We start from the raw sequence: 275,366 nt of genomic DNA, 5'->3' as shown, positions 1-275,366 counted from the left end.
AGAAATGGGTGTGACCAACCCCTCCCTAAAAGGAAGGGACAGCGCCTGAGACGCAGAGGCTTGAGCTCCAGTTCCCACCAGAAGCCAAGGAGGCAGCACAGGGCTTGAGCACCAGCCAAGGGCCCCACTGGGACAGGAAGTCCTTGCTCTGGGAACCTGCCTAAGACTCCTAAGCCAGGCACCTTCTGGACATTTGATTGTGTCTGTCTTAGCTCCACTTATGAATGTTTCTTAACAGTGAACTACAGGGCGCTGAGTGACAAATGAGATAAACAGCTGGGCTGGTGAGACTGGGGAAAATTAGACAAACAAGGAGATAAACCTTGCCGTGGCTACTGTAAACCTTACCACTCCTGCCTGGTGAGTTTCAAACCACTTACTCACTGGTCCTGGGAGGTTTTTTTTTTTTCAAGACAAGTCCCTTATCAAAGGCAGGGACTGGTAGAAAGGGAGAAGTGCCATGGGGCATACATCAGAATGTGGAGACTGTTTAGTAAGAGAACACTTAGAACTCAAAACCAATCAGCAAACAATTCTGCTCCTAGATGGTCCCTTTGAAAGTGTCCCCTGATATGACTCACGCAGTGTGTCAAAGGACTGATGGCTTTGGTCTCTGTGTGTCTGAGCATAAGTCTTAGTAAGAGGAGGAGACAGGAGGGGAGAAAGCTCCAAGTTAATTGGGTGTTATCTATCATTCAACATCCAGTGGGGCAACAGACCCCACCTCAGTGTCCTCGCTGAAGCAGAGCCTGAGCCAATGATTCAAGTTCCAGAAGGGAAGGGAGAAGCTGCAGGGTAGCTTCAGGTTAACTGCAGAGCCATCCTGAGCTTAGGAGCATAGGGTAACTACAGTCTTATGCTCCAGCAACCCAAAAGATGTGAAAGCAAAGTCTCAGATAATTTGATGCCAGTGGTCATAGCAGCATTCATTATTCACAATAGCCAAACTGTGGAAATAATCTGTGTCCATCAACAAATGAATGGATAAACAAAATTCAACTGCTTCTACTTAGTGATCAGAAGTGACAAATAAATAAACATCAATGTGAAGGTAAAGATATTCACCACCTCTACACTGGAAATGACAACCTAGTAATGGGAGGGGTGTCCCAGGTTCAAGAATAGAAGAGCAAGCAAAAATCGAACAGCTGTGTCCCAGGAGAGACGGCCTCTACCACCAGGGAATGGATGAGAAGTTACTGGAGTCCACTGGTCACTGGGGAAACACAAGCCAAGCCCACTGAGATGCTGCTGCACACCCATCCAATGCCACAGCGAGGAGGACAGGAAACGTGTGCAAGCTCTGACACACCGCTGGGCCTGGACAGGTACTCCCGTTCTGAGATCTACCAAAGTTCAAAATGGGCACACCATGGGGCAAGAGAACACAGGAAATGTGTGCAAGTGTTACCCGAAAGAGTCTCCACAACGGCACTATTTACAGTACCCCAAGCTAGGCACAGCTCCAGTGCCCACCCATGGACAAATGTAAAGAAGTCATCTATTCCAAGAATGAACTATTAAACAGCAATGACAATAAAAGATCCAAGCCTACATGCAACAATCCGGATGAAGCTCACAGGCACAATGCTGGTTTTAAAAAGCCAGACATAAAGTACATATATTTATGTAAAATACCAAATCAGACAAAAATAATCTGCCTTTGAGTTGGTGGAGGGTTGCCTTTGCCGGGGGGTTAGTGAGTGACCAGTGGTGTGAGCCTCCGGGATGTTCCAGCCAGAGTGTTTTGGTTTGCAATAATGTGCAGGCTCTATGTTGATGATCTTCCCTCAACAACTTACTCCTCGATTCAGTCTCGGGAGGGCTCTAGGGAAACATACCCTTCCAGGACCCAGAACACCCAAGAAAAATCAGTAGATTCACAACACTCTGGAAAGCAACTGTTTTCCATGTGCAGGTGCCTGTCATCAGTTAATCAGAACACCTGGGTACAGCCAGGTGCCAGCAGCACAAATGGTCCCAGGAGACCCCAACATAAAGCAAAAACCTCAGGAGCCACCAGACAAGACTCTTTCCTCCCAAGTGACAGAGGGAATTTACAGGCCCTTTTCCCTTGGCCTGGAAGTTCAGTTGAAATGCCACTGGTCATCCTGGAAGTCCTTAAGCTACTTCCAGGACAGGCAAGGCAGTGAGATCAATGAGAAAGTGGGCCCAGGTCCTGAAGGCTGGAGGGTATATTCATAAATTTGGATATCATCCTAAGAGCAATGCGGAGCCACTGAAAGTTCTTAAGTAAATACAGTACCTCCCCTGTCACTTGCCTTGATGAGCCTTACATAGAAAGGGTTAGTTATTGTGGTTAGCACATTCTGGGTCATCACTTGGGCCCAGCAATGTTCTCAGGGCTGTATTTTAACTTGTATCTCCATAACTACCCTACAAAATAGAGCAGAGCTACTGTCCCCTGCTTACTTCTGAGAGATCTCACACACTTGCCCAAGACCGCACGGCCTCATGTGTTGGAGTCAGGAGTCAACCAGACCATGGGCTCTGAGCCACCATGTGGAAGGAAGGTCCATTATGACCCATTCATCTGTCAGTCAGTGGGGCACCACTCCTGTAGGCCATACTCTACTCAGCAGTGGGCAAGGGTACTGGATCTTTCTCACCAACAGACCTCTATTTAGGTTATAGATCAATGTTTAGGATGTGGAAAAATGATCACAAAAATTAGGGGAAAAAACCAAGATAAATTACAATCTTATTTTTTTAGTAAAATATATAATATGTACTTGCAGTAAAAAGGCTAGAATAATGTCAAATGTCCAGAATTTGTAGGGGAGATTTTGCTTTCTACAATTCTCACAATGAATGCTCTTATTTCTCTAATACCAACCCAAGTGATCCACAGTTCCAGCCTCAAAGACTCTTTTTTTCTTGTTTTGTTTTGTTTTTGGTACCGGGGATCAAACGCGGGACCCTGTGCTTGCGAGGCAGGTGGCAGAATCACTGAGCTAAATCCTCGGCCCTGAAAGACTCTTAATCTGGAGCAAATGGGACACCAACTCACAGGGAAGGGCAGACTGCCGTGTCTGTTCAGGAGGCCAGAAGAGACGCATTCCAGTGGCCTGGGAGAAGGGGACACTCACCTCCCACAGTACCGAACATGGCCTGGCATGGGCAGCCTCCCTGAGTCCACCACACTGAGAACCCAGGAAGAGGAGATGTGGCCAGCTAGCTTGTGGGACTGGTTCAGCACACACGTCACAATGCCAGGCCTGTAGCATGAGTGTGGTGCCATTTGTGGTAGCCATGTTCTTAATTTGGGATTCAGCCCTGCTGAAGTGTAAAGTATCCATGCTCTGCCACTTACCCAGATTTTAGGTAAGTAATTTAGCCTCTCCAGGCCTCAGGCTCCTCATCCATTAAACTGTATTCTAGCTACTTTACAGGATGTAGCATTAAGTGGGATAATGGATAGGAAAATACTTAATACATTCAAAGCTCTGCAGTAGTGTGCAGATTTATCAAGTGCTTACCACAGAGCTTACAATGTTCTAAGCTCTGCATTAAGTGGTATACAAATATTAATTTGTTTGCATTTCATAACCTAAGAGACATATACCATTACCATTTTGGCTTTCCCAATGGGGAAACTGAGGCTCAGGGCAGTCCAGTGTCTCACTCATGATGGCACACCTAGTAAGCTGCAGCTCTTTCCTGTCACACGCAGGGACCATGCAGTGAGAAGTGTGACAAGGCGCCTTGCCCTGTGGGTGTGGGGTTCTGTGGGATGTTTGTTACCAGGTTCTTTGACTCATACCATCTTTTTTTGTTTTGGTACCGGCGATCGAACTCCGGTCCTTGCGGTTGCGCAGCAGCGGCAAAACCACTGAGCTAAATGCCCGGCCCCTACTCATACCATCTTGACCTCGCTCCTACCTTGCTCTGCAGTAAGCAATGCTTCTCTTCTGCCATCTGCTGGCAGCTCAGAACATGACAGGGAGGGCCAGGGTGTGGCGGCATGTACTTAAGGCTAGAGGATCAGGCAAAACAAGCAGAAGTGACCCTCTTCTGTTCTGACAACTCAAGGCAGAACCATGAACATTTTGAAATGGCCCAATTGGCACTCAATCGAAATCCTTTATTGAACATGTACTGTGGGACTCATTTCCATTTATTCCACAAATATTTATTGAGCCTCCACCGTGGAGGCAAATGCTGCCTTAGGTCAGGCCTCAAAGATTCAGAGGGATGAAATGCCCCTTGCTCTGCAGTACCTCAGAGTGTGGTCAAGAGGCCTGGTTTGAACCTGGTGTGCTGACAAGAATGCTCTGCATGGACAAGCCTACAGTTAGCAAGAGTGGATCCTAGAAAAATAAGGGGGTGGCCACTAACAGAACGGAGTCACCCCAACGAGAGGGAGACAGAAAGAATTGCAGGAGGGCCCCGACACTTGGTAGTGGAAAATGGAGACCCTTCGTTTCCATGAGGCAAGACAACCATCTTGGGTAGGGCTGTGCTGCAAGAGACCTGGGAGGAAAGACACGGCATAAGCTGTTCTAGAGAATGAGGAACAGGGCAGATGTCCAGTGGTTGATGCAAGCAACGTGTCCACTTGCTGTGAGCTTTCTCCAGGAGACTGCCACTGCTTCTGCCAAGGTGTCTGGTCCCCTTCAGGACTCTGCCACTGGAGCAGCTGAATGTCCCATGTCCCGTGTGCACCTGAAAGAAGTGTGTGTCCTGCTGCTGTTGGGACAATGTCCTCCAAATGTCAGGCAGGTCCCGTTGACAATGATCTCTGATCCTTCCACATTCTTTTTGGTACTGGGGATCGAACTCAGGACCTTGCACTTATGAGGTAGGCACGGCATCACTGAGCTAAATCCCCAGCCAGCTTCCATATTCTTGCTGATCTTGTCTAGTACTGAGAGAGGATGCTGAAGCACCAACTATGTGGATATGTCTGTGTCTCCTTCAGGTTCTCTCTTTTACCTATGTGTTCTGAAGCTCTGTTATTTGATGCATTTAGCACAGTTATGTCTACTTTATCATTATGTAACAGCTCTCGTTGTCCCTGGAGATTTTCTTTGCTCTGAAGTCTGCTTTATCTGGTATTTACATGGTCACGCAAGCTTTTTGAAAATTCATGTCAGAATGGCATATCTCTTTTCATCATCTTATTTATTTATTTATTTGTACCAGGGATCGAACTCAGGACTTCATCATTTTATTTTTAATGTGCCTATAGCATTATACTCAGGGTAATTTTCTTGTGGACTACCTAACTGGGTCATTTAAAAATCACTTGGAGGGCCGGGGATTTAGCTCAGTGGTGCCACCGCCTGCCGCACAAGCACAAGGTCGAGTTTGATCCCCAGTACCAAAAAAACAAAAACAAAACAAAAATCATTTGGACAATCTTTAATCCGTTTAGATCATTACATATAATAGTGAGTTCAAGATTTAAGTCTGTCATTTTATTATTTATTTTCTTTTGTCCTCTATTCTTTTCTTTTTTAAATTTTATTTTATTGGTGCATTTTAGGTATACAATATAATGACATTCATCATTGGAAATTTTCACCTTTACATAATCTCTCTTGGTTCTTATTTTTCCCCCTTTCCCTGCCCTCCCTTCAACCCCTCCATCCCTCCTTATTTACAAAGACTTTGTTTCCATTTTTTCATATTAATTCCATTCCCTTCTTTCTTTTCCCCTTTCTCTTTTTTTGTTACAGTTTTCATTTCTTCCCTCCTTGTGGGTCACTTGAACATTTTATAATATTCTGTTCTGCTTTATCTGTAATGTTTTTTAACTACATCTCGTTCTGTAGTTTTGTTAGAAGTTGCCCAAGGGATTACCACACACATACTCATCAGTCTACAAGCATCGATAGTTTGCCATTTTAAGAGAACCACAGAGGGCCAGAGATGTAGCTCAGTGGCACCGTGCGTTCCTGGCAAGCATAAGGTCCTGAGTTCGAACTGTGTAGCAAAAAAAAAAAAAAGAAAAGAAAAAGAAAGAGAAGCATAGAAACCTTAACCCCCAATCTTCATAGTCCTCTTAAATATTATCTTTACACTGAAAAGCACATCAGAAAATGTAGCAAGTTTGGTCTGCGTATCAGTCAGTGCTTACTAGAGAAACAGGTTTAATGCAAGGTATACAAATATATAAGAATTTACAAAGACCGGCTTACAATGGCCATCTAGAGTCAGGTGTGGAAGAGAGCCAAAGGTCTTTCTGTGTCCTGGAGATTGGAAGGATACAGCCGAAGGCCTGGAGCTCACTGTAGTGTCCTGTGCATGTCTGTATCAGGAGGCCAAAGGGTCAGCACTGGAAGCCGGATGACATCCAAGGTGAAGGCAAAGACTGGAGCCCCTCTGAAAAAATGGAAGCCAGCCTTCCCTGTTCCCCTTTCATTCCATTCTGGCAACAGTCCTCCCCCAGATGGGTCTTGCACGCCCAGAACTAGGCTGAAGCAATCTAGTCGGGTGTTTCTTACTCAAATTGACACAATCACGTAACTGTCAGTTTGTAACTGCCATTTTTAAACTGTCAGTTTTTTAAATGGAGAGTAGTCCATTATACATTTCCCCAGATATCTACCATACTGATGTCCCAAGTTTCCTTTCCATTCGAAGGCCTTCCATTTCCCTTCTTTTACAGCAGGTGTTCTCATGACAGATTCTTATTTTTCCTTGATCTAAGAATATTTCACCTGCATTCTCAAGGATATCTTTTGTTAGACATACAATTGCTTGGCAATTGCTTCATCTCAGCAGCTGAAGGGTGTTGTGTCTGCTGGCACCCTTGTCTTTGGGGATAAATCTGGTATCGTTCATTATTGTTGCTGCCCTAGCTATCATGCATTATTTCTCTCCTGCTATTTTCTAGATTTTTTTCTTACTCGTTAGTTTTGAAAATTTGATGGTGATGTATGAGAGAATGGATTGGGGAAGGGATCCTGTTTTGGGTAAGCTGTGCTTCATAAATGTTTAGATTTATATCTTTTACCAAATTTGGGGAGTTTGCAGCCATTATTTCCTTCTATGTATTATTTTAGCCCTTCATTCTTTCTTCTGTCCTCTGGACTCCATAAATTCTAGACCTTTGATTATTGTTCCATATGTCCAGGAGACTCTTTAAAATCTTTTTTCTCCTCTACGGTCCATATTGGATTATTTCCATTATCTACTGTTTTTGCGGGGAGGGCTGAGACAGGGTCTTGCTATGTAGCTCAGGCTGGCCTCAAACTCACAGCAATCCTCCTGCCTCAGCCTCTTGAGTGCAGGGACTACAGGCCTGTGCCACTGTGCCCAGCTATTTCCATTTATCTGTTTAAAGTTCAGTGACTCTTTTCTCTGTCTTCTGTTTTTTTTTTGTTTTGTTTTGTTTCATTTTGTTTTTACTGGGTCCACTCATTGAGATTATTTTTCAAATTTTTTTAAATATTCTATTTTTCCTGTCCTAATGTGTCTGTCTTGTTCTTTTTTATATCTTCATTTCTGCTGAGTTTATTCTCCCATTTATTTCAAGAGTGTTTATACTACTGATTGAAGCATTTTTATGACAGCTGCTTTAAATTGTTGGATAATTCCAACAACAATGTCATCTTGCTGCTGGTGTATTGGCTGTCATTCTCATTCAAGTTGAGATTTTGTTGGTTCTTGGAATCATGAGCAATTACATATTGTATCCTGGACATTCTGAGTATCATTATGACTCTGGTTCCTCTTTAATTATATTCTACTTTAGTGTGAAGTCACTCCATGTAGATTCAAAACACACATTCTAGTGTTAATTTAGTTTTCTGAGACTTTGCACTACTATTCTGGTCTGCCCCTCTAGTGTGCTGCCTAGAGCACAATTTGAAATATGACCAGTAATCTACCTACGACTGGATTCTTGAGTTTCTGTTGTATTGATTCTAGCCAGTTTGACTCATGTGCTGCTTAAAGATGCACCCAGGACCTTCATACACAGGTTTGCTCTTTTTCTGAAGCTCTCTCCTCTCTGTAGTCTTCCCCAGTTCTCTGGTGCAGAGGAAAGGTACTGACTACATTGACTCTCACGTAATGCAAGGTGGGGACGTGGCTAGGTTCCACTCCAGTCTCTATCACTGAAGCTTCCAGTAGGGAAGAGTCCACTTTCTTTCAGGGTGTTTGTCCTTCACAGCATCCTATTCCTTTGATTTGATACATCAGGGTCTCTCTCTTTCCTCTCTTGTGTGCAGCTGCAGGTTACACATTGTTCTGGTGTCCAGACCAGTTGTGTATTGAATCCTACAGTCTTTAGCCAGCCGACCTTCTTTTCTCCACCTTTCAGAGTCTTTAGATAGTTGCCTCACATATTTTTTTTCCCTTAAATTCTTTATTAGTACATTTTAGGTATACAATGCGTTTACATTTATCACTGGGTGCTTGTACCTGTACACGATGTAGCTTGGTTCTTATTTTTTTCCCCATTTCCTGTCCGCCCTTCACCCCCTCCACCCTTTCCTATTTACAAAGACTTAGTTTCCATTTGTTTTCTTTTCTCATAATTTTTCCTTTCCCTTCTTTCCTTTCCCCTTCCCCTCCCACCACCTCTACCCCTTTGGACCTTTTCTTCCTATTTAAAATTATCAATTATTGATTTTAATCATTTTCATCCTTATTTACACTTTCAGTTTCTCACACTAGAGAAACTATTCGGTATTTACACATGTGTGTCCTATTTATTTCACTTAAGAGTATGGCCTCAATATGCATCCACTTAGCTATAAATGTCTCTAGTTTCTCATTCTTTATGCCTTAGTACTCCATTTTATAAAAACCCCACATCTTCTTTATCCAGTTTCCAGTTGATGGGCACTTGGGCTGTTTCCAAGCTTTAGCTCTTACAAACTGTGCCACTCTAAACATGGGTGCACATATATTGCTGTGGTATGATTCTTTTAATTCTTTTGGGAAGATACCCAGCAGTGGAATAGCTGGGTCAAATGGGACCTTGAGTCCTAGTTCTTTGAGGTATCTCCGTATGGATTTCCACAGTGGTTGAGCCAGCCTGCACTCCCACCAACAATGGAGAAGGGTTCCTTTCTCCCCACACCCCCGCCAGCATTTGTTATTGTTTGATTTCTTGGTAGCAGCCATTCTTTCTGGGGTGAGGTGAAATCTCAGTGTTGTTTTCATCTGCATCACTCGAGTGACCAGTGATGTTGAACATTTTTTCATATATTTATTTGCTGTTTTTACTTCGTCTGAGAAATGTCTGTTCATTTCAGATGCCCATTTTTGAATTGGGTTTTTGAATTTGGGGGGTCTGATTTTTTTCAGTTCTTTATATATTCTAGATAGTCCTTTGTCTAAGGTACAGCTGCTAAAATATTTTTCCCACATTGTAGGTTGTCTCTTAGCTCTGTTGCTGGTTTCTCTGGCAGTTCAGAAGCTTTTTAATAAGATGAGATCCCAGTTGTTGATTCTTTCTGCTGGTTCCCGTGCTACTGAGGTTTTGTTCACAAAGTCTTTTCCTATGCCAATGTCTTCAAGAGTTCTACCTAACTTATCTTCCAGCAAGTTTAGTGTTTCTGTCTTAATATTTAGATCTTTAATGCACTTCGATCTTAGTTTAGTGCATGGTGATAGGTATGGGTCTAGTTTTAATCTTTGGCAGGTTGAAATCCAGTTTTTTCCAGTACCATTTATTAAATAGGCTATCTTTCCTCCAATGAGGGCGGTTGGCTCCTTTGTCAAAGATGAGGTGGCTGAGTATGTCTGGAGTTGTTTCTGCATCTTCTAATCTATTCCACTGATCCTCAGGTCTGTTTGCCAGTACCATGCTGTTGTTATCACAGTAACTTTGTAGTATAGTTTCAAGTTGGGGATTGTGATACCCCCTGCCATGTCTCTGTTGCCTAGAATTGCTTTTGCTATTCTAGGTCTCTTCTTGTTCCAAATGAATTTTTGGATTGTTTTCTCTAGTTCTGTGAAGTATATTGTTGGAATTTCAATTGGCATTGCATTAAATCTATATAGCAGTTTTGGAAGTATGCCCATTTTCACTATATTTGTTCTTCCTATCCAGGAGCAAGGGATGTCTTTCCATTTTCTTATATCCTCTTTGATCACTTTTTTTCAGAGAGCTGTAGTTTACAGTGTAGAGGTCTTTTGCTTCCTTTGTTAGATTGATTCCTAGATATTTCCATTTTTTGGATGCTATTGTAAAAGGAATTGTTTCCCTAATTTCTCTCTCAGTGAGTCTGTTTTTTGTGTATAAGAAGGCTATTGTTTTCTGAGTGTTGACCCTATATCCAGCTATTCTACTGAATCTGTCAATTAAGTCTAGAAGTCATTTGGCCCAGTTTTTTGGGTCTTCTATGTAAAGTATCATGTCATCAGCAAATAATGACAGTTTAACTTCGTCCTTGCCTATCTTTATTCCTTTTATTTCTTTCTCTTTTCTAATTGCTGTGCCTAATGTTTCCAGAACTATATTGAACAGGAGTGGTTGCCTCACATATTTTGTGCATGTTTTCAGTTGTAACCAGCAGGAGGGATAGGATGGGATGGGTCCATTCCATCTTGTCAAGAACCACTGATATGTTTAAAGAGCTTCTTGGAGTGCTCTGAAAAGCACTGAAATGCGCTATATGTACAGTCCACAAACTCATGGTTGGGGCAGGTAAGCCAGTACTATTTAAAAATAGCACGGACTGAAGCCACTGCAAAACACAGGCAGGGACTGAGATGCTCACACCCTTCCCATCCCAGGAAATGCGCCTTTTAAGTGTCTCCAAAGAGGACTTCATCTCCCAGGGGCTGCCCTTCATGGTCAGCATCCATGGTCAAGTTTCCTTCTCACTCCCTGTCAGGGACTCATCCCCCTCTTGACTTCCAGGGGCCCTGCAGGAAGGCCTCAGGGAGTATTGAAGTTAAAGCTGCAGGCTTTGCAGTCAGACTGGCTCAGTTCTAATTCTGCTTCTACACTATAGCATCTGTGTGAGTTTGGGCTGTGACTTCACCTCTTTGAGACCTGCTTTCTGAACTGTAAAATAGGGACAGTAATGGTGAATCCAACACGTTTTTACAACCTCCACCACTATCACTTTGACTACAATGACTCATTGCTTTCCCCCCGTAATTTTTCTTCCTTTCTCTGCACAACTGGGAATAAAGATGTTTTTTTAAAAGCACATTGTTTCACTCCTCTACCATTTCCCCAAGTCCTTACAACGAACTTGTGGTCCTTCATGACCTGGCCCTGCCACCTCTCAACCTTGTTCTGTACCTCTCTCTGTTAACCTCACTCTGTTCCTTGAATGCTCTGAAGTTCTGCTGCCCCCAGGACCTTTGCATATACTCCTGATTATAATAATCTCTACCCAGATGGAGGCAGCATAATGTGTTGCTGAGAGAGAAGGCATTTGATTTATAAAAAGCAGTGTATGTAGATATATTTATAATCTTTATACTTATGTGTTATAAATATATTTAAAATTGTGTGTATATATGTATCACATTTAATACTAATTATGTACCAAACTATTCCAAGTGAGGAATTTACACATTTACAAATTTTCATGACATCAACCCTCTGAAGGTAGATACTATTTTTATATGATGAAACTAAAGCACAGAAAAATTTACTTATCCACAGTCATGCAGTTAGCAAGTACTAGTCAGGATTCAAATCCAGGCAGCACACTGCCTTTCCCCTCACCCTTGTGAATATATATATATATATTTTTTTCACTCTTCCATTCCTCAGGTCTTTCCACAGATGTCAAGGAGCCTTGTCTGACTTCCCCTCCCAGGGACTTGCTTTTTCTTAGTGCACTTAACACCTTCCACATCATATATTTATTTGCTTTTTCTCTGTATCTGTCTGTTTGAAAGCTCCATGGAACCAAGGACACTGCCTATTTTGTCATCTCTGTCCTCAGTCCAGAACAATGTTCTGTGGAAGGTGGACATTACATACTTGTCAAATTTCTGGGTGAATAAATGGATGGTTTCCTCCGAACACATTTTAAAGAATTAAATGAGATGATCCATGTTAGATACTTAGTATAGTACCTGGAATATAAAGACTCAGCGCATGTTGCTATTTTTTTCTTCTCACCAGACCTGTCAAGGGTCTAAAGCAGAGTTAAGCTGTGTGGTAGCTACCACTTAGTGAAGGAAGAAAGCTGAAGGCTGTCAGTGTGAATCCTCAGGAGGAGTCTCTGGAGGCAATCAAAGGATCCAACACAACTGTACCATGTCTCCAGAAGGAATTTTGCTGGAAGTGTATGGAAGCAAGATAGTAAAGGCAGGAAAACTACTAGGGGATGTTGGAGCAGTCCAGGAAGTATGTGTCTCAATCTTGGCCTACATGGAGTTTACATTATAGGTGGAAATCTTTCATATGCTTCAACAGTCCTCAGAACTCTGAGATATTTTTCTTACTAGGGAACTGAGGCTGTGTAGTGAAGCAGCTCATCAAGTCCCCTAGTCAGCAAGACTCAGAACTGGACCAAGACCTCCAGTCGTCCTCTGTGTTCCAATATCCTACTTTTTAGGAAATCTGATCACAAGAAAGCTATTCAAACTAACAGTATTTAGTGATGTAAACAAATTGAGAAAGATAAATGTAAGTTAGCTGTAATTGCCTATTACTCTTTTCCACATTTTACAATAAATTTATTATATTTTTGAAATAGGGACTTTCAAGATACAGCAGTGGGACCTAGACAGACATGATTTTCTTGAAGCTGCTCCTGGTTTGGGAATGTTTGTGACTATTACATCGTATATGGAGGAGGTAAACAATCTTTTATATTTTATTACTAAACTTTTCATCCCCTAATAGCCCCTGCCTCCCCACCAGATTTAGAAGTTCTATGTAAGCACTAGTTAACAAGGATGTATGATTTTCTCCATAGAACTGGCTAAAGGTATGACACACAGATGTAGGAAGTGCCTGCCCTCAAAGAGTCCATAGCCTCAGTGGGGAACAGAGACGATGTCGGCACACTAAGGTTAAGAGGAATTCAGTGGAGGCCCCACATTGGTCCTCTGGAGTCTCGCCAATGTAAAGGGCCAGATGACCACCCCCTCTGCTTCTGTTCTGGAAGAGCCTTCCTCAAGTAATGCAGCAGCCTCTGGATCTGTCTGACCAGACAGACCTCCCCTCCCTGGAGGTCAGTGCAGGAGAAAAGTTGGCCTGGTCATGTGGAAGAATGTGGGTCTCAGAGTCAGAGCCAAGTTCAAGGCAGGCAGTCACCAAAGTGACAACCCTGGGCAGGTCATCTGACTGTGTTGGCCCCCAGTGCTCGCTCTCATCTGTGCAGCGGACGTAACAGAGACCTCCACTCCAGAGCTGTGCTGTGTTTTGCACTGTTCAGTCTATCCGCTTGTACTCAGTTGTCCTGGAAATGTGCAGAGGGGTAGAAGGAGGGTGGTGGACTGAAGCCTTGTGGAACAGGCCAGGCCTCTAACTCACCGGGAGAGGATACTCGATGTAGTCAGGGCAAAGTCCTACTCTCACGACAACTGAGTGATCGTCGGCCAACCTCAGACTAGACCTTTTGACAGCCCTACTCCTGTGGAGCCTGGGAGCTGGGCCACAGGTCCAGTCCCGCAGGGCTGTGGGGCACAGGACTCTTCTGTTTTAACTCGCCTCTCGGCACACTTGGTGTCTCATGGACAAGAGGTCCACTGGGACCACCTTTGTAGCTTCAGTCACCTGTCAAGACAGCTACTTTTTCCTTCCTACTCTCCCATCACCTGTGCTTCTTGCAAATCCAATTCTCTCCTCTTCTTTCTCAATCATCTTTAATGACCAATATGAAAATGTCTCTGAAGCTTATTAAATCTAGCGTTAAAATTTTAGCTGTTTTAAGAACTGTTAGATTAAAACCTCGGCCATTATTTTTAAAAGACAGAGATTCATTCTTTAAAATATACAACTTCTTCCAGGTGTGGTGGGACATGCCTGTAACACCAGCACTCTGGGAGGCTGAGGCAGAAGAATCCCAAGTTCAAGACCCACTTGCGAGACCCTATCTCAAAATACGAATGGCTGGGGATGTAGCTCAGTGCAGAGGCCCTGGGTTCAATCACCAGCCCTGAAAAAAACATTACTGGACCAGGACCAGTGACATGTACCTGTAGCAGGAAGCCGAGGCAGGATCACGTGAACGCACTTTTAGTTAAGGCCAGCCTGGACAACAAAGTAACAGCATGTCTCTTAAGTAATTAAGTAAATTCACAGCTGCCTGAAACAATATCTCCTTTTAGAAGGGAGGAGAAACACTTTCGTTCACTCCGTAAACATTCAGCATACATGTTATGGGATTGATATACCCTAAGTGTCTTGTTGGCCTAAGAGAAACAAAATTCTTGGCCACGGGCCTTGAGATGATCAGGAACAGCTCTCATTTCAACACTGATTACATCCCAAGAGCCCCAGCTAAGTTTCCTCCTAGTACCCCACACGTACTCTGTTTCTGCTTGGGCCAGTGTGTTCAGAGCATAGGTTACTCTCTGTCACTGGCCCTGATCATACATGCATATGGGAATTACCTAGCGGGGGTGGTCAGGGCCGACAGTAACAACAGCTGCAAGCCACACACATCTCTACATTTCTGTATTCTTTTTTCCATTTCCAGTGTTTGGTATGTGAAATTCTGGTTCTGAATGACTTACAAAATGGTATACTATCAACATGTGGTAATACTGAGATTTAAACTCAGTTGTGCTTTCTTCCAATACATCAAGCTAATAAGCCTTCAAAAAGGTTTGCTGAACTGAATATTCACGGGAACAAGACTATGCAGTGCTTGAATACAAAAGTCTTGGAAATGCAGTTTACTTGGTAATGACTAGTCACTGAATACTTCTTTAGGGAAGAGTTCTTTGCTATTCATACAAAAAAGGAAATAAATTATAAAACCTGACCCTTGGCTGTAGTCTTATTTGACAAACTTTCTCTTTCAATGGCCTATTAAAAGAAATTAAGTACAAGATTCTTTATTTTCTTCAAATAAAAACTGAAAAGATATTTTAAAAATATTTTAACTTTCTATATATGTAATATATATCTCTTTTCAAGATGATTTAAGATTTTGCCTTTTAGAGCAGTTTTAGGTTCACAGCAAAACTGAGCAGGAAGCACAATACAGAGAAAGTCCCTGTCCTGACACACACAGAAGTCCATTACCATCAGTAATCCCGGTGTGCTACAACTGATGGTCTACACTGACATGTCACTACCACTTGAGCCCAGAGATCCCACTGCATTTGGCATTGTACACTTCACGGGTCTACACAAGTGTGTGATGATGTGTACCCACTGCTGTACACTGACACGGCGTAGTTTCACTACCCTAAAAATGTTCTGTGCTGCACCTCTTTATCCTTTCCTCTCCTCACTCACTGGCAACCACTGATCCTTTTATTGTCTCCATAGTTTTGCCTTTTTCAGATTTCTATGCTGCCACGCGTTTGGAATCAGTGTGCATCCTTTCTAGGCTCTTTTGCAGTCTTTTCAGCGTCTCTCACCTAATATTTGTTTAAGGTTCCTCCGGGTCTTTTCATGGCTGGACAGCTCATTTCTTTCTAGTGCTGAATAATATCCTATTGTCAGGATGTGCCACAGGTTTTACACTCACCAATAAAAGGACATTTGGCTGCTTCCAAGTTTGGGTAATTATGAATAAAGGTGCTGTAAACATCTGTATGTAGGTTTCACTGTGGACCTATGTTTTCATATTATTTGGACAAATGCCAAGGAATGTGACTGCTGGATCATGTGGCAAGCGTATGCTCAGTTTAAAAAAATGCCACCTGCCTTCCCTAGTGACTGTACCACTGCGTTCTTACCAGCCGTGAATCAGAGTTCCTACTGCTCCACATCCTTGCCAGCACTTGGTGGTTTTCAATGTTTTTAATGTTGGCCATCTAACAGGTGTAGAGTGGTATCTTGTTTCAATTTGCATTTCCCTAATGACATATGGTGTTGGACATCTTTTCATATGCTTATTTTCTATCTGTATGTCTTCTTTGGTGACTGTTTAGATATTTGACCATTTTAAAATTGGGTTGTTTATTGCTGAATTGTAAGAGCTCTTTGTATATTTCAGATAAGAATCCTTTATCAGATATGTCTTCCACAAATGTTTCCCCAAAGTCTGTGGCTTATCTTTTTGTTCTCTTAATATTATCTTCTGCAGAGCACTAGCTTTTCCCTTTTTGAGTCTACCATATCAATCTTTCTTGGGTCATGCCTTTGGTGTTGTTTGTTTTTTCATACCGGGGATAGAACTTGGGTCCTTGCGCTTTCGAGGCAGGTGGCGGAACCACTGAGCTAAATCCCCGGCCCTTGCCTTTGGTGTTATACCTAACAAATCATTACTAAATCCAAGGCCATCTAGAATTTCTCCTGTTAATTTTTAGTTTTATTGTTTTGCATTTTACATTTAGGTCTATGATCTATTTTGACTTAATCCTTATGACAGGCATAAAGCCCATGTCTAGATTGATTGGTTTTTTGCATGTGGATGTTCAGTTGTTCCAGTATTGTGTTTTGAAAAGACTATCTTTTCTCCATTGCATTGTTTCTTTGTCAAAGACCAGTTAACTGTGTCTATGTGGTTCTGTTTCTGTCCCAATAATCCATTTGTCTATACTTTTATTAATACCACAGTGTTGTGATTACTGTAGCTTTACAGTAAGTCCTAAAGTGTAAGTCACTCCTTTCATCCAGTTCCTGTCCCTCAACATTGTGTTATTTTTGTGAGTCTTTTGCCTTTGCATATAAACACTAAAACCAGCTTGTCAATTCAGTGGTATACCTCGTAGTCCCAGGACTGAGTAGTCTGAGGTGGGAGGATCACTTGAGCCCAGGAGTTTGAGACCAGCCTGGGCAAAATAGTGACTCTTTAAAAAAAAAAAAAAAGCTTTAAAAAAAGGTATTCTGCTTCTAAGAAAGTGTAGAGAACTGGAATAACTTCTCCCTTAAATGTTTGGTAGAGTTCACTAGTGAATCCATCTGTACCTGGTGCTTTCTGTTTCAGAAGATTATTCGCTCTTAATTCAACTTCTTTGATTCTTTAAACTTTGTACAAATTTTAGCAGACTGTGTCTTTCCCGAAGTTCATCCATGTCATCTACATTATCAAATCAGTGGGTGCAGACTTGTTCACAGCATTTCTTATCTTGAAGTGTCCATGGGATCTATAAGATGTCCTGTCCTTAGTTTCCGATATTAGAAATTTGGGTCCTCTTTTTTCCCTTATTTTAGCTAGAGGGCTACTGGTTTTATTGATCTTTTCAAAAAACTAGTTCTTAGTTTAATTTCTCTCTATTCCTGTCTGTAACCTGTGACAGTAAGCCAGATTGTCAACGTGATTGCTCGCCCAGGGGATCCAGGGTGTGTCTGGCTGAGTCACTGGAGAGTGACCCTGGATGCTGGGTCTGGTCACTGGCCCCTCCTCTCTGGCACCGCTCCCTTCTCTGCTTCCCAGCCAGCGCGAAGTGAGTACCTTTGCTGCACAGGCCCTCTCACCATGCTGTGTTTGCACTGGAGCCACCTGACCATGGACTGAGACTTTTGAAATCTTGACCAAACTACTCTCCTCCTTTAAGCTGCAAGTGTTGGGTGCTTGGTCCCAGCAACTGGAAAGCTGATCAATACATAATATCATTGATTTCTGCCCTAATTTTTATTTTTCTTCTGCTTACTTTGCATTTATTTTCCTCTTCTTTTTCTAGTTTCCTAAGATGGAAACTTGGATCATTAACTTTAGATCTTTATTCCTTTCTAATATGTGTTCAATATTTTAAATTTCCCCTTAGTCCCTGTGTCATGGTTTGGGTCTAGATGTCCCGCCAAAGCCTCATGTGGTCACAGGAAATTTCAAATCCAAACCATAACAGTTGGCTTTCCTTAAACTTAATCTTCTACTGAAAGGTATTAAAATTACTTCAAGCCAGGGATTTAGCTCAGTGGCACCACGCCTGCCTTGCAAGCGTAAGGTCCTGAGTTTGATCCCCAGTACGCCCCCCCAAAATAAAAAATAAAATAGTTACTTCAAAAATACAATTTTCCTATTACAAATGCCACAATGTTATATTTTTACATATAACTTTGTCTACATGTGGATATGTACAGAATAAATTTCTATAGGTAGAGTTGCTGGATCCATGATGATATTCATCGTAATTTTTAATACATATTGCCTAATTCCTCTCTAAAGTACCTGTTCAATTTACAATTCAGTTTTACTTGGAGAATGTTTATTTCTCCACACTACCACAATACCTTTGGGGGGGGGGCTGGGGGTTGAACCCAGACCTTCACACATAGTAGGCAAATTGCTCTACCGCTAAGCTACACTCCAAGCCCTTCTTTAAATTTTTTATTTTGAGATAGGCTCTCACTAAGATGCCCAGGTTGGCCTCAAACTTGCAATCCTCCTGCTTAATCCTTCCTAATGGCTGGGATTACAGGCATATGCCACTGTAACCTGATACCCCTGATTACTATTAAATCTTTACCAATCTGGCAGTAAACAAGAGATGTCTTACTCTAGTTTGAATTTTTTTATTGCTTAAATGCTGAATATCTTTCATGTTTATTAGCCATTTAACTTCTTCTTTGGGAACTGCATAATTTTAATAGATTTATAGGAGGAAGATTTTTAAGAATATAGAGAATAATAAGCTTAAACTATGGAAATCCTCTATCCTAGGTATTATTCTCAAAGTTATTTGGCTCACAAGGGACATTCTATTTTACTTCATATTCACCTGGAGAACATATCATTTGTTTAGAGTCTAATTCTACAAGGCTTATGTCATTTGGTGGGAGTCGGCTGGTGAGTATACACCTCTTATGTCCTTGCTGATGAACACAGCATCACATTATTCAAGCATGACATTGGTATGCAGGACCATTACACACAGACTGGCTAGAAATTTACTGATGTCCTGGGCCCAGTACTCAATGCAGTAACCAAAGAGGGAGCTGGGGGGCTTGGAAGGCATTCAAAGGAGAGCCACGAGGTTGATTAAAGGGTTTGAAACATAAGAGCTATGAGGGAAGGTTAAAAGAACTGTGATTATTCAGGCTTGAAAACAAGTGAAGGCTGAAGAGTGAATTAATAATGGAATTCTAACAAAACACTTACACAATAAATGGTGGTTGGCTGTTTTCTAAGTGTTTTGAGAATAGACGAAGAGAATTTGTATTTTAGCACAAGAAATTCAGTTATATATAAAGAAAAGTTCCCTGATCACATAAATCAAATTTTCTCAGTACCAAAGGCATTTGTCTGCTACTAAATTTGATGTTCAGAAAGGTATAAATATACTTTCAGGTCAATAGGTTACTATTCACTGCATTATTATTACAAGAAAGACTACAGAGTAGAACAGATAACAGAGTAGTCCAAGAGGGGGAAAAGGGGGGAGCACAAAGATGAAGTGGTGTTCTACTCATGAAAAGGGGGAAGAAGGGAAAGGGGAGGGAGGGAAATGGAAAGACATAAAGACTGGCAAAGCAAGGCAGAAATGTGGACCTGTTTCTAAAATATGCCATTTCTTCCTTTCTACTGCTTGTACAGCGTATCCACTTAGATATTCGAGTTGGAGAACATGACCTTGATGCAGCAATTGCTCAGGCAAAGGACAAAGTTAATGAAGTTACCTTCAAGCTTGAACATCTAATTGAACAAATTGAGCAAATACTCAAAGAACAAAACTATCAAAGGGTCAGTCTGCCTATTCAGCTTATTTTATCTCTTCCTGCCAGGAACACATTTCCAAACACAAAGCCTCTAGACTAAGGAAAGAATAAACTGCCTGTTCCTGGGTCTTTTCAGGCTAGAACTGAGAGGCTATGCAAAGAGTAGGGAGGGAGCAATCTTTCTCCCTGTCTGCTGGACCAAGGGCCCCTCTGGGGAAGGGAACTGCAGCCGGTTCACTCTTTATCCCCACACTGAGTAAGGCGCCAGCAGCAAAGGGTGGGAGCTTATAGAATGAACAAATGAACGCCTCCAAACACCCTCCATATATTTGAAGAGCCTCAAGTACGCCCACTTTCTAGATCATAATTTTGTTTTTGGAGTCACTGTGTTCAGTGGACACTGGTCAGACAGGGGCTCCGATCTGCTCTACCACATAGTAATTTTGTGTCATCTTTAAGCCTCAATTTCTTTATCTGGAAAATAAGGTAAGTACAAGTATGATAATTACATAAGGCAAGTAAGTTCTTGACATAGTGCCCAGCATAAGGGACTCAAATGATGAAAATCTATCTCCGCTGGGTAGGTAATGTTGCTTTGCCTGATGGCTGCAAATAATGTGTATAAAGTAACATCAAATTACTGATATTTTACACTGAAATATAAATATGTTCTATGAGATTGCTTTTTACTCTTTCATACTTAGCTAAACACAGGTTAGCTAAGTTAGCTGATTTTGGCTGAGACTGCACTTTGGCAAAAGACACAAATTTGGTAATATTAAGTATTAAGTAAGTAACCTTACTCTCAGAATCACACATTAAGCCAGACTAGACGGTGCACATCTGTAATCTCTGCCACTCCAGAGGCTCAGGCAGGAGGATGGCAAGTTTGAGACCAGCCTTGGCAATTTAGCAAGGCCACATCACAAGATAAAAAAGTTTTAAAAGGGCCAGGGATGTAGTTCAGTGGTAAAGTGCTTGCCTAAAGCTCAAAGCTCTGGGTTCATCTCTAGTACCACAAAAAAAGTGCACATTTAGTACTGTAAGCAACTAAATCCATCTATTTCTCTTCTGCATAGGACCGAGAAGAAAACTTTCGGACGACCAGTGAAGATACAAATGGCAATGTTTTATGGTGGGCTTTAGCACAAACGTTCATCTTTATTTCAGTTGGAATTTTCCAAATGAAATACCTTAAAGATTTCTTCATAGCTAAAAAACTTGTTTAGAATATTATCAATAGAGACAAATAATTTGCATAATGTTTGAATAAACCAAAATAAATGCACAAATGTGCATCACTTTTATGATTTTGAAATATCAGAGGTTGAAATTAATGTTATAGAGTTGCAACACTGATAAAATGTTACATCAAAAATGTAGTTTCTGGGCTGGGCGTGGTGGGCACAATCCTAGCACTCAGTAGGCTGAGGCAGGAGGATTGTGGTGAGCTCAAGGCCAGCCTGAACTACACAGCAAGACCCTGTCTCAAAGCAAACAGGCTGGGGATTTAGCTCAGTGGTTCTGCCACCTGCCTCAAAAAGCACAAGGTCCCAAGTTCAATCCCCGGAACCAAAAAAAAAGAAGGCACTCAAAGACTTTGGGCCGGGGGTTTAGCTTAGTGGTTCTGCCACCTGCCTCGCAAGCACAAGAACCTGAGTTTGATCCCTAGTACCAAAAAAAAAAAAATGTCAAAGCAAACAAAAAATGTAGTTTCTGAATTTGATAAAATGAGCACATTGTATTTCAAACCTGATATAAATCAGTGCTGTGCAACAGAAATAAAATATGAGCCACATATGAAATTTTAAGTTCTCTCATCACTGCATTAAAAAGGATTTTAAAGAAAGGTAAGATGAACCCTAGTAGCATATATTTAACTCAATACATCAAAATACCGTCATTTTAAAATGTACTCAATATAAAGTTCCTCATGAGATATTTTAACATTCGTTCTTCCTGTCTTGGAGACCAGGGCTGTAGGTTACTCACAGTTTGGTCCGGTTTGGACCGCTGTGTTTCAAGGGTGCAGTGTCCTCGGGAGGTCACAGCCATAGCTCTGCAGGGAGCGAGTGCATGCACTCCTGAGGGCGTCCACCAAGGATCATCACCTGAACCTAATTCCCTGGAAGAAAGTACCTCTACTCTACCAGTCCTTGCAGACTGTCTGGTGCCATGGAGGAGATCTGGCATCTTATGAGAGGGATAAATGGTATTTCGAAAGCAACCGTGTGTGTGTGTGTGTGTGTGTGTGTGTGTGTTTGTACGTGCATGATGTTGGGATCCAGCCCAGGGCTACACATGTGTTAGGCAAGCGCTCTAACACCGAGCTTCATTCCCAGCCCTTTAACTTTCACATCTGAAATAATTATAACCTTAATGGAAGCTGCAGATGTGAAGCCCTCCCGACATGTTATTTGTGCTCAGGAAGCAGCCTGGCAGAGGCTAAGCCCTTTCCCACGCCACCGTGGGGGCCGCAGGGCCCCTGCCTCGCCCTGCTCGCCGCAGTCCTTCCACAGGACTCCGACTCCGCGGATCCCGCTGTCGCCACTCACCACCTACCTTCCCCGCGCAGGGTCGCAGGGACGGAGGCCCGCCCGCCCAGGTCCTCTGCCCATCTCGCGTGCCCACCGGGCGCCACCTGGGCCTGACAGGACAGCTGTCCCACAGGCGAAGGTGAGGACTGATGGGGTAGAACGCCCAGTGCCAGGTCCTCCGGCGGACGCCTGCCCCTGCAGCCTTGTGGGCAGGGACGTTGAGCTCCATTTTCATCAGTGGGTTTTGGCGGGATGCCTCAATGCGGACACGCAGCTGCCCAATGTGCGCAGGCGCAGACCACTTCGCCTCACGCCTTCATTGGTGTCTGCCGGCGCCTGGTTTTGGCGGGGTGTCTCAGTGCGCAGGCGCGACATCCGCAGTGCGCAGGCGCTGAGCTGCCCACCGCGTTTGCGGGCCTCAGTGGCCTCGCAGACTCGCCGGGTATGGCCAGCTGGGTGTTCTGTAACCGCTGCTTCCAGCCACCCCACAGGAAGTCATCCTTTAGCCTGACCAGCTGCGGGCACGTGTACTGTGACGCCTGCCTCTGCAAAGGTCGGGGCAGGCTCGGGGGTGGGAACACCCAGGGGAGGCCCCGCGGCGGGACTGACGCCCCAGCCGGCAGGGCGCTGTGGCCGAGCGCCCAGGGCCACGCGCGGCCGGGATTGATACAGGCCGCAGGACCACGGGTGACCAAGACCCCGAGTGTGGAACGATCCCATAGAAAGTGGAGTCGGTCACCTTGGCAAGAATGGTTTTGAAGAAGATAAACAAAGCTAGGAAGAAGAGGTTGGGTAAAAGTAAAATGAAGGAGCTGAAGCTCGGCTGGACCAGGGACCGCTGTCCCCGGAACTGCAGAGGATGTCGTGAGAGTGGTGGGGACGAGACGCCTTTGAGGCCAGCAGCGCCGTGCTGCAGTGCCTGCTGTAGGGCCCAGGGCAGGGGCTGCGTCCCCTGTACTTATGGCTCTTGAAGCCTGAGGCCAACACAAGATCTAGTAGCTTGAGGTGATTTTTCCAAAAAGCCACAGTCACTGTGTGTTGAAAGCACACCAAGGGCAGGGCCCGCAGAAATAAAATGGTGCAGAGGGATGGGGCTGTGGGCAGAGCCCTGACCTGGCTGTCCAGGACCCATTGCTCATAAGCCCTCCTGAAATGCTGTGCATGTCTTTCTAGACTTTTCCCTATAGATGCAAGTGTTAAACACAAAAATTATACTTGCATATGCCACTTAGTAATCTACCTTTATTATTTTCTGGGGCTCTTTCTCTGTTGAAATAAAAATGTATCATCATTTTTAAGGTTGTGAAATATATATTTTAGTTCCCATACCTTAAAATTATTTGATTCCCTGCTAAAGGACAACTGCTGTCGTTCACTTACTTTTTTTTACCTTGAAGTTCATTCCGAGGGATGGGGTTGCTAAACTGGGCGTATGCCCATTAAAGTGAACCAAACTTCCCCCCAGGGAAGGCATGCCCATTGACTGAAGGACCCAGCGTTGACTTGGGAGCACCTGTTGTCCCCTCATTAGTGGCCTGGCTTTTCTTTTCTTACATTTATTGGCTATTTACTGATTGCTATTGGAGTCCTCTCACAGTCTTTTATTGGAATATTTGTTTCAGTTGTCTTAGAAGCACTATTTGTCAGCTATCAACTACTTTGTCAGTGAGCTGCAAGTGACTTCCTCTATAGAAATCTCTCAATCCTTCTCCCAAAGCAGAATGCTTAGATTTTTATGAGTCAGCTCTGTAATCTTTCACTGCAGGATTTCTGGGTGTGATGGTGTATAAAAGGAATTTCATTTCTCCAGAGTCCATAGTGAAAGAGAGAGGGGGAGGAACTGGTGTCTTGAATGTAGTTTAAGAGGAGAGGGGAGGAAGCCATTCTGGAGGCCATTGGAAGGGGACCATGCTTTCCAAACCAGGCCACCACACTCTTTGAGGTGGTGTGGATCTGAGGTGAGTGTGACTCAGAGGCAGCTGCCCTCTCAGATAGAAAGAAAGGAGGCAGAGTGAATCAGGTGGTTATCTGGCTCTTAGGTCTGGAGGAGAGGATGGGGAGTTGAGGTAGATTGTGAGGAGGGGGTTTGTTAGGGGGTTTTTCATTTGAGCATCAGCACAGGGACAGGGTGGGGGGAGCACTGAACAGAAGGTTCTTCCAGCAGTGCTACAGACCCAGCAGTGTTGGAATCCACACATTTGTGACTCCACATCTCAAGTGGGTTTGCCCCAGTTCTTGGCTGCACTGGACACCAGAAGGAAAAGAAGACAGCAGCAGGGCCTGCCCAGCTTTGGGGCAGGTATACTTCCTGGAAAGATGAGGAATGTGGAAACTGTGGGCTCAAGCTGGCTAGTGAAGAGCTCACAGGCATGAGAAAGTGGCAGGCCTCAGGGAAGGAGTTGAATGTAGGAAAGAGTACTGTGTTTACTGATGATGCCTAGGGAGGCAGCAGAGGTGCTGATTTGGAGCTCGGGACCTCCATGTGGAGAGCAGGTGGGAACAGCAAGAAGGCAAGCCAATGGAGCTGGGTCTCCAGATAATGATTACAATCCATGGAGAGAAAGATGGTGACGTAGGGCTGGAATCCCTCTGGATCTGTGGGAAAGAACTGGAGATTGGGCAGCAGATTGCTGGATGCTAGCAGGTGGAGCATAGTAACCTGTGCTCAGGCCTAGAGCTGGTCGCAGGTAGCAGGAGCTCAGGTAACTAGGCACCTAGTGCATGAAGGAGTGGTGTGTCCTGACGTGATACCTTGTGTGGTGGAGAGGTGAGACTGAGAGGGGCAGAGAAAAACTCATCCTTTGGGTGGAGTTGGAGCAGCTATTTTCATATTAAATATAGTCAAATTTTTAAAGTGAGATACCACTGTAAGACCTAATTGTAATGAATATAAGGAATAGATTTTTTTCTCCAGTGCTGAGAATCAAGCCCAGGGCTCACTTAGGCCTGGCAAGCACTCTGCTGCTGGGTCACATCTCCAGCCCTGGGATACAGCTGACCTTAAGTGTTGTCCATCTTTATGGCCTTGTTTTGCTGCATATTTGCAAACCAGGAGAAAGGGGTTGTTGCATAAATCACTGAACTGTATGCATACCTACAGCGTCATTCTCTCCCTGAATATAAAACCATTTAGGTGCCATAATCTTGCATATCTCTTGAAGAAACATAATTTAAAGACTGCATTTATACACATCTAAAAACTAGTATAACATAAAATCTGTTCTTATTTTATAGGCAAAAAGGATGAATGTGTGATTTGTAGAGTTCCTTGTCGTACAGTTTTACTCACAAAACATGTAAGTTGAAACCTGTTGAATTTGAGTATTTCTCTCAATAATATTTCCTTTCAATTTGAAATTTAATTTGTAGTCAGTTGTGGTATCTAGATTTTCCATTTGTTTGGTTGGATTAACAGCATATTGTGAGACTTCTGAAAATCAATGTGGAGTTAGGATTAGGTTTCTAAGACCTCACTAACTTCCTCTCTCAGCCATAGATTGACTTACTTACCACCTCTTGGACCAAGCTGTGTTCCTGGGAGTGAAAATGAGTTAGAAAGATTTCTTCAGCACAATACCAGCTCTTTAGGATGCAGTGGAGTTTGGTTTTTCATTGAGGTCATATGTGTGTAATTCAGAAGGTTTAATGACAGAAACTTAAAATCAGGTACAGTACTGCTGCCTTTGGCTTAAAACCATGCCTTTGGTTCTGTCTAAACTACATTAGTTTTTCATGTTCTTTGGTACAAACTTAGTTACAAACGATTGTTCTCTTCCTCCTCACTCTCTAACGTGTATGTTTGCTCTAATATCTTAAAATGTCATAATTCTTTTATTACAAATATAAAACAAAGTTACACAGAAGTTCAGACAATACAGAAAATTAATCTGAAGGTTCCCCAAATCCTGTTTCTGAAGACAACAACCTAGACTTCGGTGCCTATTGTGGTTTTTATGATTTACAAAAGTGTTTCCCAGGTGACATTATATTTGGGGCACCCTTTTTTTTTCCTTAAATTCTTTTAAGAATTTTGGTACATTTTAGGTAAACAATATGTTTACATTTATCACTGGGTGCTTGTACCTGTACATGATGTATCTTGGCTCTTATTTTTTTTCCCATTACCTGTGCGCGGGGCACCCTCTTTTAAAATTACTACATAATATGTATTTCAGCATTTTCCTTTTGATGAGCCTGTGGGGTTTTCGGCTTTTCAGTTTCAGAAAACCTCACAATGAACATTTTTTTTTTTGGTACCGGGGATCGAACTCAGGACCTTGTGCTTTCGAGGCAGGCAGCAGAACCACTGAGGTAAATCCCCGGCCCCACAGTGAACGTTTTTTAACAATCTCTCTGCATTTGTGAGAATATTTTTTGTTGCATAAATTCCTAGAAGTGAAAAAGAAAAGGAAAAATATTTAAGTGTTTGTATCTGTAATAGAAAGGGCCTATTTTCCTCCAGTGTGAGGCAGCATGAAGTCCCAGGAACCGTCTGTTTCTGCCATGCACTGCTCTGCAGCACTAAGCCGTGCCACACAGTCAGGCTCCAAGTGGAGCCTGGAAGGTACCTGACCCTTTCTCTGCCTTCATGGGTTGAATGTTCAGGTCACTTGTTTTATTCCTTATTCCCTAATAAATGTAACAGAGTTGTTTGCCAGGCACGGTGGCACATTACTGTGGTCCCAGCACTCGGGAGGCTGAGGTAGGAGGATCACTGCAAGTTTGAGACCAGCCTCGGCTACATAGTGAGTTCAAGGTCAGCCTGAACTGCTGAGTGAGACCCTGTCTCAAAAAAAAAAAGATGTAACTGAGGCTATCCATTTCCTTTTGTGCATTGTGTTTCTAGGTCACTTTTAGTACTGCTTTTCTGAATCATTTCTAAATAATCTCTAATTTGTTCTCTCTTTTCTTTCTATCTCTCTTTCTCTCTCTTCCTTTCCTTTCCTTTCCTTTCCTTTTTCCTTTCCTTTCCTTTTTCATTTCCTTTCCTTTTTCCTTTCCTTTCCTTTCCTTTTTCCTTTCCTTTCCTTTCCATTCCTTTCCTTTCCCTTCCTTTTTCCTTTCCTTTCCTTTCCTTTCCTTTCCTTTCCTTGTACCGGGGATCAAACGGGGATCCTTGCGTTTGTGACGCAGGCAGTGGAACCACTGAGCTAAATCCCTGGCCCTTTATTTCCTTCCTAACTCAACAATTATTTGAAAGAATACCCTTTAATTTCTAAATGGTTAGATCATGAGTCTCCAACCTTTTGGTTGTCTGGGCCAAAAGGAATTGTCTTGGGCTACATATAAAATATATAATGTAGTTAATGAATGTAAGTAGAAGAATTTCCTTTTAACAGTATTTTTATTATAACATTTTTTAGGGCCAGGGATTTAGCTCAGTGGTTCCGCCGCCTGCCTCGCAAGCGCAAGGTCCCGAGTTTGATCCCCGGTACCAAAAAAAAACCCCATTTTTTTACAAGAGGGTAACATAACCATAAAACTAGTGGAATATTTGACCTTGTTTTTGTAAAACTAATGCATCCATGTCTACTTCAATGAAAGTTATTGAAATTCTCAGTAAGTTCCCAAGGTGTTCATCAGGAATTTTTAATCAGTTTTACTCTTTGTATTCTTTGCCCCTGAAAATAGTTGTTCACAAATGTATGTAGTGCCAAAAAGCAATGGGATGAGTAAGGCATGATTGTGAAGCAAGGAATATTTTTCCTGGGAAGGTAGGTCTTATAAAAGCCTAGTAAAGAGGATTGGGGATTTGGCTCAGTGGTGCCGCCGCCTGCCTCACAAGCACAAGGTCCTGAGTTCAATCCCTGGGACCAAAAAAAGTCTAGTAAAGAGACATAATCAGATTTTTCTTTGACTTGAATGTCACTCTGCTCTGATTTATATCCAAATATTAATAAATAAGCAACCATTTATTTTTCTAGCATTAGCAATGTTGTATATGTAATCATGACATCATAAACAAAAAACTGTTTGTCTTAGTTAACTTTTCTCTTGGATGAGACAAAATACTTGACACTCACAAGTCAAAGATTTATTGTAGCTCACAGTTTGTAGAGGTTTCATTCCATAGTAGACTGGCTCCAAGGCAGAACGGCATGGTAGGAGGGCATCACAGAGCAGAAACAGTCCATGGGAGGAAGCAAGTTTCCCTTTCCTTTTTATCCCATCTAGGCTACAAGCCTTTTGGATGGTACCACCCACACCCAGGGTAGGCCTTCTCATTATCCGCACCTAGAACTATGATAAACCAATTAGTGAACTAATCCATTACCATGCCTTCTTAATCCCAGTATCACACACCCTAGGTCCAGCCACCTCCAAAAAGCCCCACCTATGAATGCATGAGGCTTTGGGGGGACATCTAGATAATAAGCCACAATTCTGTTTGATACATTTTGTACTTCCTCTGTCCCTGCTGCTAAAAAGGAATTTCAATTTATTATCTTGTGAAATAAGAACAATAAAACAACAAGCTCAATTTTAATAAATAGGAAAATCTACATATCTGCTTAATAACAGCAAATGCTTATGTTAACTGGCATACATATGTGTAGGTGGATTGAACACTGTTATTGGCAGTCACTGTGTTTCTCTTGCCGTGTGACATCTGGTATGCACAGGTTTCTGTCTGTGCCTGTGTGAGGTGAGCACAAGCGGCACAGCCAGCACTGCCCTGTGCCCTCCCTGCACTGCACTCTGGTCAGCTGTGCAGTGTGTGCCTGACTACTGAAAGCTGTCATGAAAGAAACCAGTAAGAACCACATAATGCTGTTAAAAGTGTATGATCCTGTGAAGCTCATTACCAGCTGTCCAGGGCCCATGCAGACCATGGGTTGGACATGCCTGGGTTAGATTTAGCTTCATGCCATTTTCATGGTTAAGTTTTAGTTTTATGGCATTGTGAGCTGAGAGGGTAACTATATGGTGTCTTTTTTAGTCAGCAGGATTCTCATTGTGGTTTGCATGTAGAGTTCTGCAGAAGCTTGGAAAGCATGTCTTCTGTTCTCCATGAGGGAGTGAATGAGGGAAGCTGTGGCAGCATTGAAGTGTGGCTACTTCTTTCTCTGGACCCCTGTTCTACACCATCACCTGGGGTGCTCCAGCAGCCTCCTCAGGGTCCACATCTCCCTCACCCATCTTCCTTCCCTGTGGGCCTTCCTGCTCTGCAGCCTGCAGCTGGTGGGCTCTGCCTGGGTGCAGATCAGATCCAAGCCTCCATGAGTTCCACCTCAGGGGGAAAGCCAAGGCCCCTGGTGCTCATGGCTCTGTGGCCCGGCCTCTGTACCCTCTTGGTCTCCAAGCTAGTGTCCCCAACCTGCTACTGCAGCTATGGAGCCTGGGGCTTCCACCCAGTGTCTGGCCTTTTGCTGCCTCTGACTGGAACATTCTCTCAGCATTGCTCCATCCTCCACAGCCATCAGGTCTCTGTGGAGAGTCATCTTCTTGGAGACTGTCCCCATCTGTGCTGTGGAATAGCTGTGTCTGTCTGTGACTATGACCTACAGCAGGAAAGACTAGTGCAGCACAGGGTCTGCTCTGTGAAGTGTCACAAGACAGTGTTTGTCTCCACTAAGTGTACCATCTTCTGATGGTTTCTACTCTGATCTGTTTCTTTAAAACAAAAGTTGTGTTATTAGATGATTTTACCTGACTAGCGGTGTTACACATCACTATACAAAAGGTACCCCCAACTCTGTTTGCCCATATACAGAATAACATAACATACATTCATCAATTTGCCATGAAAATGAGCATTATGGCTACACACTGGAAATAGAGCACCACTGCACTGAGCCTCTGTGGGGAGCAGGAAATGGAAGCTGGTGCCTGCAGGACAAGATGGGCCTGGGCCTCCAGGAGGAAAGGCTTTAGAGAGTCCAGAGCAGAGATGTGGTCCATCTCCTGAGGAGCCATGAGAAAGGATGCATTCAGGCAAGGCCTACCTGGTCTCTAGCAGAGGTGGAAAGGAATAAAGATCCCCTGAGACTGGAGAAGCCAGTTGCTTTTGACTCAAGTGGTAGAATTTTTTTTTCTTTTGGCAGTTCTGAACAAATTTAATGAGCAAGTCATGACAGGCCTGAGGGAGCTGGACACTTGAGCCACTGGGAAATGGGGTGAAGGAAGGTTGCTGAGTATTCCCAATTGTTGCCTTCAAACAAAATCGGGTGTGTTCAGGGTGGTATGGCCGTAGACTCAGTTGCCACCTTCAAATGGTAGAGTCATTGATTGATGCTACATTGTGCAGCTGGTGGTGGAAAGAGAGTCGAGCTTTCCTGCTGACGTAGGCACCAGCCCCTGGAAGGAAGCCCTCTCTCAGCCGCGACGGGGACCATAGCTGGGTTGGGCTCTAGAGGGGCAGCAGGATTCTGGCCTGCTCCTCTCTCAGTCTCCCGATGTCTCCAGCATCCACACCAAGGGAAACACCAGGCCCCCTTCACACCCACCTCAAGAAAACTGGACTGCTGGGAGTGGCCAGGAGGGACCCAGAGTATGGTGTCTAAGCCCCCTCCCAGTGTAGGCAAAACTACTCAAGTGGTAAAAATTTTGTCTGGAATTATGATAAGAGTTATGTCTGTGATAAAGGCCCCAGCAGCCCAGGTGGATGCTCTTCTTGTTCTAGTCACTTTTTCGTTCCTGAGACACTATGCCTGACACCCACATCTTAAAGAGAAAAGATTTATTTAGGCTCATAGTTTGTAGATGTTTCAGTCCATAGTCGGCTGGCTCCAAGGCAGGACAACAGAGGAGCATGGCAAAAGAGAGCTCATGGCTTGGCACACAGGCAGCAAAGAGCAAAAGGAGGAGCCAGAAAAGAAGATAAACCTTTCTAGGCCACACCCTCAGTAACCTGCCTCTTCCAACCAGCCCAGACCTCCTGACAGGAAGTCAGCTATAAGCTGTAATCCAATCACTGTCCTGTCGAGAAGCCCTACCTGTGACCACATGAGGCTCTTGGGGAACAGCTAGATAGAAACCAGCACACTTGTCATGCCCTTTCTATAATCCCCAGTGAGCTAGCCAGGATTTGGAGATGTGCATGTGGGTGTGCCCCAGAAGGCAGAGGGATTGCCCCTCCACCGCAACCCTCCCAGAGAAGGAGCCCTGGGCCCTTCTTTAGACGCTGTGTCCACTCTGCATTGCTGGGGGTTTCTCTAGTTGTCCAGCCCCAGGCCCTTTTGGATGTTGGTTTGTGGCAAGGACCTAGGGATGTGCCTGTCTTCTAGTTCAGGGGTTGCACACTATTATGGTTTAAATGTGAAGGGTCCTCCAAGCACTCATGCACTGAGGCTTTGATCCACAATGCAGCAATGTCCAGTGGTAGGGCCCTGACTTCATCCATGGGTTAATCCATCAGTGAGTTTATAGTTAGTGGGCTTAATGGGCAGGGCCTAGTTGGATGAGGTAGGTCACTGAGAGTGCATTTTTGTCCCAGCTCCTTCCTCTCTGACTCTCCCCTCTCTTTCACTGTTTCTGGCAGCCATGAGATGAGCAGCTTTCCTCCACCATGCCCTTCCATCGTGGTGTTTCTGCATCACTAGACACAAGGAGCATGAACTGAGACTGAGCCAAAATCTTTCCTCCCTTAAGTTATTTCAGCTATTTTGTTCCCGCAACAGAAAAATGACTGATACACTAAACTGGGACCCAAAGAAGAGGACAGCAACTCACCTGGCGACCTGAGCTTGCCATGTGGCAGTGCCTTTCAGGTGTGCCAGTGGGGGAGTGACTTTCTGTATTGGCAAGAAGGAAGCAGATACCAACAACCAGAATGAAACCCACGCATGTGGTTGTCCTCCGACCTGTTCCTCTCCTCCTGGTACCCAGAGTGATGAATACAGGGGGAGCAAGAAAGGCCACTTATGGGCCTAGCCCACAAAAGCAACCTCCTGGACAGCCCTAGGTGTCCTGCAGAGGCCTGGGCCCAAGGCCCAGAGTGAAAGCTACTGAGTATGGGCTTGAATTGTCACATGGGCAAGGGACAGGTGTCCCCCACAATGAGCCACTGCATGGGGGTTGTCTGATGTACCCATTGGCCTACATTGGTCTTTGGATGCCCATATAAGTTTAGGAATAACTTGTCAATTTCCACACACACACACAGAATCCTGTTGGGATTTTCATTTTGCACTTAATAAGATGACATGAAGGGAATTGGTACATATAATATTGACCCTTCTAATCCATGACTGTGGCATTTGTCTTGTTTACCTGTAAGTCCTCTGATTTCTCTTAGTAATGACTGCTGGCTTTCTTTAGACAGGCTTCCTGCACCCCCATCAGCACCATGGTGATGGTGATGGTTTCTAGGCTTTGATGATTTGAAGGTCTGCTACAGTTTTTAAAATTTTCATTTTCTCAGCACTTACTCCTAGTACATAAAGTATAGTTGATTTTATTGACTTATACTAGAGATCTTGCCAAATTCACTTGATAATCTCTTGGTGTATGTGAAGCTTCCTCTAGGGTTTTCGCATTGGCACTCACAGCCCCCAGTTACTGGCTGGCCCTCCAGCTGACGCAGAGCAGGAGCTGGTGCCAGAGCTAACCATCTCTCTTGACTTCGTGGCCAGCCTTCTCTGCTTCACCACCAAAGAGTATATTTTGTGTACACTAAGTTTTTTGCTTGGGTTTTTTTTTTAAGCTATAAGTGGTGTAGAGCTTTTGCTTTTTCTACAGCTAACATCTTTCCTTTTTTAACCTCACTTTGTTAATGTGATGAATTGTATTTATTTAAAAAAATTTTAAAACCCTATTAGATTCCAGAAGTAAATACAAAGGGGTGATGTGGCACAGCTCATGTAAATGGATGAACTCGGTTACTACTGTTTGGCTTGGAATTTTTGTTCATGTGTGAGCTGGACCTGTAATTTTCCCTTAATATAATGTTCTTTTCAAGTTTGGTTAAGTCAGTTATGGCTTCATTAATAACAAGAGTTAGAATTTTTTCATGGTACCGGGCATTGAACCCAGGGCCTTCTGGCTTTCCCTGGGCACAGAAGGACGTGGCCCATGGCCCTGTTTCCCTTGGTGCCACCCTACTGAGGTGAAGTGCTGGCGCCACCTCTGGTTCATTCTAGACCTTGATGTGCAGTTTTTTAATCAGTGGCCAGAAGCTTTAAGTGACAAATAGTGAGCCCTTGGCTTTTCTTTCAGACCGACTCCAGCATCCAGGCCTTCTTCATGGGTATAGACAGCTTGTGTAAGAAGTATTCACAGGACACTGCCCAGGTAAGTGCTGCTGAGGGGGCTTGGGAACAGACATGCAGGCCTGTCATCTCAGACGGTGTGCACTGTGTGCTCTGGAGGCCACGCCCTTGCAGATGTGGGGTCAATGTGTATTTTCTGCCTTCTCTGGGTTCTTTTCACCTTTGCAGTGGTGAAGCACCTGTGCTTCAATCTGGACAAAGCCCATGTGATTTATTTTGATGTCACACTGAGACCCACATGGGCTCAGTTCAGCCCTGGGCCCTTTTAGGCAGGATGCCCCAGGAAGTTCAGTTCCTGAGAACCTCCCTCTAGGCCAGGTCTCTGGATTCAGGATAGTAGGTTTCTTTGTGAAGCTATCCTATGCAAATAGCACCCAGGGCTGCAAGTGCCTGCTCTCACCTGTTTGGTGGTGCAGGGCTGCACAGGCGCCTCCCTCCTGACTCCCTCTTCCTGGCTTCATGTCACCTCCAGCTGAGGCAGGTGGCCTGGGGGAGTTTGTGCCCACCCCACCGATGTCCTCAGCCACACCCCATTTTCTAGGCCGAGATCAGCCAGGTCTGTTCCGCCGTCCTCGCTCTCTGGGAGCAATGCCTAAATGGTCCTCACAAGGACCCCAGCTCAGATTACACCCAGCTGTGACCTTGGGGAAGCACCTGAGACTGGGTTTAGCTGACATAATGGGTTTATTGTTTTAAAGACTCAATAAACACTTTTAAATTTCTGTCTTAATTTCTAATGGATAAATAGTGACAGATAAAACCCACATAAGCAAAGCTCCTCAGATCCACAGACCAGAACTCTGAGTCCTGCCATAGGATGGCAGCAGAGATCTCAGCAACAGCCACCTCAGGGGCCTTTGCTGTCCCCTTCCTCAATTCCTTTGGGACAGACAGATGTCTCCTGCCTGAAGACCTCTGTGAGAGCCTCTGTCACAGAGGCCCTGGCCGAGTAGGGCTCATCTGTGCTGTGCAGGCCGGGCTCTGACCCAGCAGGGCAGGAACTTGCTGGTCTGCAGAGGAAGAACCACCCTGGGTGTGAGCAGAGCTGTGGGCTGAGGAGTGTGCTCACCTGGGGTGCCTGCCACTCCCACCCCCAGCACAGACACTTGCTGTCTGCCCCAGTCTGAAACCTGGAGATGCTGCTTCTTGGAGGAGACTACTCTCCGTGCAGCCTGCACTGTCTCGGATCTCCATTCCCTGCCACAGTCTCTTCACCTCATGAACTGTGGACAAAAGTATGTCAGCCCTGGGCAGCTCTAAATAGATCTGGTCCAGTGCAGCCTCCACTTCCTCTGCCCTGGGTTGACTCGATCTGAGAAGCATAGATCATATAAGAAAAAGATGTAGGATTCTTTTTTATTTATTAATAAAATCTCCCTTCTGAGGCCATACCCAGGGTCTGTAGCCCAGGCCAGAGAAACCCTGTGGGTAGCATAACACTGAAGGCCAGGGTGAGACCCCAGCAGATTGCAGACCCAGGGACGTGGACATATGGGGTCCAAGCTGTCCCCTACTCCCCTGCTCACAAGAGAAACCCTGAACCCACATTCTGCCAGACTCATCCCCTCTGCAGCTGTCCCCATCTCCCTGGGTTCATCTCCCCTCTGAGCTTCTGGGGATCCAGAGACACCATGGTCACAGCCTTGACCTTGCTGCAGTCACACCTACCATGGCCAAGACAGGGTCAGGCACAGAGGCTGTGTGCTGTCCCCACCAGGGCCCTTATCCAGAGAATGGTAGTCCCCTGCACCCCAGTGCCCACCGCCAGGCCCATAGACCTAACTGGTGTGGACATCTGCTGAAAAGTGTCAGGCCCCTAGTGTCCCCAGGTACCATGCCTGTGAGGTATGGGCCATAATCCAAGGCCCTGCCTGCACAGATGTGGGACAGGAGACAGGCAGCCAACTGCCAGCACTCTTCCTGTTACTGCCTGACCACAGGTGCCTCGGGCAGGAAGGGAAGGGCATGAGGAGTCACTGAGGTCCTAGAGCTTTGCTTGTCCAGACATGGTGCCATTGGGCTCCCCAGAGCCGGGCACAGGTGCCAGCACCCTGGTTCTCCCAGGAGCCCACAACAGAGTCAGGTGGGCTCAGCCTCCCCACACTGCCATAGGGAAGCACATGAGGATGTGGCTTGTGTCACCTGCAGGACTCTTCAGCACTCCTCATGGTCTGCATGAGCAGCACCTGGGCTGTGCCCACCTTGTTGCAGAGCTGATAGCTCTTCTGGGCCTGAAACTCGGCCACTCTGAGGAAGATGTCACTGCTGACCCAGAGGTGCTATCTCCACGGAGGAGATGGGGCTGCAGGCCCAGCTTGTGCCCATGTCCCTATCCACAGCTAGATTGTCTTCTGTTCCAGGCTGCACACTGCTCCCTCCTGTCTGTGCATGAGCAGATTGCCAGGCTTGCAGGAAGTGACTTTAAATGCACTTTATCCACATTTGGCCCTCTGTCTGCAGGCCGTGCCTGAGTGGTGGCAGAGTTAGGTGACATGGGACAGTCCAGTGTTTGAAGTGGGTGGGCACCATCATCTGAGCCTTCACTTACCAGAAACAGCTGCCTCCTCCAAGTTTCAGACCACTGTTTCCTCCCTTGCATTGGAGCTTCTGTAAGGAAGACCAGGGATGGGACAGGTTTCAGGCACGGCTGGCTCTGGCAATGCAGACAGGTCACGGGCAGTCTGCCTGGGCTGCCTTCTGCTTTGGCTCTTCCCCACTGGCCTGGGCCATGGTTCCTCACTTGGTGCTGGTTGGTCAGTCACTGTCGTCAGAGTGACAGCACACTGTGGCCGTCCCAGCTTGGACAGGAGAGGCAGTGGGATGACAAGCAGTCATGGTATCTATCAGGAGGGCTTCGTAGAGAGCAGGCTCAGTGGCCTCTGTTGGACACATTCCCTACTCTGGGAACCTCAGCACCAAGCACCCACACTGGGCAGCCCTGACGGCAGCACCCTCACCCGACAGCACCCACACGTCTCCGTGGAAGGAGATGGTGCGCAGCCACGCACTCCCACCTTCCAACACCACCACCTCCCCGCTGACATGTGTCGCCTGTCAGATTTCAGAGTTCCAAGACAAGCACAGGAAGAGGCTGCTCGCCTTCTATCGAGACAAGGTAAGCAGAACGATCTGCTGCCTGCTGGACCATTTGGCCTCTGACCCAAGTCTCTTGTCTGACACCACCCTCTTTGGGGGCCCGGTAGGAGACTGCTCTTCTTAGCTTTTCCAGTGTGCGGTGTTGTCGCTCTCTCCCCTTGCCTGACACCTGTCTGCAGTTCACTCAGAGCATCCTGGGCCCCTTGGTTCCTCTACTCAGCTGTCCAGGGTTTTGTTTTGTCTGTGGTGTTGGGCATGGAGCCACCCAGAGCCCTGCAGGTGCCAGGCAAGTGTGAACTGCCAAGCAGCCCCAGCCCTCTTTGAAATTTTACTCAGAGGCTCAGTCACTAGTGCAGACTTCAGACTCTGAATCCTCCTGCCTCAGCATCCCAAGTAGCAGGATGCTACTGTGCCTGAATATCTTGGTTTTTAAAAATGAAAATCCTGGGGCAGGGTTTTGTTGGGTTTGGTGGGTTTTTTTGGTTTGTTTTTTTTTTGGTACCAGGTATCGAACTCAGGTCCTTGTGCTTGCAGGGCAGGTGGCTGAACCCCTGAACTAAATCCCCGGCCCCTGAAAGTCCTGCTTTTAAAACTCTGGAGTTTTTGGAGTAAATTAAATGAGGACCCTGGCTTTAAGGCCATGGAACTCTGGAGCCCCTTCCTCAAATCCAGAAGCTATTGCCTGGCCCCACTGCTACTTCTCTGTGTGTGGCCATCAGAGGGGTACGGGGTGCTCAGGTTCTGTGCACAGACCCTCCAGCCTCAAGCAGCCACTCCATACCACACCCGGCAGTGCCCCAGAACCCAGCCAGAGGATGCTTGCCTTGTGCTGAGCTTTGGCTAAGCCCTCTGTTGTGTTAATGTCTTCTGCCCCTAGCAGACCTAGAGGACAGGCAGTACTGACCCCACTGGACAGACACCACCATAGGAAGGAGAGTTAAGTCACGGCCTCAAGCCCTTGCAGGTCTGGGTCCAGATGTAGGCCCAGGCCCTGCTGTATCACAGGCTGTGCTTAGAGCACTTGTGTGCAGTCAGGTGTCTGGCTCAAGGCCACTGTCCCTGAGGAGCACCTGGCAGAGCTGAGCTCTTGGCTCCTGTCTGCCCATCTCAGCTGCATGCTGGGCTGGCACAGGAGGGCTGGGCTGTGTCCCCAGGGCCTGACTCAGCTCTGCACAGATGGCTCCCAGGGCCACACTGCTGAGAACCTGATGAGCTGAGCTCAGTGTGTATTCTGTAAACTGTCACTTGGCATGAGTCCATCTGGTGACAGAAGTTGTTCCATGTGTTTAGATCTCACAGCTGGAAGAGTCACTCAGGAAGTCAGTGCTGCAGCTGGAGCGGCTGCAGAGGTAAGGACCCTGGCTGCCCCTCCCACTCAGACCCCTGGTTGTCACAGGGCACAGAGGAAAGGGCTCTTCCAGGTGCTTAGAATTTCCGGAGCAAAAGATGGCAGAAGGGAAAACAAGGAAGGCAAAAAGGAGAGGGCTTGTGCAGACAATGAACCTTGATTTCCCCTACTCTCGAGTTGGAGGCAGTGGGGCCAGCAGATGTGGCACCCTTAAGACTCCTCTGGAGCGTGCTGTCTGCATGCCCACTGAGAACAGTTGGCTGTTTCAAAACCCTCTTATGCTTCCAGTTGGGATAAGTCCCACTTCTTTCAAGTGAGATAACTTTTTGTCATTTAATTCATTGTCTTTATTCCTCTGTTTAGTATGAAATCATCACAACAAACAGCTTTCAGCACCATAAGGAATTCAGTTGCAAGTGAGTAAAATAAAGCTGGAAAGGGGAAGAATACAAAGATACGTGCTGCCAGTCACACTAACCATGTACTAACACGAAGATGTTTTATCCTCACTCCTTCAGCAAAGCCGGATGGGTACGTGTGGCTGCCACCCAACACATCAGCCCCTGACAGGTGTGTGGACTGCTGGGACAGTGAGACTTCGGGCAAGTTGTGGGGCCGTATGTCCCGTGGGCCCTCCTACATTTCACTTCTCAACCTGCTACCCCTTCATGTCCTACTGATCCAGAGCCTGGACAGTTTGCTGGGCATCTGGCTCCCTTCGTGCTCTTCTTACCTCTGTGTGTGACCCAGGTCCCTGGGTCCACACTGTGATCCTGTCTGGCCAGGGCACTGTCCCTGCAGCCATAGCCACTGGCATGGACACAGTTACATGACCTGGTGTTCTGGGAGCTCTAGCTTCACCAGGGTTGCAGAGCCAGAGTGGCTGGCAGCCCCTCCCTGCTTGGATATGGAGGGGCTGGCCATGGGCACCCATGGGTGCCTGTCACAGGTGCTCCTTTACCTGGCGGATGGCCCCATACCTAGCTGGCAGACCTGGGACCAGGTCCCTCAAGTAGAGACCTCATTTAAGTTGCTAGATGCCCAGGTTGCTTGTTGGTACATGCCTGACCATTGCTCTGGCCCTGGGAGCCTGACCTTGCCTCCCCATGTCCTGGGGAGAACACTCCAGGGGAAGGAGCAAGGCTATGGTGCCATGACGCTAAGGGACTGACTCATAGAGATCTCCAGATCCCAGTGGGGAGCAGAGCCCTCCACCTTGAGCTCAAAGGCAGGCAGAGGACGATGCCCAAAGACCATTTCTTTCCTGGGTCCAGGGTCCCATGCACCTAGGTCTTCCCAGGGGAATTCTCACTGGTGGGCTAGATCCAGCAGGCTCGAGTTCTCTGGGGTCATGCCATGACCAAGAGGTGGTCCCTGTGTCATGACTGCACAGGCCACGTGGGTGGGGTCAGTGGGGCCATCAGGTAGGCTGTATCTAGCTGTCCTGCTGGAGGAAATTATGGTCAGAGGTCTGGATCAACACGCTGAGGACCTGGGGAGGTAGAGCTGAACACAGAAGGGGGACGGTTTGGCTTATATTCCATATGGATGGGGGGCCACATAAAGTGAGAGAGTTCGCTACACATGGGCTGGGTCATCAGAGCCACCTTTGGACTGCTGAAGCTGTTGAAGAGAGGTCACCTCTGGGCTGAGGAGAGCTGGGGGAAGACAGGCCCACAGGAGTTTCCCTGACAACCTTTGGGTGAACAAAGGACCAACACGGGTCCAGCACCAACAGCATAATATAGGGGCCAGGCAGTCCATGTTACCAAAGGCAAGTGATATTCCTGCTGGCAGGGGTCTAGTACTGTGCCTGCAGGTGGGAGCTGGACGAGCTGAGGGCTGGGATGGGATGGAGCAGCAGGAGCAGGGAGCTGCCAGGTCCCATGCTTTGCAGGGTGCTTTGATTGTATAGACAGTAGGCATCCAGTAGCTTGCAGGAAATGATTGGTGTAACACCTCACCCTGACAGCACACGGGAAGAAGGAGGCTTCAGATACACATGGTCTTGCTTGGTACAGTGTGCTTAACTGATGTTTTTAATTATAGTTAACTCATAGGCCAAATTAATGCATTTCACTGCTTGACAGGGTGGAGTCAATGGAGATTGACCTTACGCCTTCCCCAGTGAGGAAAGTAAGTACCTCTGCTGCCACTGTGCTGTGCTCCTGTGTCACATACCTAGTGCTTAGCTGTCCTCAGTGCTTATAAACAGACCTGGTCACTTAACAGCAGACTGACCTCTAGCAGTGCCTCTGCCCATATCTGGGGTCTAAACTCAACCCCAGGGGACCCTCAGGAACGCTGTGTTCTGCCCAGACAGCCAGCCCCATGACCATGGGGAGGGTGGCAGGGTCCTGTGCTGCAGAAGCAGCAGTGCCAGGGGCCAGAGGAAAACAGAAACCCTGTCAGTCCAGAAAAAGAAGTGGGTTGGCAATGTGAGGACTGCAAAGGAGAAGGACGCAGCTACCGATCAGAGAGAACACAAGGCCGAAGCCCAGGAGGCTTCGGTGGTCCCATCACCTGCCCAGTCCAGGCAGAGCTGGGTGTCCTGTGTGCAGCCGGCCAGGACAGACACCGGACAGCTCCAAGAAGGGGTGGAGACAGCAGAGTGCGAAGTGCATGGCCAGGGCGGGTGCTGTGATAGTGCTCGGTCATTACCCAGTCTCTTTCTCAAGAGCCTTCCTGGTGCTGCGATCGGCAAGCACCGATCTATGTGCTATGGAGCAACTGTGCTTCTGGGGGTGCCCTCCCCATAATGGGCAGAGCCCAGATTGAGCAGAGATGCAGGGAGACCCTGGCGTGCCCACCCAGAGCTGGGGCCCCATCTGCTGGCCACAGAGAGCAGTGTGCACCCTTCTCTGCACATGGACATCCTGTGACTCCTGGGGCGGCCGGCAGATGACTTCTGCATGGAGGCTGTGACTCTGAAGGAGCGTAGGACTCCCACTGTGCAGGTGACCAGTACTGACGGGTGTTTTCCGAAAGGTGAGGCCATGACTCAGACATGATGCAAACTTCAGTCATGGAGGAGGAACCAGTAAATGTGAACACTGGTGGAGGGGTCAGGGCACACTTGGGTCAGGGACCCAGGAGCACCCCCATGGGCCCACGGCAGCCCAGGATGAGATGCTTCATTGCAGGACAGCTCAGACCCACAGGGCTCTCATGCCTTCCTTCTGACAGCAAAACACTCTGGCTTTCCTGGAGCATATGTTCTTGGCAAGAAACCTCCAGTGAGCAAGCTGTAACTAGAGGGCAGAAGATAGTGTATTTTGACCATGTCCCTTGAGCCAAGCCCATCTGCTGTCCTGGCTCTAACCCAGCAGGAGTCAGGGTGAAGTATGGCCCCTGCCAGGGCATTGGGGTGGGCGACACTGTGTGCTGGCTCTCCCCTTTGTGTGGAGATGTGTGGGAGATGCCTGTGAGAAAAGAGAATTTGGAAAAGCTGCTGTGCCTCCCCTTGGAGGTCGGCACTGTCAGAAGGCCGAGAAGCACTGTGGTTCCCAGGAATGCCACTGAGAGCCTCCGTGCTCCCCAGGTAGCGCCATGGCCTCTGCCACTGTGGCCCCCTGCATGACCAACAGAGCAGAGTGACCGTGGAGGCCTGGGCACAGCCCAGTACAGCTGCCAACATCCCAGACCAAGGTGGCAGCTCCCAGACAAGCCCAGGGGTGCAATATCATATTCCAGAAGCCCAGACTGGAAATGAGGGGCAGAAGTGAACAGCACCCCTCCTCAGGTGCCTACCTCTGCCTCTGCCACAGTGAGCCCCACGGCCACCAATCAAACTCCCTCTGTATGGCTCATTAGCCTCTCCAAACTCATGTTATAGCTATTACCAGGTTCTCCCCCAGATGGGGCTCAAGCACCAACCCACAAACATGAGCCTATGAGCCTTTGTAAGCTCGGGAAGAAGCACTTACCTCACCCTAGACCCAGCTCTTCTCTGTGAATTTCCAGTAACCTCTGGAGGGTTGATATTCACGGGAGTGCACACACCAACCTAGCTGTGGCTGTGGAACCACTGGAAGGACTACTGGAGCATAATGTGTGGATCTTCTCATGGGTTACCATCCAGTCCCAGACCTATTGGAGACACTGGGCACACTGCAGACTCAGACTCCTGGGCCCTTGGGCTTGGTGGGCAGCATAGATGGGGGCTCCAGGGGAAGAGGGAGGACCAGCCAGGCCCAAGGACACATGGAAGTCAGCTCCAAGTGGAGAAGGGGATGGCAGGCTTCTCTTTGAGAGCTGTATTAAAGGCATTACAGACCCTAGGAAGGAGCCAGAGTCCCTGGAATACACCCACCCCTGACAGGTGGGAGGAGCACCCAGACCTGCCCAAGCAGGGACATCCTTTGTGTCTTCGAGTGCCACAGAGGCTGTGGCACAGGAAGGGAACCCCTGTCCCTAGCTGCATCTGCATCAGCTGCCAGGCTGGGATTTTGGTGTGGGCCAGTCCCTTCACAGTCAATGTGCAGGACCAGCAGGACAGCATCCAGGGCTCAAAGTGGAGCCTCCAAGGACACAGGCTCCTCGGGTGGACCTGCCTGCAGGTCACAGGGTTTGTGAGTGGCATGCCAGGGAAGGTGACACCGAGGACTTGGCAGGCACATGTGATGATGGCAGAGTCTGGGCCTGATGGGGAGGTGAGAGGCCAGGCCAGGAATCCAGCCTTGGGGAGGGGCTGACGAGTGACCAGCAGAGACTGTGGCCACCAGACACCTCAGGTCGTGTAGGGCAAGGGCTCACAGCTGCAGTCAGTCACACAGAGACAGTGACAGCCTTGCCTTGACGTGCTCAAGTGGGGAAAAGGGGTGCAGGGGGCCCAGCACAGTCTGCTCCACAAGGAGGGGTCACTCGGGGTAGTATGTTGCCTGCCTTCCTCTCCTGAATTGCTGAAAACACTTGCTGGGTCCTGTGTCCATTCGGTGTCGCAGGACCTGGTGGGTCAGGGAAGAATCGGGAATCCCACCCCATGTCAGCCAGTGGGACTCGTGTCCACATGGAGCCAGGGCAGACGGAACTCTGCCAGGCTAAGGAGAAGGAGCTCACAACATGGGTTCTTAATGAACAGTGGATTCTGACCCCACAAGGGGCAGAGTAGAAATCTCACCAGCTGTTTTCTCTTGTGTGCTTAGCCTGAGGTCACGGTGGGCCCTGTGAGAATCTCCGTGATTAGTCCGCCTCAGGATGGACGCATGGGTGAGTAATGTTCCCATAACCTCCCTCGGATCCATGCACCAGTGCACATGCATTCTCTGAAAGCTGTGATAATCAGAGCTGTCAGACTCACCCGGGGAGGCTGAGCTGCCCTGAGCACCAGGCTGTGCAGCACTGGGGCCTTAAGGGTGAAGCTCACCGGAGATAGAAGCTCTTCTTATAGTTTTAATCAAAAGTTGTGTGGCTGAATTTGCCTGTTGGTATTCAACTCGGGTCAGTAGTCCTTTTCCCTGCAGACCCAGGCTTGATGAGCCCTCCAGGCCTCAGTCTGTCCCTCCCCGCGGGCTCCCCACTGTCCCTGTCCTCAGCCCCTCAGGCCCCGTCCCTCCTCACAGGCTCCCCACTGTCCCATCCTCTTCAGGGCTGCATGACTGCCTGTTCTCTCCACTCCAGTGTGGGAGCCCTCATAAGAGCCCAACTCTAGGGCCTGTGGGCTTGTACCACAGAGCTTGCTGAAGGAGCAGAGCTCTGAGCAGTGTCCCCTGCCTGCCCTGCGTCACCAGCAGCCTGTACAGGTTGCTTCCCCCATGTCAGGTTCTCACAGGGCTGCTAGCTACTCTGTGGCCCTCCTGGGCTCCCAGGACCACCCCTAACCAGCTCGCTCCCCTAGGTGTCCACAGACACTGTTCTTGCCAGGCTTTCCCTGCTCTTTGGGTTCTCCCTCCCCCTCCCCCTCCCCCTCCCTCTCTCTCTGTCTCTCTCTCTCTCTGTGTTGAGAAGCTATGCAGGGGCCTGGCTCACACAGCCCAGAGGCTGAGCACCACCTCAACCCCTTCTCAGCAGTGTCCACTGTGCTCTGTGCCTGCCAGTTTGCAAGGAAAACATTTTGGTTTTCATTCCTGTGACTGCTGATGATCCTGAGTGTTTCGGTTCTATTCACCCCTTGTTCTTTTTCTGATTTACCTGTTTCTGTCCTTTGTTCTTTGTGTATATGACATCCTTAATATGAAAGATATTGATCTTTTAGCCAATTTTCTTTGTTATTCTGTATTTGACTTTTAGAAATTTAGCATTTTTAGCCAGGCCTAATGGTACATGCCTGTAATTCCACCACTCAGGAGGCTGAAGCAGGAGGATAGCCGCAAGTTCAAGGCCAGCCTAGGCTACATGATGAGTTCAAAACCAGCCTAAACTACATAGCGAGACCCTGGCTCAAAAAACTATAAAAAAAAATTTTAAATAGAAATTTAGCATTTTTAGTCAGATACAGTGGTGCATGCCTGGAATCCCACTCTGGGAGGCTGAAACAGAAGGATCATAAACTTGAGCCCATGGGACCGGGGATTTAGTTCAGTGGTTTTGCTGTCTGCTGCACAAGCACAAGGACCTGAGTTCAATCCCTGGTACCAAAAAAAATAAAAATAATAAACTTGAGCCCAGACTGGACAACTGAGCAACACAGTAAGGCCCTGTCTCTAAGATACAAAATAAAGGGGCTGGAAATGTAACTCAGTACAAAGGCTCTGGGTTCAGTCCCTGGTACCCCACCAAAAAAAAAGAAGAAGAAGCTTAATGTGTTTCTGTACTCAAATCTATCATTACTGTCTTTTTTATTTTATAGCTTTTTGTGCTGAGGTAGGTTTTTTTTGCATAACTCAATCATATCTCCTAGGTGGTTTCTGTAGACTTCATTTTTCACAGCAGTTTTGTGTTCACAGCAAAACTGAGATGAGAGCACAGAAATTTCCCACATATTTCCTGCCCCTCTCCGTTTGTAGCCTCCCCATCACAGTGCCTCCCACAGGATAGAACTTTGCTGTAGTAGATGAAGCTGTGTCCACACCACATTGTCCCCCATATCTGTCGTTTGATGCTGTGTGTGTTATGACCACAGTGTCGTGGAGGATGTTCACTGCCCTGAGAGTCCCCTGCACTCCACTCTCACCCCTTCCTCCCCCAGAAACACTGGCCTTTCCACTGTCTCCAGAGTTCCTTTTTCCAGAAGATCATCCAGCTGCACACTTGCGCGGAGCCTCTGCAGTGGACTCTTCCTCAGAGAGATGTGCATGTATGGTTTCTCCATGTCTTTTCATGGCTTTTAGCTCATTTCTTTCTAGTGTTGTACGCTAATATTTCATCGTCTGGGTGCACCATAGTTTATTCATTCACCTACTAACGGGCATCTTAGTTGTTTCCAAGTTTTGGCCATTATGAAAAAAACTGCTGTAGATGTCCATTTCAGACTTCATGTGGACACAAGCCTTCAAGTCCTGTGGGTGAATATCAAGGACCATAGTTACTCCTGGAACCTGTGACAAGAGCAGGTTTGGTCTGGGAAGACACTGCCAAGCTGCCTGACAAAGTGCTATCCCATCTTGCGTTTCCACAGCCATGAGTGGCCCCTGGGGCTCGGCATCCTTTCCAGGGCCTCAGATACACAAAGCAAAAACTTACAGATTAGAAGGGAAAAATCAGCTCAACAATTTCATTTTGAGATTTCCATGCTCTTTTCTAAGAGATAGTAGAACAGCTAACAAAAAAAGTTGTAAAAGGAAGTGGGAACAAAAATATATGAGACATACATAAAACAACAAAGTGGCAGGCACAAGTCCAACTACATCAGTAATAGCATTTAACAGAACACATTGAAGGCTACAGTAAGCAAGCACAGACTCAAACTGGCATAAAAAAGATCTAGAAGGATGCTGTCTATAAGAAATAACACTCCAAGGGCACAAAAGGTTGAAAGAAAGTTATAGAGCAGATACATCAAGGAATAGCAACCAGAGACTACTGAAGTAGCTGTTATTCATATCAGGCTCAACAGGTTTCAAGACAAAACTTGTGGCTAGAGACAAGGACATTTCATGATGGCAAAAGGATCTATATATTAGGAAGACATAACAGTTATTAGTGTAAACACACCAAAAGAGGGCCTGAAAATAGATGCAGCAAAACTGATGAAATGAAAATGAAATCATTAATTCAACAATCATGATTTGGGTATAAAACAACTAGATAGATAATTACTAAGAAAATAGAGGATTTCACCAGTACTCTTGACCACATTGGCTTACGTGACAAATATAGACGCCACCCGACAAGAGCAGAAAAATATTCTCTTTGGCTACAAATGGGACATTCTTCAGAACAGACTGGATATTAAGACCTAAAAAAACTCCCAACACATCTTAAAGGATTGGAATCATACAAAGTGCGTTCCCTGACCACAGTGAGATTAAATTGGAAATGAACAACAGAAAAAATCTGAGAATAAAACAAATAACACACTTCAAACTAATCCATGGGTCAAAGAAAAAAATCACAAAAGAAATTAGAAAATATCTTGAACTGAATGAAAATATATGTTAAGTTTATGTCTTGCAAGAAAAGCCATGTTTATAGCTTTAAATGCTTGGGGAGAGATCTTTTGAAAATAGTACGGGAACCAAGAAATGGGGGTTGGGCCGTAAGGAAGAGTTAAGATGTGGTATATATGTGCATCAACTCCCCATGAGAAATGTAATCAGCATGCAGTGCAAATGTATTAATAAAAAGGTTTAAATAGAATAAGGTAAAAAATAAAACAGAGGCCAGGGATTTAGCTCAGTGGTTCAGCCGCCTGCCTCGAAAGTGCAAGGTCCCGAGTCCGATCCCTGGTACCAAAAAAATTTTTAAATAAAATAGAAAGGACAATCTGAGCTCAGTAAGCTTAAGATACTAAGCAAATAGCACAGATAGAACTGATAGAGATGATTAATGGAACCTAAAGTTGGTTCTTTGATGAAATTACCAAAATTGACTCAAGAAGAAATAATAAATCTAGGTAAACACCTATCAAGTGAAGTTAAATTGATGATTTTTCAGAAAAAACCAATTTCCCAGTGGCTTCATGGGTCAGTTCTTTCAAACATTTAAGTTCTTTCAAACAATCGCAGTCCTACATGAACTTGGGAAATAGATCAGACACTTGTCAGTTCCTTTTATGGGCTCAGTAGTAGCCCTGTAACAAAGCTGAAAAACACACAAAAGAAAACCCACACCAGTGTTCTTCCTGAGTATAAATGCAGAATTCTTTAAAAATACATTTGACGATCAAATCTAACAACATATATTTGATCCTCGGTACCAAAAAATAAAATAAAATAAAAATCTAACAACATATAAAAGATGTTTTACACCATTTCCAGGTGGGATTCATCCAAGTTATTTATGTTGATTTGGCATCAGAAGGTCAGTTAACATCATAAAGTATGTTAATAGAATAAAGGACTAAAAAAAAAACAACTTAAAATCTTTTCAATAAGAAAAGAACATGAGGGGCCGGGGATTTAGCTCAGTAGTTTTGCCACCTGCTGCGCAAGCACAAGGACCCAAATTCGATCCCCAGTACCAAAAAAAAAAAAAAGAACTTACCAAACTTTAAAGAAAAAGACTTGCCAAAGTCTCAATGAAAATGAAGTAAAAATTTCCTCAACTTGATAAATAGGATCTTTAGAGAACCTATTGGCCAACATCATAATTAATGTTGGAAATTTTTTAAAATTTGTTTTTGCAGTACTGGAAATTGAACCCATGGCCTTGCACATGCTAGGCAACTGGTTAACCACTGAGCTACAACACCAGCCCTTTTAAAATTTTATTTTGAAATAGTGTCTAAGTTTCCCAGGCTGGCCTTGAACTTGGAATCTTACTGCCTCAGCCCCCTGAGTAGCTGAGATTAGAAGTGTATACCAATACATCCCACAGTGTTCAAAGAGTGGATATTTTTTCCTCTAAGGTCAGGAACAAAGCACAGATATCTACTTCTGCCACATCTATATGAATTGTACTGAGCTTCTAGCTAGTGCACTGAGGCAAGAAAAAGAAACACATCAAAGCTGAGTGTGATACCACAGGTCTGTGACCTCAGCTCCTCAGGAAACTGAGGCAGGGGGGTCATGAGTTCAAGGTATTCAGTGAAACTGGGTCTCACAAACAAAACAGAAAAAGGGAAAGGAAAGAGAAAAGGCATATGGGTTGGAAATGTCACTTTATTGGTGACAACATGGTATATGTAGAGCATCATGAAGAATCTACATGAATACCACAGGGTAGCAAAGTGGCAAGGTGACAGGCTACAAGGACAATACACAGACATCAGTTTTATAGCTGTATGTCAACAAACAGTCTGAAATTGAAATTAGTTGATTAGAACTGAAGGTTTTCCTGCTTTTTCACAAATACCATACTATGGTGATTTTTTTTTCTTACAATGTATTTTAAAATCAGATGGTATAAACCTATTAATTTTTTTCTTAATTATGAAAATACTTTTGACTATTTTAAGTCCTTTGCATTTCCATATAATTTTCTAAATCCTTTTGTCAAATCCTACAAAGCCTGCTGGGACTTTGATAGGATTGCTTCTGAGTTTGTGCATTAGTCGGGAAGAATGACCATCTTAACAATTTGGAATCCTTCATACATATGCTGAATCTCTCTTTCCACTTACTGTATCTTAGATTTCTCTCAAGAATCTTTTGTAATTTTCAGTGTGCAAATCTTTTACTTTATTGATAAATTTTATTATTTTGTACTGGGGATCAAACTCAGAACCTTGCACTTGTGGGGCAGGCAGCAGCACCACTGAGCTAAATCCTGGTCCTATTTATGTCTAAGTACAGTAAAACCTTGGTTTGCGAATATGATTCATTCAGGAAACATGCTTGTAATCCAAAGCCTTGTATATCAAAGAGAATTTCCCCATAAGAAATAACAGAAACTCAGATGACTCACAACCCAAAATATTCATATAAAAATTACTACAGTACTGTAATATAATACAAAATAATAAAGAAAATACAAAATATTTTTTAAAATAAATTAACCTGAACTTATCTTCAAAAACCTTCATGGCTGGTGTGAGGGAGACAAAAGAGAGGAGGGTCATTGTGCAGGACGACTTTCACTATCACTAACAGTATCACTGCTGTCTGTTAGCTCAAAGGAATCTTTCTTTTCCTGCAGCTTTAATAGGAAACCTATCCCATGACATTTGCTTTTGAGGATTTCATGGAAATTTGACATTGCATTGTCATTAAACAGATTCTTCATCAGTGGCACTGCTACAGCCGTATTCAGCTGGTGCAGCTTTTGTACTGTTTCCCACATTTTACACATCTCTCTAACCTCATTTGTAGTGACGGTTCCTCCACCTTTTTCTCCCCCTGCTCTGCAGATGTGATCTCTTCCATAACCTCTTGTTGGGAGACGATCACCCACAATCCCACAGTGAGAAAGCGAGAACCACCATTGGCTCAGCTGTGATCACATGACATTCAGCATCACGTGTTACTCATGTTGCAAGACATCACTCATTTATCAAGTTAAAATTTATTAGAAATGTTTGCTCATATTACAGAACACTTGCAGAACAAGTTACAATCCAAGGTTTTATTGTATTTTATTATTTTTGATTCTGGAATTTTCTTCATTTAATTTTTAGATCAGTTGTAATTTGCAGTTATTTTTTTCCATCCCTTATTTTCAACCTGTTTGTGCCTTTGAATCCAAAGAATGCCTCTTGTAGGGCCGGGGATCTGGCTCAGTGGTTCCAGTGCCTGCCTCATGAGCGAAAGGTCCTGAGTTTGGTCCCTGGTACTGGAAAAAAAAAAAGGAATGCCTCTTATAGATAGCATACAGTTGTGATCTTGCTTTGGGATCCATTCTTATAATCTGTGCCTTCTGATTAGATTGTTAGACCATTTGATGTTTATGATTATTACTGTGATTTGATTTATGCCTCCAGTCTTGCTATTTTTTTATGTATGGTAAGATCTTTTATTTGTATACCCTTAATTGCCTTAATTTACATTCAGTATTTTTAGGGTTCCATTTTGCTATGGATTGAATTGTGTCCCCTCAAAATTCATATATTAAAGCCCTAACTCCCAGTGTGACTGTATTTGGAGACAGGTCCTCTAGGAGATATTAAGTTACATGAAGACATAAGAGTGGGCCTTTATTCAATAGGATTAGTACCCTTGTAAGAAGAGATACTATTCAATAGCAGTAAGGACAGTCTTTTCAAAAAGTAGTACTGAGATATCCTCGTGCAAAATAATATAATATAATATAATAATAATAATACGCTTACCTAACACCATACAAAAATTAACTCAAAATGAAAAAAACACCTAAAACTACAAAATCCTTAGAAGAAAACATTGGGGAAAAGCTCTGTGCCATTTGGATTTGCCAGTGATTTCTTGGATGTGACATCAAAGGTACAAACAACAGAAGAAAAAGTAAACTGAAAATTATAAAAATTTAAAGATTTTGTGCAACGAAAGACACTATCAGTAGAGTAAATAGGTAACCCATAGAATGGGAGAAAATACATGCAAACTGTAAATTTGGTAAGAGATTGAGATCCAGCACATATAAAGAACTTCGAAAACTCAATAACAAAAACAATCCAGAAATGGCTAATGTGCTAAATTTTGTTATGTGTATTTATCATAATTTTTTATTTTATTGGTACATTTTAGGTATACAATATAATGACATTCATATTGGAAATTTGCACCTTTACATAATCTCTTTTGGTTCTTACTTTTTCCCCATTCCCCTGCCCTCCCTTCAACCCCTCCATCCCTCCCTATTACAAAGACTTTGTTTCCATTTTTTCATTTTCTCATATTAATTCCATTCCCTTCTTTCCTTTCCCCCACCCCTCGCACTTTCCCTACCCCTTTGCCCCTTTTATTCCTATTTCACATTATCTATTATACCTTTTAGTCCTTATTTACACTTTCCATTTCTCACACTAGAGAAACTATTTCGTATATACACATGTGTCCTATTTATTTCACTTGAGTTTTGCCTTAATATGCATCCATTTATCTATAAATGTCTCTAATTTCTCATTTTTTATGGCTGAGTAATACTCCATTTTATTTAAAAAAACACATTTTCTTTATCCAGTCTCCAGCTAATGGGCACTTGGGCTGTTTCCAAGCTTTAGCTATTACAAACTGTGCTGCTGTGAACATGGGTGCACATATATCACTGTGGTATGATTCTTTTAATTCTTTGAGGAAGATACCCAGCAGCAGGGGAATAGCTGGGTCAAATGAGACTTCCAGTCCTAGTTCTTTGAGGTATTTCCATACTGATTTCCACAGTGCTTGCACCAATGGACACTCCCACCAGCAGTGGAGCAGAGTTCCTCTTTCCCCACAGCCTCGCCAGCATTTGTTATTGGTTGATTTCATGATAGCAGCCATTCTTTCTGGGGTGAGGTGGAATCGCTTTGTTTTCATTTGCATCTCTTGAAGGACCAGTGAAGTTGAACATTTTTTCATGTTTATTAGCTATTTCTACTTTGTCTGAGAAATGTCTGTTCATTTCAGATGCCTATTTTTGGATTGGGTCTTTAAATTTTGGAGGTCTGATTTTTTAAGTTCTTCATAGCTTCTAGATAGCAGACCTTTGTCTGAGGAACAGCAGGTGAAAATTTTTTCCCACATTGTGGATTGTTTCTTCACACTGTTGGTGGTTTCTCTTGCTGTGCAGAAGCTTTTTAAGAAGAAGAGATCCCACTTGTTGATTGTTTGTGCTAGTTCACAGGCAACTGAGGTTTTGTTCATAAAATCTTTTCCTACACCAATGTCTTCAAGAGTTCTAGCTAACCTCTGTTCCAGCCAGTTCAGCATTTCTGTTTTAATATTTAGATCTTTCATCCATTTCAATTTTAGTTTAGTGCATGGTGAGAGATATAGGTCTAGTTTTAATCTTTGGCAAGTTGAAACCCAGTTTTTCCAGCACCATTTATTAAAGAGGCTATCTTTCCTCCAGTGAAGGTGTTTGGCTCCTTTGTCGAAGATGAGGTGGCTGAGTGTGTCTGAAGTTGTTTCTGTATCTTCTAATCTGTTCCACTGGTCCTCAGGTCTGTTTCTTTGCCAGTACCATGATGTTTTTATCACTGTAGCTTTGTAGTATAGTTTCAAGTTGGGGGTTGTGATACCCCCTGCCATGTCTCTGTTGCCTAGAATTGTTTTTGCTATTCTGGGTCTCTTCTTGTTCCAAATGAATTTTTGGATTGTTTTCTCAAGGTACGTGAAGTATGCTGCTGGGATCTCAATTGGAATTGCATTGAATCTATATAGCAGTTTCGGAAGTATGGCCATTTTCACTATATTAATCCTTCCTACCCAGGAGCAAGGAATGTCTTTCCATTTTCTGAAATCATCTTCAATCTCTCTTTTCAGAGTGCTATAGTTTTCCCAGAAGAGGTCTTTGATTTCTTTTGTTAGGTTGATTCTTTGGTACTTCAGTTTCTTGGATGCTATTGTGAAAGGAATTGTTTGCCCTATTTCTCTCTCAGTGAGCCTGTTGTTCATGTGGAGGAAAGCTATTGATTTTTATGTGTTGACCTTGTATCCAGCTACTTTACTGAATTTGGTTATTAAGTCTAGAAGACTTTTGGGGGAGTTCTTGGGGTCTTTTATATAGAGCATCATGTCATTTGTAAATAATGACAATTTGACTTCTTCATTTCCTATCTTTATTCCTTTTATTTCTTTCTCTTGTCTAATTGCTGTGGCAAATGTTTCCAAGACTATATTGAACAAGAGTGGTGATAGTGGACATCCTTGTCTTTTTCCTGATTTTAGCGTGAAGGATTTCAGTTTTTGACCATTTAGTATGATACTGGCTGTTGGTTTTTCATAGATGACTTTTCTCAGATTGAGGTAGAGACCATCTATTCCAATTTTTTGTAGGGTTTTTATCATAAATGCGTGTTGGATTTTGTCAAGTGCTTTTTCTGCATCTATTGAGATGATCATATGATTTTTGTCCTTGGCTCTATTGATATAGTGTATTACCTTGATTGATTTGCATATGTTGAACCATCCCTGAATCCCTGGGATGAATCCCACTTGGTCAGGGTGTATGAGCTTCTTGATGATCTTCTGCATTCTATTTGCCAGTATCTTATTAAGGATTTTTGCATCTATGTTCATTAGTGAGATTGGCCTGTAGTTCTCTTTTTTGGTTGGGTCTTTCTCTGCTTTGGAGATCAAGGTGATGCTTGCTTCCAGGAATGAATTTGGGAGTATTGCTTCCCTTTCAGTTTCATTGAAGAGTTTAAACAGTAGTGGCAGTAGTTCCGCTCTAAATGTCTTGTAGAATTCAGTGGTGAAGCCATCAGGACCCGGGCTTTTCTTAGTTGGTAAGTTTTTAATTACATTTTTAATTTCATTGATATTGGGCCGTTTATAATTTTTAGGTCTTCTTTGTTCAACTTTGGTAATTCATACATATCTAGGAATCTGTCCATTTCTTCTGTGTTTTCAGTCTTATTAGCGTATGGGTTCTCGAAGTAGGTGTTGATGATCCTCTAGATTTCTCCTGGGTCCATTGTAATTTCACCCTTTTCATTCCTAATTGCATGGATTTGGGCCTTTTCTTTCCTTTTTCTGATAAGGTTGGCTAAGGGTTTGTCAATTTTGTTTATTCTTTCAAAGAATCAACTCTTGGCTTCATTGATTTTTTTGCATTGTTCTCTTAGTCTCCATCGCATTGATTTCTGCTCTGATCTTTATAATTTCCTCCCTTGAATGAAGTTTGAGTTTGTCCTACTTTTCTTTTTCTAGAAGCTTGAGGTTCACCATCAGCTTGTTTAATTGGGCTCGCTCTGTTTTCCTAATGTGAGTATTCACTGCTATGAATTTCCCTTGTAAGATTCCTTTCATTGTGTCCTATAGATTCCAATATGTTGTATTGTCATTGTATTTAATTGAAGGAACTGTCTGATTTCTTCTTTAATTTCCTCTGTGACCCATTGGTTACTCAGAAGTGTGTTGTTCAATTTCCATGTGTTTATGAAATTTTTGTGGTTTCTTTTGCTATTGATCTCCAATTTCATCGCACTATGGTTTGATAATATACAGGGGATAACGTCAGTTCCTTTGCACTTACTTAAACATGTTCTATGAGCAAGTATGTGGTCTATTTTGGAGAACGACCCGTGTGCAGCTGAAAAGAATGTGTATTCTGATTTGGTGAGGTGGAACACTGTAAACATCTGTCAAGTTCATTTATTCAAGAGTTTGATTGAGTTCTAGTATTTCATTACTTATTTTTAGTCTAGTTGATCTATCTATTTGTGACAGCGGGGTACTGAGGTCCCCCACTACTATTGTATTGGTGCTTATTTGATTTTTCATGTCCGTCAGTATTTGTTTTATATACTTGGGTGCCCTAGTGTTTGGTGCATATATGTTTATGATTTTCATCTCTTCCTCTTGGATTGTTCCCTTTACAAGCATGTAGTGTCCTTCTTTGTCTCTCTTAATCAGTGTTGGTTTGAAATCCACTTGATCTGCAAAGAGGATAGCTACTCCTGCTTTCTTCCAGGTTCCTATTGCATGGAGTATTGTTTTCCACCCTTTAACTTTCAGTCTATGAGTTTCTTTTTGAATTAAATGTGTTTCTTGTATGTAGCATATTGTTGGATCTTGCTTCTTGACCCATTCTGCCAGTCTATTTCTTTTGACTGGTGAATTGAGAACATTAACATTGATGGTTATAACTGATACATATTGGCTTATCCTTGTCATGACTTTTTCTTTTTGTTGGATTCTCCCCCTTTGCATTTAATTTCTTGTCATGCCCAATGGGTTCATTCTGCTGTGCTTCCTGGGGTTGTGATCCTCATTGTCTTTTCCTAGAATATTGTCTAAAATTTTTTGGAGTGCTGGTTTGGTATTCGTGAAGTTCCTAAGGTGCTCTTTGTCATGAAAGTATCTTATTTCTCCATCAATTTTGAAAGATTGTTTTGCAGGGTACATCAATCTGGGTTGGAGGCTGTTTTCCTTTAGGGCTTGAAATACATCACTCCAAGCTCTTCTTGCCTTGAGGGTTTGTGTTGAGAAGTCAGCTGTGATTCTGATGGGCTTTCCTTTGTGTGTGATTTGTTTCTTTTCTCTAACTGCTTGTAGAATTTTGTTCTTCTATTGGGTTTCTGGAATCTTAACTATTATATGCCTATGTATAAATTTTTTTGATCAAGGCTAGCTGAAGACCTGTATGTGTCACTTATCTGTATGTCAAGTTCTTTTCCCCTGCTTAGGAAGTTTTCTGCCATCACTTCTGTGAACAGTTTTTTTATGTCATCTGCACTCTCTCCTGTTTCTTCATTGACTCTGATCAGTCTTATGTTATTCTTCTTTGCATCATCTAGCAGCTGCTGGATTGATTTCTCGTGATCCCTTACTATTTTAAAGATATTTTTCTTTTCCTGGTCACTAATTGCAATCTTATCTTGTATATCTGAAATTCTACCCTCACTTTGGCTCATTCTGCTGCATAAACTTTTAATAGAGTTTTTCTGTTTTATGGATTCCATTTTTTTCCATGTTGGGATTCCATCATGTTCCTCAGCTCCTCTACTTTTTTATCTGTGTCCTCTCTAGATTTATTAATCATGTCTTGCACTATGGACACAATCTCTGCTGATATCTGAGAAATTATTTCTGATTTCATTTTTTCCAAATCCTCTTTGGTTGCCAGTTCAGGGAGTCCAGGTGGTTGAATATCAGATTGTTCCATCTTGTTTCCCTTTGGGATTGCTTTAGGTGATCTGGAAGTCTGGTTTTGAGACTTGTTTATGTGTCTTCTCATTTCACGGGGGGTGAGGGTGGGGTGCTACTGGCACCTGTGCAGCTCACCTCCTCTGCGCTGGGGGCAGCTCTGCTCCTCTGCACTCAGGGCAGTAGTACGTCGGCCCAGAAGGTTCACCCTATCATAATTTTTATTTAAAGGCAGAGACACCAAAGAGCTCATTTGTTGCTCTCTCTGCATGAACACAAAGGTCTTGGGGTTGAGGCCTCAGGGGTAGAGCACCTGCCCAGCATGCACACAGGCCCTGAATTTGACTCACCACCAAAAAAAGAAAAAGAAAATTGTCATGTGAGAACATGGTAAGGAGGCTACCGCCTGCACACCAGGAGGAAGGTCCTTAGCAGAAACCGAACAAGCCAGCACCTGTGCCTGGACCTCTCAGTCTCTACAAGTGTGGAAAATTAAATTGCGCTTGTCTACCCCACGCAGTCTGTGGTGTTCTGTTATGGCAGCCCAAGCAGACAAGCACACGTTCTTATTCCTCCCTTGTATTTTACCTGTCACAGTTTTCCCAGTGATCACTCTAGGGTGTCCCCTAGACATCACCTGGGATGTCCCCAGAGGCTCCTGTGTTCAGGCAGCCTGACCCCTAGATGGTGGGCCTTGACAGAGGAAGCGGGTCACTGGGCCTGTGCCCCTGAGGGTTTCTCATGTCCTTGGCTTCCCTCGCCTCTCCCTCTTCCTTTGCCTCTCCACTTCCTGCTTGCTAGCTCCCATGAGGTTAGCAGCTCCCTCCACTTTGCCCTCTTCCACATTCACCTCCTGACAGGGCCAGAAAAAGTCACGTGACCAATGGTGGAAACCTCTGAAACCATGAGCTGAGGTGCATCTGCCCTCCGTTAAGTTGATCTTCTTGGGTATTTTGTCATAGCAACAAAAAGCTAAGACAGGCTACAATATACATCTTGAACTTACGGCAGTATATTTGAGCTCATGCTGACTTCGTTCCAGTGAAACATAGCAATGCTCCCATTTCCTCCTCCTGCCCATGTAATATCTGTGTATAGACATACGTAATTTACATATGTTATCAACCCAACAACAGTTTTGTCATTATTCTTTAAAAAAACCTCTTGGGAAAATACACACATATAAACACTTGTCTTTTATGTTATTACCATTTCTAGTGCTTTTCGTCTTTTCTGTTACTTTCTACTTTTATTTCCTTTCAACCTGAAGTCTTTTTGCATTTCTTGTAGGAAAGTTCACTAAGAATGAGGTCATTCAGTCTGGTTTGGTTTTGGTTTTTTGTTTGGTCAGTTGGTCGGTCGGTCAGTCACTTGAGGCAGGGTCTTCCTATGTAATCCTGGCTGGCCTCAAATTCATGTGATCCTCGTGCCTCAGCCTTCAGAGTGCTGGCATACAGGCATGTGCCATGACATCTGGCATTGTTTAGTTTTTGTTCATCTTTGATTATCTTTAGTTTGTCTTCATTTTATTTTTTTATTTTTGGTAGCAGGGATCAAACTCAGGACCTTGTGTTTATGAGCAAGTGCGGTGCCACTGAGCTAAATCCCCGGCCCCTAGTTTGTCTTCCTTTTAAGGGCAGTTTTCACTGAATAGAGTTTCTTGGTTGACTGCATGTCCCTTGCCTGGCTCCACTCTTTCTGTGTCTTTGCTGGACGCTGCCTTCTTCCCCAGGCAGCGTGGGGTGGGTAGAGCACGACAGACCTCCAGGGCAGATGCTTCCAGTCTTCATCTGTCCGGCCCTGAGCTGGGGAAGCATTTCTGCAGTTGTGTCCAGGTTCAGACTTGGCCTGGTAAAGATGGTTTGCCCGTCCCTGCTTCACCCCAGCAAGTGCCCGGGATGGGTAGTGAGCTGCGTGTGGGCACACACACCTCCTGTGTGACGCACAGGTCCCTGGGCAGCATCCTGCCCTGTCCTCAAGCCCCGGCTCCCTGTCCTTCCCACCCAGGGTGGCCTGGTGTCTTTGTGTGTGCAGCACTGCAGATCAACTTGCTGTATACTCAGATGACCAGATCTTCTCTCTGTATGTGTTGTGGTATTTTTTAATTTAAATTTTCAAGTGGAAATCTTTCGGAAATAGTTTTCATAATGTCACTTTCCTGAGCGGAGTTTTCCACACCTAGCCTGAAGGTGTCACAGGCACAGGACCACTCTGATCTGCTTCTGGCTGGCTGATCCCAAAGACCTTGCTCGCCCCTGGTGCCCCTGCCTCTGCAGTGCCCACTGCCCTTCCAGCAGGACCCAGCAGTGTGTGGGCCATGGGTGCAGTTGCCCCATAGGGTACCATGAGCATGGTAAAGAGCCATCCTGTGGCCTCCACAGTGGGCACATCACCTGAGCAGAGGCACCTGTTTATGGTTCCAGGTACTGAAACACACCAGGATTTGTTTAATCAAGACGGTGAGGTCTACTTGAAGGCAGAAGTTTCACCACATCCCAGGGCAGGAGGCCGGGTGCTGCAGCAGCCACAGGGGCAGCCAGCTGTCAGAGGCAGGCAGAACCTTCCTGTGGCACTGGCACAGGCAGCCTGATTGCTTTGCGGGCCCAGGGTATGGCGGCCCCAGTGGTCAGGACCAGAGTCTGGCCTGCTGGGTCTCATGTCGGGTGAGCACAAGATAAGCTGGACCCGAGTCCAAGGGGTTTCCTGGGAGGGTGGTCCTTGCAGGCCAGCAAGCCCCCACAGTTCTGACCACACATGTAAGCCCAGGGATAAAGACAGGGCTAACTCGGCCTGCCAGACTACTCTGCCTCCGAGTGCTCAGCCACCTGGGAAGGCCTTCAAAGAGCAGTGTCCTCCCATGGTCCAGAGGGCAGAGCTGAACCCGACTGGTGTGGTTGCCTGTGACACCCAGAGCACAGGCCAGTGGTAGAGCCACTGTTCTCAGGCGCTGGGGACCAGGCGGGTTCCCCAACCAGGGTGGCCCTGGAACATCATCACTTCGCCCTCCTCTGTTGCCCAGCTGACCAGACCCACGCAGACCCTGCTGTTCTCCATGCTGCTGCAGCCTGTGTGTGCAGGACATGCTGTGTGGCCTCCTGGCTGAGCTGAGAGCTGGGTCAGGGACACTGCAGTTCAGCAGCTCCAGTTCCAGCCCTGACACCAAGCTGCTGGGGCTTTTTGTTTTGGGGGGTTTTGATTTGTTTGTTTTTGAGACAAGATCTCACTATGTAGCTCAGGCTGTCCTTGAACTCAACTCTGTAGCCTAGGCTGGCTTTGAACTTGTGGCGATCCTCCTGCCTCAGCCTCCTGAGTGCTCGGATTATAGATGTGTGCCACCATGTCAGGTGCTTGGTAGGTCAACAGCCTCATGATGCAGGGCAGCAGTTGTGTCTGTCTTCTCCCATAAAGCCTCCAACAGCCTCACATGACACTGTCATTCCTCTACAGGCAGTGTCTCCTACTGGGGCCCTCAGCATTCAGGCCTGACACTTGGCCCAACGCCCAGCCAGGCGAGCATGGCGAAGGCTCTCAGGTAGTGTCCCCAGACGGCGTTTTCTCAGTGGGTGGAGAAGAAACACAGCCAAACTCTCCATGACCTGACTGTGAGAACCAGGACCGATGAGTCTGCTCCAGTCTGTAGTTTTGAGTCAGGCTCTGTATGGACAGCGTAATGTTTTGCATTTTTGAAGCTGTGCTATACCTTAGATGAACCATGTAATGACTGTACGATATTTCTTCATGAGGACAGAACCGGGGTTGTTTCCTGTAGATTTTGGGGCATCAGTGTCTCGCTCCTGTCCACTCTCCAGGCCGTCTGGAGGCACATCCCAGTAGACCAGGATGTACAGAAGCTGGGCCTGGGCAGCTCAGGTAGACCGTGCCTCCAGGCCCGAGGTAAGGGAGAAAGGAAGAGGAAATGGTGGCCCACGGGATACAGACCCGCGAGACCAGGACTCGCTCACTGGACCACAACCTCCTCTTCAGTGGGTGGGTGCCTCACTTGGTCTGAGCATCGAGGGCGAGCCCCTTCCCTGCCCGAAGTTGCTGAGCTCTGCTGCCTGTGGCCTGCAGCTTGTCTTGTCTCATCTCTGCCAGCCCAGCTCCTGGAACTCATGGCCATCCACACCATCTGCCTGGCAGACTCCTGTGACAGGAGGCCTTTGCCCACCCAGGACCACAGCCTTTCCTTCCTCAGCACGCCCTGATTGGCATCACCACTTCCACCTCATTCACTGTCCTTTTTTATTTTTAAATTTCGAGATAGAGTCTGGCTGAGTTGCCCAGCAAGACCCAAACTTTTAATCCTTCTGCCTCAGCCTGTTTCAGGGCTGGAATTACAGTTATGGGCCAGCATACCCAGCTTCTCTGCCCCATTTTGTGATGATTTGTGCCACAGCCCTGTTCTCTGTCCTTCTCTGGCCAAGGGCAGGCAGGGTGGGTCCGGGCTGGCAGAGATGCGCCCATTGCCCAGGAGTACTGGGCTGTGTCTGAGGCGGGCGTGGAGGATACAGCAGTGGCCACTGCCTTGAAAGAGGAGGCTGCTGCTCGAGGTTCCCAGGAAGAAGGGCACACATGGGCCTCAGGAGGGAGAAGGGGCAGGCTGTGTGGGGACAACTCTGCTCACTGTGTGTGACTTACATAAAGGAGGGCTGGGGCTTGGGCTCTGGGCTGTGGGGTCCCTGAGAAAGGCCTGTCCAGGGCAGGCTGTTCGAGGGCTCTAGGAATTAGCTGCATAGTGACTGTCAGCCCGGGCTCAGCACGGACCTTGCTGTGTGCTGAGTGTGCTTTTGACTCTGCTTAGATGATTGTCACCAGAGACATGTGATGCATCTGTGACTCTGTTTGTTGAATTTTTTGCCAGGGTCCCACCTCTGCAGGTGCACTACAAGCTTCCATCGCCAGCTCCGGTGTCCCAGCTGCCTGGCAGAGCAGGGAGAGGGGGCTCCCCTGGCCCTGGTAGCACCCGGGATGGGCCCCGGCCGCCCATCAGCATCCCGGGACTGCTGCAGAGGCAAAGCACAGGCCGGTGCCCTCAGACAGAGGGGAGGCCTGGCAGAGGAGCATTCAAGCCGAGTGCCTGAGCAGATGGCGTCCTGGAGGCCCAGGACTACGCGGGCCCTGGAGAAGTCGTTAGCCTTTCAGAAGCACCGTAGTGACTCATTCTTGTCTTACAGATACACCAGTCCTGCTCTGGAAGGGCTCCTGTGACACCTGAAACTTAAAAACATGTATTTAAAGGAATGAACTCCTACCCCAGCATGTTTCTCATGTGGCATTTGCATTCTTGTGTTCATCCTTGTGAGGTTAGCACCTGTCTCTTGTGACCCCATGTCTCCTGCAGGGCCTACTCCCTTCTGGGAGCTGATGCAGGGGAGATGAGCGGTCCGCGTGCTGCACCTCCCTCAGTGTCTCTCTTCCTGGTGGCTTGTGCTGCTCTGTGAAGAATGTGGCTGTTGCTCTGGCTGAGCTTGTCAAGTAGTGTAACTGAATAAAACAGTCTGGTTGTCTGGCCACCTCTCTGTGCTGTGTTTCAGCACCTCAGACCCTCCTGGGGCCCATGAGCACTGTGCACAGAGTCCCCGCTTTCCAGGAAGGCAGCAGCACAGCACAGCTCTGCCTCGTCCCTTGTGGGGTGGTATCGCTCCTGTGTCTACCTGCAGTGCCCATGCCAGCCTGGGGTACAAGCAGCATGCCCCAGCCCTCCCAGCAGGAGGTGCTCGCACTCCAGAGCCACCCATGGGGCTCCCCACCCAGGCTGAGAAAGGTGTGCAGAGCTAGTTTCATGCCTTCCTTCTGCATTTGCCTACAGACTGTTGAAGAGCTCCGGCTGGCCCACAGCAGCTGTGAGACACAGGCACACAGAGGAGCAGTGGCCTCTGCAGACAGGCCATGCCAGGGGGCCTGTTCCGTCACACTGGCCTCCAGAGCCCCTGGCCTTGGCCATGAGACTCCTGAGCTGGGGCTGCAGGAGGAGGGGAGCCCCATGTGTGCTGTCCTTTAGGAAGGCACTGAGAGTTTACTTCCTCCAGAACTGTGTGCTAGTCAGGCATTCGCAGTTCCTGTACTAACATACGGTTCTGTTGGGCCTGTTCCCCATTTCTAGGTGTTATCCCTAATTCTGATGTTTTCCCTGTGCACTGAATAATGAATATATGTTTATTTAAACACTGGAGTAGAGGCTAAATGTGAAATATAAATAGTAAAAATACCTTGGAGAGCGTCTGCCTCCAGCCTGTCCCGGGTCTGCCACGTGCCAAATGCAGGTGGACTTGCAGGGCCTGCGGGCCAGGCCCTGCCTGTGGCATTTCCCAGGGCTCCTGTGAGAGCCCTCGCTGCCAGATGCAGGCTGCCGGCCACCTCCTCCTCTGTCCCGCTCTCCGTGAGAGCTGGGTCCCAGGTCCCCGCTGGTTGTTGATCTGTGACTTGACAACCTCAGTTCCCACCACTGCTTCACACTGCTTTCTAGACAAAAGCCTCAGTGCTGTGTTCTCAGCCTGTGGTGCTCTGTGTTTCTTGTTTTTCACAGTTGAGCTGCAGTCAGCCGTTGAGGTCCGCCAGCCCTGGGGGAGTGGAGGTGGCCACCCAGTGCCCACTGCCTGCCAGTCACTGTGCAGCGCAGGTCACAGCACCCCTCTGCCACACAGCTGCCAGTGGGATGTGCTCAGAAGGCTAGGGCTCTGGCACGTTTCTCACTGTAATTTTCTGACCTTGCTGTGCTTCTGAGTTTTAAGTAAGAAATTTTTGTCTGAGAAGGGACCCAGCCGGGAGGAATGAAATCCCAAGTTTGATTGATTAGTGGAGTCAGAATCAAGAATTAACAATGTTCTCTGAGAAATAACATGATTCTTGTCCAAACTGAACAAACAGGATTTCCTTCAGGATGTTTGCCACCAACAATGCTGCTATTTGTAAATGGAGTGGTAAAATGGTCACTTTAAGTGCAGTGAGAAAGTTAAATTTCATAGCTGGTCGACAGACAGCTAAAATCTTCTGTTTAACAGCAATGTCTGGCAGCCTCGTCCCACAGGAGGGCACTTGGTGGCATGGCCATGCTGCACCCTGGTGCTCAAGAGGACACCACACCAGATTCCTCTCCGTAAGAGCAGCTGTCTATTCAGTGCTGCTCTGTGCAAGCTTCGAGCAGCCGCAGGAAACTGCAGAGAGCACCCGGGAAGTTAGGTCAGTCTCTGGGCTCCTGGTGCGTGGCCAGCCCTCTACAGGGCACCAGCTGTGGGCACACTCATCAGCACAAGAATCCACTCTAGTCTCTGCTGCCTTCAGGAACTGGGTGCCTAGGACAGATACAGTGGGACCCGGCAGGCTTCTCGGGGGGGCAGACTCCCGTTCTGCTTTGCATAGTGGGCCCACCCCTGCTGTTTGTGCTTCATCCCTCATCCACTAAGTGTGATGCATCCAGCAGGGGCTCAGGGACTATCTGACCCCTCTTCTACCAGCTGGTTCCCGTTTAACACCTCACTTTCAGTGCCAGATTGCACCTGAGGCTGAGGGAGGAAATCAACTCCTTCTGGGGTCCAGCACTGGCCTGGACCTGGGGGGTGAGGGGGGTGCAGGTATCCCCAGGCCCCGCCCAGGCCTTGGAGGACTGAGCACCAGGCCACACTTGTCCCAGGAAAGATGGGTTTGAGGGATGCCAGCAGGGTCCCCAGTATGAAGCCTGAGGGTCAGGGCTTCAGGGGAGACTGGCTAGGGTAGGGCACGGGCATGGGGATGAGGAAGAGACCCTCGATACTCCACAGAAGGGTGCACAGTGTGTGGGCCAGGGCAGTGCCCCCCATACCTGGCTCCTGCCTCATGGACCTCCTCCTCCCCCAGGGAGTTGCTGCACACACAGCAGCCCTCAGGGAATTGCCCATTGACACAGGGCCAGTGAGGGGGCTTTGCTTTTCCTCCTAGGGACTGGTTTTAGTCCAGTTTTGTTCATGATTACATGACAAATGCAGGTGTTCTAGTCCAGTCTGCCACCAGGAAGTCTCAGAGCTCCAACCTGGACCTGGGTCCTCCATACACCCAGTTTTCTCCACATCTAACACAAGCAGGTACCCTGCGAGTGCCCTGTCTCAGGAGAAGGCCACGTGCCCTGCAAGGACTGGTCCCCACCACACTCATGCCGCAGTCAAGTCCACCCACGCAAAGTGCAGACCCCGCTGCGTCCAGGTCGGCTGCCCCTCCTCTGTGTTCCTGGCAGCAGACGTCTGCACGTCGGTCTGGCCACACCTCCTCTGCCCTTTCTTTCCTCCTCACTTTTGTCCCTGAGGCCCAGGCCCTGCTGGAAGAACGCTAGCCCTCTCCACAGAGCCTCTCGGCTTCCACATCAGGTCCCCTGTTCCAGGTGGCGCCTCGCATGGCTCTGTCCAGCAGCTGTCACCCGCCAGACGCACTCCCCACCGCTGCCTTGGCTCCCATCTCTCAGAGTAGAAATCGCCTGCCATGTGGCAGAAATTTCATTTTCAGCTTTAAATTTTCCATGGAGAGTGTAAAGTGCGGTATTAATTTACAGTTGCTAACTGCGCTTTTCATAGTGAAAGCACAGACAGCTAAGCATATTCCCCCCAAGCACACAGAGCAGACTACTGAGCGCGCCACTGGGGCGGCATGGCGATTAACCTCACGGGATCGGCGCCGAGGACCTGGCACCTTCCCTCTGCAGCGGCACGTCCGGGTGGGGCCACCCTGCCTGGGGCCTGGCAGCGGGGACAGGAGCATGAGGAAGGCCTGGGCGGAGGGAGCGGGACCCCCCAGCCCCCCGCCTGCCCACTGCAGCCCCCATGGTGCATTTTGTTGGAAGAACGTTCCAGAAAACTCCAGATCCCCAGGATGATGTGGAGATGGATCCAGAAACCACTCTGCCACCTTGGGAGGCAGAAGTGTCCCCTGGCACCGCCCACCAGGACCCCCAAAGGCTGGCCCCTTGCCCAAGGACATGAGCGGCCCTGAGACATCACTGCCACTCCCCTACAGGACAGAAATTCCTTCAAATCTGAGCAACTATAAATATGGAGGGAGGTTTTGAACAGGTTTTCTTTTCAGACTAAAAGGAAATTCCTAAAATTCTTAGGTGGTAAATCCAGGCCTTCACTCCAGCTCACTGGTGCTGACACTGGACGGAGATGGCAGGGCATTGGCCCTGGAGGTGCAGGTGGCCCTGCAGCCTGACACTGTCCTCACTGTCCCACCCCGGGCCCGCCAGGCCCTCCGAGAGGTTCTTGGCTAATCTGTCTCCATAGCCCAGGAGAGGCACCCACGCCCCTGAGACAGCCCAGCTCCGCCAAGGGAGCCCCGCCATGTCCACCCACTGTGTCCGCGTGTCTTCTGTGATTTCCATTCTGCCAGGAGCATCACGTGCAGAAATGGTACAGCACCAGTGTGGGTGGGACAAGCCAGTTGCTGAGACCCAGCTTCACTGTGGTGCGTGCTTTGTGCATTTGCGTCATCCTCTGGGCTTGCATACTCAAACTCTTGTACACACACTACACACGCAGTTCATTCTGAACCCTCAGTGGCTGCTGATTTCATGGCCCCTGTGCAGCCCCGGGGATGAGGACAGCACTCACGGGACTAGAGGACAGCTCTACCCGAGCCTGCCCGGCCGTGGGCCTCTGGGCCAGTCCAGTGGGGAGCTGTGCTCTGGGAGAGGCCCCTGCACATTCCCACAGCCGGGCTGTGTCTCTGACAAAACAGGCCCATTTCTCACCGTTTCTGGGTAGCCAGAGCCAGGAGGGCACAGGCCTCTGGGAGAGCACTGGGTCTGGCACCCCCTCTGGCGATGTCCCTGTAGGCACTGAGTCTACACAGCACTGACAGGAGCAGCACGGCCTGGCTCCGGGTTTCTTTACACCGTGTCAGGGGGTCCCAGGCTCTGGCAAGAAAGACAGTGCTGCACATCCCCGTTTAGGCCAGCCACCTGGGCCCAACTTGGGCCATCCGGGTCATAGGAAAAGAACCCACTCCAGCTACTGGGAAAGAGCCCAAGGCTCTGACGTCCACTGGTTTCAAGAGTGACCACCCAAACCCAGGGAGGCACAGAGCTGATACGGGCGGGCCAGCCTCTGCCGGGATGGGAGGGCCAGAGGGCCCAGCTGGGATCGCCATGCTGGGTGTGATGAGAAGCAGCCAGGGCACAGGTGTGGTGCTGACGGCCTGTGCAGGCAGCGTGATGAGCAGAACCCACACGTGGCCACATGTGGGGAGCATGGGGTCGGCTGCCATTGCAGCGACGCTCCCTTCGTGCCTTCCAGGGACCCCCATGTGGTTCCTCTGATTTCCCTAAAACTGGCTGTGGCCGGGAGTGTAGCTCAGTGATGACGCCTGTACCTACACTCAATCCTTAGCACCATGTAAAAAATGTGAAAGATCAAAAAACCTTATTTAGGGCCGGGGATTTAGCTCAGTGGTTTCTCCGCCTGCTGCGCAAGTGCAAGGACCTGAGTTCAATCCCCAGTACCAAAAAAAAAAGCAAAAAACCTTATTTATTACCTAATGTATTTCACTGGAAGCAGCAACTTGGGGAGGTGGAAGGGATGGGGTTCTCATGGTCTGCTCTGCTCCCCGGTGCCATCAAGAGGCAGCCCACGGCTGCTGCAGAGGGTGCGCTCTGGGTCCTGGGCTTGATGCTGGGCCCTGCCCCACAGTGTCCACCCAGGAGGTGAACAGAGCCCATGTGACCCCAAGGCCAGGATTGTTGGGGGCCCCACAGGCATGGCTTCGAGGAGGACCAGGCCCCCTGAACACAGGTGGAGCCCAGAGCCTGCTCAGCACCTGGGGAGGGATCAGGTTCATGCAATGCAGCCACTGCTCCAGCCACAGGCTCATGGGGACTGGAGGCCGTGGCTGAGTTCTGCGTCCTGGGTGCGGCACCGAGCCTGGGATGGGGCAGCAGGTCCAGCATGCTCAGGGGGGCATGATGCGGGCAAACCCCAGAGAGCCCCAGTGAGTCCAGGGTCAGCTGCAGACACCCTGAGAACCTGGGCGCGAGACAGGGCTGGCCACAGTTCCTCCTTTTCCCAAGCACAGTGTGCTCCAGTCACCATCACCATTCTTAGGAAAACGGCCTTGGAAGCACTGTGGGCCCTGGGTCTCTCCGCAGACTTGAGCACACTCAGGGCATCCAGCTGATCACAGAGGCCCGGCCCCACTCAGCGGTACGGTGCCAGGCTGGGCTGCGGCGTCCCTGCCCCGCTGGTGAGGCCTGGCTCTTGGGACCCTTGGGGCTGTTGCATCTCCAGCCAGAGGCACACTCTCCTCGAGGGACCGGAAGTGTGCAGCTGCAGACACTTGAGGGTGGAAAGAATTTGGTAATTAGAGTCACGGACCTTTAGAAACCTCAGGAATCCGTCTTCAGGAAATATCTTTTCTCCATCGCAGACACACTGAGAAATGTGATTTCAAATTCTGCTGAGCACAGGCACTGGCTGCTCAGGCCTAGACACCAGGAGGGCCTGGATGTCAGGGTGTGCTGGAGGAGGAGTCTGGGGCCTCGGGTGACAGTTCTACCTGCATGAGCACTGGGGCCCTCAGCCAGGTGGGAGAGCAGACGAGAGCCCAGAGCCCAGCCTGGGAGGATCCAGGAGGCCAGAGGCCAGAGGAGCCACCTGCCTAGTGCCCCAGCTCTGCCCACCCTGCCCCCTAAGGTCCAGGCCTACCTGGGTTGGGCAGGCAGTGAGTCAGCTCAGCTCATGGAGGGGCTGGGTCACTACGAGAGTCCAGGTGACCGGGGGAGAAGAGGGGAGCAGCCCAAGTCGTCTGTCCAGGCTCGGCAGTCGCACAGGGCCAACGGGAGCCCTCAGGTGCTGCAGGTGGAAGCTGGGGCTTCTAGGTTGCAGAAAACAGAGGCCTCAATCGAGCACAGCCATACACCCACGGCCTCCACTCCACAGGGCTCCCACTGCGCCAATGTGCAGACCGCTGAGCTTACCCCTGGGCTGCATGCCTCTGCTCAGCCCAGGCATTCAGCTGATGTGTGTGCATATGTGTATGTATGTGTGTGTGTGTTTGTGCGCGCATGTGTGTGCATGTGTATGTGTGTGCACCAAGCAAGGGATGCAAACTGCCCAGCCCCTGCATGGTCCCCCTCAAGCATGGTCACCTTGGGAGGTGGTAGAAGGTGGGGAGGAGCAGCTGGCCCTGCCCCAAGAGCCCATGGTGTTTTCTGGCCATTCGCTGGGCTCTTCTGCCCAGTGGCTTCCTCTGACTCTGAGCTGGGGCTGCTGTGGGCCTGCAGGTAGACCCTGGGTGCTCCAGCAAGGTGTGTGCCCCGGGCCGTTGCTTCCCTCCTGCAGGGACAGCATCCTCCAGCAGGCTGTCATCCAGTACATCTGCTTTCTCCATTCTACAGCTCAAACTGGACTCTGGTGGCAGAGGCAGGGCTGTCCAGCAAGGCCCTGAGAGGACAGGCTCTGATGACAAGAAAGCAGTGGGCACTGGGGACCAGCATGCTGCCCAGGCCTGCTTCTCTGCAAAGCCAAGTCCTCCCAGCCAGCTGCATCAGGGCAGTGCAGAGGGGCTCGGTGAGCTTCTGAGTCCGGTAATGCGAGAGGCGGCATCAAGTTCTGCCATTGTGGGGATGCACAAAGGCACAGCCAGGACAGCCCTGTTCACACGACCCCCCCGGGGCTGGGGTCACCTTGAGAGGCCCCTCTGGGGACAGGAGGAGGTCCCACGCCTGGGGGCAGCTGGGCTCCACCCAGATGGCTGGGATTCTGGCAAAGCCATCGCCCTCACCAGTCTCAAGCCAGCCCGGCCTGGCCCAGCTTCAGTGGCCCAGGACTCAGTCAGTGTGTGGAGGGCACAGGGCATACATCTGACCCAGGCAGGCAGGGCAGGAGGAGGTAGAGATCGCCAGCTCCAGAGCAGCCCAGGGCTCACACTGCCCTCAAAACTCGTCACCCGCTCCTGCCCCGGGACCCTTGGCCTCCACCCTCCTGAGTCCAGCCTCAGAGCCGTTTCCGACCCCTCTGTGCCCTGGCACAGTCGGTGGAGCTGGGGTTCAGTTTCCCTGTGGGCATTCCCATCCTCTGCCTCCCACCAGCTGGCTGGGGACCTGGGCCCAACGCCCACCTCTGGGGCCCTGGCGTGGCAAGGTCTGCCTGCAGTGAGCCTTGCAGCCACCTTGGAGCCTCCTCCCAGGGGCAGCAGAACACAGGGAGCACCCAGGACACCCCCCTTGCTGGGGCACCACACAGGCATCGCCCAGGGCCTGGGACTCTAGGGTCTGAGGGGTGTGGGGTGTCCTGTGCCCCTGGCCTTGTGCCCTGGGGGAGGACGAGTTGTGCAGACACTGCACACACTCCTGGGAGCAGACACATGGACGCCTTGCACAGTCATACAAGCTCAGTGCAAATGCGTGTGCTCACTCATGTACAAAGGCTCACGTGCACAGGCGCTTTGGCCTCGAGCAGCCATGTGCACAGCTGAGCGGACTGGCTGATGCCATGGCTGGGCATCTTCTGCCCCGCACACCCTTCCCGGGAGAGGCCTGCACCCATGGGCCAGGACCTGTGGCTACCTATCCGCCCTGAGCAAGCGGCTGCCACACCCTGCACCGGCAAACTCCCTGGACAAAGGCTGTTGGCTTTGCAGCCCTCTCCCTGGTGGGCGTGGCACTTCCGCAAGCGAGGGTCACAGCACTTTGTAGTGTGCCGAGAATCAAACAAACGGTAGCGCTTTGAAGCCCAGGCTGCTGGCACAGCCCAGGATCCTGAAGAAGGTCCCTGTCCAGGGTGGGTGCCTGCCCCACCCACCTCTGCCCCAGAAAGGGCTGAGGTCCCCTCACAGCCAGGGGGCCCCAAAGCCAGTAGGGTCTGTTCCCACCCACAGCCCACGGTGCTATTTCCTGATAGAAACTGTGTCCTTCAGCAGGAGTGCAGGGTCCCTGGGACCCAGTACCCAGGTAACAAGCCCCTCCAGGCCCAGCCCTGCCCCGACCCTCTGACACTGTGCCTTGCCAGTCTGGGTCACTTGGTTCTGGCAGCTCTGAGGCGGCCCGGTGCTGGTCAGAGGGTGGGCTGGGGTCTCCTGCCTGGGCACACCTTGGGTCTCGGGCTGGTGATGTGAGGAGCTCCATGTAGAGGCCATGGCTAGGAGGAGCCATGCCAGGTGGGGCCTTCTCGGGTGTGGGGCCCTGCAGGCCCAGGCCTGGCCCCAGAGCTGTGGGTGGGAGTCTTCGTGGCACTGGTGAACAGTGTCGGTACAACTGCTGCATGTACATGCATGCGCGTGCGCGGGAGCACACACACACACACACACACACACACAGCCCAGAGTGCACCCTTCCGTGTAGGGGCCGGGTCCCAGGCATTGGGAGCCATTTTGGCCCAGGACCCCTGGCTCTGGTTCGCAGAACCCCAGAGCATGACTCCACAGGCCACAGGCCACACTCCTGCCCTCCAGGGTGGGCCACAGCATCCAGGGCTCCATTGGTCTGTGCAACCCAGTCCTAGGACCTAGCTGTGTCTGTGCACCGGAGCCTGAACCTCCAGGACAGGGTGACCATCCCCTCCCATCCAGCTGGGCTTCAAGTCCAGGCTGTCCCCAAGAGTCCAGTACAAAGACTGAGGCTGGCCCTGGGAGCCAGTGACAGGAAAGCCACTATGCCCAGGTGCGGCAGCCCCTGAGTGGATCAAAGCCTGGCCCTGCCCGGCAGAGTTGCCAGGGAACGAGCCCCGGTCTGGAGATAAGACCAGCCAGGCCAGGGGCTCTGGAGCTCAGCTTTCAGCCCTGATAGTGTCCTGAGACAAGAAAGAGGAGGTAGCATCCAGCCTGCAGCTGTCCCTGGCCCAGGGGACCCCAGTGGGCAGCTGTGTGCGCTGTGGACCCTAGGCACCCACGAGAGCACCAGAATGCTAGGGGACTCGGAGCCTGAACATGGGTCCTCCTGCCTCAGGCCCACGAAGAAGGGATGGGGAGGGAACAGCAGGGCCTCCATAGTCACTCCATACTCACACATGCGTGGACATGGCACACGCCCAGACCTGCATGCACACAGGCACATCTGCACACACTGTGCCCACGTGGGACTACACATGTGTGTGCCGGCCAGGGCACTTGTATCTACAGCAGACACAAGGGCACACATGCACATACTCCACGTGGGTGCTGCACACAGGCACACGCTGAGAAGCTCATGTCCACACCCTCATTGGTAGCGGGCCAGGTGGGCTTTGAGGTAGGCTGGGCCATCGTCCCCAGATGCTGCTGGATGACCAGCCCTGCTGGCCTGCACAGGAGCTATGCGGGTGGTGGGGGACCCTTCAGTGTCAGTGGGGGCTCCCTGGGCTGCTGTGCTGGGCGCCTGTCCATCCAGTGCAGGGACTCAGAGGCCCCAGGCAAGCATGGAGCAGCACCCTAGCCCATGCCTTGCAGGCTGCTCCTGAGACCTCATCTAGGGCTCCCACTCAGATGTGTCCAGGACTGTCTGCCTAGGGCACCCCTGGCCTCCGGCCCTGCCCTGCCCTGGATTCCACAGCCATCTGCACACCCAGCCAAGGGCCTGGGCTGCCGCAGGATTTCTTGCTCCCTGGAGGCCAGCCAGGGCTGACTTGGGTGGAGGTGGGATCCCCCCACCCCCCACCTCTGAGCTGCTCTGCTGGGCTGGTGCCCGGCGGGCGAGGGTTGCTGGCTGGTGCTCCTCTCATTTCCTCTTGGCCTGCAGGCCCGGCTGCCTTGGGAACAAAGGGTGGATTGTGCCTCTTTCAGGGCCTGCTCTCCAGCCGGGCCTGGGATGCTCCCGGGCTGGCCGCTGCTCGGGCCGGGCCTGTGGGTGATGGCTGTACTTCCAGCCTCGCAGGGCTCCCCTGGCAGACCCTCCTAGGCTCTGGAGCCGGCAGCACCAGCCCCAGGCTCCCCCCAGGCGGCTCTGCAACTGGGAGCCGTGACTAGGCCGCCTGGCTCTCCTTGCCCAGTGCCTGGCTCTGTGTGCAGCTCGTGGGTGCCGCCCGGCCCCAGCAGCTCAGGCCTCTGTGCACCCTGCGCCCTCACCACCGCCCATCCACTCTGCTGCCTGCCTGTGCTCCGGCTCCCTGGGCTGGGCACTGGGGCCCCTGTACTCAGTGTTGGCCTTGGGGAGGCGGGGGAGCCAGAGAGGGCCAAGCAGGGCCACAGCCCGCGCACACTCCCACCACCACAGGTGCATCTGTGAGCCTTTAGTGCAAACCAGTGTATCCAAGCTGTCTGGGCCACTCGGGGCAGAGCCGACGGCAAGCAACACCCCTTCACCTGGCTAGAGCCCCCGGCAGGTGTCCGTCTCTCAGGACGGACTGACTGACGCCAGCGGGGGCACGGACTCCACAGTCAGAAGCACATGGCCCAAGAATCCACGCACCAGTCCTCGCCCTGCTGGCCCAGCCCCTCCAGGCCTGAGGACACCCGGTTGCCCAGCGCTAGGCGTCAGCCTTGGCCCCGACCGAGCCCTCACCGGCTGCGGCTTCAGCTCCCACTGCCGCCATCTCAGGGGCTTTGTGGAGCAGAGTGGGCCAGTGCCATGGTCCTGGAGGGGCTCTGGGAAGGCGCTTCAGAGGATGCTTTTGGAAAAACACTACACACAAGAGCTGTGCATAGAGAAGGAAGTTCAGCTCTGTGGAGCCTGGTGCCACTGGCATCGCCCTCCCGGCCTGGGCTCCCGCCACGCAGGAGGACTCTGAGAGCACCCTGGGAGCTGCCCAGGCACAGGCCAGGCAGAGCAGGAGAGGAGTGGGCCCAGGCCAGGCGGACGGGGCTCCCCATGTTCCTGCGATGCCGGGGGGTGGCAGGAGCCACTGTGACACGGTCACCGCCCACCCAGGTGCGGGGCCTTGAGACATGGAGACCGACTCCCTGGAGACGCTGAGGGTGGCGGGTGGCAGTGGGGTCCCACCTGCCCGGCATGTCTGTCCCTTCATCACCTGGGTGGCCCAAGTTCCTGGAGGTACAGCCCGGCCTGTGCCCCAGAGCTGCTGCTCCGAGGTCCTGGTGAGCAGAGCGCGAGGGCTCCTGAGGTGGCTCTGAGGGGACATGGGGGGAGGGGCCCATGGGGTCGGAGGGACGGGGGTCAGCAGTCCCCAGGGGTACAGTGCTCCTCACCCCAGTCTGGCCCAGGAGTCTGAGGCCTTCCGGAAGGTCATAGAGAGCCACCGTGGGAGGACCGGGCCCCAGCTCTGCCAGGCCTCCTCGTGTCCGGCCGCTGTGGCCTCACTGCCTTCTCCCTCCCACGCTTGCCTGGACCCCGGACATACCGGAGCCCCTGCCCGGGCCAGGCCTGGCACTCTCCTGACGCCTAGGGCAAGGGCAACACGCAGGGCACAGGGGGGCAGCCGTCCTGGAGCTCACCTGAGGGCAGTGGCAGGGGCTCCAGACCCCCAGTGAGCCATATGCCCCCAACTGCCCCACCTCCTCCTCCCCTTCCAGGGCGGCTGCAGATCCCAGGAGAGCGAGCGGTGGTGTCACCTTGCTCTGTGCAGCCCTCCAGCCCTCCCGCCGCGTACCCAGTGCAGGGGCGGGGCAGCCAAGCCCTGCTCCTCACCCACCACGCTGATGGCACATGGGGTCCCATTCTTGGCCAGGGACCTTGGTGAGCCTGAGTCTCTGCTGGGCAGTGCCCCCGGCAAGGGAGTCCAGAGGTGGCACAGAGCTGGCTAGGACACTCCCTCCCCGGCCCCAGCTGTGGGGCATCAGGCGGCAGGCACCCAAGCAGGGCAGCAATGGCCCCTCTGCCTGGCCCCTGCTCCCCAGCGCCACCCTGAAGGAGCATGGCCAGCACCCATCTGTGGCTGTGGCTTGGGCCGAATCCTAGGAGTAGGCTCTGGTGTCTCACTGCCTGTCCGGCCACCGCCACATCCCTGCTCAGTGTAGGGACAGGGAGCCCTCGGATGTCACCCCGGCAGGGGACCCACTCTCTGGCCCCCGCCCCTGCCAGCACCGCTCCCTGGGTCTGGCAGTCACCCGGGTCACTCGGATGTCTGTGTCTAACCAGCCCCTGTAGGTCCTGCCCGGTACTGGATCCTGGGTCCTGGAGCCAAGCCCCCCCGGGTGTCCCTGCCCCTGGGTCCTCGAGTCTGTCCTGGGCCCGGGGCACGACTGATCTCCAGCCAGGCCCTCTGACCTGCAGACCGGGTGGGGCTGTCCCTGTCCCCCCTCTGCTGTCCACTCCCACTCCCGCCCTTCGGAGACAGCTGCGGGCCGGCCCAGGACACCCTTTGAAGCCAGAAGGCGGGGCCGCTGTCACACCCGAGGGTGTCAGAGCCCAGCCGGCCTTTCAAGCTCTCGGCCCTCACAAGTGAGCGGCTTATCACAGCCGGATGCTGAAGGGGGGGGGGGCAGACTGGCACCAGGCCTGGCCTCAAACACCCCCTGAAGATCCTTACCCAGGACTGTGTCCCCTCTTGAGAGGCCATCGGAAGCCACCGGGGTCACCCTGAGGTCACCTCCCGGCCCTGCTGGGACCCTCAGCGCCGGGGACACTGGGGATGCAGGCGCATGCTCTTCTCCATCCCTGCAGCCTGGTGGCTGCTCGCTGACCTTCCTGGGAGGTCCAAGGGCACTGGGGCCTCACTCGGCCTGTCCATGTGGAGGGTGGCGGGGTGGGGCCCTCTCCTGCCGGCCCCTGGTCCTGCTAGGACTCTGCGCCAGCCCCTGGCCCCCAGCACACCCAGCCTCCCGCATGTCCAAGCCCTGCAGGGGAGGTCAGGGCCCAGGGAGGCCCGATGAGTCTTTTGCCCCACGGGTCCTGCTACCCAGCCTGGCAGCCAACACAGGCACAAGGTTTGCTCCAAAGCTGGCCCAGCTCCCAGTGACCTCCCGGGACCCCCGGAAGGGCCCAGCCTGGTCTCAGAACCCAAGCCCGGGGCTCTGCCACCCTCCTGCCCAGACCAGGCAGGGACAAGGGACCTCATGTCATTGCGGGTGGCTCTGGCCTCAGGGTCAAGAGCACAGGCTCAGGGTCTCGACTGGCTCCTTCCAAGCTCCAGGAGAGCAACTCGACTCCTGTACCCACACACAGCCTGGGGGGCTCCGCTGCCAAAGCTCTCCAGCCCTCACGTTCCTGCTCTCCCCACCCCGTGCCTCACTGAAACCCAAGCGGGCCTCAGCAGCCTGCTCTGTCTGGGCCATGCCTGTGACCCCCAGCTGCAGGTTGCTTGGGCCCCTGTGGTGCCTGTGGCCACTCTCCAGGGTCAGCCAGCCAGCTGGAAACGGCCCCATCACCCAGAGGCAGGGCCACGTTGCACAGGTGCCCGGGCCAGGGCGAGTGCCCGGAGCAGAGTCCTGAGCTGCGTGGATGCCCCAGCTCCCACCTTCTGAGGCCGCTTTCCTGAGGGGCCCAGCAGGTTGCCGCTGCCATGGGCCAGCCGAAGACCCTGCACACCAGTGAGACCCTGACCCAACCCCTGCCAACAGTGGGGACCACTGTCCACCATCACGGGGGCCGGGCGGACACCTGGGTAGAGCCCCATGGACGGCGGTGGCCGTGGCCCAGCCCCACCCAGCTGCCAGAGGCCACCGTGCCAAAACCACACAAGGTGGGGCTGAGACAGCAGAATCCTCACAGCCACAGGAGGCCCGGTCAGCCCGCCAGAGCCACTCCCAATGAACCAGTGCTCTTGGGGACACCAGGCCTCAGGCCCTGGGACTCACACCCGCACACACGCGTGCACATGGCAGGCGCAACATGGACCGGACAGTCGGGAGCCGTGTCAAGGAAGAAGATGCACACTTTCTTGTTTAACAAAATAAATTAAATATACGAGGCTTTAGCTCAAACTCTATAGTCACAGAGACCAAGGGCGCAGGGGGCAGGGCTGGCCGCCAGGACGAGGACACCAGTGAGACTGTGCCCAGGCGCGCCTAGGCCTCAGACAGGCCAGCCTCTGGAGCCCAGCCCTGCTCCCGTCATTATTAATATTATCTCCATTCTTAAATATAAATATCAAGGCCCCTCTCTGTGGCAGTGGGAAGGCAGGGGCGGGTCTGCGCCTCTCTCCTCGTTTGGCCAGGGACCCTGGGCCCCCAGGCAGAGGCTGGGCAGGACACAGGCAGCAGGTGGGCAGGGTCCTTCATCTACTCACATGACTATGTCGCTGCAAAGCTGAACAGCCCAAGCCTTTCCAAGGGCATCTCGGTCCACGTGCGTGTGCAACATGTCTGTGTGGTGTGTGTTGAGTCCGTGTCTGGTGTTCTGTGTGTCCATCTGGCAGTGTCTGTGTACCTGGCCTGATCCGTGTGTGTCTCGCACAGGGTGCTGGCTGCTGCTCCCCCGTCCGCCCGCTGGCCTGTCCCTGCACCCACGCTATCTAGCACTGGTAGTGGATGTGCTGGTGCTGGTGCACCTTGCCCTCCATGTGGGAGTGGGAGTGCGTGTGCGAGTGTGTGTGCACATCTGTGTACAGCTTGGGGTACAGCTTGGGGCCGGCCACCGGGCCCGAGCCCCGCGCATGCTCTTCACACAGCCCCACGGCCAGCACAGGCAGGTCCTTGGCCCCTCCGCGGTCCCGGGCCGGGGCTGGCAGGCGGTGGCTGGGCCCGGGCGCCGTGGACACGGGGGCGCAGGGCTTCCTCTTGGCCTGGCAGAGCCACAGCAGCACGGAGCCCAGGATGAAGACGGCGCCAGCCGGGACGCCAATGACCACTGGCCACGGCAGGCTGGCGCTGGAGGATGCGGGGGGCACGGGGGGCCCCGGCGGTTTGGGGTCTGGAAGAGAGACCGAGGCAGGGGTGAGGGGCGCCACTGCAGGCAGGCACGCGCCATGTCTGGCTGGTACAGCAGGCCCTGGCCCCAGGCCCCAGGGGCCCGACGCGCACCTGGCAGCACAGTGAGGAAGGCACTGCGGAAGCTGTAGCCCATGGTGTTGGCGCCCAGGCAGATGTACATGCCCGCGTCGTCCTGGCGCGCGCGCGCGATGAGCAGCTTGTTGAGGTAGGAGCCGTCGGGCCGCGACCACACATCACCCGTGGGCAGCACCACGAATTTCTGGCCACCCACGTCGATGGTGGCGTTGTGGCGGCCCTCAGCGCCGTACTCCACCCGCTTCAGCCACTGGATCACAGGCTTCACGTCGCTGCGCACCTTGCACTGGAAGGACGTGGTGCCCCCGAAGTCCACCGTTGTGTTCACGGGGTGCGTGCCCGTGAGCACGGGCTTGGAGCGCGTGCGCTCTGCGGGAGGCGCGCAGACGTCACTGGCAGCGCCCACCCCGGCCCCGGCCCCCGGCCCCCAGCCCGGCACTCACGGATCACGTCCACTTTGTAGGTGGCGTTGATGGCGCCTGCCTGGTTGGATACACGGCATGTGTATCTGCCGCTGTCCTCGGGCTGCAGGTTCTTCAGGCTCAGGGTCCACTTCTTCCTGTGCTCGCCAGCCTCCGGGCGTGCCAGGGCTTGGTCGTCCTTCATCCATGTGATGTCGGGCCGTGGGTGCCCACTGGCCACACACTTAAGCCGCACAGAGCTGCCCACGGGCCGTGCGATCACCCGGCGCCGCATCTTGGACGGCTGCGTGAAGCGGGGGCGCGCTGCGGGTGCGCGCCGAGTCAGCGGGAGTGTGTGGGTGCCGGGAGCCACCCTGTCCCAGGGGAGGGCACCACCCTCCACTCACCCCACTGCTGGCCAGCTGGGTCTGCCTTGTCCCCTGAGGAACTGCTGGGCCCTGGGCTCTGCTCCCCAGGGCCGACGTCATCTGCAGTGAAAAGGGAGCCACGGTGAGGGGCGCCCATGTGGCCCCGGCTAGGGTGACCCTGGAAGTGCAGCAAGGCCACCGACACTCCGGCGGCTCAGGGCCCAGGGACAGCTGCGCAAGGGCCGCCCGCCAGCCCCATCCCCAAGTGCAGGTGACCCCGACAGTCATGGATGAGGCTGCAGGGCCAACCCCCACCCGGGCTTGGGGGTCTGAGGGGCAGGGGAGGGCAGGGCCGGCGGCTGGCAGCTGCGGTAACCCTAGCCCACATCAAGGGGCCGAGGGCTCGGGAAGCAGACACGGCTCACATGCCGCCCAGTCATCGCCCTCTGCGGGGCCCAGGGCGGGGGGCTCCACAGTCCCATTCCACAACCCAGGGAGGCCGGGTGGGGAGGCTGTGGCCAGGAATGTCCCCACCCACCCGGACGGTGCCCCTCCACTGAGCTGGGCCAATGCCCTGGGCCCTGAGGCTGAGCAGTCAGCCCGGACCCCATACCAGGGAGGCGGGGCCGGGCACTCCTGGTACCACCACGGAGGGGCGTGTCACCAGGGCCACCTGTCCCCTCCCAGGGCCACAGCCTATGGGCAGGAGAGAACAGAGGCCACTCGCCTCCTAAGGCCCCTCTGAACTTCGAAACCTGAGCTCAGCATCTTGCTGTGGGGCACTAAGGCCCACCCTGGCAAGCCCACAGCCGCCTGCGCCCTTGGGGGGACTACCACCCGGCCGCCATGCCTGGTCCTGCCTGGGAATGGGCTGCCCACCAGCAGGCCCAGGCCAGGCCCCCACCCCACCCCGCGCAAGCTGACCACACCTCACTGACCCATCACGATAAGGGTGTAGTTGACACTGAGACTGCCGAAGCCGTTGGTGGCCTTGCACACGTACACGCCCGCATCCTCCGCCTCCACTGCCTTCACCTTCAGCCCCTGCGGCAGCACGCGGAAGCGGCTCCAGCCGCCGTGGATGGTGCGGCCGTCCTTGGTCCACATGGTCAGGGGTGGCGGGTCCCCCTCCACCGGGCACTGCAGCCGCACAGTGCGGCCCAGCCGCGCCACCTGCCTCGGGGCCACTTTGTCTGCCATCCTTGGGGGACCTGCAGGGTTGGAGGGCTCAGCTGGGGAGGGAGGCCTGGGGTGCTCGTGCCCAGCCCCTCCCCTGCCCAGTGAGGTGGGGGCTCACAGCCTGAGCCAACAGGCCCTTCCGCAGCGTGCATGGAGAAAACAGGGGCTCCTGGCTTTCCCTCGCCGTGCATATTCACAGGTCCTGTCCCCAGCTGGAGTGCACGATCTCATCGTCTACTCACCTCCCCTCACCCCCACCTCCACTGACCCCCAGGACCCAGCCAGGCCTGGCTGTGAGGATAGCAGCCTCACAGCCATCGTACACAGAGGACCCAAGTGCAGGACAGCCTCCCGGGGCCAGCCTGGGGGCGGTGAGGCGCCCTACGCTGCCTGAGTCTGAGCTCAGACACCACCTGCCCAGGGCGGCCAGCCCTCCAGGCAGCCCACAGCCCTGAGGTCAAAGGCAGTGTCTGGACAGGGCAGGGCTGGCATGGAGGGGTGGTCCTGGCCTGCCCACTCCAGGAGGCCTGGGGCAGAGCCAAGGCCGGGGCGACCTTCACCCCGCAGAGAGACGCCTGGCTCCTCCCAGCTGCTGGCCCCAGCTGAGGTGCCCGTGGGAGGACACAGGGACAGAGGAAACCAAGATATCAGGCAGTGCGTGGGCCCTGGGCAGGTGACCTGGGGAGGAAGGGTGGACTGGGCAGGGACAAGGCACAGCCGGCGGCACCCCAAAACTCAGCAGCAGCTTCCTCCTGACCTCAGAGCACCCAATCTGACTGGCGACGCCGGAGCTGCTGGCCCAGGGAGGAGGCATCGTGGCAGTGCTGCTGAGGAACCCAGGGTCCCCTCCTTCGGTGGCATCAAGGGGTGGGGCGGGGGGGCTGGGAGAGGGGCTCCTCCACCCCTCACCGGCTTCCCAGGGACTCTTTCTGACCAACATCTCGTCGTCTACTCACCAGCACCTCCGTACCATGGGGGCCAGGCCGAGGTTCCCATAACAGCCCCTTCCCTCACCCCTACCGTCCCATGGTCCACCCAGGCACCGGCAGCAGGGCAGTGCATGCACAGTTGCCCCCGGCCCCCAGCACCCACCTGGTACAGACACAGAGCCCCAGACCCCTCCCCAACCCTCCAAGGTCCCGGCCCCAACCCAGGCAGACCCTGCCCACCACCTGTCACTGTCTGAAATTCCACCACTCACAAGGCCTCCCAGGCTGCAGCACCAGGGAGGGACCAGCCCTGCCCTGGCCCCCACAGCCCCAAGGCTCCCCACCAGCCTGGTTCCCCAGGCCCCCTGGGCAGACCCCACACTCAACGCACACCCCTACCCAGCGTGGGCTGGCCCAGAACAGCCAAGGGCCGGGCTGGCTCAGACCCCATCTCAGCCTGGGCAGGGGCAGAGCCCAGGACGGGAGCAGACAGAGCAGCAGGGACCCCTGCCTGTGGCCACACGAAGAGGCAGAGCCTGGGCTGCCAGATGGCCGGAAGCGTGGCCCCAGCCTGCACGGTGCAGGAGAAAGGCCGGCGGGATCCCGTCCAGAGCCGGGCTTACCCTAAAGCTAGCAGCACCCCGCCAGCCCTCCTCTCGTACCCCAGCCCTTGCAGAGCCCTGCAGGAGGACCCGCCTGGCAGGAAGCTGGCCCCCGATTCCTGGGATCTTGGCTGCAGCCCGGCTACCACAGCTCTATATTTAGCCCAGGAAACACAAGCCCCAATTGTTCTACCTAGAGCCACAGGGCCCACTTGGCCAGCGAGGAAACTGAGGCAGCATCCGAGGCCCACGGACACCAACAGCCCCACTGTCCTTGGAGGGAAGCTTGGCAGGGAAGTGGCAGCCCCGCCTGGAGCTCCCTCAGGCAATACTGCCAGTTGCCCTTCCCTAGCAAGCCCCTGAGAAGGCCCAGCACAGGCAGGATGTAGATGGCTGCCAGGTGGGCAGCAGACATGAGGTAAACCAAGGCTAGGATGTGTTCTCACTCCTCTGATGCAGCCTCGGGGACAGCACCTGGGGGCTCTTTCCCTCCCCCTTTCCCACAGGGCCCCCTGTAGGACCTGGCTCCGGTGCAGGGGTGGGGGATGCAGACGGAGCAGAGCCCACCTGAAGGCCCACACCTCGAGCCCAGGCCCCAGGAAGCATGCAGGAGCCTTAATCCCACTTTCCGGAGCTGCCCTGCAGGCTCAAGACCTGAGCTGTAGGAGCTGGGCCCAGCCAGCACTGGTCTCCAGGGCCACCGGGACAGGCCAGCCGTGTCCCCGCCTCTACAGAACTCACGGGGGCAAGGGACAGGGGCTCCGGCAGAAGGCACACGGGAAGGGACAGGCCACCCTGTCCCCGATGACCAGACCAGGTGCGGGCAGACAGGGGTCCCGAGCCAGACACGGTGGGAGTGGGACTGTGCACTAAGCACCCAGCCTGCCCAGCCCAATTCAGTACGCACGAGGACTGCAGGGCCCTGGAATTTCTGACCTGGGAGGAATTCTCTGGCCAGGTGGTAGGCCTGGCAGTGGGTGGGGGCAGCCAGCCAGAAGCCACCGGCCTGCAGCGCCTCCTGGAGAGGCCAGGGGCTGGGGACTCGGAGGGCCATGGTGAGGAGGCAGGTGTGACCAGGTCCTGTGCCTGCCTTGGGGAGGCCAGGGAGAGCTGGCCCAGAGGGTTCCAAGGCACTGCCCAGTGGAGACAGGGTGACCAGCCGGCCACGTGCTGAGTCCTCTCCCAAGGGAACACACGAGCCCTAGCCACAGGCAGGAGGTACAGGCCCCCAAACTACACCCAGGCCACTGCAGCTGCAGCTCCAGAGATGGGGCCCTAGGGCCCACCTCCCCAGCAAGCCACAACCTGGGGAAGAAGGGCAGGGGTGTCCCTGGGAGAAGAGTACAGAGGACCCCAGGTGTCAGGGGCACACGCCCTTCACAGGCCCAGGACACACAAGACCCTTGGGACCCATCATGGAGCCAGGAAGACTGAGGGACAGGTGGCCGCCACAGAAACCGAGGGGTAGCTCACCCCGAAAGCTGGCTGAGCATCCAGGCACTGCCCCCAAGAGCAGCCACCAGGTGAGGGCCCAGGTGGGACTCCTGGGGACACATCCAGCTCCCCAGCCTGTGCCCTCCCCGGGGCCGTCATACCACCCTTCTCTGGACCACTAGCTCCCACAGCCTCTTTCTCGACACAGCCAGGCCACACACAGCTGGCACCAACGTCACCAGACAGGGCCACCGCCTGGGGAGAGGGCACTTACACACCACCGAGCCTCCTGGAGGGCAAGCCCATCGCAAGGCCACTGGAAGGCGAAGCCCCTGCCCGGCACAGTGCACAGCCAGGTCGGAGGGCCCCTCTCGAGGACAGGCCTGGGGCCCGAGGCTGCAGGTGCAGCTGCCCAGCCCTCAGGGTCCGTTGTGCACACACTGCAGCCGGGGCCCACAGCTGGGCTGAGGGGAACAGAGGGGACCCCGCACAAGGAGCCCACATTCCCGAGGACCCGGGCCACACAGCTTCCTCCCTGTCCTCTCCTGGAGGCCTGTCACTCACTCCGAGGCCCTGGACACCTCGTTTAAAGGTCCCAAGAGATAAACTCTCTAGGCGGGATGAGGACAGAGCTGTGCTTCCTGCCATATGGAAGCCCTTTGATGTCAACAGCTCCCAGGGGGCGGACTCTGGGCCTCGGCTACCTGTTGCCGTTGGGAGACCACGGCTGCTGGGCCTGCCCGGCCCGGCCCCCACCCACCACCCTGACCGTGGACCCTGGAACTGCAGCCTGAGGCCTGACCAGAGCAGCGGTCACCTCACCAGGAAGAGCGGGTGGAAGCAGGGAGGGTGTCGATGAGGTCTGCGGACGGAGGACACCTTTCCCTCCGCCCACGTGGCTGTCCCCTGGGCAAGGCAGGCCCGCCTGCAGCACAGAACGCAGCAGAGACGGCCAGCATGGGCCAAGCACCAGGCCCGGCTGCACGCAGGCAGGTGGCCAGCAGTGGGGTGCCACAGCTCACAGCCCCCACCACTGTCAGCAAAGCCCACGCCAGGGCCGGGCAGGCCTGAGGCTGGAGGCCTCCAAGGGGGAAAAACCAACATTTCCCTATCGAGGGCCACGACGCAGGGCAGGCGGGCTGAAAGGCAACTTTGAGAGCCCGAAGCCCCATTGATTCCTTCACAAAGGATAAAGGAGCCTGCGGCCGGCGTTTCCAGGCCCAGCCAAAGACGACTTTGTTCGCAGCTCCCCCTCCCCCAAGGGGACCGTGATTTATTTTCCTTGCAGGAGGGGGCCCCCAGACGTGAAGAGGGAGGCTGGCCCGCATCCCCACCTCAAAATGCCTGGGCCTGGCTCCCGCATGAACACACCCCAGGCACACGCTGGCCAGCCACTGCCCAGGAGGGATGTAGACAGGAGGCCAGGGTGAGCACCACACAGCAACCCACCAGCACCCCCACGGCATGGCAGCACCCACAACCAGGCGCCCAGGGCACATCTGTGGCTCAGCACTGAGCCGGGTGCTGGTCCAGAGGTCAGGAGAGGGACTGGGGGACAGGCTGACAACCAGTCCCTGCAAGGCCCAGCAGCGCACTATTCAGAGAACCTGGCCAGCCGCTCCAAAGCTGTCTGCTGAGAAAGGTGTCTCACTGGGAGCTGTTTGAGTCACCACTGCGAGCAACAGCAGGGAGCAGAGGAAGCCAAGTCCTATCTTTTGAAAACAGTCTAGGACAAACCCACCAAGATTGTGAAACGTAGGGCAAAAGGGAACTCTTAAAATATGATCTGGATTTACAGCGGTGCCCGTCCCAGAAACGGTGACAACCCGGGGAAATGTCTTTCAAAACAGCCCAAACCACGTTCGGCTCTCGGCCCATGGAGGGCCTGCTCACCGGAGGAGCATGAACCACTTGGAACAGCCCTGCCCCTCCAGTCAGCACAACTCAGGAAACGCATTCCTGTACCTCCACTGCAAACCACAGGGCCTCTGCTGTGGAAAGGGCTCTCTCTGGCCCCCAGCACAGAGCCCAGGTGGACAGGGCAGGGGCAGCTCCTCCAGGGCCTGTCAGCGAAGAGCAGGCCGTGCCCACCATGCTGTCCACCAGTCACCTCTAGGCTGGCCAGGGCCCATGGCAGGACAGAGGCCTCCACAGCCTCTGTGGCCAGAGAACAGGCAGGTGCAGGGATGGGGGAGTCCAAGCAGATAAAAGAGGAATCAAAGCCAGGCCGCTGGCTGTGGTGGGGCTCACCCAGCATGGCCCAAGCACCACAGTGCCCAGGACACTGCCCAGCCTGGCTGCACTGGACAGCCCCCACCCTCCAGCCAGCCAGGCCTGGGCGGGTGGCAGAGGGGGGGTACGGTGGCATAGGTCCCACCTGGGCTGCCACCCGCCGCCCAACACCCGAACGTGGCCATATAAGGCCAGGTTGGGCTCAGTGCGCTGCTGGGCAGCGGGGAAGGACCAGTGGACACAGAGGGCGATCCTGAGTGGTCAACACACCCCAGGACCCGCCTAACCCTGGGCAGCCAGCACTGGGCCTGCCTGGCCCTGGAACATGGTGGGCAGGTGTCTGCCAGCACGTACCACCCACTGGCCACGGATGCCCCTCACCGGGCTGTGTCCCAGGGCAAGGCCACCCCCTTAGAGGGCCACACCATGGCCCTGATACTCCAGGTCCTCAGATATCAGCCCAGAGATCAGCCTCATGGTGCAATGGCCTGCATGCTTGGGGATCCCTAGCCTAGATGGGCACCCCAGGGCCCAGGCCTGAGTCAAGGTGAGGCTCAGGCAAAGCCATAATCAGTGTCTCCCATCCCCCAGGGAGGCCACATAGGGTCCTGGTAAGTTCCCAAGGACCCACCTGGGTCCACTGTGACCACAAACAGCCCAGTGCCCCCAAACCCACAGAGTTTGCCCTCCACACAGGTACATATGTGAAAATGTGTGTGCACGGCCACAGGTGTGTCCTGAGCCCACTGGCCAGCGAGCCAATGGACTCTGACCCTCCCTACAGGTGAGGAGAGTCAGCTGGGGGTTCCCTGGGGATGAGCTGGGACTCCCCCGGGGTGAGCTGAGCCTGACTCGGGAGCGAGCTGGAAGTGCCCCGCGGGTGAGCTAGGGGCGTCAGGAGGAATGTGCTGGGGTACATTCCAGGTGAGGCGAGACCACTACACGGGCGAGCAGGGGGTGGGCTGGAGAACCCCGGAGAGAGGGCTGGCGAGGCAGCAGCGCGAACACTGTGGCAGGGGTCAGGGCGGGCGGGAAGGGGCGGCGCCAACACTCACCTCTCGCGGCGGCGGCCGGTGGGAGCGCCCCCAGCAGCAGCGGCGGCAGCAGCAGCACCAGCGCGGGGCTCGGCGACATCTCGAGGCCGAGGCGGAGGTCGGGGTCCGGTCCGGGGCCCCGGGCCCGAGGCCCCGGGCGCCGCGCTGCGGGCAGGAGCGGCTGGCGATCAAAGGCAGACAAAGAGTTCAGGCTAATTACCGAGCCCCGCGCCCCAGCCCGTCTGGGTTCCGGCCCTGCCCGCGGGACACACCGCGCGGCGCGCAGATAATCGCCTGCGCCATTAGCGGACAAATTTGCGCCGGGGCCCACGTGGGGCGGCGGGCGGGGCGGAGCGGCCCCCGCGGTGATCTGAGCCCGGCCTCCGCCCCCGCCCCAGGGTCGCGGCGCCCGCCCGCCCCTAGAGGTCCCGGGCGCTGCGGGGCTCACCTTGGTGGGCAACGGTCAGGGCCGGGCCCGCGGGCAGCGCGTCGCGGTCATCGCCGCCCGGGGCGCCGCATCCCGCCCCCTGCGCCCCCGGCCCGTCCAGGGGCGGGGAGGCGCTACCTGGGCGCGGGCGACGGGGCGGGGCGCCGGTGGGGGGGCGCGGGCGGGCCGAGACAGGCGGCGGGCGGGCGGGGGCGGGGGCGAGGGCCCGGGGCGCCGCGCCGCGAGGCGTCCTTCCCTGCGGGGCTTTGTCAACTCTCCCGGAGCGAGTGCCGAGCCCGCCGCGCGCCCCGCCCCGCACAACTTCTGACCAATCGCCGTGAGCCGGCCCGCCCTCAGCCCCGCCCCACCCGCAACTTTGCTCCAATCGGCGCGTGCGCCAACCGGGCCCGCGGCTTAACCCTCGCCGTGCTGCGGCTGGCGGGCTGACCGCTCCCCGGGGTGCCCCGCCCCTGCGCCCCGCCTCGGAGCGCCCCGCACGGTCTCGCAGGCCCGGACTGTTGACTGCAGGGTCGCCGCGGCGTACACCAAACCCCAGCCCTGGCCACCTCCTGGCGCCCGAGGAGCCCGGAGCGGCTCCCCGCTGACCTGTGCCCTCACCTGGCGCTTTCCTGCGGCTCCCGGCGGTGGCTGTGACCGCAAGAACACGACCCACAGTAAGACAGGACGCCCCCTTGGTCCCCAGCGCGGGCGGGCAGGCATCTTCCTGTCCTGGGACCCTGAAGGGCAGGTGACGTCCCCGACGTGGCCGTCCGCAGTGCCCCACTGGCCCCTCGTGTCCCGCCTCAGGATCGCGTCGCCCGGGCCGCAGCTCCCTCCGCTGAACCGCGACAGCCGAGTCTGTGACCCGGGCCGCGGCCGGACGGGAACGGCCGCCCCCTCCTCCAGGCAGCCTCGAGACCCGACCCGGGCGGCCCAGTCACCTGCCCGCACGGAGCACCACACAGGGGGCTTCGGGGCCCCTGGGGACGTGGCCACCAGGGGTCACCGACGTGGGGCCCCGACTTCAGCGAGGCGACGCCGCCCGGGCGTGAAGCGCTGGCCAGGTGTGCGGTGCCCAGGGCAGGTGCGCCGGGGATGACTCGAGCTGGGCGAGTCGGAAGAGGGAGGTGGGCACGGGGCGGAGAGTGGTCCCAGGCAGGTGCCGCCCCCCCCCCCCCCCCGCTAGCTGCGAGAGGCGGCCCCGCCCCGCCCGCGCCCCCTCCCCCCACCCCGGGCGCAGCGCACGGCTGCCCCCTGGCGGCGGCTCCCGAGCTGCCCAGTCTGCCCCACCCCGCCACGTCCGGCCTGGGCCGTGGTGTCGCTAAGCCGGAAGCCGTGTGCAACTCCCCCACCCCACCCCCCGCGGCCCCACCGCCCCTCGGAGGCAGCCCAGAGCGCGGACCTCGGCGGTGGCAGGAGCCTTACCCTTTTACAGGTGAAGCCAGGGCGGCATTCCGAGCCACATATCCGGCCTGCATTCTGCCCCGTGGCCTAGTCCTAGCCACAGGGTTGACGCGGGTCGCCTGCGCTGCGTGCAGATAAGCCTCAGGGGACTTGCTCTTCCTGCAACCTTTGTCCCCGCAGGGCCTCCAGGCCCCCTCTGCGCTAGCCCATACCCCTTGGTCCCCAGGCCACAAATGGCAGCAGACCTTGGAGGTGGCCTCTTGCAGGTGCAGGGATCCCAAAGAGCTTGGCAGCGAAACGAGGAGCAGGAACCAGATTCACATTCTGAAACAGCCACAAAAGCAAACAAACAAAACACCAGTGACAAATACGTGTGAAAATCCTCCAGACAGGATGTTGGCACAAGGATGGTGATCCCAAGACTCCAGCTCACCACCCAGGTGTGGGGGCCAGGTAGGACACAGGTGGAGGGGTCCCAGAAGAGCACGCAGAGAGCCCCAGATGGCACAGAGGAGCATCCCAAGGCTTCAGTGAGGACAGAGCAGGCCAGACGAAAACACCACGCAGGATACAGGCACCTCCAAAGGACTACAGCCACCTGGGAGCAGGCAGGTGCTGTCCACAGCTGGAGCAGGAAGCCTCGAGATTCAGAGTGCAGAGTAGGAGGTGTTAGGGGTCACCCTAGATCAAGCAGTGCTGGTCCTTCCTAAGGAAGCGTCAGAGCTGCCAGGTAACTCAAGACACATGCCGGAGTGTTTCCAGGAATGCAGGAAATACCCAGCATAAACTGCCTCTCCATTCAAACCAGCAGGTGTGAGAAGCAGCACAAAATTACAGCTCATGCTGGGGGGGCGCTCAGTCCAGAGTGATCTGGCAGAGACAGGCGCAGAGCTAGCCAGTGGGGACATCACATGTTGTCCGTCACTGTGTCCACGTCCAGGATGCTGCTGCTGCAGAGATATGGGAAAGCCTAAAGCCATAGCCCGACTTCTGGAGGTGAAAACGGAGTGCCTGAGATGAGAAGTCGGAGTGGGATCAATGAAAAATTGCAAAAGCAAGGATTGCTGAACTGGACTGAGACAGATCTGTCCAAAATGAAGCAGAAACAGGCTGTGCCACCACGGCAGGCCACGAAATGCCAGGGAAATTGGAATCCACACGGGAAAGGAGGGTGAGGTGGGGAAGAAAAACTACTCTAAGAAAAAATGGCCAGCTTTCTCCAGAGATAATGAAAGTACAGCTGCCAGAAAACAACAAAATCTAAGCACAAGAAATAGGAAGAAACCGACAGGAGCACCTTCAACATCAGCATGCTGAAAACCAGCTCTGAAGAACAGTTCCACAGGAGCGCGCAGAAGGCAGTCCTGTGTGCAGAGCGGCAAAGATGAGGCTGCTCTGTGGGCTGGGGGTGGGCTGCAAGAAGGCCCACCAAGCTGGTATCTGGCACCAGCAAAAATGCCTTCTAAAAACAAAGGCCAAGCAGGGGGGTCTTTCAGATTCGAAAAACCAAAGAGTTCATCACCATGTATCTGCGCTTAAACAAAATGTTAAAGGACATTGTTCAGGTAAATGGATGGTGGGCACAGGACCACAGAGGAACTGAATCCACTCAAAGACTTGAAGAGCACTGGAAACTGACAGCATGAGGAACAGAAAGTGTCCCCTTATTGTTTAAATCTCCCTAAGCCAAAATAGCAACAATACATTGAGGGGTTTTTATCATGAAAATTTAAAATGTCTGCTGGAACACAGGCTAGGAGGGAAAACAGTGTCGGAAGCTATCAAGATATGTGAGCTGATAGGATGCCACCTGAACTTAGACCTTAGACGTGATGAGTTGAAGATACTTAGTATGAAGCAGTGCTGTGGGACATAGCTGGAGTCCCAGCTACTTGAGGCTGAGGCAGGAGGATCAGTTTTGCCGGAGAGTTCAAGGCCTGCCTGGACAATAGCAAGACTTCATCTTTAAAAGAAGTTGAGTATAAATCCTTAAAGCAGCCATTAAAATAACAAAAAAATCTTCAGAGAATGGAACAATGAAGAAATCAAGCAGATTTTTTTTAATTAACCTAAAAGAAGGCAGAAAAAGAAGGGGGGAAAACAAATGAGACAAGTAAAGGACAGAGCAACCAGAGTCGTCACATGTAAATATGATGAATGCTCAGGGTAAAGGCACAGATTGTCAGATTGGCTGAAAAGACCCAATTCTGTGCTGCCTTCTCATATCAAGACACAAATACGTTAAAAGCAGAAAGGTGGGAGCAGATCATCATGCCATTCCTAGTCTGAAGAAACCCAGACCAGTCGAAGTAGATAGCAGGGCAAAGAATATTACTGGAGACCACAGGATCATTTCGTAGTGATGAGCTGGTGAAGCTGTTAAAAGGACATAGAAACCCTGAAAGTGTACGCACCTGACCACAGGTAAGACCCTGCAGCCTGCACAGAGCAGATGCGACCTGGGTACACAGAGACTGCGGCCGCCCTGTCTGTGCAGGTGATCAGTCACCGGAACACAAGAGGCTTGAACGACGCTGTCAACTCAGTTGGCCTAATAAATACTTCAGGACAACTCATCGTTTTCTGGGCAAAAGTCTCAATGTATTAAAAAAAAAGTCATTCAAAGCATGTTCTCTGAGTCCAATGGAATTGTATCAGAAATCCAGCAACAAACTGTGGTGGCACAGGCTTGTAAGCCCAGCCACTGTACTTGGGCAGCCAAGGCAGGAAGAGTCAAAAGTCTGAGGCCAGCCTGGCAACTTAGCCAGACCCTGTCTCCAAATAAACATTGAAAACAAAGGGCTATCACTGTAGCTCTGGTAGAGCCTTGCCAAGTCTGCATGAGGCTCTGGGTTTGATCCCTAGCACTGCAGAACACTTATTTTGAACCGAATGGAAATGAAAGGACAACATACCAAAAACTATGGGATGCGCTGGGCATGATGCATGCCTGTAATCTCAGCACTTGAGAGGCCGAGGCAGGAGGATCACCTTGAGTTTGAGGGCAGCCTGAACTACATAGTAGGTTTGAGAAAGAGGACACTGTCATGGTTTTTCATACATTCAAAAAAAGGGGAAAATAATGAACTATTTTATCCAGATGAATTTGTCAACTTAGAAGAAATGAACAAATTCTTAGGAAGACAGAAAATACCAACGCTCACTCAAAAACTAGATAATCTGATTAGCAATGTCTATTAAATAATTTAGGTTTCTGGTTAAAAAAGCTCCCCACCAAAAAGCACCAGGCCCAGCTGGCTTCACTGAAGTTCTACCAAAGCTGCAGGGAGGAAATAACGCCAATTCTCCAACTACTACAGAGTAACAGAAGGGCTTCTCCCAGCTACGAGGAAACCGAATCCCAAGAAAAGAAACCTCCAGCCCAATACAGTCCTGAGTGTAGATGCAAATGTTTTTCATTTTAACTAATCAAGCCCAGCAGTATAAAAAAGGACATCTCATTGGGCCCAGAGGGGTGTTCCTGGGACCAGGTGGCTTCCCGCACGAATGTGTCGGAGATCTTGTCTGGTGGCACCCAACCCACTCTCAGTTTTGAAAACCGACCCCAATGAACCAGGAGCAGGAAAGAGCTGCCTCTGCTTTGCCTGGCAAAGATACCAACCAAAAAAATATAAAAGGGAAAAAGTACAGCCAGCGCCACACGTAGCTGTAAAAGACAAGGACGCTGCCTGGCACCCAGAACTGGACAGTGCCCTTCACAGCCTCCGCTTGGTCCCACGCTATGGACAGGACAGTAAGTCAAGAAACAGAAATGAAGAGGTCCAGCCTGGGGAGGGAGAAGCAAGATGGCCCTGATTTGTAAGGACAAGGTCATCTACACAGAAAAATCTGTGGAATCAAGAAGGCCACAAGAACACAGGAGTGCTCTTCGCAAGGTGCGAGACAAAGGTCGGTGTGTGAGAGTCAGTCCCACGGGGGTGTGCGGCTAAGGGACCTCCACATGTTGTTGGTGGGACAGGTGAAGCCGTGTAGCTGTTTTGGAAAATAGTCTTGTGGATTCTTAAAACGTTAAGCTCACACAACTCCACCATTCCAGTCCCAGGTCCTGAACCAATGGAGGCAAAGGAGCGGTCCTGGTGGCACACACCTGCAATCCCACCACTCTGGGAGGCTGGGGCAAGACGGTCATAAATTTGGGGTGGGGGAAAGGAAAGAAGGGAATGGAATTCATATGAGAAAATGGAAAACTGGAAACAGTCTTTGTAAACAGGGAGAGATGGAGGGGTTGAAGGGAGGGCAGGGTAAGGGGGAAAAATAAGAACCAAGAGAGACTATGTAAAGGTGCACATTTCCAATGAGGAATGTCATTATATTGAATACCTAAAATGTACCAACAAAATTAATTTTTAAAAAAGAGGATCATAGGGCCGGGGATTCAGCTCAGTGGTTTCGCTGCCTGCTGTGCAAGCTCAAGGACCCGAGTTTGATCCCCGGTACCCCCCCCCAAAAAAAGAGGATCATAAATTCAAGCCAGCCTAGGCAATTGAAGACATTTAGGGAGATCTTGTGTCAAAATTTTTTTTAAAAATTAATAAAGGCTAAGATGTAGCTTAGTGTGAAGGCCCTGGGTTCAATCCTTAGTACCACAAGAAAACACTGTGCACAATGTCCAGAGCAGCTTGTTTGTGACTGCCCCAACCTGGAGACCACCCAGCCGTCATCCACAAGGGAGGGGCAGACCGCTGGCTCCACACCCACATGGGTGACTCACCAGAGGGGACAGGACAGCAGGTGGCTCCACATGCTCACACTGAGACCAGTGAGAAAAGCAACGGGAACCATGGGGTTCATTTCTATAAAATTGTAGGAAAAGCCTTTTTGTCTTACTTTCTTGTAAGACAGAGTCTTGCCCTGTTGCCCAGGCTGGTCTCAGATGCCTGGGCTCCGGCGATTTTCTTGCCTCAGCCTCCCAAGTAGCTGGGACCACAGATGTAAGCCACTGTAGCGGCTACTGAATGCATGTTAATCTCCATTGAAGACTGCGGGCTGGGCATGGGGCAGGAGCAATGGAGGGGGAGGCAGAGGGGCAGGAGACAGCTTTTGGGGTGAAGGGTACATTCCGAGTTGAGGGGAGCAGGTCGGAAGCCATCTTATGCTTCTGTCTGGTTCTAAACTTACTCTCTGAGTATAAACTAGCTTGTGATAATCATACGGCCTGCATGCCGAAAAACTTATCTTGTGACCCTTTTCAAGAAACGTATAAAGAAAAATATATCTTTACCACCATAGGATTAGCACATTATTTATACACCACTATAAGATCAGCACATGTTGTTTGTACCAAACTCCCATGGCCACTGCATTAAAGAGGAACCATCCGGCTGCTCTTCGGCTTGGTCTTCTGGCCCCAGGCACTGCTCTTAACTGTCTTGACTGTCATGCTGCCTGTCTGGAATCCCATCCAGCTTCCTGGCTCTACCGGTCTCTGCATTGCTGTGAGTTCCAGTGCTGCCCACTGGGCCGTCCATGTTCTCACGCGTGTTGGCCAGGTGGAAGGGAAGATCCTGGGCCTTGGTGCCCCTCCAGCTCCAGCTTATGCTCTGGGTGAGATCCCCTCTGTCTTGCTGTGAAAGTGATAAATGCTCAATAAACTGCTGCATTTGGGAGAATGCTAGACCCTTGGGATCTTTGTTTGGCAAATGCACCAACCCACTTTGCTCCTCTGAGCCCCCGGTTGGCCTAACTCAGAGGCCCGTGTGGCCTCGAGAGTGGCCTCCGTGTCTGTTCACAGTAGCAGTCTAGGTGGAGCCAAAGCGCACAGCATCCACCTGCCACGGCCCCACCTGTCCTGTGGCGTTGGCGACACTGAGAGGCCTCTGCGGGAGGCGGTCCGCTGTCCCACACACCAGCTCTCATCGTGGGCCGCGGCCTCCTGTCCCCCCATGCCCCCCATGCCCTCACAGGGCTCTTCCTCAGCACACAGGCACCCCATTCCAGAGGAGGGACGGTGACAGACTGATGGCAAGGGGCACGGGTGCTGCGAGTGACCAGGTCACATTGCTGGGAGCAGCCCTGGTCAGAAGGCACAGTCCGTTTTGGCTGAATAGGTGTCCCCAAATCCCTCCATGGAGCCTGACCCCAACATGGTGCCATACGGGGCTGTTGGAGTCCGACAGGGCATGAGACCCAGGGCGGGGCTGCTGTGTTCACAGAAGAGGAAGGGGTCCCAGTGGCTGAAAGGGAGGTGAGCCCTCTCTCGAGCCCTGCCAAGAGGATCCCTGACCTCTAACTTTGGAACTGAGCAGTCACCAGGTCTGTGTCTCTGCAGCCAGCTAACCAGACAGAGCCCTTCTGAGGGGCACCTGGACCCACGGGGCTCAGGGACTGCTGAGGGATCCTGTCCCGCGGCAGCTGGTCACAGGACGTGGCAGGCACTCTGGGCCCAACATCCCGCTACCATGGTGGATGTGTCCCCCCAGCTGGAGCCAGATGCCTGCTCAGGCCAGAAAGGACATGGCTGGGCACTGACCGGGCAGCTCCCTGAGTCTCCCTGAGGGGATGCCCGGTGTGACTGCTGGCTGAGAGCATTTCTGCTGCTTACTGGAGCCAGGCAGGGACAGGACTGGTGGGCACCTGGTACATGACCTGACCTGGAGGAATCGTGTCCCACCTGCTGGTCACCAAGGCCCAGGAGCAAGGGCCCTCCCTGTTGGTCATGGAGCACCATGAGCAGGCTCCAGGGCTTGGCCCAGAGTTGCTCAGGCCAGCCTCTGCCTTAGTAAGGAGGGGCCTTGGGTCCTGGGGGCACTCCATGGGAGACCCTGTCCTGTGCCCACCTGCGGGGCTTCAACCAGAGGCCATGGAGGGCGCTGACCCTGGGCCGAGTGCCTGAGCTCACTTGGGAGGGGCACGCCCTGTCCTGCATCTTCAAGTCCAGGTGGAGGCCAGGAGGGAGAGACCTGCAGACTCCAAGCACATGCCCAGGCCTCTTTGCCCTGGCTAGACCCCACCCACAGCCCCAACTGGTCCTGGGAGCCAGGCAGGGCTGGTGTCAGGCAACAGCCACTTTGCCCCGGCCTCCAGCCCGGAGAGCCCTCCTCCCTGGACACAGACCTCCAACTGGGGTTCTGGAATCAGGTGGCTCAGGGAAGGGCTGGGATAACCTCAGAGGGAAAATGGCACCTTGTTACTCAGGTGTGGGTGGAAGCAGGGGAAGTCAGGGCTGCCATGGCACTGGCAGGATGCAAAGCCCAGGCCCCTCCCTCTCCCTTGAAAAGGAGACCAGCCTAGAGGAGGGGCAGTTGAGGGCGGGGCCCCATGGCACCCATGCTGCCAAGCAGACATGGGGAGGGACTCAGTGCTGCAGGTGGGCACCCCCTACCCCACCAGCACGGAGGCAGCTGCCTGGAGGGCTGATGCCACCTCTTCTCTGGACCCCACCACGCCTCTACCCCACATCAGCCCCTAGCACAGCCAGGAGCACCAGGGGGAAATGGTTCTGCCTGGGCCTGGGGGACCTGTTGGGGCAGTCAGGGTCTTGGGACAGGGCCAGGCAGGAGTGAGTCAGAGCCTGCACTCACACCAGTGTGTTCCTAGGCTCATGTGCACTTGGGGGACACACAGGGTCCCAAGAAGTGACCCTCAGCAGTAGAGCACTGCTGGAATCAGCCAGCAGAAGTGCAGGTCCATGGGGCTGCAGGCCTCCTGGCCAGGTCCTGGCCTGAGCTGTGTTGTGGGCTCAGAGCCCTAGAGAGGAGCCAGAGTCCCCTAGAGAAGGGCCTGCCCAGGCCACTGGCTTCAGTCTGTGGGAAGAGGAAGCATTTGGCCTCCTCCTCGAAATGCTCTGTTCCTGTCTGAAGACCTTGTGGCCCGCTGCTCAGAGCACCCACAGACTCCCTGCAGGTCCTTCTCTAGTCCCTAGTGCAGGTGGGGCTCTGGGAGGGCCCGGCCGTGTCCTGCACAGCTGGCAGAGCGGTGCTGGATGCTGGACATCATAGCATAACCCGAGGCAGCACCCATCGTAGCTGGGGCCTGGATGGGAATCAGCCAGCCTAAGCTGTCTGGAGCCAAAGCTTCCTTTTCTGTTCCCACCAAGAAGGACCGAGACAGCCTGGCTTCACGTGACAGGGCCATCCGCACACTGTTACTCTCCCAAGACGGAAGACCATGTGGCGGGGTCTTCTCCTCCTCCCCTCCCTGTCTCCACCCCTCTTCTTCTCCTCCTTTCAGTACTGGGGATTGAACCCAGAGTCTTCACACCAAACTGCGTACATCCCCGGCCCTTGTTTGTTTGAGACAGGTCGAGTTACATGGTCCAGGTCAGCCTTAAACTCCCTACGTAGCCCTGGCTGGCCTTGAGCCTGCACTTAGCCTCTTGTATCAGCCTCGAGTGCTGGGATTACAGTGTGCACCACACCTGGCTCCTCCCAGCCCCCCTTTTAAATTTATTTCTTGAGGGTCTGCTAGGTCTCCAAGTTGCCTAGGCTAGGCTTGAACGTGTAACTTTCTGCCTCAGCCTCCCAGAGTGCTGGCCAGGGGATCTTGATTACACTAACTGGGCTCAGTGAGCAAGAGATAACACACACCCTATATGCCCAAGGGAGCCATGTTTCCCACAGGGTGGGAGAGAAACCCTGAAAGCCAGGAGCCTCCCAGGAAGTGTGCAGGACTCAGAGGTGATGAGGGGTATACTGCTGGGAGACAAGGTGTCCTTTTCTGTCATTCCTCCTGAGGCCCGCAGCTGGAGGGACTCTGGGTTGGGGCTCAGCCCTTCCTGGGTGACAGGTAACACTGGGTGGCAGGCCAGGCTGTGGCACAGTGCTGTCCACTGGGTGGACGGCTATCAGACCCAGGCTGCAGAAGCACCAGCGAACCACTGCCTTCTTGGCAAAGGCGGCTCCTGCTGTCACAGCCAGTTCTCCACCTGAAATGCAGCCCTGGACTCGCTGCTGAGCCCCACTGCAGGCCCAATACAAGTCACCCCTGGCCACATGACCCAGCATGGAGGGAACACATAGTGTCTCCGAATAGGAGGCTCAAGCTGCTTCCAAACACTTCTTTTTCTTCTTTTTTGGTACTGGGGATTGAACTCAGGACCTTGCATTTTTGAGGCAGGCGGCGGCACCACTGAGCTAAAGCCCCGCCAAACCACTTCTTACCAAATGCTTCATGACATGTTTCCTCACCGCTGCTGGCAAGAAGGGAAATGGACTGAAGTGGCCCCAGTGGGCCACCCAGAAGGGGACAGTAGCTGTGCCCAGCCCGTGGCTTCCTGCCTCCAGCCTGCATCCCTGCAAATGTCACCAGAGTCCCCACCTCGGCATGGGCTCAGACACAGCCAGGATGGCCACAGGGGTCACACGGACACAGCGGGCACTGCCAGCCTCCTCTGCTGGCCACAGTCTGCTGAGCTGCGACCTCCCAAGCAGTGCCCGCAGCCCCTGCAACAGGTCCCCTCCCCAGGCTGGGGGCGTGGACCAGCACGAGGCAGGAAAGGGTCCTCGCCAGCACCTTTCTTCCCTTGGTCCCAGCCTCCAAGGAGCTGATGAGCAGAAAGGTACTCTAGATGGTGCAACCACTGTGGAAATCAGTATGGAGACACCTCAAAAAATTAAGATTAGAGGTCCCATTTGACCCAGCTATTCCCCTGCTGGGTATCTTCCCAAAAGAATTAAGAGAATCATACCACAGCGATACATGTGCACCCATGTTCATAGCGGCACAGTTTGTAAGAGCTAAGGCTTGGAAACAGCCCAAGTGCCCATCAGCTGGAGACTGGCTAAAGAAGATGTGGGTGTTTTTTTTTTTTAATATAAAATGGAGTACTACTCAGCCATAAAGAATGAGAAACTTGGGCCAGGGATTTAGCTTAGTGATGCTGTGCCTGCCTCGAAAGTGCAAGGTCCTGAGTTCCATCCCCGGTACTGCCAAAAAATATATATATAGCTAAATGGATCCGCATTGAAGTGATGCTCTTAAGTGAAATAAATAGGACACACGTGTAAATACCGAATAGTTTCTCTGGTGGGAAAGTATGAATGAGGATCAAAATGTATAACAGATAATGTGAAATAGGAAAAAAAGGTCTAAATGGGAAGGGGAACTGGGCGGGGTAGGGGAAAGGAAAAAAATGTAAGGAAAGAAAAAAATGGAAACAAAGTCTCTGTAAATAGGGAAGGATGGAGGGGGTGAAGGGAGGGCAGGGGGAAAAAGTAAGAACCAAGATACACCATGCACAGTACAAATTCCCAATGATGAATGTCCTCACATTGCATATCTAAAATATACCAATAAACAATGAATTCAAAAAAAGAAAGGTACTTTAGAGACACAGAGTGGGTAGGGACAGAAGGAGCCAACAGCTGACTGACCACCCAGTGGTAGCCAGGCCCATCTAGGCTCCCTGCCAGTCAGCCTGGAGCTGGCGGCCCTCAGGCAGCAGGGACCTCCAGGTACGGCACAGGGTCGGAGAAGGGGCCTGGCCGGGCCCAGTAGTCCAGGGCTCGAACACGGTAGGAGCCAGAGACAGCAGCTGAGTCTGCAACACCAAGGTACCTGTGGCCTTTAGCTCATGCCCTTGAACCCATCCACGTCCTGAAGCCCTGGGGCCACCCGCCAGGTACGTGGGAGGCCCAGCACAGAGGGGACTAAAGCCAGGTCTGTGGCTGTGGGTGCACCTGGGCTGAATATGAAGAGGTTGAACGTTGACGGCTTCCTGCTGACCAGGTTGTACACCTGGCCATCTGGGGAGAAATGGATCTCGTATGTCCACAGGCACCTGGGGAGGTCAGGTGCAGCAGAGTCGGTGGCTCGCGGAGGCCTGGATGGCCACAACCTCCTCCCGCCAGTCCCCTTCCTGGCACTGGGGTGTCCCTGGCACTCTTCCTGCTACGAGCAGAGGGAAGCCCAACTGCAGAATCCTCTGCAGGTGTCTCACACCCCAGACAAGGCACCCGGAGTGAGAGACCTGGGAAGGGGCAAGCCAGGAACTACGGTGCAGCGGAGGTGGGTGAGGACAGGCGGGCACCAGGGGAGGTCACTCTACACTCACGCACTTGGTGCCCACGCGCTCATCCGACCAGACCAGAGCCAGCTGCCCTCGGGTCAAGGGCAGCACACGGAGCCGGGTCACCTGGGGGCAAGAGGCAGGCGAGGGGCAGGTGAGCCGGGCGCCCTGGGGGAGAGCGGCCTGGAGGGAGCTGGGTGACCTGGGGGCACTTGCCTGGCCTGGCGGCCCCGAAGGGCGCGCGCACACATGCACCAGCAGCAGCGAGGGCAGCGCGAGCTCGGGGCGTAGAGTCAGCCGGCCGCCGACGGGGAAGGGGCGCGGCGCGGCGGCCACCGGGTCCTGGGGACGACGGAGGAGACCAGGTTGGCGCCCGCCTGGGACCCCGGGCTCCCGCGCCCCAGTCGCGCCCGCGCACCTCTGCAGCCCGCATGCGCCGGAACTGCTCCGCCGAGGGGAAGGCCGGGCGGCCAGCTCGGCGCCACTCGCGCTGGGGGCTGCAGAGCCGGTTGTCCAGATAGCGGGTGGTGTAGACGAGCCCTGCGAAGCCGAAGCCGGACGCGTGGCTCGGCTCTCCGGCCCCGCCCCCTACTCAGGCCCTCCCCATCCCTCCCCAGAGCCCGCCCCGCTCACCCGGACCCGCGGGGACCCCGAGCAGGCGCACGGTCACCGGGACGCGGCGGTCCGGGTGGGCGCGGGTGTCGTCGCTGGCGTAGACCAGCACCGTGGCGCGCCAGGCGTCGTCAGGGCCCTCGGGGCGGTGGGCGCTGGCCAGGACTCCCACCGTGTGGTTGCTGTCCAGCACCGCGCCGGCCCGCGACACCTCGGCCCAGAGCTGTTCTCCGTCTGCAAGGCCGAGGGGCTGTCCCTGGGGCACTTCCCGCCACCCCGCGTCCTTCCCGTGCTTCCCGGCCTCTTCCAAAGGAGGCCGGGGTTTTGAGACGCATCCCAAGAAACCGCGCGGCGGGGAACATGTGCTCCCAGTCCTGCCCTCCTGCCCCTGCATCGGGGCCTGGGCCAGGCCACCTTGGCCGCCCGGGCGGTTCCTGTTTCCCGCTCACCCAGCAGCGCCAGCAGCCCCATGGCGGTGAGCACTGGCTTGCGCAGCAGCTGCACGTGCGGCGGCCGCGTGTTGTTGACTTGGAAGCGCGCGGTCAGCGTGCGCTGGGAGAACGGGTGCGGGTGGTAGCTCAGAAAGGCATTGTCATTGCTCAGGAGCTTGTACTGTGCGGTACTGGCGTTGGCGACCAGCAGGTTCTGGTGCTGTGCAATGACCTGCAAATGGCGGCCACCTGGGACCTCAGCCAGCCTAGCAGCCACCCTGGCCCACAACAGGAGGCCCCGGCCCACCTTCACCACCAGGGCTGCATAGGTCACGTCTGCCCTCCAGGGCTGCGGCAGCAACCAGCCCACCAGTGGGTCTGCCTCGTCATTGTAAATGGGGGTGTCCTTGAACTCGGGGAACAGCTGCTGGATCTGGCCTAGGACCACCGCCTCCTGTTCTAGGATGGCTATTGAGCTGCCCGAGCCCTGCAGCAGGGGCAAGGGGTCAGCACTACAGGGCCGGGGCTGGAGGACAGGGAACGAGGGGCAGGCAGCACACCTTCCTATGCAGGGAGATGAAGTCCAGCCGCACACCCTGCTCTCCAGTGAAGAAGTTGGTGCCATGGGCGCAGTGCCGCAGGAGGCCCCAGCTGAGCGGGGACTTTGGAGGCTCACGGAAGGAGTCAGCGGGGCCACCCAGTCGTAGCTCAGGGCTGGCAACCCGCAGACCCTCAGAGCAGGCATCGTAATAGTTAAGGAAGCCTGGATGGAAAGGAGGGTCTGGAGTGTCCTCCGGGCACTGCATTTCCCCCCAGCCCACCCTGGCCGCCCTGCAGGACCCCAGCAAGCATCTTCCACCTTGCTCTGTCATGGACACGTTGTCAAAGTCATGGTGGTCTGGCTCATTCCATGTCTCGAAGTTCCACCTGGAGACCTGTGCCAGCCCATACCTGCCTGCAGAGTGGCCTCCATACTCAGGAAGGCCGAGGGCCAAGCCCACCCACCTCCCAGGGCCGGGCACACAGGGTGGAGGTTGGGTCGGGGCTGGGTGTCTGATTGGAGTGGGCCCCCACCTCTTGGAAGCCCTGGCTCAACGGGTTTATGACAGAGAAGACTCGGGGTGGCCTGGGGGACAGGGAGTCTGCTGGGAGAGCCCCCCCACAGCCTCTCCCGCACACCAATGTATCTCCTGGCCAGGACGGAGACCAGGTCCTTCCACTCAAACACCTGCTGCTTGTCCTCAAAGTCTGTGAAGTGTCCAGATGGGCTGCCCATCAGCTCGAACCCTGCAACACAGAGACAGTACCCACTGCCCACCTGCTGCCCAGCACCACCCTGCCTGGCACCCCCTGTCCTGGGCACACCACCACCAGAAGAGCTGTGAGGGGGAGCAGGCCAGGGCTGCTGCTCACCGGGGAGGAGCTGGTTCTGCTTGAGGAGGTCCAGGTAGGTGTCCAGCTGGGTGAAGTTGTACCTCAGCCCCTGTCCGGCAGCACCCCTATTGAACAGTCAGGGTCAGAAGGATGCAGCAGTGCACCTCGGCACTCTGTGCTGGGGCTGGGGCCACCTGTGGCCAGGGAGGGAGCCTGCCCAGCGCTGCACGCTAGGATCCAAGCTTCTGGACGGGCTTCTCCCTTTGGGAAACACCAGCATCAGGGAGCCTCTCGGCCACTCACGGCCTAGTATGAACGCGTCTGTACAGACACCCACTTGAGCCTTCCAGGAGAAGGCCTGGGGCAGGGGCTCACGATGGCTGTGATGCTGGGGTGGGGGGGCACCTGTCCTTTCCAGCATGTTAGGTGGGGCGGGGTGCAAAGGAGACAGTGCCAAGCTGGAGTGGGGCACTGGGGAAGGAGCCAGGGGAAGCTGGTGGTGCTCCTGGAGGCCAGGACCCCAGATTCGGCCTAGTGGTGCCCTCATCCCTCTCCTGGCCTACAAGGGGCAGGGTGGAAGTGCAGAAAGGGAGATGGAGGGCCTCCCACCATGAGCTGTCCCAGCCTGGGCCAGGTCCCAAGGCACAAGTGTCATCGGACAGCCACCTGGATGTGGAGTAGGACACCAGATGCACGAGGGCTATGATGGGGCTGAAGGGGCAGCAGGTTAGGAGGGAAGGCCTGTGGGACACAGCAGCACGGGAATGTCTGGGGCACTGCTACGTGTAAAGGCCCTGCGGTAGGAAGGGCTCATGGGGGTCGAGAGCAGAAGGCAGCTGTTGGGCGGTGCACATCTGGAAGACAAGGTGTCAGGGCTTGTGGGTATGGGCGCTGACTCAGCACTGGAGCTGTGAATTCAGCTGGATCTGTGGTGGGCTCCCCAGAGGGCACTGAGAGACTGGAACAGATGGGGCCACGAGGTGGCAGGGACAGTGTCCCCTGTGGGATTCAAGGTGAGCTTGGGGTGTCCAGGGCCATGGCGTGGATGTGGTGTCTGGCAGCTGGACAGGGCTGGCTCTTCTGCAGTGTGGAGCTGGCCACCCGAAGCAGCGCAAGTGAGGACACCGTGCTGTGGATGGGGCTCTGGAGAGGGCGGGGCAGGGACGAGGGCAGGGTAGCGTGGTGGACACTTCAATCCATCGCCACCATGCCACAGCCTGGCTAGCCTGGTGCTGACCGGGCCACAGCAGGCCCAGATCCCAAGTCCCCCCTCCTCGCTGTACAAGGTCCAGGGAAGCCTAACACTGGCTCCTCCCGGGACCCTCTGTCCCCTCTGCCCAGCGGTGTCCAGACCCTCCATCCAAAGGTCGCAACCAGCAGCAAATGAATAAAACGTGACCGACGCTTGGGTAACCGTAGGTGCCACCAGGGGTAGCGACGCGCGCGGGCTCTCGGTTTCTCCATCCTGGCCACGACCCCGAGCAGCGCCCATGCACTACAGGGGCCCCGCGTCGGAGGTGTCCCCAGCCTGGGCCTCGCCTCCGCGTCAGCAATGCGGGGCATAGGGCACGCCTGGGGCCCCCAAGTGGAGGCAGCCCTCGCCCCACTGCGCGCCGCCCCGCTGCCCCGGCCAGGGGAGGGGTGTGAGAGGCCTCCACTCGAGCGCGGCAGAGCCTTTTCAGAAAGCCGCACAAGGACCCATTCATGGCGCCAGCCCCCGCCCCCAGCCCCGAGCCGCGCGCGCGCGCGCGTGCGCTCGGGACCCGCTGCGGCCTAGCCTAGCCGGTGAGAGCGCGTGCGCTGCGGGAGGGAGCACGCTGCCGGGGTGCGAGGGGGGACGAGAGTGGGCACGCGCGCACGGGGTGGGGGTGAGGGAGGGACCCGCACGTGCAAAGCGTGAGAGAAGGAAGGGGTCGCACGTGCTCAGGGTGGAGGAGCCACGCATGCACAGGAGGGGGCGAGAACGCGCAAGGTGAGCAGCTGGGCCGCGCGCGCTCCCGGAAGGCGACAGGTCCTGCCCCTGGGACAGTGCCACCCGCCCCGGGTCCAGGCCTGGGAGCAGGAGCTCGGGCCTTCTTCCCCACCCCTCATCCCCGCCGCGGTAGGGGACACCGCTGCTTTCCAAGACAGTGTGTTCAAACTGTAAACGGTCACTGCGGAGACAAAGTGAAGGCAATCAGCAGGCCACACAGGGCTGGACCAGGGACTGAACCGAAGGGCTGCGGGCTGTGGGGGTCTGCCATTCTCGCCCTGAACTGGGTGGATGAAGCCCGACTGCTCGTGCTCATCAGAGGTGGGCACCCGGCAGGGCAGGACCTGCTCCCCGGGGTCTCTGCACCCAGGTGACCCCCACCTCTCCGGCACCAACGTCCTGCCTGCCTGTGAACCCAGGATCCTCCCACCCCTGCCCTCCCCCAAAGGCCCCAGGGGTCCCTGGACTGTCCCCAGGCCCTTCTGTGGGTAACCCAGCAGATCACCGTTGGTGGTTGTCCACTGGCACCGAAGAACCCCTCATCTGCTCCATGGGAACCACTGACTCACCCCGTCACACTCGCCAACACGATCCCTGCAAGCCACAGCTCCCAGCCGCCAGGCACACGATCCCCACCCCACACTGGCTGGGAGGAGGCCTAGTCCGTCCCCCAAGGAGCAGAGGCGATCCCGGGGCCCCCACCTCTCCTAACTTGGGGAGGGAGAAGCGGGCACCTGGCGAGGAGCCCTGGGAACAAGGTGGGGCTTCACCCTGGGGTGCCCAGCCCTGCCCCATGGCCTGCTCAGGCTTCTTCCCACTCTCTCTGGTCACCGGCCCACATGCCACTCCCTCGGTGCAGCTCCTCGTCTTCCTGGGCCAGACCCATGGCTGTGGGGAGCGACGCAGAACGCAGGCGGCCACCAGGAGGAGGTTCCAGCATGGTGCTGGATGAGACCCCTCTCTCTGGGGATTTGGCCCAACCCTCTTCCTCTGACCATCCTGTCCTGGAGCCCCAGGGTCTCAGCAGGTTCTGCAAAAACACTTGGGGATCCTAATTCCCCTCTCAGGGCCCCTGGGATGGGAGCAGCAGGGCTGGCGGCCTCCTGTGCCCAGACCCATGCTGGACCGCCCCTCTTATCGGAGTCTGCAGGGACAGCAGACCAGGCCAGCTTGGACCTCCAGCCCCACTGAAGAGCTTACCACACGCCCATGACACCCCTTCCAGGACAGGAGCGCCCTCAGACCAAAGCCACCCTTGGAAGGGAGCTGAGCTATGATACACAGCCCCCCACCCTAGAGCACCGCACCGGAGATTTATCCAGCTCCAGATGGGGCTGAAGGTCTGAACTGCCACTTTTAAAACCACACCTTGCCCTTGGCATCTTTCATACAGCCCCTACCCTAAGCGTCTCCAGTGCTGGTTTAACTCATTCGAAGGATCACCTACATTGAGCTCGGCCAGTGCTGTTCGTCCTATCCTACTGGCAAGGGCAGAGGTACATGGGGCCCAGGTGCTTGGCTAGTTAGTGGTCCACCCTGGGGCTGGGCTGGAACCCAGGACAGCTGCACAGGGGCATGTGTGGGTGTGCACACTGGCTGCCTCGTGCCCACCTTCGAGGACATGGAACAGCCTCTGGGGACAAGGCTGCCTGGGGCCTGCTGGCTCTGATCCCACCACCGCCGCCGGCTTGGTGTGGGGGCACCTGTGCACTTAGCCTTGAAGCCTGGAGCTGAAGGGGGCCGGGGTGTACCCTGCTCCACCCCTCCTCTCCTGCCCATCTCTCCTGCAGCCAGAGCCCCACTCCTGGTAGTCCAGGAGCTTATCAGAGGCCCCTACAATTATAATTATTTGTGAGCCTCTGATTACAGTACAACTTGCAGGATTAGCCAGTCGGATTAGCCGCTCAGGTAATAGCCAGGCATCAGGGGGAAACCCATGACTCAGCAGTCCTTGGAGTAAATAATTGAACTGACAGCCTGGCACATACAGAGCTAGCTCCAGGAGGTCAGCAGCAGACCCGTGCCGTCTCCACTCTCCCACCCCTAACAGAAGCAGAGGGCTCAGAGGTCCACCCGGCGGGCGGCCCAGGCCCTTGATATCCACAGTCCCAAGCCTGGGAGGGCCCCAGGTAAGACTCATGCACCCTGACAACCCAGCCACAGCAGAGGCAGCTCCTGGGTCGAGAGGCGGAGCAGAAATGGAGGCTGACATTTCTTTGAGCACAAGGCAGGCAACATCTGTGGTCCGGTTCGATACCCCTGACCTCAGGGGAGAGTTCCAGGGACCCTCATGGTGGGGTCTCTGGGGAAGGGGTCATGTTCTCACAACGCTGAGGACTGGGCCACCTACTGGGCTGGGCCCACCAGCCTACTGTCTCCAGGAAGCTGCAGGCCCCAGTGGGGACGGGCATTAAGTGGGGGTCCCGGGTTGTGGCAACAGAGAATGTTTGCTTAACGTTGCCATGAGGAGAACTTTAAAAACAAGTACTTTGGAGCCTGAGGCAGGACAAACCCAAGGCCACTGGTGTGGTCAGTGTGGCCTCTCAGCACCGCCTCCCTGGCGCCACAGAGCTGTCCAGGCCAGGCCAGGTCAGAGGTGCTGGGATGGTCGGGCCGCTATCTGCAGAGCGGCATGCCCGTGCCACACGCACTGCGCATCTGGAAAGGGTCTTTAGCACTTAGGGGAGGTGTCCTGGGGAGACCAATACCATCACCGTAGCTCCTCCACCCACAGCCAGGCCAGGCCCCCGGTGGGTGCACTCTCATTTCTGTCCTGAGCAGGGCAAGGAGACTGGGGCAGGGTGAGCCCAGAGCTGGGGCGGGACACCCACGTGGCTGGACAGGGTGGGGAGAGGTACCCTGCCATGCCCAGAGCCCGGGGTGTTCACAGGAGAGTGGGCAACGGTTTGGGTGGGGAAGGGGACCAGTACGCTGCTGTGGGCACGCTGTGGACAGTGGGGGCCTGCACCACACCGGAGCACTGAGGTGGAAAGGGGTGGCAAGGGGTCAGAGCTGCACCGTTGGTCTCTGGGATTTTCTGGTCTGAGCCCTATGTGTACGGTGGAGGCCCTGCAGGCATCATCTTCTGGATTTCACGGTGGATTTCAGGTAGGAGGTGCAGAGCCCACAGCCAGCACCAAGCCTGGAATGAACATCTGGGACCCCGGCCAGCACCCCAAACCCCCACGAGAGGCACGAGTAACCACATCTTCCCAGAGACCGGATGCCAGCACTCATGACCTGCCATCCATCCACAAGGGGTGGCAGGCCTGGGCCTGAGGCCAGGAAGGGTGGCCAGAGCATCTGCTGCTGCCTGGGACCTCATCTGAACCTGGCTCTTGGGCTCTGAGTGGATGTAGATCTGACTGTGCCCACTTTCCCTGCAGGTTGGCGTGGGGCTTGGCACTACAGAATGGAATCATCCCCTGAGGCCCCACAGCAGGGTAAGGGGTTGGTGCTGGTCCGCCGGCAGCCACCCAAACCCCGAGGCCGGATGGAGACGCTGAAGGCCAGGCTGCAGCAGAGCTGTAGGTGCAGCGTGCCACGGGCATGGGGGCTGGTGCAGGACCTGATCCCCGCCACACGCTGGTTGCGTCAGTACCGCCCCCAGGAGTACCTGGCAGGTGACATCATGTCTGGGCTGGTCATTGGCATCATCCTGGTGCCACAAGCCATTGCCTACTCCCTGCTGGCCGGGCTGCAGCCCATCTACAGCCTCTACACGTCGTTCTTTGCCAACCTCATCTACTTTCTCCTGGGCACCTCGCACCACGTATCTGTAGGCATCTTTAGCTTGCTGTGCCTCATGGTGGGGCAGGTGGTGGACCGCGAGCTCCAGCTGGCTGGCTTTGACCCGTCCCGGGATGGCAACAGCAGCACCGTGAACAGCTCGGTGGCCATGTTGGAGCCTGGTCTGCAGGACTGCGGGCGGGATTGCTACGCCATCCGTGTGGCCACTGCCCTCACGCTGATGACAGGGATTTACCAGGTGAGGAGCAGGTGCACTGCAGGCTGGCCTCCCTTGGGTGCTCACAAGCCACCACCAGGGAAGCTGGGAGGAACTTCAGGTCAGTGCAGGAGGAGGTGCCCTGCAGTCCCAGGCCGGGCCCCCAAGAAGGAGGAGTGAGACGGAGTGGAGCCAGAGCAGGAGCGGGCCTGCCAGCACCATGGGCAAGGTAGCACAGATGAGTAGGGCTGTGACCCACGTGGCCTCCTGTCCCAGCAGCCCCAGACGGGCTGCCTCCTGTGGCCTTCCAGTGTGCACAGGGGTGGAAGTGCCTTCCAATGCCCAGGGCCCCCGACAAATCCCTGCATGGGTAAGACATGAGCACCACAGCCACTGCCCACATGCAACCCACCTTTGCCACAGTGAACGCTGGCATTGTCACGTGCAGACATGTGCAGGACACGGGTCACATGGTGGCATCTATGGACTGGCAGGCTCTGGGCTGTGACTGCACCTCTTGCTGGGTACTGGTGGTGTGGGGCATGGGGCTTCTGCGGGGTGGCCTGAGATCCATACGCTCTGTCCACAGGTCCTCATGGGCATTTTCCGGCTGGGCTTCATGTCCACCTACCTCTCGCAGCCACTGCTGGACGGCTTTGCTATGGGGGCCTCGGTGACCATCCTGACCTCGCAGCTCAGGCACCTGCTGGGGGTGCGGGTCCCCCAGCACCAGGGGCTCAGCATGGTAGTCCGAACATGGTTGAGCCTGCTGCGAGGCCTGGGGCAGGCCAACGTGTGCGATGTGGTCACCAGTGCTGTGTGCCTATCGGTGCTGCTGGCGGCCAGGGAGCTCTCGGACCGCTGCCGGCACCGCATGAAGGTGCCACTGCCCACAGAGCTGCTGGTCATCGTGGTGGCCACTCTTGTGTCCCACTTTGGGCAGCTCCACAGCCGCTTTGGCTCAAGCGTGGCCGGCCACATCCCCACGGGCTTTGTGCCCCCACAGGCACCAGACCTCGAGCTGATGTGGCGCGTGGCACTGGACGCTGTGTCCCTGGCCCTGGTAGGCTCAGCCTTCTCCATCTCGCTGGCCGAGATGTTTGCCCGCAGCCACAGCTACTCTGTCCGTGCCAATCAGGAGTTGCTGGCTGTGGGCTGCTGCAACGTGCTGCCCGCCTTCTTCCACTGCTTTGTCACCAGCGCTGCCCTTTCTAAGACTCTGGTGAAGACAGCCACTGGCTGCCGGACGCAGGTGTCCAGTGTGGTCAGCGCAGCTGTGGTGTTGCTGGTGCTGCTGGCACTGGCACCACTATTCCGGGACCTGCAGAGGTGCGTGCTGGCGTGTGTCATTGTGGCCAGCCTTCGGGGTGCCTTGCGCAAGGTCAGGGACCTGCCGCAGCTGTGGCGGCTGAGCCCGGCTGATGCGCTGGTCTGGGCAGCCACTGCAGCCACCTGTGTGCTTCTCAGTGTCGAGGCCGGGCTGCTGGCCGGGCTGCTGCTCTCGCTGCTCAGCCTGGTAGGGCGCACACAGCGCCCACGGGCTGCCCTGCTCGCCCGCATTGGGGACTCGGCCTTTTACGAGGATGCAGCAGAGTTCGAGGGCCTGGTGCCCCCAGCCGGCGTGCGGGTATTCCGCTTCTCTGGACCTCTCTGCTATGCCAACAAAGCCTTCTTCCTGCAGTCACTCTACAGCCTCACGGGGCTGGATGCAGGGCGCTTGGCTGCCAGGAGGAAGGGGCAGGGCTCGGAGCTGGAGGCCGGTGAGGGGGATCGCATGGAGGGCAGAGATCCTGGGAGCAGCCAAGCTAGGCTGGTGCCCATGGTGGCTGGGTTCCACTCGGTGGTCATTGACTGCGCCTCCCTGCTCTTCTTGGACATGGCCGGCATGGCCGTGCTGCAGGACCTGCGCCGAGACTACAGGGCTCTGGGTGTCAGCCTGCTCCTGGCCTGTTGCAGCCCCTCAGTGAGAGACACCCTTCACAGAGGAGGATTCCTGGGGGAGGAGCAGGAAGCCGAGAACAAGCAGCTGTTCCCCAGTGTGCACAGTGCTGTAGAGGCTGCACAGGCCCACTATGGGCAGCTGGTGGCCACCGACTCTGCCCTGTAGCAGTGCTACGGCCTGAACTCTGGGAGCCTGAGGCAGACCGCTGAGGGTCACCATCACCAAGCTCCTGGGGTGACACCAGGGCCTGAGTCATGCCACAGATGCACCCTGGCCCTGGGGAGCCAGGGAACCCCAACTGGGAATGGGGAGGGCGGCACCAGAACACACATGAGGACCTGGTGCTCAGTGACCTGGAACTCTGCCTCTGGGACCAGCCATGCCTTCCTGGGGCCAGTGCCCACACCGTGCCTTGACCTGAGCTTGGAAGGGCCAGGTCCTGGTGGACACCATTATTAGAACAGAATCCTGCAAGTGTGGAGAGAGACACCCTGTCCCACAGCCCGCCCAGCTCCTGCCCCACCTGGAAGGGCCTGGGACAGCGCGTGAGTGTCTGTCTCTAGAGCCACCCACACCCAAGTGCCCCTCACACCTGGTGCTCGGCCCTGCAGGCCAGGCGCTGGCTCCAAGGCAGTGGGTCCGGCACCAGGGCTGAAGGTCACGCGGCCAGCACAACCTCAGCCGGGGCTTGGCATTCCTCGTGCACAGCTAGACCAGCAACCACATAGCGCACACGAAGCCAGGGCAGTGGACACCAGTCTGACCCTGGCTCTCCAAGGGGACCTCCAGGAAGACGTCAAGGGCTGTCCTCAGCACGCCAGCCAGGACGTCCCCCAACCCCTTCAGGGTGCTCCGACATGAAGTGAGCCCCCCCCCCCCCCGCACCGGCCTCCACCGCCAGCCCCACCCAGCATCACCCACCTGGCTGTGACGAGGTCCAGAAGCCAGTGTGTCCGCACCTGCTCAATGCCGCCATGAGGGACAGCACCCACGTAGGCGAGGTTGAGCTGCTGATCCCAGCTGAGGACGAACTGGTCGGCCTGGTTGTGCGGCAGCGGGGGGCTGGGGACAGACAGGGTGCCCTGCGTTGGTGCCGACCAGGGCCCGAAGAGGGGTACCAGTGAACAATAAACTGCCACAGGGCAGGAACGTTGTGCAGTCTCATCCTTGGGGCTGTCCGTCAGCTCTACCCAACAGAGGACCGTGATGGGCACCACGCTCACTGTGCTGGAGAGGGGAGGCTCCCTGCGTACTCGGGGAGAGGTCAGGTCCACACCCTGGCTCCCCTGGAGGCTCCTGGTCCACCAGGAAGAGCGCCCCCCCCCAGGGCTGCCCCTGGGGAGGAAACCCCGCACCAAGACACAGCTTGGAGCCAATATGAAGGCGCCCCCAAGGTAGGAAAGAGGACAAGGAAATCCTTAAGTCCAAGCGCTGATTTAACATTAAGAAAGTAAAGAGCAGAAACCTGATCCTAAAATAAAGGAGGGGTTGAAAGAATTCGGAAAAATGTTTAAATTACCTATTTTATAAAACAGAAAAACCCCACGTGCCCACCCCTGTGGCGTGGGCGGGGCCTCCTGGGGCGTGCAGCCCCCTCCGGGGACTCCGCTCTAGACGCGCGCGCCAGTTCCCCGTCCAGGAAGTAGCCGGGTCTCCCTTCTGGGGACTCCGCCCTCGGCTCTAACAAACCGGAGACGAGTCCGCAAACTCGAAAATGTACTGCACAGACGACCTCCTCAGGTCCAGCCCGAGACAGCCCACCCCCACAGACCCCCGCCCGGACGCCTGGAGGGCAGGCGGGGCCCAGAGTCCCGGGGCGGGGCGCTCACCAGAAGCCGGTGCTCCTCCAGAAGGGCCGCAGGGGCCGCAGCGCGCGCGCCGCATCCACACGCACCAGGTGCGGGACCTCGGCCCGGGCTGCATCGGGCGCGGCCAGGAGCGCGGCCAGGAGCGTGAGGAGCGAGGTGCGAGGCTGCGGGGGGCGCATGGCGGCGGCGGGGCGGGGGCGCGGGGCACGGCAGGAACGCGGGGTCTGAGCCGCCGCCCGGGTCCGCCTCCGGTGGCGCCCACGTGACGCCGGGCGGGGCGAGGCTTCGGCTCCCGCGGCCCCGCCCGGACCTCGGCTTCCCGGCCCAGCGCCGAGCCGTCAGGACCACGCCGGGCCCTGGGCTCTGCGAGGGATCCCTGCGCGGGACGGATGCGCCGACAGGCCTCTCCGTACGCCGCGCCTCAGGGCCGGTCGGGGGCACGCGGGACGTGTGGAGAGCTGGCCAGGTGGGGACTGCACTTGAGGGGGCTCGGAAGGCTTGATGGGTTGTTGCGGGGGAGACAGCCCCCGGGCTGTGCTGTCCTGTGTGGGCTGTTGTGAAAGGAGCAGGGGACGAGGAGCCAAGTGGCCCTGGTAACGGGCAGCCGAGGGCCGGCCTGGCTTCCCGGGAGGTTTAAAGATTGTTTTAAGATTTGAATCCCGTGCACTGAGCACAGCACCTGGAAGCTCAACAGTGAAGTTCCACAGCAGGGTGAGGGGGCCTTGCCTGCCCGACTCCCCCAGGGCAGGAGTCCCTCCCTGGAGCCTGCAACGTGACCAGGTCCTCAGAGTGTTGGGCTTAAGCCTGGGTCATCAGGCTGGAGCTGGATGGAGGGCAGGTTCACAGATGGAGAGGAGCCGGGCCTGGGGCCACACCTGCAGGTGCCACCAACAAGGAGCCCTGCATTGCTCAGGGAAGCTGAGTGTGCAGAACTGGGGACGGGCCTGGTGCTGTGGAAGGCAGGGCTGAAGGTCACGCAGAAGCAGCAAAGCGCCAAAGGAAAAGACCTGTCCAGAGACCCGGAGAATACAACAGGCGCCTGACAGGAGTTCCAGGCAAGACAGGGACAGGGAGGCAGGATGCTGGGGCTGCTCTCAGAGGTCCCGAGCCACGGCACAGGAAGCATGAGCACCGAGCAGCAGTGCCCGCCTTGGACCTCACAGGTGCACGGGGAGTTCACTGGGCGCTGCCGGGGGACCCCGGTCTCCCCTGGCTTTGGGTCTTACTCTCTCACTCCTGCACGCACTGTGTCATCTGCCAGGGCCTCACCAGAGCCATCGCTGTGCTGCCTCACAGCCTCCAAATCTGGGTGCTGCTCACCCTCCTTCCTGTGTACAGCACCAGCCTCAGGCTTTTTCCTGGAGTAGCAAGAAGCCAACTAACACAGGGCTCAAATCCATGCGCGTGCGGATGAGAGAATCCCGAGGTGGCCCCAGGATGTTGGCGTCAAGGAGATTTCTTTGTTTGCTTCTGGCTTTTTGAGACAAGGTCCTGCTGCACAGTTCAGGCTGGCCTCAAACTCCCTCGATCCTCCTGCCTCTGCCTCCCAAGTGCTGAGATTACGGGCGTGCACCCCAACACCTGGCCCAAGGGGATTTCTGAAACATGTTCTTGGGCAAGAAGGAACATTTCACCAGAAGAGCATCCAGGTGCGCATGTGGGAAACCAAGGCAATGTCTGAAGTAACCACTGTGGGCTGAAGTGGGCTAGAGGAAGGGAACCAGGACTCTAGACAGCAGCAGCGGTGAGCAGGGAGGAGGGAGCCAGAAGCAGCAGGGTTGGTGTTCTTATTCCAGGGAGAGGATAAGAGGGTGTTTAGCATCTTCTTGTGCTGAAACTGAAGGCAGCATCATGATTCGCCAGTTAGAAGAGAAATAGAGTGTAATTCCAAACCAGCAAGGAGGAAATTCAGAAGGGCAATAAAAATTAGTGAAAAATAAATTTCTTAAAGTTAAAGGCTAAATAAAGGAAAGACAGAAGGAGAAAGCCCAGCAGAGCCTGGCAGCATGGAAATGCCTCCCAGGAGTGGCAGGCACCCAAATAAGTAGCCACAAACTGGGTGGGGAATGTTTTAAACAATTCTTTTTTTTTCTTTTTTGTAGTGGTACCAGGGATTGAACCCAAGGCCTTTGCACTGAGCTACACCCCCATCCCTTTTTATTTTTTGAGACGAGTCTCACTAAGTTGACTGGGTTTAAACTTTAAAGTCCTCCTGCCTACGGCTCCCAGGGTGCTGGGGTGAACAATTCTTAAAAGCTTTGAAGGACTGAAAACGCTAAGGAATCCCAGTTAAAACTGAAGAGAGGGAGTTCGGCAACAGAAAGGGATTGTAGCGACCAATCCCTCCAGAGCACAGCCAGGGAAGTGGAGTGTGCAGGGCCCTGTGAGAAGGGGTCGTGGGGACCCAGTGTAGGCACCGAGCTCCAGCTCTGGAGGGATTTCCAGTCATGAAAGCAGTGGCTGAAAAGCTGCATCTGGGCCCAGGGACAGAAGGCTGGCATTTAGGGGCCCCAGAGGGCCACATCTGAGAAGCAGAGGTGCCCTAGAAACAGGACTATCCCCCCAGGGACTGAAGTCCAGTCTAAACCACCCCAGCCCTGAGCCCCAGCAGGCTGCCAGAAAAGATTTGCAGTTCCTGCAGAAGACCAGAGGGGACAACCACACGTCCCCACCAGGCATGCCTACTGCGTGTGGCTCAGCAAGTTTCTACCAGCGACCTGTTAATGACTTAATGATTGCACATGCTTGTGAGTGGATGTTCTGCTCCTTGAACTCGGTGCTGAACCATTCAGAGGTGCCAGCTGATTCTGCCTGCACTCAAATAGTTCTGAAAAGCAGAGCAAAAAGCAGTCATAGGATTGCATGTAAAGAAGGAAATGAAAGCAAATATAACAAAATGTTAGCAATTGACAGACCTGGGAGAGGAAAGTGTGTACTGTTAGCGTAACTACCTGAGAGTTTGAAAATTTTCCAAAATATTGGAAAAAGCATAACAACTTCAAGAAAACCTAGGCAAATGTGTTGTTAGACATTTTAAATAGGTCGGGTTTATTGTACTTAAATCCTGTCACAGAAAAGCTGGCAAAAACTGAATAGATTGGTGTACTGCAGATTAGACCTAACTAGAGAAAGAATTGAACAACTGGAAGACAGTGGAGGAAATTCATTCTGAAACAGAAATGACAGAAACAGCAAAACAGATGGTGAACAGGATGGCACTGTATCAGTAACCCTCAGGGAAGAAGGAGAGAGGGGTCAGAGAGAACTTTCTAAAAGTGATGAAAGCCATGGGCCCAAGAGTGCTGTGGCCCGAGAGGGAAAACCGCAAAAGTGAAAACTTAAGCACTTCAGAGCACAACAGCCCAGGCCAGAGACAAAGGGAGATGTTCGATACAGCCAGAGGGAGACTTGTGTCTGCAGTGCCACACAGCAAAATGAAAGCTGATCTCCAACAGAGGACAATGAAAGAAGGCTTTCGATCTCCAAACTAAGTCACTAGTAACCTAAGAATTCTTGTTTGTATATGTGTATATTTAGTGTGATGCTGGGATCAACTCCAGGGCCCCTCCGCCACTGAGCTTCATCCCTAGCCCCCTTTATTTTTTATTTTAAGACAAGGTCTCACTAAGTTTCCCAGATGGGGTTGAATTTGCAGTCTTCCTGGCTCAGCCCCTCAAAGTGTGTGCCACCACACGTGGCTAGGAACCTAAAAGTCTAAATTCAGCAAAAAAAATAGTTTCAGGCTGGATACGGTGCCACATGACTGTCCCGGCTACTAAGGAGGCTGAGGAGCCCAAAGATCCCTTGAGCCCTGGAGCTCCAGGCCAATGCGGGCAACATGGCAAGGGCTCATTTCAAAAATAAATATGTTATATGTGTATTTTTTTTTTTAATTGAGGTTGAATAGAGACATTGCAGAGAAACAAACTCTGAGAACATTTGTCCCCATCAACTCCAAGTGTCCTTGGAGCAGGAGGGAAACGGCTCCATGGAAGCTCAGAGGTGCAGGCTGAAAAGCCGAAGATGGTATACACCAGGCGGGCGAGTCTACCAGATGGCCGAACAGACTGAGCTTGGTGATGCCTCATGGGCTTACACCACAGCTAGAGGACCAGGCTGTGACAGGACCAGGCTGTGACAGCACCAGACGGGGTCGTGAGTGGCGAGGTCCTGGGTCTTGAGCTCGGAGCCCCAAAGATGACACCCACTGTCCTCCGGGGTGCATGGACTCTGCAGGCACAGTGCCATTAAGGGTTGCCATGAGAGCATCCTGGATTATCCATGGGCAGAAATGTCACCCCTGTGTGTTCCTGACAAGGGGTGGCACAAGCAGTGTGACTGAGAGGGGGCTGAAGTGTCAGGGCGTCTGCCCTGGAGTCGCACTGGGCCTGGCAGCGACTGACTGTCCTGAAGGTGGGGAGCACAGTGTCCAAGGAAGGTGCTGCACAGTGGCCCCCACTAGATGCAGGGGTGGGAGCTTTGGGTTTGTAGTCGGGGTCTCCACTGTGAGGGGACAGGGTCTGTGACCCGCTGCGCCCTGAGCTGGACAACTGCCTGGAACCGGGCTGAGTCCTGTGTGGACCAGGCTGGCTAGGGGCGGAAGTCAGTGCCCTCCTGTAGCTGGGGGCCCCACTGCTGCTCACCCATGGGCCCCAAGGGGCTCCGAGGGCCCCGAGCACCTGGAGCTCCTCTGGCATCCATGCCTCTGATCTGGGTCAAGGCAGGTGGGACATCCAGAGGCCTCGTCTTGGCTTCCCTGTGCCAGGAAGGCCTGAGCGTGGCAGTGGTGGGGGTCAGGCCGGGGTCAGCAAGGGTCTCTGTCTTCAGCCAGACCGCATGTGTTGGACATGGGCCCTGCTGAAGGCCCACAGAGGAGGCCACCCGGAAATTTCCTGGGTCGGGTGCCAGCACAGCGGGGAGTCTGCAACACTGAGGACGACACCTGTTGACTGACTGGGAGATTTGGTAAATGAGGATTGTGCTGCCAGCAGAACCCAAGGTGTCACACATGGGTATCTAGAGTATGTCACGAAGGTGTCAAGGGCACCAGGTCTTGCGCTACAGTTGATGCTGCTCCTCAGTGGGCTCTTCCCACACAGACCAAGTGGGACGCACTCCAGGGGCCCTGGGCAGCCTGCAGTGGTGCACTGTGTCATCTCTGTCCTGCCGGCTGTGGCAGGGCGTGCTGGGGTCCAGGAGGGGAATACTTACCTGCTGCTGCCAAGGACGTAGTGACCTCGGCCTCTGGGCTCTGGGCCTGTGAGATGGGACCAGTGTCCAGCGTCCTCATCCACTGAGACTATGAGGCGCCCTTTCATTTTCCAGGTAAAAGAGCAGGGAAAACTGATTCCCCAGTTTTGGTTATTGATTTTTTTTTTTTTTTTTGGTACTGGGGATCAAACTTGGGTCCTTGTGCTTGTGCAGCAGGCGGCGAAACCACTGAGCTAAATCCCCGGCCCGGCCCCCAGTTTTGGGTATTGAGCCCACAGCTCGCATAGGCTAGGCAAGTAAGTGTTCTACCACTGAGCCATAGCCCAGCCCTTCTTTGTTTTATTTTTTATTTTTTTCTGTACCGGAGATCAAACTCAGGACCTTGCACTTTTGAGGCAGGCGCAATGCCGCTGAGCTAAATCCCTAGTCCAGCCCTTCTTTATTTTTGAGACAGGGTCTTGCTGAGTTGCCAAGGCTGTCCTCAAACTCATGATCCTCCCGCCTCAGTCTCCTGAGTAGCTGGGATTGCAGTTGTGCACCACCACGCCTACTCAAATAGGGCTTTTATTGGCTCCCTTATATCTGAGTTTTATTTTCTCCCATTCCACACCCCCAAGGTGGAGTTTTTGTTTCCATCTTGGGTTATCAGAGGAAAAGGGAGGGTTGAGCCTGCCAGCCACCTCCAGGTGGGCCTTGTTCTGTACCACCCCCACCCCAAAAAACCTTGTTTTCCTCTTAAATATAGTTTAGCTTATACTCTAGGCAGGCAGATCTTTTCCTCAGCCTGTTCTGGTTTTATTCACCCTGTGTTGTTACTTTCTGGTTCTGGATGCTCTAGCCTTTGGGGCCTTATCCTGTTCAGATCACAAACCAACCAGAGAGAGCCTCAGGCATCTCCTTTACCAACTCCACGCTCTACCCCAGGCCCCAAGCCCTGTGTGTTCCTGACAGGCGACAGTGAGAGCAGTGTGACAGAGGCGGCTGCAGCATCAGGGCGTCTGTCCTGGAGTCGCATCAGGCTGAGAAGAGGCGGCGAAGGTCTGCCCTCTGGCCTGTGCCCCACGCCATCAACCCAGACTCCCCTGCAGCTGCCCGGCCGCCCCCACTCCCACCTCTGCTGGGCCCCCCATTTGGGACACCAGAGTGTGCATCTCTCTGGGGCCGCACTCTGCACCTGGCTGTACCTGGCTACAACCCCTGGGACACACTTCAGAGCAAAGTGCAGGCTGCTGCAGGGAAGGAGGAGGCTGGGAGCAGAGCACGACCAGAGGGAGCAGGTTGCGGGGCACCTTGAACACTTCCCAGTGAAGCCTGTGAAGGTGAAGACAGGCAGAGGGTGGGGCACATCAGGGAGACCTTGGTCACATGGCCACACGGCTCTGCAAAACTTGCCAGGGTGTCCTGACACAGCGCTGACCAAAGCAGCCACAGGCTGCAGCTTCCTCTCCACTGCCCTGGCTCTTGGGAAGCGCTGGTGAAGGCTGGCCCTGTCCTCTGGGACTTGGTGGAGTCTATGCAGGTCCCTCCTGGCCACTTCCTGTTCAGTAGGGCGAAGGCCAGACATCCTAGGGTAGGAAACAGCTTCCGGGAATGAGGAGGAGGGAATCGGCAGCTGTGGGACGGGACTGGGATCGTGCTGAGCAGCAGGATGGGATGCTTTGCTGAGGTGCATGGGAGAGGGACCCGGGAGGGCGTGGCGTCCAAGCTGTCCGCTACCAGGTGGGTCGGCAAGTGCAGCTACTGGGGTAAGCCGGGCAAGAGGAGCTAAAGGGTCTCCCTCTCTTCTCCTTGGAAAATGATATTTCACCATTGCTATGAGACAACGAAAAATGTGGATAAAAAACTGTCTTGATGTAGCAGGAAGTGAAGAATAAAAGCCATAGCAATTTCTGGCTGATGCTTGTTAATATTTTTAAAATGTACAATTTGTTATGATTTCTTCTCTTATCCTAAATAAATATATACTAATTATCTAAGTATCATAATTAACCTGCACTTTTTCTCGAAGGGAGCCCCTCTGGGCCTGGGTAGACTCTGCATGCTGACCTGGTCACCTGCCCGGGTCCCTGGATGTGGGGTGGAAGTGGGGACTGGACCCCTGCCCACCCTGGCCTGGCTCGGTGCTGGGTGGCTCCGAGCTGCAGGAGTGAGGGGAGCCATGCAGTCCTAGCACTCGGGAGCGGCTGCCCTCAGCACAAGGGAAAGGTGCACTTGCCACTGCCGCCTCCGCAGAGGGCAGAGGCCGTGGAGGAGGCCGTGTTGGACGGGTGCACGGCCCTGCTGAGGCAGGCTGGGCTCCTTCATAACAGCCCCAGTCCTGACTCACCGCGTGCCACGCCTGTGTGTGATCCTCCAAAGGCGCTCGTGGGTATGGTCAGAGCAGGGGCATGCAGGTTCCTTCCGGGGTGGAACAAGGTCACATGCTGCCTCTTGTCTGCTCCTGCTGTGAACCGGTGTCCTTGTTGAGGTTTCTTTCTTTCTTATTTATTTATATTTTTGGGACTGAGAATTGAACCCAGAGCCTTCAAATTGAGTGACATTCCCAGCCCTTTTTGCTTGTTTTTTCCTTTTTAGTTTTTGAGACAGGGTCACTAAGTCTTTAAGTTGCCCAGCCTAGGCTCTAACTTGTGAGCCTCCTGCCACAGCCTCCCAGAGTGCTCAGCCTGAGGTCTCTTCAGTGGCACATTTTCTGCCTTTTTGAGCTTCCTTTGGTGACAGGAGCAGTGCTGGGTGTCGTCTCATGTCCCTAGCACCAGGCAGGTATGCAGTGCCTTACGAAGGAGAGGGAAGTGCCAAGGACGCTCCCTCCCAGCCTGAGCAGAAGGGACAGGTTCGCAGTGCGTGTACATCCAAGGTGTCCTTCCATGGAAGCAGAAGGCTTAGTGTTAATGTCAATCAGAGGCCAAAACTGACCAGCCTGGTGGGACCCCGCTGTGGCCCCAGCAGCAGCTACATGTCCCCAGGTTCAGTGTCAGTGGTCAATGAGTTCTCCGAGGAGCAGAACTGCCACAGCGACGAGCGTTGAGTGTTGATGTGACTGCCCTGAGAGCCACTTCCAGGATAGCTAAAGAACACCTACAAATCAGTAAGAACCAGAAACTCATGAACAGTCAAGGTATCAGCCCAGTGTTGAGCACAACAGCCCAGGCCAGGGATGCACTGGTATCCACCTGAGCGCTCGGACAGTGCTTCGAGGAGCCAGTCACTAGGTGGCACCCTGGCTGCGCTCCACTCCGGCACCTGCTGGTCCCACAGACCCTGGTTCCTTGGGGCGGAGGGGGTGCCTTAAACTGCAGAGACGTAGCATCTCTGACCTGGAGGCTGGAAGCTAAGGTGAAGGTACCACAGGGCGGGTCCCTTCCCGGGCCAAGAGGGAGGCTCTGTCCTGGCCTTGCTGGAGCTCCTAGTGGTGCTGGCTGTCCTTGGTGTCGGCACATCGGGCTTCACCTCAGCTTCCACCATGACACAGTGTTGTCCCTGCATGTGTGTTGGAGTCCTGTGTCAAAGTTTCCCCTTTTATAAAGTCAGCAGTCCTGTGGGATGAGGGCCTCTGTAAGGACTTCATTTTATTTTTTTGTTTATTTATTTTTAGTTTTTTGAGACAGGGTCTTGCTATGTAGCCCAGGCTGGCCTTGAATTCATGACAATCCTCCTCCCTCAGCCTCCGGAGTGCTGGGATTACAGACATGCACCACCACGCCCTGCAGGACCTCAGTTTAGATTATCTCTGTAAGCCCTGGTCTCTGACCGAAGTCACATTTTGAGGTGTGGGGGGACTCTGTATGAACTTGGAGGGCACAATGTTTCCTCAGAGAGCAGCAAGGGAAATAGGGCCTCATCAGAACCTGACTCCACCCTTGGCACTGTGAGAAGTGAAGCCTGCTGGGTAGAGTGTCCAGGCCAGGTCCTCTGTTTTGGGAGGGACTCAGGGAGGGAAGGGTAGGGAAGGTCCACAGAGTGCCACTGGTCACCTCAGGAGAGGTGACTGTTCCCACCCGTGGCTGCTGTGTTGGGCAGGAGTTTACAGTTCTGTGTTCTAGGGAGCTTAAGGGAGAGTTTGATGGAAGGACCATTTATTTGTACTCGATTTTAATTAACATGCTGCATCAGGAAGTGGAAAGTTCTGGCTGTGTTCTTCCTTTCTGTGACGTCTCCTGTGCACTTTGCTGGTTCCTGACTTGTCCTTGGGTGCTGCCCTTCCTTGAAGTCAGTGCAGTGTGAGTACTGTGGCCTGGTCACAGCCCTTCCAGGTGGAGCCTGGCGCTCAGAGGGTGAAGGCAGAGGGGTGCTGAGGAGACAAGGACAGAAAAGTGCAGAGAAGGGGACGGGAGCACCTTGCTGACTGTCTCTGGGTGCTGGGCCAAGGGACAGCTTGGAAAGGGTGCCTGACTTTTCCTAGACGCCCTGCCAGGGCTCTCTGTGCTGCTGGTTCCACCTGCTGGGACCCTCTGCCCTCAGCTTCCCGGCCACTCAGTCCTGGCTCTGACTCCACCACCAGGGCATTTCCGGGCTCTTTTATCCATCAGTTTGAGGTTAGCCAAGGATGCGCTGCAGGGCCAGTGCAGAGGGAACCTAAGGTCCCCTCCCAGTTTCTCCTGCAGAAGGCGCACTGCTGGGCTTCCAGCACAGCCCCAAGACAGGCAGCCTGTCCCCGCCCCATCTTCCATCAATCTTCCCTTAGAAGGCCCCGCCCACCCACAGGTCCCGCCCCTCCGCTCGGCCCTGCCCACCACGCCTGCGCACTGAGCGGCGCAGTCGGAAGCCGGGCGGCCGCTGAGCAGTGGCGCTGTCCTCAGAGCCGACCCGGCCTCCTGCCCGCCGCAGGGGCTCGGGCCCCTGGTCCGGGGATGGCGGCGGCGGCCGAGCCCGGGGCCCGCGCATGGATGGGCGGCGGCTCCCCGCGGCCCGGCAGCCCGGTCTGCAGCCCGGTGCTGGGCGCCGGAGGCCGAGCGCGCCCGGGACCGGGGCCGCCGGGGCCGGGGCCGGGGCCGGGGCCGGGGCGGGCAGGCGATAGAGTCCCGGGCCCCCCGGTGCCGGGCCACAGCTTCCGGAAGGTGACGCTCACCAAGCCCACGTTCTGCCACCTCTGCTCCGACTTCATCTGGGGGCTGGCCGGCTTCCTGTGCGACGGTGAGCGTGCGCCGCCGGGGACAGCCTGTCCTCGCGCCCGATCGCGCCCGGCCCGGCCCGGGCCTGCTGCTGAGGGTGCGGACAGGCCAGGCCAGGCCAGGCCAGGGCAGGGCCGGGCCGCCGTCCTCAGAGCGCGAGTGCCCACGCCGGGCGGCTCTGCGCAGGCCGCCTCGCCCAGGTGTGGCTCTCAGCCTGCTTGGCTGGGTTCCAGGGCAGCCCTCCCTCCCCTCCCCATGGCGGGCGCTCACCTGCAAGCCTGGCCCACGGAGGGCACGGACCTTCGACGCTAGTGTGTGCTTGCCTGGGCCTTCCTGGGTGGGATGCTACACACAGACGTGCCTCCTGGACCCGGGGGTGGCCACTCTGATTTCTCTGCCGGTTCAGAAACACCGCCCTGCCCAGGTGGCACCCTGAGAGGGAGGGTGTGTGCCTGTAGGGTAAGTCAGCTCCAGGTCTGAGGCTAGACTCCAGGGCTCAGCACACAGGTCAGAGGTGGCAACGGCCGGGCTGAAGGTAGAAGGCTAGACCACTGGATCCACTGTGCAGGTGAAAGGCCTCAGTGGTGGAGTTCCAGGTCTGAGGTTAGGCCCTGCGGAGGTGAGAGGGTGAAGGTAGAGCTGTAACTCCAAGGCTAGACCCAGGATCCTTGCAGAGGTGAGACTCGGTCTAAGGGTAGTCTCTGAGTCCACTGCAGGTGTGACCCCTTCAGGGGGTCCTCCCATCTCGGGCTCAGGAACCCTCTGCTAGTCTGGGGGCGAGGCAGCTTGTGTGTTGCAGAGCTGGCCTGGTGCTTGGGAAAGGACCATAGGCCTCTCCCAGGCAGCGTCTGTGGAGCATGGGGTAGGACCTGGGCAGACAGGGCCTAGCCAGGGTGTGGGAAGAAGGGGTCCGTCTGTGTCCAGGAGCACCCATGGGTGCTGGTTCTAAGGCTGGAGGAGGAAGCTGGGCAGTGCTTTCCAAGTACAGCGAGCCCTGGCTAGGGCTCTGAAGTGATGCCTGACCCTCCTCCTCGTGCGCTCTTCTCTCTTTGCACCCCAGCCTACTTCACTGGGCTTCCCCCAAGCAGTCTGCGGAGGGATTTTGTCTCTCCTCTGCTAGGATTGTGGAGGTTGGGCCACAGCAGGTGGGGCTGAGGGGTCCCCTTCTTGGGGAGCTGCCTGTTGCACGAGTGAGTGAGTGGCTTGAATCCCAAGGGCAGTTTTAGTCCAGGCAGTCTTCACAGTTGTGTCCCTCTGCCTGTGTGGTCTCATCTGCTGCACCCACCTGTGGGGCCCAGCAGGGCTATTGCCCTCGGCCCTGTCCTGGCTCTGAATGTGCTGGCACAGGCTGCTTGCTGCTCCTTCTCTAGGCCACCCCTCTCCAATCTACTTACACTCACCTGCCTTCCTGCCGGGTTGGGGACAGTGCCCGGGCCCCTCCCACCGTCTCGGTGTAGTGCTCACTGCCTTTGAGGCCCAGGGCTGTCTTCCCTCCTGGTGGCTCCCGCCTACTGGAGCACCCATCCAGTTGTCCCTGCCTGGCATGGCTCTGGGGCTCTGAGGAGGCTATGTAGCTGGGACTGAGAGAAGGAGGTCCTGGCTTGCCTCTGGGCCTGCACAGGGCTGAACCAGTTCATGAAGCCACTGCCCGCCTTAGCCCCAGGCTCCCTCATGAGGCCAAAGCAGAGCCTGGGGAGGGCAGGGCCAGCCTCTTGATGACAGGATCCACTCAGCATCCTCCAGGATGGTCACAGTGCCAGTCTCTGGCTGTAGCCTCTGTGGGGATTGCAGCATCTGTAGTGATGTCACCAGGGCTCCACAGTGGTGTGACAGGAATGGCCCCCCATTGCTCAATAGGACTGGACTGGGAGACAGCTCTGGCAGAGTGGCCCACCGAGATGGGCACCTGAGCCCTGCCACGGGATGCTGGTACCTTACTGTGCCCCGGGGCCTCTCCTACTGAGTGGGATGGTGGCTCTCCAGGGGGACAGTGCCAACTCGGAACTCTCCCACAGTCTGCAACTTCATGTCCCACGAGAAGTGCCTGCGGCATGTGAAGACTGCGTGTGCCTGTGTGGCACCCAGCCTGGTGCGGGTGAGTGCTGTGGGCACATGTGTCAGATCCAGGCCGTGGTGACCCCTGGATGACCTTCAGCTGAGTCACACCACAGCTGGGGAGCTAAGAACAGAGTTCTGCTCAGAGATGAAGTGGAAGGAGTTGTCCTGAGAAGAGCCAGTCCCGCTCAAAGGCCACACAGAGGGCTGGAGTCTCGAAAGGAGGGAGCTCGAGGAGCACAGGCGGCTGCTGGCAGGGAGCTGGGTGTGGCTGCAAAAGGCAGTTTGAAGGGTCCTGAGGGATGGGTACCCTGCAGCGCCCAGTCGTGACACTGACCAGTTTCGTCAGAGGTCACCATTGGGAGATGCTGAGCAAAGAGCACAGAGGCTCTCTGCAGTTTCTTACAAGTGCACATGGACAGCAGCTGATGTGACAGGCATAAACGAGCTGGCTTTGGCCACCGCCTTCCCTCTATGGAGCCCTCAGTGGTGCAGTGAGATGCCTGGCTGGGTCTTGGCAGGGCGTGGGCCTCCCTTCTGTGGGTGACAGCAGGTTGAGGAGGCCGGTGGTGTCCCCCGCCGTGCTGGGGAGGGCCCGCCCGTGGGTGCAGCGGTGGGTGGGCTGGGTCGCAGGACTGGCTGTGCAGGGGGCTTGTGCACGCCCTTGCGGGAAGCCCACCTGCTGCGGGGTGCGTTTGGCTGTGGTGTTGCCCCGGGATGGTGGGGGACACCCAGTTACAGGCACAGGTGCAGACGGCCCCAGGGATGGGGTCATGTGTCCCCTGCACTCCCAGGCTACCGCCCCCACCAGGGTGGCCCTGCAAGTGGATGTCCCGAGGCTGCAGTTTTCTTAACTTCATCCTTGTGTGGTTTTTTTACTTTACTAAATTTAAAAAACCAAGTATGTATTTTAAATATATGAATGATGAAAATGTAGAGAATATAGGTATTTAAAAAGAAAATAAAAATCACCTACCTTCTGGCATGTCCACACTAGCTCCCTTTTACTGCACATATTTTGACTTAGTAGCAGGATCAGGCAAGCGTCAGGGTGAACACTGCCCTCTCCTCTCCTGTGGGCTCCCATTGAGAGGCAGTAGGCCAGCACATGGTCTTGGCCCCCGTGGGTCCCTGGGAAGCATGCTGAACTCAGCCCAGGGACACGTGGCTGGCCTGCTCCACTTGTGTGAAGTTCCAGGACTCTCTCCCCTGCCCCTGCCCTGCCAGGCCACCTGGGGCCTCCTGAGTGGCAGTGCCCAGCAGAGCTAGGGTACCCACAGAGCTGCGGAGGGGGAACCGTTCTGGAGCAGCTCCAGCAGGGCAGCCTGCATTGGACCCGTAGAGCATGGCAGGCAGACCCTCGGCCAGGGTGCGGGCTGGGCAGCCCAGGTCTGAGGTTTTCTTTGCCCTGCAGGTCCCTGTGGCCCATTGCTTTGGTCCCCGGGGGCTCTACAAGCGGAAATTCTGTGCTGTCTGCCGAAAGGGCCTGGAGGCACCTGCACTTCGCTGCGAAGGTACCACTGACTGCCGGCCTCAGGCAGCCCTTCACCCAGGCCTGGTCTCTGCCACGCATGGTGGCCAGGGCTGTGGGGGATTTGAGCCAGGCAGGGCACAGCTGGGGTGAAGGGAGCCAGCCACAGGGTGGCACAGGTTGGGTTGGCTCCAGCCCAAGTAGAGCCCTGCAGGGAGTGTGGGGTGGGGCGCTGCCAGAGGCGCCTAACCCTGCCCGCCCCCCAGTGTGTGAGCTGCACATTCACGCCGACTGTGTGCCCTTCGCCTGCAGTGACTGCCGCCAGTGCCACCAGGACGGACACCATGACCACGTGAGTGCCTGGGAGCTGGGGCAGGTGGGGCAGGTGGGGCGAGTTCCTGACTGCTCCACCGCCCCCAGGATACCTACCACCACCACTGGCGGGAGGGGAACCTGCCCTTGGGCGCGCGCTGCGAGGTCTGCAGGAAAACCTGTGGCTCTTCAGATGTGCTGGCCGGTGTGCGCTGCGGATGGTGTGGCATCCAGGTGGGCACACAGGGAAGGGGCAGGGCAGCGTGGCCTCCAGCGGGCAGTGGCTCATGCCTGTGTCCCCCAGGCCCACTCGCTGTGCTCTTCGGTGCTGGCCCCGGAGTGTACCTTTGGGCAGCTGCGCTCCATGGTCCTGCCCCCTGGGTGTGTGCGCCTGCTGTCCCGAAATTTCAGCAAGATGCATTGCTTCCGCATTGCCGAGACTGCAGCCCTGGAGCTGGGTGAGCAGCGGGCGGCCTGGGGGTTCGGGGGGCCTGGTGGGGCAGTGAGTGCGAAGGCCTGTTCACCCCACAGGCGACAGGGATGATGGTGTGGATGGAAGTGCGGCTTCGGGCCCTGGCAGGGATGCGCCGGCAACCCCTGAGTCCAGTAAGTGCCCCTCGTGGCCTCCACTTACCCTCTTGCCCACCCCCCAGATTTTTAACTGCTCCCCACTGGCCAGGCAAACAGACCCTGGAGATCTTTGACGGCAATGACACCGTGAGGAGAAACCGTTTCCGCCTGGTCACTGTGCCTCGTCTGGCCAGCAGTGAGGAGGTGCTGGTAAGGAGCACCCAGGGTGCCAGGAGGCCCAGTGCCAGCCCCGCCTGGAGACCTGGCCTCCCACTTGTCCCCTGCTGGCCCCCAGCTCCCCCACACCGGGCCCCACACCTGGCCCCACCTTACCTGCTGCTCTTCCACCTCCTCTCTACACCTGGTCCCCTGCACCCAGCCCCTCTGTCTGCTCCTTCACCCTGTCCCCCCATCACTGGACCCCTCACCCTGCAGGAGGCGGCACTGCGGGTCTACTATGTCAGCGAGGACCCTGGAGACTTTGAGCTTCAGGAGCTGCCCTTGCCCTCGCTGGCTGCTGTTGCCCAGACCCCAGGGAAGGCTGGAAGTGGTGGCCTGGCTGAGGAAGACAGTACCAGGGGCTCTGGGTCCCATGAACCTGAGGCCTGGGTCATCCGTGCACGGCCCCGTGCCCAGGAAGTCCTGAAAATCTACCCCGGCTGGCTCAAGTGAGGCGCAAGGCTTGGGGTCTGGGGTAATGAGGGGAACAGAGGGGCCATGGGCCAAGCTCCACGCCTATCCCCCACAGGGTGGGCGTGGCCTACGTGTCCATCCGGGTGACTTCCCAGAGCACGGTGCGCACCGTGGTGCTAGAGGTCCTCCCGTTGCTTGGACGCCAGGTGTGTGTGGGCTGCCTGGGCCACTCCCCCGGGGCCAGGCCCTGTCCCCATGGGCATGCTGGGAGCGAACCAGCCCCGGGCTGACACCCTGTCCCCCCACTGCACAGGCCGAGGATCCTGAGAACTTTCAGCTGATGGAGGTGCTCATGGGCAGCAGGCAAGGTGAGCCTGACCTGCCCTCTGATCACTCTTGCCTGTGCCCTCGCCTGTCTGTGCCCTGGGCCCAAGGCAGCTGTTGCAGAGGTGTGGGGACGCTGATGTCTGTGCCTCTCTGCAGTCCAGCGGATGGTGCTGGCAGATGAGGAGCTCCTGCTCGAGCGGCTTTGGGACATCCGGCAGGTCAGTGGGGTGGACCCCCGTCCTGGCAGGGCCCTGCCCTCTGGCCCTGCCTGCGTCCTCCAGCAGAGCTGGCCCCAGATCCCCAAGGGGTGACTGCGGACCCAGAGCAAGGCCCCGCGCCCTCACAGGGCGTCCTCACGATACTGATGCCTGTGTGGGCAGTGCTGCCCTGTGTCCCACGTTGAGTCCCTCCTCCCCACAGACGTCCCTGCGGCAGGCCAGCCGGACGCGATTCTACGTGGTGGAGAGCAGGGCCGTGGCTCCGCGTGTCTCCCTGTTTGTGGGTGGCCTGCCACCTGGCCTGTCTCCTCGAGCGTACGGTGACCTGCTGCATGAGGCCATGGCCACCAAAGGTGTGAGCCTGGGTGGACTGGGCTTGGCTGGGAGGGAGCCGACGTGGGCCAGGCCCTCCTACCTTCCCCAGGGCTCTGGGTGCCCTCCCTCTGTGGTCCCTCCCTAAGGTGCCTGCACTCCACTTCTGGAGGCCTGGGGACCTGGGCTGGAGTGGGCTTAGGGTTGCCTGGGCTGGGCCACTGGAGGTGATGCTGCAGGGGTCAGCCTGGTCTTGGCGCTGGGCACTCTGACCCCCGTCTGTCTGTGCAGCTGCCGTGGTGTCTGTGAGCCACGTCTACTCCCAAGGTGAGCTGTTGCCTGGTGACATCCCTGGCTGTGAAGCCCAGGCCGCCCTTCTCCCTGCTGTGGGCTCAGGCGCCTCTGCTGCAGCTGTGTGCCCAGTGACGCCCCTGGTTTTATGTCCTGGTTTACTTCTCATGCTTTGCTGAAACACACTGAGGCTTGGCTGTTGTTTCTAAGACTTGCCCTTTCTTGCTCTGTGCCTTTCCTTGGGAAAGCTTTCATGTGCACCTGGTCCCCCCTTTTGGGTGCCCAGACACCTGTGGCTCCAGGTGGGGCATGGGGGGGTGGGGGGCACCCCCTGAACCTGGCCTTCCATAGACATGCCTCTTCTTGCTGTGGACACCTCCCTCTGGCTGACCTGAGCAGGCTGCACAGGCTGGCCTGCCCTGAGTTTCGGCCCACCTGTTGCAGGTGCAGTGGTGCTGGACGTCACCTGCTTTGCTGAGGCCGAGCGGCTGTACATGCTGGGGAGGGACACAGCTGTGCATGGCCAGCCACTGACCACACTGGTGCTCCCGGATGTGCTGGTGAGTGAGCAGTTCCGGGCCAGTGTTCACACCCCAAGGACATCCACACATCTATGCAGCTGGGCAGTCTCATCTGCTGTCTTTTTTACTTTGCCGGGCTGGTAGGTGGCACCTTGGTCAGCCCTCACAATAACCCAGGATGGACAGAGCTGCCTACTTTACAACAGAGGGTGGAGGGCAGAGGGTCTGCACTTACCCAAGGCTGCTCAGTGGCGAGACTTGTTCCTTGTGGCCTGTGGGGCCAGGGGGACCATCCACTCTGGACCCTGAGACCTCTCGCCTTTGGGGAGGACACAGGACGCTGCTTCAGGTGGCACTGGTACATCAGGTCCTCCAGTGGCTACCTCACTTAAAGGCAGAGTGTGAGCACACTCCCCTGTGCTGTTGCTTGCCCTGGTGGCCTTGGGGCCCTGACTTTGAGCCTTGGGCTGCTTCTGGCCAGTAGGTGGAGCTCCTGACCTTGGAGGCCACTCTCAGGAGCCGGTAATGCCAGGAAGGATGGTTGCCTAGGGCAAGGGGCATGGCACGTGCAAGGCAACCTGAGAGGTTGCAGCCGGACCCACCCCGCACCTGTACAGTGCTCTCCGAGCCTCAGTCTGCCCGCCCTGAGGGTCCAGAGCTGGATGTCCATGGCTGGTCTGCACCCTGACCCCTGGTCCTTGAACCTGTTCTGGGAACAGTGCTAGAGTAGCACGAGGCTGGGGTCTGATCCTGGGGTGGGTGACACTGGGTCCCTCCTGCCTCTGCCCTGGTCATCGCCTGTGGAGGCAGCCCTGCTGGTGTGAGGCCGATACTGCTTTCTTTCTCCTGCCAGCTACCCGCCTTGGGGTGAGTGGGTAAGTGGTGGCCGCAGGCAGCCTTGCCTGCCCATGGACCATGCAGCCCTGAGTGTGTCCTTGCCCCAGCCACGGTCCAGCCCGTGTGCCACCACCCACCCTACGTCTGCACCTAGCCTGTCTGTCTTTCCTTGCCCTGCCCTGTCACAGCGACCCTAGCCCGGTCCACCCTGTCTAGACTCCTGGGCGGTTTCTGGGGCTTGTGTTGGGGAGATGGGTTTTTCCCATGCCCAGGGGATGCGGCAGCCGGCCTGTATACCAAGCCCTGGCCCTGGGTGATGTATGGGCAGGGGAGCCCTGGTTGCTGCTGACCTCCAAAGGGTACGGGGGCTCCTCAAGGCCAGATGGCTGGAGGTGCCAGGCAGGGTCCCCTGTGGCTTCCAGCCCTGTAGGTGGAGCCCTTGGTTTCTGTCATGGTGGGTCTGGCCCTGGCCTTCATGCCCAGAGTTCCGGGTGGCTGACAGCCCAATGACCCTCTTAGAAAAGGTTGTCCCGTGGCCAGTCGTGGGATGGGCTCCGCGTGTGGCCCCGGGGGCTGGCACGTGAGGGTGCAGCCTTATCTTCCTCAGGAGGGCGTCCCGGCCCGGGGGACTGTGGTCCCAGTCTGGGCACTGCTAGCACCTGCCACAGGGGACCTCAGGACCTACCCTCACCTGGCCTCTCCCCTCACAGCACACAAAGCTGCCCCCAGACTGCTGCCCCCTCCTCGTGTTTGTGAACCCCAAGAGTGGGGGCCTCAAGGGCCGAGACCTGCTCTGCAGTTTCCGGAAGCTGCTGAACCCTCACCAGGTCTTCGATCTGACCAATGGGGGCCCACTTCCCGGGTGAGTGTGGCTATGCAGACACACAGAGGCGGCACCCTGCCCAGACCCTGCCAGTCCTCTGTGTGGCTGGAGACAGACACTGGCAAGGGCAGGGCTGCCTGGGCCTTGGTTGCAGGCAGCCGCCCTCCTGTCTGCCGTGGGCGTCCTGCAAGCTGCCAGGCACTTGTCTCCCACCACAGGTTCCACCTCTTTGCCCAGGTGCCCTGCTTCCGGGTGCTGGTGTGCGGCGGTGATGGCACCGTGGGCTGGGTTCTCACTGCCCTGGAGGAGACCCGGCACCGTCTGACCTGCCAGGAGCCGTCGGTTGCCATCCTGCCTCTGGGCACAGGTGGGGTCAGCCATCAAGGGGCAGGGAAGGCCCCCGGGGTCTTTCTAACCTAAGTTGTGCCCAAGGTGTGTGGTGGGATCCCTGTCCCAGGGCGACACCTCTCTGGTAACCCCTCCGTTCTGAGGTAAGGTCTCTCTGGAGGTGCTGTGCAGCAGCACTCCAAGTCTCACCCGTGTTCCAGGGAACGACCTCGGCCGGGTCCTCCGCTGGGGTGCGGGTTACAGTGGCGAGGACCCGCTCTCCATGCTGGTGTCTGTGGATGAGGCGGATGCTGTACTCGTGGACCGCTGGACCATCCTGCTGGATGCTCACAAGGCCACTGGTACAGGAAACAATGCGGTGGACACAGAGCCTCCCAAGGTACTGTGCGGCCCTTGGCCCTTGCCCACAATGCTCCCAGGCTCCCTCCTCCCAGCCACACCTGGGGTGCTGGGCGGCTGAGCAGGGCAGCCCAGGGCAGAGGCATCTGTGGCAACAGCAAGGAGTAGGGCTGGCAGGAGGCAGCCAGACACTGGAGGTAGTGTCCTGGAAGAGCCCTTGTTCCCAGATTGTACAGATGAGTAACTACTGTGGCATTGGCATCGATGCTGAGCTCAGCCTGGACTTCCACCAGGCTCGGGAGGAGGAGCCTGGCAAGTTCACCAGCAGGTACCACGGGGCGGGCTGAGAACACTGCTTGGCCAGGTGCAGCCCCCACCCAGTGATGCTGACTCTCGTGTCTTGCAGATTCCACAACAAGGGTGTGTACGTTCGGGTTGGGCTGCAGAAGATCAGCCACTCTCGAGGCCTACACAAGGAGATCCGGCTGCAGGTGGAGCAGCGGGAGGTGGAGCTGCCCAGCATCGAGGGCCTCATCTTCATCAATATCCCCAGGTGTGCAGGCATGGCCCCCAACAAGACCGCACGGCCCAGGCTGGGCCAGGTGCCAGGCCTAACCTGGGTGCACTTCTGTCTCTTGGGGCAGCTGGGGCTCAGGAGCTGACCTCTGGGGCTCTGACAGTGACTCGAGGTTTGAGAAGCCACGCATGGACGATGGGCTGCTGGAGGTGGTGGGGGTAACTGGCGTTGTGCACATGGTAAGCACCAGGCTAAGGGTAGGCTCCTGTGCTACCCCACAGCCTGCTAAACTAGCTCCCCAACCCCTCACAGGGCCAGGTGCAGGGGGGGCTGCGCTCTGGCATTCGCATTGCCCAGGGCTCCTACTTCCGTGTCACGCTCCTCAAGGCCACACCAGTGCAGGTGGATGGCGAGCCTTGGGTCCAAGCCCCAGGACACATGATCATCTCAGTTGCAGGCCCCAAGGTATGTTGGTGGCTGACTGCCCAGGCAAGGTGGATGGAGCAGGTGGCCACAGCCAAGAGGTGGCTGGGGTGGCCTTGCTGCCCAGGGGGGCCTGGGCCACCTGTGAATCGGGAAGCCACGGGAACCGATGTGGGCAGGCAGCTTTTCAAGCCCTGTGCTCCTCAGTGTAGACACCTGGGCCTCTGGAAGAGGGCCTGGGGCAAAGGCAGTGCCCGGAGGGCTGCAGCGTCACCCTGCTTCTAACCCAAAACCCTCCGTGAACTGGGGCTGAGTGTGGTTGGCTGCCTCTGGGCCCCGGGGCTATAACCTGGTGCCCCCAGCTCTCTGATCCATCCTGCCCCGTCTCGGGACAGGTCCACATGCTGAGGAAGGCCAAGCAGAAGCCCAGGAAGGCTGCAGCCACAAGGGGGCACACTGCCCCTGCCCCTGAGGGCAGCACTAACTAAGGGCTGAGAGGTCCAGGTGGCGCTGGAGCCGTCCATCCGATGGACCTGTCGCGCCCTGCCCACGCCATCTTCCTGGGGTCAGGACGTCTCCAGCCCTTGGTCCCATGCAGTGTCACCTGGAAACCCCTGGGTGGGGGCAGCCCCGGACAGTCCCCGGGACGGGAGCACAGGGCTCCTGGCTGGCCTGCCCCCGGCCCTTGGGGCAGCAGTGGAACGAACTGTTTGGTGGCCTCTGACCTTGTCTTATGCCCCTCAGGCTGTCCTCTGGATGCCCTTTGGAGCGGCCGCTCACCCCCCCCCCCCGCCAGCAGGCAACACGCAGCCCTGGTGGCCATGGGGTGACCTCGCCCTTGCCTGGCGCAGGGAAGGTGGCCTCCCGTCTCCCGCCTTGTCACTGCAGTGCGGTTTGGGCCAAGGGAGGTGGTTGTGGGTGCTGGGCAGTGCCCAGCCTCACCTGAGAGAGGGGTCCGGTCCCCCTGGGGCCAGGTGGGCTTGGGTGGCTACTGTGCAGCAGCTGGAGCGTGGGCTTGGCCCTGAGTGTCCCCCTTACCCCCAGGGGTGAGCATATAGTGCCCAGAGGGGACCAGAAGCAGGGCTTCAAGGTCCAATTGGGTGAACGTGTAAATAACACCTACCATATGGAGGAGTGGATTTAATGTCTTCGTTCTTAAATGTAGCACTTCACATAACGCTGTCTGCCAGCAACCTGTGGCTCTCAAACACCAGTGCAGACACAGTTCCCAGCCCATCCAGGCACCACTGCTGGCTAAGCCCGGCTGGGACAGCCTGGCTGGTGTGAATGAAGCTGTTCTCCCTGTGCCTAAGAGCTCATTGTCACCCCTCAGATGCTGAAGGAATCTGACCAAAAATAAGCAGCCAATGTGGAGAGTCTGCAGAGGCCCTCCCCCCAAAGCAAGGGACCCCACAGGTCCAGCCCTTCCCAGCACTCAGGGGCGCTGGGTTTGCACTGCTGTGGCTGTGACCTGGCTCCTGGGTGTGATCTGCAGCCTCCTAGGAATCTCCATGCCACGCCACGTCCTTCCGCTGCTGCCAAAGCTGCAGACACACGCATCCCGGTTCCACTGATGGTCTCAGTGTAGCAGTTCTTATGTTTACATCACTGGCCATCTTCAGTACAAGTCCTTAGTGATGTAATTAGTTCTGCTTTGACTTTAACCTGCAGGAATTGTCTGTAAATTGTGGTCAGTGTGGTCTGCCTTCTATTTAAGTGAGACTGCCTGCAGTGCTGTGACCCTGGCCCCAGGCCTCTCCTTGTGACTTAATGCTACCTGAATGTGACCTAACATACCCGGGACAAATAGAGTTGGGCTTCAGTGTCCTGTAGTGCCCTTCCTTGTTCTTGTGTCCAGCAACTGGGCATGGGGAGGGGCTGGATGGACGGCAGCCCCAGTGGGGTGGTGCTGTACATGCTGGGTGGGTGGTCTACGTCGGGTGGCCCCTCAGATGGCAACTTCCCAGCCCAACCAGCTGCGTCTCAGGAAGGAGGTGCCACTCGGCTCCAGGCAAATGGGGTGGGCGGGTAGAGTGGCCGGGTAGAGTATCTGGGGTCCTGGGCAGCTTGGCAGACCCCAGGCAGCTTATTCTAGGTGAGAGAGAGATAGGTATCCTCCTGGCAGTGTCTGGGTGAGGAGGGAAGCGGAGAATTACGTTCCTGTGTAGAGCAGCATGCATCCTGTGGCCAGACGTTGGCATTTCACAGCGGAGTCAAGACCCACGGTGTCGGGTGGGATGGGCAGGTAGGGGTGTGGCCTGTGGTGCTAGCGGGACGCAGGCAGGAGCTGGGACTGGGTGTCAGCATCAGCCGCACTGGCCTGGCCTGGCGGGAGGCGTGCTGGCCGCAGGGACTGCAGGCCCCGTAGGGCCACGAGGGCGAGGCGCACGAGGAGGCGCAGCAACAGGAAGGCGAAGGGCACGGAGATCTGCATGAGGTGGAAAATGGTTGTGCTGAACCGGCTCAGCAGGCAGGTGGCAGCAAAGGCCAGCAGGCTGGCGCAGGGGTACAAGGCGAGCTTGGCAAACATGAAGGCATGTTCCTGGCCGCCAAACCTCACTGCTGGCTGTAGTGTCTCTGCCTGGCGCAACAGGGCCGCGGTCCAGATGGCAAACTGGAAGATGCTGGCAAAGAAGATGATGGCGCAGCTGATGCGCACGCGCTCGAGCTCATCACGGGGCTGCCGGGCGAAGGCGGACGTCTGCTGGTAGGCTAGGGGCAGGCCTCCCACGAAGGCCAGCGAGAGCGTGTTGAGCAGCCCCATGACCTGTGTAGCCTTTCGAACATGCAGGAAGAGCGAGTGGTGGGCGAACCAGAGCAGGCCCACCGTGGCAAAGGAGCCGAAGTATGCCAGGAAGTGTGGCCCGTATTCGCCCAGGGCCGCCACCAGGCTGCCGCGGAACTTCTCCGTCACGTCCTTGGGGTCGGGGACATTGTCCTCACTGGGAAGCGAGAACACAGGACATCTGTACCAGTTCCCGGGCCAGGACTGAGGGTCTGAGCATCACAGCATGCATTTCACGAGAATGGCTGGACAGTCGGTACTCATCCAAAACGGATGTCTAACTGGCACCTGTGGGTTCCTGCTGAGTGGCAGCCCTAAGGCAGGGCCAACCCTCTGAGATGGGCTTGGGAGCCCAGGCCCTCCCTGCCTCTGAACCCCTCTGAGAAGTGCGAGCAAGACAGAGGAACCACCTGCTAGGTGGCTGTCCTCCAGCGGTACGTCTGGAGTGGGTTCCCAGGAACAGTACCTTTCATCAGCTGGGTGTGGAGGGGGAGGACAGCAAGGAGGGCAGGATAGAGGCAGGAGACAGAGTCTGGGGCCACGCAGGCAGGGTCTGCAGGGCACAGAGGCTTCCCTTCGGTCAGGCTCCCTACCCTAACCATAGCCCACCGAGCCCAGGGAGAAGCAGGCCAGGTACTCACTGATGTTCCTTAAACTGAGGCCTCAGGAATGAGGAACTAAGAAAGGGTCTGCTTCCAGTTTTTAAAACTTAACAAGTGACAACAGAAAAAGCTACCCAGAGAGTATCAGGAAAGTCAGACTATCAGATATAAAATATAAAACCAGAATGTTCAACATGTTTAATGCAGTGAGAGTGCCCTGAAATGTGAGGATCAGACATTTAAGCAAAGACCTGAAGAGGCAAATAGATCACTTAGAAACAGGAGACATCAGTGAGGTTAGAACTCCCACAGAGCACAGTGTCAATAGTGGGAGGAGGGGGCTGAGCCCCAGGGGTGCCACGCCTTCCAAGGACCCCTCTGCCTGGCACCCCAGCCCCAAACCACCCTGCCTCCACACCCTGGGGGCCTGCCCTCCTTGGAATGGGGCCGCCACCTCCTCCCACAATGCTCTGGGCTCCCAAAGGGGCCTGGAGACAGCAGCACATGGCCGGTGGGTGGGGCGGCCCTTAGCGGGTCCTCACCAGATATCCAGGATGAGCAGTGTGGCCACGATGGCGTAGACCCCGTCGCTGAAGGCTTCCACCCGCTCCTTGCTGAGGGGCTCTTGCAGGTCAGAGGCGAAGAGCTCCACACCATGATCTGGGGGCTGCCTACGGCCTGTGGGCATGCCAGGAGGGAGGAGTCGGCCCTGACCCAGGGGCTGTGGACCATCGTGGCCATCACTACCCTCGTCCCCAGGGACCGGGTTGTGTAGGCCAGGAGCAGATAGGCAGGGTGCTGAGGGTCAGGGCAGCTGGCCAGGGTCACCACATAGTGTGCCCAGCCCCACCCGATGTCCTCAGGGGCCACAATGCCTACCCACAAGCCTGTCCCTGCACCAGCTGGCAGCTTTACTGATGTAGGGGAGGAAGATGACGGTCACCATCAGCAGGTACGACTGCAACGAAACATGGAAAGTCGGCGCCTGCTCCCATACGGTGGGCGCCATGCACCTTGGGACCCAGGCACTGCTTCAAGGGAGGGGCAGCCAGAAAGACAAGGGAGAAACGAAGGTATCGTCTTTGGTTGGTACATAGAACCCCAAGTCCAGGCTACTACGCTGAGCGCAAGGACACCACAGAGAAACAGAGCTCGGTGGGCACAGAGGGGCTGCTTCAACTCAACACATGAGCAGCACCCAGCTGGGAAGAGTGGAGGACCTGAAGACACACACTCAGCAGGGAGGGCACCCAGCACAGGGGGTACAGCCTCCACCACCAGGACCCTGGGGTCAGGATAGTAGGTGCTGGTGAGGGTATGGAGAAAGAACCGCACAGCACAGACTGCTGGTGAGAAGGCAAACAGTGCTGCTACTAAGGTAAACGGCAAGGGGTTCTCAAAAACAAACAAAGAAACCGGAATGGCCACATGAAATAGCAGGTCCACCAGTGGGTGTGTGCCCCGACTTGCAAACAGACGTGACGAGATGGTGTGCACCCGCTTCACAGTGGCACTGCTCACAATGGCCCAGAGTGGGACCGCCCAACGTCCGTGACCGAGAAGGAACAAGCCCAGTGGGCCCCCCGGACAGCAGAAAGGGCAGCTGATCACAGCTCGAGGACGATGACACAGGCCTGCACAGCCTCTCCCGCGTGCTGCTGCCCCCATGCCCCTGCTCCTCACTGCCACCTGCCTGTCCGGGCCTCACCCACTCAGCCCACGCTGGCCACTCCATCCCCACCCCGCTGCTGCTGCTGCTAAGAGAGCACGGCCAAGAGCACCCTGCCCGACCTGTGTCCGTGTCACCTCCTCATGGCCCAGCTGCAGCCTGTACCACCACCCTCATCTCCCTCTGCTGTCACCAGCATAAAATAACATCTGAGGCCACCGGGCCACGAGGCTGGGCCTGGACCTCGGCTCACGCTGACATCCACGGTCCTTCTCCCTCTCAGGAGAGGGCCCCCACCAAGGTACTCTGCTCTGCCTGGCCTCTTCAACCCACCCTGCTCAGCTCCCATCGTGCAGCCCCTGAGGGAGGAGCCAGCCTGGCCAGGTCTCCAGCAATGACTGCAGGGCCACATCTGCTCACCAGCCCTTCTGCTCTACACCTGCAGTCCTCTTCCAAGAGTATCTTCCCAGGATTCAGCCCGCTGGTTAGAAACCCACTGGACAAGGTTCTCATTCCTGCTGAGATCAGCTGTTGGCTTTCCAGCCCATTGCAGGCTGGGGCTTCTGAGCCTGAGCTGAGCTCTTCCCTGGAGTTGTCCCAGCAGCACTCACCATGGGGAAGAAGAAGAGGGAAAACACAGCTGCAGCGAAGCACAGCGCTGGGCCGCGGAGGACAAGGAGCAGGATGTGCTGCCGGGTCGCGGCTCTGTGGGTGGAGGTGCGGAGCTGCGAGTTCAGCAGGTATGGGAAGTGGAAGGCGTAGCCTATGATCAGCACCTGTGGGTGGCCGGTCAGGCCTCAGTCAGTACACCCAGGCAAAGGCTTGGGTGGGACCCCAGGTGGGCTGGCACCCAAGGTGTGCTGGGTCAGGAGAGGGACAGGAACCTCTGCCCCATGCCTGATGCTCCGTGAAGACCTCCAGTCCCAGGTAAGCAGAGCAGGGGCCCTGGGCCACACTTGCAGACAGCCTTGGGCTCCGAAGTAGGGCACTGGCAACCCCACACCCGCCCAGCCTTCTGGCCGGCACCCTACCTGCACAACCCCGATGGCGATCACACACACACAGAACAAGAAGATGCCCAGAGGCACATCAGGGAAGGTCACCATTAAGGAAAACTGTCCAAAAGCAAACAAAATCCGAAAGGTTACCAGGCGCCCTGGCCTGGAGCTGGGGATGCAGTGAGCCTCCTGGAGCCATGCTGTGTGCAGAACAGAGAACCGTCTCAGCTGGGAATGGTGGCACGGCTGTGCGTGCGTGCATGTGTGTGTGTCCACACCCCCAAAGAAGCAATCCCACCCACTGCTTCAGGCCTTATTGTGAAAGTGTCTTCGAGTCTACACAGAATCCCCAGATCTGAATTCTCTGCGGTACACAGGCTGCAAACCCGTCAGTCTGACTGTGAACATCAAACTGAGTGTGAGTATCGGTGAGTGTGCACGTCAGATAGGAGTGCGAGTGTTGAACTGAGCATGAACGAATGCTCCCTTCCGCCCTGGAGGGACGGGGTAGGGGCCCAGTGCAGCAAGGCCTGCCAGGAGCTCGGGTGTCAGGGACCCTCTCCTCTGTGGTCTCTTTGGTTCCTCTCCTTTTTTCAGACTAGGTCTCACTATGTTGCCCAGGCTGGATTCAACGATCCTTCTGCCTCAGCCTCCCAAGAAGCTGGGAACAGTGTGCCCAGCCCAAGTGATCCATCTGCCTCTACCTACTCACCACCCTCGGCTTCCCCTCCTTGCAGCTCTGTGGCCTCAACCCTGAACCAGCTCCTGGCCTGCACTTCTGAGTGGGGACGGGGAGCGGCCGTTACCGTGTAAGGCAGGAGGGTGATGGTCATCATGCAGGCCTAGGGAGGAGGGAGAGAGAGGAGGGTCAAGCTCATGTGCCCTGGGACGGGGCACGGAATGGGGGCCAGGTGCCATGGGGACGGGACGGTGCCCATGGACACCTGTGCCCCAGCTCAGGATGGGCAGGCTGCAGGCTCTCCTCGGCCTCCCTAGGGCAGACCCGAGCTATGGGCCACATGGGCCGTGAGGGCAGCAGCACCTGGTGGGGTTGGTGGGAGCTTCCAGGGCCTGAGGAGCCAGAGGCTCTAAGGGAAACACATGGCCACATCTCTAACTCCTCCTGGGAGGGTCACATTACAAACCAACATCATTTGCAACAGGACACGAAAAACTCACCAGGTTGAGCAAGGCAAGTGTATCGTCTATCTTCCCAACAACCTGAAACAACCTACACAAGGTACAAACGGGAAGAGAGGGGCCATCGGTCAGAGGTGGCACCAACAGGATCAAGCCCACACTGTCACGGGTATTCCTAGTTACATCGTCACTAAAAGACGTCACTTTTGACCAAATATAAAACACTAGTTATCGAATGAAGTTCAGAAAATTCAAAGTCAGAACAACTTCCCTAAAAAGCACCTTCTTCATTCCACGTGCTCTCCTGTTGTTCGCTCCTGGCTTAAATGTGGCTCTGACAGAACCACTGCAGGTACAAATGTGTACACTGGGTAGTCCCGCGCATGGTGTTTCCAAAGCACCCCTGAAGTAGGCTCATCCTGTGGGACCAGGGGCTGGGGCCCAAGCTTTGGGCAGGGCCAGGAGAGGCACGGAGGCTGGGCCGGCCCAGAAGCTCTTAGGGTGTCCTCTGGCAGCCTGCAGTGTGCGTCCCTAGGGCTCCCTCACGCAGTTAACTTACTCTCCTGAAAATGCTCTCTTCCCACTCTTTGACAGGTTTCAGCATCAAACTTGCTCAAGTTGCCTTCAGCCAGGGAAAGATGCGAGCCTGGCTGCCAAGGGCCTGCTCCTGAAGTCTCCAGTGTGGCCCTTGCCCCAGGGTTTCCCTACTGAGGTCAGCCCTGGCTCAGGGCACTGCGTGCCTGCTCAGGGCTCACCGAGGGCTCAGCCTTCAATGAAAGCCAAACAGAGCCACCACCTGGGAGCCAGGAGCTCTCCTGGTGTCCCACCGAGCGGCATGACTATGCTCGCCGGCCAGCATCCTAGAGCGGGAGGGAGCACAGAGCAGCTCCACAAAGCCCTTCCGGCTCAGGTCCCACACTCGCTCTGCTGATAGACTGAACGAGTCACGAAGCTGGGCCAGAGCAGCCGGCAGATTCTGCAGCCACACAGCACTACTAGCCCAGGAGCCTCCAGATACCCACAGAGAAAAGCCCTCCCTGAGACCTGAACATGGGGGACCATGTCACCACAGGAAACAGCCACTTTGCTGAGAGCAGCATGTGATGCAAAATGTGTGCCGTTTTTAGCACAATGCAAACGCTTGGCAAGATCTGTGGCCTTTTCTGCTCCCCAGCATTGCCCGACGAGCATTTCCTTTTGACAGACGGTCTGCAGATGTCCACATCCACACTCTTGCTTGGGGGCCTCCTGACCCTGCTGCTGAGGCTGGCGGTTGGGGCCCTGGATCTTGAAGATGCTTTTCCTCCCCGGGCCAAAGTTCAGCCTCCCAGGGAGTGGGACAGGCTGGGTACTTATAGGGCCCTGGCCCTGCCAACATGCTCTGCTGCCCGTCCTCGCGGGAGTTCCCCTGGCTGTCACGCCTGTTAGGTGTGAAGGCCAGCGGAAGGTGCTGAATGGTTCAGAAGAAGGCCTGCCTGGGCACATGCATGTCCCCTCCACTGTCCCAGGACAGGGCTCAGCAAGAACCTGGGGAGAGGGTGAGGAGTGGCCGGATACCCCAGCCCTTCAGAGAAGCATGTGATACAGTGCAGGGCCTGTGGACACCCTGAGAGCAGTGGGCCCTGTGTGGGTCTGGCAAGTCCTAACTGAGCACTTCAAATTGGACAAGTCCGCCCCTACCTGATGTGTGCCGCCCAGGCCACCGTCACGATTAGAAACGTCATCAGGTAGACAGCGATCCTGGTGGCTAGAAGTTTCTGCATGCTCTTGTCAAACTCCTGGAAAAAAGGGCATCGCTGTGAGAACACAGTGACCCGCACATGACCCAGTGCCCGGCCGCCCTCTCCCTGTTTTGCCCAACCCCACTCCACCCCCAGTCACTGCTGCACTGCTGGGCAGGTCTCCGCAGAGGTCAGTGTTCTGGAGGTTCTTCAGCACCAGCTCCAGGGCAGAACCAGGCATACAGACGAGTCACGAGTGACCAGGCAGAGCAAAAGGGTCAGCCCTTGTGTGGCTGGAGGGACAGAGGAACAATGGGCACCGCTGCCCTTCAGAAGGTCCCTAATCCCCTATGTTGTCACCCTGAGGTTTGAGTTCCAACATGTGAATCTGGGAGTGACGAGAACACTGACAGCACAGCAGGTCAGACCTGGCACTGCCCGGGAAAGTGGTCCCACTCAGCATGGGGCAAGGTGCCCACGGAAGCCCACGGGGCCGCAGGTAGCACCTGCCTGCCATAGGCAACATGGCAACTTGCTGGAGTGGAGGGCATGGAGGGGCTCCATCAGCACAGCGCTCAGCCTTCGCCTCTGAGAAGGGCCTAACTCCCAAGCACCTTGGTCCACATGCACGTAGGTCTGAGTCAGCTACACTGCAGCAATGCTGGTGCTCTTCAAATACCACTGTGCTTCCTTAATTGTGGATGTTCAATGCTGACTGGTCTTCCCTCCCCCCAGTACTAGCGATTGAACCCAGGGCCTCATGCACACTATGCAATCTTATCACTCAGCCATGTCCCAGCCCTTTTTATTTTTTAATTAATTATTTATTTATTTGGTACCAGTGATCAAACTCAGGACCTTGTGACTGTGAGGCAGGCGCTGTGCCACTGAGCTGCATCCTTTTTTTTTTGAGACAGGGTCTTGCTATGTAGCCCAGGCTGGCCTTGAATTCACTATGTAGCCCAGGCAGGCCTCAAACTCATGGAACCCTTCTGCCTCCGTCTCCCAAATGCTGGGATTACAGGCATGCGCTGCCATGCCCAGTCTTGGCTTGTTCTGAAGCCCTCTACCACAGGAGGTGCCAGCTGTTTGGCACTCCCTCAGGAGGTAGCCAGGCCTCATCTCTTTCCTCTGGATATGTTTCGTGAACTCACAGGAATTTCCTGAGAACCAGTGAGGACCAAGAGAAAGCACCGAAAAGCCTGGGTCTCCCAGATGATGCAGAGGCGGAGGAGGGTGAACTGTCCCGCCAACTGAGCAGTACCTAGGGGGCAGCACATCCTCGCCTGGGCCTCACACCCTTGTGAATGCGCTCCAAGCCCACCCTGAGCCTGTGGTGAGACATGTGCCTCAAGACACTCAGACTTGCCCACCGTAGACTCCGCAGGTGCCACGTGCCCCTCAGAGCCGCTTTCCTGAATAGCACGGTCGACTCAGGCTGCTGTGGGCCCTGCACATGTCCCCAGCATCCCACACAGCCCCCAGACTGCAGCGTGGTATCCTTGCTGTTCTGTCGCATGATGCCCTGGTCAGGCAGGGGACAGCAAGGTACAGGTGTGCACCCAAGCACCTCCCAAAGGCAGAGCCACATGCACTGCTCTGATTCAGAAGTGCCACCAGCAAGCTGTCCATGACTGAGATGCTTTTAAACGTCCTTTCCATCTCCCTTCCAGGCTGGCAGGCACAGATGCCAAGGCAGATGTCCCCCTGGGGCTGAGGCAGCTCCCCCATCCCAATTTGCCCTCTGCCCACAGCACCACGAAGCCTACCCGACCCTACCCCGTTACCTGCTCTGGGGAGATCTCCGTGTGCGTCACAGGCAAGATCTGCAGGAACAATGACAGAGAAACAGAGACACTTTGTGGCTGGGCACCTTCGAAGGCAGTGGGGTTTGGGCTCAAGGCACATGCCGGGTGCTCCAACTCATCTGAGTAACTGGGGAAACTGAGGGTTCTGTGAGGGCGGGGGTGAGCTGAGGCAGACCCGACACTGACCATGACAGTGGCAATGATGGACAGCAGTGCATCGCTAAAGCCCAGCATGCGGTGGGAGCTCTGGGTCCCCTCCTTGGCATCCTCATCCCTCCTGCCTGGTGGCGAGTCTCCCTGGGCATCTGGCACCTGCCCCGTGCTCTGAGGCCCAGACATGGTAGGTTTGCTGCCGCTGGTCACAGAAGCCTGGGAAGGAGCACAGGTCTGAGCGTGGAGTGGCGCGCTGCAGGGGGCTGCATCCCTGGGCTTCTACCACCAGGAGAGCAGCTGGGCATGGGGAGTGGGCAAGGGACTCTTCCACAGTAGCCCCTCCAGATTTTGTAGCCTCCAGGCTAAGAGCACCGGCATCAGGCTCCACAGCTGAATTCTGTGACCAGGCAAGAGACTTGCTGTGCCTTAGTTTCCCCTAGAGAAGTAAGCAGTGAAGGAAGACAAGTAAGTGCTCAACACACCATGTCACCAAGAAAGGCCCCCAAGTCTCTGGGTTCAGTGGCAGGCTCTGCCCATAAGGTGCTTTTGTCCCAGGCAAGGAGATGCAGTGTGGGGCTCTGAGGCCACTTTAGAGCCACCCAGGGTGAGGAGCACACACAGCAAACTACCTGGCTACCCTGGCTCAGGGCTCCTGGGTGGTTTCCATGTCCAGCACAGGCCTGGGAAGACAGAGTGGCTGGGAGTCTGGGCCCTGGGCAGGAGAGATACCTGTGTCCAGGTGCAAAGAACCAAGTGCAGTCAAGGTAGCTGGCAGGAGCTGGCTGCATGGGGCTGAGCACCCTGCACCCCAACTGGTCGGGGCCAGGGGACACAAGATGGTCCAGCAGCTGCAGGGCACGATACAGGGCTCCACTAGGCAGTGTGTGCTGAGCCCCATGTACAACCAGGGGAGGGGCAGGAGTGTGGTGGGGTCACTGCTCAAGAGGTGACAGTGCGGACAGGTGGCAGTGGAGGGGTCTGGCAGCACAGGCCAGGAGCAGACTGGGAGGCAGCTCCTGCAGGTGGAGGAGGGTTGGGAGTACAGAGGAGCTGGGCCCAGAGATGGGCAGAAGGCTCCCCTGCCCTTCCTGACATGGAGAGCTGCCTATGGACTGTGGGCTGAGGAAGGCGTAGCCCAGGGAGGGAGGCAGTGCCTGCAGGGGGAGACTCAGGGCTGCAGCACATGGGCAGGAGGCTGGGCTGCCCAGGCAGAGGTCCTGGGCACAGGCTGCCTGTGCCACTGAGGAGGGGTGGGAGCAGGATAGGACACCCAGGGAGGGTGGCTTCCGGAGTGGTGGGTATGGCCAGAGCAAGCAGATGGCTCAGCTGGGGCCAAGAGGAGAGTGGACAAGGTCACCGAACCCAGCCAAGACAGAGCACAGGGACATCCCATGGTCATGCATCGTGCACACTCCTTCACATATCCGGCCACATGCCGTCAGTTTCCCCAGCAGGCACACAGCATTCCTGGTGCTGTGGCCTGTACCCGATGACACCTGAAAAGGGAGTGTTCTTTAGAGCTCCCCCTTGGGCTGACAGCTGATTTAGATTCTTAGATGATGGGGGCCTCAGAGGAACTCAAACCTCTTCAAAAGACAAGGAAGGCAGTTTTCAGGTATCAACATTTCAGATAACCCTCAAGAGAAACGCTGATGAACAGCATCATCACTCCAGGAGTCACCTCTCTGTGCATAAAAGGCATCCAGCCGCATCCTTGCAGCTGACACTGTGGTGGCGCTGTTGCCTTCTTGCCCAAAGGCCTCTTTCTTTTTATAAATTCTAAACTGTACCCGGACCCACATGGCCCATGCGTCTTGGCTGAATTCTTTCATTAAGGGCACAAAGAACTGAGGACCAGGCCGGGGATTCAGCTCAGTGGTTTGGCCACCTGCCTCGACACCGCAAGGTCCTGAGTTTGATCCCCGGTACCAAAAAAAAAAAACTGAAGACCAAGGAAGTGAGGGGCTGGTTCTTCACCATTCAACACCCAGGTTCCAGTGACAACCCTGTCGGACACCCTGTAGGTTCTGAGAGATGCAGACCGGGCATTCGTCAGCATACGGAGTAGCTTCCTGGCCTAAGAAGGCTCCCCCCCCGGCCCTGGTCTCGTCTGTCTTTCCCTGTGTCGTGCTGCACAATTATGCAGTCTTTCACTTAGCAATACATGTGTGGTCTCCCGGAGCCCTTCTGTGTCTTGACAGCTCGTTGACTTCTACTACTAGACAATATTCTATTTCCTGGACCTATCACACTTCATGCATTCACCTTCTGAACATGCTGGCCACTTTCAACAGTGTATTTTGAAGTTCCTAATTTTAACTTTTACTATTTGGGATTGAACTTAAGGCCTTGGCACTGAACTACTTCCCTCGCCCTTTTTAAACTTTTCACTAAGTTTCACTAAGGCGCTAAGCTGCCCAGGCTGGGACTGAACCTGCGACCCTCCTGCCTCAGCCTCTGAGAGTGCTGGGCCGCAGGTGTGGACTGAGCCTGTCTAAAGTTTATAATTTTGATGAAGTCCAGTTTTATCTCCTCTGCTGGTCATACTGTGGTGTTATATTTTAAAATCTCACACATTAAGTTTTCTTCTGTAAGTTTTATAGTTTTAGATTTATGACCTATGTTGAGTTTTTATGTATGGTAAAAAGTATGGATTATGGCTCATTTTTAAACACATGGCTATTTTCCCAGTATCATTTGTTGAAAAAACAACCCTTTCTCTAATGAATTACCTTTGCTCCCCTGTTAAGATATCAGTCGGCCACATACCTGCACCCTTATTTCTGGACTCTTCCGTGCACCTACTTGGGTAGCTTTATATTTATTACGGTGGCTGTACAATGCTGAAGTTATGTGATATAAGTCACATAATTTTGTCCTTGTTCAAAGTTGGTTCCACTGGGCCGGGGATTTAGCTCAGTGGTTCCGCCGCCTCCCTCAAAAGCCCAAGGTCCTGAGTTCAATCCCCAGTAGCAAAACAGACAAAGTTGTTTCCACTATTCCAGCTCTTTCAAAGACCCTAACAAACTTCAGATTCAGCGTCAATATCTTTCTTTTCCTTTGAGGTGTTAGAAATGGATTCCAGGGCCTTATGCGTGCTAGGCAAGCACCCCACCACTGAACTACATACATCCCAGCCCGTGGCGTGCCGATTTCTATAAAGAAGTCAAGGGGGAATGAGATTGGACTACACTGGATCTGTATATCAAGCTTAGAACTAATGTCCTAGCAATACTGAATCTTTCAATTCATGGGTAAGATCTATCTCTGCATTTACTGAGGGTTTTAATTTCTCAGTAATTTTTTTTTTGGTGCTGGGGATCAAACTCAGGACCTTGTGCTTGCAAGGCAGGCGCGGTGCCACTGAGCTACATCCCTGGCCCTCAGCAATTTTTCTGTAGTTTTCAATGTGTAAGTCTTGACCATCTCTTTTCAACTTTATTCCTAGTCTTTCACTTTTTGACACTTTGTAAATGATATTTTTTCTATTTTCAACTCCCAGTATGTTGCTAGTGTACAGCAACAGAATTGATTTTTGCACATTTATCTTGTATCCTACAACCTTGCAAAACTCATTAGCTCTAGTAGCTCTTTCCTGTAGATTACATCTGACTTAAACAGAGCAAATGCTCTCAATTGAAGGGGATTCTGCCTCCCTAGGGGAGGCAAACATTTGGAAATGTCTGGAGACATTTTTGGTTGTTACACATGGTGAGTATGTGACTGGGGGAGGCCAGAGGTGCCAAACATCCCCTAACACACAGGGCAGCACTTCCCACCAGCATGTAAGAATGCTCTATCGGGCCAGGGATTTAGCTCAGTAGTTCCGGCACCTGCCTTGCAAGCGCAAGGTCCTGAGTTCAATCCCCGGTAACAAAAAAAAAAGAATGATCTATCCCAGAACGTTGAGTGCCATGGCTTACTTTCAAGATGAATGTTGTTTCTTTTTCTTGCCTCATTACACTGGCTACAATTTCCAGTTCAATACCAAGTAGCAACATCAGACAGCCTCAGTTTGTTCTTAAACTCATGGGTAAAACATTCAGTCTTATTATTCTGTATGAGGATTGCTATGGATTTTTTTGTTTTTGGTACTGGGGATCAGACTCGTGACCCTGCGCTTGAGAAGCAGGCGTGGCACCACTGAGCTAAATCCCTGGCCTGATAACTATTAGTTTTTCATAGACAGTCTTACCATGTTGAGGAAATGTAATTTTACTCCCATTTCGCTGTTTTGCTTTGAACTCAGGAATGGATGTTGGATTCTGTCAAATGCTTTTTAAAATAGCTCGAGAGGATCCTTTTTGTTGTTTGGTTCTTTTGACACAGGGTCTCACTTTCTAACCCAGGCTGGCCTCAAACTCAACAGCAATCCTCCTGCCTCAGCCTCCCAGGTGCTGAGATTACAGATGTGTACCACAACATCTGGCCTGATCCATTTTATTTTTCACTCTTGTGAATTTTACTATTCATTTTTCAAATACAAAGCCAACTTTGCATTCCTGGGACAAATCCCAATTGGTTGTCACACATTACCCTTTTTTAAATAAGCATCTCTTATCCAAAATGCTTGGAACCAGAACTCAAGATTTGAATTTTTCAAATTTTCGAGAATTTGAATATACTTTATCAGTTGAGCAGTTGGCACTTAGAAGTTTTGGATTTTGGAGAACTTTGTATATTTGGATTAGGGATGCTCAAACTGTAGTGTTGGCTTCCATTTGCTTAAAAATATTTAGAAGAATATTTGTTACCTATGTTCATGATGTTATAGTTTTCTTATACTGTTTCTGTTGTTATGAGTTGGAAAAATATTTCCTTCCTTCAATTTTCTGTAGAAGTCTGTATAGGATTGGGATTATTTTTTAAATGTTTGGTGGGCCTCCCAGGGAAGAAGTTGAAGTTGGAGTCTTCAAGAAATTTTTTTTTTTTTTTTAGATAGGGCCTCATTATGCAGTGCAGGCTATTCTTGAATTTACTACGTAGCCTGGGTGGAACTCAAACTCATAGCAATCCTCCCTCAGCCTCCCAAGTGCTGGAATTACAGGCATGCACCACCATGCCCAGCCTTCAAGGGAAAATTTCAAACTATAGAGTTAGTATTTAATAGGTAGAGAGCTATTGAAGTTACCTATTTCTTGTGTGAGCTGAAGTAGTTTGTGCTTTCAATGAATTAGTTTTTAGCCTAAATTGAACTTATTGGCAAAATGGCACTGTAACATTCTATCTTCTTAGTAGTGTCAAATCTCATTCCCAATAGTGTTAATCTTTATCTTTTTCATTTCTTGTTCAATGTGGCCAGACTTTCAGTGTTACTGATGACAAAGAATCAGCTTTGTGTCACTAATTTTCTTTCGTTTTTGTTTTCTATTTCACTGACTTGCCCTTTTTTATACCTTCTTACATTTACTTTGGGCTTCATTAGCTTTTTTTCTCATTTCTTAAAACAATGGTTGCCGATATAATACCTATCTTTTAGTAATTTTGAAATGTTGTATTTTCATTTTTATTCGGTTCTAAATACTATTTTTTTTCTTTGATCCAAAGGGAATTTAAAAGTGAGCTCTCAATTTCCAAGTATTCAAAGGATTTTTTATGTTATTAATTTCTAATTTAACTCACTGTGGTCAGTGAATATACTCGATAGCCCTGAAGATGACCTAGCTTAGTAAATGTTCTTTATGCTCCGAAAAAGTTTATTCTGCTATCACTATAGGAATTATTTTATAAATGCTCATTAGTTTAAGTTGGTTGATAATATTTGAGTCTACTATATGCTCAGTGATTTTCTAGGTACCTGTCATATCATTTAGTCTGTGTTTTGAGTAACGGTCTCCTTGCATAGTTCAGGATGACCTTGAACTCATTACATATGGGGTCACAGGCATGCGCCACCATGCCTAGCTCTGTCATATCATTAACAAAAGAATATTCTCCAACTCTCTCAACCTCCAACTACAATTGTGACTTGTCTATTTCTCCTTGTAGTTCTATTAGTTCATGTATTTTACAATGTTGTGGTCAGGTGCATATTTAGGATTGGTATACGCTTTTGATGAATTCATCATTATGAAATTAAGTCTCTCAAACTTGGTGATTTCCCTTGCTATGACATCTACTACAGGGGAATCAAGACCACAGATTCAGTTTTAGATACGTGGATATATGTGCGGTGAGGTATCAAATAGTTCGGGAAAGAAGCCTGGAGATGCAGATTTTGGTTGAGATGGTGTTGTTATATATTTACTGTGATGCCAGCAAAAATACTCTATAAATATTTATGAAAATGTCTGAGTAGGTTCTAGTTTCCAAAGCAATTACAGCACTTAGAAACTTCCATTTGGGGCCGGGGATGTAGCTCAGTGGTTCTGGCACCTGCCTTGCAAGCACCAAAAAAACCCCCAAACCTCCATTTGATCCTAGGTCATGCAGTATGAGTTCATGGCCACAAACTCTATCATTAGCTTTCTAGTGAGTTGTTCAGGTTTCTCACAATGGCTGTTTTAGGTCTCTTCTGAACTGCACAAGCCTTAGGGTTCCTGCCTCCCCTGTTACTTTCAGGAGATGCCTTCTTTTCCTTATCAGAAACCAGAAGTCACCAGAATTCCTTGTTTCATTCCAATAAACACAAAATGCAACCTACAACTGCAAGCCATTTTTCCTCCTTCCCTCTGTTCAAAGAAAGTGCTTTTCCTACACCCTAGTATGCTCTGAATGCCCGTGCTCCTATCTTGAGGGCCCGTACTGATTATACCTCTTTTCTGTACCAGTGAGCCTTCTCTTTGCAGGCTACAGCCCATCTCAGAGTACCTGGCCCTTCAAGCCCCACACTCTTCTCCGCACATTTCCCCCGTCACCTCCATGTACTATCTCTTATTCCTCCACTGTGACCCACAGCGTCCAACCCACCGCTGAGATCAAACTGCGCTTGGTAAGCTGCCCATGAGCTCGCTGTCACTAAGTCCAACGTACATCTTTTTATCCTTTTTCTATTTGACTTTGAAGATAGCGGGTGTCAATCTGCCTCAAGAGATTTGGGGTTTTTTCTTTCTTTCTTTTTTTTTTTTTGGTACTAGGGATCAAACTGGGGACCTTGCGCTTGCAAGGCAGGCGCTGGAACCACCAAGCTAAATCCCCGGCCCTTCAAGAGATACTTTTTAAGCTTGAAATCCTGGGAAGTTAGGGCTTTAGGATCCACTCTGCACTAGGGACCAGGTCGGCAGGCGCAGGGCTGCGTCTTACCTCGAGGGGGAAGCTCTGGGTGGCTGCTGGCAAGCGGGGCTCTGGATCCTATTTCGCTAGATGCGACTCTGCAACACAAGCTAGAGAACTGGGCTTGTCAACATTTAAACTTTCAGCCTTTCAACAGATGCAACGAGTTCATTTTCAGCCCCCACCCTGGGCGGGCTAAGAAGTAAACACCTGTGTGTGCAGGTCACCTAAGGGGCATCCCTGGTGACCGGCGATAGGAGCCCTCAGGCTGTCCAGGCCTCCCTTTACCTTGGGGCATCAGCGCCAGCGGCCTCGGCTCCTGGCAGCCCGTGGCGCGGCCGGGCCGGAGGCGACAGTTAAACAGCGCTGCGCGCCCAACGCCCGCGACGTCCGCGCCACCGAGGAAGGCAGGACTTCGCGGAAGGAGACTGAATGCCGGGGCCGGCGGGCGCGTGTCTAGGCCGGCGCTCTGGGGCCAGCCGCCCACATGAGACGCCGGCGGGCGGGTAACGACGGGGCTTGCGACCTGCACGGGTTACCACTGCCCCTCTGCGCACCTCCGCTCTGGTCTGCGCCGCCCGCGAGCAGCCGACGGGAAGTGAGAAGCGGAGCGCCCGGCGCTCCGGAAGTGACCTGTGTCCTTCCGCCCGCCGCGCCGGGGCGGGGCCTCTGCGCCGCGCCGCGCCGTGCTCGCGCTCCTACGTCACGGCGCGGGCGGAAGATGGCGCGGCTCCTTGCCGGCTGCTGCTGATCCGGCAGAGCGGAGTCGGAGCCCCAACTCTGGCCCGGCTCCACTGCCTGCGATCAGCCATCACCATGTCACTGCTGCAGTCCGCGCTCGACTTCCTGGCGGGTCCCGGCTCCCTGGGCGGCGCTGCCGGCCGCGACCAGAGTGACTTCGTGGGGCAGACTGTGGAGCTGGGCGAGCTGCGCCTGCGGGTGCGGCGAGTCTTGGCTGAGGGTGAGGCCCGCGCCGGGCGGGAGCGTCTGCAGGCCGCGAGGAGGAGGATTAGCCTGGGTCACCGGTGTCAGCGTAGGTCAGGTTACGACCGGGCAGGGTCATCACTGTCAGCGGGGGTCAGGTCCGGGCCGAGAGGGTCACCACTGTCAGCGGGGGTCAGGTCACTGTCAGCAGGATCGGGGGTGGCGAGGGTCAGCATTGTCAGTGTGGGCTAGATCAGGGCCGAGAGCCATCACGGTGAGTGGGGGTCAAATCAGGGCGGGGGGGCGGTCACTACTGTCAGTGGGGATTAGATCAGGGCCAGTGAGCGTCACCACTGTCAGTGTGGGGCAGGTCAGAACCAGGGAGGGAGGCTCACCACTGTCAGCCGGGGTCAAGTCAGGGGTGGGAGGGTCATCATTGTCAATGTGGGTCAGGACCAGGAGGGTCAGCAGGGGTCAGATTGGGGCCAGGAGGGTCACCACTGTCAGCATGAGTCAAGTAAGAGTGAAGAGGGTCACCATTCTCAGCGTGGGTCTGGTCAGGACTGGGAGGGTCACCACTGCTAGGGCAGAGATCAGGTCACAGCCAGGAAGGGTCTCCACTGCTGGGGTCAGGTCAGGTAAGGCAAGGAGGGTTTCCACAGCCAGGGCGTGGGTCAGGGTAGGGCAGGGTGTGTCACCACTGGTGGCAGTGTGGGTCAGGACTGGGCCTGGGGGCTGGCTGCAGGGAGGTTGTGGGTCAGGGCCTCTTGGGTTGACTGCTGAGTGCGGGGTAGGTCTGCCCAAGGTTGGGCACTGCCTTGCTGGAGGGACACAGTCAGACCAGTGGGTTGGGAAGGCCCAAAGAAGGGGCTCAAAAGGCTGAAAGTTGGCGTCAAGAGGTGAGCAGTGCTCTAGAGAAGGGCAAAAGCATGGTTCTTTGTATCACATCCATGGCTGCTGTGCACCAGGGGGTTGGACTGGACCTTTGGATGTCAGGACTGCTCTCCTGAGTTCTGGGGTGCTCCTCAGTCATTGGTTGCCCACAGCACTGAGGCGGTGGGAGTCCTGCTGTCCTTGGTGAGGGCAGAAGGTGGGCAGTGCTGGGTCCCACAGTACCTTTTTCTCTTCTTACAGCCAGTGGCTGTGACCCACATAGAGGCTTGCAGGATAGAGGCCCTCGGCTGTGTGTCCTGGGCATTTGATTTGTTTGTGCTTCCTGAATGTCCTCTGCCTTCCTCACACAGATTGAATGTTGGTGTGCACGGGTTCCCATCTCTAGGCTTCCCTTGCCTTGGTCCAGTGGTGCCCAGTACTGTGTCAGGTCTCACCACTTGTAAAGTTTGTGGGCAAATAACACTTGTGTTCTGGGCCTTGAGTGGGCAGAGAGGGTTGAGGCCCTGCTGGGGGCTGCTGGTTCTTGGAGCTGGAAGATCTGGCTCAACATTCTGGTGTGGCTGTAGCCTTGTCATATACTTCCCTCCACTGTGGTCATAAGCGGATTTTGGGTGTGATTTAGTGAGATTCGGCCAGAAAGAGAGAGGTTCCGTGAAGCAGGAAGCTTATGCAGGTCAGGCAGCACCCGGATGCAGAACAAGGAAGCATGAGCTGCGGCGTTGCCGCGGAACTCGTTTCCCTTTGCTCTCTAGGTGAGCCAGGAGAAAAAAATAACCAGGGCAGTTATGAGCCAGACTTCTTCCTTTGCCTTAGTTGTTTAGAGTCTTTTTCTGAATTGAAACAGGCTAAGAAGTCTGTAGTATTTTACGTAAACATTCACCAAGCTTCAGTACTCAGGCAAGTGTGCTTCCCCAACACCACCACTAGAGGGCACCTCATTGTTCAGGATGGGAAGGCAGGGAAGATTTGGTACAGTTGCAGAACTGTCAGGACCCACGGAAGCAGGAGAGGCTTTGTTTTGGGCCAGGATTCTCGGTCCGGGTGTCAATAGGGTGCATTTAGATTGATTTCCAAAGCAGGTTATTAGGTAGTCGCAGTGCACTGACATTGTAGCACATCCCCCTTCCCAAGGATGTGCAAGAGTTCTGATCTTGAAGTTTTTCTTTCATGTTTATCCTACAATGTTACAGTCTTACAGTTGTACATTTATGTCCATGGCTGGCACCATATAGTCCATACAAGTTTAATGTTTTGAGAAATTGTTAAGATAGCCCAGAGTGGTTGTATCTTTTGACATTTCCACAAGTAGTGTGTATACATTCCAGTTGCTCCACCTCCTAAGCAACACTTGGTCTGGTTTTAAAAATTTTGGACATACTGATAGGTTCTTAGAGTATCTTGTGGCTTAAATTTGCACTTCTCTAATGGATCATGATGAAACATCTTACCACGTGCTTAACTACTATTATATCCTTGTTGATGTGTCTGTTTATGTTTTTTGCTCATTAACATTTTTGTTGTCATTGAATTTTGAGATTTCTTTATATTTTTTGGGTACAAGTCCTTTTTTCTCTTTGGTACTGGGGATTGAACTCGGGACCTTGCGCTTGCGAGGCAGGTCGCAGCACCAGTGAGCTAAATCCCTGGCCCTCAAGTCCTTTATTGGGTATGTGCTTTGCAAGCCTAGTTAGTGGCTCTTCTTTTTGTTCTCTGACTAGTGTATTTAAAAGAGCCGATCTTCTTTTTAGATATAGTTCATTTATCCTTTTTTTAAATGGATGGTGTTCTGTGCTTATAGCTAAGAAGTCTCTGTCCTGGTGATATAGAAATACCTGAGTTCGATCCCCAGTACCGAAAAAAAAAAAAAAAAAAAAGAATGCCTTTGCTGCTTCTTGTGATCCAAATGCCTCTCATTTCTTTTTGTGTGATTGCACTGCAGTATGACACCAAGCGACAAGAACACAGCCCTTCTTAGTCTTTGGGGGAGGGCTCACCTTCCCTGCTAGGTAGGGTTCTGCTTTTGTCCTTCATAGATGCTCTCGATTCCAAATTTGGTGACAGTTTAAATTTTAACAATGTGATTTTCTACTTGGAGTACACTGCAAAAATTTTAGCAAAGGCTGGGCACGGTGGCACATGCCTGTGATCCCAGCATTTGGAGGCTAAGCAAGAGTATCATGAATTCAAGACCAGCCTAGACTGTATGGTGAGATTCTGTCTCAAGAAAAATGTTTAGTAAATCAAACCTGAACACTGTCTGCTAAAATCTCAGCAGAGCTACTGTTCTCAGAGGACTGGCTTTTCGCCTTGCTGATTCTCCATTTCCCCTCCTTGCTGATCAGCCTGAGGCTTTCTTTCCCATCATGTCAGTGGCACTGGGAGGTAAACTGGGCTGTAGTTCTTTATGGGAACCAAATTTCTGTCCAGTCACGGCTCTGGTGTTTACTTAGTAAAGGTATTTATTTTTTGTTTTTGTCTTATGGGAGGGTGTCACTGTGTAGTTCAGGCTGGCCTTAAACTCACTTTGCAGGCCACGCTGGCCTCGAACTCACAGGGATCCTCCTGCCTCAGCCTCGAGAGTGCTGGGATTTCAGGTGTGCGCCACCACGCCTGACTCTTAGTAAAGGTTTTCTAAGCTTAAACCGTAGCACTGAACTGATACATATTTTTATTTTCAGGAGGATTTGCATTTGTGTATGAAGCCCAAGACCTGGGAAGTGGCAGAGAGTATGCATTAAAGGTAATGAGGCCGGGGATGTAGCTCAGTGGTTCTGCTGCTTGCCTTGCAAGCGGAAGGTCCCGAGTTCGATCCCCAGCACCAAAAAAAGCAAACAAACAAAAAAGAAAGGTAATGAGAACAGCTGGACACTGGGTTAGTTTATTTACAGATATCTCTAGGACTGTTTTTGGAGGTGGGTCCTTGTTACTCATTTTGTATCTGCTTTACAGTTCAACCATCTGTCTTCTCTGTCTCTAGCTTGGGTTGAAGACACCTTCAAGGTGCTTCTGTCTGGTGGGGGTTGCTGGTCGGCCCTGGAGGGAGGGTGAAAGTGACCTCACTGTGAGCTCACAGCCCCCTGGTTCCATGTGGCAGAATTAGGGTCCAGGAATATGAGGAGTTCAGAACCCATTCATGTGGATTTGTGCTCACAGAGCTTGTGCTGGGGGTCGTGGTGGGATGGGAGGGGTCTGCATGACCTGGGTGCAGGGTGGGGCAGCTCTGGTGTTTCCCTGAGGCACAGGTCTCTCTGTGGGGGCTGGGTGGTCCCAGTGGTGGACTCCGAGGGGCCTGGCTTTGGCAGTCCCGGATGGGTTCCTGTGCCTCTGCCTGGCAGCTTCTCTTGCTCTCCTTGTCTGTCTTGTTTTACTTTGGCTCCTGTTTCTACTCTCTCTTGTGTCCTTGCCTTACAAGAACTGTTCAAGGGTCTCTAAGCTTCTGTCAGGTCAGATGTTAAAATGCAGCCAAACAGGTTGTGCGCTCTCAGATGTAGCGCCTTTTCTTTTCTGGGATGTTTGTCTAAGATAAGGCCTTGTGTAAAGTGCAAGGTAAATGGTCTTCAATCTTTCTTGTGTGCTATTCCCTGACAGCGATTACTGTCCAATGAAGAGGAAAAGAACAGAGCCATCATTCAGGAAGTTTGCTTCTTGGTATCCTTTTCCTGGGCCTGAGGGCTGGTGCCATCTCTTACAGAGCTACCAACCTGCATCAAGCTGTGACCACCAGCTGCCAGAAGCTGCTTTGTGTCATTCTGCATGATTTGTTAAAATTGCCCTTTTGCTTTTACCAGATTTCTTGCAGACCATCTCCAGTGAAAAGGAGTTTTCTTCCTGTTTTGTACTCCCCGGGTCATAGTAAAAAATTCAGATGTATTGGGAAGAGGGGTTGCTGTTCCTACCCCAGAGATCCCCACGCCTGGTGGTGGCCAGGACCTGGGGAGTGCCCTACCCTGCCCCGCCCCAGCTGAAGGCCTGGGTGAGGGCTGTGTGGACAGTCATGGTGCCGGCAGGCCTCCATGTGGCCTCCTGCTCAGCGCCTGCCACACGGATGGTGAGTCTGTGGGCTCTTCCTTCCTGTTCTCTGCCGCCGTGCCCACCCTCCCCGCACGGGGCCTCGCGTCGCTGCTGGCTGGGTCTGCTTCTCTTCTGTCCAAGCTCTGGCTGCTCAGCCGTGGCTAGCGTGGACACAGTACCCCTCACAGCCTCCCTGCCGTGCCGCCCCAGAGCCTCTTCCTGCCTGCACGTCGCTCTCTCCACTGCTTCTCCTGCACCCGGGCTTCTCACGGCGCTGTGTGGCCGTCCTCATGATTCTGCTCAGCTGAGATGTAAGGCAGTCCAGGTATCATGACTGGTCTCTCAGTGCTATGTGTGTTCTGAGTGCACAGAATTGCGGACATGTTCATGCACGTTCTCCTTTAACAAGATACCTGCAGAAAAAACTCTCCGGCCACCCCAACATTGTCCAGTTCTGCTCCGCAGCATCCATAGGAAAAGAGGAATCAGACACAGGCCAGGCAGAGTTCCTGCTGCTCACAGAGCTCTGCAGAGGTAAAGTCCCTCTGGAGCCCGGGTGCTACTCTCTGGTGTGTTCACCCTGCCATAAACTACTCCTCTTAGAAGGTGCTGGTCTCAGCCAGGAGGACAGGCCAGTCGTTTGGCGATCCGAGTCACCTAGAACAGGCTTAGCCGTGTCTCTGTCTGGGCTGCAGGCTCTGGGGGAACAGGGTCACCCATGTCTTCCCAGTGGCAAGGTGGGCCGGCACAGAAGAGGCGTTCAGTGAGCATGTGGGAAGGGAGGGGGACCGTGTGCTCTTGGCAAAGAGAGGAGCCCTTGGGGGCATGTGACCTCCTGAAGGTCACACCCAAGGAGGCATCAGGGTAGGGAGAGGCCTGTGTGTTGAGGAGGTGCCTGGCGGAGTGCTGTGATGGCCTCCTTCACTGTCCAGCACCGCTACTGGGTCCGCGCTCCATCTCAGGACCTGTGGTACTGCGAGGGAACTCGGCTAGGGCTGTGGCACAGTGGCTGTTTGCCTGGGTAGGGAGTATAGGGAGAGGGGGCCCAGGAGGAGCAGTGAGAGAGACTGAGGCAGGGAGCCCATGAAAGGCAACCCAGCCGTGTGAGCACTGCAGCCCATGGGCCACCACACAAGCTGCTCCAGTAGCCAGGATGGGCAGTGACGGGGCCTGGTAGAAGACAGAGGAGGCTGGGGCCTGAGTGCACAGCTGAGAGGAGGAGTGGAAGTCCTGGGGCTGGCTTAGCAGGAGGGAGAGGCGTGGAGGTGCAGGTGGGGCTGGGGCCCTGTGCTGAGTGGCGGGAGGGCAGGTGGCAGGCAGTGGTCTGTGCAGTGCTGGACCCTTCCCTGGCACAGGCAGAAGGTGGGGGCAGACTGGGAGCACCCTGAGTTGATGGCCCTGTCAAGAGGGCTCCTCCCAGCTGTGCCCTCACCTGTGCTTTCCCTCTGCTCAGCCGATGAGCAGGCGCCCTAGGCCCGGGGACACCTGTGTGCATGCAGGTTCACTGCTGTGGCCAGGACCTTGGTGCCTGAACTCCGCACAGTGGCCCTTGCGTGGATTTTTTTTTTTCCCTCAACTTTTTATTCTAAAGTTTTAAACCTACAGAGAACTTGCAGGAGGTGCAGTGGACACACAGGGCTCTCATTTGTATCCTTGTTCCGGATCGTGTTATCCCGTTCTGTGTTCTTGCTTCCATTTAAAGAGAAGTTGCAGAATAGCAAGTCCAGAGATCTTTTTTCTTACGTGTGGCCTAAGTGCAGTCCCAGACTTGTCCCTAAGGAAATCTCTGATGTGACAGCCAGGCTCTGCTGTCTTCAGCTGTCCCAGGGTCTTGGTCATACTGCCCCAGCCCCACGCAGCCCTGCGGCTCAGTACTGTGTTCAGTGTGAGCCTGCCTGTGTCCTTTTTGTTCTGAGTGATACGCGTTGTCTCCAGTCTGCTCTTTTGGGGTACACAGTGTCTGGGAACCAGTTCTGGGGCCCTGAGCCATCCCCACAGGTGGGGAAGATGCCAGCCCTGGCTCTGGATGCCTTCCACTCAGCTTTCACCTGGGTCCTTCCCCTTTGGGGATGTCTGTTACTGTGATTTTCAGTTACAAAAACGTGTGCTCAATGAAAAAGCTGAAGATATAGAGTTGAATAATGCTTATAAACCTGTTGTTCTTGGTTTTGTTTTGTTTTTGGCTCGAGACTGGGTCTCGTTGTGTGACTAGGCTGCCCTTTAACTAGCTCTGTAGCCCAGGCTGGCCACTGACTTGCAATGCTCCTGTCTCAGCTTCTTAAGTAGCTAGAATTACAAGCTGTCCTGACCTCTACACCTGGCTAGGGATTTACTACATGTACTTACTTTTTTAAACCCTCTTTTTAAAATCAAGAGTCTTTTGATGCCAGTAGAGTATGCCCCTTATCCATGAGGACTTTTTCCCAGACTGGCGGTGGATGCCTGAACCTAGGGGCAGGTCAGAGCCCTGATAGGAGCAGCATGATCGTGACAGCCGCTCTGGTATCCAGGACAGCTCCTGAGTCGCTAAGCACATACCCCGGGAAGATAGGCAGGGTGACCCTGTGGGGCAGTGTGAGGCTCCATCACACTTGGGCTGGCACACAGCACGAACGCTGTGGATCGCCTGTGTGTGGATTGTCCCACTCCATGTCTTTGGGCCACAGGTGACTGTGTAACGGAAGCTGCAGAGGGTGGACCTTGGGTGAGGGGTGGCCTCCTCACCCCACCACGCTCGGAGGCTGGGGGCTCCCTTGGCTGGGACAGTGTTGGTGACTCATGGGTGCATTGCTGGAGCTGCTGGGTCTGGCTGAGTCTCACACTGCACGGTGGGACAGATGGCGGTCAGGGTGTGATTCTGCCCACCCTGCACACTTGGCCACTGTGGGTTGAGGCCAGGTGGGGCTCCTGTCATCTAGCATTTTTGCAGGTGCTATTCAAAATCTGTGCCCCGCCCCACCATCATTTGGGAAAATCAGAAGCGTTTTCACTGGCTTTCTGGTTCTGAAGATCCCGGTCCTGGGGGGTTTGAACTGGAGCTATTGAGAAAAAGAGTTCGCTGCTGTGGCACTCCCCAGGGCGGGCCAGTGAAGGATGTGGCAGGTGGAGACTCAGTTGCTGTACCTGGCTGGTGCTGTGGGAAACAGGGTCCAGCTGCCCAGTTCCACCCTCCAAGGGAGGCCCTGCTCCCTTTCTTGGTGACTCATCGTCCTCACGAGGTTTGGTGTCTGCAGGGCTGCGGAGGGTGTGGCCCAGGATGCTTCACAGGGACTGGCCAGTGGGGCCAGAGTGGAGGTGCAGGGTGCTGGAGAGGTGGAGGACATGGGAACTGCTGTGCAGCAGCTTGTCAGGCTAAAGAGGCCTTCAGGCCGGGCTCCTGAAGCAGAGCCAATGGCTGGGAAGCTGGGAGCGCTGTCTTCCTCCACTGCAGGAGGTGCTGAGGAGAAGGGAGAGCTCTTTGGGCATTCCTTCCATCACCAGTAGAGTTTTATTTCTCTTTGTTTTGCAGCATGGGGATGGAACTCAGGGCCTCTTATGTGCTAGGCAAGCACTCTACTATTGAGTTATTTCTCAGCCGTGGAATTTTTACTTTTAAAAATAACCCCTTAGGGCCAGGGATTTAGCTCAGTGGTTTCGCCACTTGCTGCGCGAGCACATGGACCCGAGTTTGATCCCCGGTACCAAAAAAAAATAATAATAATAACCCCTTAATTCTCCCCAAGAATTAGCCACTGAGCACAGCCAGGATCACTGCCTGTGCTCCGCCCTCGGGCCTGGCCCTCCTTCCCTGGGCCAGCTGACTCTTCCTGAGCCTGTGTTCTTCCCAAAGCCTCAGCCCCTTAGTTGGTACAGAGACTGGGGGGCAGGTGTGGCTGAGGTGGCACGAGGTTCAGTCCAGCCAAGGTTGAGAGCCAGGGTGGCCTGGCTGGCAGAGCCTGAGCCCATTCCGGGCTCGTAGCTGGGAGGCATCCAGACTTGGTCTGGAATCCCTGCTGTGGGCCTACACCTGAAGCTCCTGCTTGAAAGTTGCATTACTAGAAAGCCTCACTCTGAGCTGCAGGAGACCAGAGACACAGAATCCTATGTTCCCTTTCTTCTAGAAGTTGCACAGGCCTGGAGGTTACTGATGCTGTCCTTGGAGCACTAGCATCCAGACTCTGGCACTCCTTGAAGCTTCTGCTGGCGCTGCTGTGTGCAGGCCCTGGGGTCCCTGCACTGTCTGGGCGAAGCTGACAGGCAGAGAAAGGGGTGCATGTTCAGATGAGGTGGGCAGTGAAGCCCCTGGATGGGGTATGAGGTGTGAGGCCAGCATACTTCGGAATGGGGAGGAGATGCAGTTCCCAGTGTGGGGCCCGGATCTCTTGGCTGAGGGCCTGTTTGGTGGCTGTGGCTGAGGTGTGGAGTGGGGCCTGGAGTGTTCTGGGCAGGGCATCCCGGGGACAGCTCTGTGGAGAGCAAGGTGCAGGGCCACAGAACCAAGACCAGGTTGGGTGTAGGTCAGAGGCCCGTGGCGACGCCATGCTTGGGGCTGCAGCTGACCCTGCGGGACCTACGATGAAGTGGGGTGGCTGGAGCTCAGCAGCCCCTGGAGAATGTGTGGGCGTGCACAGGGCACCAGCAGTGTCCCCGCCCCCAGCCCCAGGTGCTCGGCCCTGGGCCTGGCAGAGCTGGTGCTGGAGAGCAGCTGGGCGATGCCGGGCCCAGTGCGGGTCTGATGTTGTGTGCCATCTTGGAGACGCTGTGTTAGCAGGTGAACACTGTCCGCACCTGTCTACACAGACACGTTGGGAATTCCTGTCTGTCATCGTCACTGCAGGTGCTCCGCGGTCATTCCACATGGCCCAGTGAAGCATGTGCGTCCCTAATTCTCTCTGTGCCCAGCTACATGGGACCTGTTCCCCTCGCCTGGGCCTCCGCTGAATGGCCTTGGTTTTTGTGCTGTTCCGGGCTGCCTCGTCCCTGCCGCCCCAGGGGTGTCCTTGCTGTGACAGCTGTTGCCCACAGACCTCCTGCATCAGTAGAGGAGTGGCAGAGGTGGCACCAGCTGAACAGGCCTACTATAGGCGCTGATTGGCCTCAGATAAGCTAGTGGGTGCAAGGCCCTGCACCAGACAGAACCGGGAACACCCCCCACCGCACCCCAGCCAGGAGGGCAGGGCATTTTGTAGGCCCGGAATGATTGAATTCAATTGTCTTTTTTAGGGCAGCTGGTCGAATTTCTAAAGAAAATTGAAGCTAAAGGCCCTCTGCCCTGTGACACCATCCTGAAGATCTTCTACCAGACATGCAGAGCTGTGCAGCATATGCACAGGCAGAAGCCACCCATCATCCACAGAGACCTCAAGGTGCCAGCCGTGGGCACAGGTGCCCTCATGCCACTCTGTACCCTGGTCCCTTGCTGGGCTGAGGACTTGTGAGCGCTGCCCCTGCGGGTCTCAGGCGCTCCTGTCCACTGGGCTCAGGCAGTGCTCCTGCTCTTCTGCCTCCCTGGTGTGGGCATCCTGGCACCCATGCACGGGCCGCCCTGTGTCCGCCTCAGGGCTCCTGCCACGCCGTCCTGTCCTGCAGGGCCTCTGTCTCTGGAGTTGACCTGGGCAGCCCTTCAGCATGGTGGGGTGGGAGTCACAGTCTTGGATATGGTGTTCACCTTTTCCTGATTATTAACGCCAGTGACTATTTCTGTGTTTACAGTCATCAGTGCCTTGTGCTTTAGTTGGCTTCCCTTTAGTTTTTACCTTTTTTCTCTTTCTTCATGGGCTGACAAGTTTGATTCATTGGAGCTCTGTGTGTCCTGCACTGAGCTTTCTAAGGCTGTGTGTGCTGCAGGAGTCTTCTGGTTTTGGCCTGGTTTGTACTCTGCTGTTGTGTTTTGCAGATAAACCCCAGACTTGAGAGAATCATCCAGTGTCCACCAAGCTTTTCCTTGGCCTGACTCTTCACCGAGGCAGATTGTTTGTGCTGAAGAGTTTTTAAGCTGTTTCACCCCCATCTATGGGAGCCAGATGTTTCTTACATCAGTGTAGCACTCTGGCCAGCAAAGCAAACGTAATCCTGGGAGATCAGCTTATGTCAGCCTTTACCAAAGTGTGGTCGGGCAGTGCATCCCTGCCAGGCCTTGGAAGAAGCGCCCCATGCTTTGGGTCTACCGGGCCCCTGCGGTTCCTCCCAGTGCTCAGTCTGCCTTTACTGACTCGGGTGTCACTCACCTGGAACTGTCCGGGTGTGTGGTACAGAGCCTGGATGCCCACCGGGCCTGGTGTCCAGAGCCACAGCTGCCTTATCCAGGGAGGGCTCTGCCCAGGGGCTGGTCGCCTGCCTGGCCCCCTGAGTTTCTGGCCTCTGTGTGCCTGTGAGGTCCCAGGATGCGGGGCGCTGCCTCACGTGCCATGTGGTGTCGGCCTCAGCGCCGTCCCTTCCATCTCGTTGTGCCCTCCGCCTCCTCGGCCCAGGGTCTGGAAGCAGTTTTCCACGGTGTGTCTCTGCTTGGGGAGGTTCTGTCCTCTCTGCCTTTCACCGGGAGTTAGTTCTGCCTTACGAGTCCTCCCATAAAACTCAGATAGCGTAGTGACCCTGGCCTGTCATTGGCCCCCCAAATTCAGACATTTGGAAAATAGGGTCTGAGGTGACTGGTGGCCAGACCCGTCCCTTGCTGCAGACAGCCGTCCGCCTGTGCTGGGCTCCATCAGAGACTCTCCTCTCCCTCCTGCCTCTTGCCTTCCTGTCTTTCTCATGCATTCTGTCATTTCTTTCTCCTCCTTTTGGACTTGGTGTCCAGTGCTTTTGGGTGCTTGTAGCAGGATTATCTTCCGAGGTTCCAGAAGCACGGTGCTGAGCTCACTGAGTGGGAAATGGGGGGGTCTTCTTGGGGCTGTGTTTCTGTTGTCCTTCCCCTGTGGTTTCCACGTGCTCTGTGGCTGCCCTGCTGCCCTTCGGAGTGCTTTGGTGACCGAGTGTCACTTGAGTGCTATAGGAGTCTTCAGGAGGCCAGCAGAACGTTTTTTCCTGTTGCCTCTTGTGGACTTGGGTCCTGTCTGCTATGGGAAGCTCTCTCCTTCTCCTCTTGGCCCGACTGCGATACGGCATGTCCTCTCCATGTCCCCACAGGGCACCTTGTGGTGAGTGTGGTGCTCACTGGGTCGTGTCCTTGGGCCAGCGCCTGTGCTGTGACCAAAGCCTGGCACAGAGGCCTGTCTGCTTCTGTTTGCTCTTTGTGTCTCTATGAGCTTTTGAATGAGTTGTCAGGTTCCACTCAGACTTCTGGGAATTGATTGCAATTTCTGTGACTCTGTAGCAGGGCTGACAGACTGCTGTGAGGGCATTAGGGCTGTGGCACAGCTGGCCACAGGTCTTGGCCGCAGCAGCCTCCAGAATGCTCACCTGAGCAGTGGGTGTGGTGAGCCCAGAGTCTGTGGAAAGGAGTTGGAATCCTGCATTGTTTCGTGTGTCTGAAATGCTAATCTATCTTTGAGCCCCTCCCCTAGGTGTTTAAAAATGTAAAGTCTCGGCCAGGGATTTAGCTCAGTGGTTTCGCCGCCTGCTATGCAAGCGCAAGGACCCGAGTTCGATCCCCGGCACCAAAAAAACCAAACCAAAACAAAATAAAAATGTAAAAACTGTTCCTAGATTGTGGATTGTGGCTAGAGTTGGCTTATGCAGGGTCCCTCTGCTGTCACCCTTAGTGCTGTGACCCTTCATGCTGTGATGTCTTAATGACACTGTGGTACTGTGTCGGGAGCTTGTTAGGATTCCCTTTGTGATTTGTATTTAAATTTTATCTCAGTTGTTTTATGGTTTTCTGTACGAGAGGTCTTTTTGTGTCTTTTATTAGGTTTGTTCGTGGGTTGTTACGTTTAATTTAGTTTCAGGTGACATATGTTCTTTCATCTTTTGGCTTTTCTGGAGGCTCTTTGTATGTCCTGTGATTACTTGGGCTTATCTGTTTGATTTATAGTGATCTTAACTTTTATTTTTCTTAGTTGTGGGTATGTTGCTTCTGATTAGAAACAATTGAAGACGAGGCCCAGTCCCCTTGGAGAAAGGCTTTTGGCTGAGCTCCGTGTGTCCCTCCTCCCCAGCTCTGCCTGGCGGAGTCCCCCCGGGCCTGGGGCACCACCTGCATTGCTGCTGCTGGTGTGGAGCTTGTTGCCTCTCTGCAGTGGGGCTGCAGTCAGCAAAGGCTGTGGCCGGTGTCCTCACCCCGGCCGGCTCGGGCCGTCTGCTGGTCCTGTCTGGCGCACCTGTTATTTTTGCTGAGGTCCGAACTCCCCGTGTCCCCCCAAGTTCATGGACTGTCTTCTGGCATCTTGCAGGTTGAGAACTTGTTGCTTAGCAGCCAGGGGACCATTAAGCTGTGTGACTTTGGCAGTGCCACCACCATCTCCCACTGCCCCGACTACAGCTGGAGTGCCCAGAGGCGAGCCGTGGTGGAGGAGGAGGTGAGGCCGGGGTGGCGCCACGCCCCGAGGAGGCCACACCCTGCCCCTGTCCTCTCTGCCTGTGCTCCTTTCGGCTCCTGTCACCCTCCGGGTGCAAGCTCAGGGTGTCCCCAAGGACCGGGGTGGAGGCTACGGCACCAGGGCCAGGCCCCTCATCGTGCTCCAGTAGCCACAGACCACTGAGTGTGGCGTTTCGGCTTCTTCTCCTTTCGCCAAGTGGCCCTGAGAGTCTTAGGCCTTATTCTCTGGGATTTTAAAAAATTGTTGTAAAACACATGTAATGTGAACCTTATCACTGCAGTCATTCTGAGTGTCGGGTGCAGTGGCATCACGTATACTCGGCGTCACCGCCACTTACCTCCAGAGCTCCTCGGTCACCCACACGTGGATAGCTTTAAAACGTGGTTTAGAAGCAAGCTGGGGATTTAGCTCAGTGGCACCACAGCTGCCTCCCAAGCACAAGGTCCTGAATTCGATTCCCGGCACCAAAAAACAACAACCAGAAACATACCTATGGGACTCATCTCTCCCTGGGAGTCCCTGCTTGAGGCTGGGTTGTACCTACCTTCAGTTGAGGGCTCTGAGGCCCTTCTGGGGCCTCATGGGAGGACAGAGTGTGCCCAGCCTGCAGCAGAGCTTGGAAAGTTGCAGGATCAGTGCAGAACTAAAAACGTTCCTTGCCTGTAACTTCTCTGTGCAATGGTCACGGTTTTTTCTTCAGATCACAAGGAACACCACACCCATGTACAGGACACCGGAGATCGTGGACCTGTATTCCAACTTCCCTATCGGCGAGAAGCAGGACATCTGGGTGAGCCAGACACTGCTGGTGTGAGCCCCGGGGCCTGTGTGCAGCTGTGGCACCCAGCCTGGGCTGTGCTGGTGGAGCCGTGTGCTCCACAGCCCCCTTCCTTTTGCTGACCCTGGTCTTCATCTCACAGAGACTCACTTGCGTGCTAGTGGGGTGACGGGAGCAGAGCCAGCTGGTGTTGCCATGGCTTTCATGGAGACAGCATACAGCAGTGGAGCCTGCACGAGCCAAGTCTGTACCGGCTGCATCTTTGCTGGCCGGCTGATGCCCAGAGCTCTGCTCCTCAGGGCCATGTCCTATTGTCCGAGGGCAGCTCTCCATTCTCGCTGGCAGTGGGCAGCCAGCTCCACAGCAGTGCCTGCAGGGCATCCTCAGGCTAAGATGGGGTGACCCTGTCCACTCGAGATCTCGTCAGACCCTCACAGCTCAGCTCAGCCCCTTCCTCTGCCGGCTGCAAGGCCCCAGTTACCTTCTTGGGCTTTGACCTACTGGCTGTGAAACGAGCTTCCCACGAAGCCCTCCTTGGCTTCCTCGCTGTGCTAGAATGGCTCACAGGTCCCGGGGACATACTGACCTACACCTACTGGTTTATCATAAAGGGTATCCCTGAAAGTGAGTGAGGAGAGTCCCAGGAGGGGCGGGATGCGGATGCCCACCCTCCACATCCACCTGTCTCACCGCACTGTGCAGGCGCTCCCTGTACCCATCCTTTGGTTCTAGTTTAGTTCTGCAGTTCTGGGGACTGAGCCCAGGGCCAGGCCCAACTCTCTGGCCTGTGTCTGTGTGGGGTCTGAGTTGAGCCCACTATGCTAGGGTAATGGGGACCTATACCCTGTCATTGTTAGTTTGTCCCTCAGCAAGTGATGTGTGATGAGTGACCCTCAGCACATGTCTGGGCACAAGGACACAGCTGCCATGCTTCATCTGATCCCCAGTGTGCTGCTCCTGGCAGCTGGATAAGGGAAGTGTCTCAGTAACCACAGGCCCTGTCTGTCTACACGGGTGGATGTTCTGGGCAGAACGAATCCAGGGAGAGGTCAAGTCTGAAAACCACAGCAAAGTGCACCCCTCATGGTGCCTGGGGCTGTGGCTAGGAGTCATTGGGACCATGGGTCCCTGGCATCCGTTTGCCCCTCGTGTTAAGGTCCTTTCAGGTGCCCACTAGCCCACAGATCTTGATGCTTTAGTGTGACCTATAGGAATCTGAGGGGAATTGAGGGGCAGAGGGCACTCGGGATTGAACCCAGCACCTTTGCCTGAGCTATAGGCCAAGCCCTTTCTAAAATTGTTTCTTTTGAGACAGGGTCTCACTAGGTAAGTTGCCCAGGCTGGACAAACTCAGCCTCCCACAGTGCTGGGGGTGCAGGTGTGCACTACCACATCGGGCTGAAGGCGCCCTTTTGATGTGAAAATAAGGGTTTGCAACTTGCCACAGTGAGCTTGAGAGTTCAGTTTGCTGGATGAGAATGGAAGGAGCAAGGCTTCCGGTGTGGTGGATCCCACTGCCGACCTGCTCAGGCCCCTTGACATTTGTGAGCCAAACCAGGGTGGGACTGGTAAAATCGAGGGGATGAAAAGCCTGGCACGTGTTCTCCAGGGCATGAGGATGGATCGCCCTGTGCCTGGCTCTCAGCCTGTGTCCCAGAGACCACTGCTCAGCTTCTGCTCTCCTTGCAGGCCCTGGGCTGCATCTTGTACCTGCTGTGTTTCCGGCAGCACCCTTTTGAGGATGGAGCAAAACTGCGGATCGTCAATGGGAAGTACTCGATCCCTGCAAATGACACACGGTACACCGTCTTCCACGACCTCATCCGTGAGTCCTCCCAAATGTGCTACTGGGTGTCACCACCTACACCTCCCACTGCCACAGCTGTCCAGCAGTTCCCCGTAGCCCTGGCCTTTGTGATCTTAGGGTACTCTGAATGGCCAATTTTTTTGTTTTGTTGTCAGCACTGGGAGTTGACACTATGCCAGCACTGAGCTCTATCTCCAATCTGTTTTTTATTTTCCGACAGGGTCTTGCTAAGTTGCTCAGGCTGGCCTTGAAGTTGAGCATTTCTTGCCTCAGCCTTTCTCAGTGCTGGAATTGCAGGCATGCGCTACTGTGCCTGGCTTGAATGGCCATTTCTGCTGACTGCTCACTTTTATCCTTGCTTTTTTGCTATTCCCGCCCTTGCCTCTGACGTCAGCATGGTGCGTATCGCAGATGGCCTGCTGGTGCTGTCCAGCCTGGGCCTAGGGCTCTGTCCAGCATGGGCCGAGCACAGCTACTGTGTTCTGTTTCAGGTGCCATGCTGAAGGTCAACCCTGAGGAGCGACTGTCCATTGCAGAAGCCGTGCGCCAGCTGCAGGAGATTGCAGCGGCCAGGAACGTGAACCCCAAGGCGCCCATCACGGAGGTGAGGCCCGTCATCTGTGCTAGCCATGCCTGCGTCTCAGGGTGTCGGGTGTGTGTGCTCAGCGTCACCCTGAGAGCTCCTTTGGGCTCTACCTGTCGTACGGTGAGGCCTGCCACAGCCTAGGAGAAGGTCATGTCCTGACTAGGCCACCCCTGAGGGTGGTTCTGTTACACCGTCTTGTGGTCCTTGCCTGGGTGCTGCAGTGAGTGAGATTCTTTGTGCCTTTCATGGTTCCTGGGCTCAGGCGTCTAGTCATGGCTCAGGGTCTCGGGTGTGGTCACTCCCAGGCTCAACCCACAGGTCCAGTGGCACTCAGGGCCTGACAGGCTGGGGAGAGCGGGCAGGCCAGAGAGCACTGGGGGGTATCAGCCAGAAGCCCTTCCTAAAGTAGCCACGAGGTTGCAGGGAGCAGGTGGGTCCCTGGGCTCCTTTGGGTCCCACCTGTGGACTTTGCCACCCTCCCCTGGAGCTCTGGTCCCTGTCCTGTGGTGTCTGGTTCTTTCAGCCTTGTGGCTGGAGGCCACATTTTCTATGGGCTGTGGATGTGGGGGTGCTGAGGGCGAGTGTGCCGTGTGGAGAGGTCACAGTGACTGGCCTGAGTCCTTAGGGATGGGGACCCTGCAAGGCACAAGATTGAGGGTCAGGGTTGTGGTTCCTATGGAGGCATCATTGAGTGCACAGGCTAGGGGTTAAGAGATGGCAGGACATGGAGACACAGGCTGGTGGGTCCTCTCTGTGGGCACCAGCTAGGGGGACTCTGAAGCTGGGTGCCGGGTGGGGTTGGTGAGTACATGGCATGGATGACATGGTCAGGAGTGTTGGGGAGGCAGGGGCCGTGGCTTGGTTTCACACAAGAGCTGCGGGATGAGGGCTGGCCAATGGCTTTGCTCTAGGGTGTCTGGGCCTCTGTGCCTCTGACTCGAGGACCTGTGTGTCACCTGCAGAGGCCCCAGGGTGGGTATGGGAGTTGGGGCCTCACTCTTCCTGCTGTCCAGAGAGGAGGTGCCCCTTACCTTGGGCACGCCAGTGTGCCTGATCCTAGCACTTAGCAGAACCGCTTAAGCCCTCCTCTGCACTGGCTCACTCTCCAGAGAGCCCTGCACAGCTGAGGAGACAAGGGGCCCAGCCCAGCGCCACCCAGCCCCGGCCGGCCCCTGGTGCCCTTGGGCCAAGTGTGCACTGCTCCTGCTCCGTGGGTTGGTAGGCTGCGGACAGGTGGACGAGGAGAAAGAGACTGCAGCCCAAGGGCCAGAAGGATGGACCACAAGCAGGGCTCCACCGAGGCAGGCTCGGGGCTGTGGCAGACTGTGCCTGGTGCTGGTGCTGTGGGGGCTGACTGCACCTCTGACTCACAGCTGCTGGAGCAGAACGGAGGCTACGGGAACCCAGGGCCGTCCCGGGCACCTCCCACTCCCGGAGGTCCTTCGAGCAGCAGCTACAGTGCAGGTGAGACCTCCCGCCCCCCGCAGGGGTAGCCACATCCTGCCCGCAACCTGGAAACCAGGTGCTTGTGCCATGGGCTTCCTGTCTGCTGAGAGCCAGGCTGCAGGGCTGGGGTGCTCGAGGCCCCACCATTACTGGGACTCCAGCTTAACTGAGCTGAGGCGCTCGGTGTGGTGTTGGTCTGACAGGAAGGTTTAGGCCAAGATCAGCTGAGGGCAGTCACAGGGCAGGGACAGAAGGATGGGTCCAGCCCCCAGGGCCCATCCCAGGGCAATCACGGGGGCTCAGCAGGTGAGGGCCTGGCCCTCCTGGTGTCCAGGTTGTTGCTGGGGTTGGCCTGGTGGGCATAGCTGACCTGTCTACCCTGGGGCTCGAGACCCCACAGTGAGCCCGACCAAAGCTTGACCTGCACTGCAGGGAAGCTGACCTCCTGGGGGGGTGTCCAGGGCCCCTGTGGGAGCGGGCTTCGAGAAGCGTGCAGGCAGGAGCATTGCTGGGGGTGGCATCGCAGCCTTGCCCTGACCATGGCTGAGGCCCCTCTCTCTCCTTTCAGGGGCTATGGCAGGCTCTGTGGTTCCCTCCCCAGCTCTCTACTCCCTGGGGAGGGACCTGGGTCCACATCCCAATGGGGCCCGCCTGTGCCACATGTGGCCAATGTCTCCATGGGTGGTGGGGAGAGGGGCTTGTAGAGCCAAGCTCCCAGCCCTCTTGGCTCATCTCAGCTGCGTGGGCCCCTGTGGCATCTGCCCCAGCTCTGCCCCCAGAGCCTCGCTCTGAAGGCCTCACTCGGGACCCTGTGGTTTTAGGGGCCACTCCGTCGGCCAGGGCAGTGTGCCCCTTTGCCCATGCCCCAAGTCCCTGTGACCTGCTGAGACCTGTCTCCCCTGCAGTCCTGGCCTTAGCAGAGTATGACCAACCGTACGGCGGTTTCTTTGACATCTTGCGGGGTGGGACAGAGCGGCTCTTCACCAACCTCAAGGACACCTCCTCCAAGGTCATCCAGTCTGTGGCCAAGTAAGTGCAGGACAGCGTGTGCCAGCCTCTGCTTCCTACCAAGTATAGACGTGGGTGCGCCCAACACCTGCGAGCTGGAAGCCCTATCTGTGGAGCCCTCTGTGTGCTGGCACTGGGCTCACAGCCCCCAGCTCAGAACCTGGCTTCCTCTGCTAATACGCACACGCTAGTGCTATTTCTTTTTTTGGTGTAAACTGCCAGTGTGGTTGTAGGCTGTGGTGACCCCTCAACCCGCTCAGCTCTTCTCAGTTAACATAGTCACCATGGAGACCTGGCCACAGGGCTGGAGCTGTGGCCTTGAGGTCACTTCTGATATGGAAAGCATGTGATGGGACCAGGCCACCTTGCATTTGGGGCTCAGTGGGTCAAAGCCCTGTGCCAGCTCCTAGGGCACAGCCTCAGCTGGGCCTGCCTGGGGAACCCTCGCTGGCCCTGGTCACTGCTGCCACCTGCTGCTTGAGTGCCCTGGCTGTTTCAGGAAACACCACGGTGCACCAGTGCACTCAGGTGTTGGACCTGCAGCCGTGTGGTCCACAGCCTCCTAGACCTGATGAAACTTTGTCCTCTTGTGTCACATTTTTATTCTTCCTTTTGTGCTATAGTTGTCCCTGAGTGTTCACAGCTCTGACAGCTGCATGTATCCACACGTGAGTGTGTGTCGTGCACTCACGTGCCATGTTGTGTAAATGTGTACACATGTAAGCATATATGTGAATGTCCTGCACAAATAAGTGCATGTGCTGCATTGTATGAATGTGTATATGTGTGAGCGTGTGTCGTACACGTGTGTGCTGCACTGTATCTGTGGTGCACGTGTGTGGATGCTGTAAGCTTCTGCCGAAGAACAGAGCTGCACACGCACTCGGTGTGCTGGGCTGACTTAGAGGCAGCAGTGGGCTCCTCCAGCTTTGGCTGTTCCCACAGCGGAGGCCGAGTGTACCCAGAACTGCCCCATGTCCTTGTGCCTCCTGGCAGTGCGGGGTGTGCACCTGAGGGTGTACCCGTCCACACCGGTGGAGCCCACCTGCCAGGCTGGAGGTTGGGATGGGTGTGGACCCTGTGACGTCTGGTCCCTTTTTCGTGCATATGTCCTGCGGTGTCCTCTGTGTGCCTGCACAGTTATTCTCCAGGGTGGCTGGGTCACCGCCAGGTCCAGGGGTTTGTACTCAGCTGCACATTCTTGTGTGTACCTCTTGCTGATACTCATTATGTGTCACCTTGTCCTGGTCAGCAGCTCCTCTGCCGCAGTTTCAGAGCCTCGCGCCTGCCTGCTGTTCTCTCTGTCTCACTTGTCTCCTTGTTCAGTGGAGCTCTGGCCTCAGGTGACCTGTCTGTGCTTCTGTGGTATTTGGTCCTTAACCCCGGACGCTCGCCTTGGTGGCCCGTCCGCAGTGGCAGATGTAGTGTGGCCACCTCGCCCTGGCCCTGCCCAGCAGTGCAGTACAGCTCCCTGTGCCCCACCGGCCAGCGGGCTGCCCTCTCGCTCCTCCCCCAGAGGGTCTTGGCTGTTCTTTCACAGCCATTTCTCGGGATGAGAATGAGCCTGTGGATTTCTCCCCGGTCGGTTAGGGTTTGGCCTGCCCTTTATTGGTTTTGTCCACTACCTTAGGGGATAAGTGGCCTCTGTAAGTTGGCCAAGGCCAGCAGCAGGGATGTGCCTGGCCCTGTGGCTTGGGGCTTCCCTTCTTCCCCCTCTGACCTGCATGGAGTCCATGTCCTCAGGCTGCCTACCACAGTGCCCTACCAGGCCCCTGAGCCAGCAGGACCCGTGCCCACTGTCCATGGTGACCTCACCTTCGTTGCCCTCTCTCAAAAACAGCTCCCACTGCTGCTTCTCTAGGGCCCTCGAGAACATGGGAAGGCCGTTGAAACCTTGAGGGGCTGACTCCTGTATGCTGCCATGTGGGTGTCGCTATCACGTGGCACGTGCACATGCAGCACCCTGCCCACATGTGCCCCTTGGGGTCCAGCCTGCAATGGGGCACCCGCTGTTTGCCAGGACTCAGCTGGAGGTGACATGTGGAGGAGTATTTTCTGTACAGTCATGCACTCTTTTTCTCTGATCCTAGCTATGCGAAGGGCGATCTGGACATATCTTACATCACCTCCAGGATTGCTGGTAGGTTTGCTGGGCCGGCTCTGTGTGCACCTGTCCCCTTGTCATGCATGGAGACAGTCTGTGGGCCTGGGCCAGTGGCCAGCAGAGGCATCCTGGTGCCTCTTCTCCAGCCTCCTGGGCAGCTCAAACTCCACTGGGATGTGCCTGGCCACTGTCCCAGAGGGGTGGTGTTTGGGTGGCCTGTGTCCAGTGTGCCTCCTGGCTCAGGGGACAGACAGCCCGTTTTTGGCACTGTCTGGAGCTCTGAGGTCGTGGGACACGGCTGTGCACATCTAAACTGGGTCTTCAGGCCATGAGTGGTTAGTGGTGCTCATCGTGACACTTGGAGAGCTGCAGCCTCTCCTGAGCCCATGTAGTTGATTGGGGGATCCCCAGGTGGGTGATGTAATCATGCTGGGCTTCCCTGGTAGACGAGGAGGCCGGTATGCGTGGCAGAGTGGTGGGGAGTGAGCCCCCTGCGGGTCCTGGGCGGCTGACGGGCAGCTCTGTTTCAGTGATGTCATTCCCCGCCGAGGGCGTGGAGTCAGCTATCAAAAATAACATCGAAGATGTGCGGTTGTTTCTGGATGCCAAGCACCCAGGTCACTATGCTGTCTACAACCTGTCCCCGAGGACCTACCGGGCCTCCAAGTTCCACAACCGGGTGCGTAGCCCTGAGTTCTGTCTTGGTGTAATGTGGCAGGTTTTTGGTTCCTTTAGTGTGATCAGTCTGCCCGTAGCCGCCCGCTGGACTGACCCTGACCTTACCCCAGCAGCCTGCGATGAGCAGATGGGGTTCTGACTAGGGTGGGCTCTGCAGGAGGCCTGGGGCAGGCCAGGACAACCTTGAGGGCTGGGAGGGCATGTCATTTCAGGGAGGGGTACTGCTCCCCAGAGCTGGGCACCTTCCTTCGTCCCTCTTCTCAGCCCTGAGGGCAACAAGCATCTGACACAGAACCTCCTGTGCTTTTTTGACCTAGGGCTCAGGAAGGGTGGCTCTTTTTTTCTTTTTGGTACTGGGGATCGAACTCGGGACCTTGCACTTGTGAGGCAGGCGTCGGAACCACTGAGCTACATCCCCGGCAGGGTGGCTCTTTTTGTACTGTCCGTGAGTTGTGTCCCGTGTCACGGAGGGCTGACAGCTGAGGCAGATGCCTGCTTGTGAGCTGCACCCAAAGAGCGTGCTCAGGGACCAGCCCACCACTTCCCGGAGGCCCCAAGGGGTGCTGTGTGCAAGTAGGCAGCTGAGGGACAACAGCCGTGCGGTGCGGCTGAGCTCGTGGCCCAGCTGGGGCCTGAGCCAGCGGGACCCCTCCACAGGTCTCCGAGTGCGGCTGGGCCGCCAGGCGGGCCCCAAACCTCCACAGCCTGCACACCATCTGCAGGAGCATGCACTCCTGGCTGCGGCAGGACCATAGGAACGTCTGTGTCGTGCACTGCATGGTGAGTGCACGGGCCCGTGCTCGGCCAGCCTGGGTGGGGCTAGGCGAGGGGCTGTTGCCAGAGCAGTTTCCGGCCTGGGGAGCCGCTGTCCCTGCGGCCAGGAGCTGCCTTGGCTGCAACCCACTGGCCAGCTGGAGGCTGCTCTGCTGCATGGGCACCGACGCCAGGCTCCCCCACAGCCAGGCAGACGAGCCCTGCCTCGGGTTTTCTGCCTGCAGAGACGGGGGTCTAGGGGCCTTGTCGGGCAGCTTAGCTGCTGCCGCGGGCAGTGTCGGTGGGAGCCGCTCGGGGAGGTGTTGGGCCCCTGGCCGGGCCAGCGCTGAGCACGGGGCAGACAGTGACGCTGCCTGGCCCTGCACTGTGACAAGGAGCCCTCACTCTCTGTTGGGCTGGGAGGCCCGCGGCAGAGGTGCAGAGGCGAGCGCCTGAGTGTACCCCGAACTGCAGAGGTGCAGCACATCCTTCCTGTGGCCTGTGCTGGCGGATCATCTGCAGGAAGTGCAGCCCTGTCCCATGCGTGAGTGGCCAGGTACGAAGGAGCCCTGTGTCCCTCTGCCCTAGGATGGGAGAGCTGCATCTGCCGTGGTCGTCTGCGCCTTCCTGTGTTTCTGCCGTCTGTTCAGTACTGCCGAGGCTGCTGTGTACATGTTCAGCATGAAGCGCTGCCCGCCGGGCATTTGGCCGTCCCACAAAAGGTACCAGGATGGGGACAGTGATGCCTGGCTCTGAGGGCCCCCAGATGGTGCTGCCCTTGCTACATTCGTTCACCAGCCCTTCCTCTGAAGGAACAGCTGGGTCAGCGCCACTCGGTGCCAGTTCAGCTGCACAGAGGGAGCCAGTGTGGACAGGCCGCATCAGGTATGCCTGTCCATGTCCTGGGCAGCGGGTCTTCCTGCGGGTGTGGGGCCTTGTGTGGCCCCACTCACCAGGCCAGCTCTGCCCTCCGATGCCCATGCGCATCACTCTCCTCGCTGAGAGGTGCTCTTTCCCCACTGTGTGAAGGCAGTGGCTTCTCAACAGTGCCTGGTTCGATCCCTCTCTGGCTTCTCCCAGGGCTGCTGCCTTCTCCAGCTTCACCCACTCAGCTCCATACCTGCTCTGCAGTGACAGGGACCTTTGGCTATCAGATAGGCAGAGCCACTGCCTGGCATAAATACTCCCTTGATGAGCTTGGTCTTTTTTTCTTTTCTTTTCTTTTCTTTTTTTTTTTAAGGGGGAAAGGTCTATTTAGCTCAGTTTGTAGAGATTTCAGTCCATAATTGACTGGCTCCAAGGCAGGGTGGCACATGGCAGAGGGGCAGCAGTTCATGGTGACAGAAGACAGCAAAAGCAACAAGGGGACCAATAGCATCTTTCTGCCCCTTTTGCCTTATCCAGGCTACTTGGGCAGGTAGCACTCACATCCTTAATCGTAGTGCCCTTGAGCCTAGCATTGTACCATGAATCACACAGTCTAGATTCAGCCACCTCTAAAAAAAGCCCCATCTGGGCCGGGGATTTAGCTCAGTGGTTCTACCACCTGCCTCGCAAGCACAAGGACCCAAGTTCGATCCCCAGTACCCCCCAAAAAAGCCCCATCTAAGACTTCATGAGGTTGAGGGGGACATCTAGACACAAACCCTAACATTCTGCCCCTGGCCCCCTAAGGCTCATGTAATTCCTTTACACAAAAGGCATTTAGTCCGTCTCTGAGAGTTGCCAGAGTCCTGACAGTTTCAGCATTGCTGAAAAGTCTAAGTCCCAAGTCTCTTCTAAGATTTAAGGCAAACTCTTCTGAGATTTAAGGCAAACCTGTACAAATGAAAAGAAAGTTGAACACTTCCAATATTCAATGGCACAAGACAGACATTACCATTCCAAGAGGTACAAATAGGGGGATACAGTGAAAGTAATGGGAACAAAGAAAGTCCAGAATACAGCAGGGCAGACATTAAGTCCCAGAGTTCCATATACAGCTTCGGAGGCAATCTGTGGCGAGATGTGAACTCAAAAGGGATTGGGTGGCCCCGCCCCTACGGCCCTACTTCCAGTGATTATAGCTCCCAAGGCTTCTCTCTCGGGCTGGCTCTGCTCCCTCCTTGCAGTTTTGCTCAGATGATCCATCCTCCTGGCTTCTCCAAACTTCAGGGGTCTCCTCTGGACCTTTGGCCACACACTCACAGCTTCATCCACTGCCCCTCACGAGCACACTGCCTGGTCCCCCAGGCCTTCTTCTGAAATCTGAGTGGAAGCCTTCTTGACCCCACAACTCTTGTATTCTGCATGCGCCTAAAACTAGTGCCACATCCATGACGCCAAGGTCTGCTGCCAGCTGGAGCTGGAGCTATTCTTCCCTCTCTCTTGGCTGTCGGGGTCCAGTGCCTGTGAACCACATCCTCAGGAACAACTTCCCTAGGCTGGCGCCATTCCGGAACATGGCGCTCTGGGCTCTCTTCTCAAAGCAAAGTCTTTCACCTTTGCAATTTTGAGGCTGCAAAGGCTGGAGTCCTGCTGCTTCTGGTGATGCCCTCAGACCTTTTTTTTTTTTTTTTTTTTGGTACCGAGGATCTACTCGGGTCCTTCTGCTTGTGAGGCAGGTGGTGGAACCCCTGAGCTAAATCCTCAGCCCAAGGCCATCTTTTCTGTTCTCCTGTTCCTTTTCAGCAATCAGGATCTCCTTGCGCTATCTTTGCAGTCCACATCTTTACTGGAGCTTCCTTTCTGGCCAAACTCAAAACATTTTAAATCATTCTTCTGGGCTTTGCTCTCAATTCTCAAAATAAATCTGGCCAAAAGCTCCCAATAGTATCCACGCCACTGCCTCAACATTAGATTTCCTTGAAATTTCCTCTACCAGATTAGTTAGTGTGCTGCCCTTAATTTCCACCTCAGGCAAAGTCTCTGGACATAAGCAAAATACATAGAAACTTTCTGCCATAGCCATAATATCTGGAGTCCAGCAGCCAGTGCAGTTCTTCTTCCTAGTAGAAACCTCTCGAGCCTAGTTTTTACCAGCTTTCCGGTCTTCTCCCATACAGCACAGCCTCAGGCGTTCCAACGAGACTTTTTCAGCTAGCATCTCCAAACCTTTCCAACTCTTTCCCTTCCCACAGGCCAGTTCCAAAGGCTCTTGAGCCACATGGCCAGGTAATGTCACAGCAAACCCCACTTCTCGTACCAAATTTTGTCTTAGTTACTTTTCTCATTGCTCGAGCTTGGTCTTGATGAGGACCTAGGGACCTGTACAGATTCACCCCTCCGTGAGACTGGGCCTTGGCATGGCCAGCAGAGGCTCCCAAGAGTGGGCAGCACAGGAGCAGAAGCTGATGTGGTACTGCGGGGAGATGGGGCCCTGCATCATTTGTCTGCATGGTGACTGCACGGTCTGTTGGCAGTGGGCATTGGTAGGTGGTGTCTCACAGCATAAGCAGGAAAGGGGGTACCCTGTGTGCTCATGGCTGGAGCAGAGCAGCACAGCTGTGACAGGCCCGGGGGCAGGAAGGGCCTCAGCACAGGAGCCCAACCATGTGTGCCCTGTGCCCCACCTGTGTTCAGGAGTTGGGACAGGGAGGGCTTCTGGGTCCCCGCCAGGACTCCTGCCCCTCAGGGGCAGAGATGTGACAGCCAGCTGGACCTACTGGTTACTCATCGCTTCCAGACCCCTTGACACTGCCCTCGAGCCACCCCAGGCCCCAGGGTGTCAGATACTCACTGTTGGGGCACATGTGAGTGGACACAGGGGTGCGGTCAAGCCTTGGGGTTGAGGCATGGCACTTCAGCGTCCACAACAGACCAGGAGAGGCAGAGGGAGACACAGGCCCCACCTGATCCTTTGCCCCGCAGGAGCAAGGGGGACTGAGTAGTACTGGGAGCTTCGAGGGAAACCTGGAGTACTGCTTGTGCCCATGGCCCTAGTGCAAAAGGGGAGAGGTGCAAGGTCCAGCAGTGATGTCAGAGGGGAAGAAGATGCAGCAGTGGAGGGAGAAGCCCTGCCCAGCTGCAGAACCAGCCGCACATAAAGACAGTGGAGTCAGAGTCAATGAAGGACCGGAGATGCCAACTCTGCCAGGCCCTTGCAGATGGCAGGATGTACACATGTGCATCCCAGAGAGGGGTGGGAACCCTGGAGAAGTGTTGGAGTTTCTCGAGTTCACAGCCGACACCCAGTGCCTAGGAAGTGCGGGATACCAAGACAGGCATGGGAAGCCGCCCGCCGAGCAAGGATGGTGAAGGAACCCAGCGGTGTGGCCCCGCGTTGGGCTGTGGAAGGCAGGGCCGGCCGTGCAGTGTCTGCAGGAGGAGACTGGATGGCACAGTGGAGGAGGCAGTGGCGCAGACAGATCGCGCAGTGCCAGTGCTGGTCCTGCCAGGTCCCGCAGGCTGGGCTGGGTCCTCCTGGAGACTTGACCTCTGACCCCGGAAGCCTCTCTCCGTTGCTGGACTATTGTCTGGGCTTACAAGGCATGAGCAGTGTTCACTTGATTCTGTAGGAAGAGCCTCACATCCCGGCTGTGTGCTCATTGCCACCTGGGTGGACCCAAATCCTCAGGGCTGCCGCAGTCTTCCACACAGGGGAGCCTGCAGGAGGGTGACGTGTCTCCCCCTGGCACCCCCCATGGCTGCTTCTCCCAGACCCCCACAGAAGGAACCCCACAGTGGGAAACGGACACAAGGTGCCCTCAAAAACTCCCCGAAGGAAAGTCAGAGAAGCTGAATCACCAAACAGATGCAGAATGTATGGTAGTGTGGTAGTGTAGACCTCAACATTCCTTTTGTGATCCGTAGAGGAAGTAGATGGGAATCAGTGGCCAGTGCCCTACCGATGTCGCTGCGGGTATTCTAACGAGAAGTACGTACCTTTCTTTCAAGTACGCAACAAGAAAGATAATTTTGAACCATTACACAAACCTTGACGAGTTTAAAAAATGGGAATCATGTATACAAATGTGTTCTCAGGCCTCAGGAAGTGCAACTAGAACTTAGTAACAGACAGACATCTAGGAAAATGCCTTAATATTTCAGAATTAAACACCTCAATGACCTGTGAGTCAAAGAGGAAGTCTCAAGGGAAATTTAAAAAAATATTTTGAACTGAGTGAAAATTACAGCCTTGAATTTGTGAGAAGCCACTGAAACGTTGCTTCAAGGGAAATGTGTAGCACTAAATATTTGTATTCGAAGAGAAAAGATCCAGTGTGTGTCTGGCCCTCGGGACACGTTACTGTGGATGTCTGCCCCAGGTACATCGAGTACGTGTGTGACATGGTGGCTGAGGAGGCCATCACGCCCCACAGCAAGCCGTTGCTGGTGAAGGCCGTGGTCATGAGCCCTGTGCCGCTCTTCAGCAAGCAGAGGAGTGGCTGCAGGCCTTTCTGTGAGGTCTACGTGGCGGACGAGCGCGTGACCACCACGTCTCAGGAGTATGACAGGATGAAGTGAGTGCAGATGCAGGCATCTCTGTTGTGCCCCAGCCCGCTTCTGAGCCCTGTGGGGACAGGAAGCTGTGTTGCATCCTGAGTCCGGGAAGTGGGGCCTTGCATGGGGTGGGGCCCCATCCCGAGCATACCACTGATGACATGAGAAACCTGGGCTCTGAGTAGTTCAGTGCTTCAGATCTCGGAGCTCTTGCTATGGTTCACGAGCCATTTCTCATTCTGTTCTAGGGAGTTTAAGATCGAGGACGGCAAAGCAGTCATCCCCTTGGGCATAACAGTTCAAGGCGACGTGCTCATTGTCATTTACCACGCCAGGTCCACCCTAGGTGGGCGGCTGCAGGCCAAGGTGAGGCCACCTCAGCCGAGTGCACTGCCAGCTCCCTGGGCTCGCAGAGGCCTTGGTCAGGCAAGCTGAGGAGGAGCTGCAAGCTGTCACCTGGGCTGGTTTGCGGCACTCCACACAGTGCCAGCAGAGGGGATTATATCCCAGGCGCGGGACCATGGGGGCTGCGGGGCCTGGGCCTTGGGCCCCCATGCGAGACACTGCTTCTGACCCCACCCCCAGTACCTGGTGCCTCTGTCCTCGGGCCTTGCACAGGGCACAGAAGGGGTCTTGAGACCCGGACCAGGGGCTGTGCTCTCGGCCAGGTCCTCTCTGTGACCTGGATCCCAGCCCCTCTTGAGCCAGGCCCACTCTCTTGCAGATGGCGTCCATGAAGATGTTCCAGATTCAGTTCCACACTGGGTTCGTGCCTCGGAATGCAACTACCGTGAAGTTTGCGAAGTACGTGTGGGATGGGTTGGTGGAATTCGGCCGGTGTGTCAGTCTGGAGGAGGCTGTGGATGTGGTGAGCAGCGTGCGGGTGCTGGTCACACTGGACCCGGGGCCTGCCTGTCCTAGACATTTATTTCCACTGCTCCTCAGGCCCCAGTGGCTTTGACTTCGCACCCTTGCCCTTGGCCTGAGCCATGTCTTTTTCTTGAGACTTTAGCCACGCATAGCTGGATGTGGTCTAACCTTGCACGAGGGTGCTTGCTGTGCCTTCTGAGCACCATCTGTGTGAGGGATCTGCCAGGGACTGAGGCCGGAGCTGAAGTGCTGGCCCTTGGTCTTCAGAGGCAGATGTGAAGCCAGCACGAGGAGCAGGCCTTGACCGGTGTGGCCCTCACTGGCCACTGTGTTCTGCTGCAGGTGTCGGCTCTGCTCTGGGGGCTGGCTCGGTGTACTGCAGCCATGGGCAGCAGGAACGTGTCTGGGCTTGGGCGTTTGGGTCTGGCTGGAGGATCTCCCCACACAGTCTCAGTGGCACTGGGCTGGGCCTTGTGGGAGCGCGGCTGTGGCAGCTCCTCTTGCTGGTGTCTGTTCTTGTCATGTTGGCAACTTTCTTTAGCCCAAGCTGTCTGATTTTTTTTTACCATAATGGAGGCATTCTTTTTGTTGTTGTTGTTTTTTTGGTACCGGGTATTGAACTCAGGTCCTTGTGCTTGCAAAGCAAGCAGCAGAACCACTGAGCTAAACCCCTGGCCCAGAGGCATTCTTTTAAAAGTTCTTTTGGGGCCAGGGATGTAGTTCTGCTGCTGCATCTGCCTGGCAAGTGCAAGGTCCTGAGTTTAATCCCTGGTACCACCAAAAAAAAAAACTTTTAAAGACCAAATGACTGCAGGTCAGGAGGAAGGCATAGGTGAAAGCTCTACATGATTCAGATGGTGGGGTTAGTAAATGGGGCCGGGAGTAGAATGGCTGTGGCCTGAACGTCTCCCCTAACCCTGCGGTGGTCCCCCTCCTGAGCTAGATAGTTAAGGTTCAGTTTGGGCCTGGGACTGTGGTCCTGTCAGAGGAGGGGGGACCAGGCATGGATGCTGTCCTGCCCTTGATACCCAGGACCACGTGGGCACTGCAAGCCCCCAGCAACCAGGACCCCTCACCAGGTGGCCACTGATCATGAACCTCCCAGCCTCACAACTGTGAGCAGGATAAACCTTTATTCTCTGTAAATCACCCACACCTCTGATGTTCTATTATAACAACAGAAAACTGACCAAGGTAGCATATTCAGAAAGACTGGGCAAGATGGGGAACCTCACCAGATCTGGACTATACTGAAAGAGGCAGGTGTGAATTTTAGAACAGAAATCTCACAGCTGAAATGCAGAATTCAGGAGATGGGTTTAGCAGCAGAGCAGGCAGTGAGTTGTAGGAGAATGTCCTTAGCTTGCAGCCCAGAGGAGGCCATAGAGATTGAGATACCTGGACTGGTCTGGCGTGCTGCATCTGAGAGAGAGAGAGAGAGAGAGAGAGAATGGACAGGAACAGCTGCCAGATACAGGACAATGGACGGCAGTGGTTCCTCGACATGGGAGAACAGTTCCCAGACGCTGTCGGCAGTGATGTCCTACACCGATGCGACATTGGGCCATCCTTAGAAGCATTGCAAATGCTCAGGCCTGTGTAGTAAAAAAACTCCTATAAGAAAACTTTACAGTCGTAGACTCCCACAAGGTCATGACCTTCAGACACACAAGGCCGACCGCTGTGATCTGCCGACAGGGCAGCAACTTACCAGCCCTGGAGGAAAGGTGTGGGGCTTCTGCATCCAGTGAAGCTCTGTTCGCCCAGAGCCACGCAGGTGCGTGCTCCAACCAGCAAAGGGCAGTAGTGGCAGCAGTGCTGGTGGCAGAGCCACTGCCTTTCAGGAAACACAGGACGGTGAGGTGCTCTGGAGGCAGCCTGAGTTGGCGAGTAGGCTTGTGATGGAATTAGGGTGCTGATGACTGCAGTGTGAACAGCAGTACAGCACTGGGTTTAGGACTTGCCAGCTACTCACCTGAGTTTTGCAGCTCCAGCAAGCTGAGAGTATGGGCTCCTCTCAGTGCCCAGCAGGAGCTGCAGGCTGGTGAATGGTAGTACAGCCTCATGGTGGCTCAGTCCCAGTCCAAGCCTGCAAGGGCGTGAGCACAGGCACTAGATGGGCTGTTCATGGAGGGCCGTGTGTGGTTGAGGCAACCCTGGAGCGCAGAGCCAGAGGGCTGACCATTAGGGAGCAGGAGTGACTGCAGCCATGGCCCCTGGACCCATGGGCAAGGACTGAGGTCATGTCCCTTTGGGATTGCTTTACAAAGACATCTCGTACTACTGTTTGGACCCTATGTTAAAGACTGGGTCTCCAGTGTGACTCTCTGTACATTTCCCAGAGAGATGTGAGTGAAATACCTGCCTTCAAACTGACAGGGCACTGACAGTCCAAAGAATGGCTTGGAAAAGCCCAGTGTGGCTAGTAAATGAGTTCACTGGGATTTTGGGCTGCAGCACCACTGACGTTGGCAGCCCCCCTTTGCTAAGCTACTGGTTTTTCAGGGCTTAGATCACAATAGCAAAAGCCAGAGCCAAGACCAGCAGCCCAGAGGTGCTGGAGGACAACCTTGCTGGACTGTGGCTGGCCACTCAGGGCCCACTGCTAGGGTGCTCTTGAGGGAGGGGGTGCAGACTTCAAGATGGAGCCTGGAGAGAGGTCGTGGTACCCACCAGGGATTGTTTGCCCCAGCCCCTTCCCCTCTCTCTCACTTCTTGGCCATGCAGTGAGCAGTTTTCCTGCACAAGTGCCCACCATGATGTGCTGTTTCATTACAGGACCCGTTGGCCATGAACTGAAACCTCTGGAACCGAGAGCCAGGGCAACCCTGCTCTCCAAGTTGACATGCAGGTGTTTGTTAGATTAAGGAAAAGCTGACCTTTGCAGCCTAGGGCTCCTAGCATCAGGAGCCCAGTTCTCCTCACCTGCCAAGATAGATGTAGGTGTCTATGTCTGCAGAGGGCCACCCTTCTTCTCAGAGGCACCCCTCAGCCGTCCTCACACGGCAGGGGCGGCCCCCACTGGTGCTCACATTTGGCAGCGCTCCATCTGGAGAGAGGGGGCCGGAACGTTGGTGGGCAGATCCTATCTGGAACCTGTGCCAGTCCTTGGAGGCAGCCTGTGATCAGCGAGAGCCAGGGGTTTCGGGGCCCAGGTTGGACTCGACCCCAGAGAGCATCTCTGTCGGCCAGCCAGGCATCTCAGAAGCTGCTCCGAGCCCTGGTGGAGCCTGTGTTGATGCTCATCCTCCAAGGCTGCGAGCCCTGTCCTAAGGTCCAGGCCCCAGGGGCCGCCCTCCCTGCTCACAGACCCCATTGTTCCCTCAATGCCCTGCAGGCTCAGGGGCAGTCTCCGGCTCCACCAGACCGCAGGCTGGGTGGGAGCAGTGCCCAGCCGTCCACGCTCTGTCCCAGGCTGACCCTGGGTGGCCCACCCGCCTGGCCCCTCCAGCTTCCTCTGTCACTGCGGCCGCCGCCCCGTGTTAGCTGTGCCCACTCTCAGGGGCTCGGCCTGGAAGAACCAAGGGTTGCTGGCCAGAGGCCACGGTGCGGAGCCGTGTCCCAGGCATCCTGTCTCCCACGCACAGGAGCCGTGGCCAGCCCGGAGGAAGGCCAGGGTGATGTGTGTCACCACCCGCCTGTTGAATCTGAGGGAGAGGTGCAGTCAGCCGTCACTCTGCCCCTTGAATGCACCTTCACTGCTGTCCCAGTGTTGGTGACCAGGGACTCACAGTGCTCAGAGGAGCCCATAGGCCGCCTCAGCATCTGGGTAGGGAATGGTCGCCACTTTTTTGCGTTTTTTAGGGTTGGGATTTTTAAAATCTAAAACTTAAGAGTAACGTGTAGTGACTTTCAGGTGGCTTAGAGTGCTACAGAGCCGCTCTGTTGGGGTAGTGCATGAAATGGCTAATGTCACCACCTGCAGGGCCTGACGGGGGTTGGGGGTTGGAGGCCCCTGCCTGCCCACCTGCTTCCCACAGCCCAGGCAGGGTAGGCACAGAGGTGGGCCACCTCCCCCAGCCCCACAGCCGTCTTGCAAGAGATCCCAGAGGCTTGGTTCCATGGCCATCTGGTAATGATTAGGGGTTTCTCAACAGGTATTACCTTGTTTATGGAAAATGCACGTAAGGTTCCACAGCACCTAATCTGAATCAGCTGAGCATCCACAGCGCGTGTGCAGTTAGAGGGACAAAGGCAGAACTATTCTGGGTTGCCTCCCCTTATGACCTCCCCAACCTGGCACAGGCCTGTCCTCTCCAGTAACTTAGGAGTCCTGGGCCTCTTGTGGACTCGGGGGTCATGGGCCCAGCCCAGTCCTCTTCAGTGCTGACAGGCAGGGAGCCTGGATATAACTTAGGTGTGCCAGCCCTTGGTGAGGAGGCGACAGGTCCTGCTCCTTCCTGCTCAGATATGCCACTTAGAGCAGTCTTGGTGGGCACTGAAGGATGGGTGAGCATCTTGCAGGCAGTTCTGATGTGTCTGTGGGACCTGCAGGTATGACTTGGATGCGTGTGACATTCAGGAGAAGTACCCAGATCTGTTCCAAGTGAACCTGGAGGTGGAGGTGGAGGCCAGGGACAGGCCGTGCCGGGAGGCGCCACCTTGGGAGAATGCCAGCATGAGGGGGCTGAACCCCAAGATCCTGTTTTCCAGCCGGGAGGAGCAACAGGAGATCCTGTCCAAGTTTGGTAAGGTCACAAAGGCATAACAACATGTACACTGTGCCCACCTGCAGGTGGCCTGGTTGTGGCCCCAGTTGTGGGGAAGAGCCTACGGGATACTGAACTTGCCCCTGGCTGGGGAGCACCCCACCCTGTCTCGAGCCCTGACCCTGGCACTAGGCCCAGGTTGGAGCTAGGAGGTGGCAGGAACTCCCTCCAGCCTTCCCTGAGGCTGTAGCTTAGGGCTGTAGCATCCCTCCAGCTGCACCCCACGCCATCCCTGACACCACCTCTCCAGGGAGGTCCTTGTCCTCTGGGACAGAGTAGGTCCCGTTCTCCAGAGCAAGGTGGAATTGCTTTGCAAGCACTTTGGCCCGGAGCTGCTGCTGGGGTCTTGGTGGGCCAGGCTATGATCCCCCCACCCCCAGGGGCTCAGTTTGCGAGCTGGCTGACATGGGTGAGGTGCCTAATAACCTTGAGGAAAGTGAAGCTTCGCCTGGGGACCTGTGCTCTTGGTGGTGGCCCCTGCTCAGCACAGGGGTCTCCTCAGTTCAGGGCAACCCAACAGAATAGTTCAGAGTCCCCAAGCAGGCAGGCTGCCAGGCCCTGATTTGTGTTTCTTCCTCCTCCTTATCTGAGGACGGCTCGGCATCCCCAGGAGCCGCACGCACGCCTCTGTGCTCGAGCATGTGTGTGGTGTGTGGTGTGCGCCGTGCCCCTGTCTTGGCTGTGTCTGGGGCCCAGCTCCCCTGCTGTCCCTGACTGTGGGCCTTGCCCCAGCTCATGCGCTGGCACAGCTGGCTAACGCCAGTCCTCTCCTGGCAGGGAAGCCAGAGCTGCCCCGGCAGCCGGGCTCCACGGCTCAGTATGACGCCGAGGCGGAGTCTCCGGAGGCTGAGCCCACAAACTCGGACTCGCTGCAGAGCAGCAGTACAGATGCAAACCACTTCCTCCACACGCTGGACTGGCAGGGTAGGCGCAGGGTGCGGCCCGCCCTCCACCCTCTCGTGGGTCTCTGCCCCGTGGCCACAGCACCTGTTGGGGCGGGAGGCCCTGTCTCCATGGGGTGCGGCGACTGGAGTGGTCTGCAGCCGGTGTTGGACGCCTGTGGTCCTCTTGGGCCAGCCCGTTTTCAATGGCTCATACACTGAGAATTGCTTCTGTGGTTTTAAAAAAATTGAATTAAAAAAACGGTCCACCAAGGCTATAGTGTCAGCTCCAGCCCTCCTGAGGCGTTTGTGACCAAGCCTCTGCACAGGCCCTGCCCTTGGTGCTCGGTGCAGGAGGCCAGCAGAGGGCAGCTGAGTGGGGTGTCATGTCCTCCCCGACTCGTCACCCTCACCCCCACCAGGCTCCCTGCCCTCCCTAGCCCCCCTTGGCCTACACACACCCCATCATCCCAGGGGGTTCCGCCGGCCATCCTCGAGGGGTGCTGGTTGTGTACCCGCTGGCCGAGGCTCAGAGAGTCCCCACAGAGGTACACGAACGGCCCTGGAGAGGGTAGTGCCCCTCCACTGGGGCTCAGGGAGGGTTTGAAGCAAAGCCTGGAACCTGCTGGAGGCACTGGGGCGGCCATGGGGCCCGGCCTCAGGACACACACCTCGGGACACGCACCTCGTCTGCCTCAGAACAGCCTCCAGGTGGGAGTGGGGACCCTGTTGAGGCTGCAGCCCAAGGCAGCCAACCCGTGTGTCACCCTGTCCTAGTCTCGCCTGGCCATACCAGCCTGTGGCGCTGTTGACCTGCCGTCTCTTCTTTTTACAGAAGAGAAAAAAGCAGAGACTGTTGTGGAAGGGTCTTCTAAGCAGAGCCAGGCTGTCCTGGTCGCAGACAGAGACGGCAGTGAAACGTCGGATGAAGAGGCGTCCCCGTTCCCCGGTGGAGACCGCCAGCCTGGCGTCAGTGAGGACCCGCCAGGCCCCATGGCAGGCACCCAGCACCAAGACCTGATCCTCGATGCAGCCACGCCAGCCTTTCCTCAGGAGGCCAGACTGAAGGACGATGGTGTGGACCTCCTCGGGCTGCACTCCCAGGCCAGCCCAGTACCAGCGGCCTCTGCAGAGACCTGCAGGGCCCCCTCCAGCAACACTGACCTGCTCAGCTGTCTCCTGGGGCCACCCAACGACCTGCTGGGCGGCGAGGCCCCCCTGCTCCTGGCAAGCCCGGAGCTGCCTCTGAGTGCTCAGAGCACCCCACAAGGAGCGCCCCCTGCCACGGGTATGGCCCATTCCCCAGGTGAATGCAGCCGGGCTCCCGGGCAAAGGAGCCATCTGGGAGGAGCCGCCAGTGGCTGCGGGGTGCCAGCCCCTGCTCGCTCCCACCCATGCCCACCCAGTCACCCCTGGCTGCCGGCTCTTTCGTTGGGGCCTGGCAGCATCTGCTACATGGTCGTTTCAAGCTGCTGGATGTTGGAGGGCAGGTGTCTGGGCCCCACCTGTGGACAGCAGTGCCCAGGGGAAGCAGCCAGCAGTCTGGGCCCAGGGCAGTGGCTCTGGCTGTGCTTGCAGAGCACCAGGTGCCCCTTGTCAGCACCCGGGTCTGTCTGCTGTCTCCACAGATGACCCATTCGACCCGCTCCTGCTGGCTCCCGACGCCAAACCCCAGCCCTGTTCCCAGCCTGACCTCTTTGGCGAGTTCCTGCATGCGGACCCTGTGGCAGCCCCAGCGCCCTTCCCCTACACCAACAGTGCCCCACCGCCATCCTGCACTGCCTTCCTGCCCTTGGGTGAGTGTTTACGGCAGCCTGCACTCCAGAAGCCATAGTTGCCATGTTGGTTGGGACTTAGCGTTTCACGCAGTGCCTTCCAGCTCCAGGGTGCCAACCAGGCACTCAGAAGGTCAGGACACTGACTTCCACAGGTTTTTCTCAGGCCCAGAACTGTAGCCATGAGAGGCCAGCTTCCTTTGCCTGAAGCATTTGTGGGCGAGGATGCCAGGAGGGGGGAGACTGGCTCAGAGCAGGGCTTAGGAAGCTGAGGCTGGGGAGAGGCAGCAGGAGGCCTGAAGCCTGTCGTGCTGGGGGGAGAAAACCAAGCCCTGGGACAGCGGTGTGGTTCCCAGAGGAGGCCCAGCTGTCACCAGTGTGGCCCTGGCAAGGGTGGTTGTCCTCCAGAGCAGGAGCAGCCTGTCTGGTGGGCTCGGGGTGAGGGCCAACTGCCGAGGACAGGACGGGCTGCACACCCTGGGGTGCACTGGGGGCACCCATGGAGCTTGAGAGCCATGGGAAGGAGGTCCTGGGGCTCTGCGTGGCTGCACAGGGCTCCACTCAGGCAGCACGCCAGGTGTCATTCCTGTGACTGCCCCGTGAGGTTCCCTGCCGGCACCTGCAGTCCTACCGGTCAGCTCGGCCACGTGCTGCATCCTCACTACCCATCAGGCAGTGCCAGCAGTTGGAGAGGGCAGAGTCCACCTCCACTCTGACTGCCAGCCTGAAGCATGCAGGTCGTCAGCCACCAGGTGCCTGAGTGTAGCTGCTCGCCAGCACAGCTCCCTGTGGGCCCCCTGGGCCGTGTGCTCCCTCTCAGCCTCCTGCTCACACAGGACGGGGGTGAGCAGCGGCGAGTGGGGCCTGCAGAGACCACAGTCGTGCTTTCTGTGCCACCTCTTCCAGGAGACCTGCCAGCGGAGCCTGGCCAGGTGACGGCCTCTTCCAGCCACCTGGACCTGCTGGGGGGATGGGATGCCTGGGCCGAGGCTGCTGTGCCCGGACCTGCCTCGGGAGGTAGGACGCACGCCCAGCCATGGCTCACACGAGTGGTGGTGCCCTGCTCCCCGAGGAGCCGCCTGCCTCCCTGCGTGCTGCTCGCCTTGCGGTGCACTTGGCAGGCCCAGGGTCCTCGCAGCACGTTCCCGATGGCAGCGTGGCTGTGGTGCTGCAGCCCTTCTCTCCCCAGGGCGAATGAATGTCTCGGAAGCCTCGCACTCCCATCCTGTCGGCACCTGAAGGCCTAAGGTGCCTTCCGGTGCTGTGTGCGCTGAGGGCTGCATGCACAGTGCCCTCCAGCCCCTCAGCACGCTGGCTGCTTTCCCCTAACCCCTTCCCCTAGGGCGTGCTGGTCAGCTCTCTCCCAGCAGTCGCTGAGCAGTCCCTGCCCTCAGTTTCTCATGCAGTTCGATGAGGATTTTAGACGTCTTACCAATTTAATAGGCTGCTGGTGCTTTTGATTAGCATTTCTTCATTACAAATCAAATTGACTTTTATTTCATAGGTTTCTAGGTACTTGCATTTCTTTTGAAAATTACTTCACTGTTTTTTGCTCCCTTTTCACATGGGGTATTCTGGTTTTTCTTACCGATTTGTGAAACCTCTCTGCCTGTGAATAATCATCCTTTTTTTTTTTAATGGAGCTACATCCCCATCCCTTTTTAGTTTTTATTTTGAGACAGGGTCTTGTTAAGCATCTGAGTTGTTCAGGCAGGGCTTGAACGTGTGACCCCCCTGCCTCAGCCCCCCAGAGTGCTGGGATCACCGGCATGCGCCCCCACACCTGGGTGAATAGCCATCGTTGTTACTGACTGCATAATATTTCGCCAAGGACCAGTGCGACTTAAGATGTTCTCATATTGACACTATTTTAAGGCACGTCACGGATCCTCGCTTTTTAGATGGCTCCCAGCAGTGGTGCCACGCTGTTGGAGTGACATGGACGTTTAGCAGTCCAGTGTGGGCACACTCATCTGCCGGTGCTCCCCGAGGGCCCTGGAGGATTTTCCTCCTGTCTGACGCCCTCCACCCTTCTTCAGGGCCTCTCTTCCCTCCCGGAGCTCAGCCAGTCCCTGCTGGCCCCCAGCCCAGCCAGACCAAGTCTCAGAGCCTGGACCCATTTGCCGACCTTGGTGACCTCCGTGGCCTCAGCTCCAGCCTCCCAGGTAAGGTGAGGGCAGGCCCCAAGCGCCTGAGGGCTGTGTCTGCCGCCTTCGGCTGCCAGGTGTCTTTGGTGCACTTTGTTTTTGAGACAGAGTCTCGATATGTAGCTCAGGCTGCCCTCTAATTCACAGCGATCCTCCTGCCTCAGCCTCCCAAAGTGCTGGGGTCACAGTATGCACCACCTTGCCTGGCACTCTCAACCTCGACTGTTGGCCGGCATGTGGAGCCCCAGGCTGGTGACCGGGGGGCGAGTCCCATCTGGCCGGGTGGCTGCCATCCTCTGTGGCAGCCGGTGGCTGTGAGGTGGCCTCCTGTGGCATGCTGGGTACCGACACGCTATCGCGAGTTCCCCGGCGGCCCTGGTCTCCCTGCCCTGTGCATCCTGGGCAGCAGCGTGGAGTCCGGCGCCGGCCTCAGTTCATGCCCCCTCACCCCCTGGTGTTACCCTGCTGCTGTTCTGTTGTCCCGTCCCAGCACTCTGCCCTCTCAGTGCTTTGTTTTTTAAAAAGCGGTGTGCTGTTCTGAGGTCTCCCGCCCCTCGGGCCTGAGCACGGGCTTCTGCTTCCACCCAGCGTGGTGCTCTCCCTCCGGGGCTGCAGGTGGTGCGGACATGAGGAGAGGACAGGCGAGGTGCTGAGGACTGGGAGGCCTGTGCTGGAGGGAGCCCGAGCGGCCCCCTTGGGCCCGAGAGGCTGAGATGGCCAAGTGAAGCAGCAGCGCTGGTCCCCCCCCACCGCCTGTGCGGCTCCCCCAGACCTGAAGTCGCAGTGCCCTCTGGCCCGTGACAGCCAGGCTGGAGCTGGAGATCGGGGACAGCAGGGAACAGAGCCATGTCACACTGGGACAAAGCAGCCCTTGCAGAGGACACTCACTCGGGTCAGAGGGACCAGCGGACAGAGCAAGACAAGGGACAAGCAGCAGCACAGCTGAGCTGCCCTGGAGGGGACGCACGAAGTGTCTCACTAGCAGCACGAGCTCCCACCTGGAAAGTCTGAAAAAGAAATGCAAGACAAACCCAAAGCAAATAAAAGGAAAAGAATAATTTTATTTTTTTGGTACCGGGGATCGAACTTGGGTCCTTGCGCTTGTGCAGCAGGCGGCGAAACCACTGAGTAAATTCCCGGCCCGCGAAAAGAATAATTTTAAAAAGCTGAAAACCTTTGTTCTTTGGAAGAATGGATAGAATTTAGAAACCTCTGCTAAGACCAGCAGCAACCGAAAGAGTCTTCATCGCCGTGCCCCGCGCAGAGCCCCGCAAGCCAGCAGTGAGAGGGGCTCCCTGCGCCGGGAGCAAAGGAGGCAGGGCGCCTCGCAGGCAGGAGTGGCGGACATGCCTCGCGCCCCACTTCTGTGCACCAGGAGCCCCAGCTGCCAGGAAAACACAGCAGAAAGCAGCCCAGGAGGCTGTTTGAGAGACAGGGAGCCCCGGGTCCTGCAACGGCAACACCCAGCGCCAGGAGGTCTGGGGTGTACATGACACGGCCACTCTTGGTCAGCTTCTTGCAAAGCTGAACTGGAACTAGCACGCCTCCCTGCCAGTGACCCAGAGAAATCCATGGCGGCCCTCCCAGAGAGCTGTCCCTGCCAGTGGCAGCAGGGTGTGTGAGGTATCCTCCCACGCCAGGAAGCTCCCTCACCGTCAACAGCTGACTGATCGTTGGGGATGCAAAGGTCCAGGGTTGGTTTCATTTCTAGAGTGTTCTGAGTGTGATGCAACTGTCGAGGCCCAGGCTCCTGTTGGCAGCCACGGTGCTGCCAGGATCTGCACTGTGGTGGAACGTGCAGACCACACACTGGGGCCATGTGCACGGGGGTTGGCAGAGGCCGCCCTGGGGATGCTGGGTGCAGGGGCTCAGGACCTCGAGGCTTCTGTGATTCTAATTATTTTACAAAAGTTAAAGCATCAGGTATATGTTTGAGGGGCTCGGTCTGCTCCATGTGGTGGGAATGCTGGCCCCCAGCCCCTGTGGACGGGGCGTGGGGCCATCCCGTTGTCTGCCCTTCACGTGTATGAGTGGAGCAGGCCAGCTCAAGTGTCCGTGTGTTCCCAGGCTCAGGAGCAGTCACCCCATCTGCACAGCCGCTGTGTGATGTGTGGCCTGAGTGTGATGTGGTCTCCTCCTCAGGCCCAGCTGCTGGACCCCCACCCGGGGGCTTTGTTCCCAAAACAGCCCCTTCACCCAAAGGCGGCAGCTCCTGGCAGACGAATCGGCCGGCCCAGGGTACCTCGTGGCCCCCCCAGATCAAGGTGCCCCCCAAAACCGGTGCACCACAGAGGCCAAACTATGCCATGAGCTTCAGCGTGATCGGGGACCGGGAGGACAGGGGGGCCCGCGTGGCCAGCTTTGGTGAGTGCCGCCCGTCTGTGAGGTGTGCAGGCTCACCGTGGGGCCCACAGTGGGAACTCGGTCTGTCTGCCAGCATCTTCCCTGGCTGCCTGCAGTCCTCCTCCTCCCAGCGTCAGTTTCTCTCCTGGGCTTGGCAGAGGGCATTTGGGGCCACAGTCTCCTCCTGTCCCTTTTCTATGGAGGCCCCAGGTCAGGGTCCTGTCCTGGAGCAGGTGAGACTGGGCAGAACAGGACGGGCCAGTGTCCCTGCAAAGCTCCTGTTCTCTTCCAGCCCCAAAGCCAAAGGTCTCAGAGAACGACTTTGAAGATCTGTTGCCCAACCAAGGCTTCTCCAAGTCTGACAAGAGGGGCCCAAAGACCATGGCAGAGATGAGGAAGCAGGACCTCGCCCGAGACACGGACCCCCTCAAGCTGAAGGTGGGCAGACTGGGGCTGGCACCCAGCATGTGAGACCTTTGCCCAGAGCAGGCAGGACGGGGCTGGGTCAGATTTGCACCCCTCTCATGTAGAAGATCCACGTCCGCGCACCAGTGGGACAGCAGTGCCACCTCAGGCTTCTCTCCCGACCTGCGACCTCCTGTGTGGGTTGACAGACGCAGCGTGGCCCCGCAGTCGGTGTCCTGACTGAGGGGCGTCCTCATGTGTGGGTTTGGGTGGTGCTGGGTAGCAGGGTGCGAGTTCTGACCGGCCGGGTAACCCACTCGTCCCCCTGGGCCCTGAGCCCTTGGCTGGGACGGCTGTGCTGAGGAGCCAGGGTTTGTGTCCTGTGAGTGTCTGGTGAAGACGGGTCCTGGTGACGGCACAGCTCATCCCAGGACGCTGCAGCTTGCACCTGCCTGTGTGGTGTTAGGGCCCCGGGGCAGGAGTGGGCCGTTGAGATGGGACCCTGCTGGGTGGGAGGGGTGGGACGTGTGTGGAGGCCCCACGGAGCTGCCACAGAACCTGCCCCCGGGGCCCAAGAGTGGTGGCTGCTGCCTCAATTTTCTCCAGCTGGAGGGAGGACAGTGCCCCGTGCGTGGGGGCTCAGAGTGCAGTGTCTCCCCCAGCTCCTGGACTGGATTGAGGGCAAGGAGAGGAACATCCGCGCACTGCTGTCCACGCTGCACACGGTGCTGTGGGCCGGGGAGCACCGCTGGACGCCCGTGAGCATGGCCGACCTGGTGACGCCGGGCCAGGTGAAGAGGCAGTACCGCCGCGCGGTGCTGGTCGTGCACCCGGACAAGGTGAGCAGCCGCGGCGGGGGGGGGGGGGGGGGCAGGTGGGAGGGGCTGGGCAGGGCGAGCCAGGCGGGTGTTCGCTACCTCTTGTCACCCGCAGGCCACAGGGCAGCCCTACGAGCAATACGCCAAGATGATCTTCATGGAGCTCAGTGACGCCTGGTCAGAGTTTGAGAACCAGGGCTCGCGGCCCCTCTTCTGAGGCCCTGGGGCAGCTTGCAGGTGCTCACACGGCCAAGGTGGGGGTCCTGGCAGAGGCTCCCGGGGCGCCTGGCGTGACCCTGCTGCTGCAGCCCGAGCAGCCCAGGCCCCAGCCCCCCGCGGCCCTGTCCCTGCGTGTCCTGCACAGATGCCCTCCCGCAGCGCAGGACGGAAAACATTCCAAAGCTGATGTTCGTTCCTTTTTTTTTCTTGTCCCAGAGGAACAGTGTAGATTTATGCTCCTCCCACAATTGTCGCACTTCGTGATTCTTTCCATGTCTGGTGGCTGTCACCTCTCCAGCACGCTGTCGACTGCGTGTTGTGCTGTCGCTTCCCAGGCTGGAGTGTCCCGCTTTGTAATCAGTCTGATGATCGTCTGTACATAATTAAACTTTTTCTGACGACGCTGTGGTCTCCAGCCTGGCAGGGGCCTCGCCAGGCCATCATCTGTTTCCCCCTAGCCTCTCACCCGCCACTGGACCGTTGGATCTGGACCCTGACCTGCAGCTGGGGCAGACACCAGCGTGGCCAGTGGTGGCCCTGTCCTTGTGTCTGAGCACTGCGATGAAGGATCCAGAGACGAAGCAGAAGGGAGCCTGGGCCAGGGCAGCCCCTCTGCCCAGCCTTACCCACCTTCCTTGGTGTCGCTCCTCGCTGTCTGCCCAAGTTCAGGATCTACCTCCCGCCCGCCATGGGCTGCAGAGTTGGAGCTTGAGTCACTGCCTGGACACCTGCTCTGCTGGCCACGTCTGAGCCCACCCAGGCCGTCGGTGTGGTCCTGGAGGTCACGGGGAGCATGGGGAGGGCTTTGGGTGCCCGGGTGCTGCCCCAGGGCGTAGTGTCTGAGGTTCATTCTCATGGTACCGTGAGACTGAGGAGAGGCAGGCAGGTCCAGGTCACGCAGTGCTGGTGGCAGCAACAGCAGAGGACCCTGCAGTGGGTGTCAGGAGGAAGCGAGCATCCACTGGTCAGGACAAAGTGACTCCGTCTTAAGTCTTAAGATGCACCAGTCGGGCTCTTTCTTGGCCCTGGGTCTGGGCTTAAAGCCCCGCACAGGGCTCTGAGGGTTTAGTCCATTTGTAGTTCGCTGGGAAACCATGCAGGGGACCCTGCCTTGTCACTCAGGGCTGTCACTGAGCTCCAGGCCTTCAAGGCCTAGTTGCACCACCGCAGGCTGCCAGGTCCTGCACGGTGGGCTGGGCTTTTGGGTTTTGTTGCTCCGGAGATTAAACTCCCTCATTATCAGCAATTCTCATGGCTGTGGGCAGTGCATCCCTGCACAGCTTTTAGGACCATGCCCTTGGGGCATTGCAGTGTCCTATGTGTTTGGGGGCCCTGATGTCCCCTTGCCAGCTGGCCACCTGCCACCACCCTGCCTGGAGCCCCCACGCTGGTGTCTGAGGCCCTGAGCCATCCCCATGTGGCCTCTTTCTCCAGAACGTGAGTCATGGAGTCCAGCCAGGTGCCCTGTGGACCGGCACAATACTGCTGCCCAGGCCTGGCCTTCCTGGGGTCTGCGTCAGCTGCCTGTGTGGGGGCCAGAGAGGAGAGTGTGTCGGGAACCAGTAGCATGAGCTCTTGGGGAAGGCTGTGCCCAGAAGTGCTCTGGGACCCGAGAATGGGGATGGGACCAGGAACCCCAGGGCTGCCTGTGGGACCTGCTGAGATGTAGGGAGAGGGCCTTAGGCCACTAGAGGGCAGCATGGGGTTGGGCTCTGCTCAGCCTGTGGCCTGGGCAGCGGGGGCCCCAGAGTCACCACCAGGAAGAGCAGGACACCGGAAGGCTCCCAGTGGTGTCCTTGGAGCCTGGAGGTTTCTGCACCCTGTGCCTGGACACCCCTGGTGGCCCTGGCCATGCAGCCACCTGAGACACTCAGAGCCCCTGGCCCAACAGGCCCCTGTGCAGCAGCCTGATTCTGTCACTGGCACCCGGAAGAGCGACTCACATTTGTTATGCATGGCCACTATTTTTAGTGTTCAGCTCTTTTAAAGAATAATGAGCAACCTAAATAGGTGCTGAGACTCACATCAGAGTCATCTGGATCCGGCGCCAGCCCAGCAGGGCCCACAGTGCTGGGGAGGGCAGCACCGAGCCCAGACCTGCAGCAAAGGCTGCGGCCTGGGGGTCTCTGGGGCCCACTGGGGCCCACTGGGACTGGGGTGTTGCCAGGACCCCTGGAGCTGAGGCAGGCGAGGTCAGCCTTGGGCATGGCTGACAGGCTGGCATCCTCCCCTTCACTGCTGTCCCTTCTTGTGCCTTGGGACCCCTGGCTAGGTGTGTCAGGCGGAACAGGAGGGGTGGGTCCTGGCTGCAGGGTGGGACCAACATCCAGGGAGAATCGAGGCCCAGCCTCCCACCGTCAGTCTCTTCTCCCCGCTGTCATCGTGGACAGAGTCACGTCACACCCCAGGCCACAGTCATGCCCGCCAGGGCTGCCTGAGCTGTGCCTGGCCCTGTTCTCAGGACACAGGCCTGTCCAGCGAGGTTCGGCATACAGTGGACATCCACACACAGGAACCAGGAGGACTTGATGGCGCTGCCTCCGCAGAGCACATGGTCGACACAGATGGCTGATGTCCTTAGGTGGGGACCCGCAGCACCACGCCCACTCCCAGGACCCACGAGAGGCCAGCCAGCGATGTCATCTGGGGGGACCCAGGCCCACACTCACTGCTGCACCCACCTCAGAAAAGCATGGCTCTTCCTACAAGTGAAACCTGGATTTCCTGCATGGCTGTCCCCCATTGATGTTTGCCAAGAGCAGTCACCACGCGATGCGCAGATGTCCACAGCTCAAGGCCACTCGTGTGGATTGACCCCATGGGCACCAGCTGGGTGGTGCCACACAGCAGCAGAGGAGAGCCGGCGGGTTAATCGCAGGCCTTGCTCAGTGGAGGAAGCCACGCTGAGAGGAAGGGGTGTCTGGAAGTGTGAGCTAGTGCCCAGGACAGGTAGTGGCAGTGTCTCCCTGGACCCAGCTCAGGCAGAGCCCTGGGCACCTAGAGGCTGCCTGTGCTGCACTGCTCACTGGGCCCCTGCGTAGCCCTGGCAGGGCAGCCGGGACCCCGGGACAGGGGGAAGAGCCAGGCACAGGCATTGGGGTTCTGGGAAGGTATCTGAGGGCGTGTCCTGCTGCTCCGGGCTGGTGGGACCCCTGAGGGAGGGGCGGGGCGCCTCCCCCCCCCCCCCCCGTGTCTAGCCCCAGACCCCACTGCACACACCCTGCCCTTGCTGGCACCTGGCACACAGCTGTGAGGCAGTCGGCTACAGAGCTCTGGTCAACGACCTGCCACCGGCTCCCACACTCACTCCTGGGGCAACCTGGGGCCCCAGCACTCCACCATGCATGACTGAGTGAGAGGAACTCCCTGGCTTGAGGTAAGAACCCTACTCCTCACTGCAGCCTTGCTGGGACTTTGGGACTTGGCTTCCCTAGGTGTGAGCTGCCCCAGGTCCTGTGCAGGACTCAGAGAAAACATGTCAGCTTGCTGAGGGGGAGCCACTGAGCTGCAGTTCAGGAGCTGGAAGGGCAGGCCAGTGTCCCGGACCCACATCAGGGAGTCTGCTTTGCCCTTGGCCAGGCACTGAGGATGCACCACTGGGCTCCACATCCATTCAACATTCACTCAACAAACACTGATTGGCCTCTCACAAGAGCCCGTCCTCACAGCTCGCTTGTGCAGGAGGACACTGAACAGCAGGAGAGTGGCCGGGGCTCCATCCAGGAGCAAGGGGGAGCTCAGGGGCACAGCACAGGTCTCAACTGCTCTGGGGTCCCTGACTGCCAAGCAAAAGAATGACCAGAAGCTGAATCCAAGAGAGCCTGGCCTCTGGAGTGAGGTCCAGCTGCCATGGGGGCGACTAGGCCAGGCCAGGCTCCCTGTTCAGGGCCCTTCCCGCCTCCCAGAGGATGCGCACAAGTGAGGCCACAGGCCCCAGCCCTGCTTCCCGCCCCACATGCACCCCCAGCTCAGTCCCAGCCTGGGTGCCAGGCTGGGCCCTAGCCGGGCCGTCTCCCTGGAAGTGGGAAGCTGGAGGGAGTGCAGGAGCCCTGCCCTGGCCCACACCCTGGCAGTGTCAGGCTCCGCCCTGCCCCATCCAGCAGCTCCTCAGACTTCTGGCCCCTCGCCCTGGCCGCACCCCGAGTCTTCCTGGACCAAGCAGGGGGTTCCCTGTGGCCAGCCCCACCCACAGAGCTTCCACACCTGCTCGGTTCTGAAATACTGGGGTCTCTGTGAGGAGGGGGCCCAGCCTGACCCCTTTTTACGGCTGCTGAACACTCCCCACCTGCCCAAGGGTGTGCTGTAAACGCCCATAGCTGAGACTTCAGACTTCACCCCCAAACTTGATGGAGCAACAGAGGGACAACTTACTTCTCATGCCACCAGAAATAACAAAATATGTACAGCAGGGCCGGGGATGTAGCTTAGTGGTTTCACCGCCTGCCTCGCAAGTGCAAGGTCCCAAGTTCGATCCCCGGTACCAAAAAAAAAAAAAAGAAAGGAGCAAACACGGGGAGTGTGGTGGAGTGGCCAGAGGTCAGAGTTCAGGGGTCAGAGGCGGAACCCAGACAGGAAAGACCCAGAAACCTTCCCAGTGTCCCTAGATGTTGCTAAGTATGGAGACGCGTGTGCACGTGTGTGTGCTTGTGCATTTGTGTGTGACAGGAACCATGACACCCTGGGACAAAAAGAGTGGAAATGAGTATGTGGGTAAAGGACAAAGGGTCTTTTTCTCATTTTAAAATTTTATGTTTAAAGTAATTGCTAAAGCTAGAACAATACCTGTGTGTGGTAGAATTTGTGACATGCACAGAAGTAGAATATCACAAGCATCTTCCTTTGCACAGAAGGTGGGACATCACCTGATGGTTGGCAGAGATGAGGTAACGCTGCATACTACAAACCCTGGCAGAGTCTTTAAAAAACAAAAAGATGTCACTAAAAATGGAATAAAACTATAGAATCCTGTAAAGTCATCTAATCCAAAAGAAATCAAGAAAAAAAGGAACAAGGAATAAATGGAAGAAATTAAAAATATACAAGTTCAGTTAAAATGTAAGAATATCAACTAAAAGGAAGAGATTTTCAGAATAGACGAAGAGCGATGTCCAGCTATTACACTGTATATGAACCCGTCATAAATATGAAGACAGGATGGAGTGACATACCACACGTTAGTCATGGTTAAATCAGAGTGGCCTTATTAATATCACAAAGTAGACTTAAAAACATAATATTGGCAGAGAAAGAAGCATTGCACAGCGATGCAGGGTCAAATGTATCAGGAAAACATAACATTCCTAAATATGTATGTTCTTTGAAATATGTGAAGCAAAAACTGACAAAGCTTTTAAGGCTTTACAGAGAAATACATTGCCGAAGACTGCTGCAGTCAGGTTCCAGTCCCCGCCTGCCCAGTATGGGACGCAGGCCTGAGAAAAAGAAAACGCTAAGAGACAGGACTGAGAGAGAAAGCGGGGGCCGGGGGACCAATGCGGGTGCAACCGACAAAGGCCCTGGCCAGTCCCAGGCGCTGACTTATTGGCAATCAATTGGGTAAAGGTGAGCTGTGTGCAGTTTCTATAGAAATTGATGTAAACAAGGCTCATAAAGGATAAGACAAAGCATTCTCAAATTAGGAACAGAATAGACAAAATATATGATTGTAATTGGAACATTGTCCTAGTCTGAAGATTTTAGTTGTGGGAATGGAATTTGGGTGTGAGTTACTCTGACCTCAGCACGTAGGTTTTGGCCAGACTCACTTCTATAAACAAGCCAGTTGTGCGGTTCACTCTTCACAGTGAGTTTTGGGCATAATCAGTATTACAGTCCTCTGCAATACATAAATCAACCGTTGTAATTGGCTACCTCTATACCCCTTTTGCAGTAATTAATAGAACAAGTAGATAGAAAATTAATAAGAACATAAAAACCTGAACAGCAAACTGACCTAATTAGATGTTTGTTGGGTTTTCTTGTTTTGTTTTGGTTTTGTTTTTTTGGTACCGGGGGTAGAACTCAGGTCCTTGCGCTTGTGAGGCAGGCGGCAGAACCACTGAGCTAAATCCCCGGCCCCCTAATAGATATTTATACACAATTTCAGCAAAAGACTGAAGATGTCACATTCTTTTTCAGGTGAATATGGAACAGTCACTAGAGTAGACCATAAGTCTCAACCAATTATAAAAGATTGAAATACTACAGAATATGTTCTCTAATCAGAACAGAATTAGAGCTTAGTTGCAGAAAAAATACCTAATCATCACCCCCTTGATACTTCAAAATTAAATAACAGGGGCTGGGGGATTTAGCTCAGTGGTTCCACCACCTGCCTCGCAAGCGCAAGGTCCTGAGTTCAATCCCTGGTACCAAAAAAAAAAAAAAAATCCAAAATTAAATAACGAACTTCTAAAATAACCCAGGGGTCAAAGAAGAAATCATAAAAGAAATTGGAAATATTTTTAATTCAATGAAAATAAACATCCAAGTGTTAAAATTTGTAGGAGATAGCGATGCATAGAGAGGATTTTGTAGCTTTAGTTATCCTACTAGAGAAGAAGACAGCACCAAGAGCAAGCCCTAAGGACGTTGAAGGAGGAAAGCAGTAAAAATAAGCGCATACAGAGATGGCGTGGAGCATAAGCCAACAACGAGGGGTTCACTGGACCTGAACTTTGCACTGTGAGATCAGTAAGTAGGTATCTATTGGCTACTCAAGAAATAAGACAAGATATAAATTACCAGTGTCAAGAAGGAAGGGGGAGGCATTACAACAGAACCTACTGACGTTAAAAGGATAATAATTGATATTAGGAACAACTTTACACAAAAAATTCAGTACCTTAGATGAAATGGACTAATTCTTTGACAGACACAAATTATCAAAACTGACAATGTTTGGAAATGGGATAAAACAATAGGATCAAAACTGAAATACTTTCAGGTCACTTTCACAAATATCTGCACAATCTATTATTTACTCATAAAAGTCCTTGCTGCAAAAATAATTAAGCTCTACAACTTGGTGCTGAAATCTAGGTAGAACTAAGTACATGGGAGACATACCTTGCTCATGGATTAGAAGACTCGAGAATATTAAGAATATTAAGATGTCAACTCAAACCAGTCCATACCTTTGATGCAATCCCAATACATTCCAGCAGACTTTTCCATAGAAATTGGCTAGCTTATTCTAAAAATGAATTTAGAGACATAACGCAGAAAAGCCAAAAAATTTTGTTTTTTGTTTTGTTTTTTTAAGACAGGGTCTCACTATGCAGTTCAGGCTGGCCTTGAACCCACAGTGATCCTCATGTCTCAGCCTCTGGAGTGCTGGGATTACAGGCATATGCCACCATGCCCACCAAAGTTGAAAAAATTTTTGAAAGAGGACAGAGTTGAATCACTTAAATTCCTGATTCTGAGACTTACTGTAAAGCACAGAAGGTGTGGTGGCTTTGGCATCAGAAAAAATGCATGGATCAGTGGAATAAGAGAGCTAGAGTCCAGAAATGGACCTAGGTATATACATGTCAACTAATTTTTTGATAGGATTCCCAAAGCAAATCAATGGGGGAAAGAAAACCGTTCCACCAAATAGTTTTTGAATAACTGAGTATCCTCAGGAAGAGAAATGAAACTCTTACCTCCTTATAATATATACAAAAGTGACTTGGATTATTGCCCGGCGTGTGGATGCATGCCTGCGATCCCACGCTCTGGGAGGATGAGGAGGGAGGATGAAAAAAGACCGGATCATAGACCAAAATGTAAACGATAAGCTACAAAACTTCAAGAAAAGAACACACAAAAAACTTTTTTTTAATTAAAAAAAAGAAAAGAACACAAGAGAAAGCTTTGCAAGCTTGTGGCAAAAAAGATTTCTGAGGTAAGAGTTTAAAAATGAGAAACAGAGTTGAGAGAGAGAGGGACAAAGATTAAATTGAGCTGGGTGTGGTGATGCTCATCTTTGTTCCCGATGTTTGTGGGGCTGAGGCGGGAGGACTGCTCAGGCCCAAGAGTGTAAGACCAGCCTGGGCAGCATAGGGAGACTGCATCCTGCACAGGCCCATGCAACACGAAAGACATACGGAACAAACCAACAACACGGATTCATTACAATTAAGAATGGTTCTCAAGGGACAATGAGGAAAAAAGGCAAATAAAGGACTAGAGAAAATATATGCGGGGGCCAAGGATTTAGCTCAGTGGTTTCACCGCCTGCCTCGCAAGTGCAAGGACCCGAGTTCGATCCCTGGTACCAAAAAAAAAAAAAAAGAAATTATATGCACTCATGTACCTGGCAAAGATTTGCATCTGAGACATGTAAAAGAGAAAGTGTTACACCTGAGTAAGAGGGTAAACCACCCGCTGTTCTTTCGTGCATATCTCACAAAGAAGGTGGGAGCTGAGGGGTAGGCACACAGGGGGAGACCAGCGGTGCCTGCAGTGAGCGAAGGTAAATTCAAGCAGCATGGAGGCTGGTGGATCTCTAGCTTAGAAGCTGTCTGCCCGAGCTGGAGTCTTCGGGTCCGCAGGCAGAGGTGTGAACGGTGCCTCCCTCTCGGAGAGCAGCTGGGCCATTTCAAAATAAGCTTACTTAGCAACGTGACTTAGTTCCACTCCTAGACACCTGCTCGGGAGAAATGAAATCCCATTTCCTCACAATTGTCCTGAGTGTCCAAGGACCTCCGTTCATCACACCCAAGCCAGAGGCGCCAGACACCTGGTAGGGAGGGCATGGTGGCACGCGGTACCCTCAGATGGGAAGGAGGTCAGCCGCAGGCGTGAACCTCTGGCTTTCCACCCCTGCGCCATCAGGGCCTCATGGCTCTGTCCCCGAGGGCCCGAGAGGACAGTTCTCCGGCCTGAAACCTGCCCACTCATGGCCCTTGCCGCCTGCGTCCATCTGCACCTGTCCCAGACACGCATGCAGGCAGGTGGCACTGGCTGTGGGCGGAGAGGCACGTGGGCTGTGGCACCCTGTGCCCTGCTGCTCTCCAGGGAGCCTGGGTAAGCCCAAGTGGTCCTGGAGCCCCCTAGCCACAGCGCCCAGCTGGGACGTGGCCACGGTCAGTCACAACCCAGCCTGGCGTCATGCAGGTCTGGGGGAAGCTCTCACAAGCTTCTCCAGGCCTCACCGTGGTACCCCATCAAGCCTCTGGCCACCCCGTGTGGCCCAGACATGCTCTTCAGGCCAGGCCATGGGGCAGGGCTGTGGGCCCTGTGTGGCAAGCTGTGTCCTCGGGACCTGCCCACACCCCACCTGCACTTCCCTGCCACTGCACTGGCCGGAGTGGGTGTGGGCTCTCAGTGGTCTCCTGGGTGGAAGGGGCGTGCTGCCTGGAGGGCCCATCAGTCTTCTGCCCTGGCAGCTCCCACTGCGACCGTCTGTCCAAAGCCCCTGCAGGGCAGGCTGACCTGGTCCTCACTGCAGATCGGGTGGCTTTTCCCATTGCCCGGCCAATGGCCAGTGAGACCAGTGTCCGGCTGTCCTCAGAGTTCCCAGGTGGAGGGAACACTTGCTCAGCTCTTCAGCTTGGACTCCTCGGAGACCAGCCTAGGATGCAGCTTCCCGTCAGCGTCTGCAGTCTGCTGGCCATGCATGTGAGGAAGCTCAGGCTGCCCGTCCAGGCCTGTGGACACCACACTCGGCCCCACTGGGCCCTGGCCTGCTGTTATGGCGCCGTGGCCCAGCCCCAGTTTCCCCAGGACCTCATTGTTCCTGGCCTCCAGGAGCCAAACCTGTGCCCTCTCATCAACTGCCCACCAACCCGTCCTGTGCTGCTGGTCCCCTACCAGCTGCCATAGCCTCGGGCTGTGTGCCCTGGGCCACCACGGAACGCAGTCCTGGCTGTCCCCACTCACCCATCCCTGGGGCCTGCAGTCTGGAGGAGTGTCCCCACACACGGACCCCCCTTGTTCCACCTACACCTGTCAGGTCCCTCACAGCTCTGGGCTGTGGTCTCCCTCTTTCCATGCAGCACAGCTCAGGCAAACCTCCCAGCCTGGACCTCAGGGGACAGTCCCCGCCTCATCCAGACCCCAGGGAGACAAGGCCCGGGACATGGGACCCAGCTGAGGACACGTGTGCTGCCTTCTGCCCCGGGGGCTCCCGTGGCCCTCCCACCCAGCCTGAGCACCCTCCCCGGGTATGGGAAGGCACAGCGCCTGCATGGAGCCCCCTGAGCCGGCCTAGGCCCAGGCTGGCCACGTGGAACATTCGAGGACCTCCGCTACTTTATCGTTGGCGTCATTATGATTCAAAACCCATGATCCAACACGCATTCTGCTTTTTACCGAGTTGGCACTGTGAACTTTGGAAGAAGATTCCCCAGGGTCAGACGGAAGCAGCCTGCGGTGGGGAAAGAGGATTTCACGGTGTTTGGCTGGGAAAGAGCTCAGTGAGGGGACGCTGCAGAATCCTGTGGAAGACGCAGAGGCCTAGGACGCTGGGTTCAGAGGCGCAGGCCCAGGTGTGGGGCAGCAAGACTTCCATCAAGTGAGGATGGGGGCGAGCCCACGGCCCGAGCAGAGGGCCTTAAGCACCACCCCAGGAGCAGCCTGTGGCCCTCAGGGGCCCCACGCCCTCATGTGCTGGACTCACGGCACGTCCTCTCCGGCTCCACAGCAACCCTTTCTCCCGGGCTCTGTGCCGGGCCGTGCCCCTCCCACCCCAGTCTGGTTCTGTCTTGTGATTTGCCACCTGGACACTGCACATCAGGAGTCACGCCTGTGTCCCTGGCGTGACAGTCCTTCCTTCCAGGCCCGGATGGGGCCACTCCTGGTGTGTGTGGACTGCAGGCTCTCCTTGTCTGAGGGTGGCACGGGGTCTCCTCTGGGGGGTTCTGTGCCTTGCGCTGCTGTGACCTGTGAGCCCAACATGGGTGACATGTCCATCCTCCCATTCTTCCACAGCACCAGCCAGGCCATTCTGGTGGGGGGACCGTGGGCCTGGGATGACCTCCCAGGGGACGTGAGCCGGGCCGGAGCCCAGGCAGGGGACTGGCAAGTCCACCCTTCCTGCCAGTGGCTGAGGCTCTGGGGGCCCCAGAGTGACCATTGTGCAGCTCCTGGCTCCTTCATGGTGGCGGCTGGGCACAGCTGGACCCTGGCTGGTGAGTCATTCACTGCTGGGAAATGGGCCATGGAAGACAGGGTGCTGCATGCTTGGCTCATGTAGGACGAGGCACACTCCTGAGAGAGGCCTTGGGGACTCGGGGAGTCTGGCAGTGAAGGCCAGAGGATGCCAGGACGCCGTCCTCATGAGCCTCTCCCATGAGCCCCCAGCCCTGCCCTGTGCCTCTGAGGTCCTGCAGCTGGGCACTGTCCTCAGTCCACCTCACTGCTCCTCCTGGTACTCACGCCCAGTTGCCTGTGGGGACCGGGCCACAGCTTGGCAGCTCAGCCCCTGTGTGCTACAGCCCCCCGGCAGGGTGGCCCCACCCCAGGGTGGGCTCAACTCATCTGAAACAGCAGTCATGCCAGGCCCCACTCTGTGTGCCGAGGCCTCTCGGGCAGTCCTGGGACTCCAGGCCGAGGGACAGGAGGCAGCTTGCCTTTGATGGCACAAGTTGGGCAGGACAAAGGTGGAGACAGCCAGCCTGCCCTGATTGGTGACCAGCAGCTGAAGCTCCAGACCTGGGCCTGGTCTGCATAGGGCTGCCCATTTCCCATACCGGGCAGCCCTGGGAGGTCACAAAGGTACAGGCCTGCAGCCTGCTCAGCTCACATCTGTTCAGTCCTAGACAGGGTGCTGGGCCCATCCTCTAGCTCCTGGATGGCCAGGTTTCCGCCTTGGCTGGTAAGGGGTCTGCAGGCCAGAGAGGGAGCACCCAAGGCCCACTGCGTGCAACGTGGCCTGTGTTCAAGCGGGTCTGGCCCCTTTGACCTCTGGGCTCCATCCGAGGTTTCCAGGAGGCTGAGAGCTGGGTCTGGGGCCCGGCAGGTCACCTGTGTCCATGGCCAACATAGGCAGGCATAAGGCTGGACTTTCCGAAGGCCAGAGGAACAGGCTGGGCACTCACATGGGAGGCAGTGAGGCCTGGGACGTGGCCCTGCTTAGCGACCCCCACCAAGTGGCCTGCGCCCCGTCCTCTCCCAGCACTCCAGATGCCATTCCTCTATCCCCTGCCGAGTGCCCTGGCCACAAAGGCTGACCGTCCAGGTTGTGGTGTGCATAGAAGCAGGTTACATCACAGGGGTCTTTACCACCTCCACTTGGTCCTGAAAATCCAAACCTGGTGTTCGTGGTTTGGGGCTTGCCTGGCTGAATCCACAGCCCTGCAGCCGGGTGCCTGCCCTGGTACAGACAGGCAGCACATCCAGGCTCCATTCTTGTCTATGTGGTCAATGGCGCTAGTTTCAGCCTATCTTCTCCCCTCCTGATTTTCTTTTTAAGCAGCCTTCGGCATTAGAGGTCTTTGCCCACCAGGCTGGTCCCTGGGTGTTTGTGTCTGGCCACCCACCAAGTGGGGAGGGAGTGGGTGCAGATTGTGCCTGTGCTCTGGGCTCTCTAAGGCTGGGCAAGCCTGGCAGACAACATCTGTGTCCCTGTCTGGCTGGTGTGGGCCTCAGCCGGCCCCAGCTCATGGGCCTAACTGCCCTGTGTCCCGGCCCAGGGTCACTAGCTATGGGCGTTCAGGGCCCTGCCTGTCCACACCGAGCAGACAGTGTGTACCCTCCGCAGCCAGGGCCACATGCCGAGCCCTGAGCCCAGTCCCCACCCAGGACAGTGGGCAGTGGGTGAAGGTGACCCAGGTCTCAACCCTGCTGGTCCCTTGTCTGCCTGGAGCCAGAACCAAGATGCCCCTTCCGACAGACCCCTCATTCACCCTGACCCATAAGGGCCCCACGCATTCCCACCTGCACCCACTCTGGTTGGGCCCCCCAAAGTTCACCCCCATAAGTCAGTGCATCCTGGGGGCACACGTCCAGTCCCTCATGCCCACGCCTGGTAAAATCACCCTTCCGCTCTCCAAACTTCACTGGGATCAACTGGTAAAGCCCTGGCTGCAGAAAGACAGGACTCTGCTGTGTGAATGCAGGAATGGGTGGTGAGCCAAGCGTAGCAGGGCTGGATCCGTCCGCTGTGGGATGGAGGTGAGGGGACAGGAGGACAGCAAGGTAGCCAGGCTGTGGGGCCAGGGCCGTGCAGGACTGTATGGAAGGAAGTGTCCTGGGGGACGTGGGGAGAGCACGCTGGTGCGGGGACTGAGGCCTGTCCAGCCAGGCTCTGGGTGGCAGGGAGGTGGGAACAGGGCCTTGTTGGAGGCCACCGCACTCCCCACTGGGAGCACAAGTTCAGGAGGATGTGCCTGGGGGCAGCAGAGCCCAGAGCCCAGCACAAGCCCCAGCCACAGGCAGGACACAGGACACCAGCGGGCTGACCAGTGGGATTTCGGTCTCTGGCGCTGTGAACCGACAGGCCGTGGGCCAGGCCATAGCAGCGGGAGTCCCACAGATCCCGTGGCTGCGAGGTGCCCCCTCGGCCTAAGCCCAGCTCTGGCAACAAGGACGGCCTTGCACCCTGCTTCTCACACGGTCGCCTCTCAAGAGAAGAGAAGATCTAGAAGGAAATGGTGGCACCCAGTGTGGTGCCGGGTGCTGCCTCGTGGAGTTTGCATTTGTAGTTTCCAGGTGCCACCTCGGGTCGCATCAGTCCTGTGACAGATGCAGCAGACCCCACCAGGGCCGGAAGTGACTCCAGAAAACCCCGAAGCACCCCATCACCTTTCACACCACCTGCTCACTGACCCTCGGCCCCACCTCACCCCCACTCATCCCCCCCAGGTCCCGATGTCACCCTGGGGGGCCTCGATACTTACGGCCTTCCTGAGCCCTTCCAGAAGGGTCCTCGTCATGGCTGAGTCAGGGCTGAATCCCAGTCCAGCGCAGGCCTGAGCAAGAGAGCTGAGAAGGGCTGCGGCTGTGTGGGTAAATGAAAAGGGGGGGGGGGAGGCACTGAGGAGATGGGACAGAGTCTGAGGCTGATGCCAACCTCTGTACTCTGGGCAGTGCCTGTCCCTGGCCACATGGCTGGTTCTGCATCAGCACAGGGTCCCCTGGACCCTGCTCTGGGTCACTGCTAGGTCCCCCTGGCCTGCCTCTGGAGGGTGGGACTGGCCTCGGGGTCCAGCCTAGGCCCTGGATGTTTCTATCCTAAGGAACTTGAGCTTTCCTGGTACCACTGGGACCGAGCAAACTGCCCAAGGCACGGGGAGTTGATGGTCTGGCTCCGTGTAGAGCCACCCCAGGACCTCGTGGGGTGCTGTCTGGGTCCAGCCAGCCCTGGGTCGACCCCCCTGGGGGGTCCACCTGGGGGCTGGCAAGCTGGGCAGTGTGGGAGCAGGTGACCCTACAGGGTGCCTCCAGACCCCAACTGATGCGTGAGGTTTAGGGTGCCACACAATTCCCCGGCCAGCCGGGTGCCACTGGGCCCTGCAGCTTCGGGCGCCCTCCTAGAGCAGGGAGACTGGGCGTTGATGGGGCTCGGGGCTCCTGGGAGCGTCCAGCATCCCCTCGGTGTCTCCCCTGCCTGGGTCACCTCTGTGGGGTCCCTGCTGGTCAGGGAGGGGGCCCAGGGACAGATGATTGGGCTCCTAGGGTGAGGCCAATGCCTCAGCCGCCGGGCTGGGTGATAACTGACGCAGTGTCCCTGCATCGTCCAGCGTGGCCAGGAGCCTCCCTTGGCAGGGGCCCAGCACGCCCAGCGCCCCCACGCTACCGGACGTGTCCTGCAGGACCCGGGTGAGTGGGGGTGGCCCCAGCAGACCTCGTGGTGCAGCCGCAGCCGTGGGGAAACCAGGCCGCGGAGGGGGCCGGCGGGCGTCCGCAGTGACCTTCAGGCGTCCCTGCCCCCTGTCTGACACTGGGCGCGGGGCTCAGCCCGGGACCCCGAGCCGGTCCGCAGCTCTGTGCCCGCCGCGCAGCCCGCTGCCAGCAGAGGCGGAGGGGCGGCGGCCGGGGGTCTCGGCGGCCGCAGGGGCGGGGCGCAGCTGTCCCTCTCCCAGCGCCGCCCCGCCCTTCTCGTCACGCGGGCCGCGGGGGGGGGGGGCGGACCCTCCCAGTGACGCGCCCTCCTCCTGCCCTTCAGCGCCGCCACATGGACCCAGCCAGCCGGAGCCCGCGCCGCCGCTGACTCGCCAGGAGGTAGCTGGTCCCCGCGAACCCCCGCGACCCTCGCTCCCCAGACCCCTCAGCCTGACGCCCCTGGTCCCCCTGCATCTCCTGTCTCCCCTATCCCTCCGCACCCGGAGCCCCCTGTGCCTCTAGATGCCCCTGGGTCCCTGGTCGCCCCCCGGAACCCCGCTCCGCACGCGGCTCCCCTGGACCCCTGACGCCCTCCACCCGCGTCTGGCCCCCGACCGGGCGGGCGCTGTCCACTGCGCGGTGCTGAAGCAGCCCCGCAGCCCCTCGCTGCTTCGGAGCCCCTGCGCCTCGCCGCCCCTGTCTCCATCTCCCCCCTTGCTCAGGACACCCGAGGCCACCAGCCCAGCCCCCTGCCTGCCTGCAGAGCCCAGGTCCTGGCCAGAGCCCCTCGGGTCCCCTCCCCCAGCCAGGGCGAAGTTTGGAAGAGAGCAGCTTTGCGGCAAAGGCCCCACAACCAGCCTCTGGGGTACCCCCGAGTTCCCATGAGGGTCCCCTCGGCTGTGTAGGGACAACCACGAAACAGCGGGCTTCCCCGCCAGGAGACCCCTCAGGGCAGGGACACTGCAGCGCTGTGGCCTTTCAGGAGGGCCCACAGTCACCCTGCTCCTGGCATCCCACCCTCTGTCCCCCTCCGTCCTCCTCTACTCCAGCCCTGTGCTGAGGGTCGTAGGGGTCACTGGAGTCAGCCAGGGACAGAGCCTGGCCTCCAGAGGCAGTCAGCCACCACAGAAAGGGGGCAAGGGCCTGCCCCCTTCCCTGACCTGTAGGCAGACCCTTGGCCCACACGTGGCCAGGACCACCCAGGAGGCTGGGGACCAGAGCCCGCTTTGAGCAAAGCAGCGACCTTCAAACGCCCTGGGCCCTGCCTCCGCCTTGTGAAGGCTGGCAGCAGGCTCCTCTGCGGGCCCCAGTTGTGAGACCCCCAGCAGCAGCTGAAAGCTGCTGCAGAAACCCAGGGCCAGGTGGAAAACTCTTGGGGCCAGCTGGGGTCTGGGGCTGCCCAATCCTAGGTGTGAGGCCCAAAGCCCAGCAGTAGGGGCCCACACAGGCCAGAGGACACAGAGGGTCGGGGGGGTCCTGACCCTGTGCTCTCCCCAGCAGGGACTCCATCTCCGCGCATGTGAGGTCTGACCCAGTGGTCACCGAGGAACCAAGCCATCAGCATGGAGTTTGTGATGAAACAGGCCCTGGGAGGTAGGAGGGCGGGCAGGGACAGGCAGGTGCCCCCCAGCCCGCTGGCAGTGCCCAGTGCTGGGGACCAGGGGACAGAGGGGAGGGTGCGCATGACTCTCTGCACCCAAGTCCAGGCTGGGCAGCTGGGGGGTGGGGTGGGAAGCTGCCGCAGCAGCAGGGTGGCCCAAAGCCAACTGCGGCCTTTGGCCAGGACTCACCTGGGTGGGGACAGCACAGTTCCCAGGGAGCCAGGACTGGCTGGACACAGCACAGGAGAAGGTGCTATGTGACTCAGCCTTGCAGGACGCAGGCAGCCTCTTCTGTGTGTGTTTGGATGCTGGCCTGTGCAGCCTGGGACTGCCACTGAACTTGGGGCCCTGTCCGCACTCAGCCCAGGGCCATCCTCATGGCCAGAGGCCGGGCCAAGGACTGGACCTTCTGGAGGCTCTGGGGAGGAGCAGGGGTCGGGGCAGAGAGGCTGGCAGCTGGTGGTACAAGCACTTCAGGCCGGGGGCCTTGGCACTGTCCTGGGCTGGTCTCAGACCCAGAGCTGCTGCCTGGGGCACCCAGAGCTCCTGTGAGAGGTGCCTGCCCCAACGGTCCCCAGCTCGAGCGGGTCCCAGAGGGAGGGGATGGGGCCACACGGGGCTGAGGAGACACCTGCACCTCCCTCAGGCCAGAGGAATGCTGGCTGCTCCCCCCCTGCCGTGGTCAAGAGGAGGCTGCTGCCTCCGAGGAGGCGGGTGACGTCACTGCAGTGTGACAGGCCAGTACCCTGCGCTGGTTGGGACCCTGCTCCGCTCTTTCAGTCCCTGGCCGCTCCCAGATAATTAATTAAGCGGCTAATTCAGGTCCTGAAGTGGGCTTTGCGGAAACCGGAATAGCTGATTTGCTTGTCTACACAGCTGAAATTAGCTGGGTAATTGCCAGCCTGGGTTCCCTCTTTGTTCCCCGTCAGCCCAAAGTTTCTCCTGCAGTGGCGACAGGGTGGGCTTCGCTGGTGCCCAGGGAGCTGGAGGAGGGAGGCTGGGGCGCCCGGTGCTGTGGCACACGAGGTGGGAGACACATTTGCCCTGGGTGTGCACTGTGATGGACACGCGCTCCCCTGCTCTGATTGGGAGCGGCCACCGCCACTGGGACTGGGGCTCCAGGCTCCTCCCACCCCTGGGCATCACTTTCAGTGCTGTGTGTGTGTGTGTGTGTGTGTGTGTGTGTGCGCGCGCGCGCGCGCCAGAGGAGGGAAGGAGCAGAATCCAGATGGAGGTCACAAGTGGACAGAGGCCAGGGGCAGAGCAAGCCTGACACTGGGCAGCCAGAGGAGGCCCCCGAGAGACAGAGACAGAAGGGAAAGGACAGCCAGAAACAGACCGAGGAAGAAAGGAAATGGACTCGGGCACACAGGGGACAGAGGGACACAGAGGAGGCTCTGACAGAGGGAGGGAGGGACGCAGACAGCAATAGACAGAAACAGAGACAGAGAGACGAGCCCACCAGGAGCAGAGTCTGGCTGGACCGTGTACTAATGGTGGTACTCGGACCTCGGAGATCCAAGGCCGGGGGAGGACCCTGGGGCAATCTTCACCTCAGGTCCCCAGGACGGGGCCTGACTGAACCTGGCCACTCTCGACCTTCAGATTGTCTCCCTGCCTAGGGGGAGCAGCGGGGACACATGGTGTCCGGGGCTCTGGAGTGCCCAGACCTGAGCCAAGCCTGAGGCGCCCGGTTGCTCCTGGCTGGGTGCCTTTGGCCCTGCCCATGGGCACCGCTGGCTCCTGCCCAGGCCTGCCGGCCCAGCCTCTGTGCTGCCAAGTATCCCCTGCCAGGCCGTGGGGACCCCTGGAAGAGCTTGGGACAGCTGGGCTCCATTGGTGCTGTGCTAAGGAGGTCAGTGGCTAGGATTTGGGGGCTGGAGCTCAGCCCGGGGCCTGGACTCTGCCGTCCCCGGAGCCCAGGCCTGGTGCCCCTTGGCCCCAGCTGGCTCTGGCTTCTGTGTACCGAGGGCCTCTGCTCTGCTGCCTAGTGGCTGGGCACTGAGCGCCTTCTGGGGACATGAGGCCACTTGAGGCAGGACAAGGACCCAGCACCTCTCCCTGTCTGCTCTGCCTGGGTCTCCAGGGGGTCTGCTGCTCCCTGCCCTTGGACCAGGTGAGGCCGAGTCCTCAAAGCCAGGGACAGTGCAGCTTCAGTCTGAGCTGGGCCACAGTAAGCAGCAGGGGCAGAGGGGACGTCCAGGGCGTGTGTGAGGGAGATGCTTCTGGACCAAGTAGCCAGGTGACAGGGTGTCCTGAGCTGGCTCATCCTTGCAGTCGGGGACCTGGTGGTGGCAGGTGCCACTCCTGTCCTTGGTGCAGCTTTCATGTTCAACCTGCTTCTCAGTCACAAAGTGGCTTCTGCTGCCCCGTCTGACATCACACCCCTAGAGGGGAAGCTAAGAGACAGGCATCCATCAACTCAGTGGGTGTGTTTGTGAATCTCTTGGGGCTTCTTTTGAGGCATCTTGGGGCAGAAGTGGCTGGGGGGGGTGAGGGCCAAGGTGGGCACCTGGACCCCCGGTCAAGGGGCAAGGTGCTGAGTGGGAAGTGCTGGTTTTCAGGGCCCTGACCATGAGCCCTCAGCAGGCGGGGTGTCCTCCTCCTTCCCTGCCAAGCAGGCAGCGCAAACACTCAGGCTGAAGCACCAACACTCGTGCTTTGTGTGCTCTCAGCTGGGCAGAGTTGCCTCTTGCCCCAAATCCTGGGTGGCTGGAGGACTCTTGAGGGAGGCGCCTCCTGAGCGCTGCCAGATGGCTCCCCCTCAGCTCCGGCCCGAAGCTCTGCCGAGGAAGCCCGTCTGTGTCCCTGCTCACGCAGGATCCTGTGGGGGTGAAGCGTCTTTGGAAACAGCTCCGCATGCATTCGCAGCTCAGGCCTCGCCCTGCAGGGCAGGCTGGGGACACTGGCACTTAGGGCCGGGAGGTTCAGGAAGCTCCATACAGCCTCCATCCTCCAGCCAACCAACTGGCAGACCGACTGGCAAATCACATCCAGGGCTGACTGAGAGCCCCACCCCGCCCAGGGGGGCTCAGGTGAGCGGTGCCCTGGCCTCCCTGCCCCGGGGTGCGGGGCTGTGTGCACCGTCAGTGCTCCCGAGTCGTCCCTGCAGTGCTGCGTGGGCCAGAGTGGGGACCCGGCCAATGCAGGAAGCCGTTAGCCTGTCGGGCCAGACCCTGCCTGCCCGCCTGTGCTGGGGCCTCGGCAGCCTTCGGTGTGGCCCTCACTCAGCAGCCAGTGGCCTTGCCGGCATCCAGGGACCCTGAAGCGGCACCCTCAGCAGCACAGCCTTTCTGTGTGCAGGCTCAGGGCCTCTGGCTCTCCTCGGCAGGGCAGGTAGGGCAGCATGGCGAGGAGAGCCTGCTGGTCCTGTGGGAGACCGGGTCTGGGGCCAATGGTGCTGGATACTGGTGCTGGGTGCTGCCAGGTACGAGTGCTGGGTGCTGGGTTTTGGTGGTCTGCTGGGTGCAGCGCAGGCCCAGGAACTGGAGGACGGGCTGGTTGTGGGGCAGCTGCTGCTGCAGCTAGCTCTGAAGGAGGCTGCCTGGCCCTGTTCCCCATCTGCAGCAGCCACTGTTGGCCTTGTCTGTGTCCTGCCTTCTCCAAGCGCCCCCTTCTGCCCAGCCTCCCTGACCCTCGTCCCCTCCCTTGGCATCCCACCCCCACCGTCGAGGCCAGTGGATGGGCTGTCATGGCGGTGGATGCGCGGGCAAGGGTGGATGCTGGAGTCACAGCCACCCTGAAGCCTGCGGCTGTGCCATCTGTCGCTAGTCCGGCCCTGTGTCGGTCATTAACTGGCATTTTCATCTTGCCTGTCTCCCTGTGCGTCCTCTCCCCAGGCCAAGGTGGCAGCACCGGGAGCCTCAGAGCAGCTCTGGGGGCAGAGCGGGTGTGCAGGGGGGGAAGGAGCCAGGGGCAGGGGCCTTGCTGGTGCTTCAGGCACAAAATCCAGAGGAACAGGTAGGAAACGGGCAGCAAGCTCGGCTCCCAGGCCAGGGCGGCACTGGGGGCCTCAGTCAGCTCTGGAGCCCTGGGCCACACGCCCTGCAGCACCCCAGGCTCTATGCTCCTCAATAGGAGGCTGCTAGTGGGCAAGAAGAGTCCAGGCCAGTGCAGCGGCCCCGGGAGCAGGGTCGCGTCCACACCAGGACAGGAGCGGACGGCCAGGACAGCCCGCTCACGTGGCCCTGCTTTCTTCTCTGGCTGAGAGGTGGCTGGCAGGTGGAATGCAGAGGCTGGGCCCGGACACGGTGCCTGGTCCTGCTCGGCCGGCCATCTCTCCCAGGCCCGGAGGCCCCTGGGTGCAGGTCTGCTGCCTGGCCGGGAAGGAAAGGGATTCTGGTTCTCTGGGGCCAGGACTGTGCAGGGAGGGCGGGTGCTGCCAGGTTGGGCGGCAGGTCCAGCCCCTGCATCTCCCTTTCTCGGAAATTCCTCTAGAAGCCGAGTATGGTGCACTGCCACCCCAGTGACCCAGGAGGCTGAAGCAGAGGGATCACTTGTGCCTGAGAGTCCAAGGCCAGCCTGGACATGCAGTGAGACCCTGCTGCAAAGCACAGCACCGAGCATCCCTCTTACATAATATAAAATGAGCACCTGATCGTTTCTGCCTGGAATTCTACCCTGATGCCTTTCTTATGTTGGCCCCCGCCTGGGGTTTCTGGGGCTGTGTTTGGCCACACTTTGCTCAGAAGCACACAGAGCACATTCCTCTTTCTCCAGGAGGCACCCAGGGAGTCAGCACCCCACTGCCAGGAGGTCCAGCTGACCCTGTTGTTTCTGAGAAATGCTTCCTGCCAGGTGAGGTGGCTCACACCTGAGAGCCCGGAATCTGGGAGGCTGAGGAGGACTGCAAGTCCAAGGCCAGCCTGGGCCACTTAGTGCCTTAGTGGGCCCTGTCTCTTCCGGCATGGAGTGGGCTGAGTTCTTTGAAATCTTATGAACGTTGCAGAATCTGTGTGCCCAGGGCATCTGAATCTTTGCAGGAATTTGTGTACTTTTAAAAAATGTTTTTTATTTTTAATTGGAACACAGTCACCCGTGGAGCCGTGGTCTCAGGCCTGAGTCGTGTCTGCCAGGAGTACAGGGTCCTCTGGGGGTCCTTGCGATGGAGGAGGCTAGAGTTTGTTTTTTTATTAAAATAATGAATGCTAATTGTAGGGAACTGAAGCAATACAGAAAAGTGCAAGGAAGAGGCGTGGATAAGGAGCTCGTCCCGGCTGGAGAGGGGCTGTGCAGGGCGACAGTGCCCACGGAAGCTCCTCCAGCATGGCCACAAATGCGATGTCCCCTACGGTCTCTTTAAAGTGCCCGGGCCAGGTCGCACGGCACAGACCTCTAAGCCCTGACTGCCTGGAAGTTGCTTTTTTAATCTGTATTTTTATTGGTACATGTTTACACTGCACAGTCATCAAATTCCTTGTGTGGAGCTGGTCACCTGCATGGTCCACCCTAATTCCTGTGTGGAGCTGGTTGTGTGCATGACCCACCCTAATGTTTCTTCTTCCCCTCCCTCCCTCCATCCCTGCTCCCCTTCCCATTTGCAAAAGATTTATCTCCTTGTTTCCTGTTATCTGCCTTTTATTTTACTCTGTATTTATATTTTGGGTTTCTCATTTAAGAGAAACTATGCAATATTTAAGCTTGTGTGTCTGATTTATTTCACTTAATGTTATGGTTTCGAGGTGCATCCATTTCCCTACAAATGACTCAAATTTTATTCTTCTTTATGGCAGAGTAGTGCTCCATTATGTGTAAATTCCACATTTTCTTTTTTCATTCATCTGTTGATGGACATATAGGCTGCTTCCAAGATTTAGCTGTTATGAACTGTGCTGCTGTATGCATGTATTACTGTAATAGGATGTCTTTTACTCTTTTAGGAAGATACCTAGAAGGGAATAGCTGGGTCAAACAGTTTCTAGTTTTAGCATTTTGAAGACTCTACATGCTGATTCCCACAGTGGTTTTCCTCGTTCGCGTTCCCACCAACAGTGCAGAAGGGCTCCTCTTCCCCAGAGCCCCGCCAGCATTGGTGCTTCCTGGAGCGAGACGGAGCTCGGTGTTGTTTAACGTGCATTTCCACTGTGGGGCTGTTCCAAGGACCAGGCGTTTTCTTGGCAGGCTCCCAGGCAGGACCTTGGCTCTGTGGTTTCAGGGCAATCCCACCCCAGCACCCTCAGATCCCACGTGGCAGCTCGGCGTGAGTTAGCCGCTGTGCTGCACCAGGGCCGTGGGCATGGTGCTGAAGCCTGCAGGACACCCCTGTGCCAAGCGCCCTTGGGACTTGTGCCTAGTCCCGGGTCAGCTGCGACTGAGGCCCTCGGTGCTGTGCTGCCCGCTGCTCCCGAGCCGGCAGCATGTCCAGCCGCTCCTGCCGCGCAGCTTCGGCCCAGGCCCAGCTCAGCTCTGGCCGTGGCCGCCAGAGGAGGCCACTTCCTTCCTGGGAGACCTGTCTGGCCCGCTGCGGCTCCCCCTCTCCCGTGGGGTTTTTCTCGCCCTCCTGCAGCCCCGCAGCACACTTCCCTGTGGGTGGTGGGCGCAGCGAGGCCTGCCTCGGTCCCGAGATCTGTCCCTTCCCATCGCAGTGGTGAGTGTCCCGGAGCCCCCAGAGCAGCTCTCCAGCTTTCCTCGTGGAGCAGTTTCTGGGTGCGGGGGTGAGTTGATGTCTCTGTTCTCCCTCGAAGGAAGCAGTTGGGCTGGGTGAAATCCCAGGTCTGAAAGGGTTTCCTTTAGAACTTGAAGCCATTTCTCAGCTGTTCAGCTCATCTGTTGCTGGTGAAAAGTCAAAGGCCATTCCTACTTACGAGGTGTGATCAAATACATGGTGAATGTATACATAACAAGTACTACAGTAAAAGGCACGTCACCACGGATCCCCCCACATCCTCCCCTGGCTTTGAGCACACTCCTCCCATCATTCTTGCCTCTTTCTGAAGCAGCTCCAGAGTCCTTTCTCCTGAGCATCTTTACCAGGTGTGAGCAAAGATACAGTCACTGCTGCTGCCAAGTACCACTCAACTGAAGGGCAGCTTGTCAAAGCAGGGCGCTGCGTCCTCATCCACCTTGGGCAGCAGATCTGGCACTGTGTGAGTTCCGGCTCTTCCCCAAAGTCAAAATGACCGCGAAAGGGAAACGTTTTGAACCAATTCGGGAATCAAGGCAGTCAGGACAGCGCTCATGGAAGAGGACTTCCACAGCTGCTGCAGAAAGTGGCAAAAACGACTGGACGAGTGTGTGTGAAGGGAGAGTAGCCAGATGTGGTGGCGCACGCCTGTGAGCTCAGCACTGCTGCGGGCCGAGGCAGGAGGATTGCTGCAAGCTCGAGGCCAGCCTGGGCTACACAGTGAAACCCTGTCTCAAAAAACAAAACAAACAAAACAAACAGAAAGGAAGGAGAGCATTCTGGGGGGTTAGTGGTCACGTGTCTTTTACTATAATACATTTAAAAAAGTAAACATTCACACATTTCTCCATCATACCTCATGCACAGCCTGATTTCTCAGGAGTGTTGACATCCTCCTCTCTAAGCCTGGCTTATGGAGAATTCGAGGTGTGGGCCGTGCTGTGTGTCTTGCTTTCTCCACCGTGCTGGTGGGGCACTCAATTCCACAATGCTTTCCTCTCCCTCTCCTCTGTGCCCCCTGTGACCCCTAAACTCAGCTGTGGCCTCCCCACACCAGTTCCCTGTTTCATGTTTTCTGTTCTGCTGTCCATTTCTCTGTTTTTTATTCTACTTTCTGGGGTAATGCCAAAATTTTATCTTCTAACCTTTCAGCAGAATTTAAATTTTCTGCTATATGTCTTTAATTCCAAGAGCTCTTTTGGGTAAGGGCATCAGCGTGGCTCCCTTTGCGTTCATCTAAGTGGTACGTCCACAGCACAGGGAGCTGCTCTGCGAGGCAGAGATATCACTTGTCACCACTGGCCTGCTCGAGCCCAGGACGTGATGTTTGACCCCATCTCGGTGTGTCTCATCCTGCACTCTAGTCTGGCCTGTTCCTGGCTTCTTCCCTTGCCCAGGACCGTCCCTGGGTGCCTGTCCCCGACTCCATGAGCACCTGGCTGGCCCTGCTGTGGCCAGAGAGCTGCACTTTGGTTTTGATGAGGCTGTGGGTCTCTCTCCCCAGAAATGGACAGAAATAGGCGTTGGGCAGCCCAGGGGCAGATCTGGGAGCAGCTGGGCCCAGGAGGCTGGGGGAGGCTTTTCCCTAAGGACAAACAAATCACCTGTGTCAGTGCTGGGGACCATCATCTGCCAGGCATCGCTGGCTCAGTTTCCCCAAGGAAGCCCCGAGACCCTGCTGTGTCGTGGACCTGCTGGTCCAGCTTCAGTCAGTCAGCCTGGGGGACGGTTGAACGGAGGAAGGGCAGCAGCTGACTCTTGGTCAGGACTGCGTGTCCATGTGGGCAGAGGGACTCTGGCCGTAGGCTTCCTGTGTCTTCCCTGGCAGAGCCAGCGCATGAGCCCGGTGAGGCCTCTTATGGGTCACTGACCCTGGGACCCCACAGCATCAACGGGGGTTAGGGTGTCAGCCACACTGTGATGAAGACCCTGCACGTACACCCTTGGCTTGAGCAGTGTTGAGCTCTTCCTGGGTGCGGGACACAGTCAGGCTGTGTCTGCCTGGAAGAGGCACAGGGCCCATGTGGGAGCAGAGAGGGCACAGGGACCCTGCTAACCCATCCCAGAGTGGTGGCAAGTGTGGAGGGGCACAGGGGCTGTTTCTGTCACACCGAGGTGGGTGCAGCCAGGCTGAGGCAGAGCAGTCCTTCAGAAAGCCACAGTGTCCTGCTGCTGTGTCTGTAGGGCAGACCTGGTCACGCATCTCCAAACTGTACCCTGACAGCGTACCTCACACACCAACTCAGATCTGCCAGTCCCCTCCGACCCAGCGCGGCTATCAAGCTCCTCTCCTTTTCTCGCTTTCTTTCTCTTCCTTTCTTTTCTTTCTTTCTTCCTTCCTTTCTTTCCCTTCCTTCCTTTCTCTCTCTTTCTCTCTTTCTTTCTTTCTCTCTTTCTTTCTTCTTTCTTTCTCTTTCTCTCTTTTGAGACGGGGTCTCACTGTGCTGCCCAGGCTGGTCTCAAGTCTTGGGTCCAAGCCATCCTCCTTCCTCAGCCTCCTGCCCCAATTCCACTTTTAATTACACATTCTGAATAATAATGTGATCCCACATTCTCCACTCAGGCAGCAAAATTTTGAATGCCTAGTAATCAGCATTCATATTTGTTGATGATTGACCTGTTTTAGTTATTTACTGGCCTTCCCCCGTTTGCTCCTGCTCTTCACTTCAGGGTGGTCTGTGGTGTTTCCACTGTGTGCATTCCTGCAGTTGGGCTGCAGGGCTGGGGTGTGGGCATCCTCACGGTGCAGTGTATTTCCTGCCTCTTTACCATCCCTGCAAACTTTGGACTTGGGATCAGGCCTTGTGGATTTTACCTCTTTGGGTGCTAAACAGCTTTGTTTTCCTAAATACATTCTTGGATTTTGTTCTGGGTTGGTCAAGTTACTTAGAAACATTTTGGTTCTTTCCTATCTTGTTCTTACTCTTTGTCAGATGAGTTCAGAGCATTAGCTGAAGGATAATTTTCCCCACAATTGAATCCATGCCTTTCTTGTTACCCTGACCAGTGCCTATGATTATGGCTTTTTCTGTAGGGAACAGGGAAAGGGGACGTTACCAGAATCCCTGCAGTGAGTCCTGGTCTCCTGTGAGCCAGGACAGCCCAAGGCAAAATAATGAATAAAGACAGGAAACCAGACTTAGAGAAGAAGCTGAGCTTTGGGCCTGATCATTGCTGCTCTGAAGACAAAGGCACCCTGAGCGGCCACTATTTATTGGGTTCATAGGGAGTAACAGATGACTCAGGGGTGGTGGTAATCCTAAACTGACAAGGATCTTATAATCAGAGGAAGTATCAGATGTCTCGGAGAGTGGCGATAATCCTATGACCATGAGGATCTTAGGTCATGAGGAGCTTATGTTGATTAGGAAGGTAAAATGAGCAAAGACATTCTTGTGACAGTAGGTGGGATGACTTAAGCTGATAAGGAATTTGTCTCTCCCCAGGTGAAACCTTTCTCTTACTACTTGGTTCTCAAGAATCCAGGATGTCTTCAGTTGATGTAATCTTACCCGTGAGTGTCACAGCATCATGAGACCATTGTGGTCTCAGCTGTGACCCAAGGCAAAAATAGTTATGTTTCAGCACGTCATAGCCAGCCTGTAGGCAAGAAGACCAGGCCTAATCGTAATTTAACTGTGAAATGATTTTTCCCCAAAATTATGTAGAATGGCTCCCAATATTTTTCCTTTCTGTGTTTTGGGAATACTCAGCCTAAAAGGAAGAGGTTGGACACAGAAGTCAAGACCCAACTCTGTTTCACCTCCAAGAAGCCCATGTTAAATCTGAGAAACGAATGGGAAAAGGTGACATGGGACAAGCTGTGCAGTCAGTCAGGAGGGCACAGGCGTCAGGGACAAAGGTCACTTCCTGTGTCAGCTCTCCCACACCTTGCAGCTGAGCTTCAAATGCACAAAGACAGACAAAGCTTAGCAGGGAAATAGACAAACCTGCCATTGCAGGTGGGGATAGATGTGCGACTCCATCACAGATAGACTGAAAGACACGGAAGCTAAAGGGTGTACAAGGCTGGAACAACACAGCAGCCAACTTGACCTACAGACAATTCCAGGTGTCTGAACACGGCCGGCTGGATGTTCCATCTGTCCAAGCACTCCTGCAACAGTGGACCGCATTCTGGGGTACAAAACAAGTCCCAGCGAAGATGAGGGGGTTTGAGTTGTACAAAACATAGCCTCTGGCCACAGCAGAATGAAATGAGAAGTAAACAACAGAAATGTGTCGATAGCTTTCTGTTGCTGTATCTTGAATAGAATAGAAATGAACAACAATAAGAAAAAGACAGTCACAATGCATGGGGCGCTGCTGATGTGGCACTTAGCGGGAGATGAGCACCCGGAAACCACAGAAAGGGAGAGGGGTTGGCACGGCTGATTAGCTTCAGCTTTCAAGGCAGAGCTCGAAGAAGAGCAGCGAGGAGAGCCCAGCGTTAGCAGAGCAGAGAGGGAGATAAAGATGAGAGCGGGAATTAGTAACACGGGGGAAAATAAACCAAAGGCAGTTCTTAAAGGAGACCAACAAAAGTGACAGAGCTATAACCAGACAAATCAGAACGAGGGGAAAGACGCAACTTGACCCACATGGAAATCGGTGTGTTTACATCACCGCAGGTTCCACTTGTACTAAAAGAACAACATGTGAGTATTCCAAACAACTTCAAGCCAATGAATTTGACAACCTTTCTGAAAAAATGTAATTTTAAAAAGTTTTTCTAAATGAGCCAGATTCAGTTCCGGCTACTTAGGAGGACTGCTCGAGTCCAGGAGATTGAGAGCAGCCTGGACAACAGCAAGAGCAAAGCTCAAAGATTACAAAAGCACATAAAGGTTTTGGCCTGGGGATTGAGCTCAGTGGTGCTGTCTGCCTCGAAAGCTCAAGGCCCTGAGTTTGAGCCCTGATACCAAAAAAAAGTTTAATAAAGTAAATAATTAAAAGTGAATAAAAATATAAATCTAAATAAACAAATAAAAAGACATGCACAGATCAAGATAAAATACTAGAAAGTCACATATCTGACAGAGGATTTGTATCTAGACTGGATAAAGAACTGCCACTCAGCAACAATAATCCAAACCCACCCAACAGCAGCCGGAAGCTGAAGGGCATGGGCGGAGCCCCAGGCACAGGGCTCCAAGGCCTGAGTGGACTACGCTTCCTCCCTGAGGGTGCAGTGGGCGGAGGTGGCTTCTGGGCAGACATCTGACTGCCCAGCCGTGGGTCTCAGGCAGCACCTCAGGGAGGAGGGCGCCCACGCGAATGGAATCCAGGGTGAGGAGAATCACACAACCTTCGTGGAGGAGACGCCAGTGTCAGGGAAGCCCTGAGGGTGACCTCTGAGGGGCAGGTGGACTGCAGCAGGGCAGTCTGGGAGCACTCTGCCCTGCCTCTAGTTGTAGTTATCCTGTGAAGAGAAAACCGTCCTTTGAGTCTGTCCTGAAAGCACGCAGTGTTGGAAGAGCTGTTCCCACGAGGAAGACAGGACGATGCACATGCACGGGCGGGCGGGCGGGAAAGCACACTCGAAGCCTCAGCCTCAGCCCGGGAAGCGCGGCCTCCCTCCCTCTTTTTTCCTGTCTTTCTTTCATTCTGAGAATTGAAACTCAGGCCTTCACACAGAGCTACTTTCCCAGCTTTTTTGCTAATTTTTAATTTATGAGACAGGATCTCACTAAGTCACTAAGTTACCCCAGCTGGACTCAGACTTTGGATTCTCCTCCCTCAGCCTCCCAGACAGCTGGGATTACCGGTGTGCACCATGCCTGGCTTGCTTGGCTGCTTCCTGAGTGAAACCTGGACTTCCTGCACAGCTCTGCATCCCTGCTGTGGACCTTACCAAAGGCGGTGACCTCGCAGCGCACGGATGTCCACAGCTCAGGCCACCTGGTGTGGCGGCCCCTGAGGGTGCCAGCCAGGCGGCCGGGGTTAGGGTCCACACAGCAACAGAGGCGCCACTGGCCACGCCTGCAGTCCTGAGCTTCTCCTGCAGTGGTGTCACGCTTGCCCGTAAAGCACTAGAGTGAGTAGACTGCAATCACAGGCGCGGCTGGGAGGTGCCACGTGGGTGCCAGGCCCTGGGATGATGCGCTCGGGCTTGGCCTGTACGCGTCATGCGCTGTCCTGCGCCAGGCACCTGCCAAGGTGTCCCAGCCGTCAGCCTTCGGATGCTCTCCCGGCCTCACCCTGGGCCGAGGGTCCCTCCGTGCGGCCACCCAGAGCCCTTTCCAGAGGGCGGGGAGGTTCAGCCAGACTGGGCGTGGGGGCTGCCCGCCCGGCTGCAGGGCGTGCGGGGCTCCGGGGTGCCTGCGTGCTGTCTGGCTCTAGCACCTGGCTGCTGGGGCACCAGGCCTGGGCACCGCTCTGTCTCTGACTCTGTCTCTGCCTTGGTTCCTCTCCACACCTCCCCAGCTGGCCTGGCATCACATTTATGCTAATTTCATAAAAATAACCCAGGGGATTTCCTGTTTTCCTCCATTCCAAGAGCGTTCTAAATATCGTGGGAATTATCTGTTGCTTGACTATTTGAGCGATCCCATCTGTGAGTTCTTAGACATCGTTCTCAGTTTGTTTTACATTCTTTTGGAAATGCATTTTGCTCAAGGCCCTGGGAGCGAGTCGGGAGTGTGCTGCATCCATGTCCTTCCAGCCGTGGGTCATTTCCCTGCCGTGGGGTTCTCCAACTTGCTTCGTCGTCTCTCACTGAGCCCTGCCTGCCTGTTCTGGGGCTGACTGCCGGGCCTTCCTGAGGGACCCCTCTCCTCACAGGGCAACTCTCCTGTAGGTTCCTGGAGAGGCACGGCGTGCTGCCACCTGTGTCACCTCACTGCCCACAGGGACCTCACAGCCTGTGGCTGGGCCGCGGGTCACAGACTTGCCCTTACTTGAGAGCCATGGGGGCCATCGCTGTGGCCCAACATGTTCCTGAGAGATGGGACCCTAAGTCACTCGAGCGTGTATTTCTGTCTATTATGACAGAGAACAAAACATCACCCTTTTAACTAGTTTTAAAGTGCACGGGTTCATGGCAGCAGACAGCTTGCCCGTGCTATTGGGCCCGTGTCTCCTTCCAGAGGGTCCCTCTCTGTCCCCATGGGACGCCACCCCGTTCCTTACCAACCTGGCGGGCACTGCCCACCCATCTGTGAGTCTGACCAGGCGAGCACCTGTCCTCTTCATTGGGCACCTCCCCTCCCCTCTTCCCTCCTCTGCTGGGTCCCCAGCCTCTCCTCAGGTGCCAGGCCTGTGAGGGCCACCCTTGTCTGCAGGGTGGTGCACAGTGGTTTCCTCCTCTCGGCCTTGAGGACAGCGCTGCTGTGAGCACAGTGTGCAGGTGAGTTCCTGTTCCAGCTCTGCCGTATCTGTGCCAGGGGTGGGGCAGCTGGGTCTCACGATGACACCACGTGACAGAAAGAAAGCAAGAAAGCCTCTGCCTAAGAGAGACAGAGGGGGACCGGAAGTGGGCTGCCCACCAACACTTTTTTTGTAGTAGCCATTTTACTGGTGTGAGGTGGTACCGCAGTGTAGTGTAGCCTCTGCGTGTGCATGTATGTATGAGTGCGTGGCAGGGATACCAGGGAGTGAACACAAGGCCTTTGGTCTGAGCCCCATCCCTACTCTTTTTTATTTTTTATGTTGAGCTGGGGTCTTGATAAGTTCCCCAGAGTGGCCTCAAATTTGAGATCCTCCTGCCTCAGCCTCCCAAGTAGCTGGGATCAAAGTGGACTAACGTGATTGCTCTGTGTGAGCATTCTGTGAGCATGGAAGACACACACGCCGTCTGTTTAGAGTGCTGGCTGCAGCCCTCATCCTCCTCCAGGGCCCTGCCTTGGCTGTGCTGTGGCAGCTGTGAGCATGCTGGGGCTGCTGCTGAAACAGACAGGGCCGCGCATCGGCGGAGAGGAGGCAGGATCCACATGTGCCGGCCTCCACCATGCCCTGCACTCAGAACCTCTCCAGGCTCCCCGCCGGCCTGCTGCCAGCCACTGCCCCAGCTCGGACCCAGGAGGGCACGTTTCCACAGCCACCGACGACAAGGGGCAGGCTGGCTCCAAGCGGGACAGCTGCCATGACCAGTAGGGTCCTGGAAGCCCGTCCCCAGGCCAAGGCGGAGTGGGGGACGCTGACCCCGTCAGCAACACGATGGCCTTTGTCTCCCCGCACTTGAGATGGTTCCAGGCAGCTGGGGCATCAGGGCAGGCGAGCGCGTGGTGAAGACAGGGTTCTTTTCCATACGCAGCCCACAGAGGCAGGGTGCTCTCTTCTGGGTGCCGAGGGGAGGGAGCCCAGCCTACCCTCAGGCTCCAGGTCCAGCGCCACACAGAGCCGCTCGGAGTGCTGCACCTGGGCAGAGACCACTGTGCACGGCTGCTGGGTTCCGGGCCCGTACGGGTGGTGTGAGCCGCCCACTCCTCTCCCAGGGGTGGTTCACACCAAGCGCGGGTCTCTGGTCTCCTCCAGTGTGGCACTGGTGCCTGGCAAGGCCAAGGCATCATGGGGTGGCTGGTGGGGCACCTGGCCTGGGTGCAGCGGCTGGGTGGCTCCCTGCTTCTGTGCCCAGTGGGCAGGGGCCAATCCTGGGCCGATCCCGGTGCTGCCCATGTCTGGTTCTGTGCTGCTCCACTCTGCTGCTCTGCTCAGAGGGCCAGGGCTCAGGCACTGCTGGGGAGGCCAAATCAAACGTTTCTGTCCTGTGGGGGCTGAGTGAGGAGCTCTCAGCCGGAAGGCCTTGTGCCAGCCACAGGCAGTGTCTGCCCAGCCAAGGCTGTGGCGGCCCTGGACGAAGCTGTCCTGCCATGGACCTGTGCCCCCTGCACCCTGGCCATGGGCTGCACGGGGAAGTGACACACAGGCCTGGGAAGATGATGACAGCCACATCTTCCAGTGCAAGTCACAGTTACACGCAGCTGCTGCCCAAGTGTGCACCCACACGTGGACCCACGGCCACCCACACGCACAGCCTCACGTGCTGCAGCTCGCGCCACCGCCGAGGCCCTTCCCTTGAGAGGGGTTGGCACCAGACCCGGGACTCGGGGGAGGGCCAGATGGGAGGGTCCCAGCTCAGCGCTGCCTCTGCCCTGTCCCCAGGAGCCACCAAGGACATGGGGAAGATGCTGGGGGCTGATGAGGAGAAGGACCCCGATGCTGCCAAGAAGGAGGAGGAGCGCCAGGAAGCACTGCGGCAGGCGGAGGAGGAGCGCAAGGCCAAGTACGCCAAGATGGAGGCTGAGCGTGAGGCCATGCGGCAGGGCATCCGCGACAAGGTGGGCGCCAGGCAGGCGAGGGCAGGCTGCCTCCCTCCTCAGGCCCGCCTTGGGGCAATCCCAGGTGGGAGGGGACAGGCCCACTGCAGTGCCCCTGCATCCCTATCTGTTGCTCACGAGGGGGCGGGCACTTCCTGCTCCTGCAGTGGGGCTGGCCTGTCTTGGGGCCCCAGGGCCCTGACCAAGAGGGAGGTGCTGTGGGAAGCAATGGCCCGGGCACCAGGTGGCCTGGCCAGGATTTGCTCCCGTGGCTCAGAGTGTGGGGTCAAGCACCCAGAGGGGGCCAGTTCCTCTGTAACTGGCAGAATGGGTGGGCGGCTGTGTACTCTGGGTACTGAAGCTGGGTGCAGTCACCTGGCATCGGGGACCCTGGCTCAGGTGGAGCTGGCTTTTGACTCTGGAGACAGCCTGGTCCCATCCCTGGCCAAATGGCCTGGACTCTCAGGTTCAGCCCAAGCAGCCTTGGTTACATCTATGTCCCATCTGCGTCCCCAGCACCACTGCCCTGGTGGCTCAGCCCTGCAGGGGCCAGGCCTCGCTGACCTACACCCTCCAGATGCCTCCACGTGGCAGGAGTGGCATCTGCGCCCTGGCTAGAGGGAGGCTGGCAGGGCCTGACCTGCTTTCTGCTGCCTCTCCCAGCCCATGCAGAGCCCATAGGACCCTGGGCACAGGGACTCCCTCCCTCCAGACCTGGACCCGACCCCCAGCCCCCTTACTCCACTGGGCCATGATGCTGTCCTCGGCATCGGGCGACATAGTGGCTTTTGCCAGCTCTACTCTGCCCCGGTAGCCTCAAGGAGACCCCACACAGCTCTTCGGTCGTGGGCCGGGGGGATGGTGCCCTGCGATCCGGGGTGGAGGTGGCCCTTGCTCCCCCTATGTCCAGAGACACCCTGAACCCCCAGGGAGCGGACAGCTACCCCCGAGGGGGAGGGGCCATGGGGACACCTCTGGGACACCCCTCTAGTAGCCTGCATTCTGTGCGCTTGCAACCCCAAATGCAGGCCCCCCCGCCCTGCTCAGGTGGCTTCTTGAACCTGAAGCTCAGGACTCCCAGGACCCTGGGGGCCAGCGGGGTTTGCTGGCAGTGGCTCTGGTCTTTCCAGGCCCCAGGCTTCCCCCACTCTCTCTAGGAGGGCGGGGCAGGGTGGGCATGGAGGTGCCAAGGCCAGGTGCCTCCCCGCTGAAGTTCGTCCCGGGTTCCTTGTCCCCGGGTTCCGGAGCCTGGGGATCTCCCTCCTGTGGCTTCCAGCTCTGGGCGCATCTGTGGGGCAACACACCCAGCTGGCCCATGCTGAGTCTGACTGTTCTTTCTGCACCTTGGAAGAGGCTTTCATTGGGTTTAGGGTCGCCTCGCCCAGGATGATCTCATCTCCCTACTGGGCTTAGTGACATCTATGAAGACCCTGTTTCCAAACACAGTCACGCTCAAAGTTCAAGGTGACACGCTGCACCCACTGCAGAGGGACCCTGGGGACAGGCGGGCAGGAGACACAGGTGGCAGGAGGGGCCTGGTGTCTTGCTGTGCTGCTGAGGCTGCCTCTGGGGAGGGTGCAGGGCCGTGGTCCTGGCGAGGATGCGTCCCGGCCACCGTGAGGGAGCCTGGCCGGCCTGGGTGGAGGACTGGGGGCAGGCCCGCCCCGCAGGGAGCCCCTGCCCTCTACCTGGGGCGGCCCAGCGCCAGCTTCGGGTGCCCTCTCCCCGCAGTACGGCATCAAGAAGAGGGAGGAGCGCGAAGCCGAGGCCCAGGCGGCCATGGAGGCCAGCTCGGAGGGCAGCCTGACACGGCCCAAAAAGGCCGTCCCGCCGGGCTGCGGCGAGGAGCCAGAAGGGGCGGACGAGAGCATCCTGGACACGGTCATCAGGTACCTGCCCGGGCCGCTGCAGGACATGCTCAAGAAGTGACGGGCTGGACAGCTGGGAGCCGGAGCCCCGCTGCCCTGTAGACCCCTCGGAGGCCCCCAGGGCACAGGAGCAGCTCGGCCCCTCCCCACTATAAGCCATAGCCCTAGGCCCACCCCGCCCGGGCCCTCACGCACACCCCTGCCAGCCCTGCCGAGGCCGAGGTGGTCACAGCCCATCTCATGCTGGCCACACCCCACTGCGCTCGCTTCCCCCACCCCCAGCAGCCCGAGCTCACCCCAGGGCCAGCCCCTCGCCCACCCTGGGCTTGGCCCATGCATCACGGGCACCCACGGGGCTCAAACTCAGGAGCACAGCCATAGTCGGGGGTGGGTGTCTGGACCGGGGCAGCAGGGGCGCCTGACCCACCACACGGGACCTGGGTTGCTGGGCCTGAGGGACCCTCTTCTGTCTTCCTGTCGGCGCTGACCACACGACCCCACCCAGGCCTCGCTCTCTGTGTCCAAGGGTCTCTTCCTGTCCCTCCCTCCCTGCTCTGCAAGGCACCTGAGCCTCTTAGGAATGCCACGGCCTGTTCCCATCTCAACCAGGGGAAACAAAGAAACAGGTCTGGGCTTCTCAGACAGGCCTGCAGGGCACACTCAGATCTGCCTCTCCCTGGTGCCTGCTGGTTCCCTGAGGGGCTCCGGCCCTCATCCAGGGACACCCACACCCCAGCGCCTGGGAGGCCTGAGAAAACCAGGGGAGACAGAGGCGGGAAAGAGACCTCAACTGTCCCTGCCCTCCCTCCACAGTGCTGTGCACTGTTCTTGGCAGGCGGATGTGAGCCCCAGGGTAGGGGCTGAGGGGCTTCCTGCACCCAAACCAACAGCCCCCTGAGAGACTTGGCAGCAAGACCCCAGTGCCCTGCGACCTGCCCTCCTGTGCCCCTTTGCCTCCACCCCTGTTTAATTTGCATCACAATATGTTGAATCTCAGGTAAATGAGGTCTTCGGTATTTGATGAGTTTTATCTTGACCAGGAACCCTGTTGGCTTGGCCTGGGCCCTGGCGCTCCCTGCCCACATCAAAACTGCATTCAGTGTCCACAGGTGGGGGCCAGGGCTGTGCGTGACACTGACCTTCATGACCTTACATAGCTCTTAGAGAAGCCATATCAATTAGACTGCAGTACTAACCACAAACACCCTCGTCCAGAGGCGAAGCACGCCGCCAGTGCCAGTGCCCTGCTCGTCCAGTCCTCTGCTCCTCCTGGGTCCATGTCTGTTTAAAATGCTTGTTTCCACGTGTTGAAAAGCCAGCTCCAAGCAGCCTGGGTGTTCTCTCGTGTCAACCCCCGTATCCCATGGCCAGTGCATGGGTGCCCAGGGCCGCTGAGCTTGGCGAGACCATGGGTGTCACTGCGTCTGTCCTTGCACCTGCACCTCCTCCTGCATGTCGGAGGCCCTTGTGTGTTCTCTCTGGATAGAATCACAGCCAATAAATAGTGATTTCACACCGTGTGGCCGTCCATCCAAGACCCCACTTCAGCTGGGTGATGCCTTCCTGCCATCAGGTAGAAGGTACCTCCTCTTGCTAGGGCAACCCCTGAGGGTCCCCAAGGTCTGACACATCCTGCTGAGGGCGAGCCCTGCCAGTCATCCCCAACTGGAAGGAGACCTGTCCTTCGGAGCCTGGGATAGCCCTGGGCGTTCAGACCTGGGGGAGCTTGGGGTCCAAGCTTACACTGCTGTGTCCAGCCCAGTCCTGAGGGTCCCTCTCCTCTGTAGCTCTGGGTCCCACATTCTTCAGGGCTGGGGCTGAGACCAGATGACACCGAACCCCCACCTGCCTCCTCTCAGCCCATCCTGAGGTGCTGTGGCCACTGGTGTCCCCGCAAAGGCCTTGACATCCCTCTTGGGGGCCGTCTCCAGTGAGGCAGCATATCTGGGTGTCCTGTGACCTTCCAGCAAGATTGGTCCAATCTCAGTAGGCAGAAAGGTTATGTGTCCCCCACCCGTGCTGGGGTCTCCCTGGGTGCAGGAGGCTCCTGAGAGTGAATCCTCTCCTCCAGCCCAGAACGATGTCTCCCACACCTGCCGCCCCACCCTGGCCTTCTGGGGAATGTGGGCCCAGGGTGGGGCACTGTTGACCCATCCAGGGGACGGCCCCCTACAGAAGGGACACAGCTGTCCTTCCCACCCACACCCACATGTCAGTCGGGTCTGGACAGCATCTCTGCAGCTTTGGTTGCTGTACACGGCCCCCCCCCCCATGGCTGCCCATAAGGGCACCCAAGTTCACCCTCCACTAACCTAACACCGTGTCCCCAGCCCTCAGCCCTGCCTAGATCCCTCCTGAGCCTGCACAGTGACCTGGATGTGCTGGTTGAGCCGGGGGACTGGTCCTACAGCAATTGATGGTCAGATCTTAGCCCCAGAATCTGGGGTTTGAAGCCTCCAAGTAAACACTGGAGCCAGACCCTGGGACAGTCCAGGTCCCTTCTGCACCGATCTCTCCGGCGATGGGAGGCAAGGTAAATCCGTACTGTCAGAAGCAGCGGTCTCCACTTTGGAGGAAAATGGCCAGGGTAAGAGGGCAGAGAGCAATGCTGAGGGCCGCTGCTTCCTGCGTGGTCTGGGGACCCCAAGGGGAGGGAGCTGGTGTTCAGGGGAAGGTGGCATCCGGCGCAGTGACAGCAGGGGTTGCTCGGTGTCGCTCACCTGGCCGCCTCCGCAGTCCTCGCGGCTCGCATCCCACGTAGCAAAGGGTTGACCCCCACGCCAGGAAGGCGCCTTGGCTCCCAGGGCGGATCAGGCCCCTCCGGGACACCGCGGGAGGCAGAGCCGCTCACCCAGCCATCCGGCCCCCGGGGCACGCTAAACGGCGCCGCAATTAAGGACCGTTTTGTCCAGATCTGCTAATCCGCAGCGAGACAAACCCTGCTGTCCCCGCGGAGCCACCAGGGCCGGAACCCTGGGTCTGGGCCACCTGTCCACACCATCTGGACCCCGAAGGAGCGCCGGGGCGGAGAGGACGCAGGGCCTGACACGCCCCGTGCCTCGCAGCGTCAGCGCCGACCCGACTCCTCCCACCCTCCGACCGAACGGGCCGCCGCGATTGGCTCCGAGGTCACGTGCAAAAGCGCGCATGGCCAATCAGAGCAAAGAGACGCCATTGCGGGCGGACCCGCGGCCTCTCGCCTGCCCCTCCTCCTTGGCCGCCTTCCACGGACTCCGTCCGGGACGGGGTTTCTTACGCCGAACCCTCGGGACCCACGCTCTCAGAAGCATCGCCTCGCGCGCCCCCTCTTCTCCGGCCCACTGTCCTCTGGCCCCGTTCCACTGACTCCCATAGCTGACCACGGCCCTCCAGTCCTACCCTCCACCCTGGCCACGCCTTGCATTTGACTTGGCCCCACCCTCCAGCCCGCTCTTGGCCCCTCCCCTCCCGCGGGCCCCGCCCACTCCTGCCCCTCCCCTCTCGGCCCCGCCCCATCCTCGGACCAACCCCCTTTTTTTTTTTCCTTTTTGAGGAGGAGGGAGTGGCCTGTTTATTGTCCATTGACCCTTGGTCAGTGGGGCTGGGACTGCCTCTCTGTGCCCTGTCTCCTTGTAAAGAGGAAACACTGACTTGGGAATTTCCTCTGAGAAACTCGGGGCCCAGTCTCCCTTTTCTTCAGCTCAGGACCGACCTTTGGACGCGAAAGGAAGACGCTGTAGCATCAGAAGATACTTGCCCCTTATGAGAAAATCCTCTCCCTGATACAGAAGTACCGTTGATTAAAACTCATTGGAGGAAATAGGCTTATTTCCACAGTGGTCCTTTAAACAATGTAGAAAAGGCAGTTACTGGGATAACTTGTGTTTTCCCTCTGTACCTTGACATCCCGAAGCATCTCGAGGCAGCCATGGCTGTGGTTACCCATTTTATAGATGGGAAATTGAGGCAACGAAAGACCAAACCAATTTTTTAAAAAATTAATTTTATTGGTACATGTTAGGTATACAATGTAATGGCATTCATCACTGAAAATTTGTACCTTTAAGTAATCTCTCCTGATTTCCCCCCATTCCCCTGCCCTCCCTTCAACCCCTCCATCCCTCCTTGTTTACAAAGACTTTGTTTCCATTTTTCATTTTCTCATTTTAATTCCATTCCCTTCTTTCCTCTCCCCCACCCCTCCCACCTCCCCTTCCCCTTCGCCCCTTTTCTTCCTGTTTCCCATTATCGGAGTCTGCCCAGTCCTCCCCGCGGGACTCAGTCCAGTCAGTCTGCCCCAGTTCAGTCCAGTGGCTGGGAGGCCCGGGACAACCAACCCCCCAGCCCCTTACCCCTCCAGAATGGGGCGCAGAGGACAGGGACCCTGCGCAGGGTTCCTCCAGGTCCAGCCTTTGAGGCCCAAGGGAGCCTGGGCTGGGGAGCTGGGCTGGTGGGGGCGGTGAGACCACGGTGCCCAGGCCTCCACCTTCCGCCCTTGGGTGGACTCAGAGCCCCTAGCAAGGGCTGCCTCCCACACCCCCACCTGCTGTCCTGGGGGCCAGGACAGGCCAGAGACAAGCTGGGCACCCACTGCAGGGCTGGCTGTCAGCAGCGGGTAGACTGCGGAGCCCTTGGCCGGATGGGGTCCTTGCTTCCCTAGAACTGAGCCTGGGGCAGTGTCGGACCCTGAAGGGCGCCAGGTGCTGAGAAGGCCGGAGTGAAGCAGACTGGTCAGTAGCACCTCACTGGTCGGTGGGTCCACCAGTGCCAAGCTCACGAAGCCCCTCAGCCAGAGTGCTGAGCTGTCCCTCACCACTGGCCCTGGATGCTGGAGGCTGGTGACACATCCCTGCATCCAGACCCAAGGCCCAGTGGTGCCTGGGAAGGTTTGCACCTCAGGGTGGGCATCAGAGCTAAAACTCAGTGAATGTCCACATAATGAGACTATTTCTTGCACCCTTCAGTGAGTCCACTAAGATTCATGCTGCACAAAGAGCAGAGAACTTTGCCTAAGGAGATTCAGGGCCCTGGTCAGCTGGACAAAGGCCTGAAGCTAGGACTGGGGAGAAGCAGGCCTGGCAGAAATGAATGGAAGGGTCTGCTGCCCCTGGCAGAAGGCAGAGGGGCATGGGGTGGGCAGATGGCTATGCATTGCCAGCGGAGCTACAGGCGGGCACTGCACCAACAAACAGGAATAGGAGCAGCAGCTTGGTGGGACTCCAGGAAAAATATCAGAAATAGTTAAGTAATCAAAATTGACCAACCTGGAGAACTCCATCTAGGCCTGGGGCAGGAAGTAAGGAAATAATATAAAGCAAACAAAACAAACCCAGCACAGACTGTCAAAGCTCCATGAGGCAGCTGAGAGCTTGGGAGAGTGGAAGTTGAGCTGGATCATAACCCAGATGGAAGCGCTATGGTTTCTACCTGGGTGTCCCCCCAAACCCTTGTGTCCTCAAAGGCGGGGCCTGTGGAAGGTGATTGGATTATGGGGCACTGCGGCTGGCTTGCTCTTGGGAGGTGGGATCTAGTCAGAGGAGGAGGGTCACTGAGGGAGTGTCCTAGAAGAGTGTATGTCTTCCCAGCTACTGTCTTCTCTCTCTGCTTCCTGTCCCTATGCCCTGAGCAGCTCTTCTCCACCTTGCCCCTGTGCCATGCTGTCCTGCCTTGGGGCTAGCGAGCCATAGACTCAAAGTTTAGCCAAAATAAACCTTTCCTCCTTTTAGTCGTGGGTGTCAGGTATTTTGTCCCTACAACAGGAAACTAAGACAGGGAAGAAAATGGATGGTCTACATGGACATGAATCCTGAATCAGTACATAAGCTAAGTCTCCGCCAGAGGTGTAAACAGCTTATGCTCTGTTCTGCTCTTGAGTTGCCTTCTCAGGGTGCACAGCATGGGAGGGGAGAGGGTGACCTCACAGTGGAGCCACCTGCAAACACACCTTGGGTGATCCAAGTGACCATCAGCAGTGACATGTCACATGATCTAATGTGCTGTGTGGGAAGGCCACAGGGCTTCTGTGGACTTCCTCCCAGAAGCCATTGCCTCAGTCCAGTCATCAGAAAAGCATCAAAAAAAAAAAAAAAAAAAAAAAGCATCTGACCAACTCCAGTGTAGGGTGTCTGTAAAATACCTGACTAGCCCTCCTCAAAACCGTCAAGGTCACCAAAACTAAGTAAATCTGAGAAGCTCACAGCCATGGGAGCCCAAGGAATGTGACAACTAAATGTCATGTGGTATCCTGGGCAAGATCTGGGGACAGAAAAAGAACATCAAGTAAACCCTAAGAGAACATGAAGAGAATGCACTGTGGTTAACAGTAACATGTCTGTGTCGACTCATTCCCAACAGTGACCTTACTGATGGAAGGTGCTAATACCACAGAAGCTGGGCAACGTCCAGGTGCTCTCTGTACTTCCTTTCTTGGGGATTCTCCAAAGCTACACCTGTTCTGAGCTTAAGTCTCTTTAAAAGAAAATTCACTGACTGAAGAAGGAATAATCCAGTTCAATTTACATTCAAAACCAGTAGCAAACAACAGACAGAGAAGAGGGGTCCCCTAAGCAGCCACCCACTAGCAGAGTCCCAGAGCCATGTGGGATGGAAAGTTGGAGGTTCCTTATGAATTTCTCTTCTTCCAACAGGACAAAGTGGGAAAGGTTGCAGGGAGACAGGTTTGGTGAAAGAGAGTCAAAATTCATTTCATGGTAAGTGAAAACCCCATTTTGAATGGAGCAGGATAGAAAGAACCAGCAAGACACCAAGCAGCCACTCTACAGAGAAACAAGCAAACAATTGACTACTGAGTCCAAACACAGACAAAAGCACAGCCTTGGAGAAAAATACCTGGAGAGGAAAACAGAATAGGAACATTAACCCAATAAAATCCAAAGTTCTGAGGATGTGACCAAAAAGGTGTGGCCTGGGCCGGGGATTTAGCTCAGTGGTTCTGTCGCTTGCCTTGCAAGCACAAGGACCCGAGTTCAATCCCTGGTACCCAAAAAAAAAAAAAAAACCAAATGAAAAGGTGTGGCTTAAGTAGAAAGCACTTAATACATCTCTTCAGTGATGAATAGAGCAAGCAGGCCAAAAGCCAGGAAAAGAGATGAAGAAAATTCAAGGAGAACAATCAGAAAACCTGGCCTACACAGAATTTTTCAACCAGTTGCAAAATACACACTCTTTTCAAGTCCATGTGAATATTTACAAAAGTGAACTGTCTACAGGTCATATATCAGTCCCCACAACAATCAGGATTAGGATAAGATGGGACCTGCTATTGCCTCGGGGCACCTGATCTAGATATCAATGGGGGAGGTGATCAGAAAATCTCGTATGTTTGGAAATTAAGCTTCCATGTTTCCATGGGACAGAAGAAATAAAAGTGAACTTGGCCGGGGATTTAGGTCAGTGGTTCCGGCACCTGCCTCACAAGCACAAGGTCCCGAGTTCGACCCCCGGTGCCAAAAAAGAAAAAAGAAAAAAAAAAAGTGAACTGTTGTGTTGTCTTTTTAATGTAAGTCATAATTTTATTGAAAATCTAAAAAATTAAACAGAATTTAAATATATACATCCAGCTCAAAAACTGATAGAATAACAAATAGAATGAAGAAAAGGTAACTTGTGTACAGGGGACAGAAATGGAGGGGAAGGAAGCAAACAGAAAGTACAAGGAAGGTGGCAGGAATAAGTCCCCATATCCAGTCGCGTAAGACACTACAGCAGGTGCCCTTGTGCCCTCATGTACCCCGTCCTGGCTGCTCTGGCCCTCTCCCAGTTGTTGTATCTCTGCTCCACTCAGTACCTGGTCTGGAAGGCTGCTCCATGTGTACAGGAGACCCCGGGGATGGACACCCCAGCCTGGGTCTTCAGCAGCACCTGGCCTTACAGCGATCACCCCACTCTTCAACCCTGAAGAGGAAGTGAACACACAGGAGGAGGCATAAACCTCCATGTCCCTTTGTCACCTGTGAGGCTGGCACACTAAGCCACTTCCCATGTGTCAGCATGCTCCAGTCCTGATGCTCAGGGACATCCTGTAGTTGTCACTCCTCAGGAGTTCAGTGGGAAACTCCTTTTCACAGGATCAGGGCTATGCACAGAGAGGTGGAGAAGGCTCAGGAGGCATTAGGTCCTTCTGTGATCGGGAGGGAGACAACCTGCCAACTGCCAGGCTGCTGCACTCTGATGGCAGGAGGGGCTGTTTGTCACCTCTGGCTTGGTCGACACTCGAACTCAGACCTAAATGGAGGGTGCTCCTCTTTCTATCTTGAACCCTGAGGGCCACCAAGGAGCTTTGGTGACAGTGGTATCCTAGGTGATGGTCTGCCCAGTGGGAGGCTGGCAGCTACTGGAGGGCAGGGCTGTGCTCCTGTCCCTGAGTCACCATCCCTCTGCTGGGCAGACTTCCAGGTGACACCAGGTGGTCTAGGAGCAGGAGCTCTGCATGAATCTGAAATGGGACCATTGCCTGCCAGACGGCGGCAAGGACCGTGGCCAGGGGTGAGTGGGGCTCCAGTCTGCCCGCGATAGCATCTGTCACCTGTGGCCAGCTGAGCCATCTGTCCTTGGCTGTGACATGCAGTGGTGAGGAAACACCCTGGCTAGCCATGTTGGGGCAGAGTCCTGAGGGAGAAAGGGCCATTTAGGTGAGCACCTGGAGGCTGCTGACTGCAAGAGACCCCAAGTGGCCTGAGACCCCGTTTTCTGTGGTAGCAGAGAGAGGACTGTCAGCCAGTAGGGGCCAAGAGATGCAGGGCCACACAAAGAGAGTGGCTGCTGGGCTTTCTGTGCTAGGTAGTGTGAAGAGTCTCACAGATTCCCTGTCCCTTGCTAGAAGACCGGAGTGTCTCTTGTCTGGACTCATGGACAGATGTTCCCAAGACGATGCACCAGCCAAGGGTGCAAGACCCTTACGATGCCACAGGGCCCACCCAATGGGAAGGTCCTGAGCTGTCTCTCAGCGAAAGTGCCCTGAGACACCAAGACTTCAGTCCTGGCAAGGATTCCTGAAGCCAGCCTTATAACATGGCACAGAAAAAAAACCAAGGTCTGCCCCCTGGGAACATGAAGAGCAAGGCCAGAGGCCATCATGGACCAAAACAGGCCTGCAGGGCCCAGTGTGCACAGCCCACACCAAGGCAAGTGTGAAGCCTGTGGCGTCCTGACGCCTGAATGGGCCAGATTAGTAGCTGTGGGCCCTAAGGTCCTCTGCCTGGTGCAGATGACAGAAGGGTAGAACCCAGAATGGTGAAGCCTGGACTTAAAGACCCCACTTTCTGTCAGTGGCTCCCTCTGCTCTGTGCTGGGTGTGGATGGACACAGCCCGCTCTGGTACACAACTGTCAAGCCTACGGGCCGCACTCTTAGTGATGCTTACAGGAGGGAAAGGGGGGAAGTGGTTTCCACTCGTGTGCAGCCAGCAGTGTGCACTAGTGTGCAGGACCTGTGCTGCACTCTGCATCAGAGGTGGCCGTGGACATCTGGTCACCCCCAGGTCCATGTGCCGACAAGCATGGGACAAGGAGGTGGTGGCAGGTATCCATGAGCCTCGGCAAGGCACATGTGCGGAGGGAGAGAGAACCCTGCACATGCGGGTGTTGCCATACCAGCACACTGTGCTCCTCAGGGCAGGTCGGGCACATCCACAGCATCCTCACCTCACCTCAAGCACGTTCACATCCACGGACTCATTCTAGGGCCCCAGCAAATACCAAGCCCCTTGCATCAAGAGGCACAGGATCTCCCTGCAACCTATGCACCTTCTCTAGTACACTGGTCATCTGTAGACCATCTGAAATACCCAACATGAATGCCATGGAAATAGCTGTTACATCACAGTTTACTGTATGCTTTCAGTTCAGAAGGAATTTTTTTCCCAAACATTTTGGATCCATGGTTTGCTGAATCCATGGATTTGGAACCTATGGGCACAGAGCACTGACCATTCCATAACAGATCATGTTTTATACTCTTACAAATATTTTATATAATAAATTTCCAGCCTGGGAGAATTTTTTTCTTCTGCTTTTATTACAAGCATATAATATTAATTGGCAAAACACTGAATACAAGCTTCACTATCATGAAATCAAAACATTAAGCAATATTCCAAAAAAGATTTTAGACAAAAACTAGCCACCGATGGTACAAAAATTACACACCAACACAAAGCATAAAAAATGTAAACTTTCAAATTAAACAGTCAAACTATGTATCTGCGTTATCACTCCCACACACCGGGATAGCTTTCATTAGCTCCCACGCACCATGGGCAAAGGCTCAGCCTGAGCTACCGTCCTGACCTGTCACTGTCGCTTGGGAAAATGTGTCTCTAAGACCCCTCTGAGTCACAGGGATGGATGCGCACACCAACGCTGCACACAAGTCGGGGACACACGCCTCAGCCCACTCTTCAGTGCACTCGCGGATGGGACAGCAATGCACAGAGGCGGCTGTAGCCCCTCAGCCGTTCCCAGAGGGGCACAATACGTGTAAAGATTATGATATAATTTAAACGATGATTTTTCTACTCTACTTACCCCAGTTACTTCCTTAGTGTATTTAAGTATCAAGGCAGAGAAACACATTTGTTTTCATGTTAAGGTCACATGTGATGTGGTGGGGCGTACATGATTTCCTGAGGAAACAGATAAATTGGATTCTTTTGTGATTTAGCTATCTGCACTAAATTTTGAATGTTCTGAAAGCACATTAAATATTTACGTACAATGCAGAAATCAGCTGGCTCATTCCTAGGTCATTCAATCGGATGACACATTTCAGATCACTGTGAATGCCACACTGCGTGTCTCTAGAGACAAAACCAACAACTGTCCAAAGACACTGAATGCCAAGCACAGGCCTCAGAGGCCGGCAGGCCAAGAAGGCAGCACCGTCAGGTCTGCAGGCTGAGGCCATGTGATCCCAGCCCCAGGGCAATGGGCCCAGGGCCCACGGACTTCCGTGGCACTTGCTTCTGAATATTGCTGGCAGGTATTCACACACACACACACACACACACACAAACGCGCGCGCGCGTGCAAACAATCCCAGTAACCGCACTCATACAGCAACAATGAAAAGGAAAAGCCAAATGGGCAAATGCACACATTTTGAAGTTCCACCTATATTCCCTTTCTGTTTAGCAGAATTGATGCTACATCACAACTTAAACATATCGAATAATGCATGTTGGAATCTATTGCACGAAAGCATATAAATGCTCTTCATCCCTATAAAAGCATATGAATTAAAGCCTACTCAAAGTAAAAGAAGCTTGCAAAACATCTTACAATTTCATCTTATATGCCTGTAAATAAAGCTGGACCACCAAAACCAAACAACTGGATGGCAAAATATGATAGAAGGCTTAAAATAGAATAAATAATTTTATAAAGTTAAGTTTTCTTTTTTAACCCCCCAAATCTTAAATTCAATATTATATATTCTATCTGAGTTTTCTATTTTTGTGAAAACAGTGTCCAGCGAGACCACGTGCGGGAGAGGCTGGTCCCACCGCTGCTGGAGGTGTGCAGGGCCCATCTGACAGCCTTGGCTTTACCAGCACAACAGTGATGAAAACGACTTCACAGCAACTCCATCTGCTAAGAAAACTTAACAGGACCAATCACTAGCTGATCCTGGTGTTCATGCTGGAAAAAGTAAGATTCAGCCTTTGATGTCAAATGAGAGCTTACAGGAATAAAATGGACTGTCCAGAGCATTCGCTGATGCAGCTTCCTCCACTCCTGGCTCTGAACTAGGTAAGGCTACGAGTCAGACCTCAGGGCAGAGATCGCTGGACGGTCCTGCAGTGAAGACAGTCGTGTGGTGGAATCTTAGAAAAATAGGTACTTTTGCTGCTTAGGTTTGGTCAGGGTAATGGTGACAGAAGCTGAGTTGCTCAGGGTGGGTGGCACCCGGCTGGAAATCGGGCTGGATTTGACACCCCACCTTGCTGCACACTGAAATCTATCAACTTAGCACCATAGCAAGTCAAGTGACTCCAAAGGTAGCTACAACGGTACAAATATGAGATTATACAGCAATATTAAGTTTGATCTAACGGTGAATTAACTTTATTTGAATTTGGAGGCTCAAACTGTTTAATCCTTCTTCAGTTTCACCACACAGGAAAATACCTAAATTCTAATGTTACACTTAAAACTGCATTGTGATATCGTGGTTTTACAGAATGCTTCAGCAGTACATGTGGTTTGAGGTAGACAGGTAATATTTACTCATAAACCCTTGTGTAGTAACTCTAGAAACGATTTGGATGAGTAGCCAGCTCAGGAAATGGAATAATCCACACAGTCCTGGGCTTAAACCAAGAGGTGAGTTTTGACCAATTTCTAACCAAGGCTTTTGTTTGTACTTTAGAAAGGCCTCGCATCAAAGGTTGCCTCCTCATCACTGACCTTAGGTCTCACTGGCCGCTGTTTCTGACATTTTGTGTATGTGAAACAGGAAGCAGAAGAAAACAAACAGAACTGGATGTTGACAAGCCCAAATACGGCTTTCAAAGCAAATTCAAGAAAGAGTTCTAGTTGCTAAGGGAAAAACTCACAAAAACCTGGCCCCCAGACACATGGAGACCCTCATCTACCCAGCAAGAGCCGGGGTGGCGGCCTCGATGAGTGACCGGCTGTGGCCATGGTCAGCTCATCAGGGAGGGCCTGGGAGGGGAAGGGCAGGCCCAAGGCTGGACAAGACTGATAGGACTCCGGCAGCACTGCAAGCTGCTGTGCAAAGCGGCCCCAGCCCTGGCAGGCCCACATCTGAGCCTTGAAGGAACACTGTTTCTGTGCTGGCAGAGCTTACTCTCTCCTTTGACAAAAACATCTCACATTCAGGAAGGGAGGATCTTGCCTGTGACCAAAAAAGCAACCTTGGCTGGGTGGAGCTGAGCCCAGTCGCTTGGCTCAAAAGCTGCCTTGTGTGGAGGAGGGTCACGGAGCAAAGGCCGCCTCCCCGTACAGGAGGGGACCTGGAGACGGCAGCAGGCAAGTGCCGGAAAGGAGACTTCACCAGCAGGTCTCCCCACAGGCTACGCTGTCTGATAAGCACCAAACACAAACCCCACCATCGCTCCCATCACCACAAAAAAGGCAAAGAAAAGCAGGAGATTATAATAGAACGGCACCAAACAATTTGTGCCCATTTTAATCAAAGAAATCTTAAAAAAGAAGAACTGTTTTGCAGGCCAACGCTTAGCTGGAGAAGCCACCTCTGGTCTACCTTGCCTGAGTGTGCCGGAACCTCGACGGGAAGCCGGGTGACGAGGGCCCGGTCGGGCCTGGGTGGTGCTGTGCAAGTGGGAACTTAAACGCTGTGGTACCATGCAAGCCCCTTTTGGTATGCTTTTAAATTAAACTTTTTATATATCTTCTACGTCTTCGGGAAGCTAAAGGCAACATAAATATCATTTACCATGAAAACATGTTTCAATAACTTAGGAAGGACTCAATAAAAGTACAAGTATTTTTGAGGCTTATCATGAAACCTGATCCAGGAACTAAACTGAAATGAGCTGATTCCCAAGACCTGGAAAGCAAGCGAGGGCCATCTATGCCGGAGGGTGGCGCGGACGCCTGTCACAGGTGCTCATCACTCTGCCTGTGGGCCAGAGGCAGAGATGGGCACGTTCGGCTCCATGAAACTGCGAAGTGTTTTCATCCTCTGTAAACGCGTGCTGGTAGTGTCTTGTTGGGTGTGGATTCTTTTATACAAAAGTTATAAATATTCTCTATTCAGAAATCTGGTCCGCATGGCACCCAGATGCAACATTCTACGGCGCAGTCACCGTGGGTGGCTGAGTGCAGCCAGGTGCAGGTGCGAGTCTGCACTGCAGGCTCACAGTAAGTCCATCTTGGGTCTGTAGTGCAGCAGGAGGGGGGCCTTCTGCAAGATAAGGACAAAGGGCCTCAGTGGGCAGTGGCTGGATGCCAGAGCCCACACGCTCATGCTCAGGACAGTGCCTGACCTGCACCCAGGCAATGTGCAAGTGCAGGAGCCCTGGCTCGTCTGGGAACAGGGACCACCTGTGCAGTGCTCTGGTCCCATGCCAGGGTGTGCACCACTGGCTCACCTGTTTCTCCCACCCCTCAGTACTGGCTGTGCTCTGGATCTCACACCCTTCGGCCTCGGCCTTGGTCATCCCAGCCCCTCATCAGGCCTGACCTTTGTCATCCTGAGTCCTGGCCAGCCCCAGCCCCTGGTCAGCTGGGCCATCTAACTTCCTATTCCCCTGGGCAGCAACTTGGCTGAGGAAGGAGCAGCCCCCAGACAAGGACTCCACCATGGTCTTCCTGCCTCAGAAAGGCACCCAAAGGCTTCAGCATCTGCTCTGATTGCAGTGGTCACTGTGGCATCTGGCCCCATGAACCAGAGGGGTGAGTGAGGACCCTGTGCCTGGGGAGCCTGGCTGAGGCGGATGATTTCAGAAAGATAAGCGATTCACAGCAACCCCTGTAGTAATACATGCAGAGGAAGTAAGTACCTTGAAGCAGTCTGGAAATCAAGGTAAGACAAGGGGCAAAACAAGCAGCTCACCTTGAATCTCCACCGTGTGACCACCACGAACTTGAGGGTATGATCCTTGCCCAAGATCTCCTCATTGCATAAGATGTCCAGCTGGGGAAAGGAGCTGTGGTTAGGGACATGTCTGACCCACAGTGAGACCAGCGCCAACGAGGACTGCCCTAGGAGTAAGGCACCCACGTCCTTGAAACGCGCCCCTCCCTCCCCAGGCCCTGTGGAAGAGCTCCTATGGAGAGTCTGCTTGCTGAGTCGTTTACCCTGCCTTATCATGAGCGGAAACCTGGTGCAGACGTATGGTACCTGTCAGAAGCGTCCCTGCGATGGTCACCCCTCCCACGTGCGGTCACAAGCACGGGCCCTGGCCTGGCTGCTCCACATGTGTGGGGAGGCCTGGGTATCCAGCTCTGCTCCTCGTGCCCCAACACTGCACAAGCCTGCGTCCCTGGCCAGGCTCACTGCCTCTGGTGAGGTGGTCCGCTTCGTGGGGGCCTCACTGTACCTCTGCCACCTGGTAGCACCAAGGTACCTGGGGCGCAGGTGGGAGAAAAGTCCACACCCACCCCACCAGCCCATGCCTCAGGGCTATGCTGCCCGGCTGTCTCATCTCACCAAGGGCCTCTCGCTGCAGCAGATGAAGGGAATGGGTCCCCAGGGTTTTTCTCATCTAACAGACTTTATTTTTAAAGCACTTTGAGGTTCACATCAAACTGAGCAGCAGGACCAGCTCCACTCACCCTGCTGGGCAGCCCTACTGTCGATATCCACATCCCCGGCTCCTCTGCCAGCCAGATGGCAGGGCCCCGATGCTGACGTGTGCCCTGTTTCATCTCCCAAGAAGCTGCCCAGTGGGGGTCCATCTCATTCCATCTCCATGCCCCCGCCCCCGCCGTGCCAGCGCCTGGCCTGGGGTCCAGCCGGTACCACTGCCATCTCACCGTCCACTGCATCTACATTTGCCTACGCGCACAGGACGGAGACCCAGATGGTCTCTCGAGTTCCTCCCTTCACAGTGGGCAAAGGTTGCCTCTGGGTGCCTGTGTGGCCACCCGGCCACCTCCCAGTAGACGCAGCTATGCTTCACCACACACAGGGCTGAGCACCGCAAGTGGCTGCTGCTCCCTCATGGTGGGTCCCAGTGACGCTGGTCCTCCGAACCCAGGGGACTATCTTGCCTGTGTTTGTGGAGGTGGTGGTTACCCTTCTCAAAGCAGCCTCCTGGGAGACACGTGACCTCCTGAGGACTGACCACCGCCTGCGGCAGACACACCTCACGCTCCCTGCCTGGCTCCCAGGAGGATCCAGCCCTGTGCCTGGAACCTGGCCTTTCCCTGGGCCTCCTCCTTTTCAACAAGCTTCGAGAGTCCACCTCCACAGAAGCCCAAAGTACAGGCCCCTTCCAGGCCCGCTACCTGCCTTCATCTGCTTCTCCAGAGAAAAGCAAACAGAACAACAGAAACTTAGTAAAAGGGCACTTTCCATCTCCTCCTCCTCTTCCTGCCTCCACCACATCTGGACTTGGTTTTTCCAGTGGGCTCTAGGAAGCAGTTATGCCATCCCAGCCTACTGCGGGGGAGGCAGGGCTAGGCCTGGCCCCTTGATAGCCTCTCTGAGCCCTGGCTCCTGGCCCTGAGACAGTTCCAGAGCCCAGAATTCTGAACCATGTGCAACGGGCCTGAGCTCCCAGGGTGGGGATCCAGGGTGCCTCAGTCTAGAGCTGTAACAGAGCAGCAAAGGCTGAGGCACTGGCAAAGAGCAGAGCTCATTTCTCACAGAGCTGGAGGCTGATGTCCAGGTCACAGTCCTGGCATCTGGGGGCGCCACAGGCTGCTGGAGTGGAAGACGAAGGCCACGCCCAAGCCTTCTCCATGACTGAGGGCCCCATTCCTGAGGGCTAACCTCTCTTGTCCATCTCCTGGCAGCCCCAGCCAGCACACTACACTGCAGCCAAGTTTCCGACACGGGCATCTGGGGCCACATTCACACACACAGAGAGGAGCCCTCCTGCCCTTCTGGCTTCTGGGGCCCCAGGCAGTGTCACTCCAGTCTCTGTCTTCACACAGCTGCTGCTGTGTGTCTCAAATCTTCCTCCTCATGCTTATAATGGACTCTTGTCTTCATATTTAGGGTTCAGCAGAAAATCCAGGATAATTCTTCTCAAGATCCTCAATTTTATCACATCTGCAAAGCTCCTTTTCCAAAGGGGCATCCACAAGTTTGGCTGGGACATGGGGAACAGGTGTTCTTGGCCCTCTCTCACTTCTGTGTCCATTTTCTATACAACCTGAGGGGCTTTTAAAGCTAAAACTCAAACCATGGACCCTGCTTGGGGTTCCCACCAAGGCAGCTCTTGTTGGCAGTTTGCACCTTCACACGAGTGGCACCACCAAGGGTGCTGGGGGCCTGTGCTTGCTCACAACTCTCTGCCACCAGCTGCAGCACTCTAGATGTGCTTCAGTCTCTGTCAGACCCACTCAGCCAGCCAATCATGGAACTAAAGAACAGAACTCATGATGAAAACCTTAAACCAGTTCTAAAGTAATCTATTCTCTCAGGTTTTCAATCTTCATTGGTGTTTCCTGTTGTATTACCTTGAAGGGCAGGAAACAAAATTGAGAGGCTTTTTCTTGATTAAAATTCCCAGAGATACAAGCCGGGTGTGGCAGTGCACGCTTGTAATCCCAGCACTCTGGGCGGCTGAGGCAGAAGGAATGCAGGTGTGAGCTCAACCTGGGCAACTTAGTAAGATCCTCTCAAAGATCCAATCAAATCAAAGCCCCAAAGTTGTTACACACATACTTCCCAAATGAACAACTCGTGCTTGTGTTCACAGTCCAAGGTTACCTCATTGAAAGAGGAAAGGTTGAGCTTCTTGGCGATGAACTTCTTCAGGTGCAGCACGGTGGCCTGGGCTGAGCAGCGGATCCACTTCCGTTTCAGGCCCCGCAGTTTGCTGCTGTTGCACTCTAGGCAGATGCTCACCTGGAGGAGAATGTAGCCTGTTAGCTGGGTCCCCACCGACCCCAAGTCTAGAGTGCTGGCCTCTGAAATCAGACATCTGCTTTACTCAGACTGCAGGAAGACCATACTTCAATGATCTTTTACAGAATCTCTTAGAACCTGCCTGTCCTCTGAGCAATACACCCTCACCAATGGCCTCCTAACACAGTAGCTCTGAGCGTTCTATGTTCGCTGTGGGCACCTGACATTCTGCTTGAGTGGCTGTCCCCTGCAGGGAGATGGCAGCAGTGGCATGAGTGTGTTGAGCAGGTTTATGAGGGCAGCAGAGACAAGCACGACCTAAAGGATGACGGGAAACTGCACGAAGACAAGTGAGTCCTTAGCAGAGGAGAAGCCATGAGCAAAAGCTGAGTCTGGCAGTGCATGGTGTGTTCTGTTCTGGATGAGCAACAGCTCAGCTGGATCAGAGCTGTGTACCCCTCGGGCCACACAGTCAAGTTAGCTAAAAGTGAGGCCAGGCCCCTACCAGCCAGGGATGCCTGGCAATGCAAACGGTAACATGCTTTGGGGAAAAAGCCCATTCCAGGCCCGCTAAAGAAGTACCCCCCAACCCCAATGGCAGCAGCCACACAAACAGGACTCTGAGGTTCTGAAAAACCAACAGAAGAATCAGCAAGGGAATTAAGAGAAATGTGTGTAAGAGATATAGAAAGAAGACTTTAAAATGTAAGAACAAGCAAGCACAGGAGACAATCAAATAACAAGCATTCACTGAAATTAAAGACTCACTGGACGACTTAACCACTTAACCACGGTCTTGGCTACAGACAGATAAAATTCCTGAAAGGTCATCTGAAGAAATTACCCTAAGAAATGCAAAGACACCTGACACAGTGGCCCACGCCTACCATCTCAGAATTCAGGGAGGCTGAGACAAGAGAATGACCAGTCCGAGCCTGGCCTTGACAACTTTGTGACTTGCACGGCCTGCCTCAAAATAAAAAATAAAAATAAAACAGGGCTGAGGATGTTGCTCAGTGTGAAGGCTCTGGGTTCAATCCCGGGCACCCCCTCCCAAAAGTAGTGTAGAGACAAAAGACAAAGATACCAATTCAATGGACAAAGGAAAGCTCAGAGCAAGGAACACAGACGGAGGAGCCCAGTAAGCTCAGGGCGGAAGCTCCTAGGGAGGGAACAGGAAACAAGGGAAAGGTAAATTGAGGGGAGAATGATTAAGGGTCTCCCCCAAACAATGAGAGACACAACTCCTTAGATTCAGGATCCTCAGATTCAGGAAGTAAAATTAAACAGAAAGAAACACACTCCCAACTTAAAGGTTCCCTGAAAGGGGCTTCCCAGCAGGGTGGGCAGCAGCCCAGACAGCAGAGGCCCCACAATCCAGACAAAAACTAAATGATGGTCACAAATTATAATAAAATAAAACTGTCTACAAGCAACGACGCAGGGACATAATCTAAGCCGGGCGTGGTGGCACACGCCTGCAATCCCAGCCCTCAGGAGGCTGAGGCAGGAGGACTAGCATGAGTTGAGGCCACCTGGGCTCTATGGTGAGTTCAAGACCAGCCTTCAGCCTTCAAAAAACAACAACACAGCCCAGGAGGACAGATCCTGAAGCACGATGTGCGACTGCCAAGGAAAGTGAGGCCCCGGCACAGCTGGGGCACGAGGGACCTGCACTTACTTACATGTCTGCACTTTTCCAGATCTAAGTGTTCATTTAAGCACTTCTAACCAACAAGAGAACAGAAGCAGCGGCAAAAAAGAGATGAAAGAAAATTCACTAATTTCCTGGTGCAAACAGCGTTGCCTATGTGAGACAGGAAAGCAGAGGAAAAGACATACAGATGGGAGGCGTAGAGTAAAGCACAAATCAACTCAAATTTAGCAGTGATCACAGGAAATGTAAAATAACTTGCCAGTTACTTACAGTTTGGTTTGTTAAAAAATTTTAAGAAACCAAAACATCAAGTAAATATTAACCTAAAGAAAGCTGGCCTAGCTAGATTAATTTGAGATAAAGCAGGCATCCAGAAAAGACTAATGAGAAGACCCAGTGGGGATGGAAAGCGTTAACCCTACCCTACCCTAACCCTAACCTTCCACAAGGGGCTGGCCCCGTGCAGGCCCTGTCCTCCACGCCCTGAGTGCAGGAGCCCAGGTGGTGACCATCAGGGGTCACCGAACTGAGCTGCCTTGCCAGGGGTGGACTGGCCCTGTCCATGTAGGCCCCGAAGCCCACCAGAATTCCAACCCAAAGGAGAATAGCTACTGCATATTCCCTTGAGAACTCCAAACTAAAGGAGAGCGGCTAGCACAAGTTCCCCAAGCCTCAGGAGCTGGCCCTCGAAGGAAGCTGAAGGAAGCCAGAACTCGAGCAAGCACCTAAGCACCATGTGCCAGGCAGCCTAGAGCGGACAGTGTGCACAGGAACATGAAGCTGCAGTGAGGAGACCTTCAGGCGGAGTCTGAGGCCGTGCCATGCCCACCGACATGTGATGCAGCAGTTGGTGGTGGGTGTTGGGTCCACCAAGGCCTCACCTATTCTCTAGACACAGTGACAGAACTTCCACTGGAACTGTCCAGCCAACTCAGCAGTGGTTTCTAATTTTTAGGTGGAAGACCAAAGTCCCACAATTATCAAGACAGTTCTTTCTGTTGCTTGTTTTTTGAGCTGAGGGTCTGTGTTTCCCAGGCTGTTCTCGAACTCCTGGGCTCAAGCGATTCTCCTACTTCAGCCTTCCAGGCTCTTAGGACCCTGAATTAGAAAAATGAAGGGATACTTGCCCTATTGAAAATCAGAACTCAGGTAAAGTAAGCAACTGCACCTCAGTGAGTATGAGTGGTTTGTGCACACGGGGTGGCGGTAGACCTGTGCACCAGAACAGACCTGTGGAGATGTGCTGTCAGGGAGGCCCACAAGTAAATGTTCAAGGCATCCAATTCACCTTCAGCAATATGGCAACTGTCCTTCCTCCCACACAAACCAGCTCAGTGGCTTACAGCCTGAAGGTGAAAAGCCAAACTAAAATATCTTACCAAAAAATGTGGGTGAACATATTTATGGCCTGAGGGTGGGAAAGAATTTAGGATAGAAAATACCAATGAATTTAATAATGTCCAATTTTAAAACTGTACAATGGGCCCATGAAGAAGGCCAAGAGCACAGGACAGAGAAGCCTGCGATGCAGTGACAGGGCACATCATCCCTACACCATGAGAAAAAGACTGCACGATGCAAAAGTGGACAAAGAACACAAATAGGGAGTTTGTGAGTGAAGGATCCAAGAAACACTCAAGAGATGTTTGACACCACTGGAGCCTGGGTGAACACTGAAAAACAACCGAGGGGCCTGCTGTACGGCCATGTGGAGCACGGGACATCACTGCTCAGTGTATGCAGCTGACCTTCAGAAGTCCCATCATGCATCTAAGAAAATCTGAAAAGTAAATTTCTGTCTGAATGCAGTGAATTGCAGCAGGACCTGTGTTGTTTCTGTGGCTCACTGCTACGCACTGAATGCCAGTAAGAGAATAAGCTCCAGCTTAGCCTGGCAGGAGGAGCCAAGCAAAGCCTGGGCCTTGGCATCATTGCCACTGCACCAGCAAGTTCCACAGGTAGCTTTCGGTTTTTTTTGGTTTTTTTGGTACCGGGGATCGAACTCGGGTCCTTGCGCTTGCATAGCAGGCAGCGAAACCACTGAGCTCAATCCCCGGCCCCACAGGTAGCTGTCAAACATGTCCCCAGCTCACTGTTTCCTGTACTTGCTCAAGACTGCTAGATACCTGCCCAGGCTTGTAAGGCCACTGGGCCCTCATCATTACTCATGCAGAGCCAAGGATGCCGCACCCTGCAGTTGAGTGTGTGACCTCTGATCCCTGCTGCATCTCCCCTCTTAAGGGTTAAGAGGAGGTTCACCTGCCACAGGGCTTCTTGCCTTTACTGCCTTCCCTGCTCGGGCTTCCCTGCCCTCTTCCACTTCGGCAGCTCTGGAAGGCCTGCTCTACCTGCTTCTGCCCCTCTTTCCTTTGTTCCCCATGCAGTGTCCCCTGACATTCTCCCTCCTGCCACACAGCATCTGACCCAACCCCTCCACCAGCTGCAAGGTCCTTAAAGGCAGAATGCCATCTCCCTGGTAGCTGTCAGCACTACTGTTCACACTGGCCTGGCAGACAGATTTGAGCAGAATTTAGAGTAAGTGAGAATAAACTGAACTCTCAAACCTAGGTGCTGGATGGGCCAGGCAAAGAAAGACCTGAGGTAGACATGATTGAGAAACCCTGATGACCTTTTTGTTTGTTTGTTTTTGGTACCGGGATCGAACTCGGGTCCTTGCGCTTGCTCACCAGGTGGCAAAACCACTGAGCTAAATCCTCGGCCCTAGATGACCTTTTCAACTTGAGCAAAGGTAAAGGAGTGGGACTGTATAGGAAAGAACTAGATGCAGGACGCCAGGGCTAAGCTGGGGGGGAGAAATGGAACACAGAAGACCAAGGTCCCAGGTGGAATAGCACAGGAAACCCAAGATGGATTCTCAGATGTCCTACAAAGTTCTGAAGTGGGGGACACAATTCACCTACGAAACACAGGAACTGGTCTATATGGAGAATTTCCACGGAAACTACTTCATTGTCACTTCTGCCTGGAAGACAGACATACAGAGGCCTTGTCGTGTATTTCTGGTTTAGGAAACATTACTCTGAGTCAATAATCCTGATATAGTTTTGTGCTGCTCTGCAATTCATTAAACTGGTTTCCCTCAAGGAGGCAACGACATGGACCGACAGCTTGTTCTCAGGTCACAAGCAACTATGGATAAGTGGCTAAGCTGTGGAGTCAGGCAATGGCCATGCCTCTTAAGACAGATGGGAAGGGGCTGGAGGGGTAAGCACAGCCTATGTAGTGAGAGGCACAGTTTGTGAGAGCCTCCTGATTTCTTAATGAACCAACTCCAGAGCTGCAGCTCAGCTACAGTCCAGTGTGGTCAGGATGCACCATGCGGTGCTCATGGACACCCATCCCGTTCCGTAGAGTGGTCAGGACCCTCTGTATGGTACCAATGGACAAGCACCCACCCAGCAAAAAACCAAGACCAGGGTGCCAGGTAAGCAGCAGATGTAGGTGGGGTGATGTGCACTTCTCTGACTAGCTTTCCATTTCTACTTTTCATGCTTCGTGTAAAACTGTATTATCTAGTCAGTTCATCTAAATGATTTAAAAGTTTACAAGAAAAATTATTTTGAATTTAGAATTCTGTATCTGTCCAAATTACTCAAATGTGAGGGGGACAGTAAATATCATACTGACATGAAAGTACTAAGAATGTTTACCACCCATGCACTGCTCTCGTGTGATGTGAGGACACAGAACAGACCCACTGAAGAGCAAGACAGGACATATCCAACAGTGTACAAAAGAAAAAATAAAACCAAAGCCCACAAAAACTATAAAAATTCTTTTAGCCAGGGGTGACGGTGTATGCCTACAACCCCAGCACTCAGGAAGCTGAGGCAGGAGGATTGCCGTGAGTTCAAGGCCAGCTACATAGCAAGACTCTGTCTCAAAGAACCAAAAATTGTAACAACTAAAAACTTCTTGTTAAATCCAAATAATTGCTAGTATTGTGTCAAAACTTGAGTAAAACTGGGGCTGGGAATGTAGCTCAGTGGCACCGCGCCTGCCTCACAAGCAAAAGATCCTGTGTTTGATCCCTGGTACCAAAAAAAAAAAAAAAAAAACCCCGAGTAAAATTAAATGATAACGCCTTGAATAAAATTAGAAATAAAACTAAAAGTTATCAAAAATGATCTGGAATAAAATTTTTAATGACTTAAAATGCAAGTTTAAGCATGTCTAAAAACCTAAGAGCAGCCATTAGAAGAATAAAAAGATGTAACATTCCCAAACTATTGGAGGAGAAAAAGAGAAAGGAAACTAAAACCCAATCAAAGAGTTAAGAAAGGAAAGAAAAGCACAAGGTCCCGAGTTTGATCCTCGGTACCAAAAAAAAAAGAAAGGAAAAAAAAATACAAACAAGAGTGAGACGGCAGCTACCACAAGACACAAGTAATGAATGCTAACCTCCTCTACTGAAAAGAGACCTTGAGATGGGTGTAAGAGAAGCAGCAACAAGCCCCTCACATCACATATTAGAGTACCATGACACAGAAAAGGCCAGAGCAGAGGCAGCAAGCAAAGCAGCAGGAGCAGTGTCTGTGTCAGTAAGTCAGAGACTGCAGAGAAAGAGAAGAGCCTTGCAGTGGGGGAAGGGACACAAGCCGACTGTACCCTAACAACCAAGCAAACAAAATCTAACCGAGAATGACTGAGACCAACAGGAAGAACAGCAATGATAATGCAGCAGGACTCCACCCAGGCAGGTGCACACACCTGGAGCACCTCCCTGGCCTGCTCTGTACTTTGTCATCTTCAGCTCAACACCTCCACATGCTGCAGCCGTGAAGCCAGTTAGTGCTAGGAGAAACTAGGACAGATATCACTGGCCTTTGCCTTCCTTCACAGGTGGGGAAACTGACGAGCAGCTGCAATTTGTGATGGCCACATGCTGGTTACTGGCAGAGCCATGAGGTGAGCAGATGGGCCTCCAGGGCCAGTGTGCTTAGCCACCACATGGATGACAAAAGCAGCAACAGGAAGAACAGCTGCATCCCAGCCCATCTGTACCAATGGACACAACAAAGAGCTCAGCCCCCAAGCAGAGGTCAGCATATGAAAAGTGCCACCAGAGGGGAACAAGAAAGGACCAGCAAACTGGAAGCCAAAGCAGGCTGCTCACTTCAACATCTGTGAATACTTCTAGTTCAAAAAGGCAAGGCAATGGGGCTAGAGCCTCTTCAGAAATGAAGGTCACAGAGCACTAAGCGTCAGTGCTGGGAGACACATCCAGGAGGGATGCAACCAGCAGCACTCGGGAAAAGAAACAGCCTTGGATGTGAGGAGAGACAATGAACACACAAGCAAAGGCTTAGCTTCAAATATCCAGAAAAGACCTCACATATTCTTTAAGAATTAAATAACTGGGGGTCCAGGATTTAGCTCAGTGGTTCCACTGCCTGCCTCGCAATCGCAAGGACCCGAGTTTGATCCCTGGTACCAAAAAAATTTAAATAATTGATCAAGTAAAAACAACCAATGAAAGAAACCTTTGGAATGTTTGCTGTAAAAACAAAAGAAAAAGGCAAAAATTAGCGGTCAGCAATGGAAAAATTTTAAATTGCCAAAACAAAGACTGAGTAGAGAAGAATACTATGTACAGTTCTACACCGGTCCACAGAAAACCATACCCAGAGATGAAGCATGGACCTGTGGCAAGACTGTAAGGTCTTGGTTGTTCCCCGAGTTGGAGCACAGGTGAGGAACGCCACTACTGCAGACGCCAGCAGGCGAGGGTCTACTTGACTCAAGGGTGTCATGTGCAAAGTCCCCCAAGCCACCCACAGACAATGCCTCTGTCACCTAGACTCAGAAGCAGCTCAAGGCAATCTCTGCTCTTGTTGCCTGTAGGTCAGTCAGAGCTGTCCTCTCACCAGCAAGGAAGGCCCTGTCATCAGGACCCACGTGTGCACAGACCTGTCCCTGTTTCTCTGAATGTCGTTGGGAGTGCAGATGTAGGTAAACTAAAAACAAAGATCTATTCTGGCCCTAAAGCACACTGTCGTGGTAACTGTGTCTCCTAATATGACCAAGCCCAGCCCCACTTTGTGTAGAGACCTTATAAGGGTTCTGTACATCCACCTTCCTATAAAGTCATTTCTGGCCATCTGCTGTAACCATGCCATGAGGCTAGCTCAGGGGAATCAGCACCTCTACCAGCCTTCCTCCCAGGGATGTTCACCAAAGCCCTGGCTGGCTGTGTAGACACAGTTCCCCACCCAGTCCCTGCACCTACCAATCCTCATATGTTGATCTCATCACCTGCGCAGCGAAATGAGCTTTAACTATTTTTTCATCTCATCATCTCAGGCTGTAAGACATTACCTGAGAATAACAACTTTTGCTTTCTTGCATGTCTCATTTTTATTTTCCCATGACATGGGCTAAGGCCTCCCAACTCACAGCTGTTGTGGCATTTTCTTATTCCTCATTTTAATGAGACAATGACTCTATTTCATCATGAAGTATGAGCTACTTTAGGGTCTTCTACAGACCAGGAGTATGAAACTTCATCAGATCCTTCCACAGCATCTGAAGTGTTTTAGTCAGTGCATAGAACTTTGGTAATTTAAGGAAAGATAAAGTGAGGGGCTCAGAGGAAGAAAGTTCTGGGGCATTTCGTCTTTGGTTTCTGGAAACACCACAGCATGCAAACGTGGAACATAACGGTGCTAGGGATGTAGATGCGAGCACCCACCTGCTCATCACTCCTGTGGTAGTCATTGTCTTCTTCCTGTTTCTCTTCTGCTGTCTCTTTGTTTGAACTATCATCTGCTTTGGTTTCACCTTTTACCACAGTAAACAGAAAACATGGTAAAGACTGAGCACCTCTAATTCAAAATCCTAACTGCTCCAAAATCTAAAACATTTTGAATTGTAAGGAGGAATTTCCACATCTGATTCTGTGATAAGCTGTAGTCCAACACAGATGCACTAAAAATATTGTGTAAATGTACCTTCAGGCAATGTAAAGCATGTATATGAAACATAAATGAATTCCTCTCTAGTCTTGGCCCCAAACATTTTGACAGCTTGTCTGGAGCTTCTAGCAGGGGAGCGCAGCTCCTCCTGTACCCTTGAGCGAGGAAACAGTCCTCCTCTATCGGGAGTGGTTGTCCTCCTCCACTGAGCGCGCGGCTTCGGCTTCAGGAGGGCCGCACACGGAGTGCTGAGGGAGGAAGGCGACACCCGTCCGGCCAGCCAGGTCAGCAGGATCAACCCTGGCGCTCAGTGGGGTGACAGAGGTCGCAGCCAGATCGCCCTCGCATCCAACTTCTTCTTTTTTTTTTTTTGGTAACAGAGATGGAACTCGGGTCCTTGCGTTTGCACAGCAGGTGGTGAAACCACTGAGCTAAATCCCCAGCCCTCCCCAAACATTTTGGATAGGGACACTCAACTTGCATTACAAAGTCTAAAATATTATGCTATTTTTAAAAACGAGCATACACTCTAAATGCTTTGACGTTCACTCTCCCAAGAGCGGACGTGAGAAGCCTGCTGAGTGTCAGAGCCACAAGTCTCTCAATACCATGTTCCCCCATGGAGCAGGGCTCCCTGAGGCTAACCCAGGCAGGGTGGGCTTATCAGTGCATTCTCGGGGATACAGAAGGACTGATACTGGTGAGAGGAACAGACAGCTCCTGGAACCATGCAGCGCTCGCCAGAGCAGCCCCTCCCTGGGACATCCCACTCATGCAACCTTACTACACTAATGGTGGTCAACACCAGACTCTCCAGGTCCCAGACATTGCCCATCAGCCCCACCAGCCTGCCCTGGGTTCCCCAGGACCTGGCAGCCGACTCTCCCACTGGTCACTGCCACAATCCTCTTTCATCTTCTCAGACTATCAGGGAAGTCTAAAGTTTTTTTTCTTTTTCTCTTTCTTTTTATTTTTTTCTGTGGTACTGGGGGATGTAACCCAGGGCCTCATACATGCTAGGCAAGCACTCTACCACTGACCTACATTCCTAACAAGATGACAAAATTCTTTTTCTTTCTGGTCCTAGGAATTGACCCTAGGGCCTTTGCACTGAACTGTATCCCCAGGTCCATTTATTTATTTAAATGTATTTCTTAATTTAAATTTGTGACAGAGTCTGGTTAAATTATCCAAGTGGAGCTCAAACCTGTGACCCTCTTGCCTCAGCTTCACAAGTGACGGGGCCACAGGTGTGTGCCAGATCTGATATGGTCTTAATTTCTTAGGGACTTGCATGGTCCACTAGGAAAACACCAGACCTCAGATTCTAAAGTACCATTAACTTTACGCCAAAACCAAATCGTTATTTTGCTGCACTAGTGAGCAGAGCTAAAGCCATTCAGTCCGACTTCCAGCACCTCTTCCATAGGTGCCCTGCTTCCCGCCCGCTGCTCCCCACCCGACCTCCAGGTACTGTTGCTCCCCATGCCACACTTCTGGGTATGGGAAGTGATAAAGGAACCTCCCTGGGCCGGGGATGTAGCTCAGTGGTTTCATCACCTGCTGCGCAAGTGCAAGGACCTGAGTTCGATCCTCGGAACCAAAAAAAAAGGAACCTCCCTGAACCCATGGGGGCTGTCACTTTCTGGTGAAGCCACGTAGGGCTGGAGACAGCGTGAGCCTGTGCAAGGCCCAATGAGCCAGCTGCTGCCACTCATGCAGCACTTGGGTCACTTACCATTCCGGGGATCCAAGTGCTGTTTTGCAGAGCACGCCTCCCCCTTGATGTCGCCTGGCACCTCCATGCCCAACTTGTGATAGAACTCCCTCTGTTTCCTCATTTCCGCTATTAAAAATAAGAGATGATGTGTTATATACATGTACCAACTCCCTGTGATGAACGTAATCACTGTGTACTGCAAACATACACTTAAAAAAATTTAAGCCTTAATTTTCAACAGACAAGGAATTGTAGTAAAGCTCTGTTCACAAACATCATACAAAGGAGGCTGAAGGTTTGGATTACAAAGTTCGAAGGCTACTACTAGCATGGAAGAAGTGCAATGTAAACACTTGGATCTGGCATGGTACACAAGGAGCCACACCACAGGCTTATAGGAACACTGAGGTGAGATGCTGGCACTAAGTGTGAGAATCTGTGTGGACAGACAGGCTCTGTATCTGCTAGACCCTCCTAGGACTGTGATAGCAACCTCCTCAGCCACCTACGTCAGGGACCCTCAGACGTCACTGCAGACAACAGCAGCTGCCAGAGGACTCAGGTGCCCTGGACATCCCCAGGGCAGCCAGGCAATCCCAACATGCTGTTTGGTCCCTCATCATCTCTGCAGCCATGACAGGCAACAACTCTGAGCTGCCTGGTACTGGTCTGCTAGGGTGATGCCCAGGGCAGCCATCGCATCCCAGGAGCCTGTACCTGTGAGCCAGGATTGTGGATGCTAACAAGCTTCCTGTGGGGTGGACTGGAGGGTGTCTGTGTCTGCCAGCAGTGAGTTAACAGTGCCCCCTGGTGTCTACGGCCAGCAGTCACAGCACGATAGTCCGAGGGAGGAAGTAGAGGGACAGAATTTCCTCCTGCATCTGTCCTTCTCTGTTACCAGGCTTTCAGGGCAGCCTGTCCTGTCCTGAGGTAGCCAGCATGTGCCCTGCTAGCTGGACCCGAGGGATCTCCAAGCCCAGCCATGAAGTGAGACCTCCAGAGCTGGACAGCAGGACCAGGCTGGCATCCTGCATACCCCAGGGAAGGACGGGTTTTGTGGGACAAAAACAGCTACTAATGGACATCATCGTCCTCCTCATCATCTGTTTATTTATCTTGCCAGACTGGGGATTGAACCCAGGGGCTTCGCACTGAGCTATATCCCTTGCCTGTTCCCCCTCCCCTTCCCCAGTACCAGGGATCGAACTCAGGACCTTAGGCTTGTGAGGCAGGTGTGGCGCCACTGAGCTAAATCTCTGGGCCCCCACCTACTTTTTATTTTGCAACAGTATCTTACTCTAAGTCACTTGCCTAGGGCCTGAACTTGCGACCTTCCTGCCTCGGTCTCCCAGAATGCTGGATCACAGGCGTGCGCCACCATGCCAAACTTCAACTTTTAGGACATGTTCTGCCATGTAACTTTAATGTTCAGATGCAAGTGATGGAGCAAAAGACACCGGCCACTGCTCAGGATTAAAATAACTACTCAAACCAATAACCTATAAATTGCTCTGTGAAAAATAATCTAAGTATAGATGACTAAGAAAGGTTTCATTAAACTCTTTGAGTGGGGGGGTACTAGAGGATTGAACTGAGGGGCACCCTACTACTGAGCTACAACCCAGGCCAGCTGCATGTTCAATTTTTACTCTGAGACAGGATCTGAGCTGTCCAGGCTGGCCTCAAACTTGTGATCCTCCTGCCTCAGCCTTCTGAGTTGCTGGAATTATGGGCCTGCACCACCATGTCCCGCTTCACTAAATTTTTTATCTACACATCTGTTTTCCCCTACAGACTACAGCCCCAAGAGAGCCTGAGCATAGCCAGTCCTACACTGTGGCAATGCAGGAACAAGGGTACCCAGGCCATGAGCTACACAGAGGAGGGCTGTGCCTGGGGTCTGGCAGAGATGGTAAGGGCTCAGCCGGAGGCGTTCTAGTGCACACTGCACAGCAAGTGGCTTCGCACTGCGAGCTCAGCGCTCACTGCTGTGAAGTGAGGGAGGAGCCGGGCAAGTGAGGCCTCCAGGGGGACCACTGCAGGCAGAAGCCTCAGTGCTGACACCCTGTTTAGTGGCCGTTTCTTTACCTTTTACCCATCAATAGAAAAGCGTGAAGATAGCAGAAATAACAATATCCAACATCAGGGACATACAGGTCCAGAAACACTACACTGAAGCCATTCTTGACGTTACATCTAAAACTATAATTTTGACACAAAAATTCTACTGCTAGGACACCTAAAAATATCCAGGCAGGGCCTGGGATTTAGCTCAGCGGCATAGCACCTGCCTAGCAAACATGAGGTCCCGAGTTTAATCCCCGGTACAAAAAAAAAAAAAAATCCAGGTAAATACTCGCTGAAGTCTTACTTGTAACACTGAAAAGTCAGAACAATTGAAATGTCGGGTGTCTGAGAGCAGGTGCCTGGCCAGGCATGGCGGCTGCAGTGGTGACTCTTCACTCAAGACTTCCCAGCTGTGCTGTACTCACTACCACCAGAGCCACTGGTGAGGCAAAACAAGCGCAGGTGTTGTCCGCAGTAAGCAAGGGACATTCAGCAACAGAATTCTGTAGCTATTGGCAGTGAGCAGCATGGGGTGTACTTGCTGCCCAGGGGCACATTCCTTGATGCATTACTATGGAAGACTGCAAAATGGAACCAGCTGGGGCTCCACCAGTGCAACACCTTACACCAGTAATGTGCTCAATGCACAAACAGCCAGCGGTGCCACTTCCTGTACTAAGAAACTGAAAGCTAGGGGCAGTGGTGCAGGCCTGTAATCACAACTACACAGGAGACTGAGGCAGGTGGATCACAAGTTTGAGGGCAGGCTGGGTAACTGATTGAGATCTTTGTCTAAAATAAAATTTTTAAAAATAGGGCTGGGGACATAGTTCAATGGGGGACTACTTGCCTAGCATATGTGAGTTCCACACAACCATCTTGATGGATGCAGAAAAGGCATCTGAGACCACAGACCACTCCTGGTAAAGTGCTCAGCCCAGCTGGCCAGCCTGATGGAGGTATCCATGGGCCATGGTGAGCATACATGTGGTAGTGAGAGGCTGGGCCCCAGGAACCAGAAGCAAGCCTTTAGTGAGCATCTACCCAGCCAGCACATGGTGGGGTTCCATCCTGGGCCACAGGCATTCCCTGCAAAGGAAGGCCTGAGCACCTGGCCTTGTGGCCAGCAGGCAGAACTGACATTCTGCATAGAAACTCGGAGACAGGGCAGAAACAGATACCCACGATTTTCTACTGATGAAATTCAAAACCCAGCAATGACAATCAAGGATAGTTTGTGGAACAAGAAGAATAGAATCCTTTTTGGGGGATAACACTTGTCCAGCCGGAGTTCAAAATTACCGCTTCCTACTGAAACTGGACATGTGAGGGTTCATCTGTCATGAGATTTTACATGTTATCATCTTGAAAATGTATTTCCACACAGAAGTGCTGTCATCTGTCCAAGGGATATAATGTTGAGTTGTCACATAGCACGCCGTTGTGGGATGCTATGGAATTCTTCTCTTGGCGTTTGTTCTCCATCGAATCATGAGGCTGCAGATTAATCCCTTCGCTTTGAAGGTCGGATGGAAGCCCCTCCACTGCACAATTAAATGTATCCTGACATATGGATGCTTCCTTTGCACTTGTTTCAGTGCCCGGAACACCGCAGCCCAGTGGCAGGTCTTAGATCCCGGGGTGTGCCCTCGAGAGGAGAGTGGGACCTTGGAGCCTCTTTTTCTCTCTTGCTTCCTGGCCTCGAGCTACGTCATTTGCTCTCCACACACTTCTGCAATGGTGACCTTGGCACGGGGCCAATCAACCATGGATTGAAACTTCTAAAACTGTGACCCAAAACCAATCACTTCTCATTATAAGCTGATTAGCTCAGGTACCCTACCCTGATGACAGAAAGCTGACAACACAAGCAGTTGGACATTATGTGACCCAAGCAGCGTTAGTTGTTGAAGTGACTTTTCACACTGCAGTACTGTTTTGCCTTGCGATGTAAGACTGACTTCAATCAGAAACACGCTCATCTTCAGCAAGGCCAATTTCCAGCGCCATTCAGGGTGTGACAGCAGTGGTTAAAGTGCTGCTTCTCATTTACAGAAATGCCAACCTGTACCCTTGGCTTAAAATGAACGGAAAATATTAGGAATGCACATACACTTGGGCACTCCTAAGTCACTGAGATTCACGTGATGGAGACGCCAGGACATTCAGTTTCCAACTGTCAAGAGACTCAGGGCTCTGAAGATAGCCATGGCCACAAGAGTGATCTGACCCACCACAGCAGCAGCAGTCCAACAGTGAGATCCGCCATGGCCAGCACAAAAGATTCCGCTGTTCTCTGCACGATGCCTGCTAATAAATCAGCCATGAGTCTCCAACGCCTGACATTTTTACCAACTTCGCTAACTTCCTATCCACACACCACTGGGAAGGTCTTGGTCCCCTCCCTCGGGCATCTGAAAGGACCCCTGAGGCCACTCCTCAGCATCCCACACAGCACTGACTACTCTGTGCGAGCCAGGTGCCCAAGTCTCGGAGACAAGGACACTGAGAAGTCACGGCCTGGCCCTGCACTCACACGAGCGCTGCCATTCCATCCTCCTCCATCCCGGGACTAACGGTCTTCAATACATCCCTTTTTCTGGACACATTTCTCCCGCTGCTGCAACCCAGCACGCTTTAATGGACTGACTACTAGTAAATAAACCCTTTCTGCATCTGGCTAACAGCTGAGCCAATCAGAAGCTTACTTTACAGCCTCACTTTCATCTATTTTGTGATGAATTCTGCTGGGATGAACTACTGTTTTAAACTTTCACTGTTTTCTTGTGGGCTGAGAACACTATGATGTCTATCTCTGGGCGGCAACCCCAGTAGCAAGACGGCCCGACACCTGTGGCCCACTTTCTCCTCTTTCCTTGTTTGGACATGACTGGTGTGCACTGGCAACACTAAGTCTTAACAGTGTCGACTCAAGGCACTCGAGAGGCTGAGGTTTGTGGTGTGCTGACAAATCCGTGGCCTGCTGCCACAGAAGGGAGAGGGCAGTCAGGGCCTCAGCTAATGAGCATGGCTGTGTTCCAATGAAACTGCATTAAGTTCGTGAACTTAATTTGTTCCACGATTCTGAGGAAGATGACTATATTCGTGTTCACTCAGGGAAGATGACCACAATCATGTTCATCACCTGCTATCGAGTTCACAAACAGAAGCAAAACCTTGCTGAATGCTTCTGTCCATGAACTGAATTGTTCGCAAACAGAAGTGTTCAGGAACCAAGGTATTATTGTACTCATTGTACTGTAAAATTTCATTTCATATAATTTTCACGTTACAAAATATTCTTTGGTCTTTTCCAACTATGTAGAAAACACTCTGATCACGTGCCACGTAACTGCAGGCAGCAGGTCAGATGTGCTCTGTGGGCTTCAGAAAGAAAAACATAGATACTTTTGGCCTACCAAACCACAATAAAATCAACAGGCACTCTCACCAGGGTCTTCAGAATGCCTTGTCTTTAAAGCAGAAGATGCCGGAGGTGGTGGTGCACTTGGGAGGATGAGGCAGGAGGACTGTTGTGAGTTCAAGACCAGCCAGAACTATATATCAAGACCCTCGTCTCAAAAAAACACCAGGATCGGGGATTTAGCTCAGTGGTGCCGCTGCCTGCCTCTCAAGCACAAGGTCCTGAGTTCGAACCCTGGTACAAAAAACAAAACCAACCATACACATAAAACCAGAAGATGACAAGTGTGGTGAATAGCCATCAGCAGAGAACCAGTGAGTTCTCCACAATCCTGTGGCGCATGAATGAATGTAGAAGGCCATGAACAGCATGTGGGAAAAGGGGAGGTAATGCCATTATGTTGAAGAATGGGTAACCTGATACATTTGCCTCTGAAAGACAAGTTTTAAAGTATCACAACAACATGAAGAAACAAACAACTGCATCCCCCACCTCTCACCTGCAAGGGAATGGAAAGACCCCAAGTGAGGCACAGTCACCAGCAGGATGGGGAGGAGCAGCTGGCAAGGGGTGGGGGATGCGCTATGGTGGGACTCAAGGCTGAGCTCTGGTGCATCACTGCACCACCACAGGGAAGTGTCCTAAGGTACCTGCAGGTCCAGGGAGAGCCTCTGGCCTGAAGGATGAGGTTATGACTGCTCAGAAAAAAGACCAACACATGGCAGGCAGGTGGGCATCTACATCGGGGGGGCTGGGCCATGGGACAGCGTGCAGCCTTGGGTTTCCGAAAACAGGAGGTGTGAGCTCACAATCCTGACTCTCCACGCCTCAGCCTCTCCAACTTCAGAGTGCAGTAGCGTCCACACTGGATGGGATGTTCTATGGTGAGGACAGAAGCTGAAGTATCCAGGGGCAACAAGGGGTCCAAGTCATTCTCTGTCTGTACCACCTCACTCAGCAGAAATAACTCAGGACAGAGCCATGGAGCACTGCAGACTGCAGGCTCTGGGCAGCACTGCCCACAGCAGTGAAAGGCCAGGGCCCGGCAAGACCCAGGATCACTCCGGCACCAGTAGCTGTGGCTACCCAAGACCATGAGGGGCACCACAGGGAACCTGGTCCAACCTAGGCTGCCAGACACATGCAAGAGGATTCAGCTTCAAAAGGACACCAACGGCAATGAGCTGAGAATGCGTGACCTGGTGGCTAGAGAGGCTAGGAAGCCATCCATCTGTTACCATGGAAACAGGCAGAAGACTTGGCCTTTCTTTCCTACACAATGGGACCTTAAAGAAACCGAGCAGGGACACAATTTTATGGATGCATTCCAAGTAAGAAATGGAGAAAGAACAGCAGGACCAGAACAGCGCTGCTGTGTCCTGGCATGAACGGATGACAAACAGGCAGCACCCACTCAGGGTGGAAAACCACCTAGAGATAGGCTTGCTAGAAACACGGCCCATATCCAACTTGGATCCACTGGCAATTCTACCAAGTCACGGGATGTGCCATAGCATGTCTTCTGCAAGTTCAGGGGGATGCCCTGGGTCAAGGTACAGACAGAGGCAGAAGGGACCTAAGAGGCCTGGGGGTCCATTCTGGGCACAGGCCTTACGTGGCTCCTGATGGAAACAACTGGAAACAACCAAAACCAAATACATGGTACTCATGGACAACCATAAACGTCAACATTATGGACACTTGCCATTAAGGAATTACTATGACTTTTCTACATGCAATAGGGGATTGTGGTTATGTGTTTCAAGGAATCCTTATTGTTGGGACACAAACTGCAACATTACAGGTGAAACACCAAGAAGCAAGAGAGGACACAGAGGAACCCAATGGGAGCTGCTGACGGAGGACACAGCACAGGGCCTCCTTAGGTACATGTGCTGGTACCTGCATTTAAAACTCTTATAACCATATTGTTAGATCTTAGCATTTTATTTTGCGGTATCCTTTGCCTTTTCCTAGGACTGAAACAGTCTACAAATTAAGTCTATGTATCCCGGGAAAACAGTGGAGGATGCAGTCAAGGAGATGTATGAGTTAAGAGCACAGACACATAAGACAAGGACAGTGGAGAGACCACATCCCCAGCTGTGACCCTGGGCTGAGAGGTTCTGACACTTACCTTCCTGGAGGCCTGGTACCAACTTGTAAACAATGTCCTGCATGGTTCTGTCATGACTGCAAAGAAATGGAACAGGTGGAGTTAGCCAGGAATGTTCATTCTGTAACTCTTACACATTTCCCACTTAACCCAAATTTCTGAATCACAAACTTCAAGTTTTGGTGGGATTTTCCTTCTAGCTTGCAAATATTTTAATATATGTGCTGCCAAAGGGAACACTCCAGCTTGCAAATAAAAATGTCTGATGCCCCTTCTCTACTGTTGGTGGGAGTGTAGGCTGGTGCAACCACTGTGGAAATCAGTGTGGAGATTTCTCAAAAAACTAAAACTAGATGTTCCATTTGACCCAGCTATACCTCTTCTTGGTATCTTCCTGAAAGAATTAAAAGCACCATACCACAGTAATATATGCACACCCATGTTTATAGCAACACAGTGTGTAATAGTTAAATCTTGAAAACAGCCCAAATGCCCATCAACTGACGAGTGGATAAAGAAGATGTGGTTTTTTTATACAATGGAATACTACTCTGCCATAAAGAAGGATGAGCTCCAGACATTTCTAGGTAAATGGATGGATCTTTTTTTTCCCCATTAAAGTTATTGGTACATTTTAGGTGTACAATACAGTTACATTCATCATTGGGATCTTGTACCTTTATATGATGTATCTTGGTCCTTATTTCTTCCCCATTCCCCTGCCCTCCCTTCACCCCCTCCACCCTTCCTTATTTACAAAGACTTTGTTTCCGTTTTTTCCTTTTCTCACATTTTTTCCCCTTCTTTCCTTTCCCCTACCCCTCCCACTTCCCCTGCCCCTTTAGATCTTTTCTTCCTATTTCACATTATCAACTATACATTTTGATCCTTATTTACACTTTTGTTTTTCACACCACAGAAACTGTTCAGTATTTACACGTGTGTCCTATTTATTTCACTTAAGAGTATGGCCTCAATGTGCATCCATTTAGCTATGTCTCTAGTTTCTTATTCTTTATGGCTGAGCAGTACTCCATTTTATTAAAAAACCATACCTTTATCCAGTTTCCAACTTGGGCTGTTGCCAAGCTTTAGCTATTACAAACTGTGCTGCTATAAACATGGGTGCGCATGTATCACTGTGGTATTAATTTTTTGGGGGGGTACCAGGATTGAACTCAGGACCTTGAGCTTGCAAGGCAGACGGTGGAAACACTGAGCTAAATCCCCAGCCCCATCTTTTAATTCTTTGGGGAAGATACCCAGTAGGGGAATAGCTGGGTCAAATGGGACCTCTAGTCCTAGTTCTTTGAGGTATCTCTATACTGATTTCCACAGTGGTTGCACCAGTCTGCACTCCCATCAACAATGGAGAAGGGTTCCTTTCTCCCCACAACCCCAACCAGCATTTGTTATTGGTTGATTTCTTGATAGTAGCCATTCTTTCTGGGGTGAGGTGGAATCTCAGTGTTGTTTTCATCTGCATCTCTCGAATGACCAGTGATGTTGAACATTTTTTCATGTTTATTTGCTGCTTTTATTTCTTTGCCTGAGAAATGCCTGTTCATTTCAGATGCCCATTTTTGAATTGGGTCTTTATATTTGGGGGGGGTTCTGATTTTTTTAAGTTCTTTATATATTCTAGATAGACCTCTGTCTGAGGAACAGCTGGTAAAAAATTTTTCCCACATTGTAGGCTGTCTCTTAGCTCTGTTAGTGGTTTCTCTTGCAGTGCAGAAGCTTTTCAATGAGATCCCAGTTGATTCTTTGTGCTAGTTACCGTGCTACCGAGGATTTGTTCATTAAGTCTTTTCCTATGCCAATGTCTTCGAGAGTTCTACCTAATTTATCTTCCAGCAAGTTTAGTGTTTCTGTTTTAATATTTAGATCTTTAATCCACTTGGATTTTAGTTTAGTGCATGGTGAAAGATAGGGGTCTAGTTTTAATCTTTGGCAAGCTGAAATTCAGTTTTTCCAGCACCATTTATTAAAGAGGCTATCTTTCCTCCAGTGAGGATGGTTGGCTCCTTTGTCAAAGATGAGGTGGCTGAGTGTGTCTGGAGTTGTTTCTGCAACTTCTAATCTATTCCACTGATCCTCAGGTCTGTGTCTTTGCCAGTACCATGCTGTTTCTATCACAGTGGCTTTGTAGTATAGTTTCAAGTTAGGGTGAGTGTGTCTGGAGTTGTTTCTGCAACTTCTAATCTATTCCACTGATCCTCGGGTCTGTTTCTTTGCCAGTACCATGCTGTTTCTATCACAGTGGCTTTGTAGTATAGTTTCAAGTTAGGGATTGTGATACTCCCTACCACGTCTCTGTTGCCTAGAATTGCTTTTGCTATTCTAGGTCTCTTCTGGTTCCAGATGAATTTTTGGATTGTTTTCTCTAGTTCTGTGAAATATACTGTTGGGATTTCAATCGGGATTGCATTGAATTTGTACAGCAGTTTTGGAAGTATGGCAATTTTCACTGTATTGGTTCTTCCTACCCAGGAACAGGGGATGTCTCTCCATTTTCTTATTAAATGGATGGATCTTGAGACCATACTCCTAAGTGAAATAAATCGGACACACATATTTAAATACTGTAGTGTTTCTCTTGTGTGAGAAACTGAAGTGGAAATAAGGACTGAGATGTGTACTGGATGCTGGGAAACGTGAAGAAAGTGTTCAAATGGGAAGGGAAACAAGGGAGGAGGAAGGAGAAAGGAAGGAAGGGACAGGAAAATGTGAAAACTGGGCTGGGGATTTAGCTCAGCGGTGCCGCCACCTGCCTTACAAGCACAAGATCCCTGGTACCAAAAAAAAAAAAAAAAGTGAAAATAGAAGAAAAAATGGAAACAAAGCTTTTGAATATTGGGAGGGGAGGGGGATTGAGGAGGGGAATGGGATAAAATAAAACAAAATTATTTTTTAAAATGTCTGATCCCAAAAGTTATCTATGACCTAAACTAATTCATCATTTAACTTAGGTTCTAACTGCTTACAAACATTTCAAATAATGACAGCAGGTAAGAAGGTTTTTATGGCTTGTAACTAAATGTCCTTCCAAAGCCTCACGTGGTCATAGGTGGGGAGTTTCAAAGGGGCCTAAATCTAGGGTATGTGATGCTAGGATTAAAGGTACCTCACCCTGGTATGGGTGGCACCAATCAGTAGCCTTTGGACACCTCTCAATGTCCACCCCACAGGCCACGCTGGCTATGGGGCTTCTCCTAGGGATGACAGTGTGAGCAGGAGACTCATCAAGGAATCAGAGAGCACACAGAGAGGCATGCTGGTCACAGCAAGGAAAGCTGGAGGAACAGGACCCAGCGGTGCTGTCTGGGAAGCAGGAGGGCTGCTGAGAGATGGCTGCTCCCACTTGTAACCTAGGCCCTTTCTCTGTGGGGATCCTGCACTGTTCATGTGCCCCTAGGTCATGTATGACACCTTGTACAACTGCAGAGTACGAAGCTTGTCTCCAGACTTCTCCCTGCCTCCCCTGAGAGGTGTGGGGGCATTTCATTTCCTGAGTGGACCCCTCCCTGAAGCTCTGCATGAGAAACACAGGCTCCGCTGGGCAGCCCTTCAGCCCTGTGTCCTGCCTCCTGCCCAGGGCCACAATGCTCCACACAAAGGTACGTCCAGGACTACCTTCTGCTTCTAACCTGATGCAGTCAGTTCAGTGCAGCCCTGAAGTTCCCCTGGGGCCTAGCTCACACCTGCTGCCCTTTGGGCAATGAACAGTGTGCGGTGGCTGGGAATACTCACCCGATGTACTGCAGTGGGTGGCTCTGGTGGATCACGATCCTGCAGGTGGGGCAGGTGTTGTTCTCCTCCAGGTACTTCACCAGGCAGCTCCTGCAGACTGTCAGTGCACCCAGATGAGGGGACCGCATGGAGATGGAGCTGGGACCCTGCACCCACTGACTCCCGCAGCAGCTGGGAGCACATTCTACCTCATCCAGTGCACATCTGGCTACCCCCACACAGGGCCCCAGCTCCCACATGCAGGTTCTGAATGTGCCTAGGTGCCCCACCCCCACTTGACCCAGGTTTGGGGGCTACATGGGAAGGGGACAGAGATGAGGCGACAACCAAAGGGTGAAGGGCCGTGAAGCCACCAGAATACAGCTACCATTTAAATTTTTCATTAAGTTGACCTAAAAGATTACATTTTCTTTGTGCAGCAAAACTAGGTAAATATCAATGAAAGTCACCTAAAAAAAGTATGCCTGCCAGTTTCTACCAATACAACTAACTTTAAAATAAAACTTCTATCAAAATTGGCAAGTATTTTCTAAGGGGAAAGTACAAAATTGGAAATCATTTGTACTCTGAATTCACTTTGACAAGGTGCTCCAGGAGGTCTCCTGGTGCATGACCTCTGTCTGTCATCAGCAGCCATGTCCCATCCCAACAGCACCCACCTGCTGTTCCCACACAAGCTGAGAGCCCAGATGGTCAGAACGGGCCATCAGGTACGGTAAGAATCAGCAGATCCCTCTGTCTGAAAGATGTGAGGACTTTACTCCAACTTAAGACACAGCCATGTCTCCCTGCCAGGCATGAACACTTTCTCTCAGGGGCTGGTGTGCTGATCACAGAAAGCTGCTTCCTGCATTAAATGCTCCTAAAGAAGCCTCACTCCAGGGAATTGCCATGGCATTTTTAGTTTGAAGTAATTTTTCCAGCCCTGCTGCCCTCATGCCTAGGCTGAAGCTGCTGGGAAACAGGACAAGCTGCCCTCACGACCATGGCTGGCCGGACTACCGACCATACTTACATGTGTGCAGGCACTCTGTCACTGTTGTGGCGTCGATGAGGTACCCGCTGCACAGGCGGCAGGTGATGTGGGCATTTATGTCCCAGAGCTTGATCTTTCTAGTCAACATCTTTGGCTTCTGCAAGAGAAAGACGCACATTAACTAGCAACACCCACCTGCTGCTAAGTGTGCTGGCCAAGGCTCAGGTGTGGCAATGGCCCCAGCACATGTGTGAGCCACTTGCACTGAACCCACTTCTGCAGCTGGAGGACATGGCCCACGGCCAAAAATCACGCTGGACTGAGATGACCCCACCACAGTCCCCAAGGCACATGGCAGCCATGGGGGAAGCGCCCTGCCCTGGCTCCCAAACCTGTTCCTGAGGGTCTCCGGCATCTCTGTTCCCACATCTTCCTCCCCATCCCACTGAGGATGGGTTAGCCAGGCTCAGTGGCAGGGGACTTTGTGGAGCAGAGGAAGGCAGGCAGAGAAGGGCCTGGCGCTGGGGATACAGGGCTGGACTGCTGGGACACCAGGAAAGGGGAGAGCCCACTCAAGCAGCCGGGGTGGAGGGGCTGGGGGTAGGGCTGCCTGGTAAGAGCACAGAAAGGGATCTTAGTGATGTACTGAACACTTAACAGTGACTCAAGACCCACACACAGCAGAGACCCTGCAGACGGAGCCCCCTTGCCTCCCCTGGGTAGTAGGTTTGGCGGACAGAGCCCCCTTGCCTATGGATAAAGACCCAGCCGGGCCTTACCTCCTCTGGATGTCTGCGAGTTCCTCCTCCTGCCGTGGCATGGAGGCTTCAGGCCACCATGCGGATGTGATGCCTCCACACGCTGCTCTCTGGTTCACTTCTGCACCTTCCCTCTGGCCCTTGCCCTCTTTCCATTTTCTAGCAGAAAAACAACACTGTTACCTCGGTCATGGCACTGATGTGGCCCTTGAATAACCCTGCCACCCATCCCCTCCCTTTGGAGTGCTGAGATGACTCCACAGCCCTGTCTGAAACACAAGAGGAAAACCAGGTACAAAGAGCTCCAGCTAGTGCTTGAAGATGACGTTCCCAGGACCTTCTCCACAGCTCCAGAACTCGCACCAAGCCTCACACTCAGCACACCACATCAGTTCCCAGCCACTGAAGGAAGGAAGGCCCTGCCCTGCACTCACCTGCACGGGAGAGCTGGAGTCCCGGCTACATGGTGAAGCCTGTGGGGAAGGAGACCAGGTGTCACCACGGGAGGACGCAGGGCGCCTTCCCGCAGCTCTGCACCTTGCCTGCTGAAGCATACTTGCTCGTTACTTGTGCAAAACAGGTGAAGGAGAATGAGAATTAGCCATGGCGAGGAGACTATCATGGAGACACCGCGCCGTGTTCCCAAACCCAGGTCAGCCCAGAAGCCACTGAAAATGAGAAGCAGAAATGCAGGCCTGGGGGGGGGGGGCTCCAACACACAGACTGCTTTGGGGCCCTGGAAGGCAGGATGGGGACTGCAGAGGCCCTCAGGGGAGTCCAGTTACAGGGCCTGGGGAGGGGCAGCACGCGGCAAACTTTATTACTGGATTCATGTGAAGCCTGTGATTTCCGCATTCTCAAATCCAGACTGAGTCATCTTCTCTCTGGGTCACAGATATCCTATCCACTCAGTGCAAGTACACTAAGGTCCACGTGGGCACTGGGTCCATCGCTGGGGCTTAGAGTGGGTGCTGCGTTCACAGCACCAATGGCTGAGGGCAACAACAGGGCGGTAGGTATGGCCAGTGCACCCCCGGCAGCATGACCTGGGGCCTGGGCCTGAGTGACGACACACCGACTCTGCCTTTCAGACCAGGCATGCGGAGGCCATGAGGGAGCCCTGGAGCCTCACTGGCCTCCCTGGGTGTTGTCCCCCAAGCTACTCTCCAGGGCTCTGCTGGGGAGAGGCCCAGGGCTCTGGGATGACACAGGGATGCGGGCAGTTCAGAAACAAGCAGCTGTCGCATGCACATCCAGGACCGTCCTCCTGTGCCCACGTGGACATTCCCACCCTGCAAGTTCTTCAACAGCTGCACTTTTTATCAACCAATCTTGAAACTCAGTTAACTTTCACAAAAAAAGACAGTAAAGAAGAGCCGGTCTTCCCGGGACCAACAGGCATATTGATGCATTCAGAAGATGAGCAGATAGGGCGCTTGCAGCCAGGCCTGTCCTGAACTGTCCCCTGCCCAGGATGGTAGCCTCTAAGCACAGGAGAATGCTAGTGCTCAAAAGGTCCTCGTGGGACTGAGGAATCAAAGTTTTAATTGTATTTAATTTTCATTAAGTTGTGGCCTGTGGTTCAATGTGGAGCAGTCCAGCTATGGGCTCTTAATCTGGGTGCCACACACCCCACGGAGACAGCACCTCAGACAGGTAAGTCATCTAGTATGACAGAGGTGGCGAGAATACCACAGAGGTGCTAAGCAAGCAGGGAGGAAGAGCACTGCTGGACTGCAGCGCTGACACATGGCCTTCGGAATGCCCAGCATAAACAGCACTGAGAGCAACTTTATGCCAATAAAAACGGAAATGTATACGAAATTGATAAACTGTTAGAAAAATAATCCATATGAATTGGGGCAAGTAGAGAAAATCCATTCTGTACCTACCATTGAGGCTGAGGAAGTAGTTACAAAATGTCTCTCAAAGAATACTCCAGACCTAGGAGTCTCCAAGGTGGATCCACCCAACCTGACAACAAACCACTTTCTCAATAACAACAACAAAAAAGTATGTTCCAGCTGGGGTGCAGCTGAGTTGAGGGGTGGGGGCGGTGCTTACCTAGCATGTTGGAGGTGCTGTGTTCAATTCCCAGCACCAGAATAAAAACAAAAAAACAAAAAACCTCAAAGCCAAAGACAGGACTTCCAACTTACTCAGAATACTAACTCCATGTAAACCAAACCCTGACAAGGCTGAAGCTGAGAGGAAGATTATAGATCCGCCCAAGCCTGAGTAGAACATCAGCCACCCTCATCTGGCAACACAATAGGCAAGGCCATCTCAACAGGTGAGGTAAATCCCTACCACACAGGAGGGAGCCACAGGAGGAAAAAGTGTCACTTATGACTAAAGGTTAAAGGAGAAAAAACGTGCTCTTCCCAAATGACACACAAAAATCATTTGATAAAATCTATTGCTGCTGAGCTGGGTGGTGGCACACACCTGCAATCCCAGCACGATGGGGTGGGGCGGGCGCCTGAGGCAGAAGGATTGCCACAAGTTCAAGGCCACCCTGGGCTAGTAGTAAATTCCGGGCCAGACTGAACTACAAAGTGAGACTGTCTCAAAATAAATAAATAAAATATAATAAAATCCATTGTCATTCATGATTTTAAAATTCCTCTTTTTTTTCTTTTTTCCTTTCTTGAGACAGGGTCTTGCTGTGTAGTTTAGGCTGGCCTCGAACTCAAAGCAATCCTCTTGCCTCAGCCCCCCAAATGCTGGGATTACAGGCTTGTGCCACCACACCTGATTAAAAAATTCTTAAACTAAGACTAGAAGGAATCATTTTTAATGAAAAAAGCTCTATGAGGAGGGTCTCACTACCACACGCAACTGCTCACAGACTGGTATATGACGTCCAAGCAGCCTTAGACTATGAGTCCCTGGCTTGAACAAGCACAGGGCCCACTGGCAGAGAGAGACTGAAGATGATGGCCCCCAGCCACACCCTGGGCAGGCAGAGTGTGGGGGAGGATACCCATAAGGCTGCACACAGAAGACCACACGGCGATGTCCCCAGGACACGGGGCTCCCCAAGGGCAAGCCTGGCCAGACAGGTTGGCTGAGCCAAGACAGGGAGGCCGGGCTCAGGAGGACCCTCGAGTCAGCTCTAGGCTGGTGGACTGCAGCATATGTGGATATGCTTCGAGGAAAAGAATACCCAACAATCTAAATGGGACAGCAGACAGCATCCCTGGCGGCCAAAGCAGAAAGACCAATGAACCCCCTACTTGCTACCCGGTAGCACCCAACCCCTGTGGATAAAGATAAGGAAGACACTGAGGAGACTTGTGAAACAGAAAATGAGGAGCCATCAACTTCATGAAAGACAAATTCACAGGATCAATGAAGAACACCAGAAACTGAAAAAAAGTCACAGACTGGAAGAAAACACAGATGGTCCCCAGTGCTCCTCACTGTCTTTACCCATGGTGGGAGGGTGCTATCTGGTGTGTCCCCAGGACGCACACACCCTGTGTGCATGTCTGTCTCTTGACTGGAGGCACAAGAATGAGGGAGGCCTCATATCTTGTTTGTTTGGTTTTTTTGTTTTGGTACTGGGATGCACTCAGTACCTTTGGCTTTCCAGGCAGGCTCGGTGCCACTGAGCTAAACCCTTATCTTGTTTTTTTTAATTACAGTACCGAGGATTTACTTTGAGATAGGGCTGCACTAAGTCCCTGAGCGGCCCAGACTGGCACTCTTCCTGCCTCAGCCTCCTAAACCACTGGGATTAAAGGTGTGTGCCACCTGCCTAACTCCCTTCACAATTCTTGAGGGCAGATGAGAGCAGAATCCCACTGTGGTGCTGTGCCCCAAAGCTCCTTCCTGCTCCCTTGACTCTTGAATGTGCTCAAGGGTTCCTCCCAGCAATCTGCACCGGGCTGGGTCTGCAGGCCTTGAGTCTGGTCACCACCTGGTCATGGGGCCCTAATTTACCACAGAAACGTATGTGAAAATTCAAACCTGGAAAATTAAACTTGCCTAAGCATCCGGCTTACTTATTGGAAACCACAAACCATGCTTCCCAGCTGTACCTTACAAAGCCTTGGGAGACAAGAACAGGCACAGAAACTCAGTTTGACCAGATGTATCCATTAAAGGGGATGATGAGCTTGAGCAAGTGACACCCATCAGAGCGGGTGCTTGGAGCACCACCGATCACACTCCAGGCGGGTTCCCAGAGCCTAGGCCAGCACTATCACAGCACTAAAGAGTTTCTAAGAAAGACGTAAAAGCAGAGCTTGGTGTGGTGGTACACACCTATTATCCCAGAATCCAGGGAAGTTGAGGCAGGAGGATCTCCAAGTTCAAGCCCAGTCTGGGTAACTTTGCAAGACCTCACATCAAGATAAAAACTAAACAATGTACTGGTACAAATTCCCTACGATTGGGCCAGGGATTTAGCTCAGTGGTTCTGGTGTCTGCCTTGCAAGCACAAGGACCCGAGTTCGATCCCCAGTACCAAAAACAAAAAAACCAAATTCCCTATGATGAATGTCATCATTATGCATAACTAAAATGCACCAATAAATGTTTTGCTAAAAAAAGAAAAAAAAAAACTAAACAAAAAGGGAAAGGGTTGTAGCTCAATATGAAGGCCCTGGGTTCAATCTTTAATACCAAACACACACACACGCTCACCCAAATGAGCTCTTTCACAAAGTCAACAGGCAGTCACAGACCTGTACCTGTACTGGCCACTGCTGCCCTGCCGGCCTGTGACCTGTCTACTTCAGCAACATGCTCTGTTGTGACAATAGCATCTTCCCCTTCTGTGGCCACCATGAGGGAGTCACTGGCACACACTCGCTGAGGACCTGACTGCCACCTGTCTCCCAGCTGTGTCCTCAGGACTCTCGCAGGTTCCTCCCATGGCCAATGCTGGGACCTAAGACGGCTGTCCTCTGGGAGTGCTCTGATGGCAAAGTTGCCTATGCCAATTAAAACCTTCCCTGAAAAAGCAGCAGCATGCCACTCTCTGGGCTGTGCCCATGACACATTACAGGGCTGTGCTGACACTAGTCTTCCAGGGCTGGAATATGGGGGCAGAGGTCCCTGCAGGGCCATTGCAAGGTCCGTGCATGAAAATGATCTCAGCCATGAGTGTCCCACTGGAACACACTGCTTTATATGCACTCTTGACTTGCTCATGGCATGTTCGTGGGTGTGGGCCACATAGCACCTCCAACCTGATAAATGCCAGGCTTATAATACTACTGCAGGCCCCACTCACCTCCTGGTGTGCTCACCCCGTGGGGTCTCTTCCCCTCAAATCTCCACAGGGGCCACGGGTGCCACTTCTATTAAAGAGAATTCAGCAAAGTAATGGGACCCAGTCCTGGGTTATGTTGTACAGCCTGTGACTTTCTTCCTGTCACTTGCTCCCCCTCGGCTGCCTTTGAGAGGTCCCAAGAAGAGGAAATCTGGTCTTCAGGCAACAGCTGTGGGAAGGAGCCTAGACAGGTAAGCTGCCCATGGAGACCTCAGGTGAGGCACCCAGCCAGTATCCCAGGGCTCTACTCACCGGGGCTGCTATAGGGTGACCCATAGTGACTGTGAGGTGACCTGCCTAGACAGGTCTGGGTTCCTGTCTCAGGCTGTAGGGTAACCCACCTGACCAGACCTGGGTCCTGAACCTACAGAGACTGCAGGGTGACCTGCCAGACCAGACCTGGGTCCCTGACCAACGAACATGTAGGGTGACAGTTGGTGCTGGCTTGGGGTACCAAGCCTTGGGGTGACTTATTCCACTGCAACATGTATACAACCACTGCACACTATCACACCTTTAAAATCCACAAATAGAAAAATGAAGAGCCTAATCAAATCTGAACATATACTCAGTATTTCTAGTCTTCCAAAAGTTCACAAAGCAAATGAAGTTTTAAAAACAGTAAAGGATATAAAAAAGAAAGAAAGAAAGAAAGAAAGAAAGGAAGGAAAGAAAAGAAAAGAAAAGAAAAGAAAAATCAGAGGTAAGCACTGGCACAAAAGTCCAAGTGTGACTACATCTGGAAATACAAGTTCCTAGGCTGGCCCGTTCAAGGGCACCATTCAGTTGACAGTACTATGGAATCTAAAAGTGGTTTCTCGATGGGCATTGTGACACATGCCTGTAATCCCACCACTTCTGAGGCTGAGGCAGGAGGATTGCTGCGAGTTCAAGGCCAGCCTGGGCTACACTGTGAGTTCAAGGCCAGTCTGGACTACATAGAGTAACCCTGTCTCAAAAAACAAAACAAAAAATAAAGTGATTTTTCTTGAGGAACCAAGAAGTGAAACCCAGAACCAGCCAGTTCAAGAATCCTTCTTGAGGCCGGGTATTTAGCTCAGTGGTTCCTCTGCCTGCCTCGTAAGGCAAGGACCTGAGTTCAATCTCCAGTACCAAAAAAAAAAAGAATCCCTCTTGGAAGTCCAGAGAGCTTAGAGCTTCAGACTCAGGCTTTATCCTGTTGCTAACTCCCAACGAGCCCTCCATAAGCCCAGTGCGTGCCCTTTACCCCTCTGCTTAGCGTCCACTATCTATCAACAGACACTCCTCGATGACCAGAGGCCACTCTGGGCACTGGGTTGGGCAAGGCCCTGTCCTGTCGGTTCTGTTTTCTGGCCACACATCCCACAAGGTCTGCCCACCCTCATCAAGAGGATCACTCTGCAACCTGTTAATACCTCATGCAGCATCAAATCTCCACCTACTTTTCTTATGATCACTTGCAAACCAAAGAAACACACAGACATATTCTAGATAAAAGGCCACTCAAGTTTTCAGCGAAACAAAGACTGTTCCCCAAGATCCACTAATGCCTTCCCTTCCTCTCTGGAGCAGAGGTGCCAACTTGCCACCCTGCTGCCCAGTGCTCTATTCTTCAGGCTCTGGGCCATCTGCCCCAGCTCAACTCATCTTCCTGCCTACTCCTGGAGACCCTGGACACTGGGTGATCCCTAAGACTGTGTGGAGGAGGAGAGAGACAGGAGGGTGAAGGTGCTGGATACTGACTGAGGCAGAGGCAGGTGAGGTCCACAGCCCAGCAGGAGGGGCACAGAGCAGGCAGGAGGCAACTTTCTGGGTCTGGGCACCATGCACCCTGAACAGGGCACCCCAGGCCCTTGAGTCCTTGCAGTTAGAAGGACAAGCCTGACTTTGCCGGGCAGTTGGCCCCAGATCCCTCCCCAGGTACCTGCTGAAGGTCTGTGGAGCTAACCCAGAAACTTATGATGTCAGGATACTCAGGGGTCTCATGAAAAGAGCGGGTTTTGAACCTGTGGGGGCTCAGGTGACCACGCTTTGACCCTGCATAGCAGGGGGTTCCAGGTGGCCAGCTGTGCAGACTCCGGGCACCTTCAGTGCACTCTTGGGGTCTAGCTGTTCAGAGCTCAGACTTGGTCTCAGAGTTCTCTAATGATCCTCCTTGACAGGACCCTGAATCAGGTGACACTCTGGGGTCCTGGTCATCTGGGATCTTGACCATGTCAGGAGCTTTCCTCATAGTATAACCTCAGAATCCCAGCCTTCCCCGGACAAAAGGCTGTCTCAGAGTCCCAAAAGTGCTGAGAGGACTGTGCCAGGGCTCCTGACCTGTTTGAGGATAACTCTGGTGTCCTGGTACTCCCCAGGGAGCTTGTCTGAGTCTCAACTTTTCCATGGCCTTGTCCCAGCCCTCCTTGGGGCTAGTCCTGGGATCCTGTCCCTTCTGTGTGACCTGTCTTGACTTGGACCCCCCTCAGTGGCCCTGGAATTCTCTGGGCCCTAACCGGTCCTCAGGTCCAGCCCTGCTCGATGACACTTCCCAAGGGTCCAAGGGCCTGAGCCTCCCCATTGACCTAACCTGAGGTCCCGGCCCTTCTCAGAGACCTGTTATAGGGTCCCAGCACTTTGTGGGTCCTGACCAGTCCCAGAGACTGACCCTCCTTGGTGAGTGGCCCTCCACAGTTCTTGCCTGGTCAGGGTCTAGCCTGTTCCGGGTTCTGTCCTTCCTAGGGTCCTGCCTGGTCCGCGGTTTTTAGCCTTCCAAAGTCCTGCCCTCGTGGGATTCAGCCAAGTCGGAGTATTCCATAATCCCACTTCACGCCTGGTAGGGGTCCTGGCTGGTCTGGGGTCCAGCCCAGTCTAGGGTCCAGGCTATTTCGGGTTCCAGCCTGGTCCGGGGTGTTGCCTGGTCCAGGGTCCTGCCTGGTCCCGGTCCAGCCTTGTTCGGGGTCCTGGCTGGTCGGGGTCCTGCCCTTGTCAGGGTCCAGCCAAGTCCAGGGTCCCCTGGTCGGGCTCCAGCTTGGCCCGGGTGCTGCCCTCCCGGGTCCTACCCTCTCGGGGTCCCGCCTCCCCGCCTGCCTGCCGAGGGGCGGCGGGCTCGCTGCCTTCCGCCGGACCGGGCCGAGGCCGCGGCCTGAGGAGCGGGTGCGCGGGCCCAGGCCGGGCGGGGCGGGCTCACTGACCTGCGTCTCGGGCGGCGGGCGAGCGGGCGCACGCGGGGTCTCGCCGGGAGGGGGAGGGGGCGCCGCTCCCTCCGGGTTCCCCCCAAGAGGAGGAGAAAAAAGCCGTCCGGAGTTTAAAACAAAGAGGCGGAAATGCCCGAGCCGAGCCGAGCGCCGGGTCGGGGGCGCCGCGCTCGGAGCATGCGCAGTGTGCGGCTCGGCTCCCACCCGGCAGCCAGGCGGGGGCGGGGCCTGGAGGGGCGGGACACGGGCGGGGCCAGAAGGCGCAGGCGCATGGGGCCAAAGAGAGGGAGCGGGCGGGGCGCGACGGGGGCGTGCCGGGGCGTGGTCACACCTGCGTGGGCGGGGACGTGAGGGCGTGGTCTGGGACGAGGCGGGGACCGGCGGGTAGGGCGTGGTCAGCGGGGACCCGCTCCGCAGGCGACGGCCGGCTTGCAGGAACCGGTCCCGAAACTAGGGGGCGCTCGCCTTGGGCCGGGCGCTGGACCCGGTGAGGTTCCTCAGGGGAGTGCGTCAGATTCTTGCAGCCTCCCCGTCCTGGAAACTAGGCAGGTGTGCTGGGCGCCGTGGGCAGACAGGTGCAGCTCCATCCTCCATCTGTGAGCCCAGACTGGAACCTCCAAGCCGAGTGGGGGGCAACAAGGAAAACTACGTAGTGTCCTTGGGGACAGTGGTGTGGATGGGTCTCCACAGGGGCAGGGCCAAGGTGGATTCACTGGCACCGCGGGACAGCAAGGTGAGGCCCAGAACCCAGATCCCCCCGGGGGCACCCTGGGTGTCCTTTAGTTGTCAGGATACCTCTGTGAAGTTCCTAAGCTAGTAACACCTGGAAAGGATGGGCGGCCAAAGTGACCCAGAGGTGCCCAGGGGAAGTCTGGAGTCCAGGAGCAGCCAGCCTTGGGCAGGGTACCCCAGGCCTGAGCCATGCCCTGGGGACAGGGGAATGAGAACAGCTGTGGGCCCTCCAGAGGCCTTGGCCAGAAGGTGGGTTCACAGTGGGGAGGGGGGCAAAAAGTGCAGATGTGCAA

General features: G+C 54.5%; 10 protein-coding genes, 3 long non-coding RNA genes and 1 pseudogene across 73 annotated transcripts in view; 6 read left to right on the top strand and 8 right to left on the bottom strand.

The window, feature by feature from the left end:
- Positions 1-6,796, bottom strand: part of LOC110349715 (uncharacterized) — a 28,800-nt gene extending 22,004 nt beyond the window's left edge. Inside the window, exon 1 of one of the 2 annotated variants that reach the window (XR_015441236.1) lies at positions 6,165-6,796. This is a non-coding gene — a long non-coding RNA (uncharacterized LOC110349715). The remainder of the gene's footprint in view (positions 1-6,164) is intronic. The other variant, XR_002395915.2, reaches the window with a different exon arrangement.
- LOC101723343 (transmembrane emp24 domain-containing protein 11-like) overlaps positions 1-21,553 on the top strand; it is a 25,020-nt gene extending 3,467 nt beyond the window's left edge. The window contains exons 2-5 of the mRNA XM_004847454.3: positions 12,651-12,751; positions 18,684-18,809; positions 19,557-19,703; positions 20,758-21,553. Of these exons, the coding sequence (XP_004847511.1) occupies positions 12,651-12,751; positions 18,684-18,809; positions 19,557-19,703; positions 20,758-20,907 (524 nt within the window). The 3' untranslated portion in view covers positions 20,908-21,553. The remainder of the gene's footprint in view (positions 1-12,650; positions 12,752-18,683; positions 18,810-19,556; positions 19,704-20,757) is intronic.
- Positions 21,554-22,566: 1,013 nt separating this feature from the next.
- On the top strand, positions 22,567-61,309 carry Rnf212 (ring finger protein 212). Its single transcript, XM_004847455.3, is given in 12 exon segments — positions 22,567-22,768; positions 25,450-25,511; positions 33,373-33,447; positions 36,484-36,540; positions 37,812-37,870; positions 38,233-38,285; positions 38,388-38,439; positions 39,960-40,005; positions 43,014-43,077; positions 59,064-59,148; positions 60,478-60,679; positions 60,681-61,309. Coding segments are annotated over 12 exon segments (1,008 nt in total). The 5' UTR covers positions 22,567-22,659; the 3' UTR covers positions 60,825-61,309.
- Positions 30,425-31,908, bottom strand: LOC147825043 (uncharacterized protein C17orf114 pseudogene; annotated as a pseudogene).
- Positions 61,310-75,295: 13,986 nt separating the features above from the next.
- On the bottom strand, positions 75,296-86,121 carry Fgfrl1 (fibroblast growth factor receptor like 1). Of its 2 annotated transcripts, none has more exons than XM_004847457.4 (7): positions 85,610-86,121; positions 84,586-84,745; positions 78,093-78,365; positions 77,194-77,274; positions 76,829-77,110; positions 76,401-76,754; positions 75,296-76,290 (listed from the first exon to the last, which is right to left on the bottom strand). In XM_004847457.4, exons 1-7 carry the CDS (start codon positions 85,709-85,711, stop codon positions 75,893-75,895), a joined length of 1,650 nt encoding a protein of 549 aa, XP_004847514.3. In that variant the 5' UTR covers positions 85,712-86,121; the 3' UTR covers positions 75,296-75,892. The 2 variants fall into 2 exon arrangements, with proteins under 2 accessions (XP_004847514.3, XP_087043315.1); XM_087187189.1 differs by lacking the exon at positions 85,610-86,121 and adding an exon at positions 85,013-85,271.
- Positions 86,122-91,644: 5,523 nt separating this feature from the next.
- On the bottom strand, positions 91,645-109,625 carry Idua (alpha-L-iduronidase). 11 transcript variants are annotated; one of them, XM_004847462.4, is made up of 14 exons: positions 109,468-109,625; positions 108,560-108,700; positions 99,818-99,903; positions 99,584-99,691; positions 99,264-99,359; positions 98,965-99,167; positions 98,712-98,891; positions 98,423-98,636; positions 97,995-98,207; positions 97,780-97,901; positions 97,578-97,703; positions 97,411-97,487; positions 97,033-97,133; positions 96,358-96,893 (listed from the first exon to the last, which is right to left on the bottom strand). In XM_004847462.4, the coding sequence occupies exons 1-14, from the start codon at positions 109,623-109,625 to the stop codon at positions 96,787-96,789; spliced, it is 1,932 nt and encodes a 643-aa protein (XP_004847519.2). In that variant the 3' UTR covers positions 96,358-96,786. The 11 variants fall into 11 exon arrangements, with proteins under 11 accessions (XP_012928532.1, XP_087043294.1, XP_012928531.1 ...); XM_087187171.1 differs by having other exon boundaries at positions 98,423-98,624; XM_013073078.3 differs by lacking the exon at positions 96,358-96,893 and adding an exon at positions 91,645-91,980 and having other exon boundaries at positions 97,407-97,487; positions 98,965-99,359.
- Positions 103,631-116,547, top strand: Slc26a1 (solute carrier family 26 member 1). Of its 5 annotated transcripts, none has more exons than XM_087187172.1 (4): positions 103,631-103,879; positions 105,137-105,738; positions 106,286-109,912; positions 113,345-116,547. In XM_087187172.1, the coding sequence occupies exons 2-3, from the start codon at positions 105,163-105,165 to the stop codon at positions 107,801-107,803; spliced, it is 2,094 nt and encodes a 697-aa protein (XP_087043298.1). In that variant the 5' UTR covers positions 103,631-103,879; positions 105,137-105,162; the 3' UTR covers positions 107,804-109,912; positions 113,345-116,547. The 5 variants fall into 5 exon arrangements, with proteins under 5 accessions (XP_087043298.1, XP_004847515.1, XP_004847518.1 ...); XM_004847461.4 differs by lacking the exon at positions 103,631-103,879 and adding an exon at positions 103,907-104,500; XM_004847459.4 differs by lacking the exon at positions 103,631-103,879 and adding an exon at positions 104,515-104,858.
- A 2,853-nt stretch (positions 116,548-119,400) lies between these two features.
- Positions 119,401-131,594, top strand: Dgkq (diacylglycerol kinase theta). Of its 11 annotated transcripts, none has more exons than XM_004847463.3 (23): positions 119,403-119,787; positions 121,781-121,860; positions 123,235-123,334; positions 123,558-123,643; positions 123,712-123,837; positions 123,908-124,061; positions 124,135-124,209; positions 124,283-124,383; positions 124,609-124,841; positions 124,922-125,012; positions 125,120-125,174; positions 125,290-125,351; positions 125,554-125,704; positions 125,955-125,990; positions 126,399-126,514; positions 128,023-128,174; positions 128,354-128,502; positions 128,684-128,862; positions 129,050-129,150; positions 129,229-129,375; positions 129,467-129,578; positions 129,652-129,804; positions 130,158-131,594. In XM_004847463.3, the coding sequence occupies exons 1-23, from the start codon at positions 119,505-119,507 to the stop codon at positions 130,248-130,250; spliced, it is 2,835 nt and encodes a 944-aa protein (XP_004847520.1). In that variant the 5' UTR covers positions 119,403-119,504; the 3' UTR covers positions 130,251-131,594. The 11 variants fall into 11 exon arrangements, 10 of the variants coding, with proteins under 10 accessions (XP_087043286.1, XP_087043288.1, XP_087043287.1 ...); XM_087187167.1 differs by adding an exon at positions 121,623-121,694 and having other exon boundaries at positions 119,665-119,787; positions 129,652-131,594; XR_015441231.1 differs by lacking the exon at positions 129,050-129,150 and having other exon boundaries at positions 119,401-119,787.
- On the bottom strand, positions 130,890-148,475 carry Tmem175 (transmembrane protein 175). 15 transcript variants are annotated; one of them, XM_087187178.1, is made up of 12 exons: positions 148,139-148,475; positions 147,881-147,960; positions 140,672-140,854; positions 140,465-140,503; positions 138,637-138,734; positions 136,996-137,047; positions 136,529-136,658; positions 135,850-136,016; positions 135,430-135,594; positions 134,029-134,107; positions 133,692-133,827; positions 130,890-132,704 (listed from the first exon to the last, which is right to left on the bottom strand). In XM_087187178.1, the coding sequence occupies exons 3-12, from the start codon at positions 140,822-140,824 to the stop codon at positions 132,029-132,031; spliced, it is 1,695 nt and encodes a 564-aa protein (XP_087043304.1). In that variant the 5' UTR covers positions 140,825-140,854; positions 147,881-147,960; positions 148,139-148,475; the 3' UTR covers positions 130,890-132,028. The 15 variants fall into 15 exon arrangements, with proteins under 15 accessions (XP_087043304.1, XP_087043310.1, XP_087043299.1 ...); XM_087187184.1 differs by having other exon boundaries at positions 135,850-135,933; positions 136,623-136,658; XM_087187173.1 differs by having other exon boundaries at positions 140,672-141,350; positions 148,139-148,466.
- Positions 148,476-148,539: 64 nt separating this feature from the next.
- Gak (cyclin G associated kinase) lies at positions 148,540-191,284 on the top strand. Of its 12 annotated transcripts, none has more exons than XM_004847481.3 (29): positions 148,541-148,811; positions 152,347-152,408; positions 153,257-153,316; positions 154,099-154,213; positions 158,882-159,024; positions 161,989-162,114; positions 162,836-162,925; positions 164,603-164,738; positions 165,212-165,324; positions 166,680-166,770; positions 167,658-167,781; positions 169,851-169,900; positions 170,395-170,543; positions 171,200-171,322; positions 171,884-172,017; positions 176,542-176,736; positions 176,965-177,082; positions 177,441-177,520; positions 182,081-182,274; positions 183,073-183,219; positions 184,012-184,464; positions 184,805-184,972; positions 185,858-185,968; positions 186,991-187,116; positions 189,241-189,462; positions 189,734-189,879; positions 190,509-190,685; positions 190,780-190,901; positions 191,100-191,284. In XM_004847481.3, exons 1-28 carry the CDS (start codon positions 148,667-148,669, stop codon positions 190,879-190,881), a joined length of 3,900 nt encoding a protein of 1,299 aa, XP_004847538.1. In that variant the 5' UTR covers positions 148,541-148,666; the 3' UTR covers positions 190,882-190,901; positions 191,100-191,284. The 12 variants fall into 12 exon arrangements, 10 of the variants coding, with proteins under 10 accessions (XP_021116109.1, XP_004847542.1, XP_021116110.1 ...); XM_004847480.3 differs by having other exon boundaries at positions 190,780-190,918; XR_015441229.1 differs by having other exon boundaries at positions 148,540-148,811; positions 185,858-185,883; positions 190,780-191,284.
- A 7,402-nt stretch (positions 191,285-198,686) lies between these two features.
- Positions 198,687-207,940, bottom strand: LOC106009603 (uncharacterized). 3 transcript variants are annotated; one of them, XR_015441235.1, is made up of 2 exons: positions 207,428-207,940; positions 198,687-204,813 (listed from the first exon to the last, which is right to left on the bottom strand). It is a non-coding gene; the product is annotated as an uncharacterized LOC106009603 (long non-coding RNA). The 3 variants fall into 3 exon arrangements; XR_015441233.1 differs by lacking the exon at positions 207,428-207,940 and adding an exon at positions 205,660-205,798; XR_015441234.1 differs by lacking the exon at positions 207,428-207,940 and adding an exon at positions 205,612-205,745.
- On the top strand, positions 205,879-226,505 carry Cplx1 (complexin 1). Of its 4 annotated transcripts, none has more exons than XM_004847489.4 (4): positions 205,879-206,036; positions 207,138-207,230; positions 222,963-223,138; positions 224,849-226,505. In XM_004847489.4, exons 2-4 carry the CDS (start codon positions 207,200-207,202, stop codon positions 225,044-225,046), a joined length of 405 nt encoding a protein of 134 aa, XP_004847546.1. In that variant the 5' UTR covers positions 205,879-206,036; positions 207,138-207,199; the 3' UTR covers positions 225,047-226,505. The 4 variants fall into 4 exon arrangements, with proteins under 4 accessions (XP_004847546.1, XP_004847545.1, XP_087043314.1 ...); XM_004847488.4 differs by having other exon boundaries at positions 205,889-206,036; positions 207,135-207,230; XM_087187188.1 differs by lacking the exons at positions 205,879-206,036; positions 207,138-207,230 and adding an exon at positions 210,054-210,273.
- Positions 225,988-228,398, bottom strand: LOC106009599 (uncharacterized). Of its 3 annotated transcripts, none has more exons than XR_001183652.3 (2): positions 227,706-228,398; positions 225,988-226,463 (listed from the first exon to the last, which is right to left on the bottom strand). It is a non-coding gene; the product is annotated as an uncharacterized LOC106009599 (long non-coding RNA). The 3 variants fall into 3 exon arrangements; XR_002395920.2 differs by lacking the exon at positions 227,706-228,398 and adding an exon at positions 226,729-227,347; XR_002395919.2 differs by lacking the exon at positions 227,706-228,398 and adding an exon at positions 226,831-227,347.
- A 6,580-nt stretch (positions 228,399-234,978) lies between these two features.
- Positions 234,979-274,522, bottom strand: Pcgf3 (polycomb group ring finger 3). Of its 3 annotated transcripts, none has more exons than XM_004847491.3 (11): positions 274,339-274,522; positions 266,331-266,369; positions 265,918-266,055; positions 265,178-265,295; positions 264,163-264,259; positions 260,431-260,486; positions 252,821-252,928; positions 250,860-250,948; positions 242,353-242,490; positions 239,524-239,604; positions 234,979-238,872 (listed from the first exon to the last, which is right to left on the bottom strand). In XM_004847491.3, the coding sequence occupies exons 4-11, from the start codon at positions 265,284-265,286 to the stop codon at positions 238,825-238,827; spliced, it is 726 nt and encodes a 241-aa protein (XP_004847548.1). In that variant the 5' UTR covers positions 265,287-265,295; positions 265,918-266,055; positions 266,331-266,369; positions 274,339-274,522; the 3' UTR covers positions 234,979-238,824. The 3 variants fall into 3 exon arrangements, with proteins under 3 accessions (XP_004847548.1, XP_087043283.1, XP_021116118.1); XM_087187157.1 differs by lacking the exon at positions 274,339-274,522 and adding an exon at positions 273,846-274,003 and having other exon boundaries at positions 238,098-238,872; XM_021260459.2 differs by lacking the exon at positions 234,979-238,872 and adding an exon at positions 239,277-239,439 and having other exon boundaries at positions 274,339-274,520.
- Positions 274,523-275,366: the final 844 nt, after the last annotated feature.

This window comes from Heterocephalus glaber, unplaced genomic scaffold (assembly GCF_053883595.1).
Source record: "Heterocephalus glaber isolate CG9 unplaced genomic scaffold, H.glaber_assembly_v1.0 deba00001509, whole genome shotgun sequence".
Taxonomy (NCBI): Eukaryota; Metazoa; Chordata; class Mammalia; order Rodentia; family Bathyergidae; genus Heterocephalus; species Heterocephalus glaber.
This window is presented reverse-complemented; position numbering and strand designations above follow the sequence as displayed.

What these genes read in the sequence shown, in the direction of transcription:
- Fgfrl1 (XM_004847457.4), bottom strand. Translation starts at nt 85,711, where the DNA reads ATGCCTGCCCGCCCGCGCTGGGGACCAAGGGGGCGTCCTGTCTTACTG. An exon ending in CTACACCCTTATCGTGATGG is followed by an intron (nt 77,275 to 78,092) that starts GTCAGTGAGGTG and finishes TTTTCACTGCAG; the next exon opens with ATGACGTCGGCCCTGGGGAG. An exon ending in CTACAAAGTGGACGTGATCC is followed by an intron (nt 76,755 to 76,828) that starts GTGAGTGCCGGG and finishes CGCCTCCCGCAG; the next exon opens with AGCGCACGCGCTCCAAGCCC.
- Slc26a1 (XM_087187172.1), top strand. Translation starts at nt 105,163, where the DNA reads ATGGAATCATCCCCTGAGGCCCCACAGCAGGGTAAGGGGTTGGTGCTG. An exon ending in TGATGACAGGGATTTACCAG is followed by an intron (nt 105,739 to 106,285) that starts GTGAGGAGCAGG and finishes CTCTGTCCACAG; the next exon opens with GTCCTCATGGGCATTTTCCG.
- Idua (XM_087187168.1), bottom strand. Translation starts at nt 109,625, where the DNA reads ATGCGCCCCCCGCAGCCTCGCACCTCGCTCCTCACGCTCCTGGCCGCG. An exon ending in GCAGAACCAGCTCCTCCCCG is followed by an intron (nt 99,692 to 99,817) that starts GTGAGCAGCAGC and finishes TCTGTGTTGCAG; the next exon opens with GGTTCGAGCTGATGGGCAGC. An exon ending in ATGCAGCCCTGGTGGTGAAG is followed by an intron (nt 98,637 to 98,711) that starts GTGGGCCGGGGC and finishes CGCCATTTGCAG; the next exon opens with GTCATTGCACAGCACCAGAA.
- Dgkq (XM_087187160.1), top strand. Translation starts at nt 119,505, where the DNA reads ATGGCGGCGGCGGCCGAGCCCGGGGCCCGCGCATGGATGGGCGGCGGC. An exon ending in TCCCGTTGCTTGGACGCCAG is followed by an intron (nt 125,013 to 125,119) that starts GTGTGTGTGGGC and finishes CCCACTGCACAG; the next exon opens with GCCGAGGATCCTGAGAACTT. An exon ending in AATGGGGGCCCACTTCCCGG is followed by an intron (nt 128,175 to 128,353) that starts GTGAGTGTGGCT and finishes CTCCCACCACAG; the next exon opens with GTTCCACCTCTTTGCCCAGG.
- Tmem175 (XM_087187178.1), bottom strand. Translation starts at nt 140,824, where the DNA reads ATGTCTGGGCCTCAGAGCACGGGGCAGGTGCCAGATGCCCAGGGAGAC. An exon ending in CGGAGATCTCCCCAGAGCAG is followed by an intron (nt 138,735 to 140,464) that starts GTAACGGGGTAG and finishes CCTTTTTTCCAG; the next exon opens with GAGTTTGACAAGAGCATGCA. An exon ending in TCGCCATCGGGGTTGTGCAG is followed by an intron (nt 135,595 to 135,849) that starts GTAGGGTGCCGG and finishes GGCCACCCACAG; the next exon opens with GTGCTGATCATAGGCTACGC.
- Gak (XM_004847481.3), top strand. Translation starts at nt 148,667, where the DNA reads ATGTCACTGCTGCAGTCCGCGCTCGACTTCCTGGCGGGTCCCGGCTCC. An exon ending in GCTCACAGAGCTCTGCAGAG is followed by an intron (nt 154,214 to 158,881) that starts GTAAAGTCCCTC and finishes TGTCTTTTTTAG; the next exon opens with GGCAGCTGGTCGAATTTCTA. An exon ending in TCTGTGTCGTGCACTGCATG is followed by an intron (nt 171,323 to 171,883) that starts GTGAGTGCACGG and finishes CCTCTGCCCTAG; the next exon opens with GATGGGAGAGCTGCATCTGC.
- Cplx1 (XM_004847489.4), top strand. Translation starts at nt 207,200, where the DNA reads ATGGAGTTTGTGATGAAACAGGCCCTGGGAG. An exon ending in GATGAAACAGGCCCTGGGAG is followed by an intron (nt 207,231 to 222,962) that starts GTAGGAGGGCGG and finishes CCCTGTCCCCAG; the next exon opens with GAGCCACCAAGGACATGGGG. An exon ending in GGCAGGGCATCCGCGACAAG is followed by an intron (nt 223,139 to 224,848) that starts GTGGGCGCCAGG and finishes CTCTCCCCGCAG; the next exon opens with TACGGCATCAAGAAGAGGGA.
- Pcgf3 (XM_004847491.3), bottom strand. Translation starts at nt 265,286, where the DNA reads ATGTTGACTAGAAAGATCAAGCTCTGGGACATAAATGCCCACATCACC. An exon ending in GCACTTGGATCCCCGGAATG is followed by an intron (nt 250,949 to 252,820) that starts GTAAGTGACCCA and finishes CTGTGGTAAAAG; the next exon opens with GTGAAACCAAAGCAGATGAT. An exon ending in TCACACGGTGGAGATTCAAG is followed by an intron (nt 238,873 to 239,523) that starts GTGAGCTGCTTG and finishes CTTATCTTGCAG; the next exon opens with AAGGCCCCCCTCCTGCTGCA.